The sequence below is a fragment of the Melanostigma gelatinosum genome, assembly GCF_949748355.1.
Source record: "Melanostigma gelatinosum genome assembly, chromosome: 9".
NCBI classification, from domain to species: Eukaryota; Metazoa; Chordata; class Actinopteri; order Perciformes; family Zoarcidae; genus Melanostigma; species Melanostigma gelatinosum.
Window position 1 is genome coordinate 13,047,375 of NC_136642.1, and position 243,793 is coordinate 13,291,167.

The window sequence follows — 243,793 nt, forward strand, 5'->3', positions numbered from 1 at the left end:
ACCCCTAAAAACCAAGAAAGTAATAAAAAAAGTGTCTTAATAAGTATCAAACGCGGATGAGGTAAGAGCAGAGCCCAGAGATTAGACCACTGCAGATATACAAACAGCGATAGCGCTGAGGCTGCAGAACAAATAGGACCCGTACTCTGAGGCAGCTGGATGTTTTTGGAATCTACAACACAACAACTGCTCGAGAGACATGATGTGGAGGGTGTCGATGATAGCCTAAAAGTGAGCAGTGCCTGCTAGACATCCTTGGAAATGATCACATGGCAAATTAAAATGCCCGCATAATGTTGAAATTGAAATGCATACTTAATGTCATCAGGGTTCTCATTACGTCTAAAAAGGTTATTGCTGCGTCCCAGTGACGCAGAATGTCCCCGTGGGCTACCAGTTGTAAAGACTTTTCATTACCATGCAGACGATTTTAAAACATTAAAACATGATCCTGTTTGAAAAGCAGCTATCATCGTATTAGTTTTTACATATATTAAACATTCATATGTAAAAGCATGTTATTCTGTAGTGCATATGGACTCAAATTCAGGAACTAGCACTGCGACTAACATTTTTCTTTTTTTTGATTACTCTGTTGATTATTTTTTTTGATTCACAAATGAATCAAGGCATCTACAAGGCATTCAGAGAGTGTTAACAATGCCAGTGATTTCCAAACGGAACTACAATTAATACAACTGAAATCTTCTTCACAAATGTCCTGAAATGCTTTTAAGTTAGGCACATTCATTTTTGCATAGGTCCATTTCGTCACTCTGTCCCACAGGCAAGATCTCTACTGGTTTACTAAAGGCCTATGTTACATCAGTCAGTCACATCCAACAGAAACCTGCTGAGGGCCTGTGTGGAGGCCCAACAGCCAACAGACATGGAGCCCTTCAACAGACTCTTGGTGAGACCCTCAGTTGCGGCCGGAGAAATGAGCAGAGCAAAAGTGTTTGTGCCGACCCTCTGAGCCACAAGCAACGGGAGGCTGAGGGCCACACCGCCAAAGGCCCCTAAAGCATTCCCGGCAAACAGACACACCGTCAGGCAGCAGGACAGGGAAGACAAACCGAGGCAGCGTGTCATAAGCGTGAGAGCGTCTGCTGAGAGCCAGTCACTCAATCCCAGCAGCAGACAGGAACCACAAAGGAGGATGTGGGCCGTGTTGTGGTCTTCACTGAGCCAAAGGAACTCAAAGGCGAACAGCGCTGGAGCCAAAACCTCGCCGGCCCACTCTGCTTCTCTCTGGATGGAGGCGAGGTATGAGCTGGAGGGAAGCAGGATGCAAAGTGCTGCAGAGAGTCCAAGCAGGAAGAGGCCTACTGAAGGAGCCCTGTGATCCTGCAGAGACAGGAGCAAAATGAAAGAGTGAGACATTCTACACATAGATTTATTGATTTATCTATTTTCTCACTAAAAATAACAGATCTCAACAAAGGGGTGACCAGAATACACATTCATTACATATTACAAATAAGCAGTTTAGCTGCAAAATACTCAACAGATTCATTATGCTAATTACAACTAATTATGTTCCGTTACCAGTAAATAAAATTGATACTAAAATGTCAGAAAGTGGTGAAAAATATCCATCACGTGTTTTGCTAAAAATAAGTTCAAAATCAAAGGCTAAACATCAATCTGAAAATGTATAACATTTTTAAGAAGCTGGAACCAGAAAATGTTTGGCAATTTTGCTTGAGAAAAAAAGACTTAAAAGAGCACTACTTTATCTAAATTATTATATTTTTTCTGTAGATCGACTAGCGTTAATTGCTAAATCGACTATGGTTTCTAAAAGTTTGTTAGTAAGTTTTAACATCATCTACATTGGCACTATGGTGAATGACACGTACCTTAAAGAGTCTGTAAGAAGAGTACAATGCTGTGGCAGACAAAATGATGTTGGAACAAGATGTTGTTACCCACTCTGTTACACAGGCCGCCATTGATCCTGAGGACGAGTGACACTCCTGTAAACATCCACGATTTTTGCAACTTTAGTTACTAAAACTGTTGCATGTATCTGAATATCGGATAGTATTTTATAAAGTCAGCTAATAAACACAGAGCACAAAGAAACCAAACTTTGTGCAGGAACACTTGCAGGTTTGTTTTGACACGTGACAAGTCCGGATATGGCCAGTGCGCATGCTCCAAGAGATGCCTTCATAGCTCCTCGTAAACGCTGCTACTGCACCAGCTGTAATACGCGTAAAATGTACCACGGGCCAAAGCGAATTACTTCAGTATTAATTTCTAAGTTTGAATTATTTTCGAAAGCAATTTTCCTTGTTTTATATGAGACTGTGCTCTGCAAATAAATTCGAACTTAAAATACGTTTACAACCCATCTGTATTATTATTATATATATCTGTATTACACAACTAACATTTTAAATAGTGCTGTAGCCAACAATCTGCCAAACTTTTTAAAAATCATTACTGTTTTCACTCTTTAAAAAAGTGAAGTGTATTCGGATTTTGATAAGACTGCCTTATTATTAGGTTATGTGAATTAAAGGTACATTCATATCTAGCACTATGGCAAACAGGATTTTTTTCAATGGTGTATAGAAAATAATAACCAGTTAGTATGAGTTCCAGCCTACTGGTTGTACGCAGCAGTAATGCAGGAAGAGGTGCCTAATTTCCTACGAAAGTAACGTTACCTGAAGGCAGCTTAAGTTCGAAAAGTATGGCGGCGGCGTGTTTGACAACCATAACAGAGCAATGGATACGGGAGAGATTACAACTAAAACATCCATGTCTAGGTAACATTATGTCATGCTAATACAAGCAGTTGTGTCGGAGTAAATGTCAGTTGAATTACGGGTTAAGTCGTGCAGTTTAGCTTTTGTCACTAAAACTCAATTAGCCAGTTACTTTCCCAAACCGTAGCATCGGCGGCTAAGCTAACGGAAGCTAACATAGCCTCTAGCAATTAACTGTCACCTGCTGCAAACCACAGAAGCAAATAACTGAGCGCAGTCTCATGTAAGTTATACATTAAACTCTTTAAACAGGTGATGTCCGCTCACTAAGCCTCCCGGGGACGTACGAGGAGAAGATAAGACGTCTTGGAAACTCACTGAATAACTTTGTCCGTCTGAAGTCTCTGGACCTCTCCTGCAATGCGCTGGTCTCCATTGAGGTAACGTTGGGTTTAAACGCTCTACCACATCCTCAAGATGAATGCTGGGAAAAAGGTCGACCATTTAAAGTCCAGTTGTCCCCTTTTCATTTCCTTATTATACATTTGTATGCACGTTTCTGACAATACGTGGTTTTAATAAGCCCTTTTAATGCTGTATGGTTTCCTCCCCAGGGGGTTCAACATGTGAAAGTGCTGGAGAGGCTGATCCTGTACTATAACTGCATACCTTCCCTTGAAGAGGTGAAAGTGCTGTTCGAGCTGCCAGCTTTGAGAGAGCTTGACCTCAGGCTCAACCCTCTGGCCAAAAGTTACCCACGATACCGTCCTTGTCTGGTGCACGCCATGCCCAACCTACGCAAGCTCGGTAACATATAGCCATGTCGCCCAGGTTGTGCTAACCACAGGTAAGCTTTGATCATAACTAAGTGTCCGCTTGCCTTATAGATGGTTGTTCAGTCAGAGACACCGAGCGCAAAGCTGCCATAATGCAGTTCTCCTCTGACCTTCTACCTCTGCAGAAGAGCTCGTCTTTGACTCAGGTTGCTGACCAGAGGTACGCTGATTGTCAGATGCTTCAGTTTAGGTGTTTCAGCTCAACGTTGACTTGATAGAACCCGTAGTCCACAAACCAATGGGTGAAGTCACTGTGACTACGTCCACTTATCATATACAGTCTGCAGGTTAAAACCTCGGGTGCCAAAAACACCCACTAAAAATCGCCATGATCACAACAATGAACTCCTTTCCGACATGTTCTGGAGTTGTATCTTTACCGTCTTGCTTGTGGTTCCCAGAAGCAGTGATCAGAGACTGGCTTTAGTTGACCGCTTGACCAGGAGGCTCTCTCTCCTGACTGACACCGATGATATTGTGTTGAATTTTGCCACGACGAATCATGGAGACCAAAGTGCAACTCAGGCCCACTCGGTTCTCAAGGAGGCCAAAGGTAAGATGTCAAAGTATAGAAGCTAAGTCAAAACCAAACCAGTAGTATTTGTGTTCTCTTCAAACTTCTATTCATTCTGTCTCACAACCCAAAGAGGAGGAATCAAAAGACTTTACAGAACAGAGGTGTTCTACTCCAAAACAGGTGATTTTTATTTCACAACAACATAATCAGTTACATTATCATATATACTGAATGTGCCCCTCTTGTTCTTTTTTAAGGAAACCGCTAAATCCATCCTCAGGTATCCTCCTACAAAATACGGTACGTTTTTGCAGCTCTCTTCACAGCGAGTCATGGAGATATATAGTTGGGAAAGTGCATGTTACTGGTTTATTAAGAGGATGAAGACCGTTGTAATGACGGAGATAACAGTTTGTGGTTTAATGATCATTGTCTCCTCTTTTGTCCAAACTTTATGTGGATCAACGATATCATGTTCCACAAGCAACTAATCAAAAGAGCTGTACTTTTTATCTGTGGGTTTGAATAGGTAATCAGAGCTGGGTGAACACAGGATACAATACTTTATTTAGAAATGGAAATAATAAAGGAGACTAAATAAGTTGTACCCCGACCACTGTCCTGTCTTTTCCACTAGGTGGAGACAGGAGCCAATTATTTATTTTATAATTAACATGCACATCTAGGGTGAATTAATATTCGTGATTTATTATGTCATTTGTAATTTGACCAGATATCGCAAGGTCCAAAGTGCCACACATGAAAGAAGCATCTCATAAACGAAGCTCTACCTCATTAAAAGTCACTGAAAGACCAAAGGTGTCCTTTGGCCCCTATGTAGAGAAATGCAGACCTGTGCCTGGAAAACAAAAGCAAAAGGACTTCCCCAATCAAAGCAGACATGCAGCCAAGGGACATTACACCCCCAATCCTGGTAAGAACAGTGTCTGTACTTCATAAAATCCTTTGTCAGACGTCAACATCCACAAACGCATGTTGTTGAATGTGTGTTTTCAATATTTGAATGCAGATCAAAGTCACGGTCATAGTTCCTCATTGGCTAACATCCGGCCTCCCAGTCCACGTCGTCCTGGTTTGAATGTGTCTGACCTCTCAAACCCCATCTTACATCCTCCAAGACTGACCTACTCCAGTGTAAACGGGACTGAGGGGGGCTCCAGCCAGCAACAAGGGGACAAGAAAAAAAGGGTGGGAAGTGAATTCAGTCTAAAACGGAGTCATTATTATTTTGTTCCTACTACTTGTACACATCATATTTGAGGTTGTTTTCTCTCTGACGAACTCGTCTCTTATCTCATCTCCCAGGGTAGTTATAGGAAACCCCTGGAGATGCTCCTCAACCTCGTGGACAAACACTGGACCGGAGAGAGGTCATTGCATCATAACAACAACTTCCTGTGTGAGTTTGGTTTGGGGAATGTGGTATCTGATTACAGAAGCTTGAAGATAATGTCTGGCATCATCATTTCTATTTGTGGCTCTAGCGCGGGCGGTCCAGATCCTCTCTATGATGGAAAATGATATTTCCAGTCGGGAGGCCGAGGTCAGGACCTTACGACGGGAAGCTGACGCACTAAGCTTTCAAGCGGCTGCACGAGAGGAAGAGCACCGAAGTGAAGTCCGTAGCCTCTCCGCTCAGCTGGAGGTAGCCGGCAGTGGTGTTGTGAGTGGATTCAGCACGAGAAAACGATGTTGATCTCCAGGTGATGGTTTTAGAAGAGCGCACTGTATTTATTGTCTTTTCTCTAACACAGGGCAAATTAAACGAGCAGCTGAGGATTGTCTTGGGGGAAAATGTCACTCTACAGAAACAGCTCATCAAGTTAGAACGACAGTATCTCAAGTCTATGATGAAAAGTTCACCTGTTACTCAGATCAAAGGTGAGTGTGAAGGCCAATGGGAGACACGTACAGTGCCTCCTTGCTGTTTTTCCAATTTAGTTGGGGCTTCATAGCAAAGGGGGTGAATATGCACGTATCACATTCCAGTTTTTTTTATTTTTAGAGTTTTTCCTCATTTCACCATTTTAGTGTAGGCCCATTAACTTAAAATCCAAATAAATAAATCATTTAAATTCCAGGCTGTAATGGATGAATAAAGAATACTTTTGCAATGCACTGAACGAGTGATCATTTAGCTGTTTTCCTGACAAACTCACATTTTGTGCTTGCACATTCTCAGAGGCTCAGACTGAAGTGGAGGAGCTGAGGAAAGAGATCGAGGGGTTGAGGGTGCAGGAGGCTGAGAATGTCAAGGATTTGTCAAATATGCTGCAAGAAAGCCACAGGTAAGAAGTCGGGCCATTTTAGTGTTAGCACTTTGTTTTGCTGTCACAACCACAACCACAACCGTGATGTTCTCGCACCTAAACCAGCCCTACTGTGTTGTTTTTGTCTGCGTATGTACTGCAGGTCCCTGGTGGCTACCAACGAGTGTTTGCTAGCTGAGCTGAAGGGAAGTGGGGAGCTTTGAAGAGGAATTTGAATGAAAATATCAAAGCAAGAATATGCCGAACGTCACGTTAACATTGCTTTCGCTGCACGAGGCCCAGCAGCTACAGACTGATTTTTTTCTTTATCACTGCAGTGTACATGTCATTTGTGTGTGTTCCTTGCCCTTTTGAAAATGTTTCATTATTTAAAAGAACTGAAGAAAAAAAAGCCAGCGTTTGGTTGCTGTAAACCGTAACGGGGAAAGGCAATTAATTCAAGGAGGTTTGTGTATAAGTGTGTGACAGGGCTGTTATGTTAAATGAATGTAAGGGGGGAGAATGTCAGTGAGGAGAGGTCATAATGTATTTTCTGGATCAGTGACAAGATTGTGTCTCTCTTAGCTGCTTTCACGTTTTTTTTAGGTCACTTGTGTCTCCATCTGCTTTGTACGCTGCAGTGGAATGAATGCATCTAGATTCCAGCTGCACTGACTATTTATACCTCTGCCTTCAGGGCTGGAGAGCCACACACACACACTGATGCACTTCCCTCTCAGAAACACTAATTCAAACGTTGATGCCCCTGCATGTACCGAGTGTAGCTGTTGTTTTTATGTGAATGCTCGGCTCAATGGCCGTCGCTACTGGTGGGGAGTTCTGATGTGTTCCCGAAAAAGCCATAAGAATATAAAACATTGTCTTTTGACTGACACCCGGTAGCCGACTAAGCGGAGGTTCTGGGGTGTGTTTTTTATTTTAAGTAATGCATTACAAATCATGAACACATTAAGATATCTACAGAACAAAAACACTGCATGCACCGGGGCACAATAGTACATTAAAAGTTATTAAAAAATAAGACAATATTGTTCCTCCACAGTGAAGGTGCACAGTATTTGGCATTAATCACAGAAAACAGATCAAGCTACTGCAGCAGACAAAACAAACACACTTAATAGCTGCTAGATTTGCATTGATGCATGATTCTTCATCAGCTGAGGCTACAGGTAGTGTGTGACACAAACTGTCACTATGTTGGAAAAATATTCTACAAAAGTGTTGTAATTTTCCCTTTTATCTCATACAGAATACGGCGGTAAAAACCTGCTTTTGTTTTCAGTTGAATTGGTGCCTTGGATGAGAGTACCGCGCATAAAAGGTACTCTGAATCTTTACCAACAGACAAATATAATAGCGTTGCAGCGTAGCTGACTTTGACCACAATTTCATCTCTCCCTGTTTTTTAGCAATAAATTATTGAAGTCTGTCCAGTAGTCTGTACTCACAGCAGTTCAGATAAGATATGACACACTCCTGTCATCTGTATGCTTCTGAATCAAATGCAATAAACATGCACAAAGTACAGCAATACAGAAAACACAACATAGGAAGCCAGTGTTATAAATTAAGCCATGTGGCTATAACTTTTTCAGAATATACACAATCTTAGCACAAATATATTAGAACTACTGTAGAAATCCGATGAGGAAATATGAGTAGAATGTTAAAAATACAATCTTGTACAACTGAGCTTGTATATTGTGGTTAGAGCTTCCTTCTTCAGCTAAATAGATTCATTTAAAAATTGAAATGCATGTTGGCAAAATGGTTTGTAGTCTGAATAAAGCCATCGAAAGAGAAAATGGATTCTATTGTATTTTTTGTTGAAGTGTTGTAAGCAGGCATATTTAAAATGGTAGGGGCTGTTTTGTGTTTCATATTGACAAAAGTAAAATGAATCTTCAGTCACAGTTAACTACATTGTGTCTTTGCAAACAGTTTTTAAAAAGTTGACAAAACCCTTCATATATTTTCTTGGTTTGAGCTGAAGGCAAATTATTCAAATGACAGTGTGAGCTTATACAATAAAATGAACCGCAGAAATGTATGAAGACTTAAAGTCACTAGAAGGGATGGCAGACAGACAATTAACACGGAAGATGGACAAATTTAAGTTTTCAAAAGAAATAAACATTGATAATACAGTGTCAAAAATGTGCCAATTCTTACTTAAACTCAACACATTAAAAATGCATTTCTTCAGCTAAGTATGGGATTAGAAAAGAATTTCCATTAGAATGTGCAATGTTGTTAATTACTCAAACTGTTGTCCCACTTTTGTTTTTCTTGGCATGTTCATTGTGCTCAATAAATAGAAGGCCCTATCGTAAGAACACAGCTTCAATATTCATAGCATAGCAGTTTTCTCTCTTGTACTCTTCCGTGTTTGGCAGTAACTTGCATTCAGACAGGAATGTACCAGCTGGTGACGACTTGGTAAAAATAGATGTAAACAGTTTTCCAGTTCTCACACTTCTCAAAGAGAGGAACTTAAAAACATCTCTCTCTCTCACACACACACACACACACACAGACAACAGATGGGTGGGAAAATATATGAAATCGTATTCTTTTGTGCTTTCTTTGATTATTCATTTAATTGAAAATTATCCTAGTAGTTGATCGAATGTTTATTTCCGTATGCTCGCCCTCACACGGGTTTGCCCTCGGTAGGTTTATTCACTTTCTTTTCGTATGACCCTCGATGTTTGTACCCCGAGACGTATCCCGAAGTGTCAACCATGTCCACTCGTCCCGCCTTACCCTTCCCGCGGCCGGTGTTGTCGAAACGCTCCTTGTGTGACCCTGTAAACTTAGTGGGGTCTGTCAGACGGCTCACTGTCGGGGAAGCCACGGCTCTCTACGAGGAAGTTAAGAAAACATTTGAGTAAATTCTGCGATTGCTGGTATGGAAAGTTAATATTTACGCTTTGAGTCTTACCGTGACTCCTGCGATGACGGGTGTTTTCCCCTCAATCAGCTTGAAGACCTCGGCCTCAGCCTCATCTCCAGACTTTTCTTTATATTTCTTCCTGGCCAGATCTCCGAGTGCAACCTTGAACTCGTCGTATGTGATGGTGCGACAGGATTTCTTCCTGAAATGAAGGTGGAAAAGTAGCTTAAGTATGGGATAACACCTAATAGCACATAAAACCCCCGCAAAAAAATGATCTCAACTGTGTCTCCGGGGAAAGAAACGCTGCATTTAGGCTCGCTGTGTCAACTTCTCTACAGCCTGTCAGAGTTGGAAAGCTTAAAATGAGAGCGGACGGTCGTGTACACAGAGCCATGTGTGATCACTTCAACATGGCAGATGTAAGACACAGCATGGAGATGGTATCCTGCTGAGATAAACAGTGAGAAACCTTTCACTGTTTGGATCTCGTCTCCCTGTACTTCACTGTTGTCTGAGCAACCGGACAGACTTATACACACGCACCTGTGGGCTGTATATGTGAGTGTGTCTTCATATCATGTATCATATTGTGTCCAGCTGTATAGTTCAGCTGCAGTAGTCAGCACCCAGAGCCCTGATGGTTTTAATTCATGCTAGGGACCTTTATTCTCATTTATAAGATCAAACAGCTGACAATACTACACCACAGATCATCATCATCAATTATTCTCCTTCTGAGAGTGCTCTAGTTGTTTAACTGGCCATTTGCACTTCCATGTAAAAACAAAAGTGCATAGTAACACAAACACAAACAGCCATTGCCGTGGTGATAAATCACATAAACAACAGCCTGTAAAGCCTGCAGTCTTCCTGGGCAACCTGCTGTCATAGCAACAAGCTACAGTAAACATGCATGTTTGGTTTTATTATTAATTTGACTCATCCATTGAGAGGTTTTGTTTGGGCGATCTATCAGTGTTGAACATTTGACAGCTCCATTCCTTTGCACCTGTTCCATGCTGTCTATTGTCAGAAGGGAAACTGGACTTCCAGCTGCCGTTTCTGTCCGTGGAAGTTAACTGTGCGCCCTGTGCACGTCTCCCCATACTGAGTTATTTAATTCTCCAAAGTATTAAGGGTTAAGCTCTGTAAATAAACACCAAATCAAATTCTGAGGCTGCGATAAGGTTGAGAAGGACAAAGGTTAGAGGGCGAGTTGAGCTTTGCTTCAGTCCGGGATACTGCGGTAGCTGACTTACTGTTTATTATAGTTCAACCATCTGCAGTACATGGTCCACGTGCATCTGACACAACAGTAGCGGTCTGAATCCGTTTCATGCTAAAGATGCTCCTTCACCGCCTACGTCCGTGTTCAGTGATAAGGAAACACAACCGAAGCCGCCATAAGACCATGCTAGTGACTAATTAGTCCACACCAGATTTCGACCTCATCCATAGTTTACGCTGTGGTGTTCTGGCTCCAAGCAGGCAGACAAGACAGCACAGCAGAGACTGGATGTGCTGCAACAGACCTCCATATACCCACAATAAACATGGATTCTTTCGGCCGTACTGTGATTAGCCAGTGCTCATTAAGATGATTAAAGGGAAAGTGGAGATCTGCATCTTTGGCATGGCAGCCCTGCCACATGAAAACGAGCCCCCCCCCCCCCCCCCCAGTATGTACCTCTTTTTATCCTGTGGCTGACTGAAGTGTTAGCACGCCACACGTTTTGTTCGGATTCTACTGTACAATCCTCCTCGACACAGCTGTGGTTTAATATGCAAGCATCACATCTGAGCATCTAATGTGGACAACGTTGCTCAAATTGCCCACATTTCTAAACATTGCTCACCAATGGAGTGGGATGTTATCAGGCAGTAAATCCTGCAGTCAGCTTTAAGATCACTCTCTAGTATTGCCAAGGAAAATGTTCCCAGCAGCAAACATGAACGCCCATTGCCATGCCAACTGTGTGAAGGTGCTGATGTGGGTGACTCACGGTCCTGGAAAACAAGGGTGCTCCTTTTGTTTTACAAATGTAGAAACATTTGTCAAGTTTACTGTAAGACGTCATGGCTGAAGTAATTAAGTTGCTTTTTATCTTTCAGCAGAGGAAATGTATGATAAAGGCGTCAAATAAATTCAAATATGTGAGTCAGTGTAAGTCTCTAGTATCTGAAGCCACATGCATGTTTGGCTATAGGCCTGAATCCTGCCACTGCCTTCTTGTGCATCTCCTTCAACATGTTTTGTAAGTTTTGAATTGAGGAAACTAACATGCATTATCAAATCCATTTCATAGAGGAACAATTCATTTTCAATACCTTCAAATATCTTTCTACATGATACACAATAAATCAGGAATAACAAATTACAGCAATTTTAGTTTCTGCTGTACTCTATGTCTGTAATAGTATTTTTTTTTATAAAGACAGGAATAAACAGTTTCAAATTGAAAAATCACACTAAAACCACTTTGGAATCTCCTGTATATACATATGTATGTACACAAAGTGACTGAGATTGAGCTACGGTTACACACCAGCGGGAGATGGAAAATATATGAAATCAGTGTGAGATTCACACTCCTGATGACTTGATGATGAGTGGCTACACTCTATCCTGGTTCATAACATCCAACCAGAATACAAAAAGATGAATAAAAAGCTGCTTTGTGTATGAATGAAGAGAAAACAAACCCACATTGTGAAAGCCCTGCCCTTTCCCTGCCGCTCTGTTTTCCTTTAAAAAACATTACACTGTTTGCCAGCTACAATAAAAGTCAGTGAAGTAGCCTGACATGACTCATGATGAATGGACAATCGCATTTCACCAAGTAAGACCTGCCTGTTGGTTCACTCTTTCTGTTCAGCGGCTACAGTTTGCTTGCTGAACCGGTATCCTGAGAAGAGTTCAGCAGCAGCACCATAACACTGCCTGTTAACTTTCTTTGAGGAACTTGATTCATTTGCTCAATCCCTCAAAAAAAAAAGGCAGACATTTTAAAAGTTGAACCATAAAAGTTGAAGTTTAAAGTTGATACAGGATCGGTGCAACATGATTATATTTAATCTCGGTTTTTGAGTAAAAACTTAACTTGACGTTTAAAGAGAGGTTTGAATTTTATATTTCTTAATTTTTAGCTAGTTTGAAAGGTAAACCATGATTTAAAGGAGTTAGTGTAAGCCAGCCTGGATGTGGTGGGGAAGATATCTACACACGTCTGTCAATATGTTATCAGCCCAAATACATTCAGTACAGTTGGACAATGTAAGCACAGTTGTACAGATGAAAAGTGCTTCTTCTTTGATGAAGTGATATTGAGGTCACAGCTTATTATTAGATTCTACTTCACGTAAATAAAGCAGGAGAGGATGAATCAAGCTGGCCGAAGGAGATACTGGATGAGCCATCGTGGCCTCTTGCTCTGGCTGCTGCTTCTGATTTACAGCCGAGCCAACTTGATAAATAAGAAACAAAGGCATCTTCTAAAACAAAGCCCGAAAACATGGAATTCAGTAACTACGAAATATCTGCCTCAGAGCTGTTTCTATCATGCTTGTGCCAATTTCAGTTTGACAAACATTAGTTTGCTTAATGTTTCCTTGGAGCAGGCCCTAATGAAACAGTTGACATCTTAATTAGGTATTATTAATAATAAGGTCGGGGCTTGTTTTACTTGACTGTGTGTGTGAAGACGATACCACAGATTCAATTCACTGAACACGAATGAAATAGAGTAGAAACATTGCTACAGTGCAGTCCTGAGACAGTTTTCCTCTCCACTTCTGTGTTCCTAACAACCATAATGGAACCCTGTTTGCACCACTTTAGTGGCCTCTTGGGCATGCTGATCTGGGTGACTAAGCCTGTAGTCATCTCAGCCGCTGCACCCGTGAAGTAACACTGAAGTAAAAGAATCCTGTAGTGGCATGCCTGTTACAAGATCTTAGCCGGGTCAGATGTTGACAGATTAAGTGAAAGCAAAAGACATTTAAGCAGTGAAAGGTAGCTTAAATAGGCTCAAATAAACAACATTGTCTTTCTTACTTGACTTTGCTGAAGACGATGTCAACGTCAGTGAGGGTGATGTTCTTGCCGTCAATCACGCCGCAGTCCTTGCAGAGCTTGGACCAGTTCTTGCCGTGCAAGTCTTTGCCGGTGGCGCGAGTGTCACCGTGGATGGCGAAGCGGCGAAACGACTCTTCCAAAGCGGTCACCTCCACTGGTGTGGACGAGCCCGCGCCTCCGTCACTGGTCCCATTAGAGTCCGTTGAAAGCCTTTTGGACAGCCGGTCTCTAGACTGGTCACTGTGCGGCTGTAAAGGGGCCGGGCCCATGTTGGGATGTTTGGCTGTCTGGACTTTAAAGTCGTCGATGTTGTCTCTGAGGGGGGGGGGGAATACATCATCCACATGATGTAAGAGCTGTACATGGCAGTTTTCAGTTGAGGTGATATATTGGAAAATGTAGTACACGCACTGAAGCTACTCTTTCGAACCACACAACTAAGTATTCAGAACACAAGAGGTCCTATTGGCTTTACATCAAGTAACAGCAATAAATAATTATTATCAAGATTTACTGGCAACGTTAATGGAGTTGATCACAATCAACAGATTCAAGAGAAAAGGGACAATTAATCACAGTCTGTACAGCAAGTAGAAAGAACATGAGATCTCACGGAAAAACTCTTCGGCAGAACGATAACAGTGTGTCATGCCTGGAGGTCAAGACACAGCTTGCCAACAAGCTACTTCTGGTACAATTAGACTCTCTCGAGGTGTGTTTTTGTGCTCACACTGCCTGTGAATGAGGCAGATGTCTTGCTTGTTCTAGTAAAGGATATAAATAGATCTCTGTGGAATTCAAAAGGCGCAGAAATCAAGAACCAAGAGAGCGGATGGATATTTGAACAAACACACGAAAATGTGAGGCGAAAGGCTCATAACATGACTTCTACAAAAAACTTACTTCTGGTCTGCCATGCTTGTGCGGGAATTTGGTTCCTTCTGTGCAGTGCTTGAATTAGCTGACTTTTGTTTTCTCTTTGTGCTGTGAAAAAGATGAGAATGGAGGTGAATACCGTGAGAGGATGTGTCTGCACATATGCAAGTGCCAGAGAGTGGAAGGGATGAAACTCATAAAACCAAAGCAATAAACACAGCACAACAAAAGGTACATTCCACATATATGCTCGTCATATATACTTGTCACTCTTTAATCGTGCTCCAATAAAAACACAATTATTTATGACATAATGTCTAATCCAGTCTGGCACACAGACAGGAAAGTTTAGGCTTTGCCTTCTGTGTTCCTGTGTCTCTGTCTCTGTGTGTGTTTCCCCTGATTACACTCATCCTACTCACCAGCCTTCGATCTCCTCATCACCCCTCACACACATATACTCCCCTGCTTTCCCTGTTCTGGTTGTCAGATCGTCCTTGTTCGTTCCCCTGTCTGTCCCAGCGTTTTGTCTCCCTGGTGTTTGCTCGGTGCTCTAGCATTTGCTCCTGATTGATCCTTTTGCCTTTCTTTTGTGTGTTTGGATCTTTCCCACAGCTCCGTTGGAGGCGCTTTAAGTTTGTTTATGACCTTTTGGACCAGTAAAGATTCCTAAGTTTAAACTCCACCTCGTCTCCAGTGTCTGTGTCTGCGTTTGAGTCTCCGATCTGCCCCTCGGGCGTGACACATTCAGAATGAAGTGAATAATAACCACAGAAAAGGAACAAGATCAAAATCCTCCTCATCATTAACTCCAAATGAACCCCAGATAACGTCTGTCTTTAAGCTATTGTTCGTTGTGACAGATCCTTAAAGGTTGCATTTGCACACTGAGCAGCATCGTCACTTTCCTCTCCAGCTTAAGATGATTTCATTCAGTTTGACTTTAGGGATTCCTCTCTAAACACATCATCATCCTGACTTGCATCTCTTTTGTATAGAGCAGCAGCATCTCACCATCAACTCAGCCTCACACTTAAACCACAACTGAAGTGCTTGCATTAGTCATTAAGGTAACTTTACTGCCATACAAAATAGCAAAAAGCCCCTCTGCTATTATTAATCACAAAATGTAATCCAAGTGATGGTGCTCTGCTCACCTTTCAGCTGTCCCCATACTTAGCTCAGCATCCTTAAAGGACCTGTGTTGCCATGGCAAAGTACACCGTCCTCAACAAAGTCTCTAAAACCAGTCGCTGCACTTGCTTCAATTTGATGCTAAAAAGATGCCAACTAGAGAGAGATGTCGTGTCCTGTGGACCTAAGCGTCTGCGCCAGCTACCAAAGTTTCAAGCAAGTCCCTCAAGTCGCCAATAAAGACTTTCACTCACCCCCAGTGGCCCCGTGTAAAGCGAAGGGTTGTGGACCCTGTGGCCAACAATTACGAATGTGACCGTGCTAAGTACAGCTGACACTTGAATGGGTACAAAAGGTCCAAGATTGACACTGCATAAAGCCATTATAATCACGATGTCAATTCTTAGAGGGACAAAAAAGGAGATTATTAATGTCTATGAATAATGGCATTCAGAGCAACAGACACTGGGAACCCATTGTCCAATGCTAGTGGCTTCTCTGTCTGACCCGTGCCCATTTATTCACACACACACACGCATGGTGACATCGCAGAGCACCACGATTGATGGAAGGGGTTTTGTAGTCATCTGTCATCGAGGGCTCAGGCCAAGACAATCCAAATAGTTATTGAGGTTGTTGATGCCTCAATGTTTTATTTATCTAGTATATCATTAACAAAGTACACGTAGAACCTGGTTACATATCTGTATCGTTTTTAACATCCTATGATCGATCTTTGTAGCTGTGCCTATTTAAGGTGAATATGTGTACATTTGCACTCAATGGTACGAGTGTGCTGGGGTTATAAATGGGATGTTACCATTAGTTGTCTGTTTCGGTCAATCATTTTATAACAGTAAATTAAATTTACAATTTAGCCCATAATTTGTACTTTAAGCATTTTAATATTTAAAGAACACAACAACATTGCTTACATGTGGAATAAGAAAAAATAACTTTAAAAATATATCTGAATAAATATTCAAGCATCAAATGTAATTAATCATTTTCTTTTCGCTCAATCGTTTAGTCTATAAAATGTCAGAAAATAATGTCCACAAGGTAATATCTTTAATGTCCATGTTTTGTACAACAAACAGCCCAATATCCAAAATATATTCAATTTACAAACAATATTCAATCCACCAGAAAATTGTCACATTTGATGCTGGAACCAGAGACCAAATATTATATGATAGAAGACTTATTAAAATACAATTAATCAATTATCAAAATTGTTGGCAATTAATTTTATATTGGACAAATCAAATAAGTCCCTTTAGGTCATCACACACATTTGGGGTTTTTAATTCACATACAATGATATTTTTTGTGGGAGATTTAGTGACTTATAATCAATAGACTTTCACTGTAATTCCAAAAAGGAAATGACAGTATTTCAACTAATATTCATAAAAATAATATGATACTGAGGTTCCATCTAATACTAACTAAACAGTCATTTAGTGGAGATCCACATCCTTTCAAATAGAGTACCGGTAACTACTTGCTGTGTGTTTTCCTTTGTGCTTGAATGACAGCAGACACATCTTTGTGAGAAACAAAGGAATCTTTTTACTCTCTCTCCTCCTCCTCTAATTTATAGTCAGTAGTTTCAAGAGTCCAAGTCCTCAGTACAACAAGCCTCCTCAAACCACATCATGTTCAATACATGAAGGAGAGGTCATTAACACAGTTCAGTGGCCTGAAGTAGAACACAAACAGAGATGAAAGGAAATGTAGTGCTCTGATAGACTATAAACCCTTTATAAACTGTATAGTATGGAGTAGAGACCGTTTGGTGCTGTAAAGCTGTACTTAACCAATACGGTGTTTTGGCCCAAATTCCTACTCTGTGTATTTTAAAAATGAGACCAGTACAACCATCGTAGTGGTGGTTTTGTCCTGTGTCTTTTTTTTCTGCCCCACTTTGCCACATACACATACGAGAAGCCATTTGGTTCAGGGCAGATCTCCAGAGACAAATCTGTAACTGGATGACAGCATGCTTACATACACTCGCCTTCTGGCAATACACTGCACAGATCAGCGCTTTAACCATAAATTGACCCATTTTTAACCGCATCTATTCATAGCAACAATACGCAGCCATGGCTGGAACATTCTTTTCATTCTCAAGGGAGGAGCTCAGCCAGTAGACAACATGCAGGCTGAGATACCAAAACACGAAACAGTTTCTTAGTTTGGCAGATGTCGTTTCACCCACAGTGTGATGTGAGTGTGTTTGACCGAGGCCGACTCCTCCATCGTGGTGAGTGGGCATGCAGAGATCCCATCTGCTTTCTATCTAGATCGGTGTCCTTTCCAGGCAGCTGCTCAGGCATGTGTCAGTCAATCAAAATGTAAAACAGAGACCATCGTTACTACACTGAAGCCCCCAGTGTCCTCAAAACGTATCTCCATCTATAGTCCACCATATCTACCAGTTTTCTGCTATGTATACTCGTGACTACTCCTCTGTGCCGTACCTCCATTGTTAACCTAAAACTAATAAAACACATTAGTGAGCCATAGAGCTGCAACGATGAGTGGATTATTCTATTAGATCACCAGAAAATGAATTGCTAACTATTTTCATCATCGATTAACTGTTAACGTCATCATTCAAGCAAAACTAGCAAACATTTGATGGTTCCAGCTCCTTCAAATTGAGAATTTATAATAAATTTGATATTTTTTGAGACAAAACATGTTCCTTCATTACAATGAAGGTGTGTGTTGTGGTTTATTTTGACATAATTATATGTGTCTGTGTGTATTATTTATATATATATATACACATAATATAAATAGTTTCTAGTGCACCTAATGTGCATTACTCCTCTGCAGAAAATAGATCCCAACAAACGTATACTTAAAACTACAGTGCCCATTTGTTTAATGAAAATATTTGGCTCTTTATAAAAATAAATCAAGATATTGTGACCCTTTTTTAATATCTACATCTTCAGTAGAAAACAATGAGTGAGTGCCACAGGCAGCATGGCAAACATATGGAAGCCTTATCCTTCAACATGGTCTGTTTCAGGCACTGACACCACTAAATAGAACCTCTAAACCATTTCCCAGTTTGGCCACAGTCCCCCACCCTCACTGTTCCCCCAAAGACATAAGGAGAGCGAGTATGACATCAGCATGCTGCAGACCGGGTCTGAGGTCACCACCACTCCGTCTCTATTCAGTCCTCGCCTCCCTAAGCCCTTTAACTGCTCGGTGAGTCAAAGATCTTGGCAAGCATTGTGCAGTAGAAAAACAAGATGTTTGCAACAAGCAGCTACAGTGGTTATTGTTGGCAGCAGCAGCAAGCCAAATAGAGGTATAAGGCAGTGTAAAGTCAGCCGTGGGGTCCTAATGCAACCCCGCGTTTGTGAGGAATACATCATGCCATAAACAGCATAACTGTCCCTGACATGGCTCAGATGGAGAGAGGTCTGTTGATCCAGCAGCAAATTAGCTCTGAGTCCAGTTACATTTTTTTTGAAGCCAGACTGTGTTGTATAATGGCTCTCTCAGTTAATCAAGATAAAGTCATTTTTAAGTCTTTGTAATGACAAAGAAATGCCATGTAGTGTCTTTGTTATCTTCTCCTGCAGCCAGAGCTCTTGGACCAATGCAATGAAACCTAGGACAGTAAAATCTGGGACAAAGTCAGTGACTGTTTTTTCTTTTCATGCATACCTAATTTAACCTATGGGGAATGCTGCTGCAAAACCATTTACTGAGAAAAAAACAAACATACCTTCCTTAGATGTACTGTATTTGAAGGGCCTCCTATTATCCTATTTATTATCCCTAAGAGCAATTCACAGTAGATCAGGATGCTAATGAAAGCGGGCGTCATTTTATTTGTTCATGCAAAATTATGTAACTACCTACAAATGTAAGCCAGCAGCTTGGCATGAGAGCTGCAGCAACATGCCAAATACATTGTCATTCTTTCTGACAAGTAAGGATGCTTATTGCAGAAGCCTTCACTCTGGCTCTCACCCAGCCCGCTTTAAAAAAGATTAACAGAGGAGAAAAAGCTTGTGTTTATGTTACTAGACATGGCGGCAGCTGTGTCAGTGCGAAACATGTTACATAAACTTGCAGATGCCAGATTCACACTGAGTCCACGTGATCAGGTTGTTATTGTCAGACCCTGATGGGTGTTTGCCAATGCAGAAAATGGCATTTTAGGAAAAATACCCTTTCAAATTTGATTCAAGTTTGCAGAGCAAATAGCACCTTCAGGAATCAGCTGCATTTTGTGTGGGTTGTCATCGAAATCTTCATTTGTCATAATGTGAAAACATGCAGGTGTAGCATGAGCCAAAACAAGCAACAATTTGAGAAATGATGGCAAATGAAGTTATAATCACCTGGTGATGTAATCCTCCCCTTCCTTGTCAAATTCACAAAACCATAATTGCGCGTCGCGGAGTCCTGAAGTCGGTTTCGTCCGCGCTGCCTGAACTCAAGTGTGCTCGACGGTTTAATTCTCTCCGAGATGCTGAAGAGAAACCAGCGCGCTGATTGGCTGCCCGCCCACGAGCTGTTTTCGTCTTGCCTCGGTGTTGTTTGCCTGTGATGGTGCCACAGTGCTCAGTGCTCAGTGGAGCGCTCATAAACAAGCTTTTTGGTGCTTAGAGAGGTGGAGAAGGAAGGTGTACACACTGGACGTGGATGGTTTTATATTGATGCATTCATTATTAATAAACAACCAGTATGAAGCCCCTGTGTACGTGTGTGTGTGTGTGTGTGTGTAGGTGTGTGTGTGTGTGTGTGTGACCATGAGCCACAGAGTGAGGAAATGAGAGGCCAAGGGTCACATACAAGCAATACAAATATTTTTAAGATTAGTACTTTGATCATGACTTGTTCAAGCACAGGATTTTTGAATGTTCCGGTTGGTCAGTTGGCTCGAGGGAATTGACTCGCAGGACTTCACTTTATATCACGACGGGAAATTCTCTGTCGGCAAAAAGGATGCTTATCTTGCCAAGACTGCCCTCTGAATCTTACTAGTAATTCCAAGCTCTCGGATATACTATTCAAAAACATGCATCTCTATGAGCAAAAGAAAGGGCTTGATAAATAAAAAAAACCTTAACTGGGAGAAATCACTTGATGACATAATAGTCTATCTAAAGCTGCTTCGAGTGCGCCACCGTGTGGTTAATAGCAGCCCTCACCCCATTTGGTGCTTCTCAATAATTTCCCCTTTAATGGAAAATAAATAATTGTAAAGGCAAAAAATTAATAACGGGTGTAGTTGTTTAATTACAACATGTATTAATGGTCTTATTTTGTAAGCTCATACATGTAAATGTAACTTTGAGGTTTCAGGCTTTTGATATTGCTTGCAGATATGTTCTTCCTTTCAGACATTGCAAATAATAAAAAAGGATTCTTGCATTTATACCAAAATACACACAGTACACCTCCCATACATTTGCCCAGTGTCACACTTTACACTATTATGTAGGATTTGATAACGGAAATGTTGCAAATTAACCATCAACATCAAATGAAATAACCTGCATTAAATACATCTGTATCAATAACACAATTAACAAAGACAGGTAAATATAACAGATCTATGGTTTAAATACACGTATACTGCCATCGAGTGGTAGAAATGGTAAACACTCTTAATCTGCGTCTCCTTTTGCTCCAGTGAATGCCTGCGTCACAAGCTCTATGATGCAGGTGAAAGTTAGATAAATGCTCTGATTAGCATAGTTCTGAAACCAGTGTTAAATCGCATTCTTATTTACTAAACTTCTCTTTGTTTCACATGACTAAAAAGATTAACACAAAAGTAAAAATAATGGTAATGACAGCACTGACGGTATATATATATAAATATATTTATTTTTTTACAGCAGATGTCAATGTAGACACTTGCTGCATTGTACAATATGCTTGCAAAGAAACACTTTTTGCTTTACTCAATTTACATCCGTTACAATGAATGAACTTTTTGGAAAACCATTTTCCGGTTTGAACATCGAAAACCATTATGGTTTTGTAACAGAGCCGTGTACGAGAAGCTGTCCTGTAGTTATCAAGAGAACTTGTTTTAAAGCATGTATATCAAATGTTTAATGTTTAAAGACTGACATTTTCTGAATCACAAGGCTCGAGGAACTGCAACACGCATCCTGTTTCAGAACAATACCACGAATAAAGAACAGCAACAGCAATTCAATCTGTCTCTGTTGTAACAGTCTCCCGATCATGATCTTTAAAACAATTAAACTGGGAAGAATGGGATTAAACCTACGAGACAATGGTTGAAGACACATATGCATCACCACATGTGTCTGTGAGTGTTACACACTAACACAACTACTAGTTTACATCACTCATTCAACTGCTTTTGTACTGTAATTCAATATTTTGGATGGCCAAGCAAGATAACAAATGATACAGGATTACTAAAGTGTACAGAGTGATATGTTGATGTACAGTCTCCCTGGACCAATCCAAACCCAGTGTCAGTGCTACAAATAGCAGCAAGAATGTCTCTGTCAAAGTTACAGTCGTCTTTGTAATGTCCTGGACGTTTCAGCAGGTGGAAGAACTGGGGAAGTTGCTCTCCACCACGTTAATATCCAGCTGGTGTCTGGGAAGCACATTCCATCCTATCCATCCTATCCACGACCGCACGAGTTTCCCAAGGATGCTTGGAGACGCTTCCAAAAAAGAAAAGTCAATATTTAGATGGATAGATATAAACTTTATTCATCCCCAGGGGGGGGGAATTAGTTTGTAGCAGCAGCAATTTAGGGAGTAAAATATTACGTATCGAAATGCACAATATATACAGTACAATAAAAATAACAGAGCAGATATTGAATTTGAAGAAATGGAACAATTAAAAATCTGATAAAATAGAATAAAAATGCACAGTATATATACAATGAATTAGAATGGTATTAAATGAACAACTAGGTAAACGAAACTCTCTCAGGAGCAGCCACACGTCCCTGAGAGGTGGCACGCAGTCGGTTGTGTTGCTGGCAAGGACTCCACCACGTCGACGGGGGAGTCACCCAGGGTGATAGGGGCTGGTGGGGCTGCGTTCTTCCTAAAATCCACAACCATCTCCACTGTCTATATTATTTGATACCCATTTGGCTCACAATACGAATAGCAACATCCAGTATCATGTTCCAGCCTTTCAGGAAGATGCCAGAGTACATCCAGCTATCTGAATCAGGCTCGTGAAACAAAGGCTGACATGAAAGTGGGGCTGGACTTTGACTCTCTATACACCTAAGTGAGATAAAACAATGCTTTAAATAACTCAACCGTTGTAAAAAAAAAACAGTGTCGGCTTTTTTAAGAACATGACGGGTCCACAGCTATTCAGACTGCATACAAAATGTCCTCTGGATGAAATAACTGTTCCATGTTCAAACTGTGGTTTTAAGTCCAATGTGTCCTCTGTCCTTATCAGCAATGCTTCATGGTTGCGTGGCTCAGTTTCATGATGCCTATCTTCACAATAAATTCCTAATTTCTCACAGCAGCACATCCTGATGCACCACCATGCAAACATTTGTTACTGCTAAGTATCATGTGGAGTCATAACTGAGCTTCCCAGGGGGTCCTGCACTCCAGGAACACGGTGAACAGACTTCTCACTCGCACTCTGAGCCTCTTTAGTGTCGGGCCTCCGGCGTTTGTTGTCGCTCACAGACAGTTCCCCTTACAGACACAGGAAACAAAAGGAGACAAGTATTAATTACAAACTGCAATAAACGTGACAGAAAAAATGATCTGTGTGCAATGAATTTGCATGCATCCTATATTTCCATTTCATTTAGAGTTAGAGTTATTTATTTTGCACAATTCAAACAACAAAATTTAAAATAATCAAACGAATAAATGAATTGTGATAAATGAATCACAATGCAGGAAGAGACAGAAAGCCAACTTGGCTTATTTGAAGCCTCCACCTATATAATAATAACATTTTACAAAATGACAACGAAAAAATAAAATATGCACAAGACATTACATTACAACAAAACAAAGAAAGAAAGAAAAGGGAAAAAAATAACAATAATGTAATTGTGTCGAGTGTGAGTGAGCGTGTGTGTGTGTTAGGGGTGTAACGGTACGCGTCTTCGTATTGAACCGTTCGGTACGAGGCTCACGGTTCGGTACGAGGATCACGGTTCGGTGCGCATGACGAACCGAATACGTTTGATTTTGGAATATTGCAGACAATTAGCGCTGTGGCAAACACAAGTTTTGTTGAGCAAGATCATTTTCACAAATGAACACCACTGTTATGGTTTTTGAAGAGTGAATGCTATCGGCAGAAATAACAAGATGACATTTATTTATTGGTTTATTTGGTTAGGGACAGTGCACATTTATAAAACATTGATGTAGCCAAGAGGCTATTTTTCATCTATAGTCCCAGACTTAGTCCTAACATTGGGTTACAAATGGACCACACCACGGTCGCATGAGTGCGAGTATACACAAGGAGGCTGTGACGGCCGACTGGTCAGCGTGATGACATTGAGTAGTCTCATTTCGCCACTTCTTAGCAACCACCTTTTTTAAGACTGGTAAAAGCTCAAAAATTCACGAGAGGGGTATCTACTGACGTATTTTACATCAAAGAACATGAATCTCTCAAGCTTGTGTTAATCACAGACATTATTTCAGGCATCTAACCAAAAACCCATTCAAAAGAACAATGCCTTTATAGACAAGGGGACCAGAAGGGCAAAAATGCGAACTCATTTTCCGGTTTTAGCTCTCATTCCTGCAGCACTCTATAGTGCTCATAGCTGAAGTCAAATACTTACTTGCTGTGTTCTTTGTGGGAGTTTCTGTGCCATAACTATTCTCTTTAACTGCTGATTTCCTAAAGTTCTCCACCTAGAAAACAAAACAGAACATTAATGTAGCATTCCCCATTCGATGCATGTAAAATAATTAAAGTGAGGTATAAGTAGGCATGCTTACCTCAGTGCATATGGACTCTGAAAGTCGGCTCGTGAGCGGGCCTTTATCGTCAAATTTGCAGGTACTGCAGGAAAACCAGAATGGCATTAATTCTCTACAAAACTAGCCTTACAAATAGTATAATAAGAACTTGAAGATGTTTACCCTGAACTATGTGATAATGCTGGCTCACAGTCGATTGAGCTGTCTTCAATCTTGAAAAAGAAAAAAGGAAACATTTTAACACACATGGCACAATGAACAAACTGCTGTCCGTGAGAAGCAAAGGACAGGTCTCACCTGTGGGGCCTTGCTGTTGACTTTCGCATCTTGTGGATTTCCTGCTTCGATGTTTCTGGCTACTTTTTGGCGCTTCACATAATCGTATGTGCTCATGCCTTTATAAACTGGAAAGCCAAGAGGAGAATAGTGAGGAATAATGACTGGATGAGGTGAAAAGAGCCCGATAAAATGTGTGTCTTGAAGATTGTGACTCACAGAGGAAGAAGTGGAAGCCCAGCAGATGACCGAGTAGCAGCATGCAGGCGATGCTCAGCATGGCTGTTGTGAACGCTAATATAAGGAGACCAGCCGAACTGGTCTTTATGGGTGCTAAGGGTAAAAACACCAGCCAGGTACCATTCCCCAGCATACCTACAGAAAGAAGGACAAAAAAAACACTCAAACAGCTTTTAATTATGCAATTACCAAAAATGTGATCAAAGCCGTTTAAAAAAAAAAAAGCTTAATATTATGGTGACTCACTGTCATACTGTGGGGCGGTCCGCAGGCTGTTTGGATCCAGGTAATGCTGAATACATATGAACAAAATCACAACAACGAGCAGGAAGACGCCGAGCATAGCAGAGGACAGTGCCACAAAGAAGCACCTGTAGGCACACACAACCGCTGATGTTGGTTCATAAAGCATTCCACCTTTCATTTAAACATCAGACATGAGGTCAGATACACAAAGTCCATCCACAACCTTCTCTTACCGGTAGTTTCTGCCACCCACACAGGTGTTCAGCCATTTGCAATGGTGATCAAAGTCCTCCACGCACTTGTTGCAAACGCCACAGTGTTTCGCTTTGGCCCCACTACGTGAAGATTGATTATGTTAAACGTCATAATACACAACTTTTGCACCATTGCCAAACTATATTGCTTCTAATTTAGAGAAAGCTAAATCCCATAAGAGAATACGTACACCTTGACATCACATAGATAACAGTGTAGGTCCTGGATGACATGCGGCTGCTTAGTCCTGTCAAAAAGCGCCATTGGACTGTAATAGCTCCGTTTGGCCCTCACATTGACATCCGCCGGGTCTATTGTCGCAGCAGCAATATGGGCAAAAAAGTGTACGACAAATGCTATGCCAGTCAGCTGCACACAACAAGAGTCGAGGAAAACAGCAATAACATTCGAAAAACACTGCAATATGTGACAATACAGTGCAGAATAGTAATTGGCCCACGTGTAAAAGAACCTGCAAACTGTTGCATACAAGTGGATCTTTTGTGTGAGAAATAAAGTCCGTTCTGAAGAAATCAACCGTTCCTATGGCTGAGTGAAGCCTCAGTTAAACAAACCAGTGTTGACATCATGCAGCATTCAACATGTGACAAAAACACCACTGATTGTGTCTTTTGGGCTTCATAGAGACCACAGTAACAGAGACAGAGTCACGTCTGCTGTGACTGCAGCCCATACAGACAGGCCACACAACAACATCCTTGTCTTGTCCTGCAGTCCAAACAAAACCCGTAGCAGAGGCTAATGTTAAATACCCATTGATGCACACTTAACAGTCAGCTACTACTACAACAACAACATTTCAGCTGCGTGTTAAGGATACAGCATAGAGCACACGGTTCCACGGCAGAGGCAGAAGAGGGATATAGATGCCAAAGCTGACTATGGTGAGGTAGCTGAACACCAGCCAGCCAACCACTTGGAAAGCCTGAGGGGGCCATGACCATCCGTTCATCCTGGGAGGCTTCGAGGGGACCAGCTCCTTTCTACTGCTGCCACGCACGGGAGATGTGCGTCTCAGCTTTTGGCTGAAGCAGTTCATCTTGAGAATGAACACAGTCAGATGAGAAGGAGCTTCTTCCCGGCGCCTTCACACATCCATGCACACATTACACGTACTACACGTAAGTCTAGCTCCAGCAGATCTTGGCTGTATTTGCTGGGGAAATGAGTTAGGAAAATGAGTTGAGCATAATGATACAGTGACTGTTCAGCCATTATGGACCTACACTCAGACTGCATTTAGCTAGGTATGCCTAATACACTGGCAAATATTTCAACAGTCATAGTTTAACCTCAGTGGTATACATGAGGTGGACAAAATATCAGGAATATTGGTCAACAAAAGCACATGACCATAAAGTTTCACCAACAAACTGTTGCAACAAAAACTGATCATAAACTTTATGAAGGTACAGTTGGACTAAATACCAAACAGAGGCGGTGCCTTATCCATCTTTACAAATGGCAAAGGCATCAGTGCATAAATATATATATATATACATATATATATACATATACATACACCAAGGAGGATATTGTCACATAGCCTAAAGAAAAGAGCTGATCCAGAGTAAAAGAGTCACACAAAGTGCTACATCCCTTTCTTTGTGAAAGGTCTTGTACTCACATGTTTTGCTCCTGGCCTTATCCCCAACACAACACTATGATCAAAGTTCACCAATTTATCTACAAAACCTGGAAATAAACTATAATTTGTGGACTTTTTAGCAATTAATGTTTTGTTTTTATTACTGAAGAAGGCTAATTAGTGAAATTTATGTCAGCTAATAAATGGATGTTTGTTTTATAAAGTAACTAACGTTGATGTTGAGTTAAAGGTGGTGTGCTTTAGCTCACCCTGCATTTTGTGTCAAATTCACAATTCAAATCTTTTTTACGGCTTGAAAATGTAAATATTCATGCCAACAATAACCTGTACGGGTTTCATTCCACAATAGTCTATCAGGAGTTTTAAGCAATGTGGAATTACTTACTTTTGCCGTTGAAAGAAAGCGACCATCAGGTTAAAACAATATGCTCCTGTTCAATTACAGGCGGAGAACCATCGCTTGATAGCAAATGATTCGTTTATCAGTAGAGCACGTGCTCGAATATGCAAAAGTCACATCGTGATCAAAAACACATCGCGCGGACAAACGCGTTTAAAAAACACCCGTAAAGACGATTAAAATGCTCCGACGTCCTTTGATTTGTGTCAGCCAAGGATCAGAAGTTGAAGAATCAACTCAGCAGGTCGGAGCGGCGGCGCTATGGAAACGGCCCTACTGCGCATGTGCTCTGCTCAAGATACCGAGCTTTTCTTGTTTCGACTGTGGCCCTCCACTGACTCTGTCACCGAGCGTCTGCGCATCTAGCGTGCAGATCAATCTGGAGAATTTCCATGAGAACAATAGCGAACTGCAAACACAGATATATCAACACGACACTTCTGCTTTAAAAAATAAAGCCCAATTCTTTCACAGCGGAATTTCATCTCAAATGTCTCATGAGTGTCAATGTACACTGCATGCATGTTGCTTTCTTTTCACTTCTCTATTGTTTCTCTCGTACTGAAACAATAGCAAACGTTGCTCAATGAAAGTCCATTCATGGGAGTTTACTGCTGCACAAATCTGAGGACTCAGCAGTGCATCTTTACCGCAGCTGGACGATCTTACAACATGCTTTTAATGCACCAAGTTTGGATGACTATTACTGGTTGACAGGTCCTTTGTTTACATAATATATATATATATATATAATAGTTTTTCATATGCTTATTGAACCACACACATTTATACAGGTGCAAGCATTTATTTGTTGCACTCATACAAAACCATACAATTACACTACAAACACTCGGTGCAATCATATTCAGTCTTTAAAACAGGTCAGGGGCTCCTGCCGTCTCCACAGTGCTGAAACAGTCCGAGACCGAGTACCCGGTGCTGTTGACACCGAGACAACAACATGGCAGTGTGTGTGTGTGGTCAGCTGTTGGCTGCGCTCTCTGGCTCCGGAGACTGCAGGAACTCGTAGGGATCATGAACCATTTCAGACTGGTCCAAGTGTGGTGGGCTCCCTGCGAAATAAAGAAGACATGGCTCTTACGTTGTTGCACTGGTGTTACTACTACTAGCAATGACAATTTTGCAAAAAAGTGGAGGTTTAGTTGATATCTAGCAACACGGTATTATGACGCGTTAGCATGCAAATGACAATATGTTTAAATTATAGCGAAGAAGCATTAGCAGTCCACCTAGTTTTTTTTAAGTCTTACTCCTATTGCAGATACCTAAGTAGTGCTGATCCCTCTCTGAGGCGTTAGAGAGGGAGGACAGGTTGGACGAGGGCCTGGAGCCGACTCTGTCCACTTGAGCCTCCTGGAACTCCTGCAGGAGTTTGTCTGCATCGTCAAACTGCTGCTGGCCCTCCTCGTTGCCTGGCTCTTTTTTCACAGTTTTACCTGAAAAAGAAAGAGGGAAGATCATTGTAGGACAGCAAGTGAACAAATAAATGCAACTACCCCCATTTAAAGCAGAAAAGACAGAGTGGAGCATCCTACCCAATATTTCTGCTATGTATCCTTCAAGTACTTTGACTGCTACGTTTCAAAATGTAGTAAGAACGCAGCCTAAGAATTTTAATAGGATTGGTGATTACGTGGCTATAATGCCCACTAATACTGCGACTCCACACATGACATACGCTTAATGCGACAAAGGGCCTTATCCCATTAATGCAAGTCCGCCATAATCCTATTTCTACTATGATTATGTTGTGAAAGACTTTAAGTGTGCATGTACATGCAGTCACTCCGAGTGTTGATGGGGATAATCACCTAATGAGTTGAGCATGGATAACTCCAGAGACATATCAGGATAGTTCTTCATTGACATGAAGTCCAGGACTGAGCCACTCTCTCCCAGGCCGGTGCCATCTACCATCTAAACAAACACACACACAGCTTCAATCAGACAGCCGGGCCAACTACTTAAACGTAGCATCACTGTTTTCAAAAAACTACAGCATACCTGCATGTCACAGATGTTGGATTTGCTTTCATCGGGTTTGAGCGTGATGTTTCTTTTCTGAAACGTAAATGAAGCATCACATAGATAACAGGCGGGAGACCAGCCTGGAGACTGAGAACATGATGGAAGTAATGTGTGTAATACTGCGTATTAGGTAGAAGTCAGATACCTGTCGGATTTGACTGACAGCTTTAGTGTGATCGTCCGCGGTCATCTTGTCCAGAAGCTTGTCGACCCAACACTTCGTGACATCTCCGCAGCCCATGACAAACTCCTGTATGCTTCGGGGTGAAAACGGGGGGGGGGGGACACACATTATTTTCACAAGATCATTTCAGATCAGAGTTTAACCGATGACAGAGAAGTCCCCCCTACCTGAGAGCACACTGTACCCCCGTTTCATCGCCATAGGCTGAATAGAGCGTGTCCACCTCATCGGGTAGCAGGTCTGGAAAGATGGAGTTCTTCTGAAGGGTCTGAACGTTGTAGGCACTGCTCAGAAACGTCACTACACAGAGCAAGAAGAAAAAGCATTATCCATCTGAAGTCATAGACTTTGTGGCAAACTTCAGTCATTGTTATTTACCGTATATGAATTAAATCAACAACAGGTCACATTACTGCATACCTTTGTGTCTCCTGTCATCTTTGAAACCCAAGGTGGTTAATCCAGGTAGAAGCTTGTTTGACAGAGAACTTAGGTCCACTTTATGAGTGTAGTCTGAATGTATGTAGTCTGCAACACATTCAGAATAATTACACTGATGTAGTGAATATTTGAAAGATGTTTAAAAAACAATATGACAACAAACCTTCTGCATCGGGTTCCTGCTGATTGACAACAGTGTATAGAAGAGAACTGTCTTGCTCTTTACGCAAGTAGCCCATCTGAAAACACACACGAGAGAAAATATATTGTCACTGAAGAAGAATCTCCTTGAAGCGTGGAAGCCTCACTAACACGTTGTCATTTTATGGAAGAAAATATAGCAACAGCTTGTAGAAACAGTGTGTATGAGCGGCAATGTTTACACAATAAGTTAAAAAGGAAAACCTTGGAGTTGGGCATGTATCTGTTGATCCGATCTCGAGCTTCATCTGCAGAATGCTCAACCAGTGCCAGGACGTGCTCCTCTGCTGTACTGTCGGTCAAGCTGCAAGCGTTTCCTTCTGGTTCAAACAGGTAACTGAAGACCACACAGGAGACAACGTTACCAGATCATTATACGGATACTACACACACAAAAAGCCACATTTATTGCAGATATTACAAAGAAAGAATACCTAATGACTTCCTCTTTAACTGGCTGTTTCTTGGACTTTTTAGCTGATTCCACTGGGCTGGGGATGATCTCTGGAGGAGGTAAATCAGCTGCAAGGTCTTCATCTCCCAAAATGGCTGCCTGCTGGGTGAAATCCATTTCCTGCATGAAAGACATGCTGCGTTTCAAAGCCAACAGCCGCTCCTGAGCAAAGGCGGAGGAAACAAGTGGCCACTTAATTGCGACTACTTAATTGGAAATGTATGGATATAAGGGTATGATGAAGAAAATAGAAAGGGACAGCGGGAAGTTGTTGATGATGGCAGTGATGTTTTCATGGAGAAATTCACCCTAAAACCCTCTCTTCCTCTTTACCTTGCTCATCATCTTAAATCCTGTATGTAGCAGTTTCTTGGCAGCCTTGTAATAGACAGTCTCTGGTCGGTTGTACACCGTGGCATTGTCACACATCAGTTTAAAGTCCGCCTGAAGGCAAAAACAGTGTTCAAACAGGTATGAAGGCAAACTTGGTCTGCACACACTTTCTAACCCTTTATAACACACACAAACTCTCCCTTTGTGTTGAAAAGTATCCTCACCTTGAATTCTGTAACCGTGTTGTAGCCATTGTTCATAATCTTGTCTTTCATGGTGCTGAAGTCCATGGGATGTTTGATGATCATTGAGTAACCGGGGGCAATCGCATCTGTTACTGGAAAGGAGAAGAATCCATGGGGGTCTTTCCTGTACAGACAAGACAATCATGATGTCATTCAATACAGCACCGACCTTAAGATTAGTTGAGAGTTGTCTTGTTGTGTTCTGATCATGTCAGCGAGCGTTATCTGTCGGGTCAACACGATCAACATGAATGGATCTTGCTTGTGCTATGATTTGATGAACCGGTCCACATCATAATGTGGCCTGATTTACATTTAGCGTGATGTTTTACAAGTGTTGATAGCAACAGGACTCCCCCTCCTCCACTCACAATAACAAATGCTCAAATAGACTAAAGACTGAACGCCTACAGCCCATAAAGGCAGCAATGTTTATTGCACCCTACAACATTTTATATGTGGGTGCTGCATGGAAAAAACAACAAATGCTATTGTTCTAGACTAGAGGACTGCCATGAAAACCAAATGTGTTTGTGCCCCGAGGACAATGTGCGTGCTCAGGTTATTTAATGTTCGTTAATTTGACCGTGCTGCATGCAAAAGTGAAACTTTGGACTGAGAGTAATGTAAAAAGGAAATGCTTAGTGTGTGTCAAAAAATAGAAAGATTTTATATCTTTTAGTAAATCTCACGGGAATATGTTAATTAATGTATGATATTTCTTGTCTCCTTGTGTGGGGCGGTGTCTTAAGGAGCATAAGAAGGTCTGCATCACCGGTGGATGCAGACATTAGACTGAATCAGTGTTCCTCACCTCTGCAACTGCCTCAGAAAGTGCTCCAGCAGTTGTTGACGAGGAGTGGATTCACTTTCTGCATTTGGGCAAACGTAAAAAAAAATAAAAAATACAGATATTTATCAACACATTTACAAATGAAAAATGTTATCTTGTCCTCATAGACAGCCATTCTGACCTTGTTGTGTCCTGCATGCTCGGACCGGCCTGTCTCCTTGTTGGTCTAAATCAAACTTCACACTGTGGTGAAACTCATCCACTTCAGGCTCCGGCTCCAGCTCAAACTCTCTCTCTCTCTCTCGTTCTCTCTCTCTCTTCTTTTTCTTCTCTTCCGGCTGATGAGATATGGTCATGATGTCAGCAACAACATTAAGAATGTATTGATCATATTCTCAGGCTTAAGTTAACTTTACTCACCTCCAATCCAATACTTATTATACTTTTTGGCAAAGTGAAAGGCTCAACAGGTACACCGGCGCTGGCAGCAGTAGAAGCTGCTGTCTCTGATTCATTCTGCTCTCTTTCTCTCTTCTTCCTCTTTTCCTCCTATAGGATGAGATTAAAATCATTTATCACTTATAGTGGCACGAAACACAGATTCATAAGTTAAAAGGTTCTTTTGTAAACTAACCTTACGCCGTCTTCTCTCCTCATCATCCACATATTTGTCTTTATCCTTTTCAGACTTTTTCTTCTTCTTCTTCTTCTTCTTGTCTTTGTGGCGTTCTCGCTCGTGGTCTGATCTGTCATCGTAGTAACTGGAGTCGTGGCCCGAACCCGAGAGCTCGGTCACCTCACTTCCTCCAACTTTGAGCACGAGCTTTAGGGGCTTCTCGAGAGTCTTGTCCTCATTGTCTACAACCAAACAGGGGATAGACGAGATAGAAAAGATGAAATGTGTGGGAGCAGTAGGTGAGCATGTAGAATGATGTTGCCATTAGTATGGTAGGAATACTGTAAGTCAAGTCTGCTATTACTTGCCAAATAGGTTGTGTATTGTAAAAGAGTACCGGTAGCTAACGTTATATTAACTTGTAGCTTTTCTATCTGAAAAGCTGCTGTGTATTGTGTGACTGGGTTGTATTGCATTTAACTGCATTGTGTTACTGGAAGTAATTCCATAATACTTAAAGACCAAAGTAAATATATTTTTAAAATAAAAATATAATTTCATATCTTAAGTAACTTGCTGTGTTACCTAACGTTAAGTTATTACTTACTGGCACAGCAAAAAATATATATAAAAATGGTAAGTTGTATAATATATTGATTACAAAGAACTGATTAAGTCGGGATGTTAGCAGGACATTTAACCAGATAGATGTGGCATGTGCATCGTGGTGGTAGAGAAGACCGTCACACAAACAACAACAACAAAGCAAATCTGCTGTTTTATCCAGTTGAGCTAGCCAGCTAAGCTAGCTAACATAAAGCTAACTAGCTGGAACAAAAGCGGTGCGATAACTAACAGTAAAATATACATTTATGTACCATCAACTGTTCTCCACTCCGGTTTATGTTTCTTGTGTTTTTTCCCCATCTCTCCGTGTTTATAGCAGAATACTCTTGCTTACTCCAGTTACGTTGCTAATGGTCGTTAGCGTCGGTCCAGACCTAACAAACCTTTGCAACAAGAAAGCTCGCGACAGGCGGAAGTGATAACCCAAAACAAATGATGTATTTCCGGTGGAAGAAATCAGCGCGCTGATTTTGAGTGACTGTCGGCTTTCTGACAGTACAGCGAACTGTCGATAATTTCTCGAGTAGCAGAAATTGTGTTGATGCAAGTCCTCAGATTGATAACGTAACTTAAATGGTGTAAGTTATGGTTTCCGGTTTGTCGACGTAGCGAAGTGTTTACCGTCACTATTTGAAGGCTGTTAACGTCAGCCAGCTGCGTAGCTAGCTACAACATCGCCAACTTACACTTAGCTTAGCATAACGAACTATAAATGCTTTTAATGTTCTGAATGTTTCCCGTTTGTCCACAGTTTTACAGAGATGGACGGTGACAGCATGGCGTTGGGAAACCAGGGACAACATATTCATGTGGAGGTCCATGTTAAATCTCACAGGTGGGTTCGCGGAGTAGTTCAAAACATTGAATACGTGTGAAAAGACAGACGCTGAGAAATCATGTTTTGGGTTATTCGACTATTTAACAACTGAATATATTTTCCAAACAATTACATTGGGAAATCCCTGAAGTCTTATTTTTCTAAACCAAGATCGTATTGGTGTTGGTATGGTATCAGTAATCACATGTGGGGAAATTATGTAAATGCAGACTTTTTCTCCCATTCTTGTTCACATTTCAGCACAGCTAAACTGTCTGAGGTGAGGATACATGTTCTGGGTCTGCTGAATCGCCACAGCATGGTTTTTGGGAACTACAGATGGGCAGAGTTTGATGAGGACTTCCTGCAGAAACATGTGGAAGCTGTGGCTGTAGTTGATCAAGAGGAGCTAGTAACACAGGTCTGTTATTTTGGTTTGCTTTGTGAATGTTTTCCACCACTCTATATTATTATTTATTTTTTTCAGAAGTAATGGACGAAGTAATCCTGCTTTGCAGTTGTTTATTCTTTTTTCATTAACTGTTTTTCTCACCCACTCAGCCCCTCGACTTGAAGAGCTGCTCTGTCTCCGTTCACATCTTCACTCTGAATGAGGATGGACCCAGCACGCTCAGCTTGGAGGAGGATGAGGCGCTTTCAGCAGCCAATCACTGGTTGCTGCCAGCAGGTGACGCTGCACAATAACACCGCGTTGATAAATTCATGCTTTCTTAGTTTGATTTATTTCCAGTTGAACTGGATTTACACTCCCTGTAGGCTTCAAAGGTGGCTGTAGAATGTTTGTTGTGGCTGTGGTCAGCTTGGATTCATGCTGTCCATATCCTCAGTATGTCACAAACTATGTGACATAATTCAACAGAGCTTGAATGGAGGCGCCTTTGATAAAAACAATAGCGTACACTATAAAACGCAGATCGGCAGAGATCTTTTCCAGACGTGGTTTGTGTGCGAGTAATTGCAGATTTGCTGCAGTGTATGGTTGATTGCGTACAGCGTAATGTCTCAGGGAGACATCGATTAAGACCTCAGAGAGGCCGGGTTAGAGTCCCGAGGCGGGGTTGGAGTCCCACGCTATTTTGTGTTTTATTGTTTCAATGTATGTTTTAAATCTCCTTTACTTTTGCCTTTTATGCTTTTAATGGTTTCATGTGAAGCACTTTGAATTACCTTGTTGTTGAAATGTGCTATACAAATAAACTTGCCTTGCCTTGTGTGAAACATAAGAATATGACCACAGAGTGGTAGGCAGCCTGTTGCAGCAGCTCTCTCAACACTTTCCTTGTCTTTCTTAATTTCCCAATATGTCTCATAAGCACTTTCTTACTATTTCTTTCTTTTATGTTTTTATTTAATTTTCTTATCATATCTCATACTGGAGTTGATATTTGAGAGTTTAAAACATCTGATAACATAAGCAGAACAATGTTTCTAAATGACCCCCAACCTATTTTGGCATTTCTTTTCTGTAATTTCTTACAGACGTATACACTGCCTCCGCTATATATCTGGCATATGCTGATGTCACTGGAATCCATTCTAATCAACATGAATCCAACCTGACCAAAGCCTTCCTTCCCTGTTGTGAAGAAAACTGCAATTGTTTTATAACGGCCTTTTAAGCTTATATGGGATACGTGTTCATCATTTAAAGCTTTAAGCGAGATAAAGGCCAGCTCAAGCGTCAATGTAAAGGCACAGTTAAAGTAATAATAATAAGTGAGTTATATTTATGTTTCATTATGTAAATGTGCATCTATCTATTAGCTTTGGTTTGCTATTCAATCTTTGCTGAATATTCCCCTAAAATGACTTAATCTCTGTTTAACAGCTGAATTCCATGGGATTTGGGAGAGTCTGGTGTACGACAGTCAAGTCAAAACCCAGGTGAAAATAGCAGTTTAGAGAAAACGATGGCATAACTTCATCACCCATCACTGCTAAACTTCCAATTGTTTTCGTTTTCCTGCAGCTCCTGGATTACATCACAACCACCATTTTCTTCTCAGACAAAAAGGTCGACAGTAACCTGATTTCGTGGAACCGTGTTGTGCTGCTTCACGGTAAATAACTCGTGAGAAATCACAGTCATTTTTATCAGTTGAGGTCATCCCAGGGAGGATGTGCGTAATACAACCGATTCATCACTTTGTGTGTGTGCCTACATTCAGGCCCCCCGGGCACAGGGAAGACGTCACTGTGCAAAGCTCTGGCCCAGAAGCTGTCAATCAGACTGTCGAGTCGGTAAGTCAATCCTCATTTCTGTGAAACCGCTTTAGCAGAACGTGCACCTGCTCTTTTCAAAAGTCACCTCTTCTCCCTGCAGGTATTCGTATGGGCAATTTGTCGAGATCAACAGCCACAGTTTGTTCTCAAAGTGGTTCTCAGAGGTACACCTGGCTTCTTTTTATCTTCCATTGTTAGATTGAAGCATGTTTCAGACGGAACTGAAAGTATTCCCACCATGCCTCTTTGTTACAGAGCGGTAAGCTGGTCACCAAGATGTTTCAAAAGATCCAACAACTGATAGACGACAAAGATGCTCTCGTGTTTGTTCTGATTGATGAGGTAAAAAAAAAATCTGCTTCAGGGAAATGAACTTGATTCTTGGAATCTGTTTTATCTGAGCCCCTACAATTAATGTATTCATGACATTCCTTGATTGATTAGCTTGAGATAAAACGGAAAGCTTTGTTCAAGTCATTTCATGTTCAAGAGTGTTTTTGCTGTGACTAACACTGCTCCTTCTGTGAACATGTGTTTTGGCAGGTGGAGAGTCTGACAGCATCACGGAGTGCCTGCCAGGCGGGAACCGAGCCCTCTGACGCCATCCGAGTGGTCAACTCCGTTCTCACTCAACTGGACCAGATCAAACGGTCAGGAAGCAAATCGGTCTATGTTCTGTTTTAAAACCTCTCTGATAGCATGTGACACTGTGGAAGCCTTCGTTTTTGTCCCCTTACAATCGCTTAATTACTGTTTTCACTGTGAAATCTATCCATCCGATTTTCTTTTTTTGTCTTATTTACACAAGTTTGTTTTGTTTTGACTTTTGGTCTCATGTTTCAGACATTCCAACGTGGTGATCCTGACGACCTCCAATGTGACAGAAAAGATCGACTTGGCGTTTGTGGACAGAGCGGACATCAAGCAGTACATCGGACCTCCGTCTGAGAAGGGCATCTACAACATCTACCTCTCCTGCCTGGAGGAGCTGATGAAGGTGACCCAACAATCGAGCAACCGTTTTCCTTTTCTTTTTTGAGATCACATTTGTATTGATATTCAGGACATGCATTGTAAATCGATAACAAAAATGACATAATTTGAAACAAATAGAAAAATAGATGCATAAAAAAATGAAAAAAATATTTTTGCAATTATTTGCAAAACACATCTGCCGTATTCATCTTAAAAAAAACAAAATACTTAGGTGCCAGTGGGTATGATAGTTTATTGGGGGATTATCTTTGTTTTAGGAATTCTGTAGGTCAATATCTTGACACATGACAGAATTATGATGGCTCAGCGGGTAGAGCAGGTTGTCCACTAATTAAAAGGTTGGCGGTTGTATATAAAAGATGCTTATAATATTTAACTTTATTGTCAACATGCTTCAAAAAGCAACACTTTATTTGAATATGGCGAGTTGATATATTTCCCATATCTCTATGTGCAGTGCCAGATCATCTACCCCCGGCAGCAGCTGTTTACCATGTATGAGCTAAGGACCATGAGCTTTGCAAAGAGTGAGGTGTCCGAACACAGTCTGTACCTGAGGAACATTGCCGTGTGAGTAAAGCCTCCCATAATGCAATAGAACCCAAATCACACCGTCTCCGTGCTGTAGTCTAAACACTGAGTGCCAGTGAGAGCTGAAACAGCCAGGGGCTCATGTTTTGTTTTTCTTTTCCAGAAAGAGCAAAGGTTTGAGTGGACGGGCTCTCAGGAAGTTACCATTTCTAGCCCACGCACTGTTTGTAAAGGTAAGTATTTGATTTTGTTCAACGGATTGAAGGAGGAAAAGACTCGTATTGTTTTTTTTAATGTAGTTTGTTCGCCTGCAGACACCGACGGTAACTCTTGAGAGGTTTCTGGAGGCGATGGACCAAGCAGTGGATAAACAGATGGAGGAAAAGGCTAACCTGGTCAATGATGTCTGAAGTTATTACAATGCCCAAAGGCTGACACATGATTGTTAGTGAGCGCTCAATCCCATGCGCTGTTCGTTTGTAGTATGGAAAACTACAACCCTTACATCTTATTTTATAAAGCTTAACCCTTTCATTTGGCAGCAACGTGATAAACATATTGGCAAATACCATTGTTTTAACAAATGCTATCTATATTATAAGTCTTTGTTCAGGTAAGTTCTGTTGGTGCTACCACCTTAAACCACCAAGTCGGTTTCAGTTCAGGCAGTTTGGTTTAGGATGGAGAACCTCAACAGTGCCGGCTTCTTTTGGTATTTATGTTAAAATCAGTTATTTGAACTTTAATTCAAATCACTCTGTACACATTAGGATGATGTTGAGGATATCTCATTTGGATCTATATTTATGTTGACATCAAATCGTCTCCAAACTCTCTGGCTGCATGTGTTCATGACGACTTTACTTTGTATATAGCATTGTAATAAACAGTATCGGTTATGCTCTTGTGTGTTGTTGAAATGCTGCAGATTCATTTTGGAGATTTTAACGAAGCCTTTAGGCCGCCACTTGGTGGCGCACAGATACTGTCACGCAGTCTTAAACAGGGAAAGACTGATTTTATATACGGTAGTTTCTTTCATGAGACACGTGATAAATACAATAAAGGCAGTAAGTGAAAAAGCCCACAATACCAGAAATAAATGATTACAGTGGACATTGAGCCTGTCTCATGTTGGTTATCTACATATCTTTAATGAGTAATACACCTTCACAGATATAAAATGGACATTTGCACATCTGGTAGTAAAAACAGCTGATCCCGGGGTTCTGTACAGCACTTGGTAGTCCTTCATGAGACGGGCTCCTGTGCGGGGACTCAAAGTAATATATGGTTACATTGCCACACTGTGTTTGCGACTGGTTGCCACAAATTTGACCTACAAGTAAAACCGTTGAAAGAGGATTCAGTTAGATAGATATACACTTTATTCATCCCCAGGGGGAAATGAGTTCAATAGTTCAGTTATGAAATATATCATATGCACAGTTTACACGAACAGATCAGTGGCTCCATTGTTCGTATGAACATGTTTTGCATTCTGTGAATGCTCCGCTGCTTTCCATGTCAACTGCCGGGTTCAGACAATGTGCCCTTTGTTTGTTGAGCAACAGCTTTTTCACTCCACTTCAAAGGTTGATTCTCTAGGCTGTTCCTGAATGTAAAAGGCGAGCAAACAGTTCACACTAGTTCATCTTCATTCACACGCTTCTTTCCTACTCGATCCTGTCACTGTCGCCTTTAAAATGTCCTTTCTTTGGCGTTCTATTGAGCAGATTTTGTATGTCATTTTTTACGGATTCGATTTTACTGTCTGCCGTTAAGATCAAGCCAAAGACTTCTACTGTAATCAAGACCTGGAACAACATTTTATCCTTATAGCCTAAAGAGTTTTACAAGAAACCCAGAATGGATTTCCCCTCAAAGCCTTCATTTCATTCAAGAACTGTAACTTTTGTTTGCGTGAATTATCCCTTTAATGCCTCTATCTTTTACACCTAATTGTAAGGCGCCCACTATTTTTATGCGGCATGTCATTCAAGTTTTTATGTGAGACGAATCACACAATGAAGCTCAAGCTTTTCATCAGTGATCACAAAGAAAATAGAAAAAGGCAAGATAGAGAAAGGGAGAGCTGTAGGAACGGGCATGGTAAATGAAACCATAATTGCTCTGTCTGGAGGCATTTTTCTTCTTCTTTTGACTGTAGTTGCTCCAAAACCAGGCAGCTGTTAAAGAGCAATCAAGACGCAGCGTGAAGAAAAGTGAAAAGCCTTATTGTTACAGAGTTTTATCACCGTTTCAAGCAGCTTCAAAATGTCAGAAAACTCCAAACAAAATAAACAGCCTGATGTTTATCCTCTCAACCGTTGTTCAGGTATGGCTGAAAGCAATGGAATATCGCTGCATGTGCCAATGGTGATTCACATCGTGAGGGAATTAACTTACACACATGCTTATAGGCAAGTTAAGAAGAAACTGAACAGAGCTGCACACCAAACCATGGAAACTTTCACTCATGTCTTAGTAAAAATCACAGATTGAGTTTTAAAGAGGTTATGATTTACATAGATATGATATTTTAGAGGATTTTAAAGTTGATTGATTGACGCACGTTTCGAAAAAACCCTGCACGAGTATAATGATCCACATCCTTTGTGTACATACATAACAGCCCGTAAAACGTACGCTGTGTTTCTCAATTCTTCATCGACATGACAGCCTTTGATGATAAACCAGGACTTGTATCCAAGTGAGTATTGCTCTTTAAAGACAACCTCAACTTCCCAATCCAAACAGAAACAGTTGTTTCTGCTTGAGATGTTTTTGCGTCCTGTATGTATGTCATTGGTTTGAGTGGGACGCTAGAGGGAGTGGAAGAAAAATGATGAGGGAGAGAGATACCTTGTAAAGAGGCAGAATCCTGGGATCCAGGCTGCATGAAGAAATGGTGATAATTAGGCACGGCTAGTAGGATCAAAGGAAGCCGCCATCAATGAGCTATGCAAATCTCGGCTCATCCTGTCAGCCACAGAGAAGTCTGTGAAAAGTCAAATGGCAGACAAATTGACAGGAAGAGCAATGAGGCTTCACTCTACATTCATCAAGATACGGTAGGGGAACTGGGATACTATGATAAAGTATCATTTTGACAGAAAATATGATGTATGAATACATGTCTCTTATGTTCCTCCAGGCAGAGCTGCTTTCTTCAGGTAATAAAGGACAAGGTTTTGGGATTTCTCACATGGCTGCAGCACTTTGGAGCAGTGAGCGAGTGAGCGTTTGACACTAAGCACATAATAACAGTTTGTGCCTCATAACACGATAAAGTTCAAAGTAACATCTACCCTTGTTTTGAATATGATTTGCACAGGAGTGGGCTATTTACTAAACACTAACATAACATTCCTGTTTTCACACTGAGCTAAAGGTGAATCGTCATAATTCTTGGCATGTGTCCTGCGGGCGGCCCCGTTTTAAAGCCCTGCCAAAGGATTACTAAAACAAATAATGGACATTTTTATGGGAAGCTTATCAGTGTATGGTTAGCAAACAGACAAGTAGAATAATCATTTACTGACTGATAATGTTATTAATTGCACCTTTTATCTTTACACGCCAGAAAGAATGTGAAAGCTCAGATCTTTAGAATCTCATTTGGGTTTAAGTTGTCCACCAAAAATTATGTTTTTGCTAATCCTGGTTAATATCACAGCACTATTTGGAGACAGATTTAATTCGCCGTGTTTTAATCTGAATAACTTTAATAGTACACCTTTATATTGTGTGCTTGAGAGAAACGTGACCTACAAACTAATGTGCCGAATAGGATATTGAATAATTTACAAAATAATAAAAGTGTGCTCTTCATGAATACATATCTACAATGAAAACTATGAATGGAGCTGTTCGAAAAATCACACCAACAGAGGACGCGGTTTCACATTCAACGTCACATGAGCTGCCAAACCAGCTTTCAGTGCGTCAAGCTGAACAAAACCGGAAACCAATTAAGGTGCTTTTCAAAATAATAGTAGCCTACGTTTGAAATGAAAACACAACTGGGTGTAGATGAACAAATAATGATTAACATAGTCTGTTCAGAGGTCAAATTACACATGGTTAGAGTAAACAACATATTGTCTAAAGAAAATAAATAATTAGATGGTAAACACAAACTGTATTGATTGCAAATCAAACTGAAGACTTTGTTTTTTTTCAGACATCTTTCAGTAATGTGCTGCTGTATTACTCACCTCTCAGATGAAGGACAAACTTTAAAAGCTCGAGCACATCTACTGATTTGCAATCTTTAATTACGATTATATTGTGTTTGCACTATAATTTAGCAAAAAAACAAAAAATACATGCACTATAAAAGACTACAAATCAATGACCATACTCCAGTCATTTTTTATTTTAAGATTTAACTTTGGCTTATCTGTAAGATTCTTTTGGTAGGGTACTTTGTTATCATTTAAGACACCCTTTAAAGAATCAATTGTTAAAAGGTTATTGTCCCAGTTATTGTCCCAGACCACAGAATTATTGTTGCAACCCTCATGAAATAAAGAAAACAAGGTAGACATCCCTAACTATGGTTAAGTAGGCTAGATCAAGCTATCAAGCTGTGTCTTTTTGTTTTTTATTACATAAATACATTTCTCTCCACATTTGCTTGATGTTTTATTCCTTCAGTGGTTGAAACATTTTCGTCAAAGTTAATATTTTATTTTGTAAAAGCACTAACCGGAACCACTATAGCTTCTCTATGTGTCTTGACACTCCGTGATCTCTGCTGTGTTCAAAGCGCTTCCACATTCAGTTGCACTGAAGGGAGGTCCGTGGACAGACAGCGAGCGTTGCCCCGTCTCCTCCACAGATCACTTTCACAGATGTATCTCGTTTCTGCACACATACAGCTGATGCTTCAATGAACATGCGACTTAATTACCTGCCTTTGGATGAAGTTGGAGTTTTCTTCTTGCAGAACAAACACAATGTGACCATGTTGAAGCAGTGACTGTGTTGTCCTTGTTCCGATATCGGAGTACCTTTATTGATCCAGGGGAAGAGGGACTTAAGAATGGGGAAACATCAGTCAAAACATGGTAAGAAATGTTGACGTTTTTCACCACTGAATAACAAAAATGTTAAAATATTTCGATTAAAGTCTCGCACAAACTAACGATTGTCTGTTTTTGCATCCCTGTTTCTGATGATCTGAAGCGTGCAAGCGCAGAGAAAACCCTGAAGGTGAGGATAAACCGAATATTTTGTATCATGAAGGTTGATAAACTATGGTAATCTAATAACGTAAGTTGAGCTTGAGATGTATTCTTGCTGATCGGTGTACTTTCTCAATGTTACAGGAGACAGTTTTGTTGTGAACGCCTTCCTCCGGAGAGGGATGGAGGAATGTGAGAGGTACAGCGCGACGGATCACAAGCTGAAGAACATGCAGGTATCAGGCACCTTTCCCTCTTTTTTATTACTAGACCTAATTGAAATGAAATGAAACGTCTGGTCGAGTCCCCTTTAATGACTAAGACTGTGGAAATAAGTTTGAATACTGACTGAGCATTTCCAAGAGTAAAACTAAATGTTAGCATCCAATAAAAATGAAAACTATTATGATTCTTTAATGCTGTTCTGTCTAAATGGTAAATTGGTGACTGTTACTCGCAGAAAGAATTATCTTGTAATGCATGGGCGACATTCATGTTGAGTTTTTCAGAAACAAAATTCATTACTGGAAAAAAAAGTGTGTGTGTGTGTGTGTGTGTGTGTGTGTGTGTGTGTGTGTGTGTGTGTGTGTGTGTGTGTGTGTGTGTGTGTGTGTGTGTGTGTGTTCCCGATGGGATGGGCCTGTCAAGCACTTCAAAGTTGTCTGGTTGAAGCTGTTACATTCCCTATTCTTGAAAGAAGAGCTGAGAACTTGAGGGGAAGGCAAATTGTATTGATACGCATGTGTGAGGACACGCTGAAGTTGTAGGTTGTATGGTCGTCATGTCTGGCTCCGGCACAACACCATACAGTGTTGATTCCCCTGCTAGCATCACTGGACGAGTTATGACAGCCATGAGCCATGTGTGTTGGCAAAGCCCCCCCCCCCCCCAACACACACACACACACACACACACACACACACACACACACACACACAGAGACTGGATGGAAAGGTAGTCGTTTCTCAGACTGAGGGATATATAACGTTTGCTCTTGTGGCTGCTGGCATCATGAGTCAGGGCCGTGTCTTTTTCCTCAATGCCTCCCTTTCTAGTGCGGCTCCCAGTGGGCAGCCCTCTGTGGCATAACATTACATCACTTCAATTAGTGTGTCGTTTTGAGGGGCACAAGAGTCTCAAGCTCTCAGACATGAACTGCAAGAAGTTCACATAGAGGTACTGACAGTCTGTGAGGTGGGTGGTTGTAATCGTGGACGAGTTATGGATTATATCGGGCTATAAACCGCCCACTTATGGCAAATTAAAAGAGAACTTACTCTGCTTCAGACGAGTCTTGAGTTCACACTCCCCTCAAGGAAAACCACCAAAGGCATAAGCTTGGCACTTATTAGTATAGGTTGATCCCACCCTCACTTCTTTCAAAGTCAGGCCTCTGATTTATTTTGTGTCATTCGTTGGTTATATTAGAGGCTCGTTCACAGACCACAACTGGCTAACCAGCCTATTACTTTTCCTGCTTTCTTTGAGACTAATTTAGGAATTGGTTGAGAGGAGACAAACCACAATGCAGTCACGTCTGTTATGGCATATGGTCCTGATATGTATTCATGGCAAAATATTTCTCAGTAAATAGCAAGTAATGCTTTTTTTGAGGCAGAAAATAACACGATAATTATATTTTACTTGCATTTCCATTAACTCATGTAACTCACAAAGAAATGTAGGTGCAAAGTGTCATTTTTAAGCCATGCAGGTAACATTTCGACATCACCTTTTATCAATGCATTGCATTTATGTGACTGCCTGCTCGTATGCAGTGACAGCTCTACTCACGGTGTTTGAATTGAGCCTGTGTCTATGTTAATGTAAAGACAGATGAAGTCCTCAGGGACACCTCTTATGCCGTATAGTTTCCTATCAAACAGAGTGACTTTCAACACATTTGTCTCTGCTGTAGGACGATGCACCATTTCCTCTTTTGATCCCGCCTTTAATTAATTCTTCACCAGGATTGGATTACATTGTCACACATCCAGATGTAATTATTGGATTATGAGTTGTTAGATCTCTGGGGTTTAGACCGTGATTAAACAAGTTCAAGTCAAATAAAAAATAGCAATTACCGTATATACATATATATGTATGTGTATATATATAAGGGGATAAGGGAATTTGACGTTTTTAGATGGATCTCAGCCACATTTTATCCCCCAGAGTATTTTGACATCTAGCTCTCACCAGTAGTTACATCACTTAGTCCTGGTTGATGAGCAGCAGGGACAGTTTAAATTGCTCATGATTTTGTACAGGAGAAGATTGGCCGAACACACTGTTTAGCTCTGACCATCCCCCTCCTCATTGTCAAATGGGGGAGTAGGATTCCTGAGCTGTCTGGCTGTGACTTCAAAGCGCAGAGCTGGGAGTTATAAAAGGGCTCTGATATCAGTGGAGCCTCCGAACCCTCACCCCTCTTTCCCCCTGCCCTGTCCTGGGGGATGGGCTGAGGGATGGAGTAGAGCCAGGCGGGGGCAAAGAAGCAAGCGCTAAGATAGCCAGTGCCCAACATCAGTTTGTGTAAACCTGTGAAACCTGTCATATCTATTCAGCAGATTGTGAATGAATTGTTGCACTTCGGCAAGATATTACAAAAGATCAAAGGATGCAAGGGCCTGTTTAAATATTGACATTGCCGCAAACCATGATTCAAGATTGCAGCTGGCGAGTTGCCCTCAGTCTGTAACCCTATAGTCTCCTTAAAGGATGGTATTAGTGGACAAAGGGAGCGTGATTCAGCAGGATGACTTGGCTCATCCAGTCTAAAGTCATCAAGATTTTGATACCTCTTTGCAGGTGCTCAATACAAATCGTACCTGTTCAAACACCTGGTGTAATGTAGAGATATATAACAGGTGAGATCAGAAGAGGCTGTCCAACGTGTAATCGCCCACCCCACCCTCAAAAAACCAGTCTATGGTTATTGAATATGTAATATGCAGAATACTCGTTACCCTGTACTTATCCAAACCTGCGTTCATTAGTGTAAGAGCTCTGTGAAGGTTCACTGTTAAGTTAAGTTTATTGTCATACACATTTACACATGTATGAAATTTGTCCTCTGCATTTAACCCATCCCTAGCTTATTGGGAGCAGTTGTGTTTTACCTCTGGAACCATCAACAGTCCAGACCCTCACACACACAACCACAGTGCTTCATTTTGGAGCTTCAAAGAGATATGCTTGGATGCCCAAATAATGACTGATGGCTAATTCAGCCTTTCAGCACCATCTTTTGTCTCAGAACTCCCCACAGACTTGGCCCGTGAAGAGGAAGTGTGTCAACATTTTAAATTCCACAACAAAGACCTTTATTATTCCACTTTGAAAGGTTAATAATATCACACTTGAAGTTAAAAGGGCTTGGTTTAGGGATTCAGTTGGATGTAATGATGTGCCAAAAGCTCCAAGACGCAAATGTATTTTGACTTGTGGAGAGTTACATAGCACTGCAATCCTCAATAATACATTTCGTCTAAGAGCAGAGTTCCCAAGCAGCTCACTCAACTAATTATAAACTCGTGGTTTTTTCAACATTCATTTGGAATCTGTGAATAAGACTTTCCCCTTATATACAAATCCTCATTTGGTGATCCTCCTCAAAGTGGATGTTATGTTTGGACAATTTTGCCGCTGGGCATTCGGGTATATCTTCTCGTCACCATGTTCATTTTGAGTTTGCAGTATTTGATTTGGATCTGAGGCTGGGATCTTAAGGCTGTCATCTTAAGACTGGCCCTGAATGACATTTTATTTTTTAAGTTTAAAACTGAGGTCAGCTCTTTTTTTGCTTTTGAGTTGTCTGCACTGGATAGAATCCTGTACCTCCTGAAGTCTTTGAGTGCTTGAAAACTTCCCTTAAGAAGTTATTCTCGCCAGCAACGTCTCGTGATTTTTCCCTTCCGCCTCTCTTATACAAACACAAACATTAAAAAAAAAAGCCCGTCCCTGACGCGACACCACCAGGGAGCAATACATGGTGGAGAGGAGACAAAAAGGTGTGCACAAATATGTACTGCTTTTGAAGGGACTTGAAGGCATTTGGAGAGTTTGTTTTTTTCCAACCCTTCTTTTTTTGGGGGGGAAATTGGCTTCACAAGAAGCGAGCTGTGAGCCTTCATCTCTGAATGAAAAGCATGTGGCTGGCATCCAGAACAGCGGGGTCTTTCAGCACGGCCCCAGCAGACATCTGTTCCTGGTTTGTACAGCAAAATCCTGGAGCAGGGAGAGGGGCTGTGGTGGGAAGGAGGGAGAGAGAGGGTGGTGGGGAAAGGAAAAGAGGAGGAGGAGGAGGAGGAGGAGGAGGAGGAGTGGGGGGTTTAAAGTGGGGTTTTTTTTCATGGGTGAGATATTTCAGGGGTTTTAAAGGTAGTGGGGTAAGGGGAGTAATGAAGAGTCTCATCCGCCTGGTCTACTGCATCGTATTGGGGGGCGGGAGCTGATCATTGACCTCACTTTACCAAATCACACCGCTCTCTTGGGCGTTTTTGTTTTTTCTGTGTTGGTTGCCATTTGTCCAGAACAAACATTCACCTCTCTGTCAGAGTAAACATCATCACCTGGTCGGCTCAGACACTCATCGCAAGTGTGAGATGCTTGTTTTAGCCATTCTTTCGTGTTGGAGTGTTTAAGTGTGTTTCACCACATGGCTTCGCCTGTGAGTCAGAGGTCGAGTCCCTCCCCCCACCCCCCCTGTCTGTGTGTTTGTGAGTGAATGACTGAGTGAGAGGCAAAGAGTGGTTTGTGCCTAATAGAGAAAGACATCAGAAACACTGCAGGAAGATTAAATGTTTATTCTTCTGAGGATATTTATACGGTCTGAACTACTTTGAAGCAGTTTGCTCAATTCCTCTGTGACACCTGAACTCGTGAAGGGAGCCATCACACATTGGTTCACAATCCTTCAGTACAAACCAGGGCCGCTTTTATCTGCGTGTCAAGCAACAAATGAGCTATTGACCCTCCCACTCCTTTGGTTTAAGTTGGTTTAAATATATGACGTTACAGTAAGCTGCTTAGCTTAGCATAAAGACAGGAAACGGGGGGGAACAGCTAGCCTGACTTTCCAAAGATAAGAAAATCTACAAATCTGCTACGAGCCCCTTTAAAGGTGCATTCGGACAGTGAGTGGCTGCCACTGTCCGAAAGCCCCTTAAGGCCGCAGACAGACTAAACCTGGCTCAACGTTTGATGTAGCACAGCGCTGAGTTGGCCAACCACATACACACAAAATGACATTTCTGATGGATTACTTTGTTACGTGAACACTGTATTTCTACAGTTTACCTCTGGCAGAGTATTACAAACCGTGCAGTGTTTTTTGTGTATGAAAAGCAGGTACTGGTTTCATATCTCACCAATACCTAACACAACACGCCCCTACCAACGCCTAAGGTCATTAATCAACACGTTATCTTGTTTTGTTTAGGAAGACGCTGTTTCCTGGTCACCAATAGTCCAGATAAACCAGATATGACGTGTTAGTTATTGAGCTTTAGAGGTGCTGGTACACAGATTTTTGTTATTGTTGGACAGAGCCAGGCTAGCTGTTTCCCCCTGTTTTGAAATCTTTGTGCTAAGCTACATTCAGCTAACCATCTCCTGGCTGTAGCTTCATATTTACTGTACACTGAATAGACATGACAGTGGCATCAGTCAATAATATAAGCATGTAATGTCTTAATGCCTATTTTTTGCCACGGTTATAGTAAAAATAGCTATATCAAAATAACTATAACGCATCCACTTATTGATGGCATAAATAGTTATTTCAGCTTACAGCTCAAAAGAGAATCGTATATATTGGGACAAGAGAGATGACAGTCGCTTCCTTCATTATTGGAGCTCTTATCTGCAGACATATGGAATGAAGCCTTTGGAGCTATCTCTCAGTCCCATCAGCGCCGCTTTGAAGTCACTTCTTGTCACTGCTTTTCATGATATTTATGAGATATCTGATTGAGTGCTTCAGAGGGAATAGTACAGGACCGGATTGCAAGCAAGTCATCGAGCATTACGTGAATATCTCAACTTCCTGAATGGAGCCCATCCCAGGTTTTCAGTGACACTACATGACCTAGACGTGCGCTTTCAGTGATGACAGCAGGGAGACCTCACTTCCCCTTCATGGTTAGTGTGCTGGTGGCTGCTTGGGGCAGCCCCGGCTAGGGTTAACACTGGTCTGTGTCTTTGCTCTCGATCGCTGCCTGCCAGGGGAAATAAAATACCTGAAGCTGGAGCCCAGTGCTTAGCGCTGACATTTTTGGCAAAGGATGCTGGATCCAAGTCTGTGTTTGATCTTATGCTTCTCCCAGCCAAGTAAAACACCGGGAGACTCAAAGGTTATTACATTTTAGTGTGTAAGGTATGTTTCCACATAAAACCCCTGTTCCCCCTTAGAAAGCTTTAGCTCTTTTCCAAGTGGACTTCATTTCGCAAGCCTCAGAGCAGCCAGGGGAATATCATATTTTTTCAGTTATGGTTGTTGATGGTGTTGTTATATGCTGTCAGTATAGCCATTGTTAATTGATTTAATTGTTGAAATGACATCTTCAGTGAGCGTAGTGCCTGTGTGGAGCTCAGGGAGGGGACAGAAAGCTTCAGACTATATCTTCAGAGGATCAGATCTATGTTTGTTCAATATTTTCTTTAAATATTTGCAGATTGAAAGGGAGACGGAGGATTCGCTTGTTTGTTTAAAGAGGACAGGAGATTCCTCTTTTGGACACAAGTTTGTTATGTTATGAAATTCAACAAATGGAAACTTGAGATTGCCTCCACAAAGATCAAATGCTGACCTGACATCTATTTCACAATGCAAGCCATGGGAAACTAAATAGCATAGTGCAGCACAATGCACTGATAGATATGAGTAACTTAGAAGATAAATCTTTGGCTTTTTAAATTTAGTTGTCAGCGCAAGACAAAATTGAACAGGTAGAACATGATAAGGACAACACTGCCAGAAGAATTATCATTTCTAAAATGTGTGTAAAATGTATTTGAACCTTTTATGTTTGAAGCTACTCATCGGCACTCATGTTGTGATGTCATATGCATCTCCTTTGGCCATTTGGCAGATTACATTCGCTTTCTGTATTGTTAAAGTACAAAATGCTTTCAGAGTCAGCCCTGAACGCTTCGGAACCCCATTCTTGCTCCACATTCCTGAACCCGACGCCCTGCTAGGTTTGAGACTCGAGAGTGAAACACCACAAATCCTGGCTTCCTCTATGCTTAAGAAGAAAAAAAAAAGCCCAGTGGTGGCACTGCTGGCATTGTTTGTCACTGTTGTGATGCGGTACTATTTAAAACCTTTGCTTGAAGTATTTTCTACATATAGATCAATCATTCTGCAAGGTTGTCATGCTTATAGTATACACACCAGGTGTCCCTTGTGAGATTTAGGAGTACTGCCATGATTTTGAATGTTTCTTCCATACAAGGAGTCAATACCTTCAGTTTATTTGATGTTCAAGAACCTTGAAAAAAAAAAGTGGAATTTATAGCAGAACTGTGTTCATAGGTGAACAGACTTTACACAACATCCATCTTCCTGTCTTCCAGTTTCATACACAGAATGCCATAGCACAAGATTTATCAACACACCCAAAACCCAGACCCCTGAGGAGTTAGCCTCCCCCTCTTTGGGACCCCGAGCCTGCACATGTGTGGGTATCGCTATTACTCAGCTCATAAAACGCCACAGTCCCATCTGAAAGTGGTTAGCTGTTGAAACACACTAGCAGCTTCAAAGCTTGGATCCAGGCTCTGCAGACAGCACAGGCCTGGCCTCCCTTCTGCACATCACATTCCTCTCCATTGGGGAATGGCTGCAAACCTGTTCCCATCATCAAAACCCTCAATGGGTCTCCATTAAAAGGAAGCGGTTTATTTTTGTCATGGGTGGTCATTTTTCAGGGGAATTTAAATCGGGAAAGAATGACTGTGGAATGATTTTACTCACATTCTGTGCTGGTGTATTTATGTACTGAAACACCTTTTTTGCTTTTCCTATATGTGACAAGAAGGGTGGGAGAGGATGAAACGGTGCTGAAAGAGGCCACTGTTCTCATTTCCTCTGAAGGTCGCTTTCTTTTCTTCCCCCGCCCATTTCTTTCCTGAGCCCCGTCCACTTCAAAAGCTGACCGGGCCCTGTGTGTGCCGTGTAACTTGTTTACCTAAAGGCTCATTTCAAATAAACAGCAGTTCTCCTTGAGATGCCTGCCCCCCCCCCCCCCTCACTGAGAGCCTTTCAGAGACACCATCTGCTTGTAGGTGCTTTACTGAGAAAACGCACTCTTCTAAACAGGATTTTAATTTCATGATATTTCTGCTGAGTGACTTTTGTGGCATGTGGCTTTACAAAAAAAGCGTATAGTGGACCAAAATGTGTTAAAAGCTGTGTTAAAAAGTCAGAAAAAACACCTCTAGCTCATAGAATATCTGCATTTAAAGGTTTGTGGTCTAAACAGTAACAGTTTTCTGGCAGTAGATCTGCTTATAAATGAATACAGGAAAGTTCTCAGATATAGCAGCTCTGCAAGTTCCTTCTAAATATCCAGCATCCACTTCTTCATGTTGATAGGGGCTGACTGATCCTATCACTTCAAGAATGCCAGTGTATCAGAATATCTGAACTTTTACCCCCAGTGTCATGTGCTCAGCTTTGAGAACTGCTCTATCCTGGCAGCATCTCATAGCTTTTAAGGTGTTATTGCACATCAGCACCTTCGGCTTTTTGAAGCATAATTCGTCTTTCAAGGACTTTTATCAAACATTAAGTGTCACACGTAGTGCTTTCAAGTGGACTGCCTCCGGACGTGCTGTGTGACAGAGAACAAGACTCCATCAGACTTGTAGCTTCATACTGAGATAAGATAAGAATATACAAGCAGCTACGCTAAGCTAACTTGGCTCATGCTTAAGTGCTCTTTCATATTGCCTCACGGCCCTGATGGTTTCCAGTAATTATGGCTGTGAAAGCAGCAGCTCTCTGTGCGCTTTGCTGAGCTGCCCTCTGCACCATAGCCTTTTGATCTCTGCTTGTGCCATGGATGAATTACGTTCCAGAATTTCACACTGGGGAACTGTGCTTCAGACACACACAGCTAGTCTGTCAGGTCACTAAAGTGCACACATGGCAGCTTCAGTCCAAAAGCAAGAAGCACAGATGTTACAGTCTCGCTGACTGCGGCCTCAAAATCTCCACTTGGCATGTTGCTGTGATGTGTCACAAATGCAAATTATAATTCCTGGTTTGCACCATGAGGCTTTACAATTCTTGTCTTGTAGCTATGTTTTCAACAGTAATTCATCATATCCTCATATCCTTTTTAGTTTTTCGACCAGTCATTTTCTTTGAGAATAATTCAACAGATATATGAATGAGCTTTGCATGATATTGGTGCATCAGTAATTGGCCCATGTGCTCCTTTTTTTTCATCTGTTCCTCTTCAGCTTTCAACATTGTCCCCTTTTTTCATGGGAAGTTGCGTCTCATATGCCAAAGTATTACAGCCTGTGGCCCTTTGGCAATGGTCCATTTTACATGTCCAGGCTTCCTTCACATCATCTGAATATCGTGGAGTCTCCTCTGCTTCCTGTGCCCAGCAGGTGTGTATTTTTAGGACTCCTCAGGAAAACACTTGGTGTTAACCCAGGGATGACCCCCTGTCCAGTTCCAGGACTGTAAGGAACTTCACGGCTTGGAATTAAGACGGGTTTTGCAGTGTCAATAATTCTCGTGGTCTTCGAAACTGGCAATCCCTACCGGCTGGAGGAGACAGTCAAAGAGAGTTACACAACAACACAGAGAAAGGCGGGAGATAAAAGAGATGCAGCCACTTTAAATATGCAGGACATTTCTTTTCTGTATATCAGATTCAAGATATGTGGCTTAAAAACACTGTGCAGCAGTCTGCATAGCCAAGAGTCTTAAATATTTCATAGTAAGGAGGATCAGTACCAATTATGCAAACAAGCGGTGTCTCCTGGGACTTGAGGTTTGACAAGTGTCATTGAGAATCGGAGATGAGCTATCATGGGCTCTGCTTGTGTGCTTGCCTGTCTACATTGGTTATTTGTTGCATCCTACAGCACTGAACTCTGTATTTTGGCAGTCTGTGACCGGCAAGCCCAATTCTCCCTGAGGGCTGAATGCAATAATAGTTCAGCGCAACAGCCGCCCGTCTCTGTTTGCCCAGTCTGCCTCACAGATGGATGTGTTGAGAGTTCATGCTGCATTACCGGCTGATTGGTCACGGCTGCAAAAGCCCCTCTTATCGTGGTCAGTCATATGGATCTTTACTTCTCTGTGTAAATTACCCATAGGGAGCCGTAACTAGTGGACGGTAGAGCTGTGGTTTTGACCCTGAACCTGTTGTTATCCTGCTGGAAGACGTGTTCAGGAAACCAGCAGGCAGCTCATCCACCAGCCCACAAGCCCTCAACAGCAGGAGTCCAGCAGGAGTGAGCAGAGAAGTCATTGTGGATTCGATTAACAACATCATTCAAGTGTGGGCTCCGATGGGTACATGGAAAGCTCCAAGAAACTCAAATAAAAATAGAAATTGTAATTTCGATGAAGAAATATATCCACATGTTGTGTTAAGGAGGAACATGAACAGCCAACAAGGATTATAAATGATTGTTGCTCTGATCTTCAGTCATTTTAGTGTTTAAGCTGCACAATAACCTGAGCCAGCTGTCACAACGTGTTGAGAAATGGGTTGCTCACACGCAACAAGTCATGGATAAAGGAAATAGTTAAAATAGATGTATAGAAATATATTTTTGTTTAAATGTGTGGATAAACTAGAATCAGTTAAAAGTAATGGATACATGGTTGAGCCTCTGCAACTAGCAGTAGAAATGTGAACTTTACCAAAGCAACCGACACACTGACAAAAAATATTGTAACAATATCCATTGAGCAAACAATTTATAATCCAGCCGTAAGAATATATTTGTAACATGACGGGTGGTGTTGATTAAGAGGTGCTTGAGCTCATGTCGGGCCGTTGGGGTACATCAGACAAAAAACGGTTGGCGTGCAGCTGTCCGTCCCCAACAGGGTTTGTTTACATTTCTCAGTCACCCACAGGAGCACTGCAATGCCCGTAGTTTCACCAGCCTCCAACCACAGAGCCTCGCCCCTATGAACTGCCCGGCCTGGTTTTCAAAGCTGTGACTCAAATCCCTTGTAGCTTAACAAAAAACGAGCAGTGAAAACAGTGGCGTCGGTGGTTATCTCACAGGTAGGAGCAATTATAACTGACAGTTGGAAACCTGACACTAACTTCACAAAAAGTGTCCTTTACAGGTGAGAGTGATTGTGTTGAAATGGCTTTCACCCAGCAGAAGCAGACAAGTCGGACAGGTAACTGACAAACAACCAGTTTGAAGAGTTAATCTATACTACATCCCTGATTACATGAGGTCATTGCAGCTGATCAGTTTCAAACCCTGCTCAGCTGGAAACTAGAGCACCTAACTGTGAGAGGTGGAGTTGCTTTGGGCAGTAATGGGATTGGCGTTGCAGCCACTTCACCCACAACCTGGCATCCCTTATATCCACTGTGTTGTTTAAAGGGCCTGAGGAATGTGGAACAAATCCCCTCAGCTTTATCGGCCCGGGCGCGCTCCCCATTGGCTGGACTTAAGAGCCAGGGGCCTGCGCGGGAGCTTACAGAATTTCACATGGAGGCCAGAAACAGAGGAACATCCTGTTTGAGTCTAACCGCCTGTCTCACACTGGCTTTGATATGCCATCGCCTTGTGCACTCGCTTCTCTCTTGTTTGTCAGAGTGGGTGTGCATGTTTGAAATCCTGACTGTTTATATCCTGTCTAGTTTCTGTGTCATCACAAGACACGTGGACTGAGGAATTTCTTAAGATTTGAGTCAAAACTTTGAACAAAAACATTCAAGTCTTGAGTTTGTACCTAAAATCCCAGAACAAAAGAAAAGAAAAAGACATGCAGCTTCAGCTCTGACAGCTAAAAGAAACCATTTCACTCGACTTTTGTTCGAGGAGATCGTTAAATGTGTGAGTGCATATAACATATGGCATTGGTCATACATAAGTCCACTCAGAGACGATTGCATTACACCACCAAGCCCTGTTACCTCTGAATTAAAGCAGCATGCTCTCTGTGGTGCAGTCTATATGTGTGGCACCGCATTTTAAACTTCACTTCAGTGTTTTGTGTGTTTCACATAAAGTGAACCATGACAGCCACTTTGTGTTTTTCTCTTTCCAGTAACTGATCAAATAGTATTCTGATCGACTGCCTCTATATCATTTAATACATTTGCCTAACCCAGATTCATGAGTGTGATTCCAGTCACTGGTATGAAGCACATGGTTTCCAAGTCCCTACAGTAGCTGCTTGTGTGACAGCTGAGAGGAGGACATTACATCAGACTCCTATCAAAGCCCACTTTAATGAAGGCAAGCTGATTACAGCATCGGTGACAGATGCAGGGTGGTCAGCCAGTGATGCTGATCTTTGTTTATGCCATCCAGCAGGTCACAATTTAAGTGAGAGAAAGATCAGTGAGAGGGTGAGGAGGAGGCTGGAGGGGTGTGCAGAGTTTAGGAGATAGTCTCTCCTGATTGAATACGAGCGGGTGACTTTCAGTGGTTTACGCGCTGCTCTAGACAGGCATGCATGCTCATCGCTCCCCACAGCTGTTGTTATATTAGGAACGAAGAGGCTTCGCCCTCAGTGATTCATGTCCTGCCAAGGGAGAGGTTTTGCCTCCTGTTTGACCTCAGAGAGAGTCCCGCTGCCCTGAAAGGGCCATATCTGGGCCATCTTGGCCACATGGGTCCAGTCCAGATGACAGGATGGCATTCTGCTCTGATCTCATTGCCATTCAAGAGATGTCAGGGCACATACATATATAAAATACCCCAATTAGTGGACAAAGGCACATTTTAGCTGTCTTGTAATGCAGGATTAATATGGCAAGGCTGCACTTGAAAATGCTCCAGACTCTTTTTTTAGGGTCTTTGGCTCCGTCATGGTAACGGTGCACGGTTAGAAATTGAATCATAATAACATGCTTTTAGCTTGTGTTGATATTGTGATGGACATTATTCGGCAGGCTAGCTCAAACCCAGCAGTATTTGCAGTGCTGTTTGTTTTCATATTGCTGCTCTGTTGACTCTGAGCACCATAAGTACCCTGCCTGGGACTGAAAGCTGACGCCTGATGAACCAGAGGGAGAGAGAGGTTTCTGTGCAGCCGTCAAGAAACCAACATATTATTCTTTTACTGTCTTGCAAGAGAAGAGACAGAATTTGTGCAATTGGCCTTCTCTCTTTAGCTCTCCGTATGTTCAGCCCCAGCCCCTTCCCCCCTCTCTCCCCCCTCATCTCCCTTTCTTCTACTTTGCCTTTCCTCAGTGTAACAGTTCACATCTGGTTTTGAGTCGAGGCCAGGTTGGTTTCTTCTGGAATGGAGGGCTTTTATTTCTCAATGGCCCTACTCCCTCTCCAGTTTCATTCTGCGGTGAAGAGTATGCAGTTTGTTTACGAAGTGGTGTTCCTTTCTTTATATTGATTCTACTCAATCCTCATTTCCATCATGGGGGAACCCCACATTCATCTCCTGTTAATGGGCAGTGGGAGCGGGAATGTTGGTCGACTGGTGGTCGTCAAGGCTTTACTGTGGCGCCCTCCTTAGTGTCAGTTCCATGTGACTTTGTATTTCTAGAAACTGTGTACATCCTGGAGAAATTAAGGAAATAACTGAGATTGTTGATGTGGTTTGAACAAAGAACTGCACAGACACAACCACAGAATGTAATGTGCTGTTGTAGCACCTAATGTAAAAGTTGTTTTAAAACTAATTACACTTTATTTTAAAAAGTAAGCTATCTTAACTATTTAAGAAAACCACATTGCCTTAAATTATACGAGGAAGCGTCCAGACAGTATCCTGTGTTTGTGTTTTTTCCAGCATATGTATGTACCGGTATTTGGATACATTGCCATATTTCATACCCTGAGGCTAGAGGAACTCTGTCAACAATCTTCCCGTTAGCCTCCCTGTTTTTGAAAATGTGATATTAAAAATCAGTTGTGTATTGCACAGTTTGAAGAATGGACGAAAAGAAGTGCGTGTATACTTATAGTTAGGGGGTGAGCTAGAAGAGGGGGATGTGAGAACAAAGATGTGCAGTGTTTTCCAGCAGGAGAGAGAGAGAGAGAGAGCGAGAGAGAGAGAGAGAGAGAGAGAGAGAGAGAGAGAGAGAGAGAGAGAGAGAGAGAGAGAGAGAGAGAGAGAGAGAGAGAGAGAGAGAGAGAGAGAGAGAGAGAGAGAGAGAGAGAGAGAGAGAGAGAGAGATCACCTGGTAGGGAGCTATGAAAGCTTCTCCTGGTTACCGTATCCCACATAAACGTCTGGCGGTAGGCTGAGGCTTTAGGGAAGCTTGGCAGAACTGCTGCAGTAAACAGGAACAAACATCACACACCTCGCTGTCTGTCTCTTATGTCCAGGCATCTGGGAGACAGAACCTGTTTACATGGAAGAACACTGTCATACTTTCAATGCACTTTTTTTTCTCTTCAAGACAACAGATCTAATACCTTATCGTCTTCTTCTCATTCTTGTCGAAGCGCCCGTCCCACACATGGAGTTTTCCATCTTCTCCCTCATACCTAATATCACACACAGTGTGGATGTGTTTATCATGGGCTTTCAGGTGTATGCCACTGGTGGAAAACAAGGAACACTTTGCACCAAAAACACATTTGTGTAGCCTACAGAGCAGTTTGTGATCTGATAGTGAAAGAATGAGCGCAGCCAGATGCCAGAAAGCAGTTAATTACACATGTGGTGGGCAGATTTCAGCCCGACACCGTGGGCGATGTGGAAGGAGATGCCATGTGTTTAGACGTTAAACTGCAGACTGCGGTCGCACCGAGCCTGCTCTCTCATTAGCTCCCCCGATGGATGTAATGAGCATGGAGGTGGTGGTGGTGGTGAGGGGGAGCCATGTGTTCAACACGAGCCCTGCTGGTCCCCTCCTTTTGCACGCAGCAAGACGTCTCCTGATGTCAGAATTTTAATTAGAGACAAGATTCACTTTTGGCAGCTGGTTGATTGATTTGTTTCATTGTGTTTAATGCTGAATCCTGTCTTTCATTTGGAGGTGCTCATACCTTGCTCTGCATCTCATGGGAACGAGGATAAGGGGAATCAATGGTTGTCTTTGATGTTCCTCTGAGCTGCAGAGCAGTGTGTCTGTGTGAACTGCCTCTTCCTTACATACGGCCCTTCATTAAGGGGACTGCCCTACAAAGAGGGGGAGATAAAAGCATCCAGTGTAGAAAGGAAAACAACAACTTTGCAGAAACCACAAAGACGGAAACTGTGTGTGATTTTGTGAATGCACATATGCTCGTCTGGTAACTTGTGTGTATATTTGGTGATTGAAGACTGCAGCTCGTACCAGTTGTCTCCACCTTTCCCAGAAGCCTTCCAGAGTCTGTTAAAAACCCACCTCCACCTCTCCCACTGGGTCTGGAGTAAGCAATAGATAGGCCTTATCTCCCCTTTAACAGAACCACATGCTCCTCTGCTTCACTCTTATCTGCTTCTCCGCTCTCTCATCTTTGTTCCTCTTATCTTTCATTAACCTCTTTCCCCCCCTTTGTGCCCTCTTTCCTCTGCGCCTTTCTTTCCTCTTTATTCCTCCCGCTTATTTCCTGCACCTCTCTTGTTTCCCCTCTTCTCCTCCTCTCCCCAAGGCTCAACTCCCATTCTTTTTGCCATTTTCTCTCAATGTCTCCGGTGGCCAATTTGCAGGGGGTGTCCGAGCCTTGACCCTGAGACTCAACCGGCTCCCCCCTTTCAGCGGTGAAGGTCAGGGCCAGATTACAGGCTGGAGGTATCGTCCTCTGAAGTGAGGAATAATCACGGCCTCTGAGATTGTTAAATACAACCACGGCCCCTGGCGCTGTCATTACTCTGAGAAAGAGGGGAAAGGGGAAGGGGAAAGGGGGTGGGCTTGTTCACCTAAACGCATGCAGATGTTCAGACTCTCGCTGACGCCTCGGTTCTGTTGAAGGTACACGGAGTTCTTTTGTTTTCTAGCATCTATCTGTTTTTTTATTTGTCTCGTTTCACTGGGCCCTCCTTGAATCAATCTGGGTGGGGTTTTATTTCCACAAGTGTTGTGTGTGGAGCAGCTTAGAGGACTGAGATGACGTAAATAAGATGAATCAGTTGTTGTTTAAATACTTGTTGGTTTCGGGGGCTGTGTTTCCACAATCCAGTCGTAATTAAAGAATGGCTCTGTGTGCATTGAGACCCTTTTGCCTTTTGCCTCAGTGAGCCTTTGCATTAGCACATGTGTGGGATGGTTATGAATACATTGTGGTTCTCTTTTTATGCAGGATATAGATTAGTAACATATGACAGCAGAGCGTTTTCCCCCTTACACCCCTTTGTCATGCTTTTGTTTTATGGCTATGGAATTGTGTATTTAATCAGTCCCATCCTATCTGCATGGAAATTTCCATCTGGCAATTCTTCTCCATTCAAAATAAATACACATGTTACTGTGAGTTTATTGCGAGGTTTGTCAAACATAAACCAAACTTCTCAGAATCAAGTTTTTGCAACGAGAAATACAGCAAAACCTTTCCGTAAACGTCTTCCATCAAACTCTCCATGCTGGGTTTCATGTCAAGCAGGATGATAATAAACAGGTCGGCTCAGAGAGAGAGCTCAGGCGATGAAATGCATTATGGGTTTTTTGATGGACAAGACGGGTCCATCTGAAGGGCTCGGCGGAATCTTGAAAGCTTGGCTTTGGTCGCACTCGTCGTGTCCCAGACAGTGAAACACAATAAGCGTGCAGATGTTCAAAGGGTTTGGCCGCGCTGGAGCCTCCAGCCCTCTCCTCTCATCTGAGTAGGAAATGCTTCAGCTGGAACTGTTTGTTTTCTCTGTGTCTGTGGTCTGAACTGTAGATTCACTTACATCTCTGCCCCCCCCCCCCTCCCCCTCATCCTCCCTCTCTCCTCATTTCTTTCCTTGTCCCAGGGGTTTCCAAACCGTGAGCTGAAGGAAAGACAATTCACAGATCAACACTGTCCCCTAGAGGGTAGGTTGAGAAGGATGTCTCAACAATTGATGAGCTTTATGCTGAAACCATGCTTTATGAGGCAGAAAACAGTATGGTTGTATGTATCTGCAATTAGTATGTATGATCTATTAAATTTAACAGCTCTGTAAGATATAATCATATGCATTTATTATTTCAAGATACCTTCATGTAGAATTTGCAAAATCAACTAAGTTCAATATTGAGATATTTCGGTTTCATTTTTGAGAACACAAATGCATGCTATATTGACACAAAAGCATGAAAAGGGACGTATGTGTTTGGTGAGCAGTTTTTATTGGAATGAATAGGCCGTAATGCTAAACACATTCAACATATAAAGTAAAATGTATGATCTTTGAGATTTTCTTTGAAAGTGTAGCTACCGAACCACACATAATGTTGCCCAATGCTTGTAAGTGTCTAAACTTGAATGTGTCCTTCTGTGTTGACAGTGGCTCTTCCTCCAGAGAAAGCTGAGGGCTGTGAAAGCTACCTGCAGTACCTGCACTCTGAGGATGGAGTGCGGGAGATACTTCGAGATTCGACCAAAGCTCCCAGGAAAAAACGCATCAGTCTGGATGTAAGCAGTTATGTGCAATTCTGTCATGTGTTAAAGTCACACGTTGAACATGATTATGCAACAAAGTGGTGGCACGGGGTTCTGAACCAGGCCTGTTCGGCATGCTGGAAGGTGCATGTCCAGCCAATGTTGTCAAAGTTATTCCAAAAGCATACAGCTCAGGTAGATTGGGACTCTAAACTGCTTATAATTATTAAAGGGAGTTCTATCAGAACACAGACGGGTCAGAAAAAGGTCAAGAGACCTGAGTGTTGCAATAGTTTAGTGTTCCAGTGAGTGAGAAATGATTTAAGCTTAGGTTAGAAAATAAATGCATGGTGGGTAACCTCTATCCTAGCCGCAGCTGTATGCCTTCACCCTGTGCACAGAACATCTGTCTGTATGTTGACACTGCTCCAGACCATATCCTGATTGAATTTAGGGACCAATAAATAGAATAAATAGATTGCAGTGTTTAGACTTCTATGTTTTAAAGAACTGCTTGGATCTGCTCTTTGGTGATCACTCCTGGTTATGTGAGCTGAGGAGATAATATAGAACCATAAAGGGCTGCTTCTCTCCCAGGGGACTCCTCCCTTGTAAGTGCACACCACCTTTCACACAGTGTCAGCGCTCCACCATGCCTGCAGCAGGGCCTATACTCCAGATGTTTATTTTTCCAATTATGGCCATGTTACTGGATACATCTGAATCAAAGTTACTGCCAAAAAGTTGTAACTGAGAATTGAGGTTGTGCACATTTTTCCTGGAAGAAAGTAGAAAGAAAGGGTCAGAGTGGTAGGGCCCACCATGCAGACTTATTTCCCCACACAAGGTAAAGGCAGCAGAGAAGTGATCTGTTTACATGTTGAAAACCACACTTTCAGTTGGCCTCTGTTCTATCGCTTTAAATGATCTTTTTTAACCAACACTTATATGCACAGGAAGGCAGTCTTTAAATACCCCCTTTTGTTCTTGTGCAGAAAGAATGAAAACAACACAAATTTCCTTTTGAAAAATGTTCATGAATCCCACTGAAGACAGCGCCAGTGTCGATTAAATTGGACGTACTTTGCTGCCCCCAGCTGTCATAAACGCCGTCTTTGACACACTGTAGAACTACTATTGCTTTGCTGATTATCTAAATAAATATGTAGATTGTAACCTTTCAAATGTTGATGTGTATCAAGTATGATAATGTGTGTCTCCACAGGACTTGGAGTGTGCCGTTTCTGTGGAGGATGACAACCGTCAGGAGTGGATCTTCACGCTTTATGACTTTGACAACAGTGGGAAAGTTACAAAAGATGTGCGTGTTTGTTACCTTTCAGCTGTTTTTTGGTCAAAGGTCAGACTACAAACCGTCCTAACTGTGTTTTATCTCTCACTATAGGACATGTCTAGTCTGATGCACACCATCTACGATGTGGTGGATGCCTCTGTGAATCACTCCTGCCATAATAAGAGCAAGACTCTACGTGTCAAACTGACTGTCACTCCAGAGCCCAGGTGCAACAGAAGAGAAACAGGAACAGGTACATGACAACAAAAACAGCATCATACCTCACGTTATTTACTATCCCAGTATGTTGTGAGCCAACTCAGCATTGCCTGTACATTTGTAGAGTTTAGATGCTGTGATGTTTTTGTAGGAACCACTGAAGCTATTACTGCAATGTCTGACCTGGTTATTCTATAAAATATGAACAAATAATTTGAATTGTTAATATCATAACTTCATAACTTGACATTGTCTCTGAAGGCATGAATTGAATGTGGAAAAAACCCTGCCTAGTGTTTATGTCTGTAAGCATGAATGTCACGTTTCCTGGTCTGAGTTCTTGTATTTGACCTCTTCAGATCGCTGTCACCAAGAAGAGGGACGTTCAGCTGACAAGCGACTGTCCTCCTACGTCAGGTCAGTACTCTGCTTGAAGGCTGGTCTGTGTGTGCTTCAATATTTCTTCTCGTTTATTTGTGTAAATAATTGAGAGTTACTCATTTTACTCATTTTTTGCAGCAAAGGGCAGAGCAATGAGGCGGCGCCCACAGACGGTCAGCATTACTGTGTGGACGAGAACACAGAGAGGAGGAATCACTACCTGGACCTGGCTGGTATTGAGAACTACACCTCCAGATTTGAAGGTAACAGCCTGCTGGTTGTTGCACCCTCAAATTTGTATTATTCTATTACAATGACAGGTTGAATGTTGACCATGAGGAAGCGGAGGTGTAACAGCAGTTCAAAGTACAGTGTTATACATCATATTTGTATTAACCACTGACCCTGTGCCTGTCCTTTAGGAACCACCCCTGCCTTCCCTCCAGAAGAGGCTCATGTTCGAAGCTCCCAGAGCCAGAGTCGCTCACGCTCCCATGAACCAGAAGCCCAAGTTGTTCACCAGCGTCGCTCACAGGTCATCAGCGACAGCTACAACCCCACTGAGTCTCGAAGCAAGGGCACACAGTTCGTCAAATCTCCCAAAGGAACCTACAAGGGAGGCGGAGGGAATAACGGGGGCAGCGGAGGCGGCAAATCCACTAAATGTCACGGCCACCACCCGCCGATGCAAAGCATGCTGCACAGTGGCAGCGCAGCAGGACACGGGGGTCAGGATGTGTACCACTTGCCACACCAAGCCCAATCCTCTGGCCACCACCAGCACCCTTTGCAATACAGCCACAGCAAACGCCTTAGGGCAAAAGCCCGAGAGGCCATGTCTCCATCCAAAGCCCCGCTGTCCCCTCAGTCCCACCCCCAGCAACAGCCCCCTGTGCCCTCTGTACTGCCAAGCCTGGAGAGAGAGCAGGCATCTGTCCCACCTGGGAGCCCAGGGTTTGTGGTTCCTGTGGTCCAGCGTCACGAGCACCACCACCACCATGAACACCACCACCACCACCACTACCACCATTACCATCAGACATGACCGCCTTCAGCGTACAGTGACTGAAACTGTACAGGACCAACCACAACCAACCACACCAGTCTGAAGGACTTAACGTCATCCCGCAGGAGTGTATCACGCGCTGTCCAGGATCTTTTTACTCTTCTCTTGCAAGCTATACAGATATATCCTGAGATTAGATGTACTGGGGAATCGTGTACTGCGATGGTTGATGATATTAGACCAGAAGGATGCTTTTTCTGAGGTTATTACGTAATAACAGAAGATGTGCGGTACAGTTTTTGTAGACTGTTCTGCTGGGACTGCTGTGATCGTTACCCATGTTCAGCAAAGGTACAGATGCCAGAAAGGAACAGATCAGAGGACTTTTGATGTGACATCCTTTCCCTCCTGATGCTGTGGGTTGAAGTCCCTGGAAGCTATATGTCAGAGATTAGCTGTGTTGTTCTGTGTGAGGGACCTTTCCAAAACATGGATCTCAGGTGTAAAGGTGCTGCTGCTCTCGAGCTTTTCACACAGGCTTTTTCCTCCGGAAGGCCTGTTGTGGTCTGAGGGTTTTCCTGTTTGGGGGTGGGGGGGGGGGGGGGGGGGGGGGGGAGGGATTATGAAATCACCACTGCCAGTTTTAATGCAAAAATATCTTGCTATATGTATAAAAAATCTATATATGTCAACACATTTTACTGAATAATTATTATACCGTATATGCATATTTCATCATGGATATAATTATGCATATATGTATTTTGTCTTTTATATATTTTAATAAACGTTATATAGTTCATTTCAATTATTGCAGCAACAGTTCGTTTATTTCTGCTCATACACCCTCGATTATGTTGTCTGCTGCCCACCACTGTGTGCATAGAAATAGCACAAGATCAATCAGTATGATGTTATTTTTTTTGTGATTTGCCATTAAGTGATACTATTATATATATTATAACATATTATAACATAATTGTGGTTTGAGAGTAGATTTAAAAAACAAGTAATTTCTGGTATTTTTCTATTAATGGGAACAATTTGGAATCAAGGCTGATGTTTTTCAGATAATTAATTAAATTAGAACAATGTCCTGTCAGTGATTTGTGGTTTAAAGTTATTTGATCAGGTTGATTCACCTAAAATCATGTGATGGTAATTATCACAAGGAGATGAAGAACCAGCTTTCAAGTTATTTAAAGGTTAGAGACAGACACATGTTCTTTCTCATCACCAGCAACTGAACAGGTTAAAACTATTATCAGCTACATAACTATATGGGAACAGCAGTAACTGTCCACCTATAATACAAATGTAATGCTTTAACAGTTACCCGGCTGTGTATGATTGAGAGGGAAGTGCATTTCCTACAGGGTTCATACTGAAGACTAAAAACTTTCCCCCTGGTGGTTCTGTATTCCTAGTACAGGGATGCCGCGAGAATAGTCTAATGCCACATGGAGGAGCCTACAATCTGCTGCATCTGGCCCCTTGTATGTCAATTAGTGTGTGGCAATTTGATTAACCACAGATTAATTAAGTAATATGCACCGTATAAGGACAATACAAACTGAAATAAGCAACCTTGATTCAAGACATTTAAAACCTCTTAAACCCCAGGCCTCCGGCTCAGGCCCCTGCTCAAGAATGACATGCCCAAAATAAGTAGAGTGAATCTCTGCAACTGCAAGGTCGATTTCAATCATCTTGGAAGGTAACACTTGTGAAATTTCTGCAGAGGTCTAAGCATCCCTATGTGACGGGGTGAGACTAAATAAAGATGGAACATAAATGAAAGATTTAATTTGGTATTTAAAATTGATAATTTAATTTAGTTGACAAGTCATACAGTTGGCCTATTAATCCCATCTAAATACAACAGTTTTTGCTTTGTTTTGAATAATCAATGGTCACCAGGTCTGTCTCTGTGTCAGCCACTAGGTGGCAACAAATAGCCATCAATGATAAATACAATACACTGTAGGAAGTAATCAGTGAAGTGTTCCTTACTGATACTGTGACATTCAGCGGGTCAGTTGTAGATCTGCTGAATCCATGAAGTGAGTTTAAAGAGTTCATCACCGTGGAGGAGGATACATGCTCAGTCAAACGATGCCCTTATTTAAATAAAGCTAAAGAGGACACCATGGAATATGAGTGCATGTAAACGGAGTCAGTGTCTGATTCACATGCAAACGAAAGAGTTGCTCCACCAGCAACATACAGGATGTGCTCTGCTGGCTCTCTCAAATTGACCTGATAAAAGTGAAATCTTGTTATTAATTGATGGAACAACCTCCCCTCAAGGTCCATTTCGTAGCTGTTCTGGAGCTTTCAATCATATCACATCTTGATCAGCTGATATAATTCGCAAAGTTGGCATGGTAGAAGTTTAAATTGAATCTTTCTGGGCACTAAAGGACTTGATTTTGGAATAAACGTTGAGGTTCAGTATTTATTCTTGACAGTTGACAAAACAATATCACCTTAAGGTCTGTTTAGTAGCTGTTCTGGACTTCTTTTTATCACATAACATGATCTTCATCAGCGGATGAAAAGGAAGAAGTTTCAATGCCAAATAATATTGTTTTGTCAACTCCTGTGTCCAAAGGTCAAGAGTTCACTTTGAACCTCAACTCGGTATTAATAACGTTTTCTGAACCCGTTTGTTTACATCAGTAATGCTTGTAAACAACACACAATTGAAACAGACCTAAAACACATTGTACATATTTTATAGAAACTCAATTGTATTAGTGAATATACAGTAATTAAAATGTATGGTGTCAACATAAATTGGGTTTTTAATTGCACAGATTATCTTTTCTTCCTGGGTCAATTCGAGCTGTCACCTTCCTGAACATGCCTGCTTCACGTGACCATCGATGTAACATTGTGTACCTGTCGGTCAAGCAAAAACAGAAGAAAAGAAAACGTAGCCTCGGGTTAGGGTCTAGCCACCTACAGCAAAATGTGAGCTAATTCTCAGCTATTTATCCCTCGAGTTTTCCTGACGGCCAGATTATTTCATGTATTATAATTTAAAAACTGTTGGCATAATAGTTTCTTTGTGTCGCTTCATATCAACGCGCTTTTGTTAATTGCCAGCCCAGCTCAGAGAAAGCAGCATTCCCTGCTCCGGTCGTCAGGGATTTAGGGAAGGACTGAATCCGAGCCCCGACTGAGACAAACAATGGCCGCTATGAAAGGCGAGGGGAGGGTCGGCCTAATGCAAATATCCACTTTGTGCGCCCTGGAGAACCTGCACTAAACAGTGACAACTACCAACTTCCACTCAAAGTGGAAGTATCCTACGTACTACAGACACTGCCTGTAAAACAGCTTACTTTTTGGGGTATTTCTCGCTGTATTTTGCATACAATTTACGGACCAAGTTTTTTTTTACATGAAGGCGTCTTTGCTGCAGCAACAAGTGGGAGAGCGGAGTGGAGACGGTTTCTGGAGACAGGACGCTGCAGCATCTCTGAAATGTGCAAAGTGCACCTGCTGAAGGACGAACCAGAGAGGTAGGAAACGAATAGTGTCCAAATGCAAGTGCAGCATCCCGATGTAGTAACCTACGTTACTGTATAAGTACTACCTCCACTTCCTTTCCGTAGTTTCAACATACTAGTAATTTCCCCCCTTTTTTCGCATTCCTCAGCACGAGCTTGGCTACTTTTCATTTATCTGTACGCATCTTTCAGTGGAAAACCTTTTGGGCTTTTCTCCCAATATACAACCCACCTTTCCCCCTCTGTTCGGCTTATTTAGTGCAGCTAAGCCTGTCTCAGGAAAACGTGATTATCCCCATACCATCGATACGCTGGCTTTCATTCAAGACATGCATGAGAAAGGCTTTGCAACATAATAGGTCAGTGCCTGTCTGCTTGTGTAGACGTGGGGCGAATAGAGGGGGATCTCACTTGAATGTTGATATTTGTGGGTGTAAAACAGAAAACACATTTTTTTTTTCCCAGAAGCATTTCATGCAAAATGTTAAATTGACCCTCTGGCGTTTAAATGTGAGCATTTGGTAAAAAAAAAAAAAAAAAGTCAACTCTAAGCCCCATTCTGCATCATCTCTGCAGCAGCCTGCACTTGTTGCCAGTGGTGTGCAAAAAGTAATGGAGTGAAATGCTACTGTAAAATCCCAGCATATCCCCCAGAAGAAACATCAAAGCGGACTCAACGTGAGGCCTTTATCTGAACAATTGCTCCATTCTACTCTGCACCCCCACCCCCCACACACACACACACACACACACACACACACACACACACACACACACACACACACACACACACACACACACACACACAGACACAACCCCCTATTCCCAATTTCCACCTGATTAAGCCCTAAACTGAGCAGAGTTGAATCTGGAGGGAAAATGGTTCACTAATTCTGACTCACAAGTTCTGACACAATAGAAGGAAGACCGTGCTCTCTGTTCTAATTTGAGCTTTGATCCAATAAGTTGACAATCATTTTCTCTGCAGGGTTGAAAAACCATATTGTTGTACAAATATAGACGCACGAAGAAGACGTCACAGATGACTGGAAGCAAGCCATGTTTTTATATTTTCAGTTGAATCATCAGCTCCTGCTTTATTGTTCCAGATGCACAAATGCAAATACTGTATCAAATGAAGCAGAAATGCACCCGCTGTGTCGGGAAACCAGTGCACCTGATCGTAAGTTAATAACAGCATCAACATGTGAGCATTGCTATTTTGGTTGTGTTTTACACCAAAAGCAGAACGTTTGCAACTAAATCAGATGTTTATTATCAAGCATACTACATTATCATGCATGTGTAACGATCCATAAAAAATGCATGGACAATCTACATGTTATTTAAATATGGACCCCCCCCCCCCAGCAGCGCAGTTGAAATCCATTCCTCGCTATTGATTCGCCCGTATTTGCAAGCAATTATCTCTAATGGTGAGAGTACGCAGCAGCAGCCTGCAGACCACTGTACACATTCTCTGTCCGGTGGTGAGGTTGCCATGTGAGCTGCTGGATGAAGGCTGTTCAGACGGGGCTTTTTTTTCTCCCCCAGGCTGCTCTCTCCATCTCTTTCTGTCTCGTAACCCCCCACCTCTCCTCTCAGCTTGCCTCTCCTCTTCTGCATACTAATAGTTGGACAAAAAGCTGATTACAAACCATGGCTGTCAAACTGATTATTAATATTCTTTGGCTTTGTATTCGGTTTACAGGGACAGACATTTATGGGAACTTCCTCTATTCTTACTTGTTATATTTATGGTTTTCACGAACTACAGTAGACAGAAAGTCTACCAGTAGGCAGTTACTGTCAGGTGCATGTGCTAGTATTCTGCAGGAAAGTTTTTATATCTTGATGTTGGCCACCAGAGGACGGCAGTGTTTCAGTGCTGTTGAGAAGCAGTAAACCCAGTCGAGTAGCAGACCTACTTTTAACTGTTTTTGCTGTGATGTGCTCTGATAACATGTTGGTGAAATGTCTTTGGGAGCTACAAACACTTTGGCCCGACTCAGCAATATTTCAGAAGGGACTATCTCTTCCGCATCTTTAAACAGGAAGGGATCATTATTCGGACAACAACTCACAAACAGATGGAGTTGATGTGTTTAGCTAATATAAAAACAGGAGCTTTCAATTGCAAAGGGAGACCAAGACACCAACAGTAATACCATGTATGTCTAGTGAGCATGCTGTTTGGTTTTAGTAGTTTTATTAGTCCTTTTTAAAATGAGGATTAAAGCAGCTCGCTGGTATTTTATAGACCTGGTGGACTCTCACTTTTTCTCTGAAAGTAAATCATTTCTCCATATGAATTCGCACAAGAAAGTTTTAAATCGTATAGTTATAATATTCTCTTGCACACGTGGATTTTACACTTAACATAATATGGATTTCCTTTGGGGTCTTCGTGTTTTCCATGTTATGCTCATTTGTGTAATTCTTTATCCAAACCAGATATGTAAACATATATATAGTAAAGTATAGAAACTCATCATTTTGTCGTTGAGGAGTTGTTCAATGACAGAATTCCTCTTCCTGATAGGCCATATCCTCAAGAGACAGGTATAATTAGAGCTATGGAAACAGGAAACACCTCGCCCTCCCTATCGTCTTCTCCCTCCTCTCTCTACCCCCTTTTTCTCTCTCTCCCTCCTCTCAGATGTGCATTTATTTGTACAAATTATCAGGTGCAGACATGTAGAGTAAGGCCCATAATGAGTCCTGTGATGGTTATCAGTGTGTCTTACGTCCTTGGGTTTACTGGAAATGAGGGCAAGGCTTGTGCCTGTTTTTTTTCTCTTTCTTACAGAAAGCAAATAACAAGCTGTTGATTCAGTTTGGACAATTTAGAAAAACAGACTTTTTTTGCTCTCACCTATATGCCTGTTTGAAGGAAAACCCAGTTATGTTTTTACAGATTAAATAGTAGAATTGTTTTTTCTATTGTCAAAATCAAGTGCCATTGTTGAAGTGTTACCTTAGAACTAACTGCCAAAAAGAACCTTCAGTTTACAGTGACATGAAACCCTGAAAAACAACCAAATCTCACATTTTAGAAGCTTTTACTATCAATTGTTTGGTATTATGAGTCGATAAATCACTGTCAATGTTGGTCGACCACTCGAATAATTGTCTACTTGTGTGAGCATTAGTTGCCATGCTGTGGCAAATATATCATTTTTCGAGTCCTGATGATGTCCGTCACTAATATGACAATTACTGCAATTTCAGGACCTCACTGAACCTCACTCATCCCACACTCCTCAGCTTGACTTACATCACAATGCTTTGGCTTTGCCTACCATTCATTTGTGGTGGATATTTACACGCCCTTGGTAGTTCAACCCAATGTGAGGGATGTAGGAGAGGGGCCTCTAATTTCTGTTCCTTCCTCCAAAGATTACAGACCTTGCGGAGACCAGGTGTACAGTTCAGACCAAAGATTAGCGCCCCATCGCCCTTCCCTCTCATCTTCGACCGCAAAAAACGACTTGCTCGTGCACCGTACTCTGCCTCGGTGAGGGTGCGTAGATTACATTTTCAGGGCAGGGAAGCTTCTCTTTACTGTCCATTAAAATAGGCACACAAGCACTTAACCCAGTTCCAACAGTCTCTCCATCTGCTCAGACACGCAGCATTCAAGAGAGAGAACAGTCAGCACATTTTATTGATTCAAAGGAGCGGCTCCCCACCTTTCCCCTTCCTGGTGTGGAATGCACACCTGGAGGTGTTTGCTGAGTGGCTCTAGTAATCCATATAACAATGCAAGCTGACATCTGGTGCCATCAGGAGCACTCGAGGCAGTTTGCTCTGACGGGCGCTGCATTGTCTCTACAGATCTCTACAGGTGTGGCTGTGATGCTGTTGACCTCTTTATTGTGACATTTATCTTTCATCCTTTATTTTTGTATTGCTGACAGCACAATAAAGTCCACATCTAAGATGATACGTCGTTTTAAATTGACGGAAAACGGGATCAAATTATGGAACTGATGTGTCAAAAACAATTCTATTTCCCTCAATCAAAACTTTTGTAAAGACACCACGACATCAAGCACAGGTAAAGCGCAGTTGTCTCGACTTTGTTGGCACGGCAGGTCAGTTGAGTTGCATTGCTCTCTGTTGCCCTCACAGTGCACACACGGGAGGGAGATGGGTGCAGATAAAACAACTGGGTTACGCCCCACCGAGGAATTGTGATGCCTGGGGGGCTGGGAAACTTTCTGCTTGGCAAGCCTTAATATTGTGAATCTCCTCAGTCAACAAAGCAGTGCGTTTGATGGAACATGTCAGGTTCCTCCATGACTTGGGGGCTGGTCTTCTCCTCTGGCTAGACAGCTGTCAGCCGGTCAGAGCCGAGAGAACCAGAGACTCCTCCATGTGTTGTTGCAGACTTCAGATCAGGAGAGCAGAGCGAGGTGAGTTTGAAGAAAACAATTGAACAGTTTTAGCTGGGATTCATTTGGATTCTGTGTCGGGCTGTTGAGTCTACTTGTGTTAAGTGATCTTTGGGACAGTGTTCAGTCTTGGCATGTGTGTTCATTGTTCTAAGAAATAACCTTTGTTATTTAAGGGGGAAGTTGAGCAGCTGTACAGTATTTTATGCCGGGGATGGCAGTCATTGTTGACCGTGTATGTGACCGTGTGGAAATATTCAACGGGGATTTAAAATATATTAAATCAGAAGTTATGCTGAGCTGCTAATGAGGGTATTGCTGGCCCTTTGGGTTCGTTTGATAACCAGTCATATGACCACATGAATCGATAGAAATGTAATAGTTCAAACGTCTTCTGACCTGCCATCTACTCACTACTCTATCGTTAATATAATCGTGATATTTAAAAGAAATACAGGATACAGCCACGTTGCATGCTTTATATGACATATTAAGTCAGTCTGCAGTGTATAGATGATGTATGTATTACATTCTTGTTGAAACAGATCTACGGGTGCGTGGGTGCTCATGCAAGTCATCAAGGATAGTTCAATCTAACATCAGTGTGTTTAACAAAGAAAAGATTTTGTTCACGGTCTGTTCTTCGGCCCGACAGCACAGATCAGATTTGATTTCCTGCAATTTGACATCAAAGAGGAAGAAAGCTTGCATTTCTATCGTTTTATAACAACAATTACTAATTTAAACATATACAACTTGTTCTTTAAATAATGACGGTGACTCATACTGTACTGTATGTCCACAGTACATATTGCAGTGTATACTTGGGTCGGACTGAGCGTGTCCTCTCCTTGACTCCTTCATTTCAACTGTGGGAGCCGCTGCTGTAACTCGACCTTGCCTCCTCCAGCCACCTGTGCTCGCGTGCTCAGAGAAAACACTGGCTTTTGTGTTGGAGTGAGACGTCCACACAGCAGGGGGGCTGAGGTACATTAGGCGGCTGTGACAGGTGGCATGCTCTTCCGGTGCTTCCCCGCGGTAAAGAGCATTGACATGGTCGGGCTGTTGGTGGAACAGCTGCACCACACTGCTGTGAAGGTGTGGGGGGGGGGTCTCTCTCCTGACAAAGACATCAGAAAAAGACAGGATCTCTACTTTTAACTTAAGACACATTTCTTTTGTCAGTGCAATGTATGCATGACTCTACAGATCTAGGGTCTCTCTTTGCATGGCAGTGGGAGGCTGGGGGCTAAGGTGCCATGTGGGTGTTTGTGTAGCTGTGTGCATTTGTGTAGAGAGGTAACCAATCTGAGTCCCGGAGCCTAAAGTGTGCCACAGCACCACTGTGTTCGTCTGGGAGAGGAGGAACGGTTTAGTCAGTTACTGTTTTTACCCGGCTGCTGGGACGACTGGAGAAGGGGCAGAGGGGACAGTAGCTCAGCCTCTGTGAACCTGGATGGTGATGTGATGTGAGTTCCCATGGCTGTGTGAGGCAGTCAGAGGGAGAGTGATGACTCGTTAACTCTGTCCTCCGTATGGACTCAGCTGCTTTACAGTCTGACCTGTAAGTATAAAACTTCTAAAAAATGTTTTTCTTTTCATTTCGTATGCAGGTGCCCACAGTTCCTCTGTCTTATTTACAGGTTAAACTGTGACTTTCTGCTTTATCCTTTTAGAAGAATTGGAAATGGGAATTGTTGGAATTGTGTAATATTGGTTAGTTATTGCTGTTGGTCAGACAAAACAAGACACACATGTACATTTAAATGACTCTATAATGCTGGGATTACTGACAACATATTGCCACAACTGTCCCAGTTTCAAATATCCTGCTAGAGTCTAAAAGGAAGAAAAGGGTGACGTTTGAGGTTTTTATAACAGCTGTTGTTGGGTGGCCACTGTGGCACTGTGAGGTTGGTACGAAGTGAGGTAGAACCAAGGTGTCACATTCCACAGTTTGGTGTGTGTGTGTGTGTGTGTGTTCATCACAAATGACCACCCATCTACTCACAACTGAGCATGCACTTGATCTCATCTTGGTGAAATTTGAAATACAGTTAAACCTCAACTGAATCCCAATCTATTCTGGCTCATGTTTGGTTGAAAGTGTGTGTGTGTGTGTGTGTGCATCTGAAATGGACTGCAAAATCTTTCAATCTTAATCCAAACAAACAACTCCTGGGTCCATCCTCCCCCCTTAAATCTGTCTCGTATTTTTATCTGTCTCGAGTTACGGTAAGATATGACGATGAAAAATGATGAAACTGCAGCTCTCCTGTCATCTGACTAATTTGTTCCCCTGATTGCTTTATCAGATGGCATACCACCCCTGGGACCGCCCTATCTGCTTTTTCAGATCACATAAATATTGTTTACCAGCAGTCTGCGTAAGCAAGGCTATTTTAAACCTTGTGGCTGCTCATTGAAAAACAACAAGAAAAGTTCAATTGTTGTAGTTGTACAAACATATTCATTTGAATGGAGCTGAGGTTTTACTGTCCACAACGTTACTGCTGCCTTGATTTGAATCAGAGCATGCAGTAGATACGAGCGCATGAAGCCCACACGTGGATTTATTTTTGTCTTAAGCACAGGGACATCAGCACTGTGGACAAAATCACCAAACGTTTAAACAGGTGTCGTTCCATAAATACATGTTGTTTACTGTTGATCTCAGTGCAGCAGGGCTCCTGACATCACCAGCAATGTAAAACACACGCTGATGCCTCCTCTAGTGGCCAAAGAGGAACCACACGTCTACATTCTCAAACAGGACATTTACATAAAGAGGGGAAAACATAGATGGAAGGAGTTGGTGCTTGTCTGATCCTTCAAACAATGTCACGTCTGATATGAACTGATATTGCAATTTACACTTCGACAAATACATACATTTTGTATCCATAGTTGTTCTGTAAGTATATAGTTTCATCACAATCATAAGGATTTTGAAACAGCTGACTATGCCAATTTTCTTGAATTCATTCTTGCCTTTAAGTAACATACAGTGTACATCTAACATGGCAGTAGTACACTCATTTAGATGCCTTACTTTTACTTAAAAAATCTAAATATTGTTCAATAATCTCAAAAAACACACTCGTCATGAAGTTTGAGCTGACTTTGGAGCACAGTTTAGTTTATAATCAGGGTGGCCATGTGGACTATCGGGGGTTTTCGGCGCCGGCCATGGAACACAACGTTCCCAGTATACGAGAGCCTCGGGGGACCGTTGCTGCATGTCGTTCTCCCTCACTTCCTGTCCTCTCTCTACTCTCAGCTTAATTTAACTTACTTCAAAATCTATGAAACATAACTATTCCCCATGTGGCCATGACAGAAAGGGCTGCAGCCTCACTTCCCTCGGCCAAAATTACACAGGGCTGACTACAAGTGTGCATCCTGCTGGCTCAGTTGGCTGACGCACCTGCATCTTGGACATGTGCCGACCCGAGACCTATGTTGACTTCAACTTTTCCCACTTTTTTTTGACTTCAACCGTTTTCAGAATCAGCTTTATTGGCCATGTTTGCGTACACATACATGGAATTTACCTCCAGTTTCCACTCCGCTCTCAATGTGCATACGCTATTTTATAATAAACAAGAAAAATATATAAAGAATAAAAAAGGGCAGCAAAAAAGTACAAGTACAAGTAAATGCGATAAGTATGAATTAAAAAGAAGGAAAATGAGAAAAACAGAAGGAATGGAGGAGAAATAAAGGGAGGAGATCTGCCCTCACTGACAGTGAAACCAGCCCAGTGGGAAAGGCCAGAGTAGCATAAATGATAGGGTCAGACATGGCACCAACATTATGGGACTTGGAGCGAGAGGAGTGTATATTTGCACAGTGCATACGGGAGGTACGTGTGTGTCTGTTTATACAGCAGATTATACTGTAGATATATACATAAGACTAAATATAGATCTACTGTGTATAACAATAGGTGTTGTCACTGGTTTATGGTCTTACCTATTTCACAGTAACGTTTTTTTGTGACAAGTGTAAATGTCTGTGGATATTTCTGTCAACATGAGAGTAACCGCAGTGTGTTTGTGTGAGCACACGTGTGCCGTCGGGTCATTGTGAACCAAGTAGTGCCTCTCTCCGAATATAAACTAAACCCAATTACCGATCCTCACTGCTGTCTCTGTTTACACAAGCCGGCTGAATACGATCTTCACATTTTCACACAAAGTGTGCATTCTCACCAAGCAACAACGGCTTCCTGTGTTTTGGAAGAGATGGGAAGGAGCTAACAAACTGTAACCTTTCTGCATTCCAGCGGTAAAAACATGCTCACCTCTCCTATGTTTTTGTGTCTCATGAGGGTTTTCTTTTGATGCCTATCAGATGTCATCGTCAAGGAATGTTAACTCATGATATAATTGAGTTTACGTGTGTGTCTTGAACTTAAAAACACTCCGCTCGGAAAAGAACAGTTCATATATTGTTTTCGAGTCGAGATATCCCGCATATGTCAGTGGTTTGTAAGAGCCAGTTTAAGGTTTGGGTATTCCCCTTATAATATTTAAGGGGAACGCCATTGTAGTGAGTGACCTGAGCCACCAAGCCGATGCTGATGTCTTCCTTTCTTTTTCCTTTTGAAAAGCAGCAGAATAAGCTGAAACCCTAGGCCATTTGTATTGTCAGGACAAAGAGAGACCATTGTGGCAGGAGGGGTGGAGGGGAGCTGCCGGTGGAGGTAGGGGTGCAAGGGGTCAGGGGGGGGCAGAGAGGAGTTAGGCAGAGTCTGACCCATGCTGGGTGGAGTGTTGGGGGTTCGGTGGCAGTGGGGGTGTGCAGGTCAGGTAGCGTGTTTTTTTTCTTTTCTCGCTCTATCTGAATGATGAGCCTGAAGTTGCAGCAGTGTGCATTTATCCAACTGGTAGAGGCTTCGGTAGTAGAGCAGCAGCAGGGCGGGGGAGGTTATGTTTGGAGGGAGGGAGGGAGGGAGGGAGGGTGAGTGACGGGGAAGCCAGCGCACTGCCTCTCTCACGCTCCGACAGGAGTTTATTCTGCTCCAGCTGCCTTCACCACAGCGCACAGAGAGAGCTGGAGAGAGAAAAAGGCACGGGACCTGTTGATATCACCAGCAATGACTTCCAGCACGTACACAGTGGATTGTACACTGGATTTTGGAGCTTGGAGTTGATGACACTTATTTACTCATTGAAGTTTGGTATTTCGTCTGGTGCCTAAATGCTGTCACTGGGCAAAATGCACTCCAGAGCAAAGTCCCGGAGTTGTGACAACTACCTGAGTATTAAGGTACGAGCTTTAAATATGTCTTCATTACAGTTTTACTGAGACTTCTTGCTATGTAGCCAAAACATACCGGGTATTATATTTGTATCAGTTCATTTTCTGTTAGTTTCAATTATATTATGCCTTTATTTTCTTGTTTGTTTCAGTCACAGCATTTCATAAGTCACACTGTGTGTAAATGTTTGCATTTCGTCTGTTGCTCTCAGATACTTGCCTGTTTGTAGTAATCTGTGTTCACTTCGAAGGACATTGGCAGTGTAATTCTTCATTGAAAGCCCCTCAGCAATCACCGATTACAAACAGAATGTTGTGACTCTCTGTGTGATTAAAGACACATTAGGTGTGTGCAGACAGGGAGCTAAACACTGGAATTGAAGACCAGATAAGTAACAATATATTTTAAATCTTGACTTTCTTTTTTCAGTAGATACAGACATGAATGTTTTGAACCTGTGTACCATCATCAGCAATGGTGGGCTTTTATCTGCAAACAACAAAAGAATGGGGTCAGTGAAATACACAAGTTTGTATCCTTTCTGATCAGTCAGGTTCTTTTATCATCCTCCCACTTGTTTTGGTATGCAGCCATGCTATATTTACTCTGCAGAGGTATCAACAGACTTTTGTTAGTCTCCTTTGTCGCTCCTGTCACTGCTCATCACCGCTCTGATTGGCTGAAGGACCTCCATTCACTTTTTGTCTTCTTTTTGTTGGGGTTTCCTTTATGCAAAGGCCTAATCAAACGTGAGAATGCACGTTTGTTGTATGAAGTGCAACATCTATCTGGAGGGTCTGTCAGCGCTGCTGAGGAACAATATCCTGCCAGTGTTTTTGCATCCTGTAGGACAAAGTCATTAGTTGACGATACATAAATCAAGTCTTTCTGATAACCAACGTGGGAATCTTTCCCTCTACTTCATTAGGGTTCAGTTTTCTCTTTTGTCTTAATTAAAAAGGAAAATTTGCATCTTGTTTTGTGCTGTATTATTTCATGACCCAGCTTGAAGAAATATATAGGCTGTACACTTAACATATTATTATATAGCCTGATGATTAGCAGACATCTTTCTCTTATGTGAATTAGGGAAATTATATATCGTAACTTCTGCTGAGAACGTTGGGCCAGTTTATCACCTCCAGACTTCCATCGTTGTTGATCCCGCTGTCACCCCACAGACCCAGCTGTGTTTGCAACACAATCAGTGTTGGCCTCTCCGGGTTAAAGAGTATCTGCTGAGATAGCATTGCAACATTAACGAAAGTGTCTTTTTACAATGCCATTCTAATATTGTGACATTGTCCACTGAAGAGCGTGTTCTGTAGTAATACAGGAAGAGACATAGTTTATATGTCTTATGTATGTATGTATGTTCATGTGTGTATTCAAGTACAATTCAGTTTTACTTTTTTTTTTGCTAAAAAAAAACTAAGTAAGTTCGTATGTGTCTTTAGCTGAGACACTCGTTAAGAGGCACTTGTGTGAAAGCAGTAGTCAGATAAAGAATCTGCAAACTGCACTGATAGCTCCGAATAAATTCAATTTAATAGAACAATATTTTTATTTCAGATCTTTCTCAGGCATTATTCGTAATGTTACGTCTTAAATTGTTGGGCGTTGTTTACATAATGTTTAGCTCTTTTTTCTGACTTTATATCCCAGCCCCTCTCCTCTCATCAGATAGGATTTCTATTGCTCCAGATCAAAAGCTGAATCAAATTGTAGGTTCAGTGGTGAGGTCTCACTAGGCTCTTTCGTTGACGTCCTGGCACCTGGCAGCGAGGCAGGTCTGAGCAACCTGTGGTCTTTGTCAGCCTGCGGCCTTTGAGGCTGTTAGCAGGTTGGTTAGTGCGCAGTCTGTATGGGGGCTCCAGGGCTCTCTTGTTACACTCCCCTGGTGGCTTCATGCTCCACTGGAGGCCTGGTAGGCAGCGCCTTTTGTGTCCCTGACCCACTAAATGTGTCAGTGACCACCTCTCGCCCGCTCTCTCTCTGTCTCTTAAGGTCTCTCGCTCTTTCTTTCTCCGTGATGCACCCCTTATCGCTGACCTTGATTCATTTCTTCTTCCACTTTATAGTCTGACACGTGCTTTAAAAGGTGCTGTACTTTTAGAGTTACTAGCTAATATAACATTTTCACATGGTATATTTGATGTCTCTTATATAATTGACTTATAGTGGCTCACAAACGTTTACTTACATTGCAATATTTCTAAATAATAAAGAGTAAATTTCATTCAGAGACAAAATCCACATCGTTCAGCTTGCTTACCCGCTCTGTGCACCTTCTGAACAGCTGGTTTACCGAAGGTGCAGACAAAGGTGTCCCACCTGGAGCTTGAAGCCATTAATTACCACCTCAGTCCTCCATCACACAGGCGGCCTCTTACAAAGACCTGGCATCAGAAAGGGTGGGACTTCCCAATCTGTTCCTGTCCTGGCTGAGGGTCTGAGGCTAGAGACACACAACCATACACACTGCATTCCTCTGTGCCTCAGAGCGGATGGGAAGCTCAGCTCTGGTGGCTATAAGCTCAGTAGTTCTGCTGAGACTTGCAGATATGTATCCCACTAGCCAGGTGACACTTTTTGAAAAGCTTCAAATGCTTCCGGACAATAGAAAGCAACACATGTTGTACCTTATGTAAGATGTTATCTACAGGGTGATGATGTAATGTTTATTTCCCACTACTCTCAATGTAAACATGGTGTTATTGTTCAGATAAGTGCAGTTTTTTTTTGTCCATATTGTAGCATCGGATTACATGGACAGCCACTCTTGTGCAGCAGGCTGAACAGCATTTGATTGATCATTGAGCACAGGTCTCTGCTATGTTGAGTAATCGTTCATCAAAACACTGCTCATGTCACTACCACTGTTTTTTTTTCTGTCTCGGGAACCTCAAGAGAAACTGGTGTGGCCTAACTATGCAGTGAGGGCTTTCCTCCCATTGTTAGCTTTCCTCCAATAAAACACCATGTTATTCTCCTCCCGGGTGCAACAGTGACTAATGCCCAGAGACATTTTTGTCTCACTGAAAGCAGGCTGACTGCTAATGGAGGTGGGCGTTTTGTTTCAGGGCACCAAACACTGTACAGCACATACCACTTAGAGAGGCGGAGTACACAATGAGCGCCTTGTAGTAGAGTCGTGGCATGTGTACCAATGCACTGAACTGTACTCACTCTCCTCTAATTGATGGTGCTGAGCTGCTTAGATCAACAGGACAGATCCTACAAAGGGTGAAACATGGGCAGTCTGACAGGCTAAATTCACCGGAGCACAGGCGATCTCTTGATTTCTAAGCATCCTTTTTTTTAACACACTTTTATTGTCATGTAAATGCAGCGAAGACATTCAAGTGAAAGTTAGGAGCTGCGTCCTCAACCCCCGCGTTCCTCAGCATGGTACACAGTTGTCATAGTGTGGGACTTTCCCTGGCATTGCTATCTATCTGTGTGGTTATCATTGGAGGCAGACGTCTCTATTCCACTGTTGTGTTCCATTCGGAAAGGCCAGATAGCCGAGGGATGTTTGGCCTTGGCTCCGACTGCTGAGAGGAAGGTCATAGCCTGAACCGTGAGCATAACTACAAGACCAGGTCAACCTCATCCAGGACTGCTGTAATCCCAAATGTCCCTTTTCATCGCCCGCACAAGTTGTAACTAACAGTGTCCCACATGTCATCTCTTCTGGTGGGAACAGGTGGTGGTGGGCCAGGTCGTGTATGGGTCAGATAAACATCAGCGATGACATGGTTGTTATTAATGGGTAGCATTGCACCATCCCGGTCTCAACTGGAGTCCAGTCTGTACTTTCCAGTTTTGCTGTTTGTGTCCGCTGACAGTGACGTCACTCCCACCGGGTGTTTCCCCTCTTGCTGATGGAAAAACCATCATGGCCGACATTTCCTGTCATGTTCAAACTTCCTGACTGTCTGGCTAAGTGGGATCTTGCTCAGTATCTCGTGGGCATATGCAACTGTATGTTTATCTGGTTGAAATCATGTACCGTTGGCAGATGCCTTGTTATTTGCTCATAGTTGTGCAGCCTTTGTATGATATGTTTAACCATGCCAGAGGCATGGCTCTTGTGATGGTCCGCCTGTCGTTTGATCGCTCCACTACTGTAACAACAACTATTGAATGGATCAGCGTGAAATTTGGAACAGACATTCATGGTCTTCAGAGGATGAATCACAACAATGTTTGTGATGCCCTGACTTTTCCTCAAAGGCCATCAGAAAGTTATCATTTATTGAAATATGTATTCGATGGATTATCATGGAATTTGTGTTTACTGCTAATTAGCAATTGCTAGCATGCTAACGTATCAAACTACAATGATGTATGTGGTAAGAATTATAAGTGCTAAATATCAGCATGTATGTTATTGTGAGCATGTTAGCATGCAGAACTTTAGTATTAAACCAAGATCTAAGCCCCGAAAGTACAGCCTCACTGAGTTACTAGCATGGGTAAAGACTCTTTACACAGGATCACAGGAAGATTAAATACATGCGGGGAAAACATCTGTCAGAATTAATGTTATATTTTCTGACTTTCTCTATTGTTTTGTGTGTGTGTGTGTGTGTGTGTGTGTGTGTGTGTGTGTGTGTGTGTGTGTGTGTGTGTGTGTGTGTGTGTGTGTGTGTGCTTGAAATGCTGGACACTTTCACCACTTCACGCCTAGAATAAAACCCTAAGTGGGAAAAATAATGTTTTGATCAGCCTGCACACAGCCCATGTTCACACCAAGGCCATAACCTGTGTCGAGATAGACTTTGCTTTGTTTTAAAGGATCACAAGCCAAAAAGGTGGGGGACCACCGGTTGACTTCCATGTCCATGCAGAAAATGTTTTAGTGTTTTGCTAAATCTTGGAAAAATGGCCTTTGATGGGGCTTTTGGTCTTTGTGTTACCATGACACATTTCGCACAAATGCCATCTGAAGAAAGATGTCCAACCTAATCCAGATATTCTTTTACTCAGGACACTGAGTCTTTGGACAGCTGTATCCAGAGCACCTTGTCGGCCCTGTACCGCCCCTTCAGTGCCACCGCTGCCACGGTCCTGTGGCAGCTCTTCAGTGTGGTGGAAAGGCAGTACCGAGGAGACGGCCTCCGCTGCCTCATTGACTTCCTGCTCCCTGCCAAAAGAATCCTGCAGATCATCCAACAAGAAACCTGTGTGAGTTGTTGCTAGATGTGTCACCTCAGGCTACATCGATATAACCGTCTGTGATTTATTTCAGATTTCATTTCAAACTGATTTACCAGGTACTATCCTTCGTGATTTCCTGCAGGACTGTTGGAAATCAAATGTTGAAGGACTCAACAATAAAAAATAAAACCAATAGTCCCACTAAAACATGTATCCGTGTGTCAGGACATGTCAACTCATGTCCTTCCCGAAACACTTCAAACATTCAATTATAAATATCTTGAAAGATAAGCAGCCGAAGTGATAAGACAACATGTTTGTGATAAAAGAATATGAGAACAGTGCTGCTGAGTGGGAATGTATTTTCAGAGTGGGAAGGGGGAGCATCAGACTGAGACAGAGTTGATTATTGTTCCCGAAAACAAGCTGAAAAGCAGCCATCGTTCTCTGAATAGGGAAACAGAGGGAAACTGTGGTCTGTTTGAGAGGCTGCCTTGGACTCTTGGGCCCAAAGTGAAATTCAATATTCTCTCTCACAAGCTTTGATTGCTGTGGGTTAGGGCTCTACAACCAAAGCACTGTAACTTTATTCCTCTGTATTCATCTCCGCTGTGATTACACTGTGACGATAGCCATACCAATAGTTTCACCTAAGCCTAGCCCCTGAGAACAGCTCGCGGTGCTTGAGAGTCTTTGTATTGCAGGCAATATGAGAGGCTTCAGAGGAAGATCACATCCTCAGTCTTTGCGTTGACACGAGATGAAAAAAGTCAACCCTTGAGCACAGTGTCTTGCCTCTTAGGTTCTGTTTTTTATTCTGTCACAGTAAAGATTTGTGCTGTGGATGAAGCCAGGCCTGATCAGACAGGTTTTCCTCCTTCGTCGAGTGATCGCTGACGGTGATTCATCCAGTGCGTCCCATGAAAACATCTTGCCGCTCCATTAAAGTTAAACATGTGTTTGAACACAGCTGTGCAGATGTCAGTCATACCACAGCTAAGCCACGACGCACAGATGATAATCTTTTGTGGGAGTGACTGATTTCTCTGTTTTCTCTCAGGTGAGGTTCAGAGGATTGCTGTTCTATCATGAGGGGTGGCCTCTCTGCATCCACGAGAAAGTCGTCCTGCAGCTCGCCCCTCTGCACAAAGTGCGACTGAAGCAAGGAGACTTCTACCTACAGATTGTTCCTTTAGGCCGCAAGACTGCTAAGCTAGTCATAAAATGTCTGTCGGTCAGTGGGCAGGCCATCACAGAAGTCACCGTCGCAGAGAGCATGTATGGCAGTGTCTTCACAGCTGAGTTCTTGCAGAATGTAACACGTGACCGTAACCTGCACCCACTACAGAACTGTCTGCTTACCACTGGCACGGCTGTGTACAGGACGCCGTGGAAGAACGTGGTCAACCCACTGTTTGTCAGCAGCACGGCGGACGCCATCATGCAAGCACGCTGCAGCAGAGGTGGCTTCCGCGGCCATCTCAGCACCTGCAGCACCAGCGGATCCACAGGCACTCTGGACAGCCACCGCAGCTCCAGAGAGTCTCTGCACTCTCAGGGAACTGACTCCATCTTCTCTGAGCCCACCTCCCCAAACAGACACCTCTTGGACCCCAGCAGTGAGAACCACAGTGTTGATTCACCGGACACTACTACACCTATCATTACAATTGAAAGATCCACTGAAGAGTGTGGAATAGGAAGTGAGGATAGTGGTGAGAGAGAGAGCAGGCCAGGGTCCAAGATGCTATCTTTCAGTACGGACCTCAGTAACCCTGGCCCTCGACGACGCCTGCCAAGGGACTCTGTTGCATTTGAGAGCAGGAGACTTTTCAGGAAATCTTACATGGAGGCCCTGCAGAACCCCATGAGCCTCGGGTCCAGCTCTGAATCTATTCTGGAGGAAAGCCCAGAGCACGGTGCTGGTCTAAGAGAGAGCTCAGTGACACCAGGAAGCAGCCCCGACACCCGGTCTTCCTCCAGAGAACATTTATCTCGGAGGTTGGGTGGCCGGAGCTGGCTCAGTGGGGATGACTCCAGACCCAGCACACCTTTACTTTACTTACAGAGGGGGTTGAGGAGCGCAGAGAGACGGGCGGAAAGACGCTCAAAGTCACTGGAGAGGACTAACAAGGCAGGCCAGGTTAAAGGCCACCGGGAACGATCCTCTTCTGGAGGCTCAGCTAGCCCCTCCCCCAAAAAGCTTATCAATGGCTACGCTCTGCGTTTTGGGAAGCTCGATTTGGAGGCGGCTTTTCCTGGCTCTGAGAGGAGAAACAGCAAAGAGGAGTCAGGTATGTGATGCTGCACTGATGTTTAACCTTTTGCTTTCTTAATGTCTCATCATACAAAAATCCCATTTAAGTTGCTAATATTACTTGCAAATACTTTGTCTGTTGGCTTCACCAGCAGTAGAAAGTACAAAAGTACATTTACCCAAGTACTGCACAGTTTTGTGATACTTGTACTTTACATTTCAGACTGCATTTCAAGTAATATTCTTTATTCCACTGCATTTAACATGTATGACAACACTGATGTACGGGGGGGCATGTTCCTTCATCACAATGAACATGGGCACTGTGGTTTTAAAAAAAAGTCTATCCGATATACAGGATGGTGCTTCCATAAAAACACACGATACACCCATGACTGAAATAGTCCCCAATAAACATCTACAAACTAAAGGCCATTTTGGGAGATTGGTTGGCTTTTTTTGGGAAATTAAACTACCGGTATACATTTAAGACTCTTTCAAGATTTAAATCTTCAGTAGGAATGAGTGCTGTATATATAATGGAAATATATGTTTTTTTTCTCCAACAGTGGTTGAACCATAATAACAGTCCATGACTCATCATTTCTTGCTTATCAAATAATCTCACCTGAGGGTGTTAAAACCACTCTTAACCACTCTTTCACTCTTAACAGCCAGATAATGGAGGTTTCTCATGAGGGTGTGTAATTCTACCCCGCAGCAGGAGCGGTTATTCATCAGGTGGCTGCAGTTGGAGTCTTAAGTTGAGACAACCCATAACCCTGAAGCATTGACGCTGCCATTCGTGACAGATTGCTATTCAAAGCCCACTGTGTATTTTTTGGCACGTTCAGTGTACAGGTACAGCCCTCCCCTGGAAACAGAACTTACTCACAACCGTGTGTTTTCTTTGCTACTGTCAGTCTTTGTTTTTGTGTTGGTTCATACAGGGTAGCTCAGGAAAGTGGCGATGTGAGAGTACCACCTAGGGAATCATGCTGTTTTTTCAAAACACAGATTCTTCCGTGAATTGAAATGTGCGGTGAAGAGTTATTTCAAATCTCTCAATCCTAACTTTGGACAAAGCTAGACCATAGTTAAGGCTGTTAGTACTGACTTTATAAATAAAGTTGATTATACGTTCATTTAAATATGTACAGCAAAAATATAGTAGTTAAATCACATCACTGTTGCATTCCCGAGATTACCTCAGAGGGGATTGTGTTTCAGCTGTTGTAAAGCAGGTTTCCCACAACGACATTTCAAAGGCAACAAAGGATCCTGTAAACCCTGTAAACCAACCACAGGGACCCCAGCATCCCACAATGAGATGACCCTACAGTGTTATTGGGGCTGGGGGCTGTGCTGATCCCAGATGGGTTGCCTCATTTACAAAAGTGTCCTTTGTGAATCAAATCAGCCACTGGGGATTCACGAAAATAAGCTTTTCAAACTACACCTGTGTCTTTGGAGAGACCATTCAGTCCAGAAACACAAGACCTAACCTGCGCTGACTCACACCACTCTGAAGAAATACTCCAGACGGGTTAGATTACTCATTATGTGAGCCAGCAAACTCTGCAGTATCAAAAAACATCCTGCGTGATTTATGTGATCAGTAACTTAAAGCTCCAGCAACCAGTGCAGATTCAGCCTCTTTGGCGGCCTACAAACGTGTCCCGCAGACGACACAAAAAACAGACTTTCATACAGGACAATACTCAAGAGGCTTTACTCTACGTTTGTCACTTCCTCTGAAAACAAAGCTATTTAGGAAACATGCAGCAAACACAATCCTGGCCACACAGTCGCACAGGAAATGCACTGACTGTTTGAAGACAATAGAGGCTGAGCTGGGAGGGTTTACTGTCACAGAACAGAGCCGGACAATACAAGAGGCCTCAAACTGTTTAAAAAGACAACACACAACAAGGACGAATCCATATTCATGGTCCCTAGAGGATGAATCCTTATACCTTTTGGTGATCCCAAAACCAAATACTGGCATAGCTATTAAAATTCCCATCAGCCTCAGCTTCACTTTGTGTTAGAGCTTAATAGAAAATTCTGGCATGCTAACATGATTAACTAGGACGGTGAACCCAGAAAATATTACACCAGCTAAACATCAGCATGTTAGCATGCTGGTACTAGCTTTGATGCTCAAAGCATCACTGTGCCAGATTATAGCCTGATATAAAGCCAAAAACAGGTCTTATTATATGAGATGTTAGATGTTCCTGTTTGTAGACTCTAACAAGGATGACACACTTAAAAGTATACTTCACAGTGAAATCAATATATTTACTAAAAATGAGTTGAAATGAATGAGTAGATCAGGTCTGCGATGTCGGTAGGGTAGAAAGTAGATGACCAAAGATTTGTTTTGTCTTGCCAAAACAAGTAAGTAAGTAAGTCAACTTTATTTAGTATAGCAGTTTTCACAGAGCAAGATCCCAAAGTGTTTAATCCACAAGAATAAGCATTGAATCAAAAAGTAAGACCACAAAACAGTAAAAAGAAACAAACTATGAATTAAAACCCAACAAAGAAGCCACTACTCAGGGGTGTGTTGGTCGAGGAGATCTTCTGCTGTTCTCTCTAAACATGGGGCGCTACGGGCCCAGGTGTGTACCATGTCACAACCCCTGCAAACAGGAAAACAGCAAACATGGCAACCAAAACAGGCGGACTGTGGCACTTTTTTACTACAAATCAAATACCTGGAGCTGTCTTTTTCTGCTTTCATAGTGGGGCTGCAAATCATGTTTGTTCATTTTTATGAACAAATAATATGACAATTATTTCCAGTTATTTTCATTGATGAATCGCTTTGCCAAGAGGTTTGAGAGAATTGTTAAAAATGCAAATTACAGTTCTAGTCAAAAGTAAAAGAATCAGATGTCTTGCTTGGGAGCTAAAACCAGAGATTCTTAAAATGAGCTTGTGAAATGACTGATATGATTGATACATTTTCAAATTTGTTGCTGATTAATGTTCTGTCGATCAAATTGTCGATTAAACTAAATCATTGTTGCAGCTTTACTGTGTACTGTGCATACTCTGCTATCCATTTTGACATTCCTTCAGTACTTAGCCAAGGCACAGTGAAGTATCCCATTGGGTATACAGTGATACTTTCGCTGCCTCAGGATCTGTGTCTGGGGCATTCCTATAAACACAGCCTCGAGGTATAGAAGCCTGGCGAGGAGGATGTGAAGAGTGAGTTACCCGTGACTCAGGCTGACTGAACACCTGGTCTCTGTGAGTCAGGGTGAACTCACTACTAGAGCACACTTGTGTCAACACCAACAAACACTTGCTTCATTCATGACGTATTACGATTAGTACTAAGGTGGTAGAAGGCTTCTCATTTATATTGATTGCTCAGTATTTTTGTACAGTTGTGGCATAGTAAGTATCACAAGTGTGCCCACTATTTATATTTATTTCCACAGGACAGCGCGATGTCACCATCAGCAGTGAGAGCAGACGGCACAGGCACAGTGGAGAAGAGCCATACAGTCCAAAAGCTGCCAATGGGACGGCCATCAGGCCGGCTTCAGCATCAGGCTCCTCCAGTGAGAGTAACTCAGCCTTCCCCACACTGGTGTCGGAGGTCAATGAAGAGCTACTCTCATCGGGTGCCGTGATCCTGCCAGGTAGGGTTAGCGATGCGGACACGGCTGATGCTTTCATTCATCTTGATACATTTCTTTTTGATGCATTTCAGTTCATTCACTTTACAATGAAATACGACATTTCCATTGCTTATTACCTTCTAATCACTTTGTAAAAGTTGCTTTGAAATCCTGATGTACCCCACGTCTTCTCCACTGCTGGGAAATAGCAGCAGGCCTTGACATACACTTTCCTCAAATTAGTTCATGATCTTTTGTGGGAATTTTGAGCAATGGTTGTTTATTTCTGGACTGTGTTTGGACTGTGGTAAAAGGCAGAAATGCAGAACTGGGTATTCTTTTTCGGGCCATTATTTTTTGCCCCTTCATTTTTAATTGAACAGATATTTAAGAAACTTAGAAAGTACTTTCTTTCTAAGTAACTTTATAATCTGATCTAGACATAGAGAATAACGTTGACGTGATTTAGTTTAGTTTTCGTTCATTTATTTGCACAATTTAAAGAATACACAAACATAACAGAGATACATATTATTACAGTGCAGGAAGAGGCAGGAAACCCACTGGGCTTATTTGAAGCCTCCACCGAAATAATGTCAAAATGTCACAATATTATCGAGAACACAAAATGAATAAACACAAGATATGACTACGTAATACTGATGTTGAAAGTATTTTAACGAGTGACAACACTGAGCTCCTTAAAGCTGAAACATTCCTGACATAAAGAGTGTTGACCCCCTGCTGGCATTTACTCTTCCAGGAAACAGGGATCGCAGTGGGAGGGCAGTGCTACAGGTGTGCACAAGAGCTCAGGTGTGGGCAGGTGAGAGTTGCACGGTCAGTGACCTCACCTGTTTATTGGGCTACTACTATTCCACGCTGCGGTAAGTCGCGCATACTCTGGGTTTTGTGTATGTTAAGAATAACTCCAGTAACTTTCACACCTGTCTTTTTACACCTGAGGTGAATGTGGCTGCTGTCCCTTGCAGTCTTTATTAATGCATTTAGCATGTTTCCAATGTTCCTCAACAGTGTAGTTGTTATTCAGAGCTTGTCGATGAATGAAAAGTCAGTATTTTTAAATAGAGCATTATCAGTAAACTAGAGAATGAACAAAAGTGTTAGTTGTCAGTCTCACAGTCTCTCTAGTAGCTGTTCTTAGATATTTGTCTTTCAAGTGTAATTGGAATTATTGGATTTAAAAATGTCTCTGACCCAATCTATAAATATGTTGTATTTTATGCAGTCAGGTGTTTGACAAAGACAAACCACTAACGGTAATACTTTGGTTTCAGGAAAGAAAGGCGTGATCACGGCTTAACTGTTGTAATAGACAGCAGGAGGCAGCAGCCTGTTCCAGCTCTGTTGTCATCTCTGTCTGAATTGCAGGTGAGCCCGCAGTGGAAAACATGTAATTACCCTCCAACACACACTCAAAGAGTTTCCAGGCCCTGCTAATTCTCCGTTGTCTTCTGAACTGTATTGCTATGTCTCGAGGTGATAACACTGTGGCATTCCTGACACATATCTTATTGTTCTACCGCTCAGTCTCGGACTCAGTTCGTTTTTTTTAAAGTAACACACCTTTACATTCATATTGCCTGCAGTTCCAAGACATGTTCCTAAAGAAAAGGCTGGCCTCAGGGCTCTAGTGGAGAAGCCTGTGCTTACTTGTCTTGTTTTTAACCGCACACTGGGAGCGGGCCGGCTGCAGCCGACTTACAAGAGACATATCACCATGCTATGATGATGAGCTTTCTTACTGATGTCGGGATGATAATCTTGTAAACCACAACGCATGCATTGTAAGTCAGTTTAGCTGTACAAATTCTACATGTATGTTCTTTATCTTATTCACTTGTGCAAATGTTTGTGCATGTTTTTCTCAGGTGTTGGCACCAAATGCACTTTACACTGTTCTCTTCCTGGTGGACAAGGAGACCGCAGCCAAATCTGAGAGAGACATCGATGTACAGGTAGATAAAGACTCATCATCAGATCGATGAGAGGTAGTTCTATTAAGTGATGCGTTTAGATCTGATAAGGGATTTGCAATCATTCAATTAGTTGTTACTCGATTGAGACTTGATGATTTCCTATCTAATCGCTGTAGGCTGTGATGAAACAGATTATCAAACTGAGTGCGTGTTCGTGCTTTTCTTGCCACAGACTGAAACAATGTCGTCTCTAAAAGCCCTGCTGAAGCACATCGACCAAACCCAGCTCACACGAGACCTGGAGGGCACCTTCCAATACGACCACGAGCACTGGATCCACTTCAGACGGGTGGGTGTGACGGAGGTGGCGACGGAGGTGGCTGGGCGTTTTAAACATATTTGTAAACTTGCTCAAGAGCTTGGCGAGGGTGGAGATATCTTTCGAAAAAAATAAATGAAAATTCAGTTGTTGGGTGTTTGTTGTTCCTAAGAAAAAGATTTGTAATTATAATACTTGTGTTTTGCCAAAAGTTATGTGTAGTTACAAGAAATGGCTTCTCTGGGCCAGCTTTGGCCATTCTTGAATCGATCCCTCGCATTTCAGGCAGGGACTAGGACCAATCTTTGACTTTTCTCCAAAACATCCTGTCAATTTTAAGAATGGTGACGGGCTCCAGTCATTTATGATGTTTTGACACTGCTCGTGCTCATAATCTCCCTCAATCTCTTTCTCTCTATCTCTCTCACAGAAAATTGACCCGTTTGCCAGCAGTTGTAGCGCATCTATCTCCTCCCTCCAGGAATCTATCAGCACACTGAGCGGCAGCGGCAACCTGAAGACCTCGGAGGTCAGACCCGACCCCCCGCGGGCACTCTTTCCTACTGATTTATGTGTCTCCACTGATTCACAATAGCTCTCTCTGGCCTCTTAACTGGAGTAAACAGTTCAGGAGTTTGTTTTATGGTGACCTTCCATGATCTTTGTGCTTTAAATGAAGCAGATATTTCACTTAATTCATTTTTACATCCATTTGATTCTGTTCACCATCGTGCATGTTTGATTCAGGAGGTGTCGGAGGTATTGGAACAGCAGAGGCATCTCATGAAGTGCGTGTTAGAGGACACCCGTCTGAACAGACTGCGTCTCGAAGGAGGAACTGTCCTCGCCCGCATCAGGAAGGAAGAGGCCTGTGAGAATGAAAACTACAGGTACTGAAGAAAAAAGGGTTCGACTCTCAACCACACGAGCCAACATGAGTGAAACCTGTGGTGATAATAAAACAGACTTTTCATAACCCGCTCTGTCCTGTTATCGTTTTCTTTGTGCATTTAGAGATGCTGTCGACATGTTGAATGCACTGTACAACCAAGTAGACGAAGAAGTCCATAAGCTTGTGATCCTCTCAAACAAGTCTCAGAAACAGCTGGAGAGCCTGCTGGAGGTGTGCTCGTTTGAGGAGCAAACCCAACAGGTGAGCTTCAGCTGTTTCGCTCTTGACATTGTTATCTGTGCTGCGGTTTTTCTCGTTCAACAACCGGGATATTCTTGTTCTCTTTCCAGATCAAACTGTGGTTCAGCGTCGAAGGAGAGAAGCAGCTCACGCCGTTGGAATCGCTAACGCTGTCTGTGGCCAAAGTTAAGGAGATGCGAGAGAGCTTGGGCCAGTTTCTTGAGGAGTCAGTGGTAAATATGGACACACTTTTTAAATACATGCCTCGTGGACCACCTCCTTTGTGTAGAAGACAATCCGTGCTAAATTGATCAGTTTTGTCCGCTTCCTGACAGCACCAGCAAAGACACGGCCTGCAGCTGGTGAAAGAGTCTCCAGAGTCCCTTCCAGGTTCGGTTCTCCTTGACTTTAAGCAACATCTGGGCTCCATCTTAAGCAGAGTGGAGAGGAGGAAGACCCAGCTAGACATCCTAACCAACCTGTATGAATTCTATGACTCAGTAAGTATTTAAACCTAATGTGGATATGCTGTCAGAAGTTATGCTACATTTAAGGATTAGCATATACTTCAAATCTTAAAATCTCCTTTACATCCGAAACCTATGCCAGACATTTTTCAGGATTAACCACGCTGCGTCTCTTAACTATGTTATAAAGATTAAACACTCTTTCAAATCTGTAGGCAAACCAGTGGATGGAGCACTGCCAGGATTATTTTGGCCACCTGAGTCCAGACACTTCAGGCGTTGGTCTTTTGCCATCTGTGGTGCAGATCCTCCAGGATTACTACACCGAGGCCTCCAAGTTCTCCGTGGACAACTTCAGCACTCTCAACAACATGGTGCTCTCCCTGGAGAGTCCTCAGCAGCTGCAGCAGTGGAACACCGTGTGGCACAAATGCCAGCGGACCAAACAGCAGTTGGAAGAGACTTTGGCCGGAGCCATGACAGCAGCCCCTAACTCCACGGCTGTTGACACGGCGGCTTCTGCAAAGACTGCAGAAAGCCAGACCGCCACTCCAGAACAGCATGGAGCGAAACCGTGTGTGCTGTTACCTGCGATAATTACACCATTAACTTTTGAGGACAACAAGCCTCACTCCGCTGGGCCTTTCTCCAAGAGCCCAACCAGTTCAATCTGCTCTTCCTCACACTTCACCTTTCCCCCCGAATGCGACAGCAAACTGAGGCAGAGTCCATCCATGTTTGACGACACAGACAGCGACTGCACCATCGACTCGACCATCTCATGCCACTCGGAGCCCGTCTACTCCGGTGCAGCCCGCCTCCGCAAGCAGCCAATGAAGAAGATCATGAAGAAGACCATGAGCTATGAGCTGAGCCCGAGGGACAGTGGTCACTCAGACGTCAGCCACATTAATGGCTACACGGGTGTGTACATCAAGGGCTTGGAGGTGGCTAATAACGTGTCTGCAGAGAAGAAGCTGCAGAGACCTGACATATTGAGCCCTGCATTAGGACGCAGCCGCAGCATGTCTACGCCCTCCAGGATCAACAACAGATGCAGTGACGGAGAGGGCAAGAAACAGAGCAGGTGAGGAAGTCAACCACTGATACTAAACAAGACCTGGGATGTTTCTTTACACATATTAAAAAGTGTATGAAGAGAGCGTGGACAGAATACCAGAAAAAAACAAATACTATGAAATCATTTTGGGGTTTATGTTCTAAAGTTTAGCATTGTATTAATCATTTTACCGGTGCATCATGAGTACTCTTACAGCTTATCGTGTCTTTTTGTTGTCCAGTAAAGTGCAGCACATAATGGATGAGATGATCTCCACAGAGAGGGAGTACGTTCGCTCTCTCAGCTACATCATTGAGCACTATTTCGCCGAGATGGAGCGCCTGGACTTGCCACAGGACCTGCGGGGGAAGCGCAGCATCATTTTCGGGAATGTTGAGAAACTGTGGGACTTCCACAGTCAGTACTTCCTGACAGAGCTGGAGTCATGCGCCCACTCCCCGCTGTCCATCAGCAGCTGCTTTCTCAGACACGTGAGTCCAGACAGTCAGAGTGCCCCGAGGCGGCACGCGGACAGCCTAAAAACAGCACTTAGGTCTAGTGGCTCCCAACAGCAGAGACTGTAATGATGTGTTGACCTGTAGTTGCTGACGTTTTTCAAAACAACGTAATGCAAAGTGTCAGGGTTTCACTGTCACACTGTTGTTGTTCCAATACCCATATAGTCACTCATCAGCAGCATAATGAACCCATGAAATGATATTTTCAGTCTCTTGGGAGCTGAATCATTCATTGTGTTTTTGCAAAGCATACTGAAATGCATACTTCTTACTGTAGTTAGTGTCGTAACTTGTTCATCTTGTGTGCAGGAGGATCAGTTTGGAATGTATGCGCTGTACAGCAAGAATAAGCCCCAGTCCGACGCTCTGCTCAGCAGCCATGGGAACGAATTCTTTAAGGTGCGTCTGGAAACTCACCAGAACATTCCTCATAGAGTGGCCGGTCACATGGCATTGTATTTTGGTTGCACACGAAATAAATGTAAACATGTTAGATTCTGAGCAATTCCTCGACATGGCCAGTTTTGATGGACGACGTTCGCTAATCACGGATAAATTCGTATCGGAATATATTACTGCGCTGAACTATAATGACATGATATTAAAAATTCTCAACACGAGGTCCAATTGTTTTATTCACCTCTCATGGCCTTCGTCAGCAGATGGAGCTGCTCAGTTTTCATCGTAACCCCTGTTGTTGTTTAACGATTTGAACTCAGATGTTTGAGTTCATGGAGACACAATGTCAGTGTTTGTCCACCAGTGAGCACTGAAACGCTTATTTTTTCTAATGTAAACTGTGCCACACATTTCATATTTTTGCCACATTTATTTAATAATCATGTTTAAAGGATTCTTTGTTTACTAGTTTATGTTGAAAAATTTACATTGGCTGAAATGTTGCTTTTTAAAACTCGATTTTTAAACATGGGCCAAAAAAATGTAGCATTGATTATAATCTAATTAATACATGTCCAACACTCAACATGGCTGCATTAAATCAACATCAATTATCTAAAGGCTAATAAACAGAATTGACATTTGTTCGACTCACTCGCAACATTTGCATGCCTATATTCAAAAGACACATCACACAATAATAACCCCTGCTGTGCCTCTCCCCAGAATAAGCAGATGGAGCTCGGAGACAAGATGGACTTGGCGTCCTACTTGCTGAAGCCCATCCAGAGGATGAGTAAATATGCGCTGTTGCTGAAAGACCTGATCAAGGAGTGCAGTCAGTCCCAGGAGCAGGAGCTGAGCGACCTCCGCACTGCAGAGGAGATGGTCAAGTTTCAGCTTCGCCATGGCAATGACCTGCTGGCTATGGATGCCATTCGGGCCTGTGATGTAAGAAGAAATACATGAGCCCAGAGCCATGTGCTACTGTGATGAATATTTTGATGTCAGCATGAAAACCAAATGCTACCTAGCATTATTTTCTGGCAGATACATTCAACTATTTTGGAATTGGAGGTCATCTTGTTATGTATACAGCAGATTGAGGTCAGAGTCCCGCCAGGAATTGTATTGTTCTCTCTGACGCATGTGAACGGCCATGTTTCCGCTCCAGGTGAACCTAAAAGAGCAGGGTCATCTCCGCTGCCAGGATGAATTCATAGTCTGGTGCGGACGGAGGAAATACCTCCGCCACGTCTTCTTGTTTGAAGACCTCATCCTCTTCAGCAAGACCAAGAAGATAGAAGGAGGATATGACTTCTACATCTATAAACAGTCCTTCAAAGTAAGAGTTTATTGTTTGAGGATCACTTTTGGTCCCGTGAAAAAGGATAGTTGAGTTCATGTTTCTTCTCCATTCTGTTCTATTTAGACAGCAGAAATAGGTATGACTGAAAATGTCGGCGACAGCGGCCTACGCTTTGAGATTTGGTTCCGTCGGAGGAAGTCACAGGACACGTTTATACTCCAAGCCAGCTCCGCAGAGGTCAAGGCGGTGTGGACAGCCATCATAGGGAAGATTCTGTGGAGACAGGCGCTCAGAAACAGAGGTGTATTTAATTGTAGTTTTGATTTGAATATATATGTATATGTGACATTCAGGCCCTTTATCCCATGTAAGACGAAGGTTTTGTCATTAAAGATTTCCTTTTCTGGATTCCAGAGTTGCGCATGCAGGAGATGGTGTCCATGGGGATTGGAAGCAAGCCTTTTATAGACATTAAGCCAAGTGATGCAGCTATCAGTGACAGAGCCATTGACTATATCATGAAGGGGACAGGTGAGCTGTCCTTGTACACGTCGTGTATTTGAGCCTCAGTATACTTTTATTATTCTTATCCCTCTTTCTCCTTCTCTACAGTTTGTTGCGTCTTCATGATTCACGTTGTAATTATGCACAAAATTTGCTGAAACCACAAAAACTTGGCTCTTGCTTTCAAGTGTTTTAGTGCCAGTAGTATAATGACAGTTTTGTGAAGTTAACCCACCAGCTGTAATCTTAAACATACTGATTTGAAGTCATTACAACCGCAGTAAGCTATTTTACAATACCCCTCTTTCATGGCTCACCGGAGATGCTGATTCATGCCTCAATTATCATCATTAACAACCACAGGAATGTTCCAACATTCTTGTCACTTTTCATCCCTCCCATGATCTCACAGCTCACTGTGTTTGTCTCTGTCGACAGAGGCCCGGACCAGGGCGTCCATTGCGGTCTCTTCGTTTGATCACACCACTTCGTTCAAGAGACCTCACTCCACAATCTCCAACAGCAGCACCTCCTCCTCCAGCAGCCAGTCCTCCTCCCTGCTGGGCTCGCTCAATCTTCATCTTTACTCCTCACCCTCTCACCCGCACACACATCCATACCTAGTGACCAGTGTTCCCTCCTTTGCCCAGTGGCCCTATGACTGCATCGAGGAAGATGAGCTGGAGCAGGACACCGGGAGCCAGCCCTCCATGAGTGAGTGGCTACTATATCTTCTGTAGAACCCAAGGCCATTTTTAAATTGCATAAAAAGACAGTCTTACTTGGTGACTGCCTGCATATTGACTGCACTTCCTTGAACTCTTGCCTCAACAGGACATCAATGGAGTCATTTGTTGCTTTATTCAGTATTACAGTGTTGATGTAACTTTCTCTTTGTGTTGCAGTCACTGAGAGCTCAGAGACGTCCTCCCAGTGTACCTCCAGCGACAGTGTAACAGGCCTGAGAGCCCTCACTATACCCGGGCACGCCAGCATCGTCATGGACTCCTACAACAACGAGTCCCCTACTTTCCTGTGCTCCTCCCCGACTTCCTCCTCCATCGCATCTCCTTCGATATTCCAGAAAGAGGAAGAGCTCCAACCCCAGGGCACCAAGTTCATCACAGCAGTGAGTGCTTGATTATCTTCCTTGTTATCTGTTTGTACTAAGATTAACTGAAGTCACACCTCTGCTAACATCACGTTGTTTCATGAGAGTGTATAATGAGAAGTATAAACCACAGCTGGGGTGACACCCATTTATATTCCGTTGCTCTCTCTCAAGTCAAGTAAATGTATTATTTATTTAAGGCCTATATAGAGGTGTGAACACTTCATCCCAGAACATTTGCATGTTTTTTTTTTGGTTCAGGGAAAGTTAACTCCATGAAGTACTTACAAGACGTCTTTCTTTCTTTAAAAGATACTCAGTTGGTTTCAATCTGCAGCCTCACCACTAGATGGTGCCACATCCTACACGTTAGACCTTTAACTCTTCCCCAAATTTACTCCATAATATTATATATTTTTTACTGTTGATCTTGTGAGTCACCTTAAGCCCAGCTGTGAACTACTAGTATGGATAATAATTCATCCCAAAATGTACTTTATTCCCACTGGTACATGATAAAATGCATTCAAGTCTGGGGCCTTTGGTATGTTGTATCTTGTTTAAATACATACATTTATATATTTTTATTCATTGTACTTCTTTATTCTCTTTGGAGTTAAACTGAAGCTGCATATCATCATATTGTTCTGAGGTGCTCTTGCTTTCTAAATGTAGTTTTACTTTTACTCAACAAAAGTGAAGTTTGAAGGGGTGATTAGAAAACAATTTAACACCATGTTGATTATTTGCTGAAAGATGATTTCTTTTGAAATCATGTAATTGGATATATAAAGAGCTTCAGACTACTCAAAGCAGTTGTAGTTATATTGAACATCACAAACGAACCAGACCAGAGTCCGCTTAGAAGTGGGCCGAGACCCACCTTTTCAGGCGGGTTCAGTTGTTGGTCCGCACCAGGATTCAATCGACAGCTTTCACACCAGACTATCTGACGAAACGCTCCAGGGTTCAGTTAAAATGGACCAAACAGGTTACGAGTGAAAGGGATCTGTGCGTGGAAGAGAATATTTGAAGCTTCAGTTTCACTCACCACCTTTTTGCTGTTTTGTTTTTACCAGAGCAAGGCCTCTCATATAGCAGTAGGCCTCTCTACTGTGGTCTGAGTCAGAGCTGAGGGATTTTAGCTCAGTAAGTAACCATTGTCACCAGAGCGGATATGTGTTGTTCACTTCACAGACTCATTAACAACTGTGACGAACCCGACTGACTACTAATCTGTGTGAAAATGTGCTTTTGGTGCCTCTGTTGTGTGCTGCATGGCAGTGTGTTCTGCTGGGTTAGGGGGCTCTCCTCCTTATGGGTCGTTTGTTTTCTAAACGTCTGGCTCCCGTTCATGTTTTCCTCTTATTTTCCTCCGTGCATCCGTTTGACATGAGGGTGAAATTTGTGTTTTCAAGAGTTTCGTGTATGTTTGAACACACGCACGCAAGCAACCTTTGTTTTGGGGCTTTGGAATGCATTCATGATTTTCTTTGTTTTTGTTGATGCCTGAGTTTTGTGTTTTTAACAAACTTTTTAACTTGTTATTTTTATTTGTCTCTTATTTTTCAAATCAGGATTTATTTGTTGATTGTAAAACCACAATACAACACCAGATTATATGCATCAAATATTTCAATGCAAATGGCAGCATAAAAACTGAGCCAAATGAGAACCGCCTCGCTGTAATTTCATTGAGGCAAATTTCATTTTTGTGGAAAGAAATGAGAACTTTGGTGTTGCTCTTTGTTGTAGCGCCTAAATGGCAGTAAAACACTCAGAATCTATACTTAAAAAAAATGATTCCCTATTTTAGATATAGATGTATGTGCTCAACTTTTAATTTTTTAGTAGGAAACAAAAAACACTCTTAGATACATAATGCTGTCATCAAATAGAGTAAAGAAACAAACGTCTGTTTGCTGCTTTACATGTTTTGATAAAGGTTAAATGTTTTTTTTAATTTTTAATACTTTCAAATATGCTTCCCTGAAATCTCCGCTGTTGCACATTTTAGTCGTACTTTTTTTATGAAACATTCTTTGTTTGTTTTTCAAGCTCTAGTCAGTGGTAGAAGTCATTCACAGTGTATTGTCCTTTGTAAAGCATTGTAATGTAATCTAAAACATTTAGCAGAAAGTAATAAAATGTTACATATTTTAAATTAGTATGAAAGATGAATACAGTTTTTGACAATAACATTCCTTCAGCACTTCAGGAAAAGACATTGTGTTCCCCTTTACTTTGATTGTGCTGCCAGAGTAAAGCATTAAAAGAAAATATCATCTGACAATAAGTTTGACAATAAGATAATAATGTTGAAATTGGCTGAGTTACATGTTCAACTTTCCACAACTCATTTTATCTCCAAACGACCGTACGACTTACATTTTGCTGAAAAGCAACACTTTTGTTATTACTAACAGTTTTACAGATTTATGGTAACCGAATTATTGGTTTGACAAAATCGATAATTGATGTGTTATATAATTCCGTTTTACAACTAAAAGGTGTTTAAAGGAGTTTTAAGAGGCCCTTTTGTTGACTGACATTCTTAATATTGCATGTTGACCAAAACAAAATAACTTGAGTGCAAAAAGACGTTTTTCTAAATCCCCTTTCTTGTGTGTTCCTTCTGTCTTCACAGCTGTGAAGTCCTGAAGCTGAATGATGCAACAGTAGTTTGTATATCAGGACCAGGAGATGAAAATAAGAGGAGTCCAGCTTCGCAGCACTAAGACTTTAATGGAACTATTGTTTGACATTTCATTATGATACTGTAAATTGGAAATTGACACATACTTTACACTGCCATGATGGTACGTCAGTGGTCTGTACATTTCATTTAATGAGCTAGATATGACTCTGTGTTTATACTGTAGATGAGGTTTTTCTTTTTGTAAATGTATTTTACATACAAACAAAAAATAGCAGGCAGATCTATCCAGACAATATCTTTCTTTTGTTGCCAGTCTTCTGTTATGACAACTTTGTACAGGTGATTAAAATGTTTAAAACATGTTGTTGTAATCATTTCTTTGCCTTTTTATACTTGAAATTAAGTATTGTCACCAGTGGCTAATGCCTATAACGCACAGATCCTTCATAGTTCTGCAAAGCGTTCTTTGTGAAAGAAACTGGAAGTGTGAGTTTATCTGAAAACACATTGCAGATATTTCCACTGTTAACAGAGCAGTGTCAAACCACACAGACACCCTCGCATATAGATCGACAAAGCAACGCGATGAGGCACACTGCTACCGTTACGAAGAGAGACGCAGAGGTTGAAGAGTGGTTTTTCCTTCACATGAGAGAAGCTGACATTCATTTACCACAAGTCTTGTGTTCTCAGTCCGAGTCAAACATCAGACGCAGACCACAGGCCCGGGCTGTTCAGCAGGGGTTTCAGAGCCAATATTGGCAAATGAGACAGAGCAGAAAGCCACACGAAGAAAATCGAAACGTCTGCTAAGACAGTCGCCTAACTTCTTTTACACACTAATATATAGCCTCCTGGTAATTTATATACAGACAGTTCATTTGAAGTATTCAATTCTTCAATGTCTTCTTCGTGAGGTTGATCGTGGTGATTTGGTGAGTTTCTCTTTAGAGAACCAGAAGCAAAGGATTGCAGAGAGAAAGACCTCGAGTCCCAACACACAAAGTTCCAGCACCTCTATCTGTCAGAAACACAAACATTATCAAGTATGCATTCGTTTTATATGAGCAAATATATGTAATATCTATTGTTAAGTAAGCAGTTTGAAGTGTGTAATTGTGTCACACTCGTCTCATGGTCTTACCCTCAAATGTTGATCATTTTCGGGACTCCAGTAAGCCAGGTCAACACTTATCAGACAAGCCGAAACTACAGCTACAATAATACAGCCGCAGTTGACCATGAGGGACACCTGGAACATTAGCCATACGTTATCTTTTATTTTTTATTAATGACCTAATTGTTGTAAATTGTTTGGATTGTAGTTGTACTTACAGGTAGCAACTCTGGATATTTGAACAACAGGTTGGAAACAACTCCAGCAATGAAGAACTGCAGAGGAAAAAAAATGCAAAGTCACTATGTTGAAGACAAGTTAACATTTGATCATTTGTTTTCACAAAATTCGAGAGGACCTCATAGTTTTACTGTTTTTTTTTTTTTTTAACATAAGCAATTTGAGCAGAGACTTACAAGTGCTCCGGTCAGGTGGGAAAGTCTGAACAGCGTGAAAAGGGATTGTTGCATCTCCTGGGTTACTGCAAAAAGTATTCCCACTCCAACACTGAGGACACCGCTCACCATCTGCAGAGACTGACCGAGGCACAGAGACACTTCCTGACAACATGTCCGTATGTCACATGCATCATAATTGCCAACATTTTTGGAACATTTATACAGAAAAAAAATCTGAATCTTGTTGCCCAAATGAGATGTATTTTCATCCAAATCATGATAATAGATAAGCATATGACGCAACATGGATTTTACCTTTGATAATATTGTGCGCATATTCACAGTGTTACAAAGACAGGATTTTGTGAGCGCTTGCGCTTAAGAGGTAGAATACCACAAAACCCTCAACCAAGTATTTCCTGTTGCTGCTGTCCAAAGCTGCACAATGAGCACAAGTCATTTTGGACATCCTCCTTGACTGCACCTCTAATGTTTTTGTGATACCTTGCATAAACTGTGTTGTAAATATGTTGAGACGTGAAATCACACAGGAAGGAATGAGTAAAACATTGTGATCACTAATCCATGGACTTTGCAAAGTAGAATATTATAATACACGGCCGTTAAAATCCTCCATCTTACTTCCTTGGATGATGAGAACAAGGAAGGCTGTTCATATTCAGTCTGTTTTAAAATAATCCCGCCCTTTATTGAAACTTAATTTAAAGCATCATTTTGTAGAACCTCTTCCAACTTGCACCAAATGATGGAAAGATTGCAAAGATCCTATCTGCAAAATGATCCAGGCATTTTTCAGACAGGAGGTTTTGCTCTTCAGCCATCGATATCTACAGGGGTCATATACATTTTGAGACTAAAACAACATAATAGTTCAACAATATGACCTTATATGAGGGTTTGTTTATTGGCATGACATCCTGAGCAGTTTTGTCACTCACCCCCAACACAGCAGGTTGTTTCTGCAGCAAGTCATGCAGCGGCCCTTTGTAGTCTGGCATGAGCTCTAAAGCCTTGTAATGTAGCATCGTAGGCGGCTCTCTCTGCCTGGCTCTGCCTGGCGCCTGATCACCTCCATGGATGTCCATGTCGACATCGGCACAGGCCATGGTGTTTCTCTGACCTGGAGAGATGATGGTTTTTAGTGCATGTGTTATTTAATTTGTACTGTGATTCCTGTCCTGAGTGACCAGAAAGGTAGAAACACCAATGCAATGCCATACAACAGTCCTGTAATACATTTTCGAAAATGAAGATATGCTGACAAAATGAGGTGATGATTCACGTTTTTGAGACACTTGTTGTTGGGTTGTTGGATTACCTTATATTTCAATTTTTGTCTTCTTTTATGTAAATAAGGCCGATGAGATATGAGAGATATATTTCACTATTTCGCCACAAAGTACAGCTTTGAAAATAATAATGGAACTAAATCAACACCCAAAACAATTAAAGGAGAAGTGTCAATAAAATCTAAACATATTAATTACGGTAATGTTTATTGCAGCTCCCAACAGTCTAATTCTCATATACTTAGCGGAATTACTCTTTTTTTGTTTCTTATAAGACGCAATTAACATTCACAAAAAAACGTTCGATCTACTTACATGTACAATTTTAGTTGCTCGCAAATTCATATTTCATATTGCAAATATGTACAACAAAGCTTTTTTTCAGTGCAATTCAATGCATAGCTTACCTCGTTTGGCTTGAGAAGTACTATATATTTCGCACTCTGTATTCGCCACAAACAAGTGCTTCACTCTTGAGGCATGATTTTCACTTCCCTGCAAATACTTTGAAAGATGATGTCACCTCATATCTTAACTTCCTCATTGCCAGTGGTTTCTACAATATCATCTTAAACCCTCAGTGCCATAACTTCTATGTCACGGTACAACATTTCTGACTTGACAAACACACGTTTCTTCATATTTATGAAAATAAACAAGTTAAAATATCAATATTTAAATGTTTTCCGAAACATTCTGCACAAAATCATTTTGTGTGGGCATATGTGTGTCTTTGTGTGTGCGTGAGAGAAAGAGGAGTTTGTGTGTGTGGGGGTAAAGACACAAAGGCAATTGGTGTGCCAGGTCATTTCCTTGTCAAGCTCATTTTGACAAAGCAGAGAATTTCAGGTCTGAATCAAGAGACGAGAAGAATAAAAAGGTATGTTACTGAAAATCTCAACAGCAGATCGTCACAGTGATAAAAACTGCTTCAACATTCTTTGCTTCCATCGTGCTCACAGGAGAATGAAGAAGACGTTTGCATGCGATGAATCAATGATCATCACCATTCCGATTGGGAGTCTGAGGGTCGCTGGAGAGGGCCAACTGATGCCGGAGACATTTCAGTGTGTGTACAAAGATTCCTACAAGGTCTTTGCTGTCAAAGGGAAACCTAAACCTCTTGGAGTGAGTTGAATTGTTTCTTACACAAGAAGAGTCATCATCTTAGAGTATTTCATAGCTTGATACTTGTATGTTTGTCCTCGACTTGCAGCGTTGTAATGCAGTATTTTTCTCTTTTTTTTATTAGGCAGCTCAAGCCATCGCTGGTGTGTTCATTATCACGCTCGGTCTGATCTTTACTAAGACAGACGACTTCACCAGGTTCTACACTCTACCCAGTCTTCTGGTAAATACTTTCACAAAATTACAAATTGAATCAACTCCCAGAGTTAAGTTACCACTCCAGATAACTGGTGAAAATACAATTAGAAACCAATTTTATAGACATTCACATTGCTTTTTACATATTGCAGGGAACTGTATAGATATGCGTCTGTTCTTCTACTTCCTTTTGCTTCTGTGACATTTCAATTCCCTTGCATGGCGTCTAAACCATTGATCTTATCTTGTATTCTTTTGATACTAATTTGCATGTTTTATCAATATCTTAGTTTGTGGTCTGTGGCATCCTCTCCTATGCAGCTGGACAGGCTCCAAACATGCACGTGGTAAGTTCAAAATGAAGTTTGTGTTCACAAGTGAAGAATCCTCTACAATATGTGAATAAGAGGTGATTCAAAAAAAGAATGGCCTGTGCTGAATGGATAGTATTATTCTGGATACAGTGGTATCATATTTGTAATGTATCCAACAGTTGTTTTTTGATGCTATGTTTGTGACCAGATTTTTGTCCAAATTTAGATTGTGATTTAGACACATTAATCCAAACCAAAACTATTCTATCCTAAATATTAAATAAAGCGTTGGAGAATGCCTTAAAAACATTGATTCCTAGTGTTTGTAAAAATGAAGCTAAAATAGCTAAAACATTGGGGCACGGTAAAAAAGGACTTTAAGTGAGTAGTGAAGTTTCAATTGTTTTTGCCATTAAATTAGACTCTATTCTTTGTAAACTTGCACATAAAAGTGACGAATTGTTTCTAACATATTTGAATTTTAAGAATTGTGTTCTTATGAAATCTAAAAGACACAACATCAGCACAGTTTGTCTGATCCTGTTTTTGTTTCTTTTACCTCATGATTTTCAGTAACGCCTGCAATGTTCATGCCTCTTTCACCTTCCAGACAAAGCTGTCATTCTCTCTGAACATCGTCAGCTTCTTCTGGTCAATTGCAGCAGTTATTTTCTGCTTGATCAAGTTTCATGTTGTACCAGAAGAGAGCTCAGACAATCTCAAGGTATAAGGAAAACAGCATTTATCCTCTCTTAAGTAACCTCTGTTGCTCTCTGAAACACAAAGCAAAGTGTATTTATTCCACCTCTGTCTCAACTTTTAAAGATCCATAACGGAATCAAGGGACTGATTATGACTCTGCTGGTTGTTGAACAGTTAATCGCCCTTTCCTTGATCTACTGGTTGAGTAAAGCTGTATGCAGACAACATTTCAACACTTTGGTATGCCATTTTTACACACATAGCAACTGCATAAACTGTAGGAGGAATAAGATCATTCAGAACTAACAGTAGTAATTCTTTATCTGCAGCCCATCATACTGCTGAAATATGGAGACTGAGGCTGGATGAAGCTCAACAAGCCAACAAGCAACCACCTATTTATGGTACTTTTAAATCCTTATTGCATTGCAGCCAATCAATATCACATACCCGTCAATGTACAACATACAAAGAATGTGACATTAGCTGTTGTTCTCCTTTCAGAAGTAGCTAAAAAATGTGCATGCATGCGAATGAGCCGCCTCTTGGATATAGATTACCCTTTATTTTGTTTGTGTAACTCTAGCTGTTTGAATTGCATTCTTTTTTTTACAACATAATCGCCAACAATGACAACAAATTCCAGTTTAAAATGACCGTTTATTTCTAAATTGGAAACTATTGTATTGTCTCAACCTCTGGAAGTTCAGGAAATATTCTAAAACTTCTTGTTTTAGTGTTTGCTTTTTTTCGGTTCCCTGTGAATTAATGAGTAACTTTGTTTTGGACAAATAAAAATAAATATGTAGTTTGTTTTTGTCTTCTTTGTCTTCTTGTGGACCGACTAAACATTTTCCTACTTTGGACAAAACCAGATATACAGCAAAAAAAAGTAATTACTGGTTTTAAGATTAGCAAATTATGCAAATGATCCCCAAAGTAGTATATCTACATTTGTTATCAGAAAAATAATATAACACATTTTGTTGTGATGCATTTGTTACAAACTGCAAATAAAATGTTCCACGTATTCATAAGAGAGCGTACAATAATCAAGTGCATAAACCCAGAGAAAAAAAGAGAATTCTTGATCTGTGTTTCTACAACCAAAAAATAAATAATTGCCATGAAAACTTTAACTTTATCTTTGCCGATAATTTAAAAAATGTTACGAGAGTAATAATAACCTAATTAGTAGTACAACACATGCTTTTTGCAACCTTATTTCTCATCATTCTTGTTGTGGATTATGAATAGATGACCGATGGGGTGATTATGTGTAAAATCACTTTTCAAATCCCTTTGCACTTGTTTCCTAAACCATCACAATTAACTTTAACGGTACATCTTTGGACAAATGAGTGCCCATTTCGGTTCTTGCTACTGGTAATGAAAAAACGATTGTATCCCCCTGCTGGGAGAGGAGGATGTGTTTTGGTTTCAGTGACATGTGGAGCCAGGAGCGGCCACGTGGGGGCGATACACACTCACTCACACACACACACACACACACACACACACACACACACACACACACACACACACACACACACACACACACACACACACACACACACACACACACACACACAAAGTGTAAAGTAAATTCACCTTGCAGTACAGTATGTATTCAAGGAAACATTCATTTGACATTCTAATAACTGTACTGTAGTAACTTCTGTTCTAGTTAATAAAACATGTAGGGTTACAACATTTTTTGAAATACCAAATCACGAGATCACAGTTTAAGATGAGTGATTATGTGGTTTGGGGGATTTAGAAGTCAACCTCTGTACTTTTTCATGCTTCAAAGTCCTTGCATAGAGGTCACGCTAAAAACAATCAGCACGTGAGGAAGGACGGCATGTGAACTCTTCCGCTATTTGGGACACTCCCTACAAACATGCACACAAATCACAATCAAAAGTGAATACTTTCTCTAAAACCGTTTCCCCCTCTTTTAACTCTTCTGTTGCTCATTCTGCCTTTGCTGTTTAATCAGATTTGTACTTTGCCGGTTTGCTACGTAATCCTGTGTATTTATTTTAACCGTTTCCTCTCTGTCTGTAGTAACAGTCGGTGGTGGGTCGCTTTCTCATGTTACTGTGAGGTACTGCCCCGCTGCTGCCTGCTGCGCTGCCTCCTGATATGGCGTATGTGTACAGCGAGTCCCACACCTTGAGCAAGGATGATGTGAACTACAGAATGCATTTCCGAATGATAAACGAGCAGCAGGTTGAGGATATCACCATAGAGTTCTTCTACAGGCCGCACACGATAACGCTGCTGACATGCACGGTGCTCAGTTTGATGTATTTCGCGTTCGCGAGGTAAGTCGTTCACAGCTAGCGTCGGTTAGCTCGCTGGGTTAGCTTAGTTAGCTCGCGCTCGGCTAACGACAGCAGTGATGCTGTGACGGTGCTAGGTAACACAGGGAGGTTAGCTAGCTTTGAGCTACTCCAAAGCGGATTGCATCACTGAAACACACTTTACAGTGATTATCTGCTTTTAAAAAAACAAAAATCGAATCAAATGCAAACGCGAATGTCTCCTTTTTTGAACTTGGAAGATGTGTGAGGCGCATTCACATCACCACAGACATAAAGCATAGACTAATGTTGGCTGTTTAACATGTACCATAGTGTCACTGGTGATATTTACTGTTCGTTTGGACAATTTGTGTTTCTGTTTCCTGCCTACAGAGATGATGGAAATCCCAACAATAATCTCTGGGTGGGGCTCATCCTGGTCATCTCCTTCTTTCTTGTCATCAGTGTTTTGGCATTTCCTAACGGTAAGCAAAACATCACCCTGATGTTATTATTGTAGTATGGCTAAGTGTATGTGCATAGCCATTATTACAGTTAGCCACAAGCATTAGTATTAACTGTGCATACATATAAGACACCCTTAGTTTGAACAAGGAAACCCATTTTGATACTGTGAAAACAAAAAGGAAGCAAAAATGTCTTGGCTTATAGGCGATGTATGTGAAACAACAACACAAAGAAAAACTTGTTTCTGCATAATGAGAAACCTGTGTCCATTCCATCACGTGCTGTCGATTATTTCTTTGAAATACTTTCTTCATGTGCCTAACCTAGGACCATTCACTAGACCGCATCCAGCAATATGGCGAATCGTTTTTGGTGAGTATTGATAAAACTCTCGGCGGGTGAGAACAGTTTTAGTTTTGACCTCAGATTTCCCTCCCTAATGTCGTCTCTCTCGGCCGTTAAGGTCTGAGTGTCCTCTACTTCCTGTTCCTGGTGTTAGTCATCTTCCTCAACTGGAGGCAAGTGAAGCAACTAATGTATTGGTTGGACCCGAACCTGCGTTATGCCAAGAGAGAGGCAGACATAATGGTGAGTCATACAAATCATTTTCATATTGATTCACATGCACCAGTGGCGGTGCCCAGCAGGAGATGATCAATCTTTCTAATGAGGCTATCTGTGCTGCTCTCTGCAGGACTATGCTGTGAATTGCCATGTCATCACCTGGGAGAGAATCATGAGCCATTTTGACATTTTCGCATTTAGCCATTTCTGGGGCTGGGGTATGAAGGCCCTGCTTATTCGAAGCTATGGCCTCTGTTGGACCATCAGTATTACCTGGGAGCTCACTGAGGTAAGGAAGCACAGACCAGATGTGGTTATCGACCGTACACTAAATATCCCGTAACATCACTTTCTCTTTGGCTCCCTCTGTCCCGGTTTTATTCAGTGGAATTGATGGGTTTTAATAACTTAACATAACCCATATTAAATATAATTCCAGACTGAAAAGTTACGTTTTTAAGACTCATCGCCTCCCAATCTCCTGTTCAGCTGTTCTTCATGCATCTGCTGCCTAACTTCGCTGAGTGCTGGTGGGACCAGGTGATTCTGGACATCCTGCTGTGTAATGGAGGAGGCATCTGGCTTGGCATGACTGTCTGTCGCTTTTTGGAGATGAGGACCTACCACTGGGCCAGTATTAAGTATGACCCTGCAATCTGGAAATTACCTACAAGTGACAGTTTGTGTTCATCTTGTCTGTTAGATTTGTTATGTTAGTTTTAACTTGTGATCAGGGAAGTGGGGCCGATATGGAAAGCCCGGTGTATGCATTTTATCAGCCTTAACTGAGTAATAATAAATCTAATATATAGGCAGTAATACATTATCATTTTAATTTAAACTGAAATATAAATAGGATGAAATCACAAGCTAAAGGATTTTTGTATAGTCCTTTATCTTTTTGCCTTTATGATTTAATATTAGGGGTGTAACGGTTCACAAAATTCACGGTTGGGTTCGGTACGATACAGTGGAGCCACGGTTCGGTACGTTTCGGTACAGTAGAAAACTATAAATGCCAGAGAAATGTACTTGATTTTAAAATATATTTATTCATTACAACTAACATCATGAAATTATTCTTTGACTTTGAACAATGATGGAACTATACCTGAGTGACTCATCTTCTGGGGTGTCTTCTTAGCAACACATAAGCATAAAAAACAAAAACTGCTCCTTAATGTTATGTAGTATTGTTACTTACATCTTGCTTACATCTTGTATTGTTACTTACATCTTGCAAAAGACATTTTTAATCTCAATGGGACTACCTGGTCAAATAAAGGTTTAAAAAAATATATATATATATATATTTTTTTTATTCAAACGTATTCGGTTCGTCATGCGTACCGAACCGTGAGCCTCGTACCGAACGGTTCAATACGAATACGCGTATCGTTACACACCTATTTAATATGTAGGATCATTTTTTATGTGAGCCCAATGAATATAAAAAAGTGTTAGAATAAATAAAACATGTTAACTCAGATGAGTAAGGGCTACCTAATGCATCAAGCAATGAGAAACTATCTTAAGATGCATAAATGGTTGTTTTGAAATATGATCTTACAAGCTCATCAAGGCGGAGTGGACGTGAATGATTAATGTGATGGCATTACTTTCATCCTGCTTTGTCTGTTGTGCTAACACGATACTTATTGTAAATCTATCTGCAAGTCTTGGTAATCCTTCTCCCGTGCGTCTCCCTCAGGGACATCCACACCACCACGGGGAAGATCAAGCGAGCCGCGTTACAGTTCACCCCTGCGAGCTGGACCTACGTACGCTGGCTTGACCCAAAGTCTTCCCTGCAGCGAGTGATGGGCGTCTATCTGTTCATGATCATCTGGCAGGTGGGTCACTGAGAAACCCTCTCACGGTGACTAAGTGCTGACTAGTCAGGGATCATCCGGTGTGCTTTGCATGCTCAGTCCAGGCTAATCTAATTGCCTCCGCTGCTGTTGAAATGTAAAACCCGTCTCACATGGATCCATATAATGCATGAGCAGCTAATCCTGTACGGGTGAAAGATGCGCTAGATTACTTGGGAGCAATTTACGGTGATGAATAAGCAGTGGACGGAGAACTTGAGTAAGCTCCGTTGTGTTCCACTTGAGAGTCAACTGTGGCTGCCAAATTCCAATGGCAACCATGGTGATGAAAGCTTTCTCCGATTCTTTTTTGTGTGGCGATGAAACAGCATTGTCCTCCCGTCTCCCTCGCTCAGGCAGTCCCCGACTCTCTCGAGGCTTGAACTAGTAATTACCAGTCTTTGAGAATTAGTTGAAGAGATGGGGGACGTCTCTGCTCTACTCAGCATGGTGACAGTTTAGCTGCTCTTCACTGGCTTCCACCACAAAAGGCTCCAGGCCAAATGAGTGAATGACACGGCAGCAGGCCTCCCTCTCATTATCCAGTACGAGTGTGCGTATGAGAGGGACGAGGGCAGACTGTGCTCCTAAATGAACTGCTAGCATTGTTGACTATTTGTTAAGCCAAGTGTGACTGGCATTGTAGGAGAATCCTTGTTTGTTACCGTCCTGGCTGAACTGGTCGACTTTAACTTCCATGTTCCTGTAACAAGGCACACGTTGAGTCTCTTTGCCAATAGTTCTTACTCACAGCAGACATTTTGACGAGTTAAACACAAGTGTAACTAAAACATTAATAATGACTGCATTCCTTGTATGTGGGCCAGTTTAAGGGCTCTGCTTATAAAACATTTGATTGAGTATACAATACAGCGCTTTAATCTACAGGCACCATTTAACAGTTTCATGGAAAATCTGTTAAGAATATTACAATGTTCCCGACCGTCTAACACTGTCACCTGACCATAAACCAACTCGCCATGTGTTACAGTGCCACCAGATCTGAATACTTTATTTATTCTCAGTGATGTGCTATATTACACGTGAAGATCTTTATTCTCTTCTACCCGTTTCCCCTCTTTGTCCACAGCTGACAGAGTTGAACACATTCTTCCTCAAGCACATTTTCATCTTTCCTGCAAGCCATGCTCTTAGCTGGTGTCGGATCCTGTTCGTCGGTATCATCACAGCTCCCACAGTGAGGTAAAAAGACAACTTTATTACCGTAGTAAGGAAATGAGCCCTAGAAACGGCACATGGTCACATGGGGGGGGGGGGGTTTCAGTTCCTTGTTTTGACAAAGATTAACGGTTCGGAAAGTAACTGAGTAGAACTGCAGTTAGAATTTTCTAATACTTGCACTGTTTGTGTTTTGCTCCAGGCAGTATTATGCGTACCTCACAGACACACAGTGCAAGAGGGTTGGGACCCAGTGCTGGGTGTTTGGGTAAGTGAAGCCTAAATTGTAGCCCTTACGAAACTAATTGTATTTCTCTCAGGTAAAAGCCACATAAGGGTTTTTTTCAGTTCAATTGAAAGTTTACTTAAGATCAGAGAATTCATTTGTTGGTGTTTTTCTCTCCTCATTCACAGGGCAATAGCCTTTCTGGAGGCCTTGGCATGTATTAAGTTTGGACAGGACTTGTTCTCAAAAACACAGATCCTCTATGTGATCCTCTGGCTGCTGTGTCTGGTAAGATCAGGATCACAGCAAACACACCATCAATTTCACACACATATGTCTTTCAACATAACAAAAGACCAGTTGAACAGCAAAACCTTCTGTGCTGTAAGTTATTGATTATGTGTTTTCCATGAATCATTAAGCAGCCTCTGTTATGTGTGATCTGTTTTTAGGCCTTCATTACATTCCTGTGCCTGTTTGGAATGGTGTGGTGTGCTGAAAATTATGGTCCAAGAGAAACGGTATGGCTACAGTGTTTTTTGTAAAGTTTGTCATATAGTTCATAACAAAAGGTAACTAATATTGGTCTCAGTTTAAATCTTGTCAGAGACACATGTTGTTTAAGTAACCTGTAAGCCCTAAGGCAATTGGGGTTTATGCACCTGCACAAGTGTTAAAATATGATCCCTGTCCAGTCAATGGTATGTGTGTCATGTGTCTGAATCTCTTCTCCTGTCACAGAGCCTCTCAGAATGTGAAGACAGTAATTACCCTGAATCTGCTGACCAAGCGTCAGAAGTATTTAAAGGTACAGTGACTTTACTACGATTCACCAGCTACATAAAAAGGCTCATAAAAAGACATTAATCTTCATCTTTAATCTTGTAAAGGGCTGACCTCTAGTGTTTGGAATGGTGTTTTACTCATACAGCAAAGTTCAGTTCTTTTATTTTATGAACTCGTTCCGCAGAGTTTGGTGTTTTAGAAGACACGGATGTGGACGACGACGACGACAGCCCCACAACCCGACGCAGAGGGATGGGCTCTGGAAAGACCAAATCCATCAATGGCCTGGACAGCCAGTAGGAGTCGGAGTTGGAGCCAGAGGCTGGTGTGCGACTCCTGAACTCACTCCAGGGGGCCAGGTGTGCAGGATCACAGGTTGAAAACAAAAGGGGGTAAAGATACAACCACTTCCTGGTGTAATTAAAGTTTAGAACGCTCCCATCGACGGTAGAGGGAGTGGAGACAGGAAAGGCTAAGTGGATGAACAGGCCCATGCAGTGTTGTTAGGAGTGCACAGAGGCTTGGACCAGAGAGATGCACACTTAACTGTGCTGTAGTCATAAAAAAACTCCTAAACCACTGATCAGTGTGTGTGTGAAGAGAGAGAGAGGGAAAGCGTGGTTGTGTGTTCGTGAGAAAGAGGTGGCAATAAAAACTGCCGATTTATAGATATGACTGCATGATCATTGTAGCTGATGAACTATAATTTCCAATTATTCTACGATAGTATATCATCGATGGTCAATGTACATTTGACTGGTTTACACCAGTCTTAACTCGTACGTTGGTTCAACACATTTTAATGTTAAAAGCCATTCTGTAGAATTTATCACATTTGTTCATAGCACAGAAAGGCTACGGCCTTTTTATTAGCCTCTGCGTCTATTGTCTATTTACATCATAGGTGTTCACAGTGTTTTCGTGTTTATAACTTTAATGTGGGCAGGAGTTCAATGCAACACGGCTTTAGCTCGGTAGGATCATCGGCCGAGGATTGTGTTTGGCCTGGAACAAAGCAAAGCACACAGTTTATGCACTTTTCAGAATGTTTTCTTGCAAATACTGTACATTTTGTAACGCTTGAGTATTTTGTGAATCATTGTGACTTTGAGTGATTTTACTCTCCCTGTCCATCTGTGGCGGCTATCTTTTTGTTTTTTTTACTGTACTGATAACGGGGGGCAATTATTCAAATTCCTGCATGTGTTGTCAGGTTCTACCTGTCTGAGTGCAGGTGTGTTTTTGTTTAACTGTCGACCTTATTGTTATGGCATGTATTGCATTTGCATGGCTGTGTCAAATCAAGTGTTTTAGTAAGAAAATATTACAAGAGTAGTCAAGAGATCTTCGTATGACACCACACACCAGGGCGCTAGTATTGTTGGTCTTTCACTGTCATCGAAACATTTTAATTCGCCCCTTGTGCCTGTTTGCATGTTCTTTTTTTTTTTTTATTCTCAGTTTGTGTTATGACTAAATGTGTGCTTTTTGTGTTTTGATTCTTCTGCTTTCTTGAGCGTATTTTCATTTACGTATTTTCATTTGCTCTGTCGGCATCCTCTCGGTACAGATATATCCCTCACAGTCCTCCACATCCAGACGTCGCTCCCCTGCTACAGCAGACACAATCAATGCTACATTGTCTCTGGATTTAGATGTCATTTGCCAAAAAACTATTCTGATTAAAAAAAAAAATGGCTGTTATTTTTCACTGTGAAATAATAAAACATAATAAAATCTTTTACATTTACTCTTTGAGTTATTATTGGAGGTATTTGTCTTTTTTTGGTTTTTGAAAAGGAGCAGCAGCACTACACTTACACCCTACTTTCAAACAAGTATGCCTTTATTACTCTGTGAATGAATTATTACATTGACAGGAGTAGGAGGCCGTTTGAATATGTAACAATAGGAAGTCATGAATGACCTTGCTCAACCCCTGAACAGCGCCCTGCAGCAGCAGAGGAGCGCTGGATTGGCTGACTGCCCGTCTCGGATCAGATTTCACTCCGTCTGCAAACCATGAAACTCGGACTGAAATAGCTGCCTCGTGCTGACCTATAACATGTTTCTGAAGGTAGAGCTGATGTTCCCTTTGAAAAGAGTAGCAAAGAATGTTGTACAGTCGAAAACATGAACAGTAGTAAGAGGTAGAGAACATCTGAAAAACTATTCAGGCACACTCATGCCGTCTAACAGCTGATCGTGGCTTTAAATCAAGCCAAATACCTTCATATTGTAACACTAAATATGCATATAAAAGAAGGAATTCAGTATATTTTCTGCTACTTTCTCAGGTGGGGGGGGAGGGGGGGGGGGCTGTAAACGTTTCCAACGTGTGTATTAGCTCATTTCCAATAGAGGGCAGCAGAGAGCCTCAGTGGTGTGCACAATGTCACGTGACCGTTGGGCCTAATGCACAGGACATGGGTGTGTTGACAAAATGTCCCATGCTCTGCCTCCATATCCCTCCCGTCATCATTCTCTCCATCTCATTTCGATCAGTCTTTCTATTTTTGGTTTCCTGACCCTCCTGCAGCCTGCATCAGCTGACTGGTCTGTCTCACCAGGGTTACAGCACATCGGATATTTCAGTCATGGCCAAGAGTCCTGGTTCCCCGAGTCGTGGCAACCTGAGCCCTGAGGGGATCGTGAGAGAGATCCAGATCAACTTGCTGGAGTGTAAAGTCTGCTTCGAGAAGTTCAGCACTCAGCAGAAGGAGCACAAACCACAGAACCTTTCCTGTGGCCATGTACTCTGTCTGGAATGCATCAGGGCTCTGTCCCACCCTCTCCTGAGGAAGCTGGAGTGCCCGTTCTGTCGACAGCTGTGCAGTGTTGACAGCACCTCCCACTGCCAGGCTCTTAGTGACCTGCAGGAGCTGCTGTTGTCCCAGACTCCCCCGTCTTCTACTCCTCCTCACAGGGCAAACGCAGGCCTTGGCTTGGCCACAAGTCTGACATCCACAGCTCTGCACCTCTGCACAGCCTTTGGAGGGTGGGGGACTCTTATCAATCCCACTGGCATAGCCGTTTTGGGATCGTCGGGGACGATAGTGGTGGTGCATGATGGAGAGAAGAGGGTGGCGGTGTTCAGTCCACAGGGTAGGAAGCTGCACAGTTTTGGGAGAAGAGGACAAGGCAGTGGGGAGATCTGTTTCCCAGTGGATGTGGCGGTGACTCCCTGTGGTCACGTGGTGGTTACCGATGCAGGGGACAAAGCTGTAAAGGTTTTCACCTCCAGGGGTAACCATGTTTTGACGGTCAAAGATTCCCTCCAGATGCCCTGGGGTGTGGACACAAACAGCTTTGGGCACATCCTGGTCTCAGACATCCAGGTCGGCACGCTGTCCCAGGTAAAAGTGGACTATACTCACGGTCTCGCTCTCGAGCATCAAACAGCCATTGCGGACCTGCAGCATCCAAAAGCGGTGGCCTGCTGTCGGGTGACTGGGAACACTGCGGTGATGGAGCATTTACTTGATGACACATGTTCACCAGGGAGGAACCAACACACAAGGCTGAGAGTGTTTACTGAAGACTTCCACCTCCTTTATCAGACTGACAGTTTCAGCCTGACCCTGTTGAACTCAGTGAGGCTCAGCATGACGGGCGTGGCCTTTGACAGAGATGGAAATGTGATTGTGATTGACTCCAATCAGGGGATGATCTGGAGTTTGGGGAAGCTCCAGAATGGCCCAGCCCTGACCCCACTTGTTGGAGACCACCTCATCCACCCAGTTGGACTTGTGTCACTGAACAACACCCTCGTCGTTCTGGACAGTGGAGACCATGCGGTGAAGATTTATTCTGCTAAATCTGATGCTGGGCCCATGATATAGCTCACATATGATGAACAGGCCGTATCCTGTGTGAAATGTAGCTTTCATGTTATGAAACGAAGCGGTGACCTGGCTATGCTAGTTCAATAAATATTAAGTCAAGTTTTACATTGAAAAGGATGAATGAGATTATAATTAAATGAGTGCTATTAGCTATTGTATGCTTTGTTTTGCATATAAAATCACCATATAGGCAATTTATTTTGGCAATTATGCAATGATTAAAGGATTAAAAGTGACATAAACTATCTTTTTGTCATGTTTGCTGTTTTCTTGTGAAATACTGAATAATTTCACCTTTTTTTCTGTGTTAAAAAAATGATGAGGGGTCGAACAAATGGAAATGTCTTCATTTGAATGGGGTCACAATTCAAAAGATAGGAAACTACTGTTAGCCGCATCTACACACAATTACACATGCATGTTTTAACCTCAAAGATATTTAATTATGTTTTTATTTTTTTGGGGGGGTGGGACAAAATTATATTAGTGGTGAGGTGTGTGTGGTATCTATGATAAAATGATAAAATAATGAATGTAGAGTGTGTGTGTGTGTGTGTGTCAAAGAGAATGCGAAATATACATGTTTATTGTGACTGTTTAGAATTCCTTTTATACGAATCCCTCTGCTCTTCATTCCTACCTCTAAATCATCTTTAAATGACGCTTATCGTGGGTGCGCATAAATTAACTTCTCAGACAGCCTCACATTTCTCGTCCACTGGTTCCTCCCCGATAAGCTGCGCGGTGCGTAAATCCTTTCCCCCTCTTTGGCACAGCCGTCTCCAGTCTGCCAGAGGATAGCAGTCGTGCTCCCAGTGGAAGATGGCGGTGGGGATGCTGTCTGGGGCTGGAGCAGAGTGCTGGATTTGCACGAAAAGCGAACCCGGATGGATATAAAGGGAAAAAAAATGAACATATCCCCATCTCTTGTCCTCGAGCTCCGGACTCTTTTGGGCTTGTTTAACTAGAGTCTGCTGCCTTTTATCTGGCAGAAATCCGGTGTTGTGTCGGGGATTCACAGACTGCATTGATAGCTCGGCGCATAGACAGGGTGGGAGTGAAAAGTGGACGAAAATGTCGGATTCAAAGGTAAAGGTTGCAGTGAGAGTTCGGCCCATGAACCGGAGGGGTAAGTGTCAAAACGACGATTTCTTTTTTTGCAACCTCGCATGTCTGTCTCCTCGGATTCATGCCACATTATCATAAAGTTTGGATTTCTTCGCCATTGCGGCTTTCAGCTCGACTTATGAGCTTGAAGTCGGACTTGAGTCGAGTTTGAAGACGGTCAAAGTGGCGAGGGTTGTTACTCTGCACACCCCCGCATTCTGCTGCGCTTCACTCCAACAAACTTCTCTCCACAGAAATCGAACTGAAAACAAAATGTGTCTTGGATATGGAGGACAACCAAACAGTGCTGCACCCGCCACCCTCAAATGGAAAAGGAGACAACAGGTAAACAAAGCTGAAATACTGCCAAATCTTTCCAATTGCATTGCTGTGCTTAGTTTGAGTGCTATAGAGTAACAAAAAAAACCACTTTCTTTGCAAAACCCTTCTCCCATCCTAGTTGTAAATACAGTAACAATAACATTCAAGGTTATCATATAATCCAGTGTGTCCCTCAAATGTATGAAAATACATCAGCACATACATGATCCTGATGCAGACCGGTGAGGATTAGATTTGTAAACGTTTAGCTTGAATTCAAACCTTTTTATTTTTCCATAAATGCCAGTAAATAAATGCAGCAGACAAATGGTGCACTCCTGCTGCTGCTGAGGACACGGTGTCTGTCGCCCACCTGCTTGCAACATGATATTCTGTTATGTAATTCACATGCACTAAAAAATACAAATCACTTCAGCATAACAATATTACCCTCCTACCCACCATCATATCTGATGCCGAGTCTCAAGACCAGGGGAGGTGGTTGAGCGTGTTTGACACATGAAGATGGCTGTTAGACTGAACAGATTAATGTCGAGCCTCAGGCTCTCAGCGGAGTCGGAACTAATTTAACTTCTGTAGCGTTCAAAGTGGTATTAGACCACACTGTCTCTTCTGGCAGGATGCTGCACTCTTTTTATCGGGCGTTTATACGGGGAAATAGTTGAGAAAAGCTGTGAGAAAGGGAAAAGCTAAGCATCCCTGAACGCTTCACACTTCGCCTGAAGTGAAGGTGAGCAGTTTCTTGCTTGTCATCTTGACATGCTTTCAGATTGTAATGAGGAGATCGCACGACATCTGAGGCCAATGAGGGTATTTCACCCTTTGTAGTTGAAGTTGTTTGCGACAATTTTTTCGCTTGGTTTGATTGCTCTTCTTCTTGGTGTCACACATGATAAAACAGCTGACCTGAATACCCACAGGCACAAATAAATCTAGAAGGACAAAGACTATTTAGTTTTTTTCCTCTTGATTCATCTCTGAAATGGTGTGAACTCCTCCGGCGACAGTCAAAGTCCACAGCATGACAAATGCACAAATGAAGTCATAGAAGGCGAATACATGCTACATTCAAGGCTTTTCTCACGCCCTACATCCAGTCTAGTGTAACACTTTCTCTGCTGTTCTGTACCCAACAGTCAGCATTAAATGGTAATGAGCTTGCTCCCGCAGCAGCTTGGGTCCACGCATTAACCTGTATTTAAGGCAATTATCAGGACAGAAATTGCCACACAATGGTGGCGTTCCATGCAATTAAACAAATCACGCTCAAAGCTAACATATGTTGGCACGGGATACGCAAAGCTGTCGTGGGTGAGAGGTCGGAGGAGAGTACAGAGATTTAGAGTGACTACATCTGCAATTTAGAGTGGCGCAGGTCCTTAAACCTGGAAATGAGTCAGCATTTTTGCACTCGGTTTCGTCTTCTCAAAGTCAATGGGTGTTTGGTTAGATGAGTGAAATAAGGTCTTTGGTTAACCCAAGCTTGAGAAATGTTGTTCTATGATGTAAAATACTCCAGTAAATACCCCTCTTGTGAATTTGGAAGCTTTTATGTATCTTAAAAAAAGGCGGTTGCAAACATTTGCTGAATTAAATTAGTCATCACGCCGTCTAGCCCGACCAGTGGTGGTGACTGAATTTTTTGTTATGACAGCATCAGAAACATTTTATTGTGAAGTACGTTAAACAGACAAGGAATTTGGCTTGGTGATTGGTGCATAACAATAAACACGGTGCAATAGTTTAAGACATCATTTAAAATATGAATATTTACAGTAACGTAAACAAACAAATAAGAGTTTGTTAAAACAAGTATGGTAATAAAGTGTCAAGTGTATATTAATAGAGAAGAGTTGAGCAAGGGTGTGTAACTGTAAGAAAGGATCCTGGGAATTGTTCCAGAGTTAGTGGGGGTCCCGGGCTTTATTGATGAACCCAACTGCAGATTTTCGTGGCGTGAGATCTTGGTCCTGATGGACCGCAGCCGTGAGGTAATGCGACCGTGGTGTAGTTTGTTTGTAGCCAAATGTTAGTTTTTTACTTCTGTCCATTGCATTTACGTTTCAAAAATCATAAAAGTGGTGATTACATGTAAAGATTGTCTTGTTGACCAAAAGGTAACATCAACTTGTGTTTGCCATAGAACTTGTTTTCTGCAATTATCCAAATTCAACAGAAAAAATCCCATTTGCTTATGGTAGTGGGAACCAGAGCGATGCTCACTTCTGGGCTGGCCTACAAAAATATACCTTTCGCACTCTATATCCTTTCTTTCATTATATTTCTATGTTTGTTTATGAGCAAAAATAAATATCTGTTTATTGTAATGATTATAATAACGCACATGTATCTTTCAGGACCTTCGCCTTGCTCAGATGCTGTCCATCAGAAAGACCATTAGAAACAGCAATCTCTTGGACTAATCTGATAACCCATTGGCAACATATGACTTTCACCAGGTCTAATATAAGGATAAGGTGCAATGCATACCAATGTTAGCATTTAGTTCTTAGAATAACACAATAGGAACATGAAAACATCAGTATGTAAGCCTGTCTTTCAGTACCTTCGCCTCTCTTCGAGGCCATCCTTACCATAATAACACTACTTTAGGTGTAACGAAATTCGAAAAGACGGCGGCTGACGTTACCGCGGTTTTGCATCTTCAGTTTCTAATGACCAGCCAAGCCAGTAGCCAATCCAGTGGTTAGACGCACGAGTTACCAGCTTGATCGTATGAATAGTTGACTTCTTATTTCCTCTCAGTTACCATTGCCGCCTCATCATTGGCCAGATCAGGACCCGTCTCCTGCGAGGAATGTAGCCTCCGCTGACTATATTCCACCGCTACCTGTTGCTATGTTGTTGTGTGAGACACAACCACGTTTCTCATTCAGGGGAAGTTTCCGGGTTTGATTTCGATCTCGTATCAGTCTTAAATGTTTTCAACTGCTGTTTTTTTTTATCCACGGCCATTTTTGTTTTGTTCTGCCAAACCTACATATATTCAAAATTATATCAATTGTAATTCTTATCGTAGTACATTGTGTACAACTGTGAAGTGACTTCAGTTCAGTTTGGTTTTATTATGTCACATTTATTTTCTATAGTGTAGTCCAGCCATATAATTACTTGTTACTTGGTGTGTGTGTGTGTGTGTGTGTGTGTGTGTGTGTGTGTGTGTGTGTGTGTGTGTGTGTGTGTGTGTGTGTGTGTGTGTGTGTGTGTGTGTGTGTGTGTGTTGGGTCTCTGTGTTTAGACTGCCATGGTTTTCTTAAACCATATAATTTTCATCTCGGCTTCTTGTGGAGCCGCAGAAGGGGATACCCTGATCACGCAGAGTTTGCCTTGTTTTGAAGACACCTGTTCCTGTGTGTCAGATTTAGTGGGTATTAGCATGCCAAATATGGCTGCAGGGCCAGAATCATGGGAACCTATTCTCTCTCACGGGAATGCTCAGGCACAGCCTCAAAGAGTAGACGGCAGCAGTAATTCGGTTTTACTTAACAATGTTCAGATTTCAGTGAAACTGTTTTCACCTCAAAAGTTGCGCAATACCTAAAAATACTAAATATGGCTCTAGTCTGATGAGATGCAAAATGAAGTCTCGTGGTTGAACTTGGAGCCACTTTCATGTTGAATAATCAGTTAGACATTGAAAACTTTCCAAATTCTGTGTGAATTTTAATCAGGTTTTGCAGAGACCGCACAGGGCACGAAAACATGCAAGTCACCTGACGAATTTGAAGGAATAGAAGGGCTTTCCTTTGATGGCTAAGCCTCATTCTTTGCACCGCCGAGCATTACAGCAACACTCGTGACCCACAGCCCCCTCTCCTATTTCCCTGAAAAATGAACAATAATCTCAGTGGTGGGCAAATGAAACATGAATGGTGACTCCAGGGCAACGGGTTACGTTTCCCAAGTTTAATCTTTCATCTACCTGTTGAGGTAGGGTTCGGGTTAGAAATAGGAATCTGGGAGAGTGGTTTTGTTTTCACGTGCCAGTCTAGTCTCCTTTGGGGTTTGGACACAATGAAGGTGGGGGGTGGAGAGGCAGAGAAATACCTGAGGCTGCTGTCGGCAAAGGGAGTTGAGTGGTGGAACATCATGACAAGAAAATACCCTTTGACTCACACAAAGGGGCCATATTACATCTACCATGCCTCAGCATGTCCGCCAACATGCAGCAATTGAATACAGGGTCATCAAGCCTGGGAATGTCGTGTTTCTATGAACCCTCCTTTTTCTGCATATTTCATTGTAAAAATAACGAGCTGTGCTAAAAGCCAAAAGCTAACCTCAACTAACTTTGTAGGCAGGCAGACGGGACTTTGGTTTGTATCAGAAAAATATATTTTATTTCCCTCTCATTGGGGCTAACTAAAACATCTAGGTTTTAAATCCATGTCTCTAATCATCTAATTTGGGAAGTATGTTCAGAGATAGCTGTGTGGCTAGGGCCTCCATGTCTTTGTCTCCCAACCTTAAAGGTATAATAAAAAAAAAAGTAAATTGAAATGCTGGTGTTTAAAGGAAATGGTCTGAAATTTCAGGAAAGACGCTCATTTGCTTTTTGACAGACAATTGGATGAGAAGATTGATACCCCTCTTATATTATGCTAAATATGAAGCTGTGGATGGTTAGCTTAGCTTAGCATTAAGACTGGAAAAATGTAAAAAGCTGGCCAGCCTCTGTCTGTCCACAGGTAAAGAATAACGTGTGTTCAATCCGTGCAATAACAGAAGTGTAACAAATATAATTCACTGTTTCATGGTCCGTATGAGCCGTACAATTTCTTGGCTGGGAGAAGTTGCCAGACAACCAGCGGACACTACTGCCAGCTAGGAAACAATTCAGCACATAACCTCTGTAAAATGGCAAATTGTCATGTTTACACTTGTACAGAGTCAAGCAAGCGATTTAAAACATGTTAAACAGTGAGCTTGAGAGGTGCTGGTCGGACATTTAGTTGTGTTTGAACAGAACCAGGCAAGCTGTTTCTCAATGCGTCTAGCATTTGTGCTACGCTAAGCTACCCAGCTGTTGGCTGTAGCTTCATATTTACCGTACAGAGAGTGGTATCAATCTTCTCATGTAACTCTCTGCCAGAGAGAAAACAAGCATATTTGCCTAAATGTGGAACTATTCCTTCAAATGATTTTGCACTCTCATCTGCAGTCTTCCCTGGTGATTGCCAGAGACCAACCCAATGAGTTCAACATGTGTTTTGTTAATGCCTTCACAGATATCCTTTAAATGCTGTCTGTCTGTTTGCTAACCCTTATGACACACCGATTTCACATCTGTTTAATGGAGATGTTGAGCTGACTTTCCTGCGCGTTGTTGAAGTTTGGTCACATGTGACCAAGTGTCATCATGCCTTCTAAAGCAAGCCTTTACAGAATGACAAGGCTGCCTTGTCTAATGGCTGCCCACAGGATGTTCCCTTTGTCTCTCCATTTTGCTCCCTATGTGCCAATAATCAACCTTTCCATTCAGTAACATGTTGTTCTCAGAGTGAGTTGTAAAATCAGCCCACCGTTTCTCTGTAAGGCTTTATTCAGGCGTGCAATAAGGAGAAAGTGTTGTCTGTCGCTGATAAAACGATTGTATTCCTTCAAGGACTGTTCCCTGTTTGTTCAGAGGGTGGGACGTTGTTTACCTCTTGATCCGGAATTGAGAAGAGATGGCGCCCTCCTTCTTTGTCAAGCCTGTATCATTAATCTCAGATGTGGCTGCTCATTCTGAGGGCAGCTTATGTGAAAATTCACTCTCTGGCTTTTCTTCCACAATGATTCTGGTTTTCTGGCTTCTTGTGTGATTCTCTCATATCGGGCCCTTTTTGTAGTTTTGAAGGCTGCTTGTTGTGTTTACATTCATGTAATGTCATCGTGGGATAGGGTTATTGTGGACTCACTTTGAGTGGAGCCAAGCAACATCAACAAAGGCTCTCTCCCTCTCTGTCTGTAAATGGATACTCATTAGTTTTAATTATCAAAGCACATAACTACTGCCAACATCTATTTGGCATATTACTCTTTGCGATTACAGACTTTTTGTGATATGTTTCATGAGCATGCGTACTCCTGCTTTTGTTGTCCATTTTCATTAACAGCCACACGGCACATGCATTCAGATAAGTGACAGACCGGGTCAAAGGAGGTGTGTCCAGGTAGTAAATGTGTCTTTATTTCCCCTGGGGAGGAAGCCTTACCATATTGACCAAATTGATGAACTTCACTTCTTTCTGGCTTGTTCATTGCCTTTTAAAACCAACCAGATTCAAGGCTTTAGCGCAAATGTGGTCAGTATCCCTCTCTTTGTTTTAGCATACACACAGCCTGCTGCTGACCCGGCTTGGCACAGTGATGTCAGAAATACCGGGGAGGATTAAATTAGACCCCGTCTGCATCATGTGGTGTTAACATTTGTTATGGAAACTTCGAGAGTCCCGCACAGAAGTCCGTATGAGCGTCATATGCGCTGATGATGGCTGTGCTGTTCATTCAGGCTGTTTTTTGAGATCCTGAGCTTGGCTTTCATTTTGGAACTTTGACTCGCGAGGCTGGTAGGTTGTCTCTCCTCCATGTTTACCAGTGCTGCTTAGCGACAACTGTTGCCAAGTTACAGAAACATTCTGGAGTTATGTTGATGACCTAATGAGTGCTATCCCCCAGCCACCTCAAATATTTTCGTAGGAAGCTAAGTTTAGCATTTAGAACAATGAACCATGGACACATTTGTCCAGTGATGGAAAGTAACAAAGTACGTTTACTGAAGAGCTGTGCTGAAGTCCAATTGTGACGTACTTTATATGAGTATTTCCATTTTATTCTACTTCATACTTCTACTCCACTGCATTTATCTGACAGGTGTAATTACTTTTTAGAATGTAACACACAACTGTTTGGCCTTGTGACCCCCTGCAGTACAAAAAGCTGTGTCTGGTTCGTTGTCACATTGTGGGTGTTAGCGGAGTTGTTTGCTGCTCCAGAGCATTTTCCCCTCTAAACTTCTCACATGGTTTAATTTAAATACCCGTTCAAGTGATTCATCATCTCTCAAAAAAGCAAGGGAAAAGTTCAAAAAATGAAAACAGATTTGTGAATTAGAACTTGTTTTTTTCCTTCTTTCATCTCCCAGTGATCTCCTCACAACCCCTAAGACTGATCTGGAATACTGGAGTATTTTTAGATGATGCTATTTGTACTTGTACTCGTGAAGGATCTGAATACTTCTTCCGCCACTGGCCAAGACGTTGCATACTTCCAGCGATATGCTACATATTAAAGCTGAAGAAGCTTCAGAAATCGTTTGTGAGGCAGAAGTCACAGTTGGATGTCTCAGTAGCTTGGATCAATCCAGCAGGTCTGCTTCTGTCATCAACAAGCTAACTCCCCTTAGTGCTGTTTTTTAAATACATCTAAATGTCCTGGTATAAACCACTTCAACCACTCATGCTTATAAAAGTGACAGCCTGCTCAATCCGTATGATTCCTTGGAATCATCTTGAGTTTTAATTGGTCAGACAAGAGACCCACCCTCTCTTACTGTAACTAACTGCTTGGCATTTCCCTGCTCTCTATGTCTGTGCAGCAGGGTGACCTCTGCTTTCAGTGGGTGGGGACCAGCGTGTTCTAAACATACTGGAGGACCATCTGAAATGTTAGCCTGTGAGAGCACAGTGCACTGTAACCCAACACTTTCTCTCTCACACACACACAGAGAGCGCGAGAGAGCTCTGAACGTTGTGTTTGGCTCTGGAGCTTCTTGAATTGTAATTGTCTGAAACATTTTGACAACCAAACAGGTCATATGTGCGGTTTAATGGAGGTTAAAAGAGTGGGGGAGACATAGTTTCAGCAACGGATCGAGAAGAGATATTTGAATCTATGGGGGGGGATGTGCCAGCCATACAACTATGTTTGTGGGTGTGCTTGCACAGGGCAGATGAATGTTGTGAATGTCATCTCAATGGGGGGGTAAACCTCATCCATGTGACTTACATATCCCATTCGAGCAGCAGGATTATATCATCAAAAACTCCTGCAAAGCCTGCGAAATCACACCGACGAATCTGACAATATGTCCTTCATGCATTGGAAAATGGGAAGCCACAACATGTGTGTTCCTCGAGCACATTTTTCAGTAGCATAATAACCCAGTGGCCTTAATCCTGCTCCATAACCAAGGGGGGAGATTCCACTGCTGCTCACCCACCCGTCATACCTCCCTTTTGGCCACCAGACCAGCTTACATGGGTCTGAGCTGCAACATCAAATCTCAAATCTGTCTGCCACGACACAGAATCGGAACAGAGGCGGGAATCGTAGTAGCGTGAGAGGCCAATGTCCATCCTCGGCCAAGTTGAAACCATTCATGGGTGCTTTGGCATCAGGTAGCTGGAGGCGTGGGAGCCTGAGCGTGCCCTTGATGACACTCACACATTAAGCCACGCAGAACCAGCCCCGAGTGGGACTTTTAGACTTCAGCCATGCCCTGCTAGGTCTGCAGTGTCTGCCTGTATCTGCCTCTGAGGGGGGAAGAATCTGATGTTATCTGGCACTTCTGTGTTATACAGTACATGTGTGTCACACACTTGGTAAACCACAACACAGCCTGTAATAAGCCCCTCAAGCCATGACTTGGCATGCATGCTGATTACTAAGCAAATGTCCCGCAGACTTGGTGCTTGAATCACTTGGAGCTGCACAGTACAGCATTTGTGACGGAGCTTCCATCGGTAGCATTTCCTAACTGGTGAATTAAGATATTTAATGACGAATGAATCATCCTGTGGAATCATTGTATACTGCATTACAACATAGCTTCATAATAAATTAGGACACAACTTACATGTTTTTAAAAGCAACGTACAAAATTGCAAAGACGGACACGGGGTTTCTGGGAAGATTAAAGAGATTATGTCCAACGCAGAGTGGGTGAACTGGAGCCTAATGTGCTTTAACTTATTGAGGGGGAGGTGTTATCAGTCTGATGGGGTGGGGGGAGTAAGGAAAGACACTATAAAACTGAAAACGAGAGAGAAATTAAGTATATTTTTGGAATTAAACGCATTTCTTGAGAGACTTTGTGAAGAAATGGTGAAATCCTTAATATAGATGGTTCAAAACAGTTCCCCTCATTGTCTTGTTCAGCATACCCGACATACCATAAACTGTACATACAGTACACGACACACTGAGCAAGAGCCAACGAAGCACTGCAGTAGCTCTGTTTCAGCAGAGACAGTTTCTTGTGCTGAAGTCTAGACTGCACACATTCCATAACTGCATGTCTTTTGTCTCCACATTTGATGTGTGTGTGGTTGTTAGTCTGTCTCTCTCTCTTTCCGGCCTTGTGTCTGTAGTTCTTTTGTTCGACATAGGGATACATCTGTTCTCTGTCTTTGTCCATTTTTCATTGTACGCTTGTAGCTTTTGTCTATTTGTTGTCATAACTCTCCCACGTTTTTTTTTTTTTTTTTTTTCATCTTTCACATCTGCTTTGTAGCACTGCCATGTGAAGATTTAGTTTTACCTTTCAAGTTAGCATTGGGACAGTGGTCCTTGATCACACCTCCTTGTCTGCCAATAGGAAGTCTTAGATGTGTTCTCCCTGCCGTCTGATGCTGATATATCTCACAGCTCCTCACAGACAGCCCCTCTCTGTTCTGCAGCGTGGAGGGCCCGACTCGAGGACGGGGCCCTGCTGCAGTCTTTGTCTGCTCTGATTGAGACCCAGTCGCAGTGGTCGTCAGTGACCCAGATTCAGGGTATGAACCCAAACGAGGCCCTCTTCTGTTTGTACTCCTCTAACTCCTCTCTCTCTTTCTGTCCCTCATCATAATGAGCTTGAGCACAGTTAATGACCTTTTGGTATCGTCCTCAAAGAAAATCTGTTGATAATTTATTTCCTTAATTTGTTCAATTTGTGACATGAACATAAAAGTGCTGAAGCATATTTTCTTGTGGGTGTTGTCGTGCAGCTCCCAGGCATGCGATTGATGGTGACTCAGCTCAGTTTGTGTGAGACGCACTCTGGTGCAGTGTTTCAGTCCTGCCCTGTATTGGTTACTGTGTGAAGGTGATGTCCACCTCTGTCTCTGTGCTAGGAGACGCCTGCAGGAGGGTTCTGCTGACTGTTGAAGGACAGGACTGTTGCAGATGTAGAAGCACTAGGGGGGTGTATATGTTGTACTGCATCATACTGCAACATGCATTATGATGGCTGTAACATTTGTCTGGATCTGTTATATTGTTGTAGATTTCCAGCATTGGGGAATTCCCTCTCAGTTAAGAGAATAATCCTACATAACTTATATATATATATATATATATATATATATATATATATATATATATATATAACCCTTTTGTCCTTTGTTCCGGCAGCTGCATATGCTGAGCGCGGCTTCCCCAACCTGGCCTCCCTGTTAAGTCCACAGGCATAAGAGCTATTTACTCAACAGTCAGTGGGACATTGAATCCCTTCCTCACGGCCCTCTGGCCCAATTATGAACCCAATCACAGCAGCACCTACCAAGGAAACGCCACTGTGTGGAAGTGAATGAATGAGTGCATAAATGTGGAAGTCCCACCAGGAATTTGGTTTAAATGCACACATTTCAGTTCAGAAAAAAGCTTGTTTGTGTCGGCACGAACAATGGGAAGTTTCCTACTGTGAGAAGTGCAGCTCCATCTGAGCGTGAACATGGTCTGACTGTTAAATTGTATCAATCCTAACATTTCTTCTCTCTCGTCTTTCCTTCTGGTTCACCCGTGGGTTTCTTCTGTTCATGATGGATTGCCGCTCTGATTCAACAGGAAACAATCTAAGGTATGTAAGTTTCATCTCTTTCTGTTCCTACAAAAAAAAAAACTGGCCAGCATCAACAGAGCTGACCGTATCAGCAGAAACGGTCTTCTGTCTTGGCTTCTCACTGACTGTCCTGGTATCACAGACACTGAAATCATCCAGAAGCAGGATGCTGCACAACACTGTTCCGCTGAGTGGATGAGAAGCATCCTGCACAGGTCGATCTACTGTTGTGGCGTTGTTTCTAGGGATTGAGAGTGATTTAGTAGTTTGGTAGGCCAGCAGGAGCCGGATAGATGTCCGTGTGAATGTGTCAGCACTCTAAGATCTCGTGAACACCCACAAAGGCTCTACAATGAGAGAGGGATGAGCGCGGACACTGGGGCAGTGTGTGTGCGCATTCAAAGCTGCATTGTTGGAGTGCACCCCCACCTCCCCCCTTGACAACACGCTGGTGACTGGCTCAGAGATGTTTCACACACCAGGGACGGGCTTTGTGGTCGGTGCACTCGGCCGCTGACGGGACCGGGGGAGCGTTAGCGCGGGCAACAAGCGTGCGCGGCCTCTGGGGCCCGTGAACCTGAGTTACCCTGTAATACCCTTCAACTAGACCAGCACGTGGCTGTCTGCTAAGTTATGGCCGCACTCAAATTAGTCTCCCTGCGTTCTGCCGGGTAAATGGGGGTTGCATTCCAATCACATTTGACCAGTTTTCATCCCAGAAATGACAAAAGGGGCATTGTGATTCTCAGCTCCATCATTATTTGTACTGCTGATTAATAGTAATTGTCCAATCATGAACAATTTGTTGCGCAGTCACACCCTTAGGCTGGCCAGGGACAGACCATAGGAGATTGAAGCCTGAGTTACCAAACCAGCCCTAATTGGGAATGATGGCACTTTTGTTCCTTTGAATGGCACCCACTCACTTGTCTGAAGTCACAAGAGGAGGTCTTGCTTTCAAAGCATTCAGTGATCTCAGTGCTTCCCATGCTGACTGTGCACCCAGTGGTTCCCTGGCCAAGCGCCCCTATTATGATGAGAGGGGAGTTCAATTATTTGGGTTATTTGTGTCGGGGGGAAAGTAGCAGCAATAGTGCACTGAAAACCAGGAGTAGCAACGTGCAGCAGCGATGTGCTTGCACTGCAGGATGACAGTGCTGCAGCAATGGTACATATAAGCCTATTACCTAGTTGAGCGTGGACTTTGGGAAGTTATAAATCTCCTATCAGCATAAGCTGTGTTTTGAATAAGCAGAAACAAAATCTATATGAGACGTTTCTATACTAACTAATTGAATCTGCTCAAAAGAGACGTTTAAGATGCGTGGGGGGGGGGGGGGGGGGTTTGCAGCTTATACAGTAACAGGAGCTGTTCTGTCTGTGAGGAGCAGGGGTTCTTAGTCAATGAGGCCACTGCTCTTTCCCAGAGAGCATCCTCTCTGTGTGTCATCCATCCAGAGCCCCTACAGGTGCCTGGGGGGACACAAGGGGTCTCTGCTGCTGCTGAAGCCTGTGTTGTAAGAGCCGGCACTGAGGGCTGAGAGCCAGCCTGCACCACCGGGAACAGCTACAGCCCCGTTTCCTTGGAGACGAGGGTCACCGGTGCTGGAATTTCTTCTGGGGAGCGCTGACCCTGATTTATGAATTCATTTAAATCCTATGACAGAACTTGGGGCAGCTAACAGTGGATTTGTGCGGACAGTCATGGTGCGGTCTTAACGAGCATTACCCCGAACAATACTCTGTTAGACTTCATCTTACTCACTCAGACAAGCTCAGTCTTACTGATTTACTGCAGGGTGGCATGGTACGGCACAAAAAAAAGCCTGTTTTCTGTGCCACAGAAGACGTAAGACCACTACTAAGAAAGATCGGGTTGTGTTGTACTGTACATGCCGAGACGAGTGTGAGGAGTTGTGTGTTTACACTCTGTGCTGACTCTTCTGCAGGTGTTCGCCTTTGACCACTGTTTCTGGTCCATAGACGAGTCCAACGTTCCCAAATATGCTGGTGAGTCATATGAAACTGATCCTTCACTCATCACCAAAGAACTCCAATCACGTCCCATGTGAAGACTGCTGAGCTTTGTGCAGCAACAGTGCAGGGAAACTCCCAACTCGAAGGAAAGCTGTTTTTGCATAATGCAAAGCAAAGTACGGTCATTTGCATTTTGAGAGAACACATTAAAATACGTAATGCAGTTAGTTGTCTCTGTATTGTCTCAAAACAATAAAACCATCATGGGGTTTGTACAATACATACTAACATTTTGGAAATGTGTATTTTTATTCTGTACAATACATTTCCTTTTGTGCTTGCGGTATGTAATGATCTACTATTCATTTCTCTAATGAGAGAAAACATTTCAGCTCTAGTTTTTTTTTTTTAAACATCTATGGAAAAGAGGTTATTACTGCCAGTCTAAGGAAGATTTCCGTAGTTATTGTTCATATTTATTTTTGTTTTCATATCACGCTCATTTTGAGATGGAAATGTAACACTTGCATCTGCTTTGTGCTGAACCGACAGGGCAATCTGTTCAGTGAAGGGCTGCCTCAAGGGCCCGGGCCAAGGCTTTATTTAGCTCTTTAAACAGCTGTCCCATTCAGCAGGAGCATGACAGGAGCAACACGCCAGATTTCTCTGCACAGCTCGCCATTTTCCACACGACTTTAATTCATTCCTAGTCTTCCTTGTTTCTTGTTTCGTGTCCCTTGTTGATACATATCTCTGTTTTAATGTTATTGCACTAATGTAAGGATGCAAACCAGGCAACGAGCAGTGCTTGTATAACTGAATGGTTTACCAAAATCTCCATGGCGATTCTTTGTCTAAAAGGTCAAGAGGTGGTGTTCAAGTGCCTTGGAGAGGGAATACTTGAAAATGCATTCCAGGGATATAATGCCTGCATATTTGCCTATGGACAAACAGGTAACTGAAAATCCAGATGAAATTAAAAAGTCCATTTTGTCATGCAGTCTTTGAAGCATTTATAAATAATGTGTTCCCTCCGTTATACTTGAGTCTCTAAGTATATGTGCAGGTTGAGTTGTCTCCAGATGTGTCCATAGAAAGTTTAAAGAACAGGAAGGCTTGTGTTTCTAAATACCCTGGTGAATCACTTAACTCATATCCTTTCTTCACCCTGGATCAAATTAGCTCCTTTATCCCACTTCCTGTCTTAGAGTGAATCACTCGGTAAAGAGAAAAAAGCGACGGAAAAGTTTGGAGAGAAGAGCACAAATATTTCAGTGGCCCTCCAATCACCTGGTATATGAGAAAGAAAGTTGTATGCATGCTGCAAGCGGCACATTAGTCGTGATGGCAACCAGAGAAGCACATGAAGCATTTGATGCCATTTTGATCTCGGCTGAAATATCTCAACATCTACTGCATGAATTACCACAACATGTTGTACAGTCATCATGGTTCCCAGAGGATGAATCCTGATGAATTTGGTCATCATCTGACTTTGGCGCCACCATAAGGTTGACATTTGTGTACATTTTAGTTCATGTCTTGACAACTACTTGATGGATTGCCATTAAAACTTTAGTGATCCCTTAACTTTTCATCTAGCACCATCATCAGGCCAAAACTTTGTTTCATGACCAAATACCTGCAAAATAAATGATATCTCCATCAACCTCTGATGAACTTTGTGTTTAGAGCTAATCAGCAAATGCAGTCAAAGACTGTGATCATCATATCCAATATCCTTGCTAAACAACCAGCATGTTAACATCGCCATTGTGAGATTGTTAGCATGCTGAATTTAGCATTTAGCTACTGCTGTGCCTAAGTACAGCTTCACAGAACCACTAGCATGGTTGTGAACTTTTTATATTGTTTTGACATGTGGAGCAGAGAGACATGATACAATCAGGGGGGCCGTTTCTCTTCAGATGGGCTCAAAAAGGAATTCCGTTTGTGTGGTTATAGGAGACTCAATAGAAAGCACTGCATTGTATGAGCCTCTCGCTGTCGTGGATGCAATCATGTGTGACTTTGTGATGTCCATCCAGGTTCAGGCAAGTCCTTTTCCATGATGGGGAATGGGGAGCAGCCGGGTTTAATCCCTCGACTCTGCTGCTCGCTGTTTGAGAGGATCCACAGAGAGGAGAACGACGGCCATTCTTTTAAGGTGGAGGTGTCCTATATGGAGATCTACAATGAGAAGGTCCGTGACCTGCTCGACCCCAAAGGGTGAGTCTGATGGGTGTGCTTTTTCTTCAGAATGAGCACATGTGACCTGTACAACCTCGCTGAATGTAATGCTTTGGACCCGGGGTGACACAGAAGAAGCTGGTTACACAAACTGTGTTGACATTTTCTCAGAGTCTTGATTCACTCCAACTCCAGCACAAGTTGTGACCTCTCTGCCAGCTCCCACTTTGTGTTAGTTTGCATCTCTGTTTATAGCTCTGTTGTGTCTAGCAGCCTGAATGGGGGACGGCGACGGAACGATGCGAGTAGGAAGCTCAACCCAGTCGTTTCCTGCAGAACAGTGGCCAGCATCGTCCTCTCACACTGCTGCATTCTTCGCCTGCGTGGTCTGATGTGGGTTGGCAGACAGACTGCAAGGGAGAGCGAACAGTGAAAGAGTGGGTTTCAGGGACATCTGCTAGTGAAGCTGGGAGCAGGAGAGCAGTCAGAGCACCCTGTGAGCCCCAGAGAGGGACAACAGGGGAGTACTCTGTGTGCTGCAGATGTCTGAAGATGAAGCCAGAGCCATTTCGATGGCAACTTCCTCTCGCTTATACAACAAGCCTCACACTCTCTTGCTCTTCTATCTGCCTCTGTGATTTTTAGGTTGAAACGTTGGCTCTGGTATCGACACGAGATGCGGCGTCAAGTGTAAAAAGGATCACACTATGAGTTGGCCTATGAGTTGGTCTTTGACATCCTCTTGGTTGCTGTGGGTGGTAGATTACCGGAGTGGAAGCAGGGAACCTGATTTCTGCCAACCTCGGTCGTTCTGTCGCCATGAAGAGGGATTCAGGGATTCATACTGATCTGTAGGATTTCCTCAACACGTGTCAGGCAGCCAGATGAGTTTCACTTTACCCACCTGAAGGAACTTGTACGTTCCTTCATTGTGAACACTTCCTTCGTTATGATGAACACTGTAGATAATGTTGAGTCAATCCCACACACACACTGGCCTATTGCCCTGAATATACATTAGAGTTACCAAATTGCAGCTGAAAATAGTCACCAAGAAATGCACTTTACTCCCGTTTAACGGCGTCTCAGCTGTTTGAGAATGTCTTTTTTGCCTTTTTGTTTAAGAATTTGTGAATGTTTTTAAAGATGGAGTCAGTGGGGACTTGGGGCTGAGAGCCAAAGGAAGGCTGGGGAAGTGAGAGAGTATTTGGAGATGGAGTAACACATCATTTTTGTTGTTTTTAAGAAAAGTTGCTGACAATAAAGAAGGACCTGCCTTGCCCTTAAAGAAATTCAGAAACTTTTCATGTGAATGATTTTTTTCATGTGTCGACTTGGCATCAAAATCCTGTTAACATTTCATTGCAGTTGTGGTGCATGCAAAGAGATCATTTTTTTCAATATTGCAATAACATGCAGGCCATTTAATTTCCTCAAGTAGTGAATCATAAAAAATGCAACTTTTTAACATGTAAAATCCCACCAGAAATATTTACATAAAGCTATTGAAGTCATTCTGAAATGCCATTTTTATGGAAGGGTAAATAACTCGTGAGCTTCTCAAAACCCTGAAGGATTCATTTCAATTTTCATTCATTCTGATCCAGGTCAGAGAGAATTTGTTGAGCTGTCAAGTGCTAAGAAGTGTTTCATGAAAAGTACTTCATGAAGAGAGGAATGTCAAATCAAATGTGCATTATAAAACCCTGTTGAAAATGTTCTTCATTCTTCTTTTTTTTGCACACATTTCCCTAATTGGAGATAGTTATCATTCCTCTCTTTTTCTCCTCTCTCTTTCACTCATTTTGTTGCTTTCCCTCTTTCTTTCTTTTTTTGAAGGGGCCGACAGTCCCTGAAAGTTCGGGAACACAAAGTCTTGGGTCCATACGTGGATGGTCTGTCTCAGCTGGCTGTGACCAACTTTGAGGTGCGTCTTTCCCCTTCCTGTCATCACACTTCGGCTGAGCCGAATCCGTATCAACAACCACAGGCCTCATATGTCACTTACACACAGACATGATTTATAGTAGCCAGCAGAATTACCTTATATCATATCTCCGGTTGTCAAGTCGCTGATTTACGTTCGGAATAACCATTCAGTTTCACATCCTCCCATGTGCAGAAACTGTATTGACACATATTCCTGATGCGGGATGTAGTCATGGGGTTTTGGGTAGTTTATATGCCAAACCTTGGCAGGGCCTTCCTTAATTAAGTTTAAACATCTCCACCCTGTTCCTCTGTGCTCTGCTCTGCCTGATATTCGTGCAGTGGTTTTCCCACAGCCGTGGCCCACTGTCTACTGTGACCCAGCTAAACCACATGGCACACAGCCATATATGAATACCGTCTGGCTTTACTGTTATCACAATGATCAATGTGCAAGTTTTACCTAAATCCAGTGAAATGTGTTCAAATTGTGTCCTTATGTCAAACTCTCGTCAAACGTTTGGTCTTTAATTCCCTCACTCTCCATCTTCGTAGGACATTGAGGTGTTGATGTCAGAGGGCAACAAATCTCGCACAGTTGCAGCCACCAACATGAACGAGGAGAGCAGTCGATCACATGGCGTGTTCAGTATCATTGTCACACAAACGCTTTACGATCTACAGTCTGGGGTCAGTATTTCCACCAACATTCACAAACCTCTATTTGTCTTATCATGGGTCTGACTGACTATTTGCTTGTGTTGTGGTGGTAAACAGAATTCAGGAGAGAAAGTGAGCAAGATGAGTCTGGTTGACCTGGCGGGAAGTGAGCGAGTGTCTAAGACTGGAGCTGCTGGAGAGAGACTCAAAGAGGGCAACAATATTAACAAGTAAGTCTATTTTTTCCATATAAAAATATGAATTCATCATTTGACAGGTTAAAGCTGATTGTGTGTGTGTGTGTGTGTGGTTGTAGGTCTCTCACTACGTTAGGCTGTGTGATTTCTGCTCTGGCTGATCAGTCTGCAGGAAAGGGGAAGGCCAAGTTTGTGCCATACAGAGACTCAGTCCTCACCTGGCTGCTGAAGGTTTGACCCACAAATTACACATATTTAAAACTGGTTGTTCGAAATGTTATGAGGTTGTTCTAGATGTGCTGATGATACCACGCTAGAAAATAAAAGATACTTTATTACAAGTAAATGTCCTGCATTCAAAATAATACAAACAAGTATTATCAGCAAAATGTACTTTAAGTATCAAAAGTAAAAGTATTCATTTATTTCATTGCAATTGTTTGTTTTTAATTAATTAAAAATAAATGTCTCCAGTAAGGAATTTGTATAACTTCAAACAAGAAATAAGGCAGTTTGCTTCACTAGAACTATGAAAGATTAAATTTAGAAAATATAATCAAGTTCATTTGCAGATTTTGACATTTTTTAAAATATAAATTACTTAAAAGACTCAATTAAGGACAAAAATGACTTAATAAGCAGATTTAGTACACTGAAAATTGTATCATATTTTAAAAACTGTTCATATGGTTTGAATGTAAAATCTTAACAAACCAAATAACTTGTAGCTTCAGATGTCAAATAAATGTAGTGGAGTGAAATGTCCAATAGTGTAGCGTAGCAGACATATAATGTAGAAACAAATTAAAATACTTGGATGAAGTAAAAGTACCTCAAAATTGAGTAAATGCACTTAATTAATTCAGTTAATTTCCACCACTCCTGCAAGGTGACCAACAATTACCAGTTTGTTGCACATTTGTCCTTTGTTGTTGCAATATTTGCATTGAGACATTTATCAGCTATGCTTCCTTGCTAAAAGTTTTCTTGTCTTCAGGACAACCTTGGCGGCAACAGCAAGACAGCCATGATAGCCACAGTGAGTCCGGCAGCTGATAACTACGAGGAGACGCTTTCCACGCTACGCTATGCAGATAGAGCCAAGAGAATCGTCAACCATGCCGTGGTGAACGAAGATCCCAACGCTCGGATCATCAGAGAGCTCAGGGACGAGGTGGAGAAGCTCAAAGTTCAACTCTCTCAGGCCGAGGTAAGAGGAGGGATTGGGTAGACCGGAAGAGACTCACAAATGATGTGAATGAATTCATGCCAGACTTGTCATAAATCGCACGATAATCCGGATTATGCTGATGTTCATCCTTCTTTCCCTTATTCCCATCAGTCCTTGAAGGCTCCTGATCTGAAGGAGAAACTGCACGAGTCTGAGAAACTCATTCAGGAGATGACCGTCACCTGGGAGCAGAAACTGAGAAAGACAGAGGAGATTGCCACTGTATGCACAACCACCATAAACAGACTCCAAAACCTCAGTTCTAATTCCTATTTATACGTACAGTAACACTGTTATTGTCCATATTTACAGGAACGCCAGAAGCAGCTAGAGAGCATGGGCATCTCTCTGGAAACATCAGGGATTAAAGTGGGTGATGACAAGTGTTTCCTGGTTAATCTCAATGCTGATCCTGCCCTAAATGAGCTACTGGTCTACTATCTGAAGGTAATGCAGTTTTTACAATGTGATGATGCAATTCTGGAAAGATAACTACGAGTTAATACTACACAGTACTCGCTGCCATCGTCACCCTGCTGCCTGTTAAGTTTTTCCATTAGCACTTATGTATTTATACTTACTTGTGGGATTACAAAGTCCCAGGTGACCGCACTGGAATTTTAAAATGAGGAATTTTCCAGTGTATTTTTACCAGTCTGCATTTAATTTAAGTGGTTGTATTAACGCCTGAACCTGCATCTGGTCCCCTTTAGTTTCAACCTAAGGAGCTCAAAAAAAAAAAGAAGCTAAATAGTCAACCCAAAGATGCAGACCCATTTTTAACGGCACCACTACTGCTGAGATTTGTACACAATTGTTTAGGTGAAGGCCATGAATGGATGGAAGAACTTTGTGACATATCGCCATGTTGTTCATGGCAAACGCTGTCGGTTTTTGGTTGAAAGTGATTGGAGAAGTTAGAAAATCCAAAACACCTCGTAACGGCTAAAGTTTGTACAGAGGCCAGAAAGTTCCCATTTTAGCGATTAGTCGCTGCCAAAAAGCTGGTCAGTCACTTACCTCTTTCCTTCCCTGGTGTTACAGCATATACTTAACACCACCGATCCATTACCTTGGTAATATTTACCGTAGACTGAGGCCCTGAAACACAGCACATATGGCGCAGTGATCCAGACGACGCTGTGAGAGCAGAGATTAGTTCAGTTAGAGCACGTCTGGACTTTGCAAAGCAATGAAGTGGAACAACCAAACCAGCTATTTGGACCTGTAAGAGCAGACGCATGTGAGAAAGCAGCCCGTGCAGCGTACAGAACAACAGGCCTTTGTCTGGGTTCTGCAGGCCAGCCTGGCATATCGGTGTGCAATGACTACGGTGCTGTGAAATGGGTTAGTGCGCTGCATGGTAGGACATCCTCTAGTAGCTGGGATGTTTGTTTAACAACGCCCACTCTGCAACGAGAGAGACACAAGTTTTTTCACTTGATTTTGCGTTGGTTTTATTCTTGAATTTGAGGTTATTGTTTTTTTTTGCAAATGACAAAACTCTTGAGCAAATTGGTTCAGCAAACAACATGTTGTAGGTTATGACCTGAGAGTGGGAACAAGATGTTGGGCGCAATTATTTTCAGATCTGTCATTCTAGTTTTCTCAATCTGTCCTCCACCTGTGTGTAGGAGCACACGCGTGTGGGCGCAGACACGTCTCAGGACATCCAGCTCTTTGGGATCGGTATCCAGTCGGAGCACTGCGTCCTGGAGCTCTGCCCAGATGATGATGTCACCCTGATGCCCATAAGGACTGCCAGGTGAGCTGACATGCAACTACCTCCAACACACTCTCTGTTTTTCCCTGTGTGTCTCTCTCTCTGTTGTCTCGCTCCCTCATGGATGACTGGACCTCAGTGTTTCACATGACCTCACTGTACAGGAATCTATGATCTGAGCTCCTCGCTTTGATATCAGAGCCACGTCTCCCTCCCACTACAAAAGGATTGTTCCTGCTTAATTAGTTTCCCCTGTTCAAAGATTAAGATTATAATGCCACCTGACATCTTCATGATCAGAACTTCATTTCTCTTGTGTTCTACAGGACCTGTGTGAACGGATCAATGATTGATTCTTTGGTGCACCTGTGGCATGGGGATCGTATTTTATGGGGCAACAATCACTTCTTCAGGTATAAAACATGTCACGGCCACATTCCAATATATTTGAATATATCTGACAAATATACTGTATGTCGTCATAAAATGAAAACGTCACCGATTGGAAGTCCTGTTGCTCTGTAGGATTAATCTGCCAACACGAAAGCGGCGGGACCGTTTAAAGGAGCTGGAGAGAGCTTCCCCCAGAGAGAGCTTTGTCGAGGCAGATGTGGAGACCGCCAGCGAGGCGTCTTCTGAGCAGGACTACAGCTATGAGTTTGCTCAGATGGAGGTCATAATGAAGACTCTGGGGAACAATGGTATGATTAGGCTAATCTGTTTTTGCAATCTGCATGATCTTTAAGGATTTCAGGTCACAGCTGTATCGAGTATTTATTCCACTTCAGATCTTCAGCTTGTTGCAATACTCTGACCAAATATCATCTTTTAGAAATGCCATCACTCTGTTCTGTTTATCTCCTTATTTTAAATATAAAAAAGATCAGCTCTAGTGTTAAATACAATACAGCTGACCAGTTTGTCAGCTGATTGTTGCAGTCTGGGTGGACCTGCCTCAAAATATTGGTTATATTCATTAACAATTCATCTTTTGATTAGTTTTTTGATTACACAATAATTTATAAGGGAACTAGTCTTAAAATGACAGAAAATTGTGAGAATTTGACATCACAATTTCTTTGAGCCAAAGTTGACATCTTAAAATTGCTTTATCTACAATGATGTGAAACAGAAAGACGCAGCAAACCTTCACAAGCCAGAGGACAGAGTCACCAAATATTTGTACTTGATAAAAGACTAAAATCAAAAATCTAAATAATGGAATCATCAAAGTTCTTGTCTTTTTTTTTTTTACTAAATGATTGTTCAGTGATGATATTTTTTTAAAAGCCGACAACACGCATTACAATAAGAATTTACTATGAAGACCATAGCTTGTTGTGGAAAAAGAATACTAATGTAATAACTTTATTTGTTATCAGCTGTGGGTGGTTGTTTTTGGTCCTGTTCCTTTACTGAAGAGGCTTTGCTCAGTGCTGATCATGTCTCATGTTTTTAGACCCCATGCAGAATGTGGTCCAGGTGCTGGAGAAGCAGTACCTGGAGGAGAAGCGTACGGCTCTGGAGGAGCAGAGAGTGATGTATGAACGAGAGCTGGAGTCGCTACGGCAGCAGCTGTCTCCTGAGAAAACCCCGCAACACCACCGCAGCAGCAGCGAGCGCCTCGCCTTCCCGATGCACACGCCACACGGCAAGCTGCGACTGTGGACGGAGGAGCGGTGAGTGGAATCTAGTTTGTTCGCGGCAGGGAGGCTGAGAGATGCAGCCATTGTGCTTGTCTTTTCTCACTTTTTACAGTCGCATGAGATGTTCACAGTGGTCGGCTTTTTAGATGTACCTAGCTATATGAATATGTAGAAGCAAACAATGTTTTTAAGTCATTGAGTTATTTAAGTGTTGGAATTGTCTCATTCAGATTTTTGACAATGTCGACTCAGTCTGAGTCAGTCAGTTGCTTCAGCTTTATCAGTGAGGCATCCTCACCTTAAAATATGCTATCTGGAAGGACATTAAGTTACTTGTCATCTTCCTGTAATAATCCTGAGGTGTTTTTTAGGTGCTGCTAAAAGTATCATTTGAAAAATGGTGAAGTGAATGAACGTAGAATTGTGAATTTGAAAAAATTTAAATTGTAAAACACCAAAACCTTTCTGACACATTGACAGCATATCAGCATGTTGTTTGCTGGTTTCGGTCTCATCATTGTGATAGTTAGTTAGCTTTAGCCATCATCCTTGCCGGTGACCACCGCGGCCGGAGGCATTTTGTTTTCGGGCTGTCTGTACGTACATACATACCTACGGTCCATCGGAATGCCTCGAGGGAATTCTTTCAAATTTGGCATTTTGGACAGACATGGACTACAACTTGACTGGTTCACAGATGTATACTTCTTTGAGGCAGTAATTCTAGTTCCTGATGTTGTTCTTGTCTTTTTATTTTGCCGTTCTTGGTACAAACTGTGGTTTGATAGCCAAATCTGAGATTCAACTTAAACATCACATTTCAAGTCGTAGTTCAGCCAATCAGTAACTTCCTTCTCAGCTCTGTGTATGTTTTACGCCAGCTGTTCCTGTAAATGAGGATGTTGTGCCTGTTTAAGTCCATACCGAGGGTACACAACAAGTGGCAGGTTGTTATCTTCATGAATGAATGATCTCTGTGTTCTGCTGTCTGTGTGTGTGTGTGTGTGTGTGTGTTTGTGTGTCAGAGATGAGCTTTTTCGTCAGAGTCTTTCTCGACTCAGGGAGCAGGTCGTGAAAGCCAACACCTTGGTGCGAGAAGCCAACTTTTTGGGAGAGGAGATGAACAAACTGACTGACTATCAGGTCACCCTTCAGATTCCTGCTGCCAACCTCAGCGCCAACCGCAAGGTCAGACCTCTGAACCCCCTGCAATCACACACCATCTCCACATCACCTCAGCTTGGTACACATTTCATTATGTCACGGTGAGAATATCTGCTGAAATACAAAAAGTGTTTTAATCTGTTCACCCGTTTCTTTATAGCGTGGAGCAATAGTGAGCGAGCCGGCCATTCAGGTGCGGAGAAAAGGAAAGGGGACCCAGGTGTGGACCATTGAGAGGCTAGAAAACAAACTGGTGGATATGAGAGACCACTACAGGGACTGGAAGGAAGGCACAGAGGAGATGGTACGAAACATCTTCTGAGGATCAGAAAACAGGAAGAGAGAAGTAGAAAATGTAGAAACATTTCCTGGATTATTCAGGTCTTTCTCTGTGTTTTTTCAGTATAACAAGGCAAACAGTAAGCACAGTGATCCATTCTATGAGGCGCAAGAGAACCATAACCTGATAGGAGTGGCCAACATTTTTCTGGAGTGCCTTTTCCATGATGTCAAACTGCAATATGCCGTCCCCATCATCAGCCAACAAGGAGAGGTAAGGCTGCATCAACATGAACAGATGAACGCACTGATAAATAAGTCATGGTGCAGCTTTCCAATATTCTTATTACATCAGGTCCATATGAAAGGATGATGCACGTTTCAAATTTAGACATTTTGGTGGGGCTGGGCAATTTACCGATATTATATTGATATTATGATATGAGACGAGCTAGATTTGGTATGTCGTAATATGGCACGAGTGTTTTCTTTTCTTGGTTTTGAAGGCTGCATTACAATAAAGTGGTGTTATTGTCTGAACTTACCAGACTGTTCTATCTGTTCAATTATTTACCTTAACCCACTTAGTCATCATATCCACGTTAATGAGGATTATTTATCAAAAATCCCAATGTGTAAATATTTTGTGAAGGCACCAACGGTCACCCTACGATGTCGCCGAAATATTGATATTGAGGTATTTGGTAAAATAATATTGTGTTATTTGATTTTCTCTATGTGGACCTGCCTGACCTTTTGGGGATGTTTTTTTAATAGGGTATATGAGTCTATGGGGACATGCTCTGTGTGTACAGGTAGCAGGCAGGTTGCACATTGAGCTGATGCGAGTCAGTGGAGTCGTACCAGAGCGCCTGTCTGGGGGAGACGACTCGTCAGAGAACTCCAGTGAGAGCAGCTGCTATGAGGTGATGGACACCAACGGGGAGATCGTCCACATAGCCAAGAGGCTTATCTGCAGGGTAAAGCCATTTTAAAGTCACTGGATTTCAAGAAATACAGGAGTTTTAAATTGCTTGGGCATTGTTTAACTTGTTTTTGTTTGATATTTTTCTAAGACAAACTTGTCTCTTTGCTGCAGGTGCGGATCAGGGAGGCCACAGGTCTGCCACTCAACCTGTCCAACTTTGTCTTCTGTCAGTACACCTTCTGGGAACATGGTGAGCCCACTGTGGCTCCTCCCATGGTCAGCCCAGACATACCTTCCCCTCGAAGCCCAGATGCCCAGTTTACCGTCCAATTTGATCAATGCAAGGTACATGAAAAGGAGCTGATTGTCTCAACTCAAGGCTGTTAATGCCTCACCCTGAAGCATGAGAACATTTTATTTCCTTTTCTTTTCAAATTAACTCCAGTACAAACATATTGTCTTTGTGCAGGACTACATTGTGCATGTGACGGATGAGTTTTTGGAGTTTATATCAGATGGAGCATTGGCTATAGAAGTGTGGGGTCACCGCTGTGCCGGGAACGGACGGTCACTCTGGGAGTTAGACGCACTGGAGGCCAAGACCCAGACGCTCCGTGACAGGTAGATGTATCACATGTCGCACGCAGACTTTTGTACACACACACACACACACACACACACACACACACACACACACTGACATTTCACACCAAACTAATCTTGGCTGTTGCGTTTTCAAGGTGGAGTGAGGTGTCTCGCAGGATCGATCTGGTGATCTCCATCCAGGAGCTGAATGAACAGGGAGAGTACTCATCTGTGGAGCTGCAGCCTGGAAAAGACATCAGCACAGGAGGTGTCTTCCAACTCCGACAGGTCAGAGAAAAACGATGAGCAAGTTTCCCTTTTAGGTCAGACAGGCTGCCCTACATCAAACACACACTTAAAGCTACAGTTGATTACTGTAATAAAAAATAGCTAATTTGCTCACTATATCATGTCAGTAGTACATGAGACAGATAATCGGTGACAAGAAATCAAGCTTCTCTGCCTCCTTCTGGTTTGACAGTTTGCAGTGATTCACAGCCGCGTTTGCGACTCCTCGGCTCTAATTGGTTGTTTCTCTTTGGCCGTGGTGAAATCTTGCAAATGCCACTAAAAGGAGGCAGAGGATGATATTTTCACAGATTATCTGTCTCATGTAATATTGTCAGGATATAGTGACAGTTTGAGCAAATATGACCAAAAAGTAATTTTTTTTTTTTTTTTTAAGTTACCAACTGTAGCTTCAAGAGGATCGTGACTAATTATGTCATTATAAACATTCGTGTACATGTTGTACTTTGGAAGTGCAGCGCTGGCAGCAGCATTCTGATGTTGAATTATGGGGATTTGTACAAGCAGGGTCACTCCAGGAGGCTGCAGGTTTGTGTGAAGCCGGTCCAGAACTCGGGCACTCTGCCTCTGCTGGTGGAGGCTTTGATGTCTGTCTCTATCGGCTGTGTGTCTGCTCGCTCCACCAAACTACAGAGACCCCTCGACAGCTACCAGGTGTGTGAAACACACATACACATTTCTTTCATATACTCACTTGCAACTTAGACTATAAACCTATTGTATTAAAAATAATAGGATGATGGTTTGTATGTAATTTGATTCTGGGTTTTGGGAACAGTATGCTTGTGCCATGCCATTAATATACAATATTATGCTGATTTAGCTAAATTTGTCCATCTCTGGTTTCGTGCCATGAGTGGTTCATCTGGGTAGCTGGCAGTGAGTTTAAAGAAGGCCAAGGAATGCACAAACTCATTAGTGCCCTGTTTGTTCTGTTAATGTGCACTGATGTGCCCTGATGTAGAAAGAAAGGGACAATTTGAGAAACTCCTTTTTTTAATTTGCCACATTCAGAATCATTAAATTAAGAGAGTAAATCCTGGGGTGTGTAATAGTTTTCTAAAGACATTTATTAGTCAAAAGCATACAAACATGAACGTAAATTGTTCTTTCACGTCACTGAAATTCTTAAAAAGGTTACATGAGCAGTGGATGGTAAGCAATGAGCTGTCATGTCGGGGCCTTTTTCTGGTTCCCCACATTTGACTGAGTGTGTTCTCTCCTGCCAGAGAGAGGAGGAAGACGATATGGATAGTTATCAGGTACCCTTTCAGTCTCCCCCTGCTGCTGCTCCCCCTGTAGCTCACTATGCAGCATGAAGGAAACCAAAGTCATCATGTGTCTGCGACTAGGCTGTTGCTGAGGGCATGTGAGGCAGGAGGCAGAGGGCTGTGCCAACTAAATTAGTGCTTTATTAAAAAGCAGCTGCACATGTGGGCAATTTCTGATGCTGTAATTATCAATCGCACCAACCAACCATTCTTTGGCAGCCCTCTATGCAAAACGCAGTTCCACCCATGGCTGAGCTCCCAGCCAGCAGTCTGTCTGCCAGGGATCCTGTCCCCCTCGCTCTCTTGCCTTCCCCCTCAGGTTGCTGCACACTAATGCTGCTGTTTGCCCCTCACTACTGAAGAGCTGCAGGAATAATAAGCCTCACCGAATTACATGGGCATTGCATGACTGCTTGATTTACAGTACTTTGCATGCTGGAAGTGTGCTGACGTCAGAACAAGCGTAATAAGGTTAGCATCGAGGTCTGTTGGTTACTGTGGACAATGTGGTTCCCTCACAGAGTGATCTGCTGTATTTCCAGGTCGGACTTCGGGTGGCTGTGGCTGCATGTGAGGACATGTTGATGTGTGCATGCAAGACTGTATGTGTGAATGCATGTGTGTGAGTCGCAAAGGGGTTAAAAGGAGGTGTTATGTGTGTGTGTATTTAGATAATTTGACCATAAACGTTTTTCACCAAAAAAAATGCACCTTGGGACTTTCGGAACTTCAATTATCTTAAATTAGCTTTCACTTTGCTTGGCTAGTGGGTGTATTAAGGAGCAGTTATGGTACTAGCTCAGACAGATCAGCCCTGTGCACCCTCACCTTGCCCTGTTAACACAACACTGAGCCCTGGAGCACATCCTTTGCCTGACTGAGCCAACTGGCTCTGACTTTGGTCTCTGCCTGTTTTCAGGAGGAAGATCTCAACTGTGTCCGAGATCGCTGGTCAGAGGCACTGATAAAACGTCGGGAGTACCTTGATGAACAAATCAAGAAAATCATCAACAAACAAGGTGAGTCCTTGGCCCTGTGACTCCTACACCACTTGCTGAAGGACCTGAAGCATGACGGCTGTGTGGTGTCTGTATTTTTTGTTCTGTTGTGATGAAACCTTTCTCCCCATTTATGTAATTAGAGAAGTCAGAGGAGGATATTGAGCGTGAGGCTCGACTGGTGGAGCAGTGGGTGGGTCTGACTGAAGAGAGAAACGCAGTGCTGGTACCTGCACCTGGCAGTGGCATCCCTGGAGCTCCTGCAGACTGGTAAAACACCAACACACACCCATGCACGTGTCGGACTCGCTTCATTTGCAGCCCTTTTTTTCACGGTTAATCATATTCAACCCCTTATAGGACCCCACCTGCAGGAGTGGAAGCTCACATCCCTGTACTCTTCCTAGATTTAAATGGTAAAGCAGACGCGTCCTTTACATCAACTGATATTTCACGGTCTCCTTTCAGGCCTGAACAAACACTAACTGTCTTTCATGCCACCAGCGGATAATCTGACAGTAAATGAGCAGCTGACCGGCCCGCATGCTGCAGGCCATAACTCTATACTGCCCAAGGAGCATGGGAGCCAGTTCTTCTATCTGCCCATCATCAGGCACAGTGACGAGGACGTAAGCAATGCATTTGATTTTACTGCCTTCCTGTGGCCAAAAAGTGAACTCTGGGAAACATACACAAGTACAAATGCAGGACCACCATATCATCCTTTGCTTATAAAGCTCAGTGACACTGTGTAAAGTAAATATAAAGTATTGGGTTTTCCATTGCTTCTACCAGTTGCATGTTGTGTATTTTTGTAAAAATACATGTCTGTTTCCCATCGACTCTTGATTTTACTACTTTTCTTCTCAGATAATCACACACAGGCAAGAGCACTTCAAGGCAACAAGTTTTCTACAATGATGTGCATAATTGAACAATTACATAGTCGTGTAATTGTTCAGAATCATGCATGGAAGCCAGGATTTAAAAGAAAAGTCATCCCAATTTCTTCATTTAGTCTTTGATGTTGAGCAGCAGCTCTAACCATACAGTAATTACCATCATCTTTACTGTGCCGAAGTGTCATGAGATTGCAATTTTTCTACTCATTAGCCAACTGCTGCAAACCCAAAGCTACAGCCCAGCTACACGACTGTAATTCATGTTTTTGTATGTGCAGTCACAGCCCACTGGCACAGATTCCCTCTCTGCTACAGTAATAAAACTCTTCCAATCACCAGGTGTTGGCAGTGTGTTCATGGGACTCATCAATCCACGATTCTGTGCACCTCAACCGCATCACATCTCCTAACGAACGCATTTATCTGATCATCAAAGCCACTGTGCAGCTCAGCCACCCTGCCTCCATGGAGCTGGTGCTCCGCAAGAGGATCGCTGTCAACATCTACAACAAACAGGTCAATGCAAGAGGGATCCGATTTAATCAGTCCACAGCAGAGCTGGTTGTTTGCAGCAATGGATTGTGTTTTGATGATCAGCATAGTTTTTGTTTCCTACAGAGTTTCACTCAGAGTCTCAAGAGAAGAATGTCCTTAAAGAACGCGCTTTATTCCTGTGGTGTGATTTATGAGATTGTTTCCAACATACCAAAGGTACAAGTTGTTCATTCTACCTCTAACAATGGCTGCTTTCAGAACGTTTGGTGTTTATTCTCTACAGCCCTTTGTAAGTTTCCTCTGTTACCTTCCCAGGCCTCAGAGGAGCCAGAGGAAAGGGAAACCTTGGCCCTCATGGCTGCTCGTGCAGACAGCGAGGAGACTCAGGATGGAGAAACCTACATAGAGAAGTACACACGGGGAGTTCTGGAAGTGGAGAACATCCTTAGTCTGGAGAGGCTACGACAGGTAATTCACACTGTAGCTCGCTGACCTACTGAAACACAAACAATCTGATTTGTTTGACATGTAAAGATGAACCTGTCTTGTTTTTTTTCCTAAAGGCTGTCGCAGTGAAGGAAGCAATCGCTACTAAGGGACGACACCTAAGAAGGAGTATCAGCACACCGAATGTACAGCATGTAATGAATACTTTACTCACTGCACTGCCCACAGAACCATATGGAAATAATTGTTATTACCGGTAAATAATATGATGCCAATAACATGATGTCTCTTGCTCTTCAGTCTTCATGTAGTAAAACAGACCTGACTGGTTGTGAAGATGAAGACTGCAAGGTAAGTCAGGTGTGCCTTAACAACATGTTTCTCACAAAACTCTGATGTTGGATTACAATGAACTCGTTTTGGCTGCAATAGTCTTGTCAAAACGCAGCTTTGCTCTGAGTTAAATGCTGCTTGTCGTAGTTGTCCCTTTGATCATGAAAATGACACACGTTTTTTTGGGGAATTTCTCCCACCTTCACACTAAAAGCCTCATGTAGAAGTTTAAGTCGTTTAGCTGTAAATTTACTTTTAATTCACAAAACTTCCCAATTGAACCTGTGTATTATTGTCTAGGGCCACTGTGATCATGTTGACAGCACCAACTGCAATCCCCCGGAGGGCTCGCTTTGTACCACACCCATCAAAAGCAAGGAGAATCCAGGTAAACTATGTGCAGCAGTTGCATTGTTTCTCGACTTGTGGTCAACATTTTTGTGTGTTCCTAATATAACTGGGTTACCACTGGATGTTGCCACACAGGTTTGGTTCCAGAGAGCCCTACGTTTTTCAACTCCAGCCCCTTCAAAGTCCTCTCCCCTCAGCCACCGAAATTCCTCAAGTCCCTGCTGCCTGTTAAAGAGGAGAACAAGGTGAAGAAAGTCCTGGAGGCCCGGCCGCTGCTGGGACAAGAGGTAAGGAGGATGAATTCACATGTATTCATGTCTTTGTTTCTGTTGTGGTGTTCTCACATATCTTGGTTTTGTCAAACCCCATTTTTTACATTTTGCCATGTCTCTTATCAAATCGAGCTACATTTCCACAACATGATACACTTTGACAAACATTGACAACGATTACTAATTGCCCAAAGCTGCTTGATGATTACATTATGAAAATGGCTTTGCTGTTGTGTGACTGGCCAAAAAAACTGAATTAAAATGAAAGAGCCTGACTCACAGGAGCATGACTTCAACTGGGGAGAGCCACAGTGCTAAATTAGACAAAGCTAAGTCTCGTGTCTGACTTTGTTTGTGACAATTGGATTCTGATAGTTTGTGGCTGTTTCAACCATTTAAACCAACCTTACATATTTGTTTTCATCCGTGCTTGAAGTGGACTTAAAGAGGCGCAGGTACTTTACAAATCAGTCCATGTTAGGGATGCTGTGGTTGAGAGACAACAAATGGTTCAGTTAGCAGCAGGATGATATGTATGACTGCAGTTTAACATAAATAGCTGCAGTCCGGATAAAAAATGATCTTCTATATGATATTAAAATATAGCAATAGCTTAGATGTTTGCCATGGGCTATACTAGTGTGTGGATATGGGACAACAGGGGTCAAGAGCCTGCAAAAATATATATCACAAGAAGTTGTGGCCCAGTAAAAAGTACAGTTCCTCACACTTAGGACACTTCAAGCACAGTTTTTTGTGAAATATCAAACTGCATGGCACTAACTGTGGAACTGGCCTGCCCAGCTCCATGCATGCTTTGTGTGTGTGAAGTGTTGTTCTGACCCATCCGCAGAGCATGCGCTCATGTGTGGACAGCCCTGCACTGCTCCCCCCTCCCTGCCCCTGGCGCCGGCCCAGGGCAGGCAGCGAGGGCCACTGCAAGCCTTCCACCTCCACCTCCACCACCAGCAGACAGCTCAGCCACACACTGCCACACACTGCTGTAAGTGCTACACACACCAGCTCACACTGCTCCGAGGGTTACTGTAAGAGTTTAACACACACACACACACACACATACAGGGCTAGGATTTAGGATGAAATATTACGCGTTCCCTAGCAACAAACATCCTTTGTTTACAAGTTCCAACAGTAAATATATAAAGAATACAGTTAAACATTGATTCCTTGCTCATCTGATTTTGGTCTTTTTATTAGCACAGAATCAAATCAAAGTCTTTCACCTTGTAGTGCCACTCTTTAGTCTTGTCGAGTATCGATGACGAAACTCCTCCTGCTCCATACAATAGACTTGCTCCATTGTGTCCACATACATTTATCATGATAGAGAGAAGAGGAAATAATTGCTGCCTCAGAAATCGCATGTTACGCACTACATACTCAATATGTGTACGATTGTTCAGCATGTGTGAATAAACAGTAATATGTATCTTTTCAGATGCACTGAACTGTAATTACCATTTCACTTCCTGAGAGCCTCCTTACCGATTGGAGACGTGTAACCCTTGCCAACCTGTGCCAACTTCATGCAACCAAACGACGAGTTGTGAGCTGAACTCATTTAAAAACTATAGCGGACCGAGCAAAGTCAAATCCTGTACTCCTGTCAATTTGCTTTGAAGCGTTATTGACGTTACAGAGCCGTCCGCCATTGTCTATTAGGAATGTTGTCGTCACTTCAGCATTGCATTGTGGGATATCGATGTCAGCATGTTGATGCAAAATCAAATATCACATCCTGTTTTTGCGTAGTAAATAGTATATCAGTATGGAATTTCGGACGCGACCAATATTTTGAGCAAAATAGAAAGAGACAACTGTGATCTTTTTTCTTCACCAATGAGGACATTGTCCTAATTATGTTAATATTTAGGTTTAAAAAAAAATTGTCACGATAATATTATACAAGTTTTTACAATATGAGATAATTATACTCCTTATTATCATTGTTTTAATATTTCCTCTGTTACTTTGGAGCGCCCATCCTTTGTATGTCCCTCACATTATGTTACACACCTCTAAACCCCAACCGCCCCAGTGCCTTGAGACCAGTGTTTACAGTATGTTGTATAATTTGTGGTCGGGGTTTCTGCAGTGTTTAAAAAGTGGTAATATAGTCCTGTACAGCCTCACATTGCACAGTGTAAACCCGCACATGAGTACAATGGTACAGGAGCAAACACCTTAGAGCAGGGGTGTCAAACTCATTTTCACTCTGGGGCCACATCAGCATCACGGTCGCCCTCAAAGGGCCGGTTGTAAATGTAAGACGGTGTAAATGTAACTACGGTACTCCTAACATAGTTAGTTTAGTTTCCCGGGATATCTGTGACTTCCACAACACGTACTTCCAGTTGTGTGATTTCTCCTCCGCCATTGTTTCCTGTTGCTGGTGCAAAATGCATTCTGGGATATTTGGCTGTCCCAAGTACAGACAAGTCACCTCCGATGCATCCTGGGTAAAATGGGCAGAGCGAGCCACATCCGGGCATTAGGGCCGTGCTTGGCTCGATGTGAACTTTGAATTGGAACAGTACTTGGGCTGAGACTGATGACGTTTCAGTACAGAGAAGTACGCATGTTGAGAAACTTGTTGGAAATCCTCTTTATGGGCTGTTGCATCTCCTGTCCACCTGTTGTGATAGTTTTAATGTCGGCACACAGACAACATGCCATCTCATCACTTTTCACATCTAACTTTAAATTTTTGTAAAAAATAAAAAAAATTTTTTTTTTTTTTTTTTTTTTTCTCTGGCGGATTCGCGGGCCACATAAAATGACGTGGCGGGCCTGATCCGGCCCGCGGGCCGTATGTTTGACACCCCTGCCTTAGAGCAAAGTTCAGAAAACATGAAAATGTGCCACATTATTCATATAAAAATGTTCCGTTGTCACATTTTTCGCCATTTTTCATTCTCCCCATTCACTTTAAAACAAGTGTTTATATAATGCTAATGCTCCATACAGGATTTGTCTGACATAATGTCTGGAGTGATGTATCTTTTGTCCTAATGCTGTTGTTTTGACCAACAGGACTCCGAGGACGAGGAGGCGTATGTGGACATGACTCAGGACCACAGCAGCTTCCAGTCTTACATCCCAGAGGACTTTGCAAACTTTGAGATCTACAACGCCAGTCTGGAGAACCAGGAGGGGCTTTTATCCTCTCGGTCTGACTTAAAGGGAAGCCGATGTGGGAGTGGAGAAAGAGAGGTGCCTCGAAGCCCCACGGCCAGCAGTTGCACTAGTGGCTACTTTTCACACAGCACCTCCAACGCTACACTGTCTGACATGCCTTTCAGTGCCAGTGAGAGTTCTGACCACCTCAGCTGCACCTCCAGAGACCCACACGACCCTCTCGGCAGCCCTGCTGGAAGAGGCTGCACGCAAACCAAAAGTGTTTCTGCAGGGAGTGACACCCAGCTGCCTCTCCTCTCAGCAGGCGGGGTTGAGGAGGTGCTCATCCATCCTGCCAGCCAGGAGTTCACTGACTTTAAAGGGGCTGATGATAGTATTGGAGACCGTGATTTAGCACATTTTACAGGCGGATGGGAGCAGGAGGTTTTGGACAAAGAAACATGTGACACTGGCAATGAACACTCCTCTGGTGTTTTCAACACATCTGTTACTGGAGACAATTCAACTGCTACATGCACATTTCCAAATAATGCAGGCCCTGTTTGTGAAGCTGTGTCCTGCCCTAACTCACCTGTAGTTTGCACTTCAGCCAGAGTCCCAGTATCTGTGCCTGACATAGTACCAGCTCCATCTACAGCAGCACAATCCCCAATCGCCCCTTTATCTACAGCCCCAGCCTCTGCCCCGAGTCTGCGAGCAGGAGGAGAACCTCCAATCGAGGAGCCGGCCCAGGGAGATCTGCCCCACGGGAGTCCCTGTCCCAGCCCAAACCCCAGCAGCGCAGAGCCTTCAGGAGATTCCAGTGGCGATGAGAGCACCCCTGTAGCTCAGCTTCCTGACTGGATGGCACCAGGGGAGCAGGTGTGGGTGGGGAAGCGGAGAGGAACAGTCCACTATGTCGGAGGGGTGGAGTTCGCGAAGGGGATCTGGATTGGTGTGAAGCTTGACATGGCAGTGGGTAAGGCCTTTTCTAAATTTTGTCAAACCGCCCCCAACTTTCTGTTGGTAGAGCCTGGCGAATACAGAAGTAGAAATGGTGTCGTCATCACATAGTGTGTCCACCAGAGAGCACCACTTAGAACATATGTTGGTCACAATTCTCCAAGATCAAAATGTATAGGGAACCTCATAAAAAATACAGACCAGCTCAACCCATAATGGGGCCAAATGACTGTGGGCAACCAATTCCCAGGTGTCACCCTCAAGAGTCAGATTTTGTTCCTGTTGTATGAGATGTCCAACATGTGATACAGTAGAAAGGTTTTACCATTATTCTACATATCTGTAATGATTGATCTTCCTACAGGTAAGCACAACGGGACTGTCCAGGGCAGAGTGTACTTCCGCTGTCCACCAGGTCACGGTGTATTTGTGAAGCCATCTCGTCTCACCAGAGGACCGCCCTGCATGGACACAGAACCCCAGACTCTGATCAGATAGGACCCAAAGAAGGACCTGCTTTCTGAGGAAAGGCAGGGGCCCGAGGGTGCTCCTCAGAGCCAGTGCCTATGGGTGAACCCCAGGCTGACTTCAGCGCGGCTCCTCTCCTGGTAATGGAGATGCTGGTGTATTCTGTGGGCTTGTCTGCTTTCCTAAAGCATATCTGACCTCTGCATTTAATGAAGGTATATTCGAATTACTGTTCACTGAAAATTCACTCTGCACATATCTGAGGTTTCTATACGGGGATATTTTTGATAGAGAACTTAAATATTACCCAAATACATTTTCTTACATCGGTATTTGAACATTATAAATAATATTTTTGTAAGACAATGCATCCTCCCTGAGGCTCATGTCGGAGTAATCGGGGAGATGAAAGTTAAGAATGTACTACTGTTTATAAACATTGATATTTACATCAATATGATCTGTCAGGGGTAACCAAAGAACTACGGTTCCATATCTGCTGTTATGAGTAATATGTTATTTTTCTAATGCGTGTATGTGGAGTTAAACACTATATAGCGATGTGTCCAAGTAAAGCTTAGTGCCATATCTCTAGGAGTGATGCCACATACCCTGAACAGAGGTCAAATCTACTAAACCTGAGTTGCTTTCAGCGTTTGACTGAAGTTGTATCGTGTTAAATTATCCTGTTGAAGTACTGTAACACTGTGGAGGAAATAATCCCCATCCAGCAGGAGACTGTTGCTGTTTGAATGCTTGCACTGGAAAGGATGCTTGGAGAGTTCGCCGACTGTCTTCCATATTGGACTGATGAGATGTTTTCTAGCGTAAGTGACTGAAAGAAACATGTGTCGTCATTTTCATCGGGGGAACACAGCAGCTGGGCTTTGTTCCAGGCCTGGATGTACTGATGCCTTAAAGCCCTGTTTCCATGAAGGCAGGCACATAAACCCCAGCCTGCTCAATGAACTCCATAACAAGCTCACTGAGTTTTAAACTAACTGTATGGACCTGAAACCTGTGTATGTATATTATGATGCCCAGAGGCATTCAAAATGCCACCCAGTCTTGCGGACTGTCTGAATATCTGTTTCATTGACTGTCCATCTGCGTTTTATATGTAAGCTGATATACAACACTACATGTAAAGAAAGGTACTCAATTTTTAAAAGAAGGATTGGATGACTGGGTGATCGACGATGTCGGCTTACAGAAGACGGAGCAAAAGTGGTTTAGTATTGAAGAGCTCTCCTATGAACTTCTATTTTTATGGAAGTGGTGAACGTGGAACTGACGAGTTATATACCCGAGCTGTAATTTCAAGAAAATGAAACAAACCCAAGACCTTACGTTAAAGAAGAGAACAACGCTGCTCTCCCTCATAAGGAGTTGTAAATAGAAATGTATTTGAACATAGTATTTACACTATTATAATGTACAGAATTGTATTTATAATGTATCACAAACTGTTTTAATTGGTACAAAATGTTCCAGAATAGAACATTTACAATCATCAAACTGTGTTGTCTCTTCCTTTTTCTCATTGAAGCGCACCATGTTTGCATGTTTTAGTGGGTTTTGTCTGTCCCACCGACAAACATGTTTCCAGGACATAAGTAATTACTCTGAATCTAAATGTAATGATATTCATTCATAGTCATTTCAAATGTATTTTCTTTTTGAATGTACTCTAATCTCATGTTTCAAGTACAGGGGTTTTTGCTGTTGCAGAAATTTGATTATATGCTTGTACATTTTGTATATGTAGCCAAAAATATCCCACCTTAAATATTGTAAAATAACAGATTGTGTTTTATAACAAAATTCTCAAAAGTCCCGGTGTTGTGTGTGGCAAAAACGTCTCCCGTCACCGGCTGGTTTATGGCCTCCTCGAACTTCTCGTCCTTTCTGTGCCTGATGTAAAGGTTAACAACACAAACATGTTGTCTCCTGTAAATAATGTAGGCTGCCCCATGCATGAGAAGTAACACTAATTGTAAAGCCTGTTATTGTTTCAATACTTGACCCACTATTAGTCGTGCCAATCAAACACTTCCAAAATGCATGGTCCTTCCAAGTTGCCTCATAATTAGGCCACTGGTGCACAAGATGTCACATTTGAGGTAACTTAATTATAGTGCCCTCATGGGGTCAACTGGTGTATTTTTTCTAAACTTGTTCTACATTACAAAAATGAATATTCATGTGTCAGCGCTGGGTGGACAACTTGAGCCATAGCAACTTCTAGGCTACAGATACTGCTGTACTGCTTGGACAGGGTCAAATGAATGGTTTTTAAGGGCGTCGGGGGGCTTGCACTGAGGGGCTTTTGTGAGTTCTGTATTGTAAAATCCTGATTTAGCCCAAGTAGTGAGGAGAAACTTCCACCCTGTGGATGACATGCTTTTACACTGAATGTTGAAAAAAAGAAAAGTAGCCTACACATGCGCCTCACAAAGCAGATCCATCTAGTTTCAAAGCCGAAAAGTCTTCCTCAAGCTTGCTTTGGTCAATATATTTTGTCTCTGTGACTGCGACCGACTTTATTCGTTTTTTCTTTCCTTATTTTCGTGTGTCCATGCCACTGTTTCAGCAGCTGTGCGCCAGCAGGCAGCCTGAGAGCCCAGGGTGGTGGTCTGGATCAGGGTGGAGTTAAGTAGGCTATCTGTGTCACACACCGACAACTGGGAACCCTCCCGCACCAAAGTAACAGGTGTCCTCCTCCTTCAGAGCCACAGTCACGTCACGTCACCGGGGGGGCTGCCTGTCCACGCCGCAGACTCTCTCCCTCAACCGATCCGAACGCTGTTCTTTACTCGAGCTGACCCGACTACTTCCAGGAGATCGCTTGAACACAGAGCTACAAATGATGCACTCGGCACAGAAAGACACCACGTTCACCAAGATCTTTGTGGGAGGTCTCCCTTATCACACAACGGACTCGAGTCTCAGGAAATATTTCGAGGTGTTTGGAGACATCGATGAGGCTGTTGTCATCACCGATCGGCAGACGGGGAAATCCAGAGGTTATGGATTTGTAAGTAAAAAGCTAGTTGCCTTTTCTTTTTTTTGAAGTTGCTTGCACACGTGCACAGTCGGGGATACGGTCGATTGATCCAGTGTCGGCACCTGTAGGCTGAAAGATTGTAGTGCTTCCTGTTCTGCGTGACAGCCAGGTTAGAAATAGGAAACGTGTAGCTCTCACCGCAGTAAAATATGACCAGCCTCCTCAAGATGGACCTTTGTAAACAAATGATCTATATCTCCATGAGGTCAATGGAAAATGTGCTGTTTCTTCCAGGTTACCATGGCAGACCGGGCCTCTGCTGACCGAGCCTGCAAGGACCCCAACCCCATAATAGATGGCAGGAAAGCCAATGTGAACCTGGCCTACCTGGGGGCCAAGCCCAGGGTCATACAGCCAGGTGAGGGACTGGACTACAGCTTTGTTTCCCAACTTCAAGATAATCAAGGTGGCATACAAAGACAGTATTTTTCTCTTGTAAATGATTGGCAATCTTGCAAAGGATCACTGAAAATGATCTCCACTGTAATAGAAAAGTGTCAGTTCTTCAAACGAAACTATAACAACTGTCTGTTTTCATTGTAGGATTTGCATTTGGCATGCCTCAGATCCATCCAGCATTCATCCAAAGGCCTTACGGGTATGTTAAGCTGCAAAAATTACATTTCCTTCACAAAATACGTCTGTCTGAAAGTAAGGAAATCTGCTATTTTCTTTTATGATCTTATATAAAGTGTTTTTATTGTTGTAAAAATGTAATTTATCATTGCCTCCACCTATTAAATCCTGAATGAGGACGTGTGAATGTGTGCTCCACTGCTTGGTGTTGACTGTTAAGGAAGTAAACATTTTCCCAGCCAATACAGGACTTGTCTTCATGTTGTCTATCTCTCTCTGATCTGACAGGGTCGGTAACGGTTATAATAGCTGATGAAGGGACATGATGATTTGAGGAATAGCTGAGTCTGCATTGGGCAGAGCGCTAAAGTGTTACCTGTATACTCTGACATACACAAACGAACTGAAATGGTGACTAGATGCATGGAAGTCTTCCGTTTTTTCCCCCCATATTTCCATAGTACATAGATTGGTGTGTGCCTTGTTTTCAGTATGATGTGGTGTTCAGCTTAACTGTGTGCTCATTTCTACTTGCAGTGGGGAAGGTGGGGGGTGCAGGAGGTTTTTGTGCAGACTTTGTGAGTTTTGATCGGGAGATCTGCAACGGGGTGTTGCTTCTTTTCTCTTTTTAATAATTGATTTGTGCTTTTAGCCTGTGGTTTATTTGATTTTCCCAGTTTCTTGTTAACATTACGTTGATCGTGTTTTGTTGTCAAAGGGGGGCTGATGATCACTCACAGAGTGTTAATTTCAAATTCCATCCCCCGCAACAAAACAAACACTCGCTTGCATGTGGGAGTTTTTATTTTCTGTTTCCTTACCCTTCATGCTGTGTTTTTTTTGTTCTTTATTAACCCATTGCTTTCACTTGTAGCATATATCTACAGGTACAGACTACTGAGTATACTTTTTCTTTTGTATTTCTCTCACCACTCCAGCGGTTGTCATTAAACACACAAACACAAGTAGTGCTATGACCACAGGAAAGAACAGAAGAATATGTTTAATTACCCCCATTTGGTACTCTATTAGCATAGCTCAAGTTATAGTAACTTAATCTTAAATGTCAAAACTTCAACTAACAGCTGGATCGCTGTCTGTTTCAACAATTTTTAGATCTTAACTAACTTTTGATGTGATAATGGATTCATTATTTAGCTTTGCAGTCAACTCAATTGTTCACTGCACTATAGGTTGGAGACAGAGATCTAGGTCTCTTAGGCAACAGCTGTTGGCTACAGTGATCTCCACGGCCTCTCAAATTCAGATGGAAAATGGGAGTCACTCAGCAGCGCTGTTAATAATGTATGGCACAGACGGGGCCGCTCGGCTGTGGACAACAGGTGGGCCGAGCCATGTGCCCGCGAAGCCTTTTGGTTATGTGCTGGGGATTACTCATGTGTCCTGGTGATTTACAAAGCACCTTTATTTAGCGCTCGACGTGCAGTACCAAAAAATGTTCCCGTCTCTTTCAATAGAGGTGGCTTAAGGCAGCTGTGCCCTTTAGTTATAATATATATATATATATATATATATATATATATATATATATATATATATATATATATATATATATAACTAAAGTTGATAATTCATTAATTAATAGTTGATAATAAAACAAGGTCACATCACAAATAAAGGGAACCAGCATGTTGGTTCCTGTCTTGTCAAGTTGAAAACTCATGTTATTGTTCTATTTATCACGTTTAATACAATAATTGTAACATATTCTGTGATCATTATGCAGCTACAGTACAAAACGGTTAGCTCTCGGTTACAGCAGTGGCTCTAGCGTCCCACTTTGTGACAAGCGCACCGCTTTCTGACTGGCCAGGACACCTCCAGTCTGGGAATGAAGAGGTAAATTCAGAATAGTCACTGAGACAGTAGAGAGTCAGCGGCGGCCATGACAGCTGACGAGTGCCCTGCCATGTGTCACTGAAGGAGAAGATCAGCTTGTCCTTTAGAGATGACAAGGGGAGCAAAAATAGCATGCTTCCAGCCTCCCTTGTCAGTCAAGTTGGCGTGTGTATGTTTGTGTGGGGGTGTATGTCTGCGAGAGGGGGAGGGGAAGCTTGTCGATGGCCAGATATAACAGTTTCACACCTGCTCCTCAGTATATTTACAGAGGGTGACTTTAACACAACTTTAAAGTGGGGGCCATATTTACCCAGATACCCAGGCTTGTATTCATCCATTTATACCCTGCCTGGTCTATATACAGAATATTGCCCTTCTAATGGAGAGCTCCCTTCTAATCTCATCTTTCACCTTTTTGAAATAGTAAAATTAATTTATTTTTCAAGCAAATAAACACAACAGGGCCTCGGCAAAAGCTAATACAACCAAGCGCCCACTTGATTAGATACAATACTGTATCATTAATTCAGCAGCTAGTTTATTCCATTTTCAGGAGGCTCTATTAACATGTGTGGGCATGCCTGTATGTGTGGTGTTGGTGTGACCGTATGTGGACAGAATAGTGTCCACTCCTCTTCCTGATATGTTGTGGTGTTGTGCGATAAGCTCGCATTTTTCTCAAATACCGTTTTCAGTGGAACATTGGGTGCAGAGCTGGGCTGTGTCTTCTTTTAATGCCTTATCGTGTTTCAGATTCAGGTGCTGTTTGAAATTAAAAGCTGCGCTTGTGTTTCTTTGTGGTTTTGCTGCTTCCTTCACTTTTTCATTTCTAGGTAGGGTTTGCAGTTGTTATTGAATGGATTTGCTGTGTTCTGAGGACTGGATTGACGTTTTTGAGGCGCCTGCTTTTCAGTTTTCCAGAATTTAGTTTCAGCATAGGAAAAATGACGAATGAATTGCTTTTGACCCTGTGTGTCTTTGTGTCCTACAGAGTCCCTGCACACTACGTCTACCCTCAGGCCTTTGTCCAACCCAGCATGATGATGTCTCACGTACAACCTTCTGCTGCTACAGCTGCTGCTGCCACTTCCCCATACCTTGACTATACTGGAGCAGCGTATGCCCAGTACTCTGCAGCTGCCACCGCTGCTGCCGCTGCTGCTGCATATGAGCAGTATCCATACGCAGCCTCACCGGCACCAACAAGCTACATGACTGCAGCAGGGTATGGATACACTGTCCAGCAGCCACTCGCCGCTGCTGCCACCCCGGGAGCTGCCGCTGCTGCTGCCGCCTTCAGCCAGTACCAACCTCAGCAGCTCCAGACAGATCGCATGCAGTAAAACCATAGAAATGACCGTAAAGGGGGAAAGCAGGGGAGGTCAGGAAGTTATGAGGGAGAAGAGTGTCGGGGCTGAATGATGGTCACAGCCAGGTTTTAACTTAGCAGTCCTTCTACCAAAGAGCCTGAAGAAAATCAGCAGAAATGTGGAGAGAAGTGAGGGATTACTGTATATTTTATTCAAGGGAGATCAGTATTTTGTCACTGTTGAACATGTATGAATATTTAATATTTATTCAGCAGGAAAATATTTAATGTGAACTGAAGTAGACTCACTCAACCATTGCTGTATTTTCTATATATGTAGCAGTGGAATTTGTATACAATTTCCAAGTGCATTCACGTCTTATGATCAGGTTTCTTCCCCACTTTGAAAACAAACCAAAACACTTGCGTACATATGAAAACAGATTGTTAGGACATTATGCAGTGTTCAGTATTTCATAGTTTTGGACCAGAATTTTGTTTGGTAAAACTATGTAGACGTTGATATAGAAGCTAGCGTTTCGTTAGAATTGTTCTCCTTTTTTAATAATTGTTTGGAGTGAGATAGATTAGACACTGTCAACTAGTTTCCATAAGAATGTATTTTCATGATACTTTGTCAGACAAAAACTCAGCTGAAGCTGGTAAAAGCACTCTATTTTATTCTCCTTAAATTGTACCTCAAGTAAACTCAGCATAAGGGAAGAAACATTGTTGAATGTGAATCTTTCATTTTGACAAAATGTTTCATAATGTGCCTTTAAATTATGCTATTTATGTATTTATTTTGGAGCCTTACAGTAATGAACCCTTTATTTTGTGTTCATGTGTTGGTATGAAGCCGACTAAAGAACATGTCCACATGTGCTGCTGCATAATGATCAAGAGCATGTGATGGATGTTTGAAGTTGGCTTTACAAAGTGATACACTGTGTATGAAGAACAAAAGATGAGTGGAAAGGTAGCAATAAGTCCAATGCATTTTCTATTGATCTAATGTTGTCTCAAAAATATTCTTAATTCTTAAATGTCCCCTTTTATACTTGACCAGTTTGATAAAGGACAGCGTGAGAACTGTTAACTTTTTTATTTTTTACATTTGATGTCATTAGACATTAAATGTTTTCTAATGCAAGGACATCACCTGTTCCACCTTGCATTTTATAATGCATGACTCAAAATAATGCAAACATTTAACATGTGAAATAAAAAGAAATTTACCTTCAACTCTTTTATTTTTCTGTGTTCTGTGAAATATTGTTTTTTCTCATAGCCCATCATTTCTTTGATGAAATCATGTTATGATGGTCTCAGTTGTGGAGGAAGAATATGTAACACATGGCCAAATAATGCATTTATAGATCTAAACAATTGCCTTTAGCAGTTAAGAGTAGTCACTATAATGTAAGCCATAGCTGTTATTTGTTGTTCATATAATCTGTTTGACTTTTATTGACATCTCACAGGAAGAAATAGTCAAATATGTGATTAATTCCAAGATAAAAACCACCCAAGAAACCCAATGGGCAAGATATGCATAAGGGAAGACCTGTGTCACTAACTAATAATGGATTACACGTTTTTAGGAAATTGGTGTACACTTTAAATACTGCTGCAGAATTTGATGCTTGCCTCTGTTTACATTTTAAATAAACTTGGATTTTGCGTAACATGAATCAGGCCTGCTGTGACTAAAGTAGTGGACATGTTTTCAATATTTCTAGTCACAAATTCTGATAAATGATGTTTAAAAATAAAATGATACTGCGCTTCATTGGATCTTCTGTGGTTGAGCAGACCCAAACAACTGAAATGCAAACTCTTCTCTGGGGCCTATGGTTGTTTGAGATCACACAGTCCATTCTCTGTTTTGTTCACCTGTTTATAATCCTTCACTAGTCCAACAATTTATGTGTCATTTGACAAATGAAAATAAAAGCTGTTTTGTGACACACTCATGTCATTTTACTATAACTGTGGTGGCCTCCTGACACCTGCTGGTTCATGCCAGGCACTTTTTATTGCCAAGTATTATGCAGTTAAGCAGTGGAGGAAGAAGTTTTCACTCATGTAAAAGTAGCAATACCACTACATATAAATACTCTGTCAGGTAAAAGTCATGCATTCAGCATTTTATTTGAACAAAAGTATTAGCATCAAAATACACTTTAAGTAACAAAACTAGAAAAAAAATCATTTTACAGAGTAACCCATTTTTGAAGTATAGCACAGTATATGTTATGAGATTATAATCGTTGAGCATTAACATATAAGTATCTTGTTGCAGAGAAGATGGGGCTAATTTCAACAAGGCCTTTAGCTATATATGCCACTGTAGGGTAGCTTAATCTATGATAATAACCATAGATTAACCATAATAACCAGCAACTAAATTCGTATAAATGTAGTGGAGTATAAAGTAGGCTACATTATTTTCCTCTCAAATGTAGTGGAATTGAAGCATAAAGTTGCAAATATTGGAAATACTCAAGTAAAGCAAAAGCACCTCAGAGTTGCACTTAATTGCAGTTATTCAGTAAATGTACCTAAATAATTTCCACCACTGCAGCTGAGGTATTGTCCTTCCTTGAACTCTCCTCTTTCAGATAACATAATATTTTCCTCACTTTCGTTTGGCGCATTTCGAGCAGATGGACGTCACAGACACTGTTTCCGTGCTGCATTCAAATAATATCGTAATTATCGTAATCTAAGGGCTCAAGTGAACATCCATGTCGTAAATACGACTTGAAAACTCGGACTTTTCGGAAAGATCCAACGTAGTTGCCGCAATAATACGGAAATGTCTGAAAACCAAGCAAACATGACCGTCTTACGTCAGCTAAATATGTCGCTCAATGTACTGAAACCCGCATTAAGTGGAGTAATGTTTTTTCCACAATGCACTGTCTTCCTGGTTCCCTTTTCTACCGACCATCCCGTATGTCCTGAACGCGACATCCGCATCGTGGGGGCGGAGAGGTAACAGCAGTTTACTGGCAGCCAGGGTGAAGAAAAATAAACCCAAGTGGGCTAGAACCTACGGAATAAATACCACAAATAATTTAGGAGGGGCTCTTCTGGGATTAAAACGTTGACTGCGAGCAATGTGAGTAGTTTTGAAAGACTTAAACTACCCCAACTTTGTTGGTCTTCGGTGCCTCTCAATGTTCCAACCGTCCGTACTGCCTAACGTTATTGTTTGGTGAAAAAACATGGCCATCTTGTGTTGAAGGATGTAACAAAAAACATATGAACTCGTTCTTTGTGATAGTTATCAGTTATATCTGTGCCCACCCACCCCATAATGAAGTTGTGTAACGTAGGCTAAACGACTTCTTAAAATTGTGGTCTAACGTAACGTTATATTTAGGAAACGGGGAGAAACTCCGAGGAAACTCGGGCAAATTTAATCAATTTGAGTCGTTATTAAACCTGGAGTCAAAACCTTCGTTTAACCCTCAATTTAGCTGCGATGTTAGTGGTGAAGCACACCGTTTGCTCGACGCATGTAACATAAATAGTTGTTTAAATTAAGCTGTCGATGGTTATCAATTATGATATATACCGGAAGAGACCAGTGTCACGTGACCTTGGTTACGTTACTGTGGACTCATCACTCTGAGCGTCCGTCAACCGCTATCATCTAACTAGCTAGTACTGTCTATTAACTGCATAACCTTTCGCTTGACTTATTTTTTATTTTATACTTTTCCATCTGTAACAAAAATCCAACACAGTAGCGGGTCTGTGCTTCTGATCTAAGCCAGAGATGACCACCGAGAAGACTGCATACGCTCCCGTAGAGGGGTTTCCCTCTCCACCCTCGTTTCCCGGGCAGACAGCGTTTCCTGTCACATTTGACATGAATATGCCAGGCCCAAACATGTTTGGAGCCCCTACTCCGAGTGATTTCCTGGCTCCTAGTGATTTCCTGGCTCCTGGTGGTCAACCTGCTCCTAGTGGTTTCCTGGCTCCTGGTGGTCAACCTGCTCCTGGTGGTTTCCCTGCTCCTGATGGTTTCCCTGCTCCTGGTGGTTTCCTTGCTCCTGGTGGTCAACCTGCTCCTGGTGGTTTCCTTGGTCCTGGTGCTCAACCTGCTCCTGGTGGTTTCCCTGCTGCTGCTGGTTTCTCTGCTGCTGGTGGTTTCTCTGCTCCTGGTGGTTTCTCTGCTCCTGGTGGTTTCTCTGCTCCTGGTGGTTTCTCTGCTCCTGGTGGTCTACCTGCTGCTGCTGGTGGTTTCCCTGCTCCTGGTGGTCTCCCTTTCCCTCCACCGACTGCTTTTGGAAAGGGTGTTCCTGGAGCTTTCGGAATGGGCAACCCCTCTTCCTCACCATATTCTCCACCAGGCCAGGGCCTCAATGGCAACTTCAGCGGTTAGTATGTCTAACATTGTTGCACATATATGTAAATATCTATATTTGTAATTATGCATGAACATTCATCGTGTAATTTAATCAATTTGATGTTTCTGGCTGGTACCGTTGCAGATGATGTTTACCATAGCGAGGAGGACCCACCACCCTTTCATGAGAACCAAGACTTTGATTTTGGATTAGATAACAAGAGCATAAGAAGAGCCTTCATTCGAAAGGTAAGGAGCTAGTGTGGGAATGCGGCTCGGAGTATGAGGCCAACACAGACTGCGTTGCAAATCACTGAGCAGGATTGTGTATTTGCATTGTATTTTTTTAAAATAATATTATATTTATTTATTTATTCTTATCAATACAATTAAGTACTTTTTTTTCTGAGATTTATTTTCTACCAAATTGAATGTAAATCAAGTTTCTGATCTGCTGACTAACAAACACAACCTAAAACATAACCTCCTTTTTAAAAATGAATCATGTACTTTTGTTAAATATTATCTGTGACCTGCTGCCCAATAATCCGCTCTTCCCTCCAGGTGTTCTTGGTGTTGACCGCTCAGCTGATGGTGACGTTCGCCTTCGTGGCTGTTTTCACCTTCGTGGATCAAGTCCAGAGATTTGTCTTGGTGAACACCTGGACCTACTTTGTGTCATACGCCATATTCTTTGTGTCAGTTTGTGTGATCAGCTGCTGTGGAAGCATTCGCCGAAGACATCCATGGAACCTTGTTGCGTTAGTAAGTCTGCTCAGATTGTTTTCTTCTTTTTCAAAATAAAAGATGGAGTGGGGAGGAGGTACTGTGTTAGCTTATCTGGTCTATTGAATTGTAGGCCTTCTAATTTATGAATCATGCAACTGTTTTGGAAAAACAACAATGTGTTCTGATGTGGTACAGTTTTAAAAAGCTTACAATACAATATAAGACCCATTCTTAAAAGTTTACACAGATTAGATTCAGATTGAGCCTCACAAATCACGATTTCATGACGACAAAATGAAATGCCATTTCCTATTTCATGCCATGAAACTGCACTCCACTCAAACGTCCAAGATTGCTGATGTATTTGTGTTTCTTGTTCTCAGTCGGTCCTGACTCTCAGCATGTCCTACATGGTGGGAATGATCGCCAGCTTCCATGACACTGACACAGTGGTCATGGCAGTGGGTATCACAGCAGTCGTGTGCTTCACCGTGGTCATCTTCTCCCTGCAGGTTTGTATCAGTCAGTCCTGGCCTCTTTGTATGCATGCAATGTACATTGATCATACTCTAATGTGAGCTTCATGTCTTTCTTGGCCTCCTCCAACAGACCAAATACGACTTCACTTCCTGTTACGGTGTGCTTTTCGTCTGTCTGATTGTCCTGATCATCTTCGGCATCCTCTGCATCTTCATCCGTGACAGGATTCTGCACATTGTGTACGCTGGACTGGGAGCTTTGCTCTTCACCTGTGTAAGTACTTTAGTTTGCCATTTTGAGCACAGCTCACAGCATTGAAACATTTAAAGACAGTTCAACAGCAAGTTTTCTTTCCAGAAACTGTGTCCCATTCATCTGGAAATTTAACAAAACATGCTTTCAACACTCTTCATTTCAACTACTTTCTATCGAAGAAAAGTGTTTTTAGCCAAAGACAAATATTTGACCCATTGTGGATGTCTTCTGTTACAGTTCTTGGCGGTGGACACACAAATGCTGCTTGGCAACAAGGAACTGTCCCTGAGTCCAGAAGAATATGTCTTTGCGGCTCTCAACCTGTACACAGACATCATCAACATCTTTCTCTACCTTCTCGCCATCATTGGGAGAGCAAGGGGGGGCTAAGCAGTAGGAAAGGCAGGGAGAAATTCTGACAGAAAATTGCTTTGAGTTAAAGTCTAGAAGTGAGTTACCATTTATTTTCATTTTGTCTTGTAGTGTGCACTAATCACATAGTTTGAGAATATTTGACTTCACCCAGTGTAAATGGTTGTTTTTTTTAAATAATATATATACAGACTGTCTACATTGTAGTTTATTAAAGTTTTATCAGGTATTTGACGTGTTGTACAAAATTTTCTTTTCATTTAGAAATCTTATGCCAGACGAAATCCTTCAACAGCAAAAAGATTTAACACAAAATGTTCCCAGAGCTTTCAACTGTGTCACACAGACTGGCAGAATGTCGTCCATTGCACTTCAGGACTTCACGGCCAGGTTGGCTACTTTAGTGCATGAAGAACTTATTATGTGGTTAATACAACTCTGGAAGAAGGTAGTAAGTGGAACTTGAGTTGGGATCATTTTATAAAACCACTATTTCCAGGATCAAGATTAAACTTTCCTGTTTAACCTGCAGGGCAGCAAGAAGTGTTGAAAGCCCAAAACAAAGCTAGTAATCTGACACTAGACACTGGATTCTTTGTCAAACTACTATGTGTCCAACATGAAATAACACTTAATGCTATGTATAAAGTTATTTTTTAAACCTGATCTCTGTTGTTTGTGGAGTGAAAAAAATCAAAAACAAATCCTCAGGCACTCTGATCTGTTGTGATTTGAAATACAATTGATAATGATAGAAAGTTTTGGGAGTTTAGTGTCTTAGTAAGAGTGCTATCCTGATCTGTAGAACTGAAGAGGACAAATGTCTAAACTTCCATGACTTCAAATTGTCTGACAATAATCTTGGTGTCTGTAGTGAAGTAAAATATCTTGGTCATTTTTTAACAGAACACATGTCTGATGATAACGACATTTCCAGGCAATGTCGTATGATGTATGCACAAGCAGACAGTCTCTAACGCTAGTTTGGTCTGTGTACAGATGGAGTGAAGATGTCTCTGTTCAGAGCATATTGTACTCCACTCTACACTGCACACTTGTGGTCAAACTACAAAAACAAGAGTTTACAGAGACTTCAAGTCGCGTACAATGACGCCATGAGAATACTTTTAAAGAGACCGAGATGGAGTAGTGCCAGTGAAATGTTTGTGGCTGCACGGGTCAACACTTTCCAAACAGTTTTAAGAAATCTCATGTACAAATTCATCTGTAGACTGAATGACTCTGTAAATGGGATCACACTTGTTTTAACCAACATAAGGTTTAGCACCACACGCTACCAGTCCCAGCTGTGGAGACATTGGTACAGCTGTCTCTTTGTAAGGCATTGCTAGGCCTATGTACTTTTATTGTTTGTGTCTGTCTTTTTATGTATCTGCCTGTATGGACCCCGAGTCTGAAATAAAGTCTATCTATCTATCTATCTTAGCTGTGTAACTGGGAGCCTTAAAATGGACATAGAGCAAACCGTTGATGCCTTGGTGCTGGCGCTGAAGATAAATGAAGAACTCAGCCAGCTAAAGGATCAGTTTGAGAAGATGTTAATTATAAATCGGAGACCTGTTGGACGGGATGCTGAGCTCCATCACTGACACTCTGGAAGAAGTAAAAGGTATTTAATGTGTTTGTCTTTGCCACTAGATGGCAGCTATAGGGTGCAGCTCAAAGTTGTCAGAACAGTGGCAAGCTTATTAGAATATTAAATTGAAAAACACAACTGTTAACATTGGGCTGGGGAATTCAAATCGTCCACTCTCACATTAAGGATCTGCAAAATGTTTGTGTTAAATTGTTAATATAGGCATTGCCTTATTGTACATTCTGATTACCTGTCTTTAGTCATGTATGTTACTATAATTCTATGTCCTGCTGTGAATGTCTGTGCTTGTGTGTGCATATGTGTGTATTCTATGTCTTCGCGTTCTAGGTGCAGCTCCCTGATGAGTGATTAAGGGCACCTGGATGAAGGTGTGGGTTTGAGCGCCTCCTTGCTCGGCCCTCGCTGTCGCTCACCTTCCTGGCACCAGACCATGGTCTTCAGTTGGATTTACACATTACGTTTGTTTCGTGTCCTGTAATAAACTGTCACCCTTGGTTTTTGGATCTAACTTGGTGTTGTGTCCCTCCTTATGTTGCGACTTCCGAGCCGGTCGTAACATGTCTTTACATATCAGTAATCATTTCATAATAATTGTAGTTACAAAGTGCTTCGCACAAAGCAGCAAATTAAAATCAAGTCTAATCAAATGTGGAACTGAAAAGTAACATTCACTAGATCCGAATGAAATAAATTATTCACAGTATATGATAAAAAGAGACAGTTCAAGTAAAATCAGGAAATCAAATACTCAGGATAATTGCTCTTGTGATTTATTTATTTAATGAGGCTAACACAAGTATGTACAGTCTTGAGCTGGTCAAAATATTTTAGATTGAGACAAGTGAAAAGGCCGTTGTACTAATCAGAGTGTGAGGAGGAGCATATATGGTTTCTGTGTCAACCTCCTCATCCATGGATTCAGAAGTAGTGTCCCCAGTCTCTTCTGCTTGTGTGGGCTGACAATCAGGATCCTCAGTTAGGTCATCGTCATCAACAGGGTATTAAAAAGACGGGAAATACATTAAATCTAATCGATTGAAGACAGTAAAAAGGTATATATCAAATATACTTTATGATATAAATTACAATAAAAGAGGGGAATAAACGAGAAAGAGGCATCAATTATAAGTTGTATTATTTTGACTGTGATAGTAAGTCATAAGTATGAGATAGTAAGTCATAAGTATGAGATAGTAAGTCATAAGTATGAGATAGTAAGTCGAAATGATGAGATAGTATGTCATTATTTTGACATGGTATCTCATTATAATGGAAATGTTTTCCTCAGTGGCTGAAATGGGCTTCCATGCATTCAAACTGTCCAGAAGTCACTGCATACTTATCTGGCAGTATTAGAATCAAAACGTGCCTCTCGCTCGGTGACAGTAAGCTTACTAACCTGTAAAGTCGCCTCAGGTGAGGTCCCGTGCCAGACACCGCCATTGGGGCGTGGCTTAATAAAGCTTGTGTGATGAGCCGCAGAGAGCAGAGTGGGTTTACTATCAAGGGAACGAACGTAACCAAACTAAAGATTTTGTTTTAACGTTGGGAAATGATGATTTCCTTTTAACACGTGACAACCTCATACATTAATGTAGAAAAATACATAAATAAGTGTGTTGCTCGCTGTGCGTTTTCATCAGACGGACTGTCCCAGTTTCCGTGCTAAGGTAAGGTATCTGGGCTGTTAGCCGAGTGTTTTAAGCTAGCTAAAGTTACGCAACGGGACAGGTTACAGCTTTCATTTGTGAGACCTACATTTCGTAGACTAACGTTATATTAAGCATGTACTAAATGCAAGGTGTCCTAGCCATGTGCTATAATGATACAGTAACGTCGTACGGGTATACACACAAACGCTTATGTAGCTAGATAGGAAAGTCTTTCTGAACCGTTTTCCAAGGGAAACTGTTAGCATAGCTTACCTATACACAGGCGATCCGAGTACCATAGCTGAGACCCATCTACCTGTATGAGTGTCTATGACAGTATGGTGTCGACTGACGAGGCATCACTTGACAATAAATCACTACAATTGATGGGAGCCTGCATTGAATGGGGACTTTGTAAACGGAGCCCAAAGTCTGCAATGGTAGTGAACGTCAAAGGGCAAATTCACATTAAAACAACGTTGACGTTATGGTCACTGTAAAGGGAATAGTGTCCAGTCTCCTTGAAATTATATCATTATATCACACGTTAATATATTTGATTTGAGATATTATTTCCAAAATTATTATTTTTATGGTTTTAATGCTGACACACCCGATGACGTCAGACTGTAATTAATCTGTAAATACTCACAAAGGTGTGGTGTTCAGACAGGCTCATAATGCCCGTGGTTAGCAACACCACAGATGGTGACACCTGTATTATTATGGGCTGTTTGCACCATGTTTTCCTCCTTGCCTCCCTAAAAGATGCATTGCACAAGTGTGCAGTAAGCTGGTCTGACTGCATCTGACTGTATTGCATGTCAGTGCAGCTGTCCATTGATTCCCTACGACTGCATGTACGGACATGAAGTAAATGTGAGAAGGCATTTATTCCTGAGTACACACAGTGTAAATGTTAATATGGGTTGTAAGAATATAGCCATGTCATAACATTGCCATTTCTTTCCCCTGTCCACTAGTTTCCACTGGAGTCCATGAGAGAGACTTGGCACTGGAATGATGGTAAAACGGGAATGAGGCTAGAACGCAAGTCCCGATGTTGCTCATCCTGATTGTTGCTTAGAAAAGGAGCAACGGCATGGCCCTGCAGGTATCTCCATTTCCTAATAGGTTTGTTGCAGGCATCCATGCTGTGGGATGGGCATTCATCCTGCCTTGCTTCTGGTTTCTTGATCGCATCGTTGCTTTGTGCAAGTCCACCACCCAGGAGCGAACCCAGCGACTTGAGCAGGGATGCTCCCTCCACCCCCTCAAGGTCTTCTTCGGCTTCATTATCTTCTTCATTCTTTTTCTCGTAACAGCCCCTTTGGGCTTCCTGGGATTTATGCTCTGGGCACCTCTCGAGGCTTGCCGCAGGCCTTTTTACTACCATAGAGAGACGCCATCCTCACCAGAGAAGGAGACACACAGGGGCTTTGAGCTGGTAGGAAAGGCATCATTTGGATTTGCCACAGCCAACCTATGTCTGTTGCCTGACAGTCTGGCTCGTTTCAACAACCTGGGGCACACCCAGCACAGGGCGGCTGTCATTGGTCAGCACATTGTGCAGGGTGTGTGTCGACCCCATATCTGCATCTTTGTTGACTCCCCCAGCAGCTGTGGGACTCTCAGCCCCTCCAACAGCATACTTCCGTATGGGGCTACTGATAAACATGCAAGCCATCATTCCGATTCAGCTGAAGTGCATGTTTCAATCCCAATGTCCAATAGTCACGTCGTCTGTGTGCCCTGTAATGACACAGAAGAGCCCTCGACTGACTCACCTTCTCCCCTTTTATATACCAATCGCAACTCCAACCAGCAGGGCCGAGCAGGTCACCGGAGTGCTCCCCGAGCTTTGCTCTCCCAGGGTCTCCGCCAACAGGACGATGTGCCCTGGGAAGTGTCGCCATTGTTTCCAGCCAATGTGGACATACTGTGTCTAGAAGAGGTGTTTGATAAGAGGGCGGCCCGGAAGCTCACCCAAGCATTGAAACCCGTGTTTGGACACATACTGTATGACGTTGGCGTGTATGCCTGCCAGCCACCATGCACGTGTTCCTCTTTCAAGTTCTTCAACAGTGGCCTGTTCTTAGCCAGCCGGTTCCTCGTGCTTGAGGCCCAGTACCACTGCTTTCCCAACAGCCGTGGGGAAGACGCACTAGCTGCCAAGGGCCTCCTTTCTGCTAAGGTGCCTTGCTTAATATCATGTATCAAGCCTCTATCAGTTAATGCAGTTGTCATTTTTTTTGAGTTGCAGAATCCATATTAATCCCTCATGCTTTTGCCACAGTATGAACACAGTGGAAATATATGTAATGCTTGTTTTTTTAATTTTTTAGTTGCTAATCGGGCAGAATCAGAAACAGAAGAAAGTGGTTGGCTATTTTAACTGCACACATCTTCACGCACCAGAGGGCAAGTTTTAATTTTCTGATTTAGACTCAAAGTTTGGTATTTTGTAGATCGGATGGTCTGTGATGGCTGGTGTGTGTTTGCTTTAATCAGGGGAAGGGGAAATTCGCTGTGAGCAGTTAAACATGGTTACCAAGTGGATTGGGGATTTTCAAGCTGCCAACAAACTGCCTGACGAGGATGTTGCTTTTGATGTGCTCTGTGGAGATTTCAACTTTGACAACTGCTCACCTGGTGTGTCTCTGACAATTTTCTTCTTCTTCTTTTTCTTTTTTTTCACCGATAACCCAAAATGTTTTAGTTTGTTGTAGTTATACATGTTTGTCTGTTTGTCTAGATGACGCCCTGGAACAGAATCACTGTCTGTTTGAGGAATATAGAGATCCTTGCAGGGCAGGGCCTGGAAAAGAGAAGCCCTGGGTCATTGGTGCGTATAATTTTAAACTATTAGACTACAGCAAATACATACAAGACAAATACTGACAAATCATTTGGTATTTCATTGGTTTGCATCTAAAGGTACTCTGCTGGAGCAGCCCACGTTGTATGAAGATGACATAAACACCCCAGAAAATCTACAAAGGTACACTCCTTTCCATTTTCTCAAACCTCTGCACTGCACAACTACCATGACATGACCAGAACTCCTCACTCACTGTTTATTGAATGAAGCTGATCCCCGTCTTCTCTGTGTAGAACTTTGGAGAGAGAGGACCTGAGAAAGCAGTATGTCTCCCCTCCTGTTCCTGCAGAAGACTGCCCCTTGGATTACCCTGAGACTGGCCAGCCGTGGATCGGACGTCGGCTCGACTACATCTTGTACCGCGAAAACTCCATTTCAAAGCACTGCCGAACAGTATGTGTCCTTGTGTGTTTTTACTCTTTCCTCTACCCAGTCTTCTCCCTTTTCTCCATTGCTTCCGGCTATTTGAAGTTGCAAGTTACTTTGAGATGCCACAAATAATTCATGAAAAATGTGCATATGGCAAAACTACTGACAGTTATTACTTGTAGAAAATGTCTTCTATAACAGCAGGTTGTCCCCTAGTAAACAGCATAAAGCATCATAGACAACATGTACTCTCTTTGTCTCCATCCAGGAAGTTGAAGAGGTTTCCTTCATAACCCAGCTGGCTGGCCTTACGGACCATATTCCTGTGGGCTTAAGACTGAATGTTGTTATGGACTCTGCTGATTAATGGCGACTACGGTGAAGGCAGCATTGCGTACAAACAAAGGGAACAAAATATACAAAAATGGACATTGTTATGATCAGAATCGGAACCGTTTATTGCCAAGTGATCCATACTATTACAACAATGCTTGACTTGAATCTGTGGTTTATATGACAAATGTGCTGACCAGTTTAATTATGCCTCAGGTGAAATTAATATGGATTCATTGAAACTATATAATGTTTACAATTGTATATGTAATGCCCAGTTAAGGGCAGGGGTATTGATTTTGTATGAGAACTTATTTTTAGGATTTTTCTTTCCAATATTTTTCCTACAGAAATAAATGTAAATAATACATTTCACACCGTGTCTCTTGCTTTTTATTTTCCATCAATTAGAAGTTGCTTTATTTGACTATGCCCATCTGATGTTCTGAGGTCGCTACACTTTGTCATCGATAGAGGGTGCTCTATATTTATTTCAGCTGGGCGACCGACGAAGAAGCTGTACTAACCAATCAGAAACCAAGGACAAGAGCCACTTCCTGTTTGTAGCTTCTGATATGCGCGTGTGGACGACAGTGCTTGTTATCAGAGACTGTTCATGAAGTTATACAGCATTGATGCAGTGATATTGTGTTGTATTAGTTAAAATCATGAATATTCTCAATCGCTCTAAGAAACTGGTATCACCGGTGTTAAGAAGTAGCGTTTTAATGCAGAAAACATTCGTTTTCAGAAACGTCTGTTCTGTTCCCAAAGCTCGTTGTCTCAATCCGTGTTTGCCTCAAAGTTTTACGGCAAGTTTATCGTCATGTCGGCACAGGTATCAAGTAACGTCATCCACCCAACACCTAGACACACACGGGCTGTACTCAGAGATGCGCGGTGACAACAGTAATTCAAAGAGGAGCACTGGCATGTCTCAGGAGGAAGCGGTGGACAGTGAGATGGACACTGACAGCAGTAAGTAACTAAAATGGACTGATGGGCGAACTGATCGATAAAACCGATTACTCTGCATCTATTGTTTTTTTTGGCTGACTGAGCTTTTAAGTTATTTCAAAGGAAAGTGAAAGATTAAATGGTTACAGCTTGTTAAATGTGCAGATGTGTTCCTTTTCCTTGTCTTGCATTAAAATACATTTAATACGAGATGATACATTCATCAATTAACGTATTGTATTCGTTTATTGACAGAAAATGTATTGGCAAAGCATTTGGTGATCAATGGATCTTATCTTAAATCTGATCTACTGCTTTTTATTTTACCATATATGATAGTAAACTGATTATCTTTGTATTTTGCGCTGTGATTAATGACACATTATAGTTTGCAGCAACCATAAATCTGAATGTCATTACAGTTTTGTTTGTAAAACCAAACAAAAAATAAAGATGTCACCTTTGGGAAACATTTAGCGGTGCAACTAACAATTATTTTAATGATTGATTAATCTGCGGCTTATTTTCCAAAGTAATCGATTCATAATTTTACCAATATGTCCAAGTCCCATCACAGTCTGAGGTGATGTCTTGAAATATATTATTTTGTCCAAGCATTAGTCAGAAACCCAAAGATATTTGGTTTGCTGTTATTATAAGAAAAGCAGATTCATTTCTTTAATTAAGAAAACGACTTAAAACAATTAATTGATTGTTAAAATAGTTGCTGAGTAGCTTTCTGTTGATTGACTAATTGATAAATCGTTTCAGAGTTATAAAATGTGGCGTGAAGACTGAAATATAAAGCATTTAATCAGGAAGATAACCTGCAAAGTAGTTGCATCCTATACTGTAGTGGACGAGGTCCCTCAGTCACCCTGCATTGCTTTGATTATTGCATGTGATGACATTTCTCTGTTTTAGCACAAATATAGCATGCATTGAGTAAAAAAGGACACATGGCAGCATTCACATCATTTTGATTGTCGGACTAAATGTTTCACGGCTGTTTTCTCTAGGAGCCCCTGAGACTTTCACTCTTGACGTGTTGGTGTCTCTACTGCGTCAGGAAAATGCGGTGGACGTCTGTGTGATTAAAGTACCAGAGCAGATCAAATATACAGAGTACTTCATCGTTGTCAGCGGTGTATCAACGAGACACCTCCGCGCAATGGCACTTTATGCCATCAAAGTGGTAACTGACATTTGTCTTCTCATTGTCAAAGGTAATATGTGCAATCTGTTTTGTTTTTAAACTCACACAATGGATGATTTTCCTCTAGTACAAGTTTCTGAAGAAAAATGGAGCTCCGAATCTCAAGATTGAAGGGAAAGATGCAGAGGACTGGATGTGTATTGACTTTGGTATGTAAAACAGATCTCCTAATGTCAAATTTAGACAGTTGTTTATACAAACTGATGTTTGTCGATGGAGTTCAGTGGTGTTCACTGTCCTGCTCCTCTCTCAGGGAATATGGTTGTTCACTTCATGCTACCAGAGACCAGAGAAGTGTATGAACTGGAGAAACTCTGGACTCTCCGCACGTATGATGAGCAGCTGACGAACATGCCCACTGAGACGCTACCAGAAGACTTCATATATGATGTTGAAGTCACAAAGTGTCAAATCATCTGAGCTGTGTGCACAGAATTACTTCTTTGTGACTTTGTATGCATCCTCACCTATCCCTGTGAGTAGAAATATAAGGTGTTTCATGTCCACCTTTAATTTCACATTACTTCACCATTAGAGAGCATCAGGTGGTATTTGTGTAATAACAGTGTATATGTTTGACTCATTTTTGAGGATGCTGGAGAAAATATGTATGTTTTAAGTTTAATATATTGCTGTGGTTAAAAAATAAATAATTTGAAACCGTTCTAGATATCTTCTAAATATTTTCTTCTTGTGACAGTTTTTTTTCCAGAAACATTTACTGCAACTGCAATAGTGAATTTTAAATGTTTATTAAACTATGAGTACTCATCGCTGGTCCTTTTTCTCTTTTTGTCGTTAAAATTAAAATGATTGCAGCCAAAACAAATGCAGTGGAGATAAAGAATAAAGCATCAGCCCATGAATAAAATATTCAAGAAAGTCTGAGAACTGAAAAGTTCTGCTGAAGCACATTACTCCATGTACAGTCTCACCTGCCATATACCGTACGTTCCTGTATGTTGTCTGGGAAGACCAAGTTTTAGGAACATGTTTTCTAAAGAAATTGTGTTGAGTTGCCAAAACAAACGATTCCAGCAGAAGCTTTCAACCAAATAAAACCGTCTGATTGCTCCTAACAAGAAAAGAGAGGTTGGCCAAAGTGTTAGTTCAGATGTGCATCCACTCAGCACTTAGCCTACATGTGCGAAAGAGATTGCTCAGTGAATTAGTATTTACAGATAGGTCTGTCAGCACTTGTACAACACAAAAAGCTTCTGCAGTCTAAAACTGTGAAGTCTTCTGCAAATCATCATGCTGTTCTAAAAAGAAATGTACTGCATGTTTTGATTCAATGATAAAACTGGATTTTTACATAAATGTCAGAAGGAAATACACTGATGAATTAGCATTTGAAAATTAAAAAGTGTAAATGTTTTTTTAGTAAGCAGATTAGCCTTTTTGTGGAGAATCAGACACACACGCACGTACACGTACACGCACACAAACACCAACCACCATTATACCTTTTCACTTCCTAAGTGACCATTGCGGTTCATTGACTTGTTTTAAGTCATGCTGGGTAAGAACATTAGCTAAATGTAAAAATGTAATGAAGCGGGAGATGCCTACACAGAGCCTGATGGGACATGGTCTTCCTTGTGGTTGTGTTACTTACATGGTCTGAAGAATGACTCACAATAAAAGTGATTCTTAAATAACAGAGATTACAGCTCTACCCCCCCCCCCCATAAAAAAAAACTAAAATACAACTATGCGGACATAATCTTTAAAATATGAAACATTCATGGTCTACAGTCAGACTGTCTAACTATTTGAAATTGGTAATGGTGGCATGTGTGAGATTGTACAAAACCAATCAATGCAATTGTTTAATGAAATTCATTTGGTGACCTGTTTGTTTCACAAACGATTAAACCTTTGCTTTCTAGTGGATTAGCAAAATGACAGAGGGAAAATTGAAACAAGTGAAAGAAAAAGATTAGTTCTGTGTTTTTGTCTCAAAAGTGGCCACTGTGGCTAATGTTATCATTAGCTGCACAGCCTTACCCACTGTTCTTACCCACTGTTGTGTAGCCATTAGTGGTAATAGTGGTAATATACTCTATAATGGAGCTTATATATAATATATAATATATAATATAATAAAGCTTTATTTGCAGATATAATTCCATCACAAAAAATGAATCAAACCATTCTTCCCTGGTATGCAATTCACTGGGAATACATTTCACTTTTAGCTTCAATCCTCTGCTAAAAGCCCACCTACCCTGTTGTATTCAGTTATATTCACTTATACTAGTACTGCATTTGCTGTATAAAAACAAGTTCATTTTTAATTTCTTTGATATGAGTCTGTGTCCTGCAGGTGGGTTGGCACTTGGCTGCAGTATTTCTCAGTGGAAGGTGTTTATGAGGAGAATAGACTGGTGTATTAGAGAGCACATCAACCACATTAGACATGGCACTTAAAGGGCTCTCAGAGCTTTATCCACCTGGCACTCATTTGTTAGCGGGGTAGCAGGCAAGCTGATGTGACTCAGTATTTAGATCAGGAATTTATTATCGACCTTTTTCCATACAGCACATCCATTATTTCAGGAATAAATGAGGTAAATGGTTATTTATCAATGAAAACACCAGTGACTTTAAGAAAATGTGTCAGAAAACAGTGTTGCATATTGTTGTAATTCATTTCTCTGCTCATTAAGCTGCTCGTGATCAAAGGAGTCACTGGAGGAAAGGGAGAAATAATTACCACCAGGACACATCCTTCAGTCTTGACAATGTTTTATTACTTGGCTCTGCAGAAGTATTTTTGTTGACAGATTTGAATTGACGTCAACAGCTTTGGAGGGATACTTTGATTTTTGTTGTCTATTTAAATGTATTCAAATAAAAAAAACTGTTAAAATCCCTTTGTAATCCTCTGATTTGCTGATGTCTTCGATACAGTGAAGGTCTGCAGTACCAGAGGCAGGTTTGTATGTACTTTTCCTGCAAAGATTGTGCTGCCGCTCTGGAACAGAGTTCTCATATGTCTGTCATAGGAAACGACAGCACCAATCTACTGTCAAATTGAACAAGAGTGCTTTTCAAAGAAAATCGTTACCATCAAAGTAATCTTACCATTTAGGGACTGAAAGCTTTTCGTGCCCTCTCTCAACCTGGAATTGGAAATCTATGGGTTTGAGCGATTTACTGCCATTTCTTGTATGATTTGGTGCAATTTGGAACTATGCTTTCTGTTTTGGCCTGACTGACAAAATGTGTCAGTCAGTAGTGTTTCAAGTGGAGTTATGCCACTGTTTTGCATCCATGTAGATTACATACATGAGATCCAATGCTAGGAGAATGCTAAATGAATAGGTTTATGTTCATAAGATTTATTAATGAGTTTGAGACTCATCAATTGCCAATAAGATAACAAGAACTACTTTTCTTTTTTATCCATACTTAAATGAATTAATGTTTTTATTTCCCAATGCAGACCCCTCTGCAATTCTCGATACAAACTGAAACATTGTCTTCCCAAACATATTTCAACTTAATGTGAAAACAACAGACCATCATCGTCCATTTGAAGTTACACATCATCGGTTTTATTGAGACTTGTCATGCTGACTGTGACTCTTAAGTGGACTTTTTATATTAATCGAGGTCTGTCTCTTTACTTAAAAAGTTATTTTTGAACAGAAGTGAAATTGGCTCTTTAATAAAGGGTACTCTTGTCTGCCCTTCAAACATGTAACAGCTTCCTAATGTAATTAATGTAGAAACAAAAATGATTAAGGATAAAATAACATAAAATAACGTACATTTTAAATTGATATGAATCAATTATGTGGGCCCCTGAGAGTCTATGCACAGTTAAACTCATTGTTTAGGAATAATTACATTCTCCAAGCACATGTTGACTTCTGCAGTAAATTTGTGATGCAAAAAAATCATGTACCTTCAAGTCAAATCATGAACATTTTGATGAATCGTATTCTGTGACATCTTACATGTCTTGGTTTTTTCCACATTAATGTAACTGACATTTGTTAACTGCCTTGACTCTCGGGCAGTACTAAACTGATGAGAGAGTAGATTTTTCTCAGGAGTACACTAAAAGTGAATGAAATGACCCTCCCTCCTTATCCGACACACAGAGTATAAAACACAGGCAGTGTTGAGAATCTGAAAGAGGAGCTTCGAAACAGCGAGAAAATCAACTACAGCTGAATTTTCAAGGGTTACATTATAATGTAAGCATTGTTTTTATTTTACACCTTTTAATTGAAAGACACTTTTGATTGAATGTCAGTCAGTACGATTGGATCTGGCAGCTTTCATGGTGGAGTATCAATCCAATATGGAGCTTCTACTTCAGATTTTTACATTGTGACATTGTTGAATAATCATTTTTTGTATTATGCATTTTGACTGTGATACAGGATCCACTTCAGTGCTGTGATGTCGCGGAGTATTCTGGCTCTCTGCCTCTTGGCTTGTATTGACTCTGGCATAAGCGCATATCCAGCCAAGCCTCTCGGTCCCCGGGAAGGCGCACCACCTGAAGAGCTCGCCAAATATTATTCTGCCCTAAGACACTACATAAATCTCATTACAAGACAGAGGTTAGTTCTTAAATTTCTGTTACATAGGTATAGGTTCAAATCGTTTTTGAAAGCACATAAAGAAGTATTGATATGTTGCTTGGCTCTTTTTTTATGCATAGGTATGGGAAAAGAGACACCCCAGATACTGTATTTTCTGATGTGTTTATGAGGGAGAGCACAGAGAGTATTCCAGGATCAAACTACATCAGGTAAATTATTTCAAAAGGCTGCTTTTTATACATTGTGTAATGCTTTTATTTATTTATTTTTAATTTGTGTTGTCTATGTCAGATGTATGCAATATAATGTATTGTGTTGCATGATAGAACATGTGAGATGAAATACCAGAAAAGTATAAACTTCCGTACAATGTATAGTGTAATGAAATTCATCAGCCATGCAATACATCTCTTCCTGTGAAGCTTCAGTTCATGTCCACACTTTCATGTCAATATCATACAAGTGTTACATTTTAAGGTTATTGGTGGTTTGGGATTGGAATATTATTAATGTTTTAATACACTTTCTTCCTCTTGAATCTGAATAGGGACAGGGAACTTAACATGAAAATGTACTAAATACTGAACTTCCTTGTCTTAGGTATGATGAGCTGCCACTGTGGTGACGCTGTCATATTAAGGATAACTCTGCCACAAAGCTGCTGCAATGTCTTTAATTGACATAAATGAACTTGTGCTGCATGAAATAAACATTGTGTAATGAAACTACTTTGGTCTGTAATGTTGTAATTGTTACATTAAAACATGTTATTGACATGTCGACCCATTGTCTCACTCTGACTCATTTGGCTTGACAAACATCCAGTAGTACTACCCTGCATGTGCAGGAGTATATGTTGAACACAATATATATCATTCACTGATGGAGTAGCAGTGCTCTCTACTGGTGAACAGGCATCTAAATATGTTGAGAATTTTTCAAGTTGGGCAAATATCTTATACTTCATGTCTGCTGCTTATGTTCATTTTGGGGAGAGTTAAATAGAAATTAGCTGTAACTTGAGGGAACCACGGTGTTGCATTTATTGCACTTAGCTGAAACTAGATTTAGTAAATGGGATAATGCTTCATGCTGGTGGGTGGTACAAATGAGATTATTTGTAGCCAGATGTGGGGATGGAATATCTCAGGTTCCATTAATGGCAGCAGGATCAGATCCAGTATATCTTCCTGATAGGGTAAGTGTTTCCTCAAAGTCAAATTCTTAAATATGTTGTCAGTAGACACTGATATGGTGCATGATGTTTTGCCAGAGTGAGAATAAAAATCTGTTATTACTGTTATACTCCAGTCCACTACTGAATAGATTCAGTAAAACTCTAAATGTCCACCTGCTTTGGCACACTTAGTGAGTGTGTGTACAGTCTACAAGCAAAAACAACCAGAGGTAAAGTTGTTTCATATTTTATGTTTAGGGGTCATTGCATTTGGTTGGGTCAAAACAGTATTTTAAGAAACTATGGATGCAATTTACCTCCACACACCGGTATTTATTGTAGGGTCAAATTTACAGTACAGTATATGGGTGGGTTGTGCGGGATTTCAATGAGCTAGATATAACTTGAACGGCATTGGATGTCATTAGCACATCACTGTCTGTTTGGACGAGGAACTCAGAGAAGAGGCGCAGGCAGGCACGCTGGAAATGCACCAGCAAGTTAACTAACGTTACTACTGCGCAAGTTGTCTGAGAATTAGGTAACTCTGAAATGGACAGAAGCGTGAAAGAGTGACTGGGTGGCCGTGGTTCAATTAGGTAACGTATCATTCATTCTTACAGACACTTGCAAAACGTGGATCATCATGGGACCCTCTAGTTTCTTGGCTCTCACGACCAGCTAACGTTAGCTAGCTAGAATGAGCCACATGATATCACGGTTAGCTACTAACGTTAGCTACCGACTGGACTTTCAGCTAACTGTTCCTGACGACTATTACTAACAATAAAACGTTGACCAGCTAAGTTAAATAGATTTACTTCGCTGGCTTGTGGTAACATGCCTGTATTTGCCAGTCTGAAAGATACTTGGCGCAGTCAGTGTTTGCTATGAATCATTAGCATTGCTAACTTGCCTTCACGTGAGCTACACACTAGCACTAACTTGGTACCGGGACGGGCACTACTGTAGTAGTCGCTAATTAGGACCTGACAGCGTGTAACCGTGGTTTAACGTATTCCAAACAATACCGGATCGTTTACGCTAAAATGTTAGCTAAGTTACCCCACATAGGAAGTGGTTACACGTGCCCAATGCGCGTGTAACGTTAGTTTCACTGTGAATTTAAATCACAGCAGCCAACACGTTTCTTGAAGGCTGACTTTTTTTTTGTTTAACTCTACTGTGAGTTACTTTAGTGTCCTTCCACGACATTAGAACAACCTCACTATGTCTGATCGCATCTGCCTTCATGAGCACGTTCACGTCCCATCAGCCTGCTCCTCCATTCATCGAGACTGGCTCCTAATTTATGAAAAGCGTGACTGTTACGTAATAACGTTACAGCACGCGATATGCTTTACTGCGGTATCTGACCTCTCAGTTCTCACACATATCTCACAATCAGTTCAAATACAATCATCCAACCGACCCCAGTCTAATTTGTGGGCGAAAAAAAATATTTTAATCGGTCTCAGCTGCTCAGTTTTTCAATGTAGTCAATGGTTTAATGTGCTATTCGTGTATTTTAACACCAGCAGTAATACATGGATACAGTTAGTTTGGTGGTCTATACACTTTTGATCCTGTTTGAGGATTTATGGGTGAGAATTGTAGCCTACTCCAAAATATTTATGGTGGCCAACAAGTCAGATTTGAATGTTTTTATAATGTGCCAGGCACAGTAGTTGCTTTCATTTACACCTTATGTATAACTGCAGAGCAACAACTGCTGATGACAACAACAACTACGACTAGAATAATGTTAATAGTAATTCAGTGGAATATACCTAATAAAAGGCTTATTTTAGTTACATTTGATCTTTTTCAATCCACAGAAGATGAGTAATACTCCCAGTCTCACTCTCTCCGAGCTGAGCTTCATCTGACTTGGTGCTAGTTAATGAGTTTCTCTAAAAAGAGAGCGGTCATGTGATTAACTTAGCCAATCACAATGGCTGCATTTACAATACTGCTAAATGAACAGAAGTCTGGGCAATGAAGGCACGCCTGGGGCAGAGAGGACCTTACTTACCAGCATGAGCTGCTTTTATCACCTAGGTGGGTTTTTAGGTTGCCTTCGACAATTTCACCATAAAAGTAGAATAATGTGATTTATTTTCTCTTCAGTCCAGAGTTACCAGATGAGTGTTTTGTAGAAAACGTGGGGCTCCGTGACGGAGTGCTGCACTGATGATTTGAACACAGTTTGTAGGTGAGTTTGTGCCTTTCTTGTTTCTTTTTGGTTTTGGATGATTATCTGCTATTTTTTTGCTTTCTCTGCTCACATTGTATAGATTGTGTCCAGTTATGACGTCTATGCAGTTCACACTGTACTGTTAAATGGGACCAAGCTCAGAAAGCACATGTTTCTGTTTGTCCACCTACCCGCTAAGGTATTTGTAGGGCTGTTTTTGCCTCACTCTGTTCGGAGGTCTTGTTTGCACAGAGTCCCCAGAGGCCTCCCTCTGGGTGGCTGGCACAACCTTTAGCCAGAAGGGCAGGAGACTCATCCTTTGTCCCTCAATGAACCACTTTGTCATTCCCGCAATTCATTATAGCGCTCTGTGCTAACATACACATGTTTTCTGTCTCATGCATCCGTGCTGTATCTGAATTTGTTCAACAGCAGCATATGTTAGTAAATATCAGTTAAGCTTGATTCATTTATTGTACAGTATGTTGGTCTTAGTGTACAGTCTACTGACTTGTAGGGTTTTTCTTCTACCTTCTCCAGCCCTCCAGTTGTCTTGGTTTCTGTAAGCAGGCAGTTGGGTGGCTTTCGTGTTCAGAGTTTCACCGTCCTGAGCTGAGGAATATTAAACATGACTGTGGCCAACGCAAAGTCTGGCAAAGGTAAGCTGTCAATACAAAGACAAAGTCCGAACTAGTCTTCAGCACTGAACTGTTGGTGTGTGATGGTGTGTGTGCGCAACATTTTACATTTCATTACCATTTGAATGGAACTCTGCCCACTGGGCAGGGATAGTTGTGTGGCTGTGTTTGCAGTTGCCTCTGAACTTTCACATTTGTCCCTCTGTGACATTCAATAACCACACATAACAAAAACAAATTGCCACATGATGTACTTGCAAAGCAATGTTTTGGCTCATATAGAGACTGCATTTCTGTCTACTTCTGTTTCAATCTGAAAGAAATACAAATGGATGACAAGCCCGTTGAATGGAAATGTCAGAATTGGAAAGTACAGAAATGTATTTTCTATTCATTTGATCGAAATTATGATAATTATAATCGTTGAATATGAAATGACTTGCTGTCAGGATGTTGGGCTTCGGTTTCTTGCTGTGTGCTCTCAGTCCACAAGGCAGATCTGTTGGTAGAACAATTCCTTTGTGACTCAGTGTGCGTGCTTGTTGCTGCTGCAGTGGAACTAAGGGATGTTCTCTGTGAATTGGCCCATTGATAGACTGTCCACTATTGTTCTTGCCTTGTAAGCTCTTATTATACTCTCATTGTTTTGTTGTTTTCATTTTTTTTGTTTTCACTTTAACTGGCCGTGAGCTTTGTCACTAACTTATCGGGCTGCATTCACAAAGCAGTAGCTCTCGAGCTCAAAAGAAGTTCCGATTGTGGTTGGCATTCTGTTCGCCCAATCTTTGAATCTGTTTCCTTCAGCCATGCAGCAGGTACTGGACAACCTGAAAGACCTGCCATCGGGCTCAGGAGCCAAAGATATTGACCTAATATTCCTCAAAGGCATCATGGAGAGCCCCATCGTCCGCTCCCTCGCAAAGGTAAAACACACACACTCTCACACACACATTCGCAATCTCATTTGCTGGCCATCAAGCTCTAGCTACAGTTTAGAAGAGGAGCAAATGTCACTGTCAGCCCGAGGAAATGAAGACGTGATTAGTTTCACATGATGCCACATGTGCAGGATGACGACTGCTTCCTGACAGTGTACACTATGAGGCTCAGTAACATATTCCAACTTTTTGTGGGCTGATCTTGCCGTGTGCTCAATGTTGCGGTGTCGAGGTTTCAATTACTTATAGGAAATGTTTCCTGGCCAGTGTAACGGTATAACTATGCTTGTCTTTTAGAAGAGAGAAACAATTATGAGATTTACCCAAAGAAGACACATCATCCTCATTTTCAGGTTCATACTTTTTTCCCATACTATTTTGGGTTTATACTTGAACACGTTTGGATGCTTTAATGTTCGAAAAATACATTATTTTTGTCATGCTGTTGTCCTGAATACACCTGTACTCACCCTTTTTTCTCAAGCCGTGGGTGGAGATACTGAGATGAAGGGCGGTATATGAATATATCCTTATGAGCCATGAGCCTGCATGTGACATGTGACACTCAAATCTATGTGAAGAAACACAAAAAAAAGTAGTTTGTGTCCCCTGTAAAAGTAATGTAAACTATTTGCTTAAACTTGAGTAGACAGAAAACATTCTCTTTTAATACCAGTTAAATCATGAGGAACAAAGGGCTTACATAACTCACTCCAACTTCAACTATCACATCTATGAATAGAATGATTTCAATGGAAAACCTGTCACAAAGGCAAACTCTCATAACAAACGGAGCTCTGCTTTCCTGCTACGTGGGCCTGTACGTAGTTTCTGGTGTGACGTCATATCAAACAGAAACGCTGAATGTACCGGTAGTCATAGGCACGACATTTATCTGTTAATTTCATTCATAGCTTGATATAAGAGCCATTCATGTTTTCCATAAAATCACAAGAACATGGCATTTTGATGGTGCCTCACTTCTTTAATTTGACAGTTTGTGGACGCAACACTTCAAACAATATAGTGTTTTATCAGTTAAGGATTAACCATATGGGCTCTTTCCCCTGTGTTAGAAATTAATGTTGAGATGCAAAATGACAGTCCCTTTGTGGACCCGACTGTCAGGTGTCCATCTTATCTACCTCTATGCCCATGTGCTCACTGAGTGTAACTGGGGAAGTAGTTCAATGTGAAAGGCTTTTCATATTATCTTCTACCAAATTAACTAATTTGGTGTGTGTGTGTGTGTGTGTGTGTGTGTGTGTGTGTGTAGGCCCATGAGCGTCTTGAAGAAGTTAAGTTAAAAGCTGTGCGGGACGATAATGTTCAGCTGGTCACAGAGATCCTGGATTCCCTCAACATCCTGCCAGAAAAAGATTCTACCGCCGCTGAGCTTGTCAAAATCCTTCAGGAGCCGCACTTTAAGGTATCTTTGACCTCATTCCTCTTGTACACAATTTTTAATGGGAGTGAATGGACCAGAGACTTGTTCGAGTGAACGGTCTAGCTTGTGTGGGGATGGATGTCAGAGCATGTTACACCAACCACTGGTTAATATTCTCTGAAGCAGCTCTCCTTCCTTGTCGCCCTTTATATTCTCAATCTGCACACCCCCACCAAGGAGGGTGGGGGTGTGCTTCCTTGGGCCAATAGCAGGCTGAGTTATGTGGGTAAAGTCAGGGGGAGAAGACTGTCATGTACCGTTCAGTAAATCTACACATGTGCTGATGCAGTTTGTAGTCTCTGAACAATGCTAACTCTATGTTGTGGCTGCTAGGGTAAGACCCAGACTGATTTCTCGTCTCTATTTGATCAATTTGTCGATGCAGATCAAATGCATGTTGCAGTGGCAATCACTGTTAAGAGTTTAAGAGCACATAGTAGTGCTGATTGTTGTCTTCATTAGCGAGCAAAGGGTGTAAATGTACTTTGTACAGAGATTGTGAACCATACTTTTATTGCCGTCTGTACTTCTCTCTCCTGTTCTTCTTTGTTCTGCCTCAGTCTTTGATAGAGGCTCATGATAAAGTGTCTGCAAAGTGCTATGAAATGCCCCACGCTGCGGTGAACAGCAACGCCTTGTTGACGGGGTCACTCATGCCAGCTGACGCTGTCAGGATGATTGGCATCCAGAAGAAAGCCGGGGAACTGCTGGTAAGTTAGCCAGGCATTTATATCACCCACCGCTCTGCAGAGGAAACGTGTTCACTGTGTTATTCATGGCCTCTTTCATTGCCCCCCACCCAGGGGGTGACATTCCGCGTGGAGCGGGGAGAGATGGTGATCGCACGGATCCTGCACGGCAGCTCGATTGACCGGCAGGGCATGCTGCACACGGGAGACATAATCCGCGAGGTGAATGGCCGCGAGGTCGGTAAGAGTCCTCTTGAACTCCAGGAGCTGTTGGGGGACTGCAGTGGGAGCGTCACACTCAAGGTTCTGCCCAGCTACAGAGACACACCGGCACCTCCACAGGTGGGTGAGGAAAAAGAGGCTGCATTTGATATTTTCCTGCCCGTGATTCACCTGTGGGATACTAAAGATTCTGTGACAAAACTGAATTGAATACTCTTTTAAACTAGCTTGATATCTTGAAACCAGCGTGTTAAGTTCATGAGAATACAGGATGTGTTTGTTCAAAGTTCAAAGTTCAAAGTTCAAAGTTCACTTTATTGTCAAAGTTTCCACATGTGTTATGCATACAGAAAATTCGAAATGCCGTTTCTCGCAGTCCCACAGTGTAATATAGACATGAACATATAACATATAATAGAATAAAATAGAATAAAGTTAAGAACATAAGGGCCTAGATAAAGGATTAAACAAGTAGCAGCAGAGAATAAAAAGTGACTGGTGCTGATAAAAAGTGACTGGTGCTGATAAAAAGTGACTGGTGCTGGATGAGGGAAGGGGTGTGAGGGGGAGTAGATGTCCTGGTATGTTCCATTTGAGGCAGTGGGGAAAGGTGGGTGAGGGGGAGGGTAGAGAGGTCAGGGGAGAGATGGCAGGGGGGGAGAGAGGGGGAGCGAGAGGAGAGAGGGAGGGAGAGAGTTCAGCATCCTGACCGCCTGGTGGAAGAAGCTGTTCCTCAGCCGGGTAGAGCTCGAACGGAGACTGCGGAACCTTCTCCCTGAAGGCAGGAGGCTGAAGAGGCTGTTGGAGGGGTGGGTGGGGTCACCCGCAATGCCGAGTGCTTTGCGGGTGAGGCGGGTGTTGTAAATGTCCTGTAGTGTAGGGAGTGAGACTCCGATGATCCTCTGGGCAGAGTTCACAATGCGCTGCAGGCTCTTGCGGTTGGAGGCGGTGCAGCTTCCGAACCACAGCGTGATGCAGCTGCTGAGGATGCTCTCAGTGGCGCCTCGGTAGAATGAGAGCATGATGGGGGGGGGGGCTCCTGCTCGCTTGAGCTTCCTGATGAAGTACAGGCGTTGCTGGGCCTTCTTTGCCAGTGCAGTGGTGTTGCTGTTCCAGGTGAGGTCATCTGTGATTGTCACACCGAGGAATTTGGTGCTGCTCACCTGTTCCACAGCAGCACCATTGATGGTCAGAGGGAGGGGGGGTTGGGAGTGGGTTCTCCTGAAGTCAACAACAATCTCCTTTGTTTTCCCCACATTGAGGAAGAGATTGTTATTTTGGCACCAACGGACCAGCTGGTTCACTTCCTTCCTGTAGTTAGTCTCATCGTTGTGGCTGATGAGACCTACCACGGTAGTGTCGTCAGCGAACTTCACGATGTGGTTGGAGCTGTAGTTGGGTTTACAGTCATGGGTCAGCAGGGTGAAGAGAAGGGGGCTGAGCACACAACCTTGGGGGGCCCCCGTACTCAGTGTTAGTGTGTTCGAAGTGTTGTTGTTGACCCGAACAGCTTGTGGTCTCTCTGTGAGGAAGTCCAACAACCAGTTGCAGAGAGAGGGGCTGAGGCCCAGGTCTGTAAGTTTACACACAAGCTGCTGGGGGATGATTGTATTGAATGCTGAGCTGAAATCTATGAACAGCATTCTGACGTAGGAGTTCTTAGTGTCCAGGTGTGTGAGGGCTGGGTGTAGAGCGGAGGAGATTGCATCCTCTGTGGACCGTTTAGTTCGGTAAGCAAACTGAAACGGGTCCAGGGAGGGAGGAAGGGTGGATTTGATCTGCTTCATGACCAGCCTTTCGAAACACTTCATGATGGTAGAAGTCAATGCGACGGGGCGGTAGTCGTTGAAGCAGGCTGGAGATGACTTCTTCGGCACAGGAATGATGGTGGTTTCCTTGAAGCACGTGGGAACAACAGCCTGGCTCAGGGAGGTGTTAAAGATGTCGGTGAGGACATCCGTGAGCTCCTCTGCGCAGTCCCTCAGCACACGACCAGGAATGTTGTCAGGTCCCGCAGCCTTGCGGGTATTAATCCTCAGCAGTGTGCTCCTCACACTGGCTGGGGACAGGCACAGAGCCTGGTCGTCGGTGGGGGGGGTGGTTTTCTGCGCAGGTGTGTTGTTCTGTGCTTCGAAGCGTGCAAAGAAGCCATTGAGGTTGTTAAGCAGGGAGGTGTGACTGTCACAGGTCTGTGGCGGTAGTTTGTAGTCCGTTATGGTCCTAATGCCCTGCCACAGGCTCCGTGAGTCCCTGCTGTCTTTGAAATGTCCTGTGATTTTCCTGGTGTACAGTCGTTTAGCTTTCCTGATGCCACGGCACAGGTCAGCCCTGGCTGCTCCCAGCCCAGCTGGGTCTCCGGCTCTGAAGGCGGTGTCGCGAGCCTTGAGCAGTGTGCGGACCTCCCCTGTCAGCCATGGCTTCTGGTTGGCTCGGATGGTGATGGCTCTGGTGGTAGTTACATCATCAATGCACTTGGTGATGTAACCTGTGACTGTCTCTGTGTATTCTTGAATGTTAATGTGATGGTTGTAGGTGGCTGCCTGCTTGAACATGTCCCAGTCTGTGGTACCAAAGCAGTCCTGAAGTGCAGCTGTACTGTCCTCTGGCCACACCCGTACCTGTTTTGAAACCGGTTTGGTAACCTTTACCCTTGCTCTGTAGGCCGGTTTCAGCAAGACCGTGAGGTGGTCGGAGAGGCCAATGTGGGGGAGGGGGGACGCCTTGTACGCTCCCTTGATCGATGTGTAGACTAGGTCTAATTTGTTGTTTTCCCTGGTTGGAAAATCAACATGCTGGTATATTTTAGGCAGAACAGTTTTTAGGTTAGCATGGTTGAAGTCTCCAGCAACGATGAGAATGCCGTCTGGGTGTGCTGTCTGTTGCTCACTGATGGCTCTGTAAAGTTCACTGAGTGCCTCCTCTCTGTCCTTGTTGTTGGGGCTCGGAGGTATATAAACAGCCACCAGTAGAATGGCTGAAAACTCCCTCGGCAGGTAAAAAGGGCGGCACTTTAAAACCATAAACTCCACCAGCGGGGAACAGTGTTGGTTAACAACAATAGCGTCTCGACACCAAGCATCACTGATGTAAACACACACACCGCCGCCGCGGGACTTTCCCACGCTAACTATGTCTCTGTCTGCTCGGTAGCATGTTAGCTTGTCCAGTTGAATAGCGGAGTCCGGGATGTTGTGGTGGAGCCATGTTTCCGTGAACACGTAAACACAGCAGTCCCTCACCTCACGCTTGGTTCTGAGTAGCCGTATATTGTCCATCTTGTTGTCCAGTGAACGGACATTTGCCATGAGTAATGTTGGAATTGCCGGCTTGTGTGGGCTAGCCGCTAGCCTAGCCCGGATACCTCCACGCTTTCCCCGCTTTTTGTGGATGTGTAAGTGCCGGTGTGCCAAGTGTACAAGGCTGTCATACTGTACCTTTCAGGGATTGTGGGAGAGCTGCCTGACCTGGGTGATCTCAGAATGCCAGGCTTCTGAAAATTGAGCCCAGTGACCGTCTATTAATAACACTTCTCACACTATCTGTGACACACACACACACACACACACTACTCTGTTCACTGGAGTACCTCCTCCGCTTCTTAAAGTAACGAGTACTCAACAGCTGACGCAGAGGAGCAGTGTGTAGGGTTATGTCAGACACTGACCTTTGTGCCAGGGAGGACCGAATGATCTAATTCTACTGTTTGGTTATGTGCTTCCTGGGTTTCAGTTATGGTAACAGTTGTGAATAAGAAGACTCATTTGAATATAATGAGTGTAGGAAAAAAGGAAGTGGACATTAACTTTTTTTTGATTTGATTATCTGATATCTCGTTATAACACCCTATGTTGTAGGTTTATCTGAAGCCCTACTTCAACTATAATCCGGCCACGGACAACCTGATCCCCTGTAAAGAGGCAGGCCTGGTCTTTTCCAAGGGAGACATCCTTCATGTGGTCAACAGGGAGGACCCCAACTGGTGGCAGGTGAGAAGATCTAGTCCTGACAAGGCCAGTGCTGCTTTGACCAGACAAGTGAGGTGGAATTTACTTTGGAAAGCTGCAAGACGCTGCCAAAGATGAGGTCAAGATGTTGGTGACAGATACTTAGACATGGTAGCTCCTTCTACTCTGTGAAATATTGAATCTCTTTACTGGTCCAATTTCTGATTAGGCACGCAAAGTCGTTGGTGGAGCGACTGGTCTCATCCCCAGTCAGTTCTTGGAGGAGAAGAGGAAAGCTTTTGTGAGAAGAGACTGGGATACTTCTGGTACAGGTTAGTTCAAATCATGTTCACACAAGCCAACTCATTCACACCACGCTCCCTGCTTCTCCTTCACGTTATCATGATAGTCAGAAAAGACTTGGCTTTAGCACCACCATGTGGTGATCTAAAACTCTCTCGAAATTGATTTCAGGGATGATCTGTGGAACTGCGAAGAAAAAGAAGAAAAAAATGATGTACCTCACTTCAAAGAATGCAGGTGTGCATCACCACTGGATCTTATTTTCGTACATACAAGAAATGTTGTGAAAGGTTTGCATTGTGAAACTAAGTGCTTAGACAAGGTTGTGGTACTCATCCAGCCTGTGAATTGCCCTGAACAGAGTTTGACCGATATGAGCTGCAGATCTATGAGGAAGTAGCCAAGATGCCACCGTTTCAGAGGAAAACGCTGGTTGTGATTGGAGCCCAGGGAGTTGGGAGGCGGAGCCTGAAGAACAGACTTATCGTCATGAACCCTCTGCGATATGGAACCACTGTACCCTGTGAGTGAGTGAGACGGGCAGCCGAGGTAGTTGAATTGTCTTGGACCAGATTTGCTGCCAGGGTACATGTAACACCTCTGCTCACCTTTTCATCTCCAGTCACGTCACGACATCCGAGGGAAGAGGAGAGAGACGGCCAGAACTACTGCTTTGTGACGCGAGAAGCGATGGAGAAGGACATCAAGGAGAACCGTTATCTGGAGCATGGCGAGTACGATGCCAACCTTTATGGCACCAAGATCGACTCCATCCACGAAGTGGTGGATGCCAGCCGTACCTGCATCCTGGACGTCAACCCTCAGGTTAGTCAAAGGCAACACACTTCCAACGTTGTAGATCATTTTATTCCCCTGAATCGTTGGTTGTGACATTATATTTTCTGCCCAGGCCCTGAAAGTGTTGAAGACTGCTGAGTTTATGCCATTCGTGGTGTTTATTGCTGCTCCTGAACTGGATACACTAAGAGCCATGCACAAAGCTGTGATAGATGCTGGACTTACTACCAAACTACTCACGGTAGGTCTTTGAGAGCATTGAAGGCCCCTAAATACTTGCGATGATGGACCCTTCAGGGGTTATCACTCATCATCCTAATGGGCTGAATCTGTCTCCGTAACAGGAGAACGATTTGAAGAAGACCGTGGACGAGAGTGCCAGGATCCGTCGGGCATATAGCCACTACTTTGACCTGACTATTGTCAATGACAATCTGGACAAGGCCTTTGACACACTGCAAGAGGTGGTAGAGCGGTTATTCATAGAGCCCCAGTGGGTTCCAGTCAGCTGGGTCTACTGATGTTTTACAACCTACTGGACAGACATTGCTGTTCGAGCTGCTAGGCTTGGGATGAAAGGGGACACCTTAAGGGACGGAGAGTTCAACACTGCAGCCACGGACGCGTCGGACCTGTGTGAATATGGGTCTTGCGCAAAGCTGTATCGGAGCCACCTTTTCTGAATATCCAGATTCCTTTCTAGCTCTCTATGCAACTCCCAATGCACCGGAAGTGTACTTATTTATTGGCAATTTCTTTTTAAAGAATCCTTTCTATTCTTGTGGATTGGGAGACAAAATGCTGGCTGTTGTGTCAGGATATTTGAAAAGAAAATGCTATTTTTTGTCATGTCCTGTTTTAATTCTTCTGCTCTGTATGTAAAGTGTATTTATTTTGCTAAAAACGAGGAGAGCTTGCTCATTGAAAAGAATGATACCTCAGTGTTACAGTTTACAGTGCATATGACTCCAGTACGTCATCTCATTTTGTCACGACAAACCTGTCATACATGTAGAATGGTATCTTATTTTTGAGACCTTTCTTCTTCCTCAAGGCTGCGAGTCAGTTTTTTGTACAGAAGAAAAATGAATTCTGTAGCGTTAACCCATCATTTCTCTTTCACTCAAGCACAACAGATTACATTAATTATGTTGATTGTTTGTCAGACATTTAGATCACGTAAGTATTTCTGACTGTTAGACCCGTCACTATGGTGCTGTCTTTGTTTAAAAGAAACTTTCCACAGAACTCTTGAACAGGGTACTTCAATCTCAGTGAATCATCCCTTTTGATGTGATATTACTAAAACTTAACTGTTTTAAATAAAGTTCATATTTACTTATAAAAGGTATATTTTACAAGAATTCAGAAAAGTCGTATTTTCAGATGTCAAATAAATAACTGTTTTGTAATAATCCACGTTGGTTTTGCTTTGCTCATTTGGTGGAATTACTTGATAAACGTGTTGAGTACGTGTTCACCAACTGGAGAAGATATTTAACCGCCTGAGGTGTGTTTTTATGGCCAGAGGCATCATGTCTTCCTGTTGTCTGTCTGCGCTGATTCGATTTTGGTGGTCAAAGGTTAAGGTCACTGTGAACTCACGTCAGACCCATTTTAGTCAACGTGACATTTCGGGAACACTGAGCACATTTCCTCAAATATGGCACAAACGTCCACTTGCACTCAAGGTTGAAGTGATCAGAATTTGGTCGTCAAAGGTCATTGTGACCACACATGACATGTTCTTGGCCATAACTTGTATGCTGATTATTACAGTTTCACACAATTGTCGAGGGAAATAAAATGACAGGCATGGATGTAAACTGAAACATGTTTGTTATGGTGGAGGCATACAGCAGCGAGGTGGTACATTTTACAACATCGTTAAAACCTGAACTATTGTGACACACAATATTCACTGAAAATGATAACAGACAATATATAGCCTGTAACGTTAGCATTCTAAACATAGAATGTTTAGAATAAGATATCTTACAGCTTCAGAGTTGGGGTGTTCTCTTAAATCTGATACATTAGTTCCAACACCAAATAACTTACTGTAAAAATAGCATGTAAAAAAAGTCAACGTTGCATCTCAAACAATCATAATATAGTATGATAAAAAAGTCATAGTATTGGATGTCACAAAAAAGTCTGGTAAAAGTTATAGTCTATATAGTATGTTGAAAAAAGTCCTAAAAATCATACCATAGTAAGTCCTAAAAAAAAAAAGTATAGTTTGTTGCAATATATATATATATATATATATATATATATATATATATATATATATATATATATATATATATATATACACACAGACTTGGATAAAAAAAAAAACACCAACCAACATCACATAATTCTGTTTTATTGTTATTTTGTTCAAGAAATTTGCAGTCAAAAGTGAAACAACACATGTTCATAGTTGGATTTGCTCTGCCTGCCCCATTCACTTTAATAGAACTGGCACACTGACGTAATCACCCTTCCTCTTTTATATATTCTTTGTCCTATATCAGGAATTAAAGGACACCCCACAGCCAATCAGAATTCACCCAGACTTAAGTCCCACCCAGTATTAAGAAAATTACAAATGTAAATCTTTCGATAAAATGTACTTTGCTGTGCTTCTTTTAGATACTATGATCCAAAAGAAGATGGTAAGAACCAGGTGCGTGTCTTTGAACCCTTTTTCTTTCCAAAATCTGATTATATTCAAATTAGTGTGTATATTAATGCTGAAGCCACCAGTAGGTGCCAAGTTAAGAATTTAAAATATCGTAAATCAAAGATTGTGCTTGTGTATCTGAATTCAGCTGTGACCATATAATAGTATATTTCAGAGCTGCAGCTAATGTTTTCTCTTTAATCATACCATGGCCACTGAAATTCCTCAATTTTGATTGGCTTGAAGGTGTGGCTTAACTTTTTGTAACACACAAATTGCCGTCTCTCTTACTTAACAATAAGTAATAGACTCAAAGGGGATCATTTGATGATTGTAATCACTTGTTTTTTCAGATAACTTCAGAAATCAGTGAAAAATGCCCCTCACACTTTTCCCAGAGCCTAAGGTGACATCTTCAAAATGCTCATGACCTAAATCAATTGATTGTCCATTTGTCATTGATTATTGTTTCAGCATTAGTACATTTATATAATTACCCGACAGAAAAGATGTCTTAGTGGAAATTCTACTGCACCAAAAAGAGAGAGAGAAAAACCCCACTGATAGATAACACTTGATCTACGCGTTCCCCTTTACCTCGTTCCAGTGTAACGGTTCAAGTATTGGTTGGATATTAAGACGTCTTCAGTTCAGTCACAGTGGGCCAACGAGGCGAGACCTCTGACAGCGATACACAGGACCAGAGGATGGTTTCCTGGCAGGCTGCTTATTTCTGTCTTCACTGTGTTTCCATCTCTCTTCAGAGACACATTCGAGGAGGCAAACAGACGTTCAGTCTTCTCATAGACGTCTTCTGTCAGCGCGGCTAAGCCTGCGCTGCTCAGAGGCAACTCCCCCTTCCCCGATACGCACTGCACCTGGAACAGATGTGACAGGAAGATAAAAAGGCAGTGAAATCAATGGGATGCATCATGGGAAAATAACAAAAAAAACTTCCATAACATGTTTTTGTATTCTTATTTGTAGAAACTCTCTTTACTAACCAGTAGCTCCAGAGCCGGTAGCACAGTGAGGCTGCAGCACATTCCCAAAACAGAAAGACAATCGTTTGTCATCTCTGAAAGACAAAATACCCAGAAACAGGATGAAAACAGAGCTTGAGGAAATTCGATTTTCAAGACATTCAGCATGCAGCAGGAACTCTGCGACTCAACATACATGTCTTCCTGCCCTTAAATGGAGTGAGGAATTCAAGCAACATTTCAGTGAAGTCCAGCTTTCTCACCATCCATGGCGCTGGTAATAAGGTGAAATGCCGTAAGGAGTGGTGTGGAATCCACTTGACCAGACTGCTCTAAAAGGTCGAGAATTGCTTGGATGTTCTGTTTGTGGGACTCTGTCGTTGTGACCTCATCCAGGGCAGGTCTCTTATCTAAGCACATCTGTTCCAGCTGAGACAAAGGAAGACACCTAGATTTTATAGAAGCTCCAAATGCTGACTCCACAAGATAACTTTGTGTTGACATCACTTCTCTGCTTACCACATTCTGCAGTGAACAGACGGCCCCTTGGTCCGCCATAACTTTTGGGATTTGTTGGAGTAGAGAAGACTTTGTGGTGACAGGAAGAGCTGAAAGCAGCTGGAAATGATCTCTCAGTTGCTCCAGCTCTAAATAAAATACATACAATGGATACATTTCATCATCCAGCTCCATAGACTAAATGTGTACATGCAGCAGGTCACCAAACATTAAGATTCAGCCAGGCACTTTTAAAATAAAAGGACAAGTTGACACTAAAGACCTTATAATATAGGTCTAAACACATTTCAACAAGCAGTCCATTGTGATAAGACAGGTGGCCTCTAACAACATGCATTTCTGAACACGTCATGCGCTACAACAACCATCTGTAGCCACGTGTTTTATGGCTTCAGAGAAGAAAACAGTAATTTACCTCGTCTAAGGTGGCTATTTTCAGAGGCAGGAGCTCCAAAGACACCCAACGGTCCTTTCTTATCAAGACCATCTACTTCAAAATACCCAGCGGTGTCTGCCATCAGACACAGCTCTGTGGAAAAATAAAACATGTTACATTTTAAACACCCCGATGTGAAATGTAACTGCAGTAGAATTGAATCAATTGTGCGTGAATCATTTCTCACCGTAGTGCCCATCATGTTTGATCTCTAGCTCTATAAGGGCATATGCAATGGTAGTGTGGATGGGAATCTCCATGGTGATATTACTGTCTATACTCAAGCTCCCATTCTCCTTCAAGGACACCTGCAGATTTGCAATAATACCGCCAACATGTAAGGCCAAACACAAGTTATAACAAAACTCAATCTGTGTTAAAGGAAATATCCACATTAAAACAACGTATTACAGCTGAAAAACAGTTCAAGACTCCAAAGGATGTAAAAAATGAGGGGGCTGCGATTGAATTTAATGTTAGAAAACAGTATATACACTCTTATACTCTTCTGTTGTGAGGAACCCTTACACATACATTTACAACCTATACACGACTATAATTAATGAGTTTAATACGGTACTGTACCTTTGTGCTCTTGGGCCCGCAGAGGCTCAGTCCTCCTCCACACTGTCCTCCCTGCTGCACCTCCTCTATGACCGAACAGGGCTGAGTAGTCAAAATACGTTCCTTCACAATCCCAAAAGCCTGTCTGGGCTTCTCTTTTGTCTGCTGGACCAGCCTATGGGACATATCCAGGTTCCTGCCACATTGAATTCACAAAAATACTAACGTTTCACGGGGAACATTCTTGGAATATTATGAAATATATACAACCTGGGATTTCTGTAAAATACTGTCTTAAACTTTAAAATACAAAAAATAAAATAAAAACATCATCGAAAACCAAAACAAGCACTTTTCTTGCAAGTGTTAATGTTCAACCGAGCCTCGTGTTTTGATGCAACTTTATGGTCGGACAAAGATCATTCCGGCTGAGGCAGATCTTAAACACACTGCATGTCAGATGATATTTTCAGTGTCTTAACCTATTTAACATCATGAAACAGGACAGTGGAAACATGTGGAAGGAACTAACCTGTCTTTGGAGTCTCGCAGCAACTTCTGCACATCCACTTCTTCTTTTTTTAAACTACCAAATGGTGACTGGAGTTTGGAAGCGTCTTTACCCTCTAGGCTGACATTGGTGTGGGCAAAATTTGCATCTACGTTTCCCTGAATGTGGTCAGCAAATGTCCCATTGTATTTGATGAAATCTGCCTCTATGACACCTGTGGACAGTGAAACATTTCAGGTTTCTGTGGTCCTAATATAATAAATACATACAATTCAGCATACAGAGGGTGTTTGCTGTTTACCTGGCTTTATAGGTGTGTCTCCTGTTAGTATGTCATTGATTTGAAAGTCAGTTGGAATGTACTTGGGCTTCTGCCAGGGCCAGAAACGTTTGCGCTTCACCACCACTGTCAGAAGAGCAATTGTGTCATTCAGGCTGGACACTGGGATCAGCAAACCTCCACGATCCACCTCCTGCACAAAGTTTCTGGTGGCTGTGGCAAACATCTCCCAGCTGAGTAAAACCTGTGAGGGGGACAATGAAGCCGGGATTGGAACGCGTGAGCTCGTCCTCAGGCTGAAAGGAACTGGTGTTATTGCTGATTCAACAATCCTCACATCAACCACTCCTTACTTCTTTTCTTTAAGATCTCACAACACAACAACAATTCACGACACTGTACTTCAACAACACGCAAAACAAAAAAGAAACAAAGAATATTGAAAGAAATAGTCACAGAAACATGTCTGGTGGCTAACGTTACAGGCTAGTGGCATCAGTCAGCTGTCTCGAGTTGTGCGCGTAAGTTCGTCTGCTTGTAGAACAAAAAAGCATCGGAACCAAATGCAAAATGCGACATGTTTTACCACTTACCCCAAGTCCTTGTTTGAGAGAGGAACCTGACGAGAAACTGTGTCTGCGGCCAGACTTCAAGCAGAAAATCTGAGTCGGTTGTGCAGCTTGTTTTGGACAAAAGACGCTCCGCCTTTCCGCAACAGGAAGCTGTGGGCGTGCTACTGAGGCTACGCAAACACATAATAATAACAATAATAATAATAATAATAATAATAATAATAATAACAATAATAATATAATAATAATAATAATAATAATAATAATAATAATAATAATAATAATAATAATAATAATAATATAATAATAATAATAATAATAATAATAATAATAATAATAATAATAATAATAATAATAATAATAATAATAATAATAATGATGATAATGATGATGATAATGACAATACAAATATGATTATTATTTGTAGTAGTATCATTATGATAACAAGCTGAATAATAATTATGTTTTTCTCTGTATTGTTATTTTCCTTGTCCCCACCACAATGAGCTGTTTTGGGTATCAAACCTCTCCACATTGGTGTTTCACGTTGTATGAATTGAAAGCCTTTCTTTTCGTAAAGGACACAATTGAACATACCTGGCTGAAGTGTAAATGCTCAGTGAATGTCTGCTCCACAGAAATGATGTGATGTGTCAATCATGTTGGACAGCTGTCACAGGTCCGCATCGTTGAAAGACAGCATCTTGTGCAGGTCAGGGTGATCTAGGACACCGCTCGGTTTTCGGAGGTCTTTGTGCTGTCTCTGCACCATTGATGGCTATTTGTTGCCACCTAGTGGAAATAAATAAACTGTTCACCAGCTTCACTTCACATCTTGAATTGTGTACACATATTCTCTGATTTAGATCAGGTCAGTCAGCAGTATACTTATACTTAGTATTTTGCATTTTTTTAACTCCATAACTGTCAAAGATCTGGGGATGGCAAAATCATCAGCATTGTGTTTTTTCTGACACCTTTGTACTGATGAATGGAATACACATTTTAGGCACTAGGAGCCACTGTGTTAGCTCAGTCTTTCAGTGTTTGTTCATCAACGTAACACGGTTTAGCATACTACTTCATTGTTATTTATTGATGTATTCAGAGACATGTCTTATCTGATAACCTTATCTTGTTTCAGAGCTCCATTATTGTTTTTTTAGCCTTTGATTCTAGTTACACTGTAGAAAAAATGTAGATGGACAAGAAGTCAAGCACATCATGTAATGTGGCTAAAGCCCCAAAGCTGTGAATTGAATGAATGCATTTAATCAATTGTGGCTTGAGGCATAATCAGTTCACCCAGCATCTGTGTCACACAGCCACAATATAAAACTGCACATTGTGAGCTGCACAAGGTATTTAGTCAAGTGACACAGCCCACAACCCACCATATTACCATGGTGGGAGGAGCCTAACAGCTGCAGCTCTGAGCAAATACTCCTTTTATTTTCGAGTTATCTTTCACCCTTGTCCCACATATAAAGTGAACTCACTGGTGGATCTAGTATTTTATGGAGACTCACCTTTGATCATGTAATTGTGTAACAAGCAACATATTGGGATGAGCTCTTACAAGATGGTAATGCTCCCATGCAACATGACATTTGCAAATGTTTTTAACCAAATGCCTTTCATGCCCTACAGAGGTAACAACTTCACTTTCATAGGGTATTCCTGTTGCTCACAATTTGATGGCCCTCAGAATAATAATAGAGCTGCTCTGAAAGCACACAATGAACTTCCTCCTTTGTGGACATGTGAGTATCAAAACTGATGATTCTGCTTTTTTTTCCTTCCTGTTGGCACATTTAATCACCATTTATGACAGCGTTGTCAGCCTGACAAGTCAGCATCTCAGTTAAAGGTGCAATGTGTAAGAGAAATAGGGGGCAGCATTTCACCTCTACTGGGTACATACAATCTGTATTTACAGCCATTAGTTTGAAGAAAACTATGAACTAACACCAGGGCAAGAATAAGCAATATTTGACCAAAGTGCTGAAGTCGGTCAGCCAAAGCGAAACCCCAGCGCCTGTGGTCTGATCCCGGGGAGTTGCCCTGACTCCCCGCCACATAAGCCAACTTTCTGCTGCAGCCATTACAAAACTTAAACCCAGTGCCAGTCCGCTGTGACCCCCGGTGCTGGGGTTTGTGCGGCTGAATGCTAGTTGATAACAACTCATGCTGGAAGGAGGGCAGACTGGATGCTACAATGAGTCACCTCTCGAGGAACAAGTGAAACAGGCCTGGCCAGGGCTAGCAAGATCATTTCAGTAGATATCTCTGCAATACAATACATATAGTGGAACATTTTAACAATCGTAGTTCATTTTTTTGACTTTTTTCAACTAACATTCTGGCCAGATCTTGCCATTTGCACCTTTAAGTGGAAGTTATGATGACGCTCTGGTTCATAGCTTTCAGAGTTTTGGACAGTCACAAATGACTCCACAAAAAGAAAGCATCAGAGATTTTATTTTGAGCTCATGGAGCATCGTTTTGGACACTTTTGGTCCCAAAGCCCAGGGTCCAGGTAGCCAATGGCGCAATGGATCGAGTGAAAAATGGCTGCTACTGCTGCTCATAGTTGCACAATCATTCACACGCTCATAGCAAAAAGCAGAACTTACTGTTCTGAGACGGAAAGAAAAGCCGAGTAAGGATTTAAAGATCATTTGAACAATTCTTGTTTGGTTCTTAAAAAACATACATTGTTTAAAAAGACCTCAGAGATGCAACAACAATAAATTAAACTAAATGAGTACAACAAGTAAGGCATCAGGCAGGTGCAGAATAAATATCGGATGTGTATACACTGAATCAATGGCATATCAAGGCTAGTTTATCTCAGAGGTAGAGAATGTCCATGACAAGACAAAAAGTGACCAGTTGCTCAATACATTGTAAGCGAGTGTAGACCAGTTACAGATGTGTCATTCTTTATACCAAGTAGTTTTCCTTTTCTCACTTTAAGTGGTACAGTGTACCATATCAGGTGAAAACCATTTGGCAAACGAATCAACATTCTCATAATATGTTTGCATAAACATCTTTACACAACTTACATAAGCACTTGCTATTAAGGCAATAACTTTGATGAACTGCAGCAAAGAAGTCCAGCACTGAAAGTGGAAGGTATAGACTGTGGATACAGACGTCACTAGAACCCAGCCTGGATCACAATAAAGGCTGTGCAGGTCGGAATATGCACGCTCTGCAGTTCAGTGGTCACCAAAGCATAGGACAATCTAATTGGGTGAAGCCAGGGTCCTTCCTCAGCTCCCAGTACGTGTTGTTGCTCACCCAGGTATCATCCTTGGACTTCCTGTGGAGGCAAAAGAAAAGCAAGGCAGCGATGAATACGGTGGAAGATAGTTACGCGTGTTGAAATTCTGACACAGGCCGCTGTTACAGTGACAAGCTGCATGCAACACTATTACTGTAAGAACACTCACATTCCCACATATGCCTTTCTCAGTGTTAAAACAATACATCTTGATATTCCGGTTACCTGAAGAACTTAGGTTGTGGTGTTACGTTGTTCTCCTCCAGGACTCTCCTTCTCTCTCTCTGCAGCTGTTCAATCCGCTGCTTCTGCTCCTCTGCAGCCTCCAAGTTGCCCTCCTCCAGCAGTCTGCCAGCGAGACACGTTCATTATGCATAGATGGTAAAACATTCATCTGAAATATTCAAATTTAATACTTGTGTTCTTTGGTTTTACATTATTTCAGTTAGGTTGCCTAATTATGGATAAACCGGAAAATACATAACTCAGAATATTGATGGACTAGAAGTGTTTTTTTTAAACTTTGGTGGCAAAGTGATTCTTCTATGAAGTATACACATGCGCTTGTGCGCTTGTGCATACTTCAGACTTTCAAACCTTAATGTTAGCTAAAATTAGATGAATCTGAAAAGCCTCTGCAGCTACTTGCTATTTTTGGATGTATTTTGATCATAGGGTTGGGTGAGCATTTCTTTTGAGATCCACGTCAGATGATGAAAGGTGCTCAGATACTCACTGACATTGAGCTGTTTCTTCCTATATTGATGCCAGACCATACACTGATTCTCTGACAGAAATCTGTTTTAACCATGTCTTTGAAATCGTCTTCCTGTTTACTGACATTTAAGAAATCAGGATATTGAACGGCAACAATAACCACGACCTAAGTGCATGAAAAGACAGTTGCTTATTTTCTTGTACCTTTGGTCCACACGTAGTCTGGTGTCTGTGAGCGGTAGCAGCAGTTTCAGGGGTGGGTCCAGCTCGTTCAGTTCAATAGCAAACTTGGTGAAACCGTAGTACTGGTCAAGGTCTACTGGCATTGCATCTACATTGCACATAAATAACATCCACTGCGTCAGATGCTGTCATAGGAAGATATGCAATGCAAAAAGGCGTTCAGTGCATTCCTATGAAAGAAACTTGTCATACTTGCTCTCCAGATGCATGTGGCCGAGGGTGGGTCTCCACAGAAAACTGCTTCCTGCCACTTTCCAAAGAGTCTGTGGACGACCTTTCCTTTACTATCTGTGATGGCTCCCTCCACCTCATTCACACTTGAATTCCAGTATTTGGCCTATGGGAAAAGAATTGGCAGGTGGAGAAGAACATAGTATTATGCTCTTAGTACGCATGACTAGACAATGCAGGGATCACCATCATGTCCTCTTGCAGTCAGCAAGCGTTACTGTTGTGTGAATCAATCACAAGCCCCAGTGTGTGCTGGGCTGGTGTGTTTATTGGGAGATGAAGATGCATAATGAGTTCTGACATGTCCGGACTTTCTACCCTGCACAGCTTCAGGAGGTCTTTCAAATGGGCACAGGCTAAAGCAATTAACCTTTTCCTCTCAGTAAAGGCTTCCATACATCAAACACGGAAAACATCGAGGGGTTCTTGGTGGCATGCAGGTGAAAAGCACCATCTGTGTAGAAGGTTTATGGACTAATGAAGGGACTACCACATGTATTCTGCCTGTGGGTAATTCATGTATATAGAAAAATGCCTTTTTTACTGCTTGCAGGTTATCACGATCAAAAGCCCTGGGGTTCACAGAGGGATGTCTACAAACACAAGTATATGGCAAATTAGAGAGAGAGAGAGAAAAGAAAGAAAGCACAACAGTATGATAGACCTGGAATACATTATGGACGACTATTGTTTTATTTATATTATATATTTATAACTATATTTTGCCTTGTCTTGCAACACCTTGCAGGGAAGCATAATCCAGCCTTGAGTATCACATTTACAAAATAAATAATTTGAAGTCTTGAGTAGCTAAAGAGCATAAAAATAAATAAGAATTTGTATCTTTTGTATGAAGCATTTTTAAACCTTTTTAATGCTGGCCTCACCTTAACAAAAGTGATCTTGCACTGACAAATATCACTGCTGGAGTTTCTGATGGAGATCTCCCCATAGTGCTCAATCCAGCGCTGTCCACTGAGGATGTTGTGGATGCAGGATGTCACTTTGTTCCACTCGTAGTGGTCCCCAAAGCTTAAAAAGGGGGGATTAAAACCATTAAAACCTCCTTTTAACTTGACAGATCTAGACATTGCTTCTTAACTGACATGGTCGCTGTGTACAAGTCCGTGTGTCTGTCCAGTCCTCGAGCAAATGATAGATGCAGACTCACCCTGGCAGAGTTACATGAGTGGTACCAACAGGAACAATCTCCATTGACTTCCCCCAGAACTTGTTCTTACACCTCACATCTACAAAACCGATAAGAAAACCAAACAATTGTTCACAATAACGTTCATCTTGGATGACAAGCAACTGCTGCAATCTTTACAGACATTGACAATGATTCAGATTTATTTCTATATTCCACTACCTTGCCGGAAGATGAAGTTTTTAGACTCTGCGTGGCAAGCTGAGATCGGTGGGTGATGGCTGACCTGGCAATGTAAAGGGGAACAAAAAGCATGCTTTCAGTGCATTATTATTATCATTGTACTGTGATTGCCGATAGCACAGAAATTGGGATTCATGAATACCTGCTCCGCAACAAATCGTAAGCCTTTATCTGGCCTGTCACATTCGTATGTCTCCCCCAGGAGGGGGTTGAAAGGCTTTCCCCCAGTTCTGTAGTAGCTGGATGCATAGCCTGATACAATGAAAGTAGCGATGTATACCTGGACAAAGAGACACCAAAACAGTTAGTTGTGCTTTATTTATCTTGTCTGTTATGGAATAATGAGTTTCCTCAACTGAGGTGGAGCAAAAAGCAAAATGTACCTGAAAAGGATAAAAAAAAGAACAGATCATCGAACTGGCTGAGATAGATCATCATTTTAAAGTCCCACATTATTAGTCCATTCATTTTTACTGTAATGAGCAGAGTAAATGTCTGGATAGTCTTCCATTAGTTGCACTCAGCCAAGAGAGCACTGATAATTACTGCCACATCATAATGGGAGGCCAAAGTTTAGAGCTGACACCAACTTCATATGCTATTCATTTCACATTTATATACTGTATATGTAATTTTCTTCCTTCATAACGTGGCGACTTCACAGGCTGTATCTTCTCTACACCTTCCACACAAAACAATATTCAACCAACGAACTCCATCACTCAAAAGTAAGTCAATGCAAATGTGAGCAAAAGTGAAACACTGGAAGAGGCCGACTCTTCCTGCCGGTCTCTTGCACATGATGTCCCTGGTACTCCAGAGGATTTTATGTGGATGGCCAAGCCAGTGAGCTGCCATGAGCAAACACTTTGAGCCTTTGCTCAAATTGCCATCTGATGTCAACAGAAACTGAATCATAATGTTGCCATTAATGTCAGTTTGGGCAGTTTTTGTTGAATGGTGATGTCAAACAACCTTGAGAAAGACAAAAGTGTGTTGCTATGAATTAAAGTTTTACTCATCACTTGGATCAGTAGGGCCGAGAGGGCTGATGACCATTGAATGATTGTTTTTGTTGCCAAATGCTATTGTAAGCTACTTGTTGCCTCTTGGAGAAATGCTGAGTGAATGTAAGTTGGGCTTTTACTGTGACTGGTTAAAACAGAAGGAGTGAAGCTGTTACCGGTACATGCTGCCGTTGAGCCTTCGTGCTTTTACTTTATGGATACCTCTAAAATACCAGTTTCTCAACATCACATGCACAAGCAGAATCAAAAAAATGTCTCCTTCTGGTCCAGGATTTGATACGTTTTTCATCAATTCTAGCTGCGAAAAAAAAAGAACACTTGAATTCTTTAAAAACAGGTTTCTTTTAAACAAATCTTAAAACTTAAGCTTCACCAAGGGCAACTGCTTCTGTCATAGGCAGCCATTGATGTGCTAAAAGTGAACATCTGATCCAAACTAAACAGACTCAAACAGCAAACAGTGAATTTGCAATCTCACCATACGTTCAAAAGGGTCCAGTGTGTTAGCAGCCCTGTCTAGCAGCTCGCTGTACTCCAGCTCCTCACACAGTCTCTGCAGGGTGTTGAGCGGCTCATTAAGTTGTACAGGCATCGCCACTTTGGACAGGTCTTTGCCGATGTTGTTCCTGAGGATGTTCCACAGGCTGATGGTGCTGTTGTTGGGGCTAGGCGAGGGCAGGCAGGATCTACGCTGATAAAGGACAGAGTCTGGGAACAGATGGTGTAAGAGGTCAAGACACCGGCAGCTCTTGGTGTGGTCAATGCAACCAGCAAATATGGAAATTAAGTAATTGTACAGAATGACATCTGAACCCATACAATTGCACTGAGGCCAGTATTGTATTAAATCTAGTCCACAGTGTATGTCCCATAGTTTACCTGAGTTTGGTCTCTCACTTTCTGTCTCGTTGCTGAAGTTGTCCATGGAAATGTTGTCACTGATGTCACTAATGTATGAGTCATCGTCTGATACCTAAAACAAGATCAAAACCGTCGCTGATAGAAACATTTTTAATACCACCTGCGGAAAGGGACTGGGCAGGTCTCTTTTAACATCCTGTCACATCAGCAGAAAGTCTACTGCAGGTCTCTTTTAACATCCTGTCACATCAGCAGAAAGTCTACTGCGTTAGAGATGAAAGGTCCCTTGGGACCTGGTGACTGGTTTGTACCTCAACTTGCTTTATTTTTAGATTAAAGCAATTAACTTCCATTTTCACATTACTTTTGCTCCAGCTGTGCTCTGATCTGGCATGCTGCTTGAACACTGGAGGAAAAGGAGGCTGAAGCGAGGGCTAACTGGTTTTATGACACAGGTCATGAAAACTTTAACTCTCTTTCCAATAGAGCAGCACTGAATTGTCCCAATGTGCTTTCAGGTTTCAAACATTTTGCAGACAGAATGGATGAAATGAAGTTTGATAATAAATCAAGAACCTCTGGTGGAAATTTCATTTTCTCCATTTTTCTCATCCAACAATAGTTGCAGCAAACGAGACAAATTACATGACATTACATTTACAATGACAATATTAAATCCATTATGCAGCCATAAATGTCAGTTTATGCCACTGGCAGATGTCTTAACTGCTAACGGTAACAGTTTAGCTCTCACACTCACCTCATTTTCAGACGAACTAGCAGATAGTAAAACTTCTTGTGCATCGAAGAACTCAGACAAAGACTCTGTGATTGAAGCTCTGCTCTCATTGGATACTTGGTGTACGAGGGGACGGGATTCATCGACAGAGTCCTGTTTCTAGGAGACACAGTGTTCACAGCTATAATTAAGAACAAGAAAAGGGCAACATCATCACAGCCAGAAGGGGCGGCGATCACAGGGTAATTTAGAATACAATACCATCACACAATGTGTGGATAGTGAGAGTATCAGAACACACAAATCATGCAATATCTTGAAAGATAGTCACATATAAATATATTGAAAGACAGTCACATGTAAAACATTATTTTAGAGTCCAATTCAGTCCAAGGGTACACTATATTTATTGATTGTGTTATGAAATGCTATTTAGTTTCCAAGAAGCTTATATTAAAATAAAATATAGAAAAAAATAAAATATAGAAAATTGAATTGAAACATTGTGCAACAATGCACATAGAGTCTCTTTCTTTGTACACAGCAACATGTGCCATCGTTTGAGTGTTAAACAGACATAAATTGGCCAAATAATTCATTCTACAAATCGGAACACTTCAGAGTAAAAAATTGTTTGAAGAAGGGATCAATTTCACAATATATTAAGAATATATTGTATCAATTAAACCTATTTCTAGAGACTGTATCACAATATATTGCTGTATTAATTATAGGGAGCCAGCCAGAAGTGCAAGTGTGCAACAAGTGTGCATACCCGCTCTGCTGTCTGACAAGATGTTGACACAAAACAAGATGCGCATTCAAAATGAACTCATAGCATTTAATAATTCTTCTGAAATAAAGTTTAAACATGTAACCATTGCCAATTACGAAAAAGAAGCCCGTTCCACAAAACCACACATGGAAGTGAGCACGCCCCTGCATCCTTTGTTATTGCTGAAGCTGATTCATTAGCCTGGAGATAATCTCAGAGGAGGCATATTAGTTTTGCACTGTGTGTACATACAAATTTCTAGGGACATGATTAAGTAGATCAGCTCACACTCTCTGGTCAGCAAATCAGATTAAGAGTGCAAAGAGCGTCCTTTAGGAGACAATAATGTGACAGGTAGGCCATGTGATAGAGAGACACAACCACAGGACTGAGAGGAAGCACTTTCTTTCACCCAAATAATGGAAATTCCAATTATTTGAGGCAGTTGTGTTCCCTTAAAGTTTGTGGTGAAGAAAATGATGTTCACTTTTTTATAGTCACTGTCATCATAAAAGAAAGTGAGTCGAGTGAGGGGGTGCGGAGGAGGGCAACATTTGTTGAATCTGGATGAGAAGGAAGGGACAGCTCATTCATTCTGTGGCAAAGTCAAGACGGCGTGGGATGCAAATAAAGACAGAGATAATAATAATCATCCTGGTGGTGGGGGGGGGGGGAGAGTAGAGTCACTGCATTCCCGCACCCACCTGCACAGAGGCAGTGAGATGTATAAGTGTGGGCTCTACGATGTGGGACTCGGCATGAATCTTGCACAGTCGCTCTCTCAGCTCAGAGTTCTGGGCTAAAGCCTGAGAAAATAACCAGTGGAAACATTGTTTATAGCACACACACACAATAAATAATGCCTTGGACACTGAATACTGATGAAATCCTGACTAACGCTGTTCATCGTTTTTGTTTTTGTTTTTACAAAAGCAGGCTTTAAAACATGCCATTTACCCCAGAGTCATGTATGTGTTATCACTAAACTAGGATACTCACCTACGACTGACCATGTGAGGTGGAGTAGGTAGAAGCTAACACCCAGCACGGTATTTAAAGTCAAAGAAATGTGTTGGCGTAGGGAGCACAGAAGTTCTAATGTGGCTCAAGAAGTCAGCATGACGATGACTGTGTAACCGTAAAAACAGAAAATAGAAAAGGCCTCTGGGTGGGAGGCAGCAGCCACAGGAAATATGACTGTTGAACATGGTCATGTTTAGGTGGGCAGACGTCACACCAGCAGCTAGTAATCCCTCTAAGAGGCTCGACAATGTGTCATGCCTGACAATTGGTGTGGGAGGACACGGCTTCTGAGAGGAGTGTAACAGTCTAAAAGAAAGTGGAATACTGAACTTATTTATACTGACTGATGCCCTTTCTGTGTCTGTGTGTGTTATTTCACGTACCGTTGACAGTGCGTTCTTCAAACCGACAACCTGCGGTGAGGTTGGGGGAATTGCTTCGTGGTCAACACATTGTTTTAGTCTCTCTCTCTCAGATGTTAGGGAACTCAGGGCTGTCTTCATGGTCGCATGCACTGCAGCAACAAGAGACAAACAGGGGAGCTTTAACTGGAGACCAATTTGCATTCATTTCAGAGCAATGCAGATCCAATCACAATACATCCAGAAACAAGTCTATCCCACCAGGCTTCTAATAAAATGGGGAATTTTGACGATCTCCGATCGCTCATTAAGGTGCAATCTTTGCTGGAAGACATTCATTTTCACCAGGCACTTCACAACAGGTGCTTGGGAAGCCACATGAGTGAATAACGCTGGCAATATTAAAGCATCGCTGTGTTAGATTCAGCCCATCACAAATCCTTAGCTTCATACTCCTGAATGTGCATAGATGTGGTAAACGGCTGAATCCACAGCTGTTCCCTGGGGCAAACGTTAAAACCATTTTACAGAAAAAGTGGGAATTGTGATGCCATGATGAATATATATTTCAATGACGGAAAATGAAAATGACGGAAAACGAAAAGCTCATAATATTTGACTCACAGTTAGTGGCAATGCGGCAGAAGTCCTCCTGCAGCTTGGCCACGTCAAAAGTGGAATCCAGGGATTCAGTGTCGGCCTTGTCATTGGCGAGTGCAGCGGTGGAGAGGTTGGGGTTAGAGGCATGGAGGCGCATAGAGCCAGAGGAGATGCAGCTCGGTACCTAGAACAGGAGGAGTAGAACTTGGAGTGAGTCGTACAAAACAGGATGACATATGATCACACTTTACTGTCGTGATGTCTACCTGCAGAGTTGTTTTGACATCTTTGTTGTAGTTTTTAGTGCGCCATTTCCTAGGTCGTCTCTTTTCCTTCTTGTGGCTTTCAAATGTAGATGTCTAGAGAACAAAAGGATAAGATATTTATCGTCGAGACAAAGAGGAATATTGTCTTTTAAGAGGCTTTTTTTTATATGAAATGGTTTCATTGCGGGCAGTAAGGTTTCATTTTGTTCTATATTTAGGCGTGAATGACTTGGGGGCATCAACAAATATTGGTGGAGAGAAATGATAAGATGAAACAAGACAAGATACTTTACACAAGATGCTTAGTCATCTAGTATTTTGGATGTGATGAGGATAATTTACTAGACAGTTTCTCAGACTTAATCTTAAATTGCAATTACGATGAGCAACCCTGCTCTGCATGTTAAAGTGAAATGAATCAGGAATAATGTGCTGACCTGCAGTGCTTGGATAGATGGAGCAGAATAGGTTCGGTGCAGGACCTCCATACTCTGAAGCAGGTGGCTGAGTTCCAGCAGGTCGGCCTCACAGACTGACAAGTCTGTTGAGTGTAGGACAAAGATCCACACCAAGATAAGATGGTCAAGAAGTGTGGAGAGAGTAGACAAAAGAGAAAATGGATCAGAAGAAAAGGAGCAGTGCAGAAACACTTGCATGTGTGGCCAATAAGGACAGACCCACCAACCGCTCCCTGTACGGACTGTACAAATACCCTAACCTCCTATCCGTGAAGTCAGTGAAAACAAGACTTTGTTGTTCGTCGGGACAAAGGACAGGTGACCAAGCAACAACACAAGTCACTCACTTTACAAAGTTCACTTAAGAGTTCAGAAGAGGAAGCGGCTTAAACAGATACATGTATCTGATTAATACATTTTAATGAGGAGTGGTAAACAACTGAATAAGTGGCAATCCTAACCCCTGTGTGTGGATTGCTTTGTGTACATTTTCCAAGATTTCTACATTAGAAAATCACAACTTTGTACTTAATAACTGAAGATCATCAGAATACTAATGAACTAAAACCGAGACAAACTGTTTAATCAACAACATAATGCCAGTCCTATCTTACTTGCAAATAAGACAGCAGGCACACAGATTTATTGGTATTAAATGAAGCATTTGACAAATGACAAAAACTTGACTCACCAAGCTTCGATCACCTGCCTCTCTTACTCTCAATGGCAACTGAACTGTAACTAGGAGGCTCTGAATAGAGCACAAACCTTCATGCACACTGAATAAGTGGATGGAAATCCCAGATCTAACCCAAATATTACCAATAGTTCTTAGCTCTCAGCCAAATCAGATATTTACAGTTTATCGACATCTTGCTAAGAAACCAACAGAGGAGAGGGGAGTCACAGATTAAGAAGTACATCAGAATACCAGTGAGTGTTGAGAAACTCCACAAATCACGAGGGACAGCTCTACTGTCTCACCTTTGGAGCACTTGTCCATGTCGTCAGATGACTGGAGCCAGGCAGCTACTTTGGCCTGGCTGTTGCAGCTTAAAGGGAAGTCTGCTGCAGAATGCACCGTAGACTGCCTTCGTATAGACATGCACTGCACGAGCAAACAGAGCCAAAGGTCAGTCCAATAACAATTTGCTTAATTCATACAATTCTTCAATAGGAGGACTTCGACTTCACTAAATATTGTAGATGAAATAATGACATTTATGAGCATTTATGTGTTGTGTAGTGCACAGGTATACCTTTCTGATAGAGGCACTCTCCGCCATGCTCGGGGAGTTGGGGGAGGGGTAGTGGGGATAGTAGAAGGACTTCTCGGTAGGGTACATAGCAATCTCATTTTGCCGATAGAGCCGATGGTGACGCAGCTTGGAAACCCATTCATCAAACAGCTCCTGTGACTTAAGCTGCAGAGCAGTTACCATAATCAGAAATCAACACAAGGGCAAGTAAAGTGAAGGAGGCGTGAAGGTGGAAAAACACACATGGGTACTATAATTCTCCCTCAGTCACATGAGGTCATTTTAAAGCCTTTTCAATGTTAGCACCTGTTCCAGGAGTCAAAAAGGAATAATCTGATGTTCAACATTACTTCCAGTGAATATGTATTAATTTACATTCATTAGCCTTGCGGTTTACCTTCAGGTGATAGATGTTTTCCTCAGCATCAAAATCGATGCACTTGGCTTTCTTCTTAATGGCCATGACAGAGAGACCAACGTCAATGCAGCCATGCAGTTTCCTTTTCTCAATCTGCAAGGCAAAGTCAACACACACAAATTATGAACGTTTTGGACTGGAGTTAAAACAAAAGCAACGGGATGCAGTTTAGTTTTCAAACACACTATTGTCCTTATCATCCTTTAATTGGCTCTGGCAGCACTGGCCGAGCAGAGCCTCTGCATGGCTGATCTAATGAGGTGAAATTGGCTCCTTGTGATTCACATCAATGAGATCGTAAGGGAAAGAGGGCCTTTTGTGTCTACGGCACAGATATATATATATAAAGATATTTTTGCAAAGACAGCAAGCAGTACAACAAGATACAAAGTGTCCTTTGTAATCTTCTGTAACTGACAAACACATAGTATGCAGCCAGAAGGCTGTTGTACTCACATCAGCACTGCACTTGCCATACTTCAAGATGCCCTTGTCCAGGAAGAAGTATCTCTGCAGGGAGAGAGGAGGACAATGAGTGAATGAGATGCAGCCGGGATGATATGCAACACCCCTGCCAGCAAATCTGAAGTCACTGTTATGACTCTGTGATCGTGACAGAGTATGCCTGTCTTGTTCATGCATGATATTAATGTCTCTGCAGTGAGAGGTTTGTCATCCCAGGCTCTTGTCTTGCATCTTGTCTGCCTTTATTCATCTTCTCCTCACTCTGTTGCAATCTTTCTCATCCCCTCTATTTGTAAATGTGATTCTTGGTGATCTGTTGAAAGCACAACGACCTGAAAAGCTCTAACTGTGAGTCAATACTAAATGTATACAGCTCTATTAACCAACAGGCCATCAGCTAATGCAGCCAGGTAGTATCATCCCAGTGAAAGCTTTTAGACAGTCACTGACCCTGGTCACATGTGACTCCTCTGCGACTGGGAAATGGAAATGAAGTTCAGTTGTTGAATACGTCTAGAAATACGTCATGAAGTCTATCACTCTGAGAGAAGATTAAGTGTGAGTCAATGTGTGTCATTGAAGAACCTCGCAGTTGATTGATTGTACCTTATGCCAGCCTTTCATGGGCCACTTTCTCTTCTTCAGCATGAAGCCCTCCTGTTTCTGGGGCTCCGGGACACTGCTGAAGCCTCCTCGCAGGCCCTCCACTATTTCCCAGCTGTCCTGTGGGCACAGATGGTTTCTGTGAGCTCTGACATGATAGATAGATGTTAGCAGCTTGTGCACACAAGGTGAGGTTACCTGAAACTAATGAATCATCCACATAACAGAGTCAAGGTCTCAAAAGCATGTCGCACTTTGTGGCTGTTTACATTTTCAGTCTCTCCTTCGATGTCGTGTCAGTTAGTCAGTGGGAGGCCGTGCGAGATGAGAGTTTCATCGCTGAGGGAAAATTCAGCCCTAAAGAAATTTGGTAACCAGTGTGGAGCTTGACACACTACTTTCACCTCATGGTCCCATTTAGAAAATTAGCTTACCTGTCTCATCTCAACTCTTCACAATAACCATTTCCTGGCTGATATTAGAACACTTTATCCAAATCTCCCTGCAAATAAAGAGATTAAGGTGATATTTCGTCACAGACTAATCCAGACAGCTCTGTTATGTACTTCAGCGATGATAATTCCAGGAAGGCAGCATAAACAGAATGCACAGAGGGTTTTGCAACATCTTTGTGGACACAGAGACGATTGCATTGTTGGTGGTCGATATCGCTTTTAGTTTATATTGTCTAAGCGTTGATGTTTTGGCTCTTAAAGTCGGAAACATAACCCCTACTATACCCCTGTGTAATACATTGGGCGGTGTATCGTCTGAAAAGACATGGGCATTTACCAGGGAAGGACAAACCCTCAGGAGCAGAGCTGGGCTATAGGGCAATGTTGACATAGTGGCTACACCTGGTACTGCAGTATCACGTGACTCACACAGGCTTAAAGATACTTCCCCCGTTTACAATCATGAAAAAGAGCAGCAGCCAACCAGCTCAGCTAAAGAAAGTCTCTATCATGCATGCTCTAAAGGCTTTTTCAGTGCGCCCGGTGACCAACTTTCATAGAACAAATGTGGCACCATCATGAAACGAGGGAGGGTCAAATGAAATACACTATTGAGTTGCACTGAGGGAAATCAAGGATGCAGTGTTTTTGGAGCTTGACCCATATTAGGGGCGGCAGGGGGGGGGGGGGGGGGGGGGAATCAGAACATCCTCTGCTGCTTCAATCTTGACCTTTTGTTGTTGTCATTTTTGTCTTTATCGACAATTTGACAGTGTAGAAAGAGACAGAAAAGAGGTTGAGACCGAGTCTTTTTTTATATACAACAAAGGTCCCCCACTGGAATCTAGCCAGGAACATTTGGGTCATTGGTTAGCGTCTTAACCATGAGGTCAACAGGATGAACCCATGAATATTAAAAAAAAAAAAATCTGTCTCTTGTGAGTCTGCCAATTTTTCAGGAAGTGAAATGCCTAATTTCTTGATTCATTTATGGAGCACAAATGCAAAACAGTCCCTAGTTCCAGCTATCCAAACATGATGCTGTGCTGCTTTTCTCTGTTTTATATAGTTGTAAACTGAATACATTTGTTTACAATTACAGGTAATAAAATAAATTCATGTTGAAAAGCAGTACTTTAGGATGATATCTCATCTTAAGGTATTCAAGAGGGACAAAAACTCCAGCACAAATGATGTTCACATCACAGCTACCCAGAGGGACTTTGGGTTCTTGGCAGCGGTTTGAGGTGACTCTGTGTTTGTTATCTCAGTGTGTCTCTGAATGTTCCAGTGTATAACAGCTCGGGCGAGACAAACTCTATCAGTCAGAGAGGCTGACTGCTGTAGGTGAGGCCGTCTAAAATTAACCCTCATTTCTGTAAGGGGTTGGGGGGGACGTAGAGGGCGTGGCTTGTGGGTTTTTCACGTTCCCTGAGCGCTCATCACATCTCCCACTGAAACAGAGATACTTTCAGAGACAACTGACAAGAAGACATGTCTTGATACAAGGGTAGCTCTCAGCATAAAAAAAAATTGTAAATCATGAATCCAAAGTTGTACATCCTGCTGCATATAAATACACAGCTCAACATATTGGGAAATTTACTCTCTTGTCGAGATTTGGAAGAGAATATCGACACCACTCTCATGTTTGCATTGTAAATATGAACATATGGGCCGGATATGGTTAGCTTGGAGAACAGCTGCTTGCCCGGCTCTGTTAATTTATCACATCTAAAGCTCACTATGTAACACGTTATATCTTGTTTGCTTAAACAAAACAAAGCAAAACACATTGTAGAAAGGACAAGTTGTGGTTAAGGTTATGTGTTCCAGGAGGTTACTGCACCCAGCATAGCGTGGTAAAACGTGATGTTCTAAAACCTAAAATAAACCATGTATAATGTATTCATTATTGAGCTGTGGGGGAGCTGGTTTTAGAGTTGTTTCCCTGTCGCCAGTCTTAAGTATCATTTCCTGGCTCCAGCTTCATATTCACCATACAGTGATGAGAGGGCTATAGATCTCTGCACCTAACTTTTTGCCAGAAAGTGAATATATAGGCATATTCCCCAAAATGTTGAAACAGGATTTTGTGATCTTATCTTTTGTTTAAAATTCCCAAATCATTTGCTTAATGATTCAAAGCAATTACAACTTGCAAATACAACTTGGATTCATTTTTACGAGTGATCTGAAAATTAGATTGAAGCACATCTCCAGCTCATGAGGTTTGAAACAGCCATTTTGAGAAAACATTTATTTATTTATTTGTCCAGAGGTACTTTACGAATTAAAACACTTTTTCAGTCCGTGTATTTTTTGCTACTCTAAAGTGATAGCCCACTAGTCTCTGTGTGTCCTGTGGGAAGGACTGGAGTGAAACTTTATTACTTTCATTTGCAAACAGAAGAGCTGTTGCTGGTAATGAAAAACGTACGAGTCTGCTGCCTGCAGATAAACACAAAGCAAAGGCAACTGTTTGTTCTTGGTGCTAATATCTTCACTAATTTGTGTGTGAGAGGGAACTTTACCTTTGAGGGCATTGTTGCAAATTGGAATTTTTCTAATTCAGAGGACTCAAAATGTGTCCACATTTGGAGGAAATGTATTTACAAAGAGCCAAATAGAGTCCTGTGAGAACGTCTCAGAAAAGCGCAGGGTCTATTAGCAAAAGTCATTCTCCCATGACACAGAGATCCCTGAGGACAGGCAGTATCTGTACAGTCAGAAAAAAAGAATGTGGAACAGTTAATTGTTCAAACTTCTCAAGTCCTGCAGTGCCAACACTGTTGTGCGTTACCTGTCGGCTGTCAAGTTTGGATGAGGCGCTGCTGTTGCTGCGTGACACGGAGGATATCTTCTGCGACATGGCTGAACTGCGCTCCTCTGAACCCATCTCTGCAGACCGGCCAGTGCAGGCTAAGGCTGGAGCACCAGGAGCATTCCTCTCCTGAGAGCAGGGTTAAGAGGAGAGAGGGTGGAAAGAAAGATGGCTTTAAGAGGCGAGCCATTTAAAAGCCTTTTAGTGCTGTCTCACTGAAAAATGCATTAGGTTATTGAGTGCGATTCGTTTTTCTAACGTCACGTTGTTGCAGACTATGGGATGTAATGAGAAAAGCTACTCAGAAGAGTTTTGAACATAAGCTAATTAAATTGACGGACAAGACTGGAGGATATAAATTGGTGTGCAAAAAGAAGAGACCGCAGGTTTGAATAATTCATGTCTTACCCTTACAGAGAGTTATGGATTGTTAGCATTTAAGAATCATATGAATCTAAACTACCCACTAGAAGTATGTGCGTACAGCAGTGTTGGAAGATGTAATCAGACCCAAATAAAAGCTCCTCTACATTGAACTAAAGAACAATATCAGCTCTTTCTTAGATTGCATCACATGGTTCAGTATCTCAGTAACTGATCTCAATCACAGGACAGTGACGTCACATGTAAATATGCAGTGAGATGTAATATCATCACTTTAACAGAGTGTGAAAATAAATCGGCCTCTTTAGCAAATGGCAACCCTCAGTCATATGCCACACTTCACACAGACTAATCAACATTATGCTCATGGTCCACCATGTCAGCACATATACAGCCACATTCTGCTAATGCACTGTGAGTGGTTTGTCACAGGAAGGCTGATAAACAAGCAGGTGTGAGATGTAACTCACGTTGGCACATGAGGGAACAAGCAGCAGGTCATTAGTTTATCTGTACTGTGGATGCACAGAGGTACTGAGTTTGTGGACCATTAGGTTTGAGATCACCGCTTCATCAAAAGACCATCTGTGAGATCTGTGAGAGGCAACGCCATGATTATATTTTGCCCTGAGTTTCTAAGTATTTGCATAGTTGTGGTTAGGGCTAAATAGATCTACAAGTACTCATTCGGCAATATTCTGAACTAAAACATTACGATATTATGAAGGATATATTCCGTCCTATTAAGGAGTATCATGCTCTGATAAATGTATGTAACATTCTGCATAAAACAATCAAACTACTGTTCAGTGTAGGGCTGCAACCAGTGATTCATTTCATGAACGATTAATCCATTTTCATTAAATCTATGAAATGATAAAAACAAAGTGAACAGTGCCCATCACACGTTTCCAGAGCCCAGTGGGGACATCTGCAAATTGCTTGTTTTGTCAAAACAACAGTGTAACTGTCTATTACATTTTCTATTACATTTTCTACTGTAATGCATCATCAGGCATCTAAATAAACTAATTAAATGACATTTTAATTCGATTTTGTTTCTAATTACAGTTTTTCCTGGAATTACAAAATCCAACAGAATTCTCTTTGTGTTGATGACACAATGTGTTCATATTATCGTGATTCCTCACATTGTCACAATTCCACTGAAGTCAAAAAACATACAAAACAATAAAATAAATTAGCATCCAGTCCTATCGCATATTCGAATAAAAATACATATTCTTACACCAAATGTACTTGAAATGTGCCTCAAAGTGGACCTCATGTTAAGATTTGATTTTGTTGTCACGCTTTTCTTTCTCACACTGAAAACTATGAGATGATCAAACACTCCATGTGTTGACAACCATGAAGCAGCAGCACGGTTAATCACATTTACCTGCCCGAGCAAGCTTTGTGCTGCATAATGGCCACAGTCTCTCGTGTTGGACAGACAAAACCGTAGTCGTGTGAAACCTCCGTCCTACCACTGCTCTGTCTGTGGACCACAGGCCGCGGTTTACTCTGGCAGAGCTCAACACCCCAAATGCAGCCGCAACAATGGATCAAAGTCACAGGACACACAAAGGACCCGACCGCAGGACAGCACATCTCGTGTATTTTGTCAGCTCAACAAAACCAGAACAGTTAAGCTACAGACAAACATGATTTATGAGATAATGTAATCCATCCACTCCATCCACTCCATCCACTCCATCTCCTATGATTTATTCATCAACTTTCCACTGATCACACCTGCTATGCGCAGGTCTGTAACACCTTCACCATTAAAGGCACCCTTTCATCTGATATGACAACGCCACTTCTCAGGTTTAATCGAGGCTACGGCAGTATTAGATGCCACCGCTCCAGTAATTACCCTTTCTCCATGAAGAGCACACACTCTCTGATGGCAATGAAGAAATGCAGTAAGTGATTGCAATACAACTATATTAGATTACAGCTGTAGGGGTTAGGGTTACTGTTAGCATGGATTTTCTTTACTTCACTTAACCGTTGTTGCCATCATTTACAGACTGAGAGACACAGATATGAGAATATGAGACAAAAACAGCGTCTAACATAAAGACATTGTAAGTCACACATACAGTGGTTGTGGCTCATGCTAATGAGCAGAACAGTCATACCTCAGAGCACAGCTTGGTGAAAAGGGGGACGCTGACAGGCAGTGAGTGCTGAGTGTGTCAAAGAAACAGAGGGGATCACATGAACACTGACCGCTACAGAGGACAAAAGATAAACACCAGCCACGGGTTAAAGCTCTGCTGTCGTCAAGATGGCCTCCCTTTCATGTATGAACACAAAAAGACACAATACATTATGTGCGGTATCAAATGCAAAGCCTGGTGATAATACAATATAAAAGCATTACAAATATGCAACACAAAAAGTGCTGACTGCTGTATTTTGATAATAATGCTGTATTTTGGAATAAAAAGTTTTTAGTGGACAGTGCAGTGATATCTGCAGATGCCCATTTTTGTCACAGTACGACTATAATATAAAGAGATGATCAACGCCCATTCTCTGGGCGTGATAATATTACAGAAAATAAAGACAAATGAGAGGCTGTGGCATCATTATACATCTCCTCAGACTCCCTGCATTTAACGATAAAGCTGTTTCTCTGAGTGACAAGCTAACTGAAGTTCAGTCTACTTGTAGTTTGATATATAAGCACTCATTTAAATCATAATATTTTATATCTAAATATAAATGTAATATTTGTTTCAAAGAACAGATATACACACCGATGTTCTCTTCAAAGTGTCTCTTATACAAAAGGCTGAATGAGTTACCTGGACAGGTGACAGACATCGCTTGAATATTGAAGTAAATGGTGGGCGGGTGGAACCTGGAATCATGACAAACCAGCGTGACACAGACAGATGCGGAACGAGCAGGAGGTTTCGACTCAAAGATGTCCTGCTTCATCATCATCTTATTTGAAAACCTGAATCTGAACCCCCGACTGCAGCAAAAAGACTGCATCCAAAAGTTTCAACTTCTCAGGAGAAGCATTTTCAAAGGATCTCCACAAATATTTTCGTTTTTTACCCGCTCAGCATGTTAGCATTGTAATTGTGTGCATGTTGCGATGCTAACGTTATATATTGAGTGAAACTCATCTTCCAGAAATCAACAACTATAAATGTCTGCAGGTGCTTGGCAAAGCAAGTCACAAGATGCTGATATTGTATGCCTTTCAAAACTCTTATGCCTAGTTATGTAACTTTAAGGCATTCCGGACAACTGTCAACAAATCCTTAGTCAGCTATAGATTTCAGTTGAAGTTTTAGACGGCTTGATGCCCTTTTAAGCTTCACTAACTAGATTGACAGAAGCTGAAAGCCCTCTATTACATTCTGCAGTTCATGTTGCATATGTTCGTGTGTCCTTCCACTGTCTCCAGAGTCTAACAAAGGCCTGACAAGCCCAGCAGGCTTTCAGGCATCATTAGGATGTGACTCACCAGAATAAACGTCTGGCTGAATGGTGCAGCTTTCTTAATATATAGAGTATATTGATCAATCAATATTGATTTAAAATTGCTCCATACGGCAAAAAAAAAAACACCATAAGCTTCGCTCTGGTCCTTTCAGCTCTGAAACAATCAGCATAAACTTAACAAAACAAATGGCCTCTGCATTCAACAAACACCCAACATGGTGTTGTGGTAACCACCTTATCTGTACAGTCCACCAGCCATTCTCTGACAGATCACTTCTCTCAATACAAAGCTCTTTAGCGACAAAGCAAACTCTGGCGAGGGGGAGTAGCCTACCTCTCCTCTAACGCGGCCATACTTCCATCTGGATAACCCCAAATCAGAACCGAAGCACTTGCCTAATTTGATTTGCCTTTAATCTTTCTCTGCAGGATGAACTCATCAGAAGCTGGTTTGTCGTGAGCACAGCTGTCGTGTGTAAACAGCACAGGTGTCATGTGCTGTTTGCTTTGGAAACAGCACATGACATTAAGAACATTTTCTGATTGCTGCTTCCCGCCAAAGGACACACATCGGGCTCTCATTTGCTGTGTCTAAAACGTACCACTTTAATATCAGTAATGTTATTACATCTGCGCATTACCCTGCTGGGATGATGCCACTTAGCCTCTGTGATTTATCTTTCTTGGGTGGGGAAGAGAAATGCTGATATAAAAGGAGAAAAGGAAATGGCGGTGTCAGAACGTCACTACTGGCACTACTTTGACCTCAATGAAATAATTTGTGATGTGATTTAATGCTGAAATATACCTGCATTTTATTATTCCATATTTCTATGCTATGACCGCAGCAACAAGCTGATGTAATGGGGGAAATTCCCCTATTTGGTTTCTTCAGAGAATAAAAGCTCGATAGTGGTATCAATCTTCGCATCTAACATCTAATGACACGCTTAACGCGCCACGAATAATTCGCTGCGCGTTTGGTGTGCGTTAAGGCATCGTGGTGAAAGGTTGCCAAGGCCAGAAGAAGCCACTCCAACAACCAATCTCACGCTGCTGAGCTTAAAGCGTGCACGTCTGTCTTTGCTATCTGCAATCTTACATTTTTAGCAAGAGGAAAAGGAGTTTGATGCCTTCTCTACTCATCATGTTCACCCCGAAGAAAGAATGCTTGCAGAGTTATGGTTGAAATCATGCGAGAGAGGCAGATAAAGTTCCTCCATGATAACTTCCTGCAGCATAAGACCTTTTTTCATTAATTTCTACTAAACTCTGACATTCGACAAGCTTTGCCACACACTCTCACAAACGCATCCTGTTAATCAACCACATCCTCAACGTGCTCCCCCCCCCTCTCTCAATTACAATTTCTTTCTGTTGACTGCTCCGAGTTTGACAGAGGTCCTCTCCTTTGTTATAATCACAGTGTTTGGGAGCCTGACAGACTCATAACTCAACACCACCTCATTAGGACGCAGAGTATAGTCACAGTTCAGCTCAACACTCACTGACAAAAGAGTGGGGAAAAAACATGAATGAGTAAAATTCTCCTGTCGCTTGCTGGCTCTCGTCATATGCAGCAACTTGCGTGACAGCATAATCCAGCTGTTGTTTTCCCAAATTAAAGATTACAGTGCTTACCATTCAACCACTGCTCTGGTTAGGATGCAAAAGCAGCATCTGCACCTCTATTCTGATATATCCCAGAATAGAGGATGATGCCATTGAGGTGGTCATTGTTATTGTTTGCATGCGGATCCAGTCTCATAACAATGGAGAAAAAATAGGCCTAAAAAGAAGGTATTACAAACACTGGAAAGAACATCTGCACTGCCCAATAAATCTCAAAGTCCTTTGAGTGTATACAGTATATATTTAGACATGGCATCGCTTTCAATTACCTTCCATTTATGGACAGACAGAGATAAACTGTCTGAGAAGAGTTACCGCGTCTTGAGAGATTTACTTCATGCCTGTGCTGGAGTATGGATGAGCTCACAGTATGACTCCCTGTCTGTTATAGTATCAGAGAAGATACTACAGCACCAGAAACTGACTCAAACTGTGGCTGACAAGTTTGTGTTTTTGTGGTTTGACTGCAGTTGTATTTTTGGGGACGATATTTGCAGCATGTGCTTTAGTAAGTATGGTGTGATCACATGTCAACCACAGATCTTTGAAGTCTGGTCTGTGTAGAGTTTTATTGACATAATTTACTGTAAAGTAAGAAAAACGTATCATCCCACAGGGACAATTTCACTATATGATCCTGACAACAAACGACAACATTTATTTCTGATTTGAATGACTGAACCATCTTAATAATAAAAGATTAAATACAATTGTCATCTTAATGTTTTAGAATGTGTTTTTCTTTTTAATAATGCAGACGTAATGAAATCATGAACGCTGTCACCATACCAACAAGACTTAACAGTCTTCAGCCATGCTAGCAGCTCTGTGTACTGAGGCACAGCGCTGCTTTGAGCTAAATGCTGCTTTTAATGAGCATGCTAACATGCTCACAGTGACAATACTAATATGCTGTTGTGTGGCAGGTTATATTTACTGGGTTCACCATCTTAGTTTAGCCTGTCAGCATGCTAACATTTACTAATTAGCACTAAACACAAAGTACAGGTGACGTTGATTTCATGGCAATCCACCCAAAAGCTATTGAGATATCTGGATCAAAGCGGTGCACCAACTGACGGACAGACATTGCCATCCTGATCAGCCAAGCCTCTAGCACCGCTGAAAATGTGAGAAGACCCCCAGAGAAGCAGAGCCGAGGACCATATTACATACTGCATGAAATATGCACAGTCTCTGGAAACTCTGACTCTAACGAGAGTTCTGTTTTTGAATCTGTTTGGATGTAACTGTTGGTCTCCCTCAATGAAATATGACACTGCTAGCCGACTGTTGTGAAAACAAACAGTGGTGACATTTAGCTGATCCTGTGCAGACTGAAACAAAATAGTTGTTGGCAGCATTTGAATTGAGGGACCACTGGTCACAATCTGACAATGCCGATATGGTGCTATCGGGAACAAACAGAATTTTGAAAAGGGACATATCATATCGTTTTTTATCAAAATCCTTACAATAGTGGATCAGACAGACATCACAGTCTCTTTAGGTATTAGTTCAGGAGATGTAGGTAATAATTTGAATGACATTTAAAAGCCCAGACTGACTCACTGAAAAGCATTTGTCTGAATGTAAAAATGAGTTGTCAATATTGTTTTCAGACTCAGTTCAGACTCAGTTCCATATCCTGTACGATGGTGAACATTTTTTTACATTTCAGCCCTGCAAACCAGGAGAATGACCAAGGCTGTATGGACGGCTTTGGGCGTGTGCTATTTTTTTTAAAGTGAGTGCTGCCCCTCATTAAAATTTCATGCTAATATCTGGCAGCCTTTTACAGAGTTCTGAAAGCAGCCTTCCAGCTGCCTTAAGCCACTCTGATGCCTGAAGGAGGCTGAAGACGACCTGCCATTAAAAAACATATAATGAGATAGTCAAAGTCACTTTGACTGCAAAACAATCAGACAGAATGACGTAATATCAAGACAGTCTGATATTAGTTTCTCTGTTGGCTAAAAGCACATCTACCTGTTAACACGTGAAACCACATGAATTATTTATGGAGGCCGCCTGCCCACGCAAAAAGAGGCAACACCTGCCACATGCATGAGATGCTATTTATCCACTTCCTGCATTATTCACTTGCTGTTTAGCGGAGCAATTTTACACTGGTTACCGTACAACTGGAAATACTGTGTTTAGGTGATTGCATAGTTTGGTTGTGCACATTTATTCAAAGATTGAGCTCGACACCGGGGTACAGCTGAAATTACCATTACTCATGCAATGCCATGCCCCATTGCTATTTTAGATAAATGTCTTGCACAGACAAATAGTTTTTTATTTCTTTCCTGCTGCTGCATTCCACAAATTCTATTAATTCCTCTCCCTCACAGTCTCCCTGTGTCTGACTGCAATCCCTGATTTGGGTGTTTGGAATGAAAAACCTCTGGGGGCCAACAAACAAGCCTCAGAGCTGGGTGAACACTAGTGTAGAAAGAAAAGTTGTCCACATGCTGAATTTGAATCTGTTTCATTGTTGACACAACACCCAGAAGAGCTGAGATAACCTTGTGTAAGTCCATAAATTACAACTCGTTGGCAAGTGAGCCACAGTAACAAACAAAACAGCTTTGACTCACATGAGTGGAATGTTTTGGCACAAACACCTTCAGCATGTCAATCACTGTTATTATGGTGGATTTACACAGAATTGCAATAGTATGTGAGTGTGCTTATAACTGTGTACATATTCTCTTATGCCTGCATCTGCAGAGTAACAAAAGTCACTGGAAATCCTCCATATTCCTGTTTTTGCTCAAAACACTGTAATAAGTATGATATGCTCCGATTACATCTGAAAATGGATCCTATCTGCCCTCACTATCACACACACCTACATCCACTCAGCATTCAGCCACTCATACATGCAGGCACGTTATTCATACTTTTGGCTTGGGATTGAGTTGTACAGCTTGCGCTGTGTTGATTCATATGGAAACAGTAAATTATCCACAACTTGTCGTCACTTGTCTCGAAAAAGAGGAAGGGAGCTCAGAGTTACCATGGAGACTAAAATGATCTTTTAGTGTTTATTGTATGAATCACAGGTTATGGTCATAACAGGAATATTGCAAAAGATCAAGAGAGTTAAACCCATGTTTAAGGCACATGTAGTTTACATTTGGCTTATTTCACTGTGAAGCTTTACAAGTGAGCACTCGGAAATTTGACTGCGGTTTAATGTTCAGTTTTACATGCTGCCTCAAAGAGCAAGAAAACAGGAACTGCAATGCACTTTCAAAAGCACTTGAATTATTTAACTGACATGATGAAGAAGAGGGCAGGACAAAAAACGCACTCACCTTGACAAAGTTACAGATGTGAATTCCAGTTGATGAAGACAGCTATGTTGGTAACAGTCGGTTTGTAACCCAAATGAGATAACCAATGAAGAGGTACTCAAATTACAGCCTCACACAGACAGCCTGCTCTCTCCAGTCGGACATGCACACACATGCACCGTCCAGCCCCGCTCTGAGGAGCATCAACTTCTCCACCGCTGTATGGAGGCGGGCACCCTGCGTGACTGACTGCAGCCAAATCCAATTCAAATGCAGGACAGAGCTCTGCGTCAGTTTAAAGGGGCGGGGTCTGTGTCATTGACAGCATCTTTTTCCGTGACGTATTGAGGAAGACCCCAAAAGCAAGGGCACGCAAACCCATCACTTTGCAAGTGAGTCTTGGTCTTTTAGTCATCGTTTAAATTGCAGATGTATTTCCATATTACATTCCTGTGTCGACTTGTGGATAAGAAGTTGAATTACTTTTTTTTCTGTTTTTACTAACTGAATGAGATGTTAAACATGATGAGTCAACAAAAAGATCAGATAACCGTCATCAAAAAAACAAAATGAAGTCAGAACGATAAATGACAGAACTTGGGGTCGAGAATGCTAATATACCGCCATCTGCTGGACCTATTGTTGAATCACAGCTTTTCAGTAGTACGCATGGCATAGTAATACATATATAGTTCAAAAATAAATAGATAACTTGTAAACGATTTCTGAGATGAAAAATATTTGCATATGCATCGTGAGTGACTCGGCAGATTCTAAAATGTAGGTGACATAAGTGCTGTTTTTTATGAATACATATAAATGCAGATTTTGTTGTACATGCACAAAAGCAAAAAAGGACAAAATCAACAATTACCAACAACACAAATCGTATCTTGGTTATAAATTGCATTGCGACTAGAACTACAGTGTCTACAGCATTGAGGAAGAAAATTGTGCTGGTGTGTTTTGCTGTGAAAGCCATTTTCTTTTTCTTTTTTTGTGAACACCTGGATGAGAGGCTGTTATATCACACAAGGTTGCAGGCTTGCTGCTCAAGGACTTTCTGTGACAGATAAACCTTTTGCAGAGAGTCAGCCTGACTGCAACAGATTACGTGGAAAAAGGCATTTTTTGTTCCCTTTCACACTGGCGAGCTCATCTTCATAGAAGTTTTCTCCTCTGTGAAATTAAAAAAGCTTTACAGTAAAGACCAAAGTATTCATCTGTGCAGCATTATGAATTTACAGCCGCTGAATATTCCTTCTGTGGACTGTGCAGGCGCACTGAGCTCAGAGAAGGGAGCTTTGAAGGCTGTTCCTTTTATTTTACCCTTGCAATCAGCTGTGGCTTAAGGGAGCCTTTTATAAGACGGTTATTCTATACATTCTGAGCTCCATAATGCATCTTGCAAATTGAATGCTTAGAACTAAGGAGCAAATTAACAATATACTGCAAATAGGCTGTTTACTATACTTACAAAAAGTAAAGAGTCAAATTAATTTACAGTCTGGAAAGTTTCTTGAGAAAAGAATATGAATCAGAAACTATTTTACGAGCATACAAGAACCCTTACAGCCTTTATTGTCACTCTGTTTTTGTGCCAACCAGTAGTGTGGATATAAAAACACACTATATAACAATATATAGCTGTAATAGTTTGAGCCTTATAAGTAACTGAATATTATTTCACATCATATTGTGTTTTTTACTTTGAAACCTACCAGAAATCTACCAGAATCTGAGCGTTTGTGAGGGTTTCCCCTCAGATTTTTCAAGGTTTAAAGACCAAAAACTACATTCAAGTTTGTTGAAATGTGTTGTAATTTGTTGTCTGAATTCAATTTTTATTGTTAGATTTTTTTTAATTTTATTTCCTGAGCAACTTTATAAATATTAGAAACTTGAATTTTCCTCTTAGAATCAAATTTCTAATCTTTGTCTTATATGACCTTCTGGAGATTTCAAGGGGAAATGAAGCAAAAAAAATTCAGTTTGACGATTCTAAAAGTAAAACATTTAATGTTATAAACTCTGAAGTCTTTCAATTTCAACATTGAGTATATTGGTTCAATTTTAGATTCAGCTCACTTCTTAGATTAAAATCATTACAACTATTATTTGCTCCCAGTGTTATCCATGCAGGTAGTAACAGTTAATCCCGTAGAAGTCATGTTTCTTCCCCGCGACAACATTGTCCCTCAGGTTCACAGCAGCTCGTGTGATGGAGCAGTTAAAGTCGCGATGGGCCTTCGATTTACTGAATGAATTTTGAAGGTCCAGGAGGCAGAGAGCTGCGCCATCGCTACCCACAGTCCCGACTCTGTCCACCGGCCGAATGCCAGGCAGGACAGGAGGCCTTGGCAGGATGCAGGGGTTAGACATACTGCGTGACAGCTCTGAAGCTGCCCTTGATGATAACTTAGCATTTAATTCAATACCTCCCATCTCTTCCCGGGAAAGAGGGGAGGTGTACATGTCAGGGGGTTGCTCTGTACCTGAGATCCGGGCAGTGTTAGCCTCTTGGCTGATCTGTGACAGGGATACTTGCATTGGACTTTGATCAAGTTTGAATTTGCAGTTTTCTCTCTCCCCGCCCTCATACAGAGAGCTATGTAGGACCTCCTGGGACCTCCTGGGACTGCAGGTGCTCCCCTGCTGTCTTCTTCTACATCCTCCTCTGGATTTAGAGGGAACAAATATGGGGAAAGACCTTTCTCTCTGTACGGAAAGGAATTTCATAGGATTAGTGTTGCACGGTATGTTGCTGTAAAAACGTGTAACGTTCTCAAGGATTTTACCAGTGGTACAGCGTGTGTATTCATCCCAGTAATGTCACAGATTTTTTCCTTGAAGTCATCTATCATTAGTGGATTTGCTGGCCCAGATCCTTAGAAAAATGAAATACCAACAGTATTATTGTTGTTTAAATCATGCATATCATCTGTGTTCTAATACGTAACCTTTCCGCTTCTTGCTGGGACTGAAAGAAAGCTCTTGGGAAAGAGAAGGTTTGGAAAAAAGGAGAGGATTGCCATTTTTCTTTGGCCGAAGGGATGTTCGTCTATCATTTTCTGGGAGAGCAGGGGATAATATATATTTCATTTTCGTTGCAGTAGGGAAAGCTTTCATGTGTGCCAAAGTTCATAAAGGTGTGCTTTGCCATATGCGGGGAACAGTAGTCCTGTCTCTAAATGAAATATATATTCAGGCCCACTTCTCACTCCAACAACTGTTATACTGTTACGAACATATTAACATACGTTTAGGCTTCTTTACCTGTGTGGTGCATTTGGTAGGAGGTGACCCAGTGTGTCCGCTCCAAGTTTTTCAGCATGTTGCTTGTCCGTTCAGATAACGACAAATCCCGGTCACGAAGTTTAGGGTTGGGCAGCACAGTCTTTGGAGGAGTGGGGTAGAACACCTGGTTCTCTCCTTTCAATGGCTTTGTATGCTGAAGGAAGAACATTGGTCAATTTAGAAAATGATCAGATCAACTGTGATTTGATTTGTATTGGATAACCTCAACCATAATGTGAAGCTATGTACAGTATTACTCACATCTAAGAAGCCGTGTTCTCCAGTCCACATAACTGCTTTCTTCCTGGTTTTCATGGGCGTCTCCAAGACCTCATGTCTGTATGGACCACCTGCACATGGAAATAAAGGCATATTAAACTTTTCTGGAAACATCTATTCTATCACCCCCTTTAATCACAATATGTTTCACTCGTACCTATAGTTTTGCTCAGCAGAGTGACGTCTGGCACGTTATTTGGGATGAGGGGGCTGATGAAATGTTGGGAGGCAGCTCTGACTCCTGTTTCCTGGTCATCTGGGGAGCGGAAGGATGGGAACATTGCAAACTGGGAGATGTGGGATGAATAGGGATGCTGTTTTGGAGTTGCTATCTTTATCATTTTCTCCCTGTTGGCAGAGAATTAAATAAAGATGAAGTGTATCAATGTTTGAGGCAGACACAAGAAACCTTAAATGCAAGTAGTGAGCTTTTGAAAATAAATAAATCAGTCTATCAAACAGAAAGTACTCACGCCATATTTATATCAGTTGGTTTTGGTATGCTGAGAAAATAAAAAACATGAATGTTATCCTTCCTTTTAATAATGACTATAGTTATGATAAATCAATGGCTACTCACAGCTGGTCATTGAGACAAACTTTACTCGTCTTTCTGCCAGTATTGTTAGAACATTGATGACTGGTGGTGTGCCTGTGAAGGAAAAACAACAATCTATAATTCTGATGTATTACATTTTAAATTCCTGTGCAGAATGTTTTTCGACTCACTCAGTCACGATGGTTCCACCATAACCAAAGTGATGATGGCCATTTAAATCAGGCGGGATATTGTGGTTTAGGGAGGCCTTGGCCTCCATCTGGCTGCTGGAGCTCTGACTCAGAATGGAGGAGGGTGACGGCAGGACGGAACACAAGGGAAGGAGATGAGGGTCGATAACTAAGCCAAATATGTGATGAAACCTTGTCTGCTAATCTATGTTGTGGTCTTGTCAACAAAAAAAATATGTAATCGTGAGTGTTGATTCACAGCATTATATTATTTGTTGAAATACTTTCCACCGGTTTATCCCTAAATGTCACACAACCAATTTAACTCATTAAATTAATGGTTTGTTTACACACATGAATATGTAGTATATCAGCATGCTATATTGTAGCTAAAACTACAAACATGTACGCTTCTAAATGAAACCGTTTTAACTCTGCCACGACAATATTTGACTGTTTGATCTCTGGTAAGGCCTCTTCTAATTATCTTATACTTTAGTAACCATTTATACTTGTGAAATACAGCAATAACACAACAATTAATCAAAGAAATCCCCCAAAACGCATAAACGTCATACTCACTTACCTGGGCAGGAGGAGTAGAGAGCAAATATCGATCTAATATATAGAAGCCTCTTTTCTTCTCCTGATGCAGATATGCGGTCTTCTTGTTCCAAATGGAAACGTTGACGTTTTCTTTGACAGAACAAGACTCCCTCGTCTTCACATGTGATCAGTGAGCTGGGTTTGACTTCCTGGGACAGCAGAGTGATGGTGTTACAATGAACAATAGGATCGGAGAGACACCCAATCCAGCCCACAGCACATAGTGTGTGAGCTGAGATGTGTTTTAAATAGCTTTCGTACGACTAAAGACCGAAACAACATCACACATTTGGTTTGCTAAGTCCAGAAAAAATATAACCTTGTGAAAATATTTTCCCCCAGTAATAACTGTGTGTGTGTGTGTGGGGGGGGGGGGGGGGGGGGTCTGATATTTCATATTACATCAGTTTGTTCGTACGCGGTGGGTAATCACTGCTCCGGATGCCCATCATCCAGTCATCCATGGATCTGATAATATTACATGCTCACAGTTTGGTGAACTCATACAACTAAGCATAGGATGAAAACCAAGCTGGGTCCGCCTCGGCACACGCTGACACCAGATACAAGCTGAGTCCGGTGTGTGGTGCTTGGTTACAGGAGTCGTGTTTCGTTGTCTCCATTCTTAGTCAACATAGAAACAGTTGTATTCAGACTGCAGGCCTTGACAAAGCCACAACATTTGTTCAAAGAAAGCCTCAGGGACAATCTCGAAGGAGATTTTAGTCTGAGGCTCATCCTCTTCTTATGTTGCTTTAGACATTACAGGCTCGTTTTGTAAAACATCTTCTAGGTTTTGTTGGACAGCTACACGTGTGCTGTCCATATTTTGTCACTCTAGAGGAGACAACACCTAATACTCTGATGAAGCAAATCTGCTTCATCAGGATTGTGTGGACATTTAAATAATGTTTCTAGATCCCGATTGGTGCATAGAGGTATGTCACATCTCTGTTTCCTAACAACGCCAGTGAGAAAGGCACAGAAAGAGATACTTTCTGATGATACAAATGTGAAGTATCAAACACTTTTTCAGAAAACAGTGTGTTCACATGGGACCCCGTTTCTCACAGCGAGAAGGTGATTGAAAAAACTAAAACATATTCAGGGCCTTTCAGTGCTCTTCTATAAAATAGGAGAGCTCTCCTATAAAATAGGAGAGCACATTTGATCTGCTCCCCATCACTTAAAACATCAGAAACCTGAAAACTGCATCTAAATACCAGTTTTCAATCAGCACACAGGGAAGACGTTCAGTACAATCAATGGAGCTGCCTCTTCTTGGACATGACTGCTTTCAAAGCTGCAAGGTTTGCCTTGTTTGTTGGCACTCACAAGACCCATATTCTGCATTCTGCTTTTTAATTGGGATTCCCAAGAGACCTTGTCCAAAGTCTCAGCAAAACACCAAAGTCCTATCAAGCAGCCTAAGCTAAGTCCAGTAACCAATTACCCTGCTCTGCCCCAGCGGAGCTGGCGTTCTTTGGATTACATTCCCTGCTGCTGCATTATAAATGTGCCACAGCCTGCAGTGATTTCTCTATAATATTAATTATTGTGCACATGCAGGTTGCTGCTTAGCCACAGGGTTGTACACAACAACTGAAATTCAACTTAATCTGCAGTTGTTTTAGTTACCAATAACATCTGAAACACTGATAAATGAATTCACCCCTTTCTAACGGAAAAGCATGTGGCATTGACTATTTTCTCCAACTTACCAGTTTATCCCATAGGTCAATAAGACTGCTAGAGATTTGCTAGCGACCCTAGTGACCCCTCAAACCAACTATAGCCTCCTCCTAAACCACAATGGCACCAGCCCCAGGTTATCAATTACATTTTGAAAATTTGATTTAGGAATATTTACCATGTAAGAATATAAACTGAAAGATTTACAAATGTAATTTTGACACAGGGCCTGTGCAGCAAGTCTTTATACTGAGCAATGGCTTCATCTCTCAGTGCTACATCACAAATGCATTTATGAGTATTTTCTGAAGGTTGAGGTTTGGTTAAATTTGGGCGACTAAAGCCATTTGGTTATGAAGCCCTGCAAGGTATAGAAGACACCCGCAACTCAAGGCTCAGGGGCCCTTGGTTAGTTGTCTGACTGCAGCTGGTAAAACACACACACACACACACACACACACACACACACACACACACACACACACACACACACACACACACACACACACACACACACACACACACACACACACACACATTTTACAACCACAGAGGTAGTGGGAGTTTTAGAATCAGAATCACAATCAGAACCATTTATTGCCAAGGTATGTTGCACATTCAAATAATTTGACATGATGGGTGGTGCATAACATGAATCAATCAACAACAATCAACACAGTGCAAAAAGTAGATCATATTCAAATGTAGTGTGTAAATGTGCATATTTTTCTTTGTTGACTTACACTGTACCTTCCAAAATAGCACATACTACTACACACTGTATATTCAAAAAACTGTGCCTTGCCTGCACATTTTTTAAATGCAGCCTAGATGAAACATCAAATTCGTACTTGGTTTTGATTGGAGCCCTGCAGAGGGTGTCTCTGGTGGTATAGAATAAAGAGAGCGAGTGAACAGCCTACCCTGCAGTTTTGTTTTCAATTTCTAAGGAGAATAAGTAAGCGCTGTGTTTTCCTAAACCTCTGAATAATAGTTTTCCCCACAGACACTCAATCTCGACATGACTGACAGCTGTAACGTCTCTCGGGTATCATCGATCCGATCCAAAAAAATCTGTTCGACCTTTTTTTGCTGCCAGTCTTTCAGGGAAGGAGACTGGCTCATAAAGGGGATGAATGAATAAATGTTTTGAGGACATCACTTCTCTGAGAAGCTCGGCTGCAGCCGCATCACCCCGTCATCCACTCATACAACTCTTGTTCTCTTGCATTTGAGTGTTTCATTTGGTCAGCAGCTTTCACCATGACAACATTTGACTTCTCGGATATAGAGGCATTTTTGGACTGCCACCCAGACCTCTTCGAGGAATATCTCGTTCGAAAGGCGAAATGTAATCAGGTTAGCAGATGGTTGAAGGAGCACCAGCCGTTGAAAGTGTCCACAGTCGAGGAGAAGCGTGGCGCTACTGCCAGGGACTCGCTCTGGACGACCAACCCAGACGGGCTCCGGCGCAGATCGTCCCACATGGAGCTGCGACGGAACTTCGCCCGGTCCAAAGCCACCACCGCATACCGGACCTACGACGAGCATGTGAGTCTGATCGAACACGAGTCCCAGTCCAGCATGAGGCGCCGTGCGCTCCTGCGTAAAGCCAGCTCCCTGCCTCCGACCACCGCGCACATCCTGAGCGCCCTGCTGGAGTCCAGGGTCAACGTGCCCCAGTACGCTTCCAGCGCCATCGACTACAAATACAGACTTAAGGAAACCAACGAGAGGGAGTTTTTCTTGGAGTTAGTGAAAGATATCTCCAATGATTTGGACCTGACAAACCTCAGTTACAAGATCCTGATCAATGTGTGTATCCTGGTGGATGCAGACAGGTGTTCGCTTTTCCTTGTGGAGGGACCCGCGCACAAGAGGACACTGGTGTCCAAATTATTTGACGTTCACTCTGGCACTACTGTCAGGCCATCATCCAGCACCCTTAACTCCAATGAAGTGCAGGTGCCATGGGGGAAGGGTATCATTGGATATGTGGCAGAGCATGGGGAGACTGTCAACATCCCAAACGCATATGAGGTGAGCCTGGTGTATATGATGAACATATTATTAAAGTTAGAGTTTTTATTAATTAATGCAGATATATTTACAGTCAGTGAAGCTAATAATGAATGATGTGGGGATCAGATGTTTTCACTATTGGGAGAAAACATTGATACAATATCCACATATGTCCAAACAGAATGGAAGACATTTAAATCAGTTGTCCCTTCAGCAGAACTCTGAGTTGAGCAAGGGAACGCTCAAATCAAAGACATGGAGAAAGAATTATGTCAGAATAAAAAAACCTATCTCTATAATATACAAAGAAGAAGGCAATCACGTGTTATAATTCTTCCCACAAGCCAGATCTCTACCACATCATTATATCATGGCCCTGGGCTGCATAGGAAGCTATATGGCAACATGATTATGTCCATTCCCCTGAGGTCTATTCTTGCAATAGTTTAGATATGTGTAAGGGGCATCATAGCTTTTTTCTGCTTATAGTAAAAACAATTTAATTTGAATTTAATTCGAACAATTGCGCCTGGGCTGCTTTATTTCATGACAAAAGCGCGTAAACCCCAAATATTTGAAGCAATATTGCCATACTGTGAGTACAACGTCAAATGTGCTGGTTTCTACTGGGCCCAGTGAAGTTACAGGCTATATGTGTTTTAATCATGCACGTTTGATATATGTGTAACATGTGTTTATGTGACCACTATTGCAGGACCACCGCTTCAGTGATGAGATAGGCAAGTTAATGGGCTACAAGACTCAGTCCATCCTCTGTATGGCCATCCATAACAGTGATGGGGAAGTCATAGGTGTTGTACAAGCAATCAACAAAAATCCCATGGGCACTCCCTTTACTGAGGATGATGAGAAGGTGAGCCTTTTATTATGTCTCAGATCCATGTTACCACGGGATTTTCCCCATTCACAGGCATTTTATCCGCTATTTAATATCTTCAGTATTATTGTAGTTGGTTTGACCATTAAGGGCATTTCAGAGATGTAGTTTAAATTGGATACTTGTGGAACACACACACACACACACACACACACACACACACACACACACACACACACACACACACACACACACACACACACACACACACACACACACACACACACACACACACACACACACACACACACACACACACATTAATAGTTATTACACAGAAGCTCTTGAGCCATGCAGCTGAAAACACGGTTTGTCCTCTGAATCTTCTTAATGGCTCTGGAGAGGGGCACAGCGTTCCCTCGGAAGCAAATCCTAAGAAAAATGAAAGGGGGAGGTCAACCTCTCATGTGTGCGGAATTAAATATGTCTGGCTTTGCAATATATATGTACAATTGCTCCCTGAGCAATCTGCTTGGAATGGGCTTACAATAATCTGTGTGCATTAGTTGTTGTTTTTTTCTACTGTTACACAGCTTAAATATGCATTTTCATTCTCCCAGTTTGGTGATAAGCAAATAATATATTGTGTGTCTCGTACATGTGAAAAGTACTGGCTTCTTGTTTAAGTGTGTAGCCCGGCACTAAAAAAAGAAAAGGTACTCATTTGACACACAATTAGCACTGAGATGCAACAGTTTGTCCACAAGGTGGCAGATTAAAGTTGTGGAAAATCATTTTTTCTCAATACATTTCTTCACTGGCCTCTACTTCAAAGAAATTTTACTGTAAACAATGTTTTGAGTTTGCAGGAATTGAAACACTTTAAATACGATTTTACTGTATGAGAATGTAAACAAAACTCTAAACAAAGGCACAGTAACTGCTGTTATGCTACAAAGACACTGGCATCTTGATCTGACAGCTTATCTTGACACTTTAGAGCACTTGATGTCTCACTAAATGCCTTCTTTCTCTAGATCAATACTTCATTAACACGCAATCTATCGGGGAAAATTTGTGCAGAGAAGCAGTAAACTCCATCATGACTTTCTTCTCCCATCCGCGCTCAATCTTTTCTTTTCTCTTACCCAGTTTTATGTCCTCTTTTGTAGCATGCAAATATATACCATTATTATTGATTATGCCTCTCATCACTTTTTTGTTACTTTTACTCAGGTTCTGCAGATGTATCTACCATTCTGTGGAATATCGATTTCCAATGCCAAGTTGTTTTCGGAGTCCCGCAAGGAGTATGAGAGGAGTAGGGTAAGAGAATGTAGACATTTATAAAACGATCTTTGGATGTTTTATAGATGCTGGAGAATCAGCAGTAGCATTACATTTTTAGGCTTAGTTAAAATATACATGTTTCAACAGATATATATGTCAACACTGCAATGCACATAAGTCATTCGTGAACTTTCCCGTTGCCACAGGCTCTGCTGGAGGTGGTCAACGACCTGTTTGAGGAGCAGACCGACCTGGAGAAGATTGTTAGGAAGATCATGCAGCGAGCGCTGACCCTGCTGCAGTGTGAACGCTGCTCTGTGCTTCTCCTTGAAGACATCGACTCACCTGTGAGACTCTTTTTGTTCTTTTCCGGCCTCACAAATTCATTTTCTTTAACTGTACTGTTAAAACAAGCAACTTTTCTTGTGCGAAACGCTCCTATCTTTGTTGCTAAATGTCCTGATAGCTGATAGGTCTCTTCTACAGGTTGTGAAGTTCTCCAAGACGTTTGAACTCATGTCTCCCCTGTGCAAGATGGACCGTGACATCAGGTGAAAGGGACATCATGAAAAAGATTATTCATCCTATGGGGTGATGCCAAAATAACAACACACCTGAAATGAATCCATGTGATGTGCATTTATACAAATCCATAACACACTCAATAATGAATGCTGCCGGACCTGATTATTGTTTCCTGTTTGTGTTATTGGGCACATCAGCATGGAGAAGCTATCGTGCTCTGATTGGCTGATCAATAACAGCATTGCTGAGCTGGTGGCTTCCACAGGGCTGCCTGTGAACATCAGCGATGTGTGTCAGGACCCACGCTTTGATGCTGAGGTGTGGACACAATAGTCTGCATGGACACACACACATGCTTCAGGCTGCAGCAAGACACACATCACAAACACCTACGAAAACAAATATATGTGTTGTGTTTTAATTAATGTTCGACTCAAATAAATAAATGCGTGCTCGGGCAGCTCTTTGAAATATCAATTTCTCAAACAAACACAAACTCGATTGTCACCGTTTCCTCTATTTACAGGCGGATCAAGCCTCAGGATTTCACCTCAGATCAGTGTTATGTGTCCCCATCTGGAATCGAACTCATCAGATAATTGGTAAATTGACTAGAAATAATCCAATTGTCCTCACTGGGAAATCTGTTTTCATGTTAAAGTCAATGTTTATGTGTGTCATTTCTGCAGGGGTCGCACAAATTCTGAATGGCCTCGACAGGAAGACGTTCAATGCTGCAGATCAGAGACTGTTTGAGGTTTGTTTTTTAAAGCTCTAATTGCAGCTGTTCCATCAAAACTTTAAGTGTTCACTGTCACATTGTGAAGGTTTATTTTGTGTTTTTTTTTCTCTGGATTTTCCTTTGTGTACAGGCATTTGTGATATTCTGTGGACTTGGAATCAACAACACTATGATGTACAATCAAGTTAAGAAGACGTGGGCCAAGCAGTCTGTGGCACTGGATGTAAGCACTGCAACTTATTGATTACAGCAAATGTTACTTTTGTTTTACCATAATTCAACCACTTTGAAAGACATAAGTTATGTACATACATTTTACTTTTTTTCTTTCTCTTTTTCCATCATTCCTGTCTGTTTAAAATGTAAAATAAATAACACAGAGGTAAAATGACAGAGATATTACAGAAATACATCATCCATACCCACCAGTCTTTAGAGAACTTGACAGTCAAGCCAATTCTCATTTCCAGCTCGTCAACTACAAACGCTTTGAGCCGGCCCGCAGTGTCAGATAGCAACGCACCCTTTAGCGATTGTATGACACGCACTGCGCTTTCACGGAACTACTTTGTAAACCCATCCGTAATTCGACGCTCAGAGAAAATGCTTCGGGAGTGTGATGACAGGGATGGGAGGTGGATGGGACAAACAAGTACAGGAGGCCGGTGTTCGAAACCGATGTGTGTGTCCCAAAGTGTTACTGAGTTATTTTAAAGGTATGTTAGGTTTGTTTGTTATGTTTTATACACTTATATTATATTGTTTATGTTGTTGTTTTAAGCCCAATCATTATTTTTTTCATAGAATGATGTATGGAAAATACTAGGTCTTCTGTTACTCTGAATAAAATAGGCGAAAATAAAAACTGAATTTTATTACATCTATTCAAAGTGTATGAGCGAAGAGTACGGTAACTGAGGAAAGTGTCACTGATTAACCCTAACTGAGGCTCTCCACATTCATTAGCGTCTCCATCTGTGTTCTGCTCCATTGCCCGGTATCTAACCTGAGCAGTCACATTATCCTCAGCAAACATGGTCCTGCTTCTCTACCATAAATATTTCAGCTGCTTTCAATAATTCATGATAAATACATGTGCCAGTCTGCTCAGCTCTCATCAAAGGCAACAAGGCAAGGCAAGTTTATTTGTATAGCACATTTCAACAACAAGGTAATTCAAAGTGCTTCACATAAAACCATTAAAAGCATCAAAACATAAGGCAAAAGAAAAGGAGATTTAAAAACAATTTAGAACATTCATTGCATTATCTTCTACAACAGCGTCTTTTTAGGAGTTGGTCTTATTTTTCACCTCAATAGCATCGGAATCAGTTTCATATATCTCAGTGCATGATTTATGGTTTTTTTCCAGATGTTGTCCTACCATGCTACCTGCTCCAAGGTAGAAGTTGACAGACTTAAGGTAATATCAGAAAGAAAACAACATTCATATACAGCACCTAAACTAACTTTCGGAAATCTGATGTGTGATGGTGTGTAGATGAAGTGTAATTTGAAAACTGTCTGCAACATATTTTAGTGCTTTGCCTCGTCCATTGCTGGCTGATTGACAGCTCTGTCCTCTGCCCCCCTAAGGCAGCAAAGATCCCCCTGAGCAGTGAGTTAGGCATCGATGAGTTTCACTTCAACGACTTCTCTTTGGACAATGACGCCATGATCACCGCGTCACTCCGGATGTTTCTAGAACTCGGTGTCGTCCAAAAGTTTAAAATCGACTATGAGGTGAGGCCCTCGCATATGTCCTGTGATATATTTGTCAGGCGCTAGCGTCCACCGTGTATATGTGTGCGTGTATGTACATCACCTGTATGTCTGTCTTTTTGTAGGTTCTATGCCGCTGGCTTTTGACTGTGAGGAAGAACTATCGAACTGTGGCGTATCACAACTGGAGGCATGCCTTCAATGTGTCACAGTGCATGTTCGTTATGATCACAGTAAGTTTCAAGATCTCCAACTTCTGCCAGACTCTTAATTTCAGTCACAGTCAAACTGTCTAATACATCAAAGGCAAATGTACCAGCAAAATAAAAACATCCAAACTTAGATCCTTGATGACGATTACAAGATGTTGAAGTTATGAGAAAAATATGTCTCTGTGGACTAATCAACGATCAGTCACTGAACAAAACATTAGGAGGAAACATAAACATTAGGTTTATCCCCTCTCCTCTCCTGTCCTACTCTATTAAATGGCAATATCTAATACAGTATAAATAAAACCGAATGCATAGAGAATGAGAGCTGTGGTGGACTGCAACATGAAAGGGTAAGAGTGTGCCGATCTGCTTTTCTTTTGGCAGACAGCCAATTTCCAGGATGTCCTCACAGAGGCTGAGATACTGGCACTGATGGTCGGCTGCCTGTGTCATGACTTGGACCACCGAGGCACCAACAACGCATTTCAAGCCAAGTAAGTGAGGCAGGCAGGCCTAAAGTATGATGACCAGCAGGTGTTTTAAAGGCGTCTGAGAGTTTCAATGCTCCGTTTTGTCCTACAGGACAGGTTCTGCTCTGGCTCTGCTCTACGGGACGTCAGCCACCCTGGAGCATCATCACTTCAACCATGCAGTCATGATCCTACAAAGTGAGGTCAGACCAGTATTTCTCATTTCATTAGGTTTACTGTATGAACTGATTTAACCTTAGTTTGCTTCCCGTGACCGGGGAGCATTTAACTTGAAGTGACATATAATATTTTGTGAATACTTACTCCTTAATGATGTTTGAATTGTAATTTAGATCAGCCAATGAATGTGAATGTCATTTTCACTGTCAGAGAAGCATCGAACACAACGTTGCCACATACTACAGCCTTAAGCTAGTTTGCAACACATGTCCTTAGTTGGGACAGATGACAGCGAAGTCAACAAGAAAGCACAACCAAAACGACAGAAACACAAATGTATAAATTAAAAAAACAAATTAAACACACCATGATCATCCATGACTTTCATGTTAGATTACTCTTTGGAAATATTTCAACATTTGATGTGTCTTTGAGAAAGCCACTGGTGTGCAGTATGAGTTTTGGGATGGCGCTGGCAGGCGGCGGCGGCGACCACCGGTGACGTTAAGAGACTGCTGTGATCAGTTTGACCATCAGGAACTGTGTTCTGTATTGATGTATTTTAACAGAGGACAGAGAAAGCCCATACACATTGCTAATTAGCATTGATAATTGGAGCCGTATTTGACAGTGAGCGATGATTTTACCAATGCATTGGCTGTAAGGAGCCACTATTTCAGCCACTATTACTCATCCTTGCCTGCTTTTGTGTATGCACCTGCTATATGGTATTGTATTCTTTCTTCTCACAGGGTCACAATATCTTTGCAAACCTCTGCTCTAAAGAGTATAGCAACATGATGCAACTATTGAAGCAGGCTATTCTCTCTACAGACCTTACTTTGCACTTTGAGTAAGTGGCCTTTTTAACGGATTCAGAGCTTCTGATGTAGCTTACTACACGATTGGTAAAAAGTGAAACTGAAGTAGATTATTACAGATTATGAGACAAACTCCTACACCTAATTAGAAGAATCAACATTTAGATGTCTGTGCTCGTGTGATGAAAACCGTCTTTGAGTGTCTTATTTTGCCTTTTCACATTTTCTGTATCCTTGACGGTCTCGTTGCATTGTCAGGCGCAGAACCAAGTTCTTTGAGTGTGTTCTGTCTGGGGAATTCAGCTGGACAGATGAAGTACACAGAGAACTTCTCAGGTTTCTACCTTTGTACTGAATAAAACTTTTCTGTGCCCAAATCACTTTAACTGTGAAGAGCCAAACAGGTAGCTAGAAACGTCTTCGTTGTCATCAACAGGTCCATGCTGATGACAGGATGCGATTTAGGCGCAGTCACTCGTCCCTGGAAGATATCCAAACAGGTTTGATGTTTCTCACATCTGTGCTTTTATGTTTGAGGGCTTGGAGATGTAGAAATATAACCGGAATTTGTTTTTTTTAAAGTTTTAGGCTCCAGAAATTTGCATTTATAAAATACAAAAGTTTCAGTTGAATAATTGAATAATGATAGATGGCATTTATGTCCCAAGGTTGCAGAGCTGGTGACGAGTGAATTCTTTGAACAGGGTGACAGAGAGAGGTCTGAGCTTAAGTTGACCCCAGCGGTAAGTAAGCAAGCTTTAAAAGTCTCATCTTTCACGAGGATTTCTTTCACTTTTCACTCAGATTTCTATCAATCTACACTCAAACCATGTTCTTTGATGATGATGATTTGGTCATGGATAACAGAAGATTATCACCTCTCTGTAGGCCATATTTGACCGCAATCGCAAAGATGAACTACCTGTCTTACAGCTGGAGTGGATAGATGGGATATGTAAACCCCTTTATCAGGTAAACATTGATGTCTAAAGTTCAACCAATACTGTGGGTCTCATTTTTTAAATCCAAACAATAAAAACCTTATTTAGGAGATTGAATATCAACTGTACTCTCCTGTGTTGCTCCCAGACAATGCTGAAGCTCAACAGGAAGTTGCAGCCGATGGTGGATGGAATAGATGCCAACCGAAACAAATGGCAGGAGCTCTGCTCATCCTATCAGGAGACACACGGAACCTCAGTGTCCAATCAGAGTGGTGTATCAGATCAGAGTCCTGAGCCCCATCAAGCCACAGATACAAATCAACAACTAGACTCCACAAAGACTCTGACGCCTGTTGAAAACACCATGTTTGGGTCAAAGTCTAAGTGCGGTCCGGATCTGAGCAGCAGAGTAAACCAAGGTTCCTGTGATGGTTAATCAGCATCAGCTGGCAACGTGATATCTGCAGGAAGGAAGTAAAGCAAGCGAAGTGTTGAGTAAAGGTTCATAACATGGGACTCCTCCCATATCCTGTGATTTTCCAACACATGCACTACCCTAAATCATTTTTAAAAATCTGGGTAGATTAATTAAAGGCAGGTTTCATCCAGTGAGCACATTGTTTCTCCCGAGTGTCACTGTGTTAAACTCAGGAGCGTGATTATTCATATTGGTCAAACTATACTTAAAGGGCAGTTTCCCATTTCTTTCTTTATTTCTTCCTTATTTTTCATCTATCTATCCATCTAATTGCTTTAAATTACTGAGAAGTATAAGATTGAGAGACTACTGTTGAAACCAAAGAGGGCCACTTGCTACTGTAATGTTTTGTAATGGGAACTGCCTCAAATCCATAAGCCGATTGGAACGCCTTTACAAAACCGAAAGGAATCACTGTTTCTCTCACATCAAAACACAAATTATGAATGTGGACCAGAGCACGATCTTGTTCCTGAATGTTCCGTACTGTCTTACCTCAGTTGCAAATCTTTGGCTGCATGGCATTATTTTCAATGTTTGTAGGTTAACCAAGCCTTCGGCCGTCTACTTCTTCTGTGGATTGCATGTGTGTATCATGAAAACCTGGTATCTCTATGTTAAGGAATTAGGTAATGTGAAAGGCCAAATGTTTATGTATTGATTGAGGAAAGTCATTGATAAAATTCAAACTCTTCAGGCTGATTGTATTTATATGCGTGTGTGTATGTGTGTGTGTGTGTGTGTGAGAGAGCGATCTCCTAATTCCTGAAAAGGTTATGACAGAGATGAATACAAATGGTTTTGTCAAAAGGGTCTGAACACATTTTAATGTAAAGGTATAGTTTAGTTTTTTTGGAATATTTATGATTTATAAAACATTGATTCTTTGTTTCTCACCTGGCTGAGACAAACACAAGCCTGTACGTCTGTAACGCCTGATCTACTTTCTGTTGGCTAATTTTATTGTTCCACAAATCTATAAGCTGCAAACAACAGCATGAAAAACAGCCATGAGTTTGTCTCACTGTGGGTAAACTATGCCTTCAGAAGTCTTCTTTAAGTACAGGATGAGAAATGTCTAAATATCCATTTGTTTCTAATGTTTGACATTCATCACAGTGTTTTGTAGTTCTGGGCAGCATGCCGATTATGTTGAAACTGCATGTGTCATGTTTGATGTTGATACTGGACATTATCTTGATGCCTTTGACTGCCCTATGAGATTTGCTTTGCATGAAATCACTGTAAGGGATATACTACATGTTGTTACGTAAGAATATTGTCGCTGCACTGTTGTTTTTGAGAACAGATAAAGATTTCTATTTTCGATCACAGAATATACCAAAATGATACACTCATTATGTTTCATACATCGGACTCCATATTCATGCAAGATGTGGAATTGGCATTTTCTCCTGTTATTTATAAACTGTCCACTAAAAGGCTATTATTAGACAATAAGAAAGTGCTACATTCAGATAAAAGGGAGTAAATCAATCTCGATCTGGTTTTGTGAATAAAATGCTGTGGCATGGCAACTGATTATTTGTTGTAATTTGTGATTGATACATTTATGTAGACTTCCATGGGTATTGTTCACAATTACATAAAGGTGCTTTATACACGATACAGAGCCTGAGTACAAGCAGGACACACACATTTGCTATGTAACGCTAAAGTGGAGTAATGTGAACCTGAGCAGTGAATGAAGTCTCCCTCTGTGTGAGCTATTATCCGAGCTTCTCTTGGCTTTGTTAACATCGCCGTGAGTGAGTGCATGTGAGCATCACCCACTGGCTAGCTCATGCCCCCTGCACTGCACTGAGCTCATACTGCGGTTATAACTGATAACACCGAAGCGTGTTAAGCGTGAAAAAATAGGAATTGTAAATGATGAGGATGATGTTATACGATAGACCTACTAAAGTAAAGAACACATAGGCTACAACATATAAAATGTTGCAAGGAGAGGGTGTAGGCCAAGGGGGCATTCAGCCTGTGCTTCCTACCGAATCAGCAAAAGTGGAGCTGCGAGACAGAAAAGCTGAACCAACATTCTGTTCCTCTGACACCATCAACGTTGCAGACAACCGTCATAAATCCACAGTAACAAGAAGATGATTAAACTCCATGCACTGTGTCTACGACAGAC

At 42.0% G+C, this 243,793-nt stretch overlaps 20 protein-coding genes across 36 annotated transcripts; 14 read left to right on the forward strand and 6 right to left on the reverse strand.

Annotated features, from left to right (window-relative positions):
- Positions 1 to 2,704: 2,704 nt before the first annotated feature.
- Positions 2,705 to 6,642, forward strand: cep72 (centrosomal protein 72; the record flags this gene model as incomplete). The annotated part of the gene is made up of 14 exons (XM_079275994.1): positions 2,705 to 2,780; positions 3,033 to 3,160; positions 3,335 to 3,527; positions 3,608 to 3,716; positions 3,958 to 4,109; positions 4,204 to 4,253; positions 4,331 to 4,373; positions 4,915 to 5,007; positions 5,104 to 5,282; positions 5,400 to 5,493; positions 5,579 to 5,757; positions 5,849 to 5,975; positions 6,277 to 6,382; positions 6,507 to 6,642. 14 exons carry the CDS (start codon positions 2,705 to 2,707, stop codon positions 6,565 to 6,567), a joined length of 1,590 nt encoding a protein of 529 aa, XP_079132120.1. The 3' UTR covers positions 6,568 to 6,642.
- Positions 6,635 to 19,814, reverse strand: tppp (tubulin polymerization promoting protein). Of its 2 annotated transcripts, none has more exons than XM_079275995.1 (5): positions 15,372 to 15,482; positions 14,242 to 14,322; positions 13,318 to 13,653; positions 9,309 to 9,462; positions 6,635 to 9,227 (listed from the first exon to the last, which is right to left on the reverse strand). In XM_079275995.1, the coding sequence occupies exons 1-5, from the start codon at positions 15,386 to 15,388 to the stop codon at positions 9,018 to 9,020; spliced, it is 798 nt and encodes a 265-aa protein (XP_079132121.1). In that variant the 5' UTR covers positions 15,389 to 15,482; the 3' UTR covers positions 6,635 to 9,017. The 2 variants fall into 2 exon arrangements, with proteins under 2 accessions (XP_079132121.1, XP_079132122.1); XM_079275996.1 differs by lacking the exon at positions 15,372 to 15,482 and adding an exon at positions 19,731 to 19,814 and having other exon boundaries at positions 6,637 to 9,227.
- A 3,113-nt stretch (positions 19,815 to 22,927) lies between these two features.
- On the reverse strand, positions 22,928 to 27,388 carry zdhhc11 (zDHHC palmitoyltransferase 11; the record flags this gene model as incomplete). Its single annotated transcript, XM_079274899.1, has 11 exons — positions 27,360 to 27,388; positions 26,186 to 26,404; positions 25,535 to 25,713; positions 25,323 to 25,424; positions 25,090 to 25,214; positions 24,823 to 24,978; positions 24,625 to 24,731; positions 24,490 to 24,539; positions 24,346 to 24,409; positions 24,186 to 24,258; positions 22,928 to 23,067 (listed from the first exon to the last, which is right to left on the reverse strand). The coding sequence occupies exons 2-11, from the start codon at positions 26,402 to 26,404 to the stop codon at positions 22,928 to 22,930; spliced, it is 1,215 nt and encodes a 404-aa protein (XP_079131025.1). The 5' UTR covers positions 27,360 to 27,388.
- Positions 27,389 to 28,193: 805 nt separating this feature from the next.
- On the reverse strand, positions 28,194 to 33,709 carry brd9 (bromodomain containing 9). 6 transcript variants are annotated; one of them, XM_079276001.1, is made up of 17 exons: positions 33,569 to 33,709; positions 32,709 to 32,932; positions 32,495 to 32,623; positions 32,256 to 32,412; positions 32,096 to 32,153; positions 31,261 to 31,405; positions 31,037 to 31,147; positions 30,684 to 30,802; positions 30,454 to 30,586; positions 30,212 to 30,287; positions 30,028 to 30,135; positions 29,775 to 29,907; positions 29,569 to 29,680; positions 29,400 to 29,456; positions 29,207 to 29,312; positions 28,646 to 28,831; positions 28,194 to 28,447 (listed from the first exon to the last, which is right to left on the reverse strand). In XM_079276001.1, exons 1-17 carry the CDS (start codon positions 33,615 to 33,617, stop codon positions 28,356 to 28,358), a joined length of 1,995 nt encoding a protein of 664 aa, XP_079132127.1. In that variant the 5' UTR covers positions 33,618 to 33,709; the 3' UTR covers positions 28,194 to 28,355. The 6 variants fall into 6 exon arrangements, with proteins under 6 accessions (XP_079132127.1, XP_079132128.1, XP_079132126.1 ...); XM_079276002.1 differs by having other exon boundaries at positions 28,661 to 28,831; positions 30,684 to 30,805; XM_079276000.1 differs by having other exon boundaries at positions 30,684 to 30,805.
- Positions 33,710 to 33,776: 67 nt separating this feature from the next.
- Positions 33,777 to 38,742, forward strand: trip13 (thyroid hormone receptor interactor 13). Its single transcript, XM_079274877.1, has 14 exons — positions 33,777 to 33,895; positions 34,069 to 34,152; positions 34,396 to 34,555; positions 34,696 to 34,822; positions 35,984 to 36,039; positions 36,125 to 36,215; positions 36,324 to 36,396; positions 36,479 to 36,542; positions 36,634 to 36,720; positions 36,922 to 37,028; positions 37,222 to 37,375; positions 37,832 to 37,944; positions 38,069 to 38,138; positions 38,220 to 38,742. The coding sequence occupies exons 1-14, from the start codon at positions 33,891 to 33,893 to the stop codon at positions 38,313 to 38,315; spliced, it is 1,287 nt and encodes a 428-aa protein (XP_079131003.1). The 5' UTR covers positions 33,777 to 33,890; the 3' UTR covers positions 38,316 to 38,742.
- Positions 38,743 to 42,706: 3,964 nt separating this feature from the next.
- nkd2b (NKD inhibitor of WNT signaling pathway 2b) lies at positions 42,707 to 64,225 on the forward strand. The gene is made up of 10 exons (XM_079274894.1): positions 42,707 to 42,980; positions 43,099 to 43,125; positions 43,242 to 43,333; positions 60,175 to 60,235; positions 60,691 to 60,818; positions 62,011 to 62,106; positions 62,191 to 62,332; positions 62,658 to 62,715; positions 62,818 to 62,942; positions 63,102 to 64,225. The coding sequence occupies exons 1-10, from the start codon at positions 42,956 to 42,958 to the stop codon at positions 63,722 to 63,724; spliced, it is 1,377 nt and encodes a 458-aa protein (XP_079131020.1). The 5' UTR covers positions 42,707 to 42,955; the 3' UTR covers positions 63,725 to 64,225.
- Positions 64,226 to 83,186: 18,961 nt separating this feature from the next.
- plekhg4b (pleckstrin homology domain containing, family G (with RhoGef domain) member 4B) lies at positions 83,187 to 99,700 on the forward strand. 2 transcript variants are annotated; one of them, XM_079275798.1, is made up of 22 exons: positions 83,187 to 84,326; positions 87,748 to 87,951; positions 88,694 to 88,817; positions 89,229 to 89,322; positions 89,823 to 89,909; positions 90,103 to 90,219; positions 90,620 to 90,718; positions 90,937 to 91,079; positions 91,204 to 91,342; positions 91,432 to 91,554; positions 91,657 to 91,821; positions 92,004 to 92,875; positions 93,090 to 93,339; positions 93,676 to 93,765; positions 94,492 to 94,716; positions 94,940 to 95,110; positions 95,198 to 95,375; positions 95,489 to 95,605; positions 96,017 to 96,292; positions 96,484 to 96,707; positions 97,769 to 97,838; positions 99,337 to 99,700. In XM_079275798.1, exons 1-21 carry the CDS (start codon positions 83,309 to 83,311, stop codon positions 97,811 to 97,813), a joined length of 4,761 nt encoding a protein of 1,586 aa, XP_079131924.1. In that variant the 5' UTR covers positions 83,187 to 83,308; the 3' UTR covers positions 97,814 to 97,838; positions 99,337 to 99,700. The 2 variants fall into 2 exon arrangements, with proteins under 2 accessions (XP_079131924.1, XP_079131925.1); XM_079275799.1 differs by lacking the exon at positions 97,769 to 97,838.
- A 3,733-nt stretch (positions 99,701 to 103,433) lies between these two features.
- Positions 103,434 to 104,968, forward strand: LOC306782576 (uncharacterized protein). Its single transcript, XM_079276008.1, has 5 exons — positions 103,434 to 103,524; positions 103,790 to 103,846; positions 104,424 to 104,537; positions 104,639 to 104,755; positions 104,845 to 104,968. The coding sequence occupies exons 2-5, from the start codon at positions 103,838 to 103,840 to the stop codon at positions 104,872 to 104,874; spliced, it is 270 nt and encodes an 89-aa protein (XP_079132134.1). The 5' UTR covers positions 103,434 to 103,524; positions 103,790 to 103,837; the 3' UTR covers positions 104,875 to 104,968.
- Positions 104,969 to 106,656: 1,688 nt separating this feature from the next.
- Positions 106,657 to 113,662, forward strand: ptdss1a (phosphatidylserine synthase 1a). Its single transcript, XM_079274983.1, has 13 exons — positions 106,657 to 106,845; positions 107,218 to 107,309; positions 107,620 to 107,664; positions 107,756 to 107,880; positions 107,987 to 108,145; positions 108,346 to 108,497; positions 109,568 to 109,709; positions 110,818 to 110,930; positions 111,109 to 111,174; positions 111,321 to 111,420; positions 111,585 to 111,653; positions 111,874 to 111,940; positions 112,103 to 113,662. Exons 1-13 carry the CDS (start codon positions 106,664 to 106,666, stop codon positions 112,216 to 112,218), a joined length of 1,428 nt encoding a protein of 475 aa, XP_079131109.1. The 5' UTR covers positions 106,657 to 106,663; the 3' UTR covers positions 112,219 to 113,662.
- An 853-nt stretch (positions 113,663 to 114,515) lies between these two features.
- LOC306781700 (E3 ubiquitin-protein ligase NHLRC1-like) lies at positions 114,516 to 115,936 on the forward strand (the record flags this gene model as incomplete). Its single annotated transcript, XM_079274677.1, has 1 exon — positions 114,516 to 115,936. The coding sequence occupies one exon, from the start codon at positions 114,516 to 114,518 to the stop codon at positions 115,758 to 115,760; it is 1,245 nt and encodes a 414-aa protein (XP_079130803.1). The 3' UTR covers positions 115,761 to 115,936.
- Positions 115,937 to 116,555: 619 nt separating this feature from the next.
- On the forward strand, positions 116,556 to 154,000 carry kif13a (kinesin family member 13A). Of its 4 annotated transcripts, none has more exons than XM_079274944.1 (39): positions 116,556 to 116,892; positions 117,125 to 117,215; positions 128,043 to 128,055; positions 129,987 to 130,047; positions 130,876 to 130,968; positions 132,063 to 132,243; positions 134,044 to 134,131; positions 134,689 to 134,823; positions 134,911 to 135,023; positions 135,110 to 135,221; positions 135,988 to 136,200; positions 136,333 to 136,443; positions 136,534 to 136,668; positions 137,856 to 137,986; positions 138,271 to 138,357; positions 138,470 to 138,645; positions 139,404 to 139,623; positions 140,616 to 140,778; positions 140,915 to 141,058; positions 141,158 to 141,307; positions 141,849 to 142,013; positions 142,133 to 142,306; positions 142,431 to 142,582; positions 142,702 to 142,834; positions 143,363 to 143,509; positions 144,085 to 144,117; positions 145,046 to 145,145; positions 145,268 to 145,394; positions 145,485 to 145,540; positions 145,629 to 145,753; positions 146,366 to 146,542; positions 146,645 to 146,737; positions 146,837 to 146,989; positions 147,085 to 147,162; positions 147,269 to 147,328; positions 147,602 to 147,689; positions 147,788 to 147,939; positions 150,979 to 152,041; positions 152,390 to 154,000. In XM_079274944.1, the coding sequence occupies exons 1-39, from the start codon at positions 116,838 to 116,840 to the stop codon at positions 152,521 to 152,523; spliced, it is 5,682 nt and encodes a 1,893-aa protein (XP_079131070.1). In that variant the 5' UTR covers positions 116,556 to 116,837; the 3' UTR covers positions 152,524 to 154,000. The 4 variants fall into 4 exon arrangements, with proteins under 4 accessions (XP_079131070.1, XP_079131071.1, XP_079131072.1 ...); XM_079274945.1 differs by having other exon boundaries at positions 147,269 to 147,319; XM_079274946.1 differs by lacking the exon at positions 144,085 to 144,117.
- Positions 154,001 to 155,110: 1,110 nt separating this feature from the next.
- Positions 155,111 to 160,555, forward strand: rbm24b (RNA binding motif protein 24b). 2 transcript variants are annotated; one of them, XM_079274948.1, is made up of 4 exons: positions 155,111 to 155,530; positions 155,795 to 155,966; positions 156,104 to 156,158; positions 158,988 to 160,555. In XM_079274948.1, exons 1-4 carry the CDS (start codon positions 155,360 to 155,362, stop codon positions 159,337 to 159,339), a joined length of 750 nt encoding a protein of 249 aa, XP_079131074.1. In that variant the 5' UTR covers positions 155,111 to 155,359; the 3' UTR covers positions 159,340 to 160,555. The 2 variants fall into 2 exon arrangements, with proteins under 2 accessions (XP_079131074.1, XP_079131075.1); XM_079274949.1 differs by having other exon boundaries at positions 155,118 to 155,530; positions 155,795 to 155,918.
- A 1,735-nt stretch (positions 160,556 to 162,290) lies between these two features.
- Positions 162,291 to 166,170, forward strand: grinab (glutamate receptor, ionotropic, N-methyl D-aspartate-associated protein 1b (glutamate binding)). Its single transcript, XM_079275745.1, has 7 exons — positions 162,291 to 162,432; positions 163,064 to 163,699; positions 163,814 to 163,917; positions 164,233 to 164,433; positions 164,781 to 164,909; positions 165,007 to 165,150; positions 165,370 to 166,170. Exons 2-7 carry the CDS (start codon positions 163,096 to 163,098, stop codon positions 165,520 to 165,522), a joined length of 1,335 nt encoding a protein of 444 aa, XP_079131871.1. The 5' UTR covers positions 162,291 to 162,432; positions 163,064 to 163,095; the 3' UTR covers positions 165,523 to 166,170.
- A 2,431-nt stretch (positions 166,171 to 168,601) lies between these two features.
- On the forward strand, positions 168,602 to 172,732 carry smpd5 (sphingomyelin phosphodiesterase 5). Its single transcript, XM_079274813.1, has 8 exons — positions 168,602 to 168,792; positions 169,758 to 170,968; positions 171,120 to 171,195; positions 171,286 to 171,426; positions 171,530 to 171,619; positions 171,712 to 171,775; positions 171,889 to 172,048; positions 172,293 to 172,732. The coding sequence occupies exons 2-8, from the start codon at positions 169,877 to 169,879 to the stop codon at positions 172,389 to 172,391; spliced, it is 1,722 nt and encodes a 573-aa protein (XP_079130939.1). The 5' UTR covers positions 168,602 to 168,792; positions 169,758 to 169,876; the 3' UTR covers positions 172,392 to 172,732.
- Positions 172,733 to 172,928: 196 nt separating this feature from the next.
- Positions 172,929 to 175,189, forward strand: malsu1 (mitochondrial assembly of ribosomal large subunit 1). Its single transcript, XM_079275172.1, has 4 exons — positions 172,929 to 173,335; positions 174,334 to 174,509; positions 174,598 to 174,679; positions 174,784 to 175,189. Exons 1-4 carry the CDS (start codon positions 173,026 to 173,028, stop codon positions 174,948 to 174,950), a joined length of 735 nt encoding a protein of 244 aa, XP_079131298.1. The 5' UTR covers positions 172,929 to 173,025; the 3' UTR covers positions 174,951 to 175,189.
- A 5,541-nt stretch (positions 175,190 to 180,730) lies between these two features.
- pals2a (protein associated with LIN7 2, MAGUK p55 family member a) lies at positions 180,731 to 192,828 on the forward strand. Of its 2 annotated transcripts, none has more exons than XR_013772278.1 (14): positions 180,731 to 180,871; positions 182,403 to 182,487; positions 183,010 to 183,128; positions 183,912 to 184,030; positions 185,322 to 185,474; positions 186,053 to 186,202; positions 186,296 to 186,523; positions 190,258 to 190,389; positions 190,577 to 190,679; positions 190,822 to 190,887; positions 191,012 to 191,177; positions 191,273 to 191,475; positions 191,561 to 191,689; positions 191,793 to 191,929. XR_013772278.1 is itself a non-coding variant. In XM_079276287.1 (14 exons), exons 3-14 carry the CDS (start codon positions 183,098 to 183,100, stop codon positions 191,967 to 191,969), a joined length of 1,653 nt encoding a protein of 550 aa, XP_079132413.1. In that variant the 5' UTR covers positions 180,731 to 180,871; positions 182,403 to 182,487; positions 183,010 to 183,097; the 3' UTR covers positions 191,970 to 192,828. The 2 variants fall into 2 exon arrangements, 1 of the variants encoding a protein (XP_079132413.1); XM_079276287.1 differs by having other exon boundaries at positions 191,012 to 191,173; positions 191,793 to 192,828.
- A 970-nt stretch (positions 192,829 to 193,798) lies between these two features.
- gsdmeb (gasdermin Eb) lies at positions 193,799 to 198,101 on the reverse strand. The gene is made up of 10 exons (XM_079275542.1): positions 198,006 to 198,101; positions 197,434 to 197,656; positions 197,154 to 197,346; positions 196,643 to 196,817; positions 196,245 to 196,365; positions 196,037 to 196,150; positions 195,622 to 195,749; positions 195,366 to 195,531; positions 195,124 to 195,197; positions 193,799 to 194,997 (listed from the first exon to the last, which is right to left on the reverse strand). The coding sequence occupies exons 2-10, from the start codon at positions 197,636 to 197,638 to the stop codon at positions 194,770 to 194,772; spliced, it is 1,404 nt and encodes a 467-aa protein (XP_079131668.1). The 5' UTR covers positions 197,639 to 197,656; positions 198,006 to 198,101; the 3' UTR covers positions 193,799 to 194,769.
- A 2,429-nt stretch (positions 198,102 to 200,530) lies between these two features.
- osbpl3b (oxysterol binding protein-like 3b) lies at positions 200,531 to 224,933 on the reverse strand. Of its 5 annotated transcripts, XM_079274729.1 has the most exons (23): positions 224,813 to 224,933; positions 215,976 to 216,125; positions 212,721 to 212,837; positions 212,106 to 212,159; positions 211,629 to 211,742; positions 211,232 to 211,396; positions 210,957 to 211,080; positions 209,952 to 210,055; positions 209,515 to 209,607; positions 209,273 to 209,432; positions 208,670 to 208,800; positions 207,968 to 208,069; positions 206,510 to 206,647; positions 205,768 to 205,861; positions 205,367 to 205,596; positions 204,003 to 204,140; positions 203,840 to 203,903; positions 203,639 to 203,717; positions 203,355 to 203,499; positions 202,429 to 202,573; positions 202,198 to 202,324; positions 201,502 to 201,624; positions 200,531 to 201,315 (listed from the first exon to the last, which is right to left on the reverse strand). In XM_079274729.1, the coding sequence occupies exons 2-23, from the start codon at positions 216,069 to 216,071 to the stop codon at positions 201,219 to 201,221; spliced, it is 2,640 nt and encodes an 879-aa protein (XP_079130855.1). In that variant the 5' UTR covers positions 216,072 to 216,125; positions 224,813 to 224,933; the 3' UTR covers positions 200,531 to 201,218. The 5 variants fall into 5 exon arrangements, with proteins under 5 accessions (XP_079130855.1, XP_079130856.1, XP_079130852.1 ...); XM_079274730.1 differs by lacking the exon at positions 207,968 to 208,069; XM_079274726.1 differs by having other exon boundaries at positions 205,367 to 205,861.
- A 1,988-nt stretch (positions 224,934 to 226,921) lies between these two features.
- On the reverse strand, positions 226,922 to 229,185 carry spmip4 (sperm microtubule inner protein 4; the record flags this gene model as incomplete). Its single annotated transcript, XM_079276181.1, has 8 exons — positions 226,922 to 227,509; positions 227,590 to 227,678; positions 228,068 to 228,242; positions 228,350 to 228,438; positions 228,525 to 228,715; positions 228,841 to 228,870; positions 228,948 to 228,980; positions 229,097 to 229,185. 8 exons carry the CDS (start codon positions 229,183 to 229,185, stop codon positions 226,922 to 226,924), a joined length of 1,284 nt encoding a protein of 427 aa, XP_079132307.1.
- Positions 229,186 to 232,657: 3,472 nt separating this feature from the next.
- On the forward strand, positions 232,658 to 241,599 carry pde11al (phosphodiesterase 11a, like; the record flags this gene model as incomplete). Its single annotated transcript, XM_079276182.1, has 20 exons — positions 232,658 to 233,434; positions 234,132 to 234,290; positions 235,491 to 235,580; positions 235,751 to 235,891; positions 236,031 to 236,095; positions 236,267 to 236,387; positions 236,596 to 236,671; positions 236,759 to 236,826; positions 236,942 to 237,034; positions 238,184 to 238,234; positions 238,408 to 238,554; positions 238,659 to 238,766; positions 239,133 to 239,242; positions 239,331 to 239,421; positions 240,151 to 240,251; positions 240,478 to 240,555; positions 240,656 to 240,719; positions 240,888 to 240,962; positions 241,108 to 241,191; positions 241,309 to 241,599. The coding sequence occupies 20 exons, from the start codon at positions 232,658 to 232,660 to the stop codon at positions 241,597 to 241,599; spliced, it is 2,790 nt and encodes a 929-aa protein (XP_079132308.1).
- Positions 241,600 to 243,793: the final 2,194 nt, after the last annotated feature.

Excerpts from the sequence above, each read along its gene's own strand:
- pals2a (XM_079276287.1), top strand. The coding sequence starts at position 183,098 with ATGACTGTGGCCAACGCAAAGTCTGGCAAAG. Across the intron at positions 191,476-191,560 it reads TCCTGGACGTCAACCCTCAG|GCCCTGAAAGTGTTGAAGAC; the intron begins GTTAGTCAAAGG and ends TTTTCTGCCCAG. Across the intron at positions 191,690-191,792 it reads TTACTACCAAACTACTCACG|GAGAACGATTTGAAGAAGAC; the intron begins GTAGGTCTTTGA and ends TCTCCGTAACAG.
- gsdmeb (XM_079275542.1), bottom strand. The coding sequence starts at position 197,638 with ATGTTTGCCACAGCCACCAGAAACTTTGTGCAGGAGGTGGATCGTGGA. Across the intron at positions 195,532-195,621 it reads TCTGTTCACTGCAGAATGTG|CTGGAACAGATGTGCTTAGA; the intron begins GTAAGCAGAGAA and ends CCTTTGTCTCAG. Across the intron at positions 194,998-195,123 it reads TACCGGCTCTGGAGCTACTG|GTGCAGTGCGTATCGGGGAA; the intron begins GTTAGTAAAGAG and ends CATCTGTTCCAG.
- kif13a (XM_079274944.1), top strand. The coding sequence starts at position 116,838 with ATGTCGGATTCAAAGGTAAAGGTTGCAGTGAGAGTTCGGCCCATGAAC. Across the intron at positions 130,048-130,875 it reads CAACGTTCCCAAATATGCTG|GTCAAGAGGTGGTGTTCAAG; the intron begins GTGAGTCATATG and ends TTTGTCTAAAAG. Across the intron at positions 142,307-142,430 it reads TCCAATTTGATCAATGCAAG|GACTACATTGTGCATGTGAC; the intron begins GTACATGAAAAG and ends GTCTTTGTGCAG.
- trip13 (XM_079274877.1), top strand. Across the intron at positions 36,216-36,323 it reads CCGTGTTGTGCTGCTTCACG|GCCCCCCGGGCACAGGGAAG; the intron begins GTAAATAACTCG and ends GCCTACATTCAG. Across the intron at positions 36,543-36,633 it reads TCTCAAAGTGGTTCTCAGAG|AGCGGTAAGCTGGTCACCAA; the intron begins GTACACCTGGCT and ends TCTTTGTTACAG.
- grinab (XM_079275745.1), top strand. The coding sequence starts at position 163,096 with ATGACCACCGAGAAGACTGCATACGCTCCCGTAGAGGGGTTTCCCTCT. Across the intron at positions 163,700-163,813 it reads CCTCAATGGCAACTTCAGCG|ATGATGTTTACCATAGCGAG; the intron begins GTTAGTATGTCT and ends GTACCGTTGCAG. Across the intron at positions 164,434-164,780 it reads CATGGAACCTTGTTGCGTTA|TCGGTCCTGACTCTCAGCAT; the intron begins GTAAGTCTGCTC and ends TCTTGTTCTCAG.
- osbpl3b (XM_079274726.1), bottom strand. The coding sequence starts at position 216,071 with ATGGGTTCAGAGGAGCGCAGTTCAGCCATGTCGCAGAAGATATCCTCC. Across the intron at positions 212,838-215,975 it reads CCAAACTTGACAGCCGACAG|GACAGCTGGGAAATAGTGGA; the intron begins GTAACGCACAAC and ends CTGTGCCCACAG. Across the intron at positions 205,862-206,509 it reads CTAGTTCGTCTGAAAATGAG|GTATCAGACGATGACTCATA; the intron begins GTGAGTGTGAGA and ends ATCTTGTTTTAG.
- ptdss1a (XM_079274983.1), top strand. The coding sequence starts at position 106,664 with ATGGCGTATGTGTACAGCGAGTCCCACACCTTGAGCAAGGATGATGTG. Across the intron at positions 108,146-108,345 it reads TTACCTGGGAGCTCACTGAG|CTGTTCTTCATGCATCTGCT; the intron begins GTAAGGAAGCAC and ends TCTCCTGTTCAG. Across the intron at positions 111,421-111,584 it reads TCCTCTGGCTGCTGTGTCTG|GCCTTCATTACATTCCTGTG; the intron begins GTAAGATCAGGA and ends ATCTGTTTTTAG.
- rbm24b (XM_079274948.1), top strand. The coding sequence starts at position 155,360 with ATGATGCACTCGGCACAGAAAGACACCACGTTCACCAAGATCTTTGTG. Across the intron at positions 155,967-156,103 it reads CCAACTTCAAGATAATCAAG|GATTTGCATTTGGCATGCCT; the intron begins GTGGCATACAAA and ends TTTTCATTGTAG. Across the intron at positions 156,159-158,987 it reads TTCATCCAAAGGCCTTACGG|AGTCCCTGCACACTACGTCT; the intron begins GTATGTTAAGCT and ends TGTGTCCTACAG.
- malsu1 (XM_079275172.1), top strand. The coding sequence starts at position 173,026 with ATGAATATTCTCAATCGCTCTAAGAAACTGGTATCACCGGTGTTAAGA. Across the intron at positions 173,336-174,333 it reads TGAGATGGACACTGACAGCA|GAGCCCCTGAGACTTTCACT; the intron begins GTAAGTAACTAA and ends TGTTTTCTCTAG. Across the intron at positions 174,510-174,597 it reads CACTTTATGCCATCAAAGTG|TACAAGTTTCTGAAGAAAAA; the intron begins GTAACTGACATT and ends ATTTTCCTCTAG.
- tppp (XM_079275995.1), bottom strand. Across the intron at positions 13,654-14,241 it reads ACAAGCATGGCAGACCAGAA|AGACAACATCGACGACTTTA; the intron begins GTAAGTTTTTTG and ends CCCCCCCCTCAG. Across the intron at positions 9,463-13,317 it reads ATCGTCTTCAGCAAAGTCAA|GAAGAAATCCTGTCGCACCA; the intron begins GTAAGAAAGACA and ends CCTTCATTTCAG.
- smpd5 (XM_079274813.1), top strand. The coding sequence starts at position 169,877 with ATGGCCCTGCAGGTATCTCCATTTCCTAATAGGTTTGTTGCAGGCATC. Across the intron at positions 171,196-171,285 it reads ACATCTTCACGCACCAGAGG|GGGAAGGGGAAATTCGCTGT; the intron begins GCAAGTTTTAAT and ends TGCTTTAATCAG. Across the intron at positions 171,620-171,711 it reads AGAGAAGCCCTGGGTCATTG|GTACTCTGCTGGAGCAGCCC; the intron begins GTGCGTATAATT and ends TTGCATCTAAAG.
- LOC306782576 (XM_079276008.1), top strand. Across the intron at positions 104,538-104,638 it reads AGAGCTCAGACAATCTCAAG|ATCCATAACGGAATCAAGGG; the intron begins GTATAAGGAAAA and ends CAACTTTTAAAG. Across the intron at positions 104,756-104,844 it reads GACAACATTTCAACACTTTG|CCCATCATACTGCTGAAATA; the intron begins GTATGCCATTTT and ends CTTTATCTGCAG.
- nkd2b (XM_079274894.1), top strand. The coding sequence starts at position 42,956 with ATGGGGAAACATCAGTCAAAACATG. Across the intron at positions 60,819-62,010 it reads AAAAACGCATCAGTCTGGAT|GACTTGGAGTGTGCCGTTTC; the intron begins GTAAGCAGTTAT and ends GTGTCTCCACAG. Across the intron at positions 62,333-62,657 it reads CAGAAGAGAAACAGGAACAG|ATCGCTGTCACCAAGAAGAG; the intron begins GTACATGACAAC and ends TGACCTCTTCAG.
- brd9 (XM_079275997.1), bottom strand. The coding sequence starts at position 33,617 with ATGGGGAAAAAACACAAGAAACATAAACCGGAGTGGAGAACAGTTGAT. Across the intron at positions 32,154-32,255 it reads AGCATGCAGGACACAACAAG|AAAGTGAATCCACTCCTCGT; the intron begins GTCAGAATGGCT and ends GCCCAAATGCAG. Across the intron at positions 30,288-30,453 it reads GATACATGCCCAACTCCAAG|ATGGGCTACTTGCGTAAAGA; the intron begins GTTTTCCTTTTT and ends GTGTGTTTTCAG.
- plekhg4b (XM_079275798.1), top strand. The coding sequence starts at position 83,309 with ATGTATGGCAGTGTCTTCACAGCTGAGTTCTTGCAGAATGTAACACGT. Across the intron at positions 91,822-92,003 it reads TGTATGAATTCTATGACTCA|GCAAACCAGTGGATGGAGCA; the intron begins GTAAGTATTTAA and ends TCAAATCTGTAG. Across the intron at positions 96,708-97,768 it reads GCACCAAGTTCATCACAGCA|AGCAAGGCCTCTCATATAGC; the intron begins GTGAGTGCTTGA and ends TGTTTTTACCAG.